This window comes from Mus musculus, chromosome 2, assembly GCF_000001635.26.
Source record: "Mus musculus strain C57BL/6J chromosome 2, GRCm38.p6 C57BL/6J".
Taxonomy (NCBI): domain Eukaryota; kingdom Metazoa; phylum Chordata; class Mammalia; order Rodentia; family Muridae; genus Mus; species Mus musculus.
Window position 1 is genome coordinate 77,000,356 of NC_000068.7, and position 288,358 is coordinate 77,288,713.

General features: G+C 41.6%; 2 protein-coding genes, 3 long non-coding RNA genes and 2 pseudogenes across 20 annotated transcripts; 1 reads left to right on the plus strand and 6 right to left on the minus strand.

The window, feature by feature from the left end:
* Positions 1–9,546: 9,546 nt before the first annotated feature.
* Ccdc141 (coiled-coil domain containing 141) lies at positions 9,547–173,414 on the minus strand. Of its 10 annotated transcripts, none has more exons than XM_006499911.4 (25): positions 173,134–173,414; positions 170,030–170,252; positions 168,156–168,278; positions 131,827–132,018; positions 127,874–127,982; positions 123,767–124,020; positions 108,008–108,124; positions 88,715–88,909; positions 74,481–74,653; positions 59,185–59,326; positions 57,538–57,657; positions 54,222–54,413; positions 49,224–49,403; positions 45,251–45,430; positions 44,305–44,430; positions 42,088–42,276; positions 41,010–41,189; positions 39,081–39,230; positions 30,212–30,352; positions 28,881–29,075; positions 27,237–27,420; positions 23,091–23,203; positions 19,558–19,674; positions 14,039–14,892; positions 9,547–11,402 (listed from the first exon to the last, which is right to left on the minus strand). In XM_006499911.4, the coding sequence occupies exons 2-25, from the start codon at positions 170,129–170,131 to the stop codon at positions 11,135–11,137; spliced, it is 4,596 nt and encodes a 1,531-aa protein (XP_006499974.1). In that variant the 5' UTR covers positions 170,132–170,252; positions 173,134–173,414; the 3' UTR covers positions 9,547–11,134. The 10 variants fall into 10 exon arrangements, 8 of the variants coding, with proteins under 8 accessions (XP_006499974.1, XP_006499977.1, XP_006499976.1 ...); XM_006499914.4 differs by lacking the exon at positions 173,134–173,414 and adding an exon at positions 170,780–170,863; XM_006499913.4 differs by lacking the exon at positions 173,134–173,414 and adding an exon at positions 170,625–170,647.
* Gm39862 lies at positions 61,438–70,376 on the minus strand. Its single transcript, XR_866496.1, has 2 exons — positions 67,927–70,376; positions 61,438–65,503 (listed from the first exon to the last, which is right to left on the minus strand). It is a non-coding gene; the product is annotated as a predicted gene, 39862 (long non-coding RNA).
* Positions 161,624–163,427, minus strand: Gm39861. The gene is made up of 2 exons (XR_866495.1): positions 163,137–163,427; positions 161,624–161,941 (listed from the first exon to the last, which is right to left on the minus strand). It is a non-coding gene; the product is annotated as a predicted gene, 39861 (long non-coding RNA).
* A 6,570-nt stretch (positions 173,415–179,984) lies between the features above and the next one.
* On the minus strand, positions 179,985–280,272 carry Sestd1 (SEC14 and spectrin domains 1). Of its 7 annotated transcripts, none has more exons than XM_030250180.1 (19): positions 280,200–280,272; positions 265,321–265,410; positions 244,662–244,731; positions 241,258–241,366; positions 234,294–234,384; positions 230,309–230,422; positions 217,734–217,847; positions 216,568–216,665; positions 214,707–214,762; positions 212,005–212,216; positions 205,851–205,973; positions 198,511–198,705; positions 197,934–198,048; positions 196,468–196,627; positions 192,144–192,225; positions 191,344–191,466; positions 190,606–190,797; positions 188,145–188,266; positions 179,985–186,905 (listed from the first exon to the last, which is right to left on the minus strand). In XM_030250180.1, the coding sequence occupies exons 3-19, from the start codon at positions 244,714–244,716 to the stop codon at positions 186,776–186,778; spliced, it is 2,091 nt and encodes a 696-aa protein (XP_030106040.1). In that variant the 5' UTR covers positions 244,717–244,731; positions 265,321–265,410; positions 280,200–280,272; the 3' UTR covers positions 179,985–186,775. The 7 variants fall into 7 exon arrangements, with proteins under 7 accessions (XP_030106040.1, XP_030106041.1, XP_017173086.1 ...); XM_030250181.1 differs by lacking the exon at positions 265,321–265,410 and adding an exon at positions 272,950–273,060 and having other exon boundaries at positions 280,200–280,245; XM_017317597.2 differs by lacking the exon at positions 265,321–265,410 and having other exon boundaries at positions 212,005–212,190; positions 280,200–280,250.
* Gm17898 (predicted gene, 17898) lies at positions 193,544–194,145 on the plus strand (annotated as a pseudogene).
* On the minus strand, positions 199,242–205,844 carry Gm35266. Its single transcript, XR_374739.1, has 2 exons — positions 205,264–205,844; positions 199,242–204,035 (listed from the first exon to the last, which is right to left on the minus strand). It is a non-coding gene; the product is annotated as a predicted gene, 35266 (long non-coding RNA).
* On the minus strand, positions 253,639–265,314 carry Gm13650 (annotated as a pseudogene).
* Positions 280,273–288,358: the final 8,086 nt, after the last annotated feature.

Below are 288,358 nucleotides of genomic sequence, written 5' to 3' on the forward strand. Positions count from 1 at the left end.
GACCTGAGTTCAATCCCTGGAATCCACATAAAGACTCCAGGCACGAGAGGCTGCACTTAGAATTCCAGCACGGTGGTGCATATGGGTGGATTCCTGGGGCCCCGTGGCCAGCCAGTGTAGTGTGTACTTGGCAAGTCAGTTCCTTTTTTTTGGTTTTTCGAGACAGGGTTTCTCTGAATAGCCCTGGCTGTCCTGGAACTCACTTTGTAGACCAGGCTGGCCTCAAACTCAGAAATCCGCCTGCCTCTGCCTCCTGAGTGCTGGGATTAAAGGCATGCGCCACCACGCCCGGCGGCAAGTCAGTTCTAATGAGAGATATTGTCTCAGGTGGATGGTGCCAGAGGGGAAAACACCACCTGAAGTTGACCTCTGACCTCCTCCTGCATGTGCATGCACACACACACACACACACACACACACACACACACACACACGAACATACATGGATACACACTACTTTTACCTTTTTAAAAGCTTAAATATACTCTAGGAAATCAACATTCTATCTTTTAATGAGCACTAATAATTTGACAACCTCAAAAATTGCCCATTTTTATCCAGTTCACAAAATGTAAGGAGTATGTGCTTTAAGGCATCAGGAACAGAGGATGTTGTATCTCAACCACTTTGTGTCTAAATGGCAATTCTGTATTAGATAAGGATATCCTTAATAAAAGAAGTAGAATAAAAATGAAACCTGGTCATAATTCATCTCCAATAGGGTATATAGTCAATGGTATAAAACTCAAATATCGACTATACTCTTGACTTCAAATTTGTACATTACTAAAGTAGCCATAATGATTTTTCACTGCATAGGGAGCAACCTGCCTGGTTTCTGACTAGCAGAAGGCCCATTTTCTATTGTGTCTATGCCTGGAGACTTGAGATACCACACCAAGAAGCTGTTAGAAGCTGTCCTCACTCGCTTTGCCTACTGCCACGAATCAGATTATGCTTCCTCAACGCAGGGTTAATAGGAGCCAAGATCACCCGCCATGATGATGTTTCCTGCTGAGCTGGAGCAAGTGTGGTCTCTCGTTTTGTCTTATTTTTGTTTATTGAGATGACATCCTCTAGGTAGCTCAAGCCAGCCTCAAACCTGTTGCCATCCTCCTGTCACATCCTCCCTACTGCTGGATTTCCAGCTATGCTCTCTTATTTCCAGATTAGCAATTGCATTATTAAGGGCATTTGTGAGTCAATATTCATACAAGAACAAACATCTGGACTGGCAAGGCCACTCATGGCTGAAGGCCCTTGCCTCCAAGGCTGAGAACATCAGTTCAGTCCCCAGGATCTACATGACACAAAGGTAGAACTGGCTTTCAAAAGCGGCTCTCTTGCCTCCACACAATAAATTTTATGAAAAAGCTTGCAAAAACACAAATAAAGATCTCTTAGCTGCCAAATGTTGAATAAGTTCAGCAAATGAGCCATTATTCGTATAGGAAATGAATGCTAAATTACATTTTAAAGAACTCCCACTAAAGCTAAAGCCAGGTGAGTGAATCCTTTGTTTCTAGACATTTAATAGATACACACTACATCATCCATATGGCCCACAAGTGATAAACAGGAGATAAATGCTAAAGGGATCACATATGCAGTATGAACAGTGCACTGTAAGAAGTGACCTGGAAAATGTTTTTAAAAGATCTATATTCAGTACTTAAGAAAAATTCAAACACGATAATCAAATGAATTAAAAAACCCAACAGCTGGGTCTCAACCAAGATTTATGACGTCGTTCTTGTGTTGAAATAAAAGTAGCATCTATGTTCTAGTTGGAAGTAATCCCTTTTGAATATCTGTTTATGAGGAATTTAAATGGACTTATATTTAGAGTCGATACATGTGTGCACATATTTTAGGGTTCCCCCATCCCAACAGCTGACTGGAGATCTTGTTTGAAACACACTAGTTTTCAAACATCCATTTTAAACACTAGAGTGTTTTGAATATTTTATCTATAGCATAGAAAAATGTAAATAACCCCCCAAGACTATTTTTCCTTAACTGTTGGCTCCCAGTTGATCAGGATGGAGGGGCTGTCAACCTGAGCTGCTTTCTGATTTGATTACATCATACGTCACCTGGCCTTTTGGTGAGTTACTAAATTCACACAGACAAGAACCCCTACTACAACACACACACACACACACACACACACACACACACACACACACACACACACACACACACACAGGGGTTGGGGGCAGGGAGGGCTGGGGGAGGAGAGAGAGGGAGAGGGAGAGAGGAGAGAGGGAGAGAGGGAGAGAGGGAGAGAGGGAGAGAGGGAGAGAGGGAGAGAGGGAGAGAGGGAGAGAGGGAGGGAGAGAGGGAGAGAGGGAGAGAGAGAGAGAGAGAGAGAGAGAGAGAGAGAGAGAGAGAGAGAGAGAGAGATTGATTCACCAATATCCAAAATGGATTTTACAGAGATAGCTCAACAATAAAGCACCTGCCTCACATTGCAAAGCCCTGAATTCCATCCTCAGCTCTGCAAATGAAAGGAAACCAAGCAGAATAGTTCTTACTCATTCCCTGGTGCAAGCCAGATATACCTGCTGCCTAACAGTGATAAAGCTGACAAGAATAATTCCTTGTATTTAAAGAGACCACACAGACTTTCTCATTTTGAGATTCTCTATGAGATGGCTTTTCTCTGACTCCTCCACCTCCTCTCTCTTTCCTTCTCCCCCAACCCCCTTTCTGTTTCTTCTTCTTTCCCCTTTCCCCTGGGAATGAACCCTAAGAAAGGATTCTACCACTAAACTTCCCCAGTCTTTCCTTCCTTCCTTATTTATTTATTTATTTAAGAGGCAGGGTCTTAATATACAGCTCAGCTTAGCCTCAAACTCACTGTGTAGTCCAGGCTGGCCTCAAACTTATAAGCCTCCTGCCTCTGTCTGCTCCTGTGTGCTGGGATTAGTGGTATGTGTCACAGAACCTGTTCCTCGTGATCCATTTTGAATTGTACTGACAAACCAGTATTTGTGTGATTATGCAATGTGTTGCTATGGATTTGAGCAATGTCTAGAATAAGTATTTGATTGCACATTATTAGAACTTGTTTCCAAGTCCTTGGTGGGACTTCACAGAGCTCTGCTGTGTGTTTGGTTATGTGAACAAAGCCTTTGAAAACTCCAGTTGATTTCTTGGCTTCTGTACTTCATCCACGAATTGTCCTTTAAATGACAAAGAACAGTGCTGTCCTAGTTTAGACAAATGACTTATAATGCAGACCAAAATTACCTTCAAGGACCTGTGTAATAGAAAAGAAGAAAGCACTTACATTTAACTTTCAGATAATGCAAAATAATTAGCTCCATTGAAAAGTTTTTACTTAACTATAATTGCCAAAGTAGTCATTTGTAGTCTTAATTAACGGGCCGAGTTATGACTCTATGAAACATGGCCGTTTAAAGCATAATAAAATGGGTGGTGTATTTTAACATAGGTTTCTAATAAAAAAGGCTTAGGAATATACTATCAGCGTGTTCCCATTGTCTCTGCTAGGAAAGTACTTGCCTGCAGAGCTACAGCCATTCACTCCCTGCTGCAGCTTAGACTCTGACAAGTCATCCATCCCTCTGTGAAGTGACTTCTGAGTCCAAAAGGCTTTTCTTCTGCTGTGATTATTAATTGTTGGGGAAAGCTGGTGTCTACAGTACCCTGACTATAATTTCACACCAGATGGGAAGTCCTAACCAGGCTTTCTAGTTTTTCTAAAAATTTCTCCTTGGTTCTTTTGATAGTGACAATGACTGGCAAAAATGAGAAACTTTGATTCTTGTTTCCCATCAAGCATCCTCTTGCTCTGATGAACATTGCCTTCTGTAGCTGATTTATCTCCCTCAAGGCCAGCACATACATCACAGGCAATCGGGAGGAAAAACAAGCGAGGAAAGCTACAACTTGATTTCGATTTTCTGTGGCATCTGTAGCAAAAGAAGGAAAGATCCACGTTGCCCACCTTGGCCATAGTCTCTGAAAATGCTTTTATACATAGCCCCTGGCTCCCAGGTGTCTCCCAGATGCCCCTGCTGTGGGCTGTCTGCTCTTCATGACCTGGCTATCCTCACTAACCCAAGAGCGTTTTGGTAGATCCTTCAGAACTTTCTACAGAGAGAATTATGATAGCCACAAATACAGTTGTTTCACTTCTTCTTTCCCAGTCTCTCTAACTTCTATTTGTGTTAGACTCACTGGCTGCAACTTCCAGTGATAGGATGGAACATCTTGCTTTGTTCTCAAACTTCAGGGAAGGTATCCAGGCCTTTGCCCCCAAACAGAAAGCTGTTGGATGCCTGCTGTAGGTGTTCTCTGTGAAGCTGTTTTCTCTATTGCTCTTTTATTTTTTGAGAGTTTTATAACATGATCTTGATCCTGGAGAATGTTTCTCCATTAATTAGCATTATATGATATTTCTATTGTTGTCCTCCTGTGGATGAAGTAAAGTCATTGAGCTTTTATTTGAATGTGATGTCTATCTAAAAAAAGTATTTCCTTAGTGTATAATTTCTTATTGGCTTTGGGATGCAGTTTTCCTTTCTTGTATATAAATATTTATCCGGCTTTACTATCAGAGTAATTCTGAATTCATAGGATGAGTTGACAAGAATTCTGTTTCTCTTTCTTAGAAAAGGTTATGGATAATTCATATTATTTTTCCCTAAGCATTTGGTTGCCTTATCAGTAAAATTATATGGTCCTTGTGCTGTATTATTATGACAGATTTAGTTTCTGCAGTAGCTATGAGACTCTCAGCCTTTCTGTTTCTGCCTGGGATAAGTTTACTAGTTTATTTCACTCAAGAATTTACCTGATTCATCTTAGTCACGAAGGCCATGACCATCTAGTTGCTAACAACTTCTCTTATCCTCTTGTCCCATAGATCTACAGTGGTCACCCATCTTTGTTCTTTCTCCTTTCTTGGTTAAGCTGGTATGATAGTTAATGCTAACAACTTGTACTGATTTAGAAATACCAAGGGCACATATTTGGATGTATCGTAGGGACATTTTCAGAGAAGTTTAGCTGAGAGTTGAACATAGATGGCATTGGTCCACGGTAGTGACACAAAGGAGAAACTGAGTAGGATACCAGTATACATCTCAATGCTTCAGACTGCAGACCATGTGACCAGCTCCCTCACGTGCCTGAGCCATGGTGGGCTCTGTCTCCAAACTGAGCCCAAACTCACTCTTCCTTACATCACTGTTGGTTGGTATTTTGTTAAAGCAACAAGAAAAGTCAAAACTACACTTGGCTAGAGATGTATGTTTTTATTGGTCTCCAAGAACAATCTTTGAATTCATTGGTTTTCTGTATTTTATTCCTTTCAGTGCCATTGATTATATATCCTAATATATATTTCTTACATATAACTTTCTATAGCTCCTTTGGTCATTTTTTTTTCTTTTGTGGATATTTTCTTTTCTAGTATATATTTGTAGTATTATGAACTTCCCTCTAAAGGCTGTTTTTCCCCTCTACCAATGTTTCATTTTTTTATTATTATTATTATTATTATTATTATTATTATTATTATTATTATTATATTTACTTAAATGTAACATACAGCCAGGCTGTAGTCTATCTTTGCAAATGATCCATGAGAGTACAACAAGAGTGTATTCTGCAGCAGCTGGATTGATTACTCTATGTGTCAATAAAGCAAGCAGGCAATGTTGTTTGACCTTGACTGCATATATGTTTGTTAACAGGGTTATTTTCTAGGCTTTCCTCTGCTCCTCATCTCCCTCCTAGACTCCCTGCACAGTCCTGTTTCGGTTACATTTATAACCACACTTTCCTTTTGCTTCCCCTACTAGAAAGCCCACTTCCCACCCGCACTTTGACTGTGTATTCTCTGCCTTTGTTTCCCTTTTATTCTTGTACACACACAAATGACAAGTGGTAAATCCATGTCTGGAAGTTCTTTCTTTTTCCTAGAGCTTTTATAGGACCATGGTTGCCTTAGGGTAAAGATCACCAAAACAGTAAACGGTTGTTGACTAACTGAAATGGACCAACATGAGCTTAACCCCCATCCAAATCCTGAGGTTACTATAACAAAATACCATAAGCCACAAAGCTTAAAACAACTTTATGCTATAGTTTTGAAGGCTAAAGACTTAAAAGAACAAAGTACAAATTATCAAGATCATGCTCTGTCTGGGTCTCTGGGGGAGAACACACCCACCTTTGTTAGCTTCTACTGCATACAATCGCTCTGGACTCATGGCTTGCAGCACACACAGACCTCTAGTTCAGCCTCTGCTGACACGGGGGCTTTCCCTCCGTGCGTATTCTCTATCTCTGTCTGCCGTGGTCTCTCTCTCTCTCTCTCTCTCTCTCTCTCTCTCTCTCTCTCTCTCTCTCTCTCTCTCTCTTTTCTTTTGTGTGTGCATGCATATGGTGGGAGGGTACAAAGGCCAATGTTGGAGGTATTCCTCAGTTTGTTTGTTTGTTTGTTTTCCTACCTTACTGTTTTGAGATAGGGTCAAGAAACCTAGATTTCAACTCAGCAGCTAGGCTGGCCCTTTAACCTGCTGGTCAGACAATCTAGTCACCAGGTTGAAATCCAGATGTCAATCCTGCCTCAAAGACTTCACTGAGAGGAGTGTCACACCTCCAGCACCCATCACTGGTGCTCAGGTGGTCTGTGATGTCATTGAAACTCTGGCTTGTACAAAAGCAGCATGGAGACGTGTGGGAAAAGCCAAATGACAGCTCTGTGCCTTTTGGGTCTAGGGTGAATCCGTGCACAGCAGTCAGCATTCAAATCTCATCACCTGCCAGGCGAGCAGAGAAAATGATTTGTTATTGCTTTAAGCGGGACACTGTTCCATTTAGTGAATGCAAATCCCCTGCACTTCTGATGCAGCTCAATGTTCTGCTCATTATAAATGGAAAACAGCTCGTCATGCTTTGGCATTTCAGTAACAGGCACCACATCATGGCATCCTGTGAGAAGAGGTTTAATTCGCTTCAAATAAGTTACTTCATGGCCACACCTGGGAACCGGATGGCCAACAGAAATGTCAAAGTCCCCAGAAGGTCGTTTTTAGTAAAGCATTTTCATCAGTAAAGATCAACGCAAAATGGGGTAAGACCTAGTAGTCTTGCCTTCCTTTATCTAGAATTCAAATAATCTATGGATTTTAGCTCTTACTGCTTTTATGAGTACGTATGAACTACTAACTTCAAATAAGAATTGCTGACTGTGAGATTATGGAACCCTTACCGCAGTTACCACATTGACCATTTATGTGGTATTCAAAAGGAGGATGCACACCCTACTTTGGGCTGGATTCAGTTATTGAGAGGGAAGCACGTAGACGTGACAGTGATTAATCCCTTCCTCTATCTTGCTTTAAAAGGCTGGGAGTGCGACACAGTGGCTGAGTGTTTATCTATCCTGAAAATGGCCTGGATTTGATCCCCAACGCCACATTCACCAAACACACGGAAATGACTGAAGGACTTTACTGAAGTAAATGGTTTTGAAATATGTCAGGTGGTACAGACTCGCATGGTGTCTTAAGAACCCTTTTTAAAAATAGGTTTTTTAACAATTTAAGCTTGCACCTTACTCCACCTTCATTATTGTTTTGACCCCACAATTATCTATTTTTGTGTTTAAATGTTCAGTCAGGGTCTAGCTTCCAGGGTGAAGATTTCCTGTAGAAGTCTTGTGGACTAAGGAGATTATTTCTGCAAGATCATAGCTAGAGCCGGAATCTCCCTGGATCTGTCCATACAATAGAAGAATCATCCTACTCTTACACCCCCCACAAAACCTCCAAAAAGATTTAAGAAAAATCCAGCTGGGTTTATTTTCATTTACTTCTGACAACCTTTCATCTGGAAGGTCCTTATTAAGCGTAAGTATGTCATGGGTATTGGGGACATAATGAACAGGGCTGTTTTGGATCCTGTGGCTAGGGATCCTCGGTCTGTTGAGAGGCTCAGATGAGTGGTTATTACGCTGTATATCAAGATGCGTGACACAGGCCAGATGCCAGGTGACTGCACATGGCAGGCATGTCTGCACTGGATTGGGTAGATCAGAAGGCTTTTGGGTGCCTCATAAAGGATAGGGGATAGGCAGAAATGAAGCCACAGGAAGACAGGGGAGAATATAATAAAGGAAGTCCAATAAAGAGGAGTCTAGAAAAAGGAGAGAGCAACAGAGTAACTGTAGGTTGGAACTGTCACTTTGGGAAGGAAGAGAGTTGTAGACACAGTGGAGGTTAAGACGTTACCTACGTGGTGATGGAACTACACGCTGCCTGAGGGAAATCAGGCAGCAATCTACTGGAAGTCATGATTTTCAAATGCTTTGCATGTTACAAAGAATCCAGCAACACAAAATAAGAATTCTGATAGTATATTTATTTTGGAACTAAGTGTGTAAAGCTACACCCAATGTCAATATAGGTTTTTATTGGAATATCAGAACAACAGTGACTTTTCCCCCTTCCCAGCAACCTACTTCATATGTCTCTGCCTTCCTTTGGTGTATTGAGCACATGTATAATTTTTTACTTTCATTCTATTTTGATCTTCTTTTTGAAAATATGTTTATATTACTGCCTAGAATAGGTCCTAGAAGTGGATAGATATAAATTATGTATTTACTTTTAATTCATCTTAAGCCTTACTGAAATTTTCTCACATTTTTTCCCCATTTTTGTTCATTGAGAGTTCGTACATGATGAATTTTAGTCATTTTCATGTCCCCACTGTCACCGCCCTCCTCTGCTGCTGGAACCATTCTTTCCGACAAACCCCTTTGTCCTTTTTCATGTTTTCTGTGTATGTGTGACCCACAGAGTTTCCTTGAGGTGCTTCTAGACATGGGTGGGAAGCTAGTTACTGCAAGATGGACAGTTCATTGGTGGCCTGGAAGTTCAATATACAAAACTCTTCAGTGAAGATAGGAACTCCATCAGTAAGGAGACTCATACTTGAGGTGTTTTGTTTTGGTTTTGGTTTTATTAATTAATAGAAGAATAGTCTTATGGCTAGCTTAGAATTCCTCGCTGCTGCATGAATATTCCACTCATACCCAAGATGGATGAGGTATTTACAAAGCTATTTGAACTGTATCTTGAATACCCACATAGTATTTTTCTCCAACACATGGGCTCAATTTATACACACATACAAATGTGCATCTTGGGGGATTTTACAGGTCTTAGTGGGTCATACATCATGATAAAGGTCTATATCATTTGGCTCCCTGAAGGAAGAATATTAACTGAAGCGAAACAGGTAAAGTGAACTTGCAATTCACATGCTCTGGCAATCTTCAAACCTAACTACAACCAGGGTGACAGCACTGGAACAGAGACCTCATCAAATTAATAAATGCTAGAAAGTGTGGCAGGATGGAATTTGTTACCTGTTTGCCTCCTTTGGGCATGAATAGATTTTATGGTTTACCTTCCACATGGGCCATAGCAGCTAGGTATGATATGGAAAATCTTAAAACTGGACAAAATAATGAGAGTGAAAAGATTGAGGTCCTCAGGATGACGTGTATATATAAGATTTTAATAGCTTTCTGTCAAAACTTGAAAGAAAACAGTTACAATTTTTCAATTAAATTGTATACACAGGACAAGAAAAAATAGGCCAATTTTTTACTAGACTAGACATTTCTTATCTTCCACAACATTCAGTAGCTTTTTAATATCACATCAAATATATTCTATTTAAATATTTTGATTATTTGTAGACAGTCTTTCAGCAACATAATTAATTTCTTCCCTTCATCAAAAATCTGTAATAAATTATTCTTTCAACTTGATTTTACCCTAGCATGACAAAGTTTAAAATATGAAAACAAACACCTCTCTTATTTTTTTTAATAATTCGTATTAGGAAGCCATACAACATTCTTCAATATTACAGAGATAATTGCACAAAAGAAAGCTAGAATTGTCTTCTTCTATCTTACCCAGACTCCCTCTAAAACACGCTAACTATATCCTCCAGAGGTTACCGTCCAGAGCCTTTGAAAAGGATGTAGTTGTAAGAAGTTAGAAAGGAATTTAAACTCTAATTCATAGAACATCAGTCTTACCCTCCCCCAAGGGAGTAGTTAGAAATTACATATTAACAGCACTCTTTTCATTTAATATTCTAAAAGATCAGAATCTGAAAGGGAATTAATGGGTAATGAGTAGCATGATGGCAAATCACACCAAGCATTGTAATGAGTCTTCTCTGAGTATTTTTCCATTGGCCAGATCACCACAGGACATAAAATAAAAACTCAGTTGTCAAGAGGTAGATGAGCCCCTCTTCCAGATGGGAAAGGGGGGGCACTGAGATGCCTTGTAAAGGGCTACACAGTGTTCAGCAGCAACAGCAGCAGCAGCAGATGCAGTAGGACCTGCCTATAGTTATGCACAGATGGTCAATGCACAGCAGTGGAAGGACAGGGGGAAAACTGGTCCCCTCCTGCAGCCTGTATGTCATTTTGACATATGACATTCAGAGCTAATAGAAAGGTTGACTCCATTTTGAAGCTGATGGCACGTCTGTTCTCCAACATCAAGCCCAAGAGACCATCATGAGGAATGGTTATTGATAGTGACATCCTCCGACGTAGGAATGTAGAGTAGGTTGAGACAGCATAGGTCAAGTTTGTTTGGTAAACAAGATCAAAATGTGAAAAGCACAGTTAATGGAAGCTAATACAACATTGAGAATCACAACCTCAGTTTGATGCAATGCCCTACAAAGAGATAGTTATGAGCACAGTGAAGGAGAAATGAAAAACATTTGGATTTGAAAATTAGGACAAAACCCTATGATCCTTGTGAACTATGTGCGCATTGATATGCCTTTAAACAAGAGATCAGCTTATTAGACAGAATCTTTCTCTTCCTAGAGTATGAAATGTATCATTACCCGCTGTACATAATTTCCCGTGTTTCCCAAGTATGTTAAATCGTAGAGAAAATACAACTATTTCACCTAGCAGTGGGATTAGTCAAAGTGGAGATAAATTGGTGTGTGTATGTTGGGGGAGTGCTTTGTGTGATGTATGAGAAAATCAACAATCATATTGTCTTTTAGGCTCATAACAATGTCCATTGATGGCAACATGTCACTATCGTGTAAGTAGCCAGTATATTACTGATACACTGACATAGATGATACACAGCATAATCCAGTTTAGTCTTGTAATTGGTGGCCCATGGTTACCTGTCACATGGAGGATGGCTTTGGAAGACAGGGTGCCACTAGAGTTTTGGGCTTGAGCCACATAGAGGCCAGCATCTGCCTCACATACCTTCGGAATGAACACCGAATGCTTTGTGTCCTTGTGCAAGACCTGTAAGTGTCCATCTGCACACAGTTTCTGGCCCTTCTTGAACCTAAAGCAGAGAGTCGGTTTTAAGTCAGGCTCACTTCTTGATTCCCTCATTCCCAAGTTCTCACTGCTCTGACCATCAGGCCCATTCCCACTGTGATATACTCTAGAATTAACAGCGATTATCCTAGCTATGGGAGACACCAAGGATACTGTGTATCAACCTGTAGCCAGAAAATTATCTCGACTGAATTAGATCATGTTTATGAAAGTTTTGTGATAATATTTAACAGTTAAAATATTATAGATGAAAATACATATATCCAGTTACTCTTTAAAACACGCATACAAAACAACACACACACAACAACAAAACTCAGGCCATCTGGTCATCCAGGGTCACCGTTTCCTTGTGGCAACAGTTAGGTACAGTGTGAAGTGGCACTTGCATATCCAGCCTACTTCATCCTCTCTGCAGCTTTTAGCAGCACCCGTGACTCCCATTTGACCTTGGTATGGCAGTGAGGCTTGTTGGCCCTTTGTGTTAATTTACCAGAGCCTCCCAGCAGGACAAACGCACAGGTTGAAAGGAGGGACTTTACACCACTCCTGCTGAAAGGAGCTCATTTTAATGGTGAATTAAATTCATTAGAAGACAATGAGTCCTCGTTATAAAATGCATTTGTGACATGACATTACACTTTGACTATAAATGATCTATTTCTCAAATTTCTCCATGAGCATGAATACTTACCTGGATCATCTTAGACAGCAAAGAATTGATATCTCATATTCTACATCTATTTATAAATACATCCATACAAGGACTGATGAGAAACCCAAGTCAGTTTTCTTTGTATGTGTCTGGAATATACGTATATGTGTGGGCATGTATGTATGCACATGTATGCATGTGTATGTATGCATGTGTGTATGTATGCATGTGTATATGTTATGTGTATGTATGTATGTGTATATGTGCATGTATGCATGTGTGTATGCACATGTATGTATGCATGTGTGTCAAGGCCAGATGCTGATGCCTCCTTCACTGCTCTGTATTTGATCGTCTGAGTCAGGGTCTTCCCGACAGAACGTGAAGCTCACTGATTCAGCTTCTATCTCCGCCACGCTAGGACTGAGATTACAGGTGCCTGTCACTGTATCCAACTGAAACCAGGCCCTCATGCTTGGTCCAGCTCCCAGGGTCAATTTTTTGTCCCCATTACTTAATTGATATTTTTGCATCTTCAGAGTGTCCCGGGAATGCAGAACACCCCGATAGCCTACCAACTGTTCACTGGGCAAAACTCTAGATCTGATGCAAAGTGGTTTTATGTTTTATAATCTGCAATAGTTCTCTAACAATACATATGCCACCATTCTTCAGTGATATGTTCTAATGGAGCTGTTTGTTTGTATGGAGAAAAATAAGAAACACCTCAGACAACATCTTTCCTTGGGGTGAACTAGTATTTAATTATGAAATAAATAACTGTTGAATTCATAAATACAAAAGTTTTTATTTGTAAAAAAAAAACCATGCAATTGCAAAAATAACAAAACAAAAAAGTGCTAATTTCTGCACTTACACAAGTACAGATTCTTGTACTATTTGAGTGCCAAAATTTTCTCCTAAATTCTTTAGATACCTGCTTCACAAGTCAAGTACCATCAATGAGACATGCAAAAACAAAACAAATCTTACAGAAAATTTCTGATAAATATTAGCCTGTCAGTATAAACTCACCAACCCTCCTTAGTGTGCTTTCATGTGAGTTTGCCTCAGGATGAGAATTTTGTGAAGGTTTAGAAGTAAGTCCCATGGAAAAGTCTAGAACAACTTTGCTATTCACAGCAAGTGGTTCAGAGCCTTTGGCTTTATGGTTTACTTTTACAAAGGCAACCATGTCTCTAGAGTGAGGTCACACTGTTCACGGCTCAGGTATTACATCACTTTCCAAAAATAAGCTTATTATCAGGCACCTGGAGCAGCTATAAAAGTATTTCCATATTTTATACCGAAGGTTTTCGAGACAGGGTTTCTCTGTGTAGCCCTGGCTGTCCTGGAACTCACTCTGTAGACCAGGCTGGCCTCGAACTCAGAAATCCACCTGCCTCTGCCTCTCAAGTGCTAGGATTAAAGGCGTGCGTCGCTCCCAAAGGTATTTTTTAAAAGGACCCTTAGCAAAACAAATATCACAAAGGTGCCCGCGGTTCTGTCGAGAAGATGAAATGAGTGAAAAGGGGAAGAAAAAAAAATCTATGGTATCTTAGGCTTTTTAAGTCCCTGAAGGGTGTCAAGCTAAGACAATGCCATTCCAATATAGAAGCAGACAATAGGGTTGGCATTTCAAGACCTGATTATTTAAAATGAGGAATGTTAAATGGAAAGAAAACCAAGCAGAATCAACTTCCAGGGCTTCTGGAGCGGTGTGTGTGTGTGTGTGTGTGTGTGTGTGTGTGTGTGTGTGTGTGTGTGTGGTGTTAATCATTATGTTAGATGGTTACTCCCCACCCCCACGGCATTACAAAGCTTTTAGTTAAATGAAAGTGGAGGTGTACGGTGAGACCAAAGCATGCAGGGTTGAGTGTCCTGAGGGTTAGTCAGCCAGCCCTGAACCTCTAGGTTAGTCCACACAAAATGAGATACTCTCAGCAGTTATTTCTGTCTATGGCTTGTCATTATAGGCTACCCACCATGTCAGTGTAGGCTCTGGGAATCCTGTTACTTCGACTTCCAAAGTCACTGGGGAACCTTCCATGACAGTTACATTGGACAGCAGCCTGGAGAAATGAGGTGCCTGGCCAGCTAGGCTGACCACGCTGTTTTCTGCGGATGAGTTTTTCTTGTTTCCTTGGGGACCCACTCGCCTCTGATGGCTCTCGCTGGTGTCTGGTTGAGAGCCGAGGCCAGGGGACACATCAAGGGCAGCATGCAGCCTGTCTTGGGTTTTAGTGACGTTAGAATCAGCATGCACTTTTTCCTGCATTTCTAGTGTGCTCTCCCGAGCCTGGGAGCATTGCTGTAAAGCTTTGTCGTGCACTTCATGGGGCATGCTCGCTGGACATTTCACATTGATGTGCAACTTGGTACTCATCTCTGCTGATCCTCTGGAGGCTAATGAGGATTCAGCTTTCAACTGTGGATAGGGCCTCTCAAAATGACTTGTAAATGTGTCTTTCTTACTATGGCCCCCATCCGCAAAGGCAATGGGTGAGGGAAGAGCAGACTCCTGGGCCTTTCCTAGACCACCTGTCCCTGGATGCATCCTGTAGCCGCTGATGTGCAGGGCGAGGGCAGAGGAGCTGGTAAGTTCTTCTACCTCCATGTCTGATGGTGCCAGAGGGGACTCGGGGCTCACTGGCAGTGGAGGCAAAGAGATGTCATCGGATGAGATACACTCAGATTCTTCTCCAGATAGTGTGTCTTCTGGAAGGATCAGACCCTGGGCGCTGTCCTCTTTGTCAGAGGAGGTCCGCCTCAAGTCCATGGGAAGCCCATCTTCTCTTGTTCCATTGACGGCCAATACATCTGCTCCCTGCACCTGCCCCTTCAAAGGAGGAAAGCCACGGTTACATTAGGTGGATACACTGCTTTCCCCAGCCTCCCTCCCATTAAAACGATGCCCAGCGTGAGATGAAAACCTAAGGTAAGCCTCAGGGAGATGGTGGCAGAGTCCCTGAACTCCAGATGTGTATTGGGCACTCTCCATGACCATGACCAAAAATATTCAAAGCGCCCTCAAGTGAACTGAAATACTACTTAAGAGCCATAGGTAAAATTCTCTCCCGACCAAATTCTTATTCAGCTCCTACTTCTGCTCAGTTATCTAAGGAGGGGGCACTACAAGTGTGTTTATCAAATAAGTGATTTTCTGAAAGCATAGTTAATCATGCCTTTGACACTAACCAAGAGTTACCCACAGAGCAGTCATTTCAGCAAGCAACTAAGGTACATTTTATGTAAATATTTTTTCTGACCACATTCATTTGGCTCTTGGTCCTTTCTGCTTTGTTCTCTACATGGAAATGGGCAGACAGTCCTCCAAGTCATTTTAAAATGTTACAATCACTACTTTTGAAGCTCAATGAGGTATAGTTTGCCAAATGTCTACACTTTTCACTTATGAATAAAGTATGTAAGCCTTCACAGGTAGCGACTATCGTTTCTAATTTTCCCAGCATGGAATCATCGTTTCTATAAGACACTTGCATCTTTCCCGACGAGTTCTGGGAAATCAGTTGGGAAATTCCGCTCTGATTTGCTGACCATGACCCTGTTCTAAATTTGTTTCTCGTACATCTTTCTCTGCTCTCTGTTTTCATCCTGATTCTCTTCCCACACCATCTCAACAGGTATAGTTAGCTTTTGTTTTTTTTTTTTTTTGTTGTTTTTGTTTTTCTGCTAGGTATGTGATATGTATACGTTTACATATGTGTGTGTACTCACTGATGTGCATATGTGTGTGGGTGCCAGGCATCCACACTGGCTATCTTCCTCCATTGTTACTGTTGTAGTTTTATTTGATACTTGCAGGCTACCAATTCACTTGGACTTGTGTCACCATTGGGCTTTAGTGAGCCTCCTGTCTCCATCTCCTTAGAACTGCTTTTACAGGCACACAGTGGGACCGAGCTTTTTACAGGGTATTGGGAGCCTGAACCGGGTCCCCCTGTGGGTGGCAAGTACTTTCCTGACTGAAGCTCTTCCCCAGCTCCCACTCTTGGCCTTTTAATCTTCTATGTATACCCTTCCTCTAACATCCCTGGCCATTTATATACCTAATGATACAGTGCCTTTTAACTCATTATACACCTCTGCCCTGGTTCTTATGTCTCGCATGACTGGTGCACTTTGATTTCCACAGGTTTATAATCACTGCCTTTGCGTAGGGTCAGTTCTGGAAAGGAATCATATTGTAGACCCATTGACCTAACTGAGCAGAATCAATCCTCAAAATCCATTGCATAGGGAGACGTGCACACCACACATCTAAAGGAATACCAGACCCTTTGCATCCCCAAATATCTCTACATTAGGTGTTCTTTCTTTAGGATAAAGAAGATTCCTCAGATTAGTGGGAAGTAAATAGAAATACTAGGCAGGGGACTTTCTGTACAAAGGCCCACGGAGGGCTCACGGACAGACAAATGGGGACCAGAGACCTTAGGACCCTTGTATAACATGGTAAAGAAAGGGAACAGAAAGGGGAAGAGAGCCTTTACTCTTCTTAGTCTCCCAAGGCATCAGTCTCTGTAAAGTCTAACACCCATTCCATGACCTGATGGGAAGAACCAGGGGCTATCCTCCCACCCTGATAAGCACTCTCCACTGAACTCTCTCAAAGAGAGGCACTTTCGTTCTGTTGCCTATTAATCCTCCTGCACACAGCAGGCAAGACAGAAGGGAAGGGTCAGCCTGGCACCCACGGTATCGCTACAAACAGCTCATGCTTATGGCGCAGTCCTGGGAGAACCTCTTGGTCCTCCTGGAAGAGGTATTTTACTGAAATCCAAAAGGACCAGGCTACCTGCTGACCTCTGGTATTAGTTTCTGTCATTCTGGAGGGGAAACTATTTAATGCCCCTTTGTCTGAGTTTCTTCAATTCTAACATGAGATTAGATCAGACGAGTCCAATCCCTCCTAGCACCTCTCAGTGCTAGCATCCAAATCTCTCATCAGCTACCAAATGGTCCCATGGCTTTAGGCAAGTCCTTTAATACTCTGTGCTGCCATTTAACCTTGGGAGTTTTCAGATATTGCTGTGGCTTCAGCTTCAGCACCCAGCCTAGGGATAAAACGCCAGCAGTAACCTGTTGACAATGCTATGTGCATTACATTGGTGCGATTGTTTAACGCCTTCTACCCTTCCAGGAGTCAGGAGACATGAAAAGGACTTCACTGTCTCAGAAGAAACTTCCTGTCGTAAATATCTTTTTATAATCATTCCGTAGAACTGGTTTTTTTGTTGTTGTTGTTTTGTTTTTGTTTTTTGTTTTTTTTTTCCTGAGGAAGACTCACAGCATTTAAGGGTATCAGGACTGAGTTCAGTGTGATCCCAGGTTTCTACCTGGGACTTTCCTCTAATTTGCCCTTTGGGGGCTTTGGAGAATCATTACATCTGACCTCTATGTAAATAGGAGAGACAATAAGCGCATAAGTGTGATTGAGCTGCTTGAAAATGAAGCGCACTGCTGCCCATTCATTATGCTGTCTGTACCAACGACAGTAGACAGGGTAGGAAATGATGCCAGTCAGAACTCTTGACAGCTGTAATTGGGGCCTTCACTTGATTGTAAACGACTGATGATCTAGTGTGTCTTTTAATTTATTTTAAAATAAAAGTCACCTGTCAATGAGAATAAGTTGCATCTGTTTTATTTAAAGGCATCTGTTTCTTTTAATAAAAATAGATAAAAGGAAGATTAAAAACCCCCTTTACAAGGTATAAAAGGTGAGTGTGGTTGCTTTAGCAGCAATGCCTTTTGTTTCTGAGTCTTTATTAAATGCATCTAACACATGATATAGGAAAATTTATAGAACTAAAATAATAATATTGTAACAAATCAAAAGTATTTAAAATCATAGATTTTAAAATGTGGTGTATTTATTCTTTATCATGTTAAGTGGTTGTCTTTGCACATGTATAAGGGATGATATTGCTCTCCAGTAGGATATTGGCTATTCCCATTGACATTTGTTTTCCTAGTCCAGGTTAGGCAGACAGCAGTGCTATGAACATCAGTCAGGAAATAGCAAGGGGATGTTGCATGTTGCTCAGCTGTTAAGAACAATGACATCATTGCTCAGCTGTTAAAGACAATGACATCATAAAACTTGCAGGCAAATGGATGGAACTAGAAAAATATTATCCTGAGTAAGGTAACCCAGACCCAGAAAGACAAACATGGTATATACTCATACATGGATATTAGCTGTAAAGTAAAGGATAATCATGCCACAATCCACATACCCAGACAGGCTAAGTAACAGGAGGGCTCACAGAAGGGGCACAAGGCTGTTACAGATTTTACAGTACATAAGATCTTCACTCCCTCCAGAGAAGTTCTTTCTCTGGGTAAAATGCCAGGAGTGTTGCAGGTAAGAAACCCTGACTTGGATAAGAATAACTAACAACCATTTGATAGGAGATTGAAGTCAGACAGATGACTAAGGCTAGCCAGCATTTTTTGTACTTAGAGGAGACCCAGGTGTAAAAGGCTCCAAATTGTACCACTCAAAAAGTAGCCTGCTTCATGGTATTAATGCTGGCTAGGAGCTGTACGATTGCACTGGACTTTGACACAGATTCAATCTGGGAAAAAAAAAGACGTATAAAGAATCTAGAAGAATTGTACTCACTACAAGAAAAGAAATCTTGGTTCATGAAATAACTTACAAATTGTGTGTGTGTGTGTGTGTGTGTGTGTGTGTGTGTGTGTGTTTAACTCTTTTATCATAGAAGTATATTTTGTTAATTTGGGGGCTGCTGGGAAACATGTTTGGTCTGCTTTTCATCCAGGAGAATAAAACTAGAAACAGGCACATTGACAAAGAAAAGAAATCAAGCCTAACTGTAATACAGCAGCTACAAATAGAGCCTCTTATCCATAGGAAAGCCTGGAAGGGTGTGGCCACTTAAACGAGACCTTTGAAAGCCTTTGTATTCATGAGTATTTGCCATCCCCTTGTTAGCTGCTTTAATTTACATGTATATGATACAAGGTTTAAACATTTGTTTAAGTAGTATTTATACTTTAGCTGGATTCGGTACCTTAGTACAGATGCTTAGAAATATCATGTGGTGTTAAGAGTCTAGAGGAAAAACATGGAGCCTGGTTTTATGTACTAATATTTCCTCATGGTTCATGTAAAACAATTTTAAAAGCTTCCCCTTTGGTAATGCTCTAACAGGTTTTCAAATAAAATGAAATAAGATTGATGCAAAGGTCATTAGGCAAGAGATGGGAGAGTAGAGCTAGCCTAAGCTAATGTGTCTGTGAGATGCTTATCGCTCTAGGATTCAGTAGAGGGGACCCAGAGAGAAACCTGAGAGAGAATGACCAAGTAAGGGTAGCTAGCATGGCCGGGATGAGGAAACTCACAGTGAGTTTATATTCAAAAACTTGATTTGATGGGTGAGACAGAGTTGATATAGATATACAAATCTCAAAGACAAAATAACAGAAGGTTGAAGCTAAATACTTTCATTACCTCATTCCTTTCTTCACTGAATGTTTTCTGGTCATCCTTCCCTGGCCCCTTTAGCAGATCAATGCAATTGTCATGGAAATCTTCCAAATCTGAATTCATCTTTGGAACCTCTCCCTGCTGTACAAAGCAAGTTTAGTGAGAGTGAGAGCTAGAAAAATTAGAGAAATAATGCCATATGCTAACCACCCAGAAAAAAAAGTAAGCCAACAGCAACTTTTCAGTAAATGCATTCCACAAGAGACCAATGTTCCACTTCAAGCTCCCAGCTCTCTTCTTGCTCAGCCCTTTAGTAGAGCTCATTGCCAGTAAAACCAATGGTTCCAAGGCCCTGTAAAGAATGAAGTGACTGTTACCGTAGGATGTTCCTGCAAGCACATTCTCTGGAGATGGAATCACTGTGTAGGACACTTTAAGCCACTAGGAGGCTGAAGGGCATCAATGAGGAAGACATGCTGAGGTCTCTGGAGGAGAATGAAGAGGAAAGCCTGGGAATCCACACACGCAGACTGGGAGAATATCGGAAAGAGGAAGGAAATAGAACAGTGGGGAACACAGGCTGTCTCCTGCGAGTATTACTCGTTCCTGCATTTTATGGGGCTCAGCTTTAGTCAGAGGTAGTGGAGCTTTACACACTGGCAGGGGGGCAGGTTGAGGGCCAAGTATTTGTGGAGAGAAATGGAGGCACAGGTGCATCAAGTGTTGGTAGACATGGCTGCAAACAATGTTTGTATTATAGTAGAAGATTGTTGTGTGTTCATCATGGTGTTAGATGGTTATGGAAACAGGCACATTCCCCAAAGTGCATATTACACTTGCTCAGAGAATTTGGGAGAACCTACTGGGGAAATTGAGCTTTGAATCTCTACTCTAAAATGAAACTGGTTTGTATTACTGCATGAGTCACTCGGCACTAATACACACTTGGAATCTAAACCACAATGGCAGCTGTTGTGGAAAGAATTCTGGGTGTTAAATTAGATGTAACTTCAAATTCCAGATCTACTATCAGTGGCTGTGAAGACTCAGGGACAGCACTTCTAATCTCCTTGGACCCATATCTTTCTCCTGGAAGACAGAAAGCAACCCTCGTAGAACACACTTTTAATCCTCAGCCTAGGGAGGCAGAAGCACTTGGATCTCTGAGTTTGAAGTTAGCTTAGCCTACATAATGAGTTCCAAGACAGCCAAGGGTTATATAGTGACAACTCTGTCTTATAAACAAACAAACAAAACTGGAAACCAAAAAGTATCAAACAACAAAGGTATTCTCTCCATCTCAAGGTTCCTTGAAAATCACCAGAGATGATAAGTATGCAAGCCTTTTTAACATGTCAAACTGGTACACAAACAGCAATGAATTTTCATAACTATTTTATCCTTTTCAGTTTGTGAATCCTCTCTTTAACAGCTCCCATGTAAGAAGAGTTGGGGCCCTCAGGAATGCATTAGTGAATTTGAAAAAGAGATTTAAGAGACCCTTTGCACTCAGACCTCATAAATGTGAATGAAGTAACTACAGAGAAGCAGAAACTCCAATGGTTAAACCACCTTCATCTTGACTTCAGACTTACTAACCTCTGGAACGGTGAGAAACACATTTCTCTTGCTTATCCACCACCAGGACTATAGTACTTAATCTAGCAGCCAGAACAGACTAAGGCGAATGAGAAAGATCACTAGTGATCGGTGAGTAACAAGGGAGGAGTAAGGGAGATTTGTGTAGAAAAAGGGATATTTCTATTTAACTTTGGGTATGGATAACATTTTGATAACTAGAGGGTCATGCACTTGAAGTAAAAGTCAAGTAGTAGAAACACTAAGGAAGGTTAGACAGGAACTGCAATGAATCTAGAAGCAATGGAGAATGTGTCAAGTCTCAAAACCATGGAAGGGTCGTGTAGTGAAGGCTTTTAACATAAAAGGACATGAGCCCAGCAATATTCAGAAAGGGGAATCACACCAGATATAGAATCAAGGGACTTGCAAGTAGAATAAAAGAGTATCTGAATGCTGGATTGGAAATGCAAAATAGCAAAATAATCCTAATTGAAGGGAGTGTCCAAGGCATAGAAAATGAGAGAGTAGAGGCAGGTTACAGGAGCAGCTCTTCCAAGAACGGAGCTATGGAAATGAAGGATGGAAAAGAATCACATTTGAAGAGACTAGATTTCATTAAGCTGAAGATGTCCAATATAAAGGAGGGTACTATAGATGATGGCCAGCAGAGTCTGAGAAAGGAGGATTTTCATTTTATACATGTATGAAATGGAAAAAAAAAAAAAACAGGAACCCAGGGAGTTGAAATAGAGGTAAGATGTTCACAAAGATAATCTAGGATATATGGCTTAATCACACTAGTGGTTTTGCAATTGTAAAATATTTATACAAGGTCATTTTGCATAGCATTTCAATTAAATTCTTTACATCTGCATTGGAGAATTTGTGTGTCGATAGCACAAAATACAGCAAAAGAATGAAAAACTCAAGCACAAAGATGTTCACTGCAATGTGATGAAAAAATGGTAGAAATATAAGTTGAAAAATCTTGATGCTTAACAGAAGGGAAATGGCAACTTGGTTATGTAACTACTGAGTTAAAATTTCCCAGTTTATCTAAATTGAGTCAATGCTCAAGTTTATGACATGGAAAAAATCATAAAACTCTTTGCCATGAAATATGTAACTCCACATGAACGGCAAGTTCACTAATAGGCATGAACCATACGATGACATACCCAGTAGCACTGAACAGCTTCACAGCCAAGCCTGCGGACCACAGTGGCATCCATTCCGATCCATGCGGTTAGAGAATCTAGTCCCATAGAGATTAAAACAATTTACCCAAGTTGTAACCCAAAGGTATTCCAAGGCAACTGAGTTCTGATGTAGAACCTATGCTCTTGGTGACATAGCTATTTACCCTCAACCAGCTCACCTCATTAAGTTGTAAAAGCAGCATCAATCAAAACATTTCAGAGCATAACAACATATTTTTCCTTTAGTTGGCATTTGTCCATCATAGCCATCATAAGTGTTTACCTTGTTTTTCACATATTATTTTATTTAAATTCTATGAAGGTTGTGATGGTTAGCTTAAGACTTCCATAGTACTACATGCTCAATAAAAACAATACCTGAAGATTAGTGTTATTTCCTTTGGTGCCATAATTTGGAGGAAGGAAGCGATCACATCTATTATTTATGAACATAAACCCAAGAGTCCTTAATAAACTTTGCTTTGGTTTTAACAGTACACATTTATCCTCTGGGATATGGTCCACAGAAATATAAACAAGACACCTTAATTGTATTTAGCCCTCATTCCCAGCAACATTTTTCTCTGCAGTGATGGGAAAGAAACAGGATTAATTATCACAACCCCCCAGATAATCATGTTAGAATGCTGTGAAACAAATGTGCATATTGTGCCTCTTGAGAATTTGTTGTAGAACATCCCTGTACCAGAAGACATTTGATTAACACATTTTTATTTATATCACTTGATAATACATATTCTAGAAAGAAGAAATTACCATCAGTTTTTCTTTAAGTTCCACGAGAGACCCACATAATTCAGTAATAGATTCAAGAATCTCCTTGTGTCTTGTGACAATCTTCTCTGCATATTTCTGCCCCTCTTCCAAACCTGGGAAGGAGCAAAGATAAATCTATATGTAAAGAGAATTCTTAACAAGAAAATAGGAAAAAACTGGATGCTAATTCACCTCCTAAGTGTCTTTTGTAAATGCTGGTGGATAGTAATTTCCTGGCAAACACACAATGAACAGAAATCAGTGAATGCAGGCATTTTTAAAGGCCAAGTGTTTAGATATATTTGGATATTGGGTCGTGGGGTAGGGAGAGATGAAGGTGAGATATGGCCTTAAATTTACTATATAATCGCCATTTCCTAAATTCTGGGATTATAGGTATGCGCCATTCCCATGTCGGGATTGTGGTTTGATTAGGAAATATCAATGCTAGCCTTGGTTCTCAATGCTATGTTCAGAGGTTGGACTTTTGGAAAGGATCCTATGACCTCTGACTGGATCAGTGGATTTGCTTGTTGCTCAGTTAGTAACTGAATTGACTATTGGGAGGTAGTAGATCCCGTGGAAAGTGGGGAGGATCAGAGGAAATGGGTTGCTTGGGGAATATGCTTTGAAGAAATATCTTGTACCTAGGCTTTTCTTTATCACTCCCTGTTTTTTTTTTGGATGCTGTAATGTGAGAAGCCTTCTCTGCTACACAGTCTTGTTGCCAAAACATTCTATCGAACCTAAGCCCAAAGAAGTGGAACAAGCCAGGCATGGGATGATGGCTCTGAAACTCCGAGCCAGCTATTTTGCCACAGTGATGGAAAACTCACTAGCCCAGGAGTCCTAAAATAGAGTGCATTTGCTGCACCATTGCCACTTGTATGTAGCCTAAATAATGCCACTATATTAGTGCTCTAAAGACACAGTACGAATCAGGGTTTCCTATCCAGGACATTCAGAAATTCTTCACCACTTGGAAAATATACATTTCCCAGGATGGCATTCAAGGCTCTCTATCATCTCGTTGGAACCTGTCTGCCACAGATGTGTGTAATTTTAATTCTCTGAAATAATTTAATCCAAGGACAAGCTGAGACAGTAAATCTATGTTCAAATATTCCTACATATCTTTATCTCCCTTATCTCTATCTATCTCTATCCATACTCTCTGTGTCTTTCTATCATCACTATTTATATCATATCATATCATCTATCTATCTATCATCTATTATCTATCTCTATATAGTAAAAGAATGGGCCTTGACCACAATCTCTTCCCAGTTTATGAGTTAGAAAAATCAATTTGAACTGGATTAAAGAATCAATTTCAAGACCCAGAATGTTAAAACTACTAGAAGAAAGCACAAAGAATATGAGTGGAAGATTTCAGATGAGACTCTGAAAACCTAGGGAACAAAAGCAAACCTAAACAAATGGGAGTGTGTCAGAGAAAAAGGCTCCACAGAGTGAGATGTGGAGCAACTCGCCAAGGCAATGTGGATAATGGCAGACAGTGTTTGCCTCAGATTTACATCTGATGAGAGGGGGTTCATATCCAAAAGAACTCAGGCAATTCCACAACCATGTCCCACCAAGACCAATCTGAAAGCCATCTGGAAACACACTCCTTATGAGAGGATACTCATTCTGGGCTATGGGCGTAAGAGTAACTGAGTGCTTGCTTCATATCTCCGCGTCCCTGTCTGGTTCCCTTATCTGTTGCTTTGGGAAGATACCAACCAAAAGCAACCTGAGGAGGGAAGGATTTATTTTGGCTTATTGTTTATAATCCATCATCAAGAGAAGCCAAGGGAAGAACTCAAGGCAGGAACTGACTCAGAGGCCATAAAGGAATGCTGCTGACAGGCTTCCTTGCTTAGCTTGCTCAGTTACTTGTCTTATATAACTCAGGCTCACATGCTCAGGAATGGCACTACCCATGGTGAGCTTGGCATCCTCAAACCAATCAGCAATCAGTAAAATGTCCCACAGACATGCCTACAGGCCAGTCTGACGGAGGCAATTATTACTGAGATTTCTTCTTAACAGATATGTCTAGATTTGCATTAAATTGACAAAACCCCACTATGACAGGCCCCAAACTCAATCTCTAACACCAGTAACAGAAGAGAAAAGTCACACATATAACAAAAGACAAGCATTTGCAACGTGGTGACTTTTAGGTCTAGATCACGTTTCTTGACTGTAGGTACTGTATCTTCTTTGTTTTCACACAATCAATACAGATACGCATAATAGGCAAAGTAGGCATTCACTATCAATTTCTGAGATACATTTATCTGCATTAAAAGTTAGGATTCTGACTGGTCAGAGGTTGAGTATGGAAAGGCCCTTGCTTTCAAACCTGGTGACCTGAGCTAGGACCCTGAGATCCACATGGCGGTGTGAGAGAACTCCCTGCCACAGGCTGTCCTCTGACCTCTATATAATCACTGTGGCATCCATCGCTCTACCGGACCCAAAATAAATGCAAAATCTAAGTGTTCAGGGTTCAGCAATGCTTTAGTTATCTGCACGACTTTATTTCATATTCCCAGCATAATTGCATAATGCAATTTAAAAGATGTATAGCTTCTTGGTCTGGTGAGATAGCTCAGTGAATTAAGGTGCTTGTTGCCGAACCTAGTGACCCGAGTTCAATTCCCAGGACTCACATGGTAGAAATAAAAAGCTGATTCTGCAATTTGTCCTCTGACCTATAAATGGTCTGTTTACACACACACACACACACACACACACACACACACACACACAGAGGCATAAAATAAAATATTTTAAAAGGTATGTAGACTCGATAATAAATGTGTGAAAACTCATAGAATCCTTATTTTCAATCATAGTATTCTATTATTCCTTTATTCTTGCAACAGTTACTGAGCCCTTAGTATGTACTATGATGCTCAAGTTAACAGGCAAGGCTTTATGTCTCATGGAAATTACATTCTAATGGGGTAATCCAAACAACAACTAACTAATGCATATATCAGTTAGTAATACGACTCAGAACACACAAAAGGCAGGACACAGAACTCTGCAAAGTGTAGAAGGTTATGACTTTTATAGTACTTTGTAAGTACTTACCATGTCTTGACATTGAACAGGTACTATATATTAATACAGCATATTATATTCTCCCCCTCGCCAGCACAGAAAACAGACAAAGGAGAGTCTATATTATCACGTGTAAAATAGAGACAGATATCCACAGTGCTAGTGATGCCCTTCAGACTTTCTCTTACAGCGTTTACTAATGGCAAGAGAGAGACATCTGTTTCTTCTCATTAGCTTTCCAGATAATATTTTAGTGTTGTGTATTGCTACTATTTTCCTTTGAAAAAAATAGACAATTTATTCTTATATTAGGCAGTACAGTGCATCTTGCATCTGTCTGGGAGTAAGGCTGCATACTGTGGACTGAATGTCTGTTGGGAGCTGGAGTGGCTCTGGGCAACCAGAGGATGATTTCTGAACCAACTTCTGATGTCTTGCTCTGGGCTGCCTTTGCCTGGTCCCTGGGGATCTCCCTTCGTCTCCCAGGAGTCCCATCAGAGAATCGGTGGAAATGCTCTCTTAACATTATTGGCACCATGGGACTTCCTTTATGGAGAGGTTTCTTCTACTCTCTCATCACGGAGGAGAATAAAGCATTCATGGGGTGACAGAGTTCTCCCGTGTGTTTACAAGTGAGTGGAAGACGCGGGAGAGTTCTCTAGTCATTTCTCCAATCCACAAATCAAATTTCATGGGAACGAGACGATGGAAATCCTTAGGGGAAGTTTTGAAACCAGCATCACGGAATCTTCTTATGCTCACAGAATCACTTAGGGGACATTACACTCTGTGTCTTTATAGAGTGTGGTTCTGGTTCTAAGAATAGAAAGGATCCACTACAGAGTTACTAGGGAAGAAGGGCTGATACCAGAGAGTTTAAAACCAAGCTTCATCTCCTACTGTGGGAAGAACAGTAGGGCAGTTATTCCCTACTGCTTACTTCTGCTGGCTGTAGAACAGACTTTTCTCAGCCTAGGTGGGGATAGTGAGGGCTTTGATCTGTTTCCTGCTGGATCAGATTCAGAACAGATTTGTTCATTGGCAAATCACTATCACACATGAGCTCACCATATAAGCGCTGAGCAAGGTCAATGACCTCCTGAATCCTTTCTTCTTGCTGGGGCACCGAGGGAGTAATAAACTTATTGAACTGCCTGTGGAGGATGTCCACAGCTTCCCTTGTTTGGCACTCCATGGAATACTTCCCAACTCTCACAACGGTGGCACTTGCATCTTCATACCAAAAGTTACACTATATTCAAATGGAAGAAAGCAGAGTCAAGAGACGTATGTGTCCTTTTGAAGTTCATCACACTGACCAAGGATGCTTCAGGTTTTGATTTTCTCAGAGTTTATGTTCATATAGTCTTTAAACTTTCCAAGTCATATTAAAGAAAATATCAGCACACAGTCATATATATTTTCATGTGTACCAGGGCACATATTTTAAAAGTATAATTAAAGAATACACACAAGAAAAGTTAGAAGGCAAAAGTATAGACATAGCTTTGATTCTCTTGCCTTCCTAGATTTGCCTAAAATACAGTTCTTAAGACACTGTTGTATACTTTTAAGAGCAAGCAGCAAAATTATTTGCTCACTAAAAAGAATAGAAACATTGGGTAGATAATACTCAAAATTTAGTATAATCAACAAACACTGCTATTAGTCTACAAGAACAAGTTTTCTAATGATATATATATACATATGAATGAAATTTAGATATGGGCCAAAGAACTATCATCCAAAGAACAGAATTCTACCTTCATGAAATAAACCTAGTCATTATTTTGAAGCATAGTGGAGGTATGAAGCAATTTTTCTCTAAAAATAAGTAATTGTGACAGGAGGAATGTTTGCCCCAGGCCAGAGGCATTTGTGCTAGGTAAAAAATAGCAAAACAGGACTCTGTGAAAAGCTAGCATTAAGTAAGTGCCAAGAAGCTTCAATAAACCTGTACATCATGTTTCACAGAATAATAAGATCATCCATAATGTGGTGTTAAGTCCAAATACTCAACTGTATTAACTGTAAAGACAGTTTGTATGTCAGAATAATAGGCAACAAAGGACACGCAAGACTCTTAGGTGTTGTTTCTCTGATATAAAATATGAGGCAGTGACCGGACCTTGTCAAATATCATATGTTTTAGGTGGACTATCACTGTCCCCTTCACAGTAACAAAGGTTACAACACCAGTAACGAAGCACCTGAGATATTCCAGTCTCGGGTTATTCTGAAATGCTTTCAAATGTTGTGAAATAAGTAGGCTGCTTGGGTGTTGAGGCAGCTTTCTAGTAGTGGTTGTGTGGTAGCACTGGTTAGACAGTTTGAATAGAGGTGATGGAGAAATGGAAACTCTTGTGGTCCTGGGAGAAGGAGTAAATTAACCTAAGCTTTCTTCAGAGCCACTGGACAGTGCAGAAAAACAAAACCCTGTGCAGTTCATCACCTTTGACCAGACAGTTCAACTTCTGGGAATTACCTTAAATCAATAACAAAGGGGAGCATGGCCAGGGCTGTCATGACAGCAGTAACTAATACTGCATTTATTTTCTTTTTAAAAAGCAAGATTTTTTTTTTTCTGAAATAGAGTCTTACTATAGAGGCTAAACTGTACCTGAGCTTGGAGCCTCTTACACCATGCTCAGAACAATTCCTTTTCTGAAGTAGCATTATGGCAAGAATAGAATTACAACAAGAAGAAAATACCTCTTCTATTACTTCCTGAAGATGCTCAGTCAGGTCCAAATTCATTTTGTAATCTGTCACAACTTTGTCAAAGTCATCCACGTTCTTTTTCAAATCCTCCATGGCTTCCGAAAGCATGTTAGCTTTATTACTTGGATAACTTAAGAATGAATCAGATGTCTTATTATTAACTTTTTCCATTTTCTTCCTTAGAGCCTGTGGGGGGGGGTTTAACAGGAAATTGTATATTAGTTATGATGTTAGTGGTAAACTAGAATAACTTGGGAAAACGTGTTGCCTCCACAATTCTGGTATCTTAAAATTATAATCACTGTAAGTGCACTTTGGAAAGAATAGGTTCTCTCCTAGATATTTTATTCAGTCAGTATTCATAAATAACTAACCTACAAATAATCTAGATCATGTATATGTAATGTGTATGTGTATATGTAGTCATCAGGAGCTCTGGAATCTATGGTAGACACTCTGGGCATGTGAGGGGACAAGGAAGGAAAGAGGGTGAAGGACACAAGAAGGAAATGTGTGTGTGTATGCATGAACAGGTGATAAGAAGCATGGAAGCACACAGACCTGTGTGTCTGGCAGAAAGCATTCCAGTGGTAACTCAACATACACATCTCAACATGCATCACTGGTGCTAGAGTACAGTGATGGGGCCAGAAGGTCTGATGTATTGCTGCAGCCAACAGGGCAACCATACATGCTGGTGGTCATGGTGACTGTCAAATGCAAGAGTCTAGAATGTTTTTAGAATAAACTGTGAGTGTTTGTAGAGACAGTTCTCACCTGGCTTAACTAATATGCAACATTTACACAAACTGAACACGTACAACATTTACACACACATGGTACCCCCAGAGCACACCCATTTCCTTTGTTTTCAGGTGTCAGCAGGAAATTTGAACAGTGAATAAGCTAGAAAACTCTCAGAATAGTGGCGCGCTTGATTGCAGGTGATAGAAGTTGTTCTCTGGTTAGAATGCTGTCATGTATTATTCTATGAACTCTTTCCTGTCCATCTGTTTAAAATCACCATCACATGACTGGATACCAAGCACATAACTAAACCCTTCCCAGGAAAGCCAACTCTGAATTATAGAGAATAAAATTGATGTTTGGAAAGGGGAAATGAGATAAATCATCATTTTCTATAAGAAGTCAAAGTATTATAAAAATAGAAAGCTACCCTTCTCACATCAATTCTGTAAAATAGAGTTATGCCTGGACTGCAGTTACTTTGCACAAATTGTAGTAATTACACAAACACATGCACATGCATATGCACACACGCACACGTGCACATGCTTGCATACACACAACTTTCTCATTACCTGAATTTTTTCAGCATATGTATCCACTTGTTGGATTTGATACTGAAGAGTCTTTAAATTTCGAGATTTCTCATTTTTCTTGGAGTAATTAAACTTCAGATTGTTGAATTTCTTTTTTATGTCTTTGAATGACTCTTTGAGCTACAGTTTAATAAAAAAAAATAAAATTATAATCCCCTTAAAATTGGAAAGTCAATATTCATTTGTGTGAATCAAAATATCTAAACATTTTCAAATTCATAATCTTAAAAATGTGTTCAAAATAATTTCAGTCAAAACTAACTCTTTATATGGACATTCATCTTTCAATGACAGTAATTTCTGATGTATGATTTTTAATTGAGTACAGTTACAAACTATCCCATTGGTTGCTAAACAAGAAAGTATCTAACATCTTGAACATAAACTCTTGCTAGCTCAAATGTTCTTATTTGTATTCCTTTGGTATAATTTTCACACTCGTTCTATTTTCTGCATGCTAGTATTGTTACAAATCTTTCCATATCATAGTACTCTCTCATAGTCATTATGTATAAAAAATTATTAAGACTCCAAAGAGCTGTTCATGATGAAGAGGTCAACGAGGGGCTGACTCTTAGAATATTTAGTACAGTACATGAAATTTAGTGAGAAAGGGATTTTATTTGCCCAGCTGAAGTTATTTCCATGAGCAAAATTTAGATAGTTTTACTCTTTAGATGTAGACCATTAACTCTGAAAATACAAACAAACAAATTAAAACCCCAAAGCAAGAGTCATCGCCACTGAGGGCAATGCTGGCTTCATGTAGGCAGGGCATAGTATGACAGTCTTGCAAACAGTTCATCTTTACCCACGCACTAGAACTCTAAGCAACCTGGTACTTTTAAACATTTTGCTTTCTGTTGCTTCTACATATTCATGAAGGGTAAGCACCCTCCTAGACAGCTCTCACTTTATATTATCAGCAAAAAGAAGCACAAAGAAAACATAAACCTAAGATTATATGGGAGTTTTTACAACAAGAAGAAATCACGTCACGGCTGATAAATCTGAATGATGGAAAGAAAAGTTAGAAATGCATTAAAATTCTTTTCAATGACAGCAAACAAATTACCCGAGAGTGTATAAAAGCTGTGCACACGTTACACCTTAGGTCCATAATATAGAAAAATACATCTGCCCCAGAAAATGTACGCTTTCTCAGAATGCTCACTCCAAACTTTCCATAGTGTGAAAATAAAACATTGATTTTTATCTTTAACTGTTCTTGGAACAAACTACATGCAAGGCTCTGGCAGACCTGTCTATGTAGAAATTATTATACTTATACAGTTTTTGCATAGGATATCCATATACGCAATCAATATTGTTTTTTTTACATAGAAAATGACATTGCTGAATATTAATTTTGCACTATGCACAGAACCAAGAATGAAGACGTTATAAACCATTTTAACAGATAAGTCAACAATGTCCAGAAAGATTGGAAAAGGCTGTAACTTCAGATTTTGAAAACGACTTCCATATCAGAAGACCAGGAAATATTTAAAATGTCCTATTAAGTTGGTATACTTATGAAATGGCTATTAAATACATATCTACATTCTGTGACACTTGATATTTTAATGTACATGTATTAATTCTAGCACGAAGGGACAAATGTGGTACCATTTATAATACTGAAGTACAAAGAAACTACCCTGAGTTATTAATAGAAAACTGAGGTACAATCTTTTTATATCCCTTGTTTTTAATCTACAACTATAAATTAGTAAATACCATATCTGAGGCAGCCCGAGATTGTTATTTAAAAACTCCTTCAGTGGCAAGTTCCTATTTAACTGTATAGGTATTTTGTTTGAGATGATTACAAACTTGGGCTGTTGGAGAATACCGCATTGCACTCTGAGTTGTACGTACTAAATATCTCTGAGCAGCACACAAAAAGTGGCTAAGATCCTCAGAGTAATGTCACAATGCTTTACCGTAATTAACAACAAAATTATCTAGGCTGTGAGCATGATTGCCTAGGATCCCAGAACTTCGAATGTCACAGAAGGATAACAAATTCAAGGACAATCTAGATTACATAGTGAAAGCTTGTCCAAAAAAACAGGAAGAGGAGGAGGAGTGTGAGGAGGAGGAGGAGGAGAAAGAGGAGGAAGAGCAAGAGGAGGAGGAAGAGGAGGAGGAGGAGGAGGCAGCAAGGTTTGGGAATGGCTCAGTGGGATACGCTTGATGCACAAATGTGAGAGCCAGAGTTCAGATCTGCCGGGACCACGTAAAGCCAAGCATGGCGCCATGTGTCTGTGATCCTAGTCTGTAATCCTGCGATTACAGTCTCTGGGAAGCAGAGACAGAATTCCCAGAAGCTCAAAAGAGACTGTTCCAAACAAGGTAGAAGAGTGGGCTGGCATCCAAGGTTGTCCTCTGTCTCCCAAACACACACTGTAGTATGCCAGCACCTGTGCCCACACACACAAACTCGCACTCACGTATATATCTCTCTCTCTCTCATACACACACACACACAAAATAAAACTGAATACAATAAAGTAATAGATAAAATAACCATTACAAAAGGAATTAAGGTGTTCAGACACTGACAATTATACACTGGATAACACAGCTTTCTACCTTACTGTATTTACTGAATCATGTCATCATTATTGATCAGTCTAGAGGAAGAAAGAGAAGTTCTACCATCAACTGGATAGCCAAAGGGTTTTATTCACTTTTTCAACCAGGAAGGCTTAACATCTACTTGAATGCTGTACGAGCATGGTGGGGAGATGGATCCCTAACACTTTCATTCTAAGCCATGTGCTTCTAATTTACTAAGAAGATTAAGAAACGTCAGACTTAGGAACTGGTAAGAACGACTTCATTTCTGCATGCCCAGCATGCATGCATGTCCACAGAGGTGATTTAGAAGGCCAAAGAATGCCTGCGGTGCTACGGGTATGTCAAACTGGAGAGCTTCATTCTGACACATAAGCTTGTGCCACAGAGTTGCTGGCACTATTCTTGTTTAGTCACATTGGAAAGCCAGTCAAAATCTAATCTCTTGTACCTTTCTTAATGCAAATTCAAGAGCACTATACATACAAGTAGAAGGGAGCGTGGATGAAGGGCCTCTAGCATCCACGAATCCAGCCACACCACATTTCTCTTATCCGCACATTCCAATAGGAAAACTTAATCTAATCCCCACGTAAGTTGGTATCCCAGTTTTAAAGGAACTAAGTGCTCTGGTTACTGCTCTGGGGTATCATTGTCCACACAGCTGCTTCTAACTTTAGCAAGCTTGTCAACAATAGGGCATGGTGGAGACGGGTCAGACAACTGCCCTGCTTGTACATATGAGCAGCCACACACGCCAACTGCATGGGAAAGGGAATAGTTTATTCACTAGAAACCTATAAACGCTATAATTCGAATTAGTAAAATTTATGTATTATGGATGTTAGAATATTTTTTTAGTGAGTGAGTTGATTCTTTCCTCTGTGTAATGCTCAGTTCCTCTGTGTTTGTACAGAGGAAGTAGCCCAAACTTACATGCCATAATTAGAAAAAATTCTAAAATTGTAAAACTGCTCGCTCTCTCTTTTTGAAACGTATCCTCTCATAATTTCCCCAGTGAGTGATAAGTCTCTCTTCAGGGCTAGAAATGAGAAAACTTCTCTAGAAACAGAAGGTTAAGAGCTCCTGACAGGCTAGGCTGGCTCGCTATTCTTAGCCTTGACTAAGCTGGCTGAGGCAGCTTTCACAAGAATGCCTGATGTGTAAGTCTGGTACTGGCAAGGCCAACTGGTGTGAGGGACATGGGCTATTTAAAACCAAGGCAATGGGTTTGCAAAGAAAACCTTGCTTTAGGACTGTGGCATACTGGCTGAACTTCCAAATTCAAAACGAGCAGTCAGGTTTTGTTTCTCTAGCATCCACTTCACAAGTTCAGAGACTCATAATGAAAGGCTGAAATGCACCACCACCCAGAGATGCTTGGATTCTAAACGAAGACATCCAAAGATGCAAAATCTAATCCGGATGAGCTTCTGCAAATATTATTGGAGAGCACTGGGTCTCCATGTTGGACAGATTTCTGGAGAAGTCTCTTTGGTCTTCTTCTACTTGGTAACCAGAGAACATCTTCCTTAGCTCCAAGGCACATAGCAAAAGGAAGTGAGACAAGTCATAAAGCAAAGACCTGTTCTGAATTATAAGCTGCAGCCAGTCTCAGCATTAAACATTGTCTTGAATGTCCACCATCTTCATAATGAATTTAGTACATTTTGTTTGTTCTACTTTGGGAAAGGGTAACTATCATTTTAAACGTGAGCTGTCCATACCTTCCAGAAGATCCTACATGGTATTTTACAGACATCAAACACTACGATTTAAATTTTTAAGCCTTTGGGATGAACATTTTCTGAACAAATTGTAATTTTTCCTGTCCACTTATATATGCTACCCAAATCCAGCTGGGTCAGGGCCTGCTGAGCAGATGGCTGGGCGCTGAAGTACCATGTGGGTTTTAAGTTTCTCAAGACTCTTCTGTGTTTTACAGACATTTGTAGAGTTACAGCATGGCTCTCGGTAGCCACATGAAATACATTTGTTGGATAAAGACAATTTACTATTTTTTTTCGAAGACAAGTTTGGGTTACAAATCGGAAAAATGAACATTGTCTGTGTTTTTCTCAGTGATGCCCATCTGGTGTTCTGTTCCCTATGTAAATTGTTCCTGTGCCCTTTCCTGCAGTGGATGGTACCCATGCTCATTTTGTCCGCGGCAAAGTGCCAGACAGTAGAGTGTGGTTTTCATTCTATCACCTATGCGTGTTATATAAAAGCATCACTCCTCAGTTATAATCTATTGCTTCTGATCCAGTTTCTGTGGCTGGCTCTCAGATGACCAATCCATTCAAATTTGCAACAGAATTTGGGGGATTCATGCCTGGTATATGGAATATATATGCTAAATCCTTTCCTTCTTACTTTCTGATAGGAAAGCTGTTGCTGTCCTCGAGGAGATTTTCCCGGGTAAGGTAGTGTAACGGTCTGGAAGCTTCTGTGTGGAAAACTTATTTTGAGAAAATGGATAGCGGCCTGATTCTGTCATCCCATTCTTCCCAGCAAAGTAATTGTTTGTGACACAAAATAGGAGCCTTTAAGTTATAAATCCCCATTAACATCATGTAAATATAAGGGTAATTCTTTTGTTGGTCAGCTTGTAAGAAGGAAACGTAGCAGCATACTAACTTCTCAAAGGTAGATTATAAACAAATGAGGTTCCTTTGTAATATAATATGGTCATGGAAATTTCTAGGATATTTTGTGTGTTAATGATATATTCACATGGCCAAGCAAGAAAATCCAAAGTGCTATTGAGCTGTTATGCATACGAATGTATCCTTGCATGAAATGGGTAGGGAAAAAAATGCCATAAAATCTGGCAGTTTGACAGTTGTGTTTCTCACGGGTAAACATGAAGAAAACGAGTTTTTCAAAAACTTCCTATGCATAAAATTATGCAAAGATAATGTAACACAAAAGGCACTGTTACGTGTCTTTAAAGGAAATCACATCTTATTTTTCAAATGGCATTTCAAGCGGCTTCCTTTCGTTCACCTTGAGGTACAAAGTCCTTCTGTAAGGGCCCCAGTGAAGAGTTCACTCAAAGTTAGCTTCAGCAAAGTCAAAAGAAAAGATTTTCTGGAAACAATCAAATCAATTGTGACAGATCACTCATACATATTATAAGAGATGTATTGGAAAGCAGGACTGCCAAGGGTTGGCTGGGATTGTACTGAGACAATAGTTCATTCCGATAAGCAAACGCCAAGTATGTTCATGTCTGGCAGGTAAATCTTGGCTCAAAGTTGACTCCCCAAGCCCCCAAAGCCCCAAAAACTACAGACAGAAGCTCTGCAGCCTTCTAGTGCATTAAGATGAATCCCTCACACACACATCTTCATGGTCTCCAATGAAAATGAAGACATAAAGCCAGATATTCTCCAAAGTCTATCGCAACTCAGTATCTGGGAACTTTTGTGAGCTACTTTGATCACACTGAGAATAAAACAGTGGTTTGTGACCAACTTGAAAAATAAAATGTTAAGTATGGTCTGGTTCCTTGGCAAAATATTATTCATTTGTTTGTATCAGAAAACTACTTAACACACAGCATTTCAATTTTTGTTATTTGTTTGGGGATGAGGTCTTATGTAGCCCATACTGACCTCGAAGAACTTGTTCTGTAACCAAGACTGGCCTTGAACTCCTGCCTTCCTTGCCGTTGCCTCCCAAGAGCCAGGAAAATAGGAATGTGCTTCATTTCATTTTATAATGCTCTAGATACCCATGTCTAAACAACACATATAGATGCCAAATGTTGTCACCATGGATATAGCAACTGAGTCTCCTCACAGCTATGGTACAACATAGAATAAGACATAACTTCATTTTATTTTACTAAAGGTCAACGATATTCTTTCTGATTATCATGCCACTAGCTGGGTGTTTGTGAAATCCAGCATATGGATGCCACACTTCGACATGCCTGCTGTGTCTCCACAAGAACAAATAGTAAAAAAAGACTCAAGGTTTCCAAAATTCCTTCAGTGTGAAAGGGTAGCCTAAAGATTAATTGGATTAGAAGTAGAAGCGATAGAGAACGATACTTCTCTTAGTAATTATGAGTGTGTTAACTGATACCTGATTCCTAAACCAAAACCCACGTGTATGGCTTGCTCATTCCTGAAGGGGTACAGACAATCCTGGGGCGTCCCTACTATGACTGGAAGGGTCATATGTCATCTCTGCTGGCTCTGAGCGCAAGTTCATCATGAGGCTGTCCCTGTAAATAGAAGTTCTGGAAGGCCTTAGGCAGGGGGACCAAGCTTCTTAAATGCCACAGCTCTTCAGGGACATGGAAACCCAGAGAGGCGGGGCTGGGAACACATGCAGCCTGCTTCACCGATGCTCTCTCTGTAGTTGCAGAGCTGCGCCATCTCCGAAGGGAGAGATGTTTGGGCAAAGCAACGGAAAAAGAGAAGGAAGAAGATGAAAGGGAAGGAAAGAACTAAGAAAATTTAGAAAAAGATCTTTTTTGAAAATGGCCATGAATCTTTCATAGCCCCGGGAGAACCAAGACACGCTGGATGATTCTCGAATCAAAACTAAACAGAGCTCACAGAAGTGTAAACTGTAGCATAGGGAAGCAGAAGAGGCTGCACCCCTGTGTAGAGGGCAGAATACACTGTGGTTTCACCAGAATGCGGACCAGAAGAAGAGTGGAGAGCATGCAGCGTTGTAGCACACTGCTATAGTAAAAGCCATGCCAGCACCTTCTCCATGGTCCCTCCTCTTGAACCGGATCCTAGCAGCTTCTCCTGACCTCTCACTCTCTTTCCAGCATGCTCCCTCTTGCACCTGCCTGTGACCTGCAGGAAGGGTGGGATCTCCAGTGAAGACCATCATTAAAGCTCCATTACCCATTCTTTAACCCGTGAGCTAATGATTCTCCATACCTGGTGGGCGTAGATTACACAGATGGGGCATAAACTAAGAATTCAAGAAAGTTGTTAGTTAGCTACCTTTCCCCTTACCCCTTTCCCAGTGGACTCAGAAAGATAGAGACAGACGTGGAATTGTCATTTTCCTTGTGTCTTCCTTAGAACAAGTGAGTGATGGGTGGAAGACCACTATGCTCAGCATTAGACAGCCAGCACAACCCATGAATGCAAATCTTAATCGTGGGGCAGGAAGTGAAGGACAAGGGTAGAATATGTGTCATGGCTAGGAACCATTGATGGAGGCATGGGGAAATTGGGTCTGTGTGGATGAAAGAGCAAGGGGGACCCCTTACCCTTTCCTTTCCCCTGAAACTTCTTTTGCCAGAAAAGGCATCTGTTCACATCAACAGGAACCGAGTTACTTGACTTTGGAAAATGTTCTGCAGTCCTCCCAAGCGAAGAGCCTTCCCCCTGAGTCAGTGCAACTTAAATAGAAAGTCAGCAGGCTACAACAACCTGCCACAGTGAGCCATGTCACCCTGAAAAAGCTGTGTCCAATGAAACAGGCTGCAGAAAACACACACACACACACACACACACACACACACACACACACACACACACTGATGAAAGAAAAGCAATAACCAAGATCCCAGACCTTCAATCTTGTGTTCAAGGTTTTTCTATGCATTAACACTGTCCTAACGTCAACAGTTTTGGGAGCTGGAAGTTTACTCAAACTTTGGGTACCCTGTGAATGAAAGGGTATGGGTCAGAAAACCATGTTACCATGTCCCGATGTTCTCTCTCTCTCTCTCTCTCTCTCTCTCTCTCTCTCTCTCTCTCTCTCTCTGTGTGTGTGTGTGTGTGTCTGTGTGTCTGTGTGTCTGTGTCTGTGTCTGTGTGTGTGTGTGTCTGTGTCTCTGTGTCTGTGTGTGTGTCTGTGTGTGTGTGTGTGTGTGTCTGTGTGTGTGTCTGTGTCTGTGTCTGTGTCTGTGACTGTGACTGTGTCTGTGTCTGTGTCTGTGTCTGTGTCTGCGTGTGTGTGTGTCTGCGTGTGTGTGTGTGTCTGTGTCTGTGACTGTGTCTGTGTCTGTGTCTGTGTCTGTGTGTGTGTCTGTGCTGTGTCTGTGTCTGTGTCTGTGTCTGTGTCTGTGTCTGTGTCTGTGTCTGTGACTGTGACTGTGTCTGTGTCTGTGTCTGTGTCTGTGTGTCTGTGTCTGTGTCTGTGCTGTGTCTGTGTCTGTGTCTGTGTCTGTGTCTGTGTCTGTGTCTGTGTCTGTGTCTGTGTCTGTGTCTGTGTCTGTGTCTGTGTGAGTGACACTGGGACACATGCTTTGGGCTCAGTGTGCCCTTTCTCAAAGCCCTACCTCACTGATCTCATCACGTGCAGTGCAGTACTCCAAGCTGCAGGACAGGACGCGCTCATGTTCTTTGGCTTGGGCACTCCAACTCCTGCTCTCCAGTTCAAGGGCCTCCAGCTGCTGCTGCAGGTTCTTTGCAGAAATATTAGAGCAATTCTGGGAATGAAGGATGTGGAAATAACAAACAGGAACCCGTGAGATGGCCACCCAATATACCATTTGCCTGTATTGTAATGCTCACAAATGGCTTCAAAGGAGATATAGGGTCCTAATTTATCTTACCCTAAACATATTTGAACCTAATGATGTTAGAAAGAAGCCAGACACTCAACATTATGGAATAGACATTTCTATTCTTGACTCTCATCATCATGCCTAACTCCTCAGAGACGCCACTCATGATAAGGTCTAATTTTTATTTCAAAAAGCATAAAATATGCATTAGAAACACTCTGCCTCAGCGCTGTAATTTTCTCGTCAACTTGAGTTTAACCTTAGGTTCATTATGCAAGTGCTCCAATCTCTATGTAGCACAGGAGGGATGCTGGAGCCAAGGCCAGAAGAGGACTGGAGCACAATTTGTGTTATTTGTGCAAAGTGACACATTCCACTTTCTTCTTAGTTTTAAAAATAAATATACAGATACAATAAAAACCTTTAGGAAATGTCTTCACTGGCAAAATGAATTATTTTAACAGTAACAAATTCATATACTCTGCCTTTTAACTAAAGAATAGATGCTGTGCTCTCTCTATCACATAGCACCTGATAGGAGTCTTATAGAAACTTTCAAGTGAAACTGGACCTGTGGTTTTTATTCATAGTGAGATAAACATAACCTTTCCACCCTTAAAGTATGAATTTGGGGAATTTGTAAAACATCAAAGTTCAATGCACTAGTTATGAATTAGTTATGGATGTTTGACTAGGAAATGTTTTCTGTTCTCTTAGGCTCCTCCATTAACATCAGTGGAATAAAGCAAGTACAAAAACTGGGGCCAGAACCCAGGCCAGAAGCAGAGGACCTAGGCCCATCTACTCTGGGCTTCTATAGGTGAGTGGCCAGTGTCTCTGAGCTTCAGCCTCTTCATTTGTAAAATGGGGCTGCTCATGTAGTCAGACTCTAGTACTCTAGTAGCCTTCCAGACCTGTAGTCCCTGTGTGAAGCACCACTGTCCAATAGAAATGTATTATGAACCATGAAGTAATTGAAAAACTTCTAACAGTCTCATTGAAAGCCAAAGAAGAAATAAACAAAATTAACCTTCATAGCATAATTTAGTTAACCACATATGTCCAAATATTACCATTTTATAACACATATCCAGTATGAAAGTATTAACATCTTTTTTTTAATCTCACACCTTTGAAATCTAATATGTGTATCATTTGAATTTTTCTCACTTGTGGCTAAATTTCTATCAGAAATACTTGATCTAGATTTAAATTTCTCAAAACTTACAGCTTCTAAGGTGGAATCACGTGCCCAAGTAGTTTCTGAGAGATTTGCAATTGTGATATTTACAGTTAACTTAGTTCAAATTAAATAAAATAAAAGTTTAGGTTCTTAGTTGCTTTAGACACATTTCAAATACAGAAACCTAACGTCCATCTGAGATCATGGCTCTATTTTAAATTAACATGAGAATAATATGCATTAAATAGGATTTTTATGCTCAGATTTTTCTCCTTAGACTTACTTGTTTGTTAATGGTGGTGGAAATTAGAACTAACACCTTTTAAAATTTAACACATTAGGGCTCAGGGTGACTTAATAATGAGACACTTGGTTAATACGTATGAGGTTCCTTATTCAATCCCCAACACCACACACAAAAGCAACCATTCATATTTAACATATACTCGGCAATCTGCCTGTGTCTTTCCTAGTACCAGTGAGAGAGAGTAGCAATGGTGAGATTCCAAAATACGTACAGGTTGTTGCACGGATGAAATGATGTCCACTCCTAAGGTCAGGGCCAGCTGATGGAGATGGTCTACATGTGCCCGCCTTTCTTGCGAACGGCCCAGTTGCATCTGGACCTCCTCAGAACTTGCCAGTTCCATGGGCTGTGCTAGAAGTTCCAGTTCTCTTGGTTTGATGAGATGGACCAGCTGCAATTCAGAACATTAGCACTTAACCTGCTTTTCCCAAAGCCCATTTTCCGCAATGCTTTTACTAGATTGTGGAAATGCTCCCTCGCCCATCCACAATCATTCATCCTACGGATGATGATACAGGTATACACTGCACTACTGTGACTCCACCAGGTCACATGGATCAGGTCATGTTTTCAGTTCTATGAAAGAACAAAATGCATTCTGAGCCCACAATTCCAAAATTAGCAAGCACTTGGTCTGTGATTTAAGTAAACTCCAAAAATATTTTTAAAATGATTTTCCTTTTGGATGTGTACGAGTCTTCTTGTCTGCATACATGTCTGTATACCAAATGCACAGTTACTCATAGGCCGGAGGAGGGTGTTGGGAGTCTCTGAGCTGGCAGTATAGATGGTTGTGAGCTGCCATGAAATAACCAATAAATTATTTTTAACGAGCACATCACGCTCAAAGCTTCTTGGGACGACAAAAGAAAAAAGAAAGAACTTGGCTTTTGACCACCTCTCCTCTTGAAAGCTAACACTTGAGTTGGAAAAAAGTAGCGCCAGCCATGATGCTAGAGGTGCTAGATGTGGCTAGTGAGTGCGAGGGAATTTCGAAGAGAGACTCCCAGCCTGACCTGGGAAGGGGGCTGCTGGAAGGAAGAGATCTGCTAGCAAGCGCTAAGACAAGAGTGGAGGCTTAGAGGAAGGAATGCATGCACCATATTCAAAGGGCAGGGAGGCTGCAGCCAGGCTAGACAGATATGAGGCAGGATAGAGGAACAGTGAGAGGTAAATTAGCCGTCAGGGTGAATAAACCTCTTGGACTAAGACAAGTGATCTGCTTTTCATTTATTGCATAATCATAACCTTTCAACCCTGTGACTTTAAACAACCGCAGTAAGACGTACCTCTTCCTTGACCTGGTGGAACTGGACTGTCTTGTATAGGATTTCCTCATATTCCTGGATTCGCTCTCGCTGCCTCCGGTGGAGATGGACAAGGTCCTTCAGCTGTTCAGCCTTCTCCTTCAGAGGAGCTCCCTGACTGCTTAACACTTCCCACTCTTTCGTGATTTGCTGAACATCCTCATGCAGTTGCTGGAAAGAATGAAAGTTGTGCGGAAGTGAGTTCCTATTTTACAGTGAAGATTCTGATTGTCTAAATAACGCATCACTTTCTGGTTTGTAACTAACAGATACCTATGAGCCTTCTCGAAACCCAGATGTTGTGTTAAGCAATGATGGAGACATAGAGGCACATTGCTCAGTATCTTATCTTCTTAGGACCTTAGAAGCAACATGGGGGATAAAGGTAGAGATTTCAAAGATAGATGTAAAAATGGAAGGACATATGTGTCTATGATATATCAAATGTACTGGCCTTCCATTAAGTCAATATACGTCTTCAGACATTTAATATAGAACAGAATCATGTGGTATGATAAGGATACCAAGAGAAGTATAAAAATACATCAGGGGAATACTTGTGCTCCACAGTGAAAGAATGATCAGTATGAGCTGCCAGCTGATCAGCACACAGACATGCTGCTTCAAAGCAGTCGTGCTGTAATCCACAAATAGCCACCACGCAGAGAAGGGATCAACTGTCTTCCCTTTCAGTCAGCACTGCTCAGACAGCCCATGTAGGAATCCAGACCCTGGAGGACAGCTTGCAAAAGACTGCTAGACTGCTTCTAGAGAATGCTACTCTCATCCCAAGAGTGGATCTTGAATCAGAGGTAAAAGGAAAGGAAATGCTGCAGGCTGAGGACATAATTTTCAGTAGACAGACTTACATAGGATTGTCAGGTTCTAATCAAGTCTTTGGACCTCAAACAGATGGCACATACCATGGCTACAGAACTAAATACTTATAGCAATGGCCTTTAAACATGTATGCCAAAAGAAGTGTATTTATACCACACAGGATTTGGCAAATTGGGCTAGCCACACTTAATGAGAGTTTGGGTAGGAGAGTTTGCTGTGAATTCCAATGCTACATATATGCATATGTGTACAGACTATAGTGGTTATACTTCACATGTTTTAGCTTAACAGAACAATTAGATATTTCCCAAAGGAATCTCCAAACATCTAACTCAGGAATTCCTCAAAGCCTATACATATTAAGTAGTAACAGACAGATGCATCTTAAGTTTTTCAACAAAACCCAAAAATCCAGTAGTGTATGTTTGTAAGTCAGGACTGGGAAGATGGAGGCAAAAAGACCAGAAGTTCAAGATTACCCAAGGAGCTAAAGGGGTCTGCAACCCTATTGGAGGAACAACAATATGAACTAACCAGTACCCCCCAGAGCTCGTGTCTCTAGCTGCATATGTAGCAGAAGATGGCCTAGTCGGCCATCATTGGGAAGAGAGGCCCCTTGGTCTTGCAAACTTTATATGCCTCAGTACAGGGGAACACCAGGGCCAAGAAGTGGGAGTGGGTGGGTAGGGGAGTGGGGTAGGGAGGGTATGGGGGACTTTTGGGATAGCATTTGAAATGTAAAATAAGAAAATACCTAATAAAAAAAGTAAAAAATGTAAAAAAAAAAAAAAAAAAGATTACCCTTGGCTATACTGCAAGTTTGAGGTTAGCCTGGGCTTAAGACTCTGTCTCAAAAATCAATCAATAAATCAATCCATCAATCAATCAATCAATCTGAGAGCTTCCTTGGAAGATGATTGAAGCCCACAGAAAATAAATTGTCAGGAAAGGGGTGTGGAAAGAGTCAGTATGCTTTGTGGGTAGGAACAGTGACATCCCAGTGATTTGTTGACCAACGACAATACAGACTCTAGGTTAGATGTTGTCAATTTTGTTCTGAGGTGCCTTAATTTTAAAAAAGTCCCTAAGAAAATAGTGGCTATATGGTAAATATGTCAATAAGTTAATTAGAAATATAAAGTAAATTAATGTAAGATGAAAATATAAACAGGACATGGTATGGCTTAAATGTTTGGGTATCATCAAATACAACAGTATGTATGGGAACAGTAAGAAAATGTGTTGTTAGAGAAAAGTGGTACTTTTGTTAAAGAGAAAGGACGTTTAGAAGACAAACTGTAACTGGGGATTTTGGAGAGATCTTTCCATTCACCCAAATCCATTCATTGACATGTCCACCTGGAGCTGAGGCTTCATTGCGATCCACCTCCTCCGCAGATCTGACGTGCTCTGGAGGCTCCCCCCAAGGTCAAGCGCAGAGACAGGCATGAGAACTTCGTGGAGAAGTTTTACACTGTGAGTAGTCTGAAACAGACATTGACAACTAGAAATGTGTTTCTGGCAACTCAGCACATGTGGTCACTTCGGTGGTGACGCAGTGTGCCGGCTGACAGAGCTTTTCAATCTCTGTAAACACTGATCCTTTCCAGGGAGGTCACACATGTCCCTTGATCTCCTGTGATTTTTATGTTGTTGTTGTTTTTTTTTTTAAAGATCTATTTATTTATTTTATGTATGAGTATACTGTTGCTGTACTCAGACACACCAGAAGAGGGTGTTGGATCCCATTACAGATGGTTGTGAGCTACCATGTGGTTGCTGGGTACTGAACTCAGGACCCCTGGAAGAGAAAGCAGCCACTGCTTTAACCTCTGAGCCATTTCTATAGCCCTTATGTTTTTTGTTTTTGTTTTTGTTTCTTTTTAAATCATGATAACATACAACAAAATGCCCAATTTTTACCCTTTCTATGTGTACAATTAAGTCACCACCACCCACCTACAGATTGTTTTCATCAACCTGAACAGGACCTCCGAACCTGTTAACAGCACCCCGTTCCCTCCTCCCTTCCTGCATCCTCTGGAAGCATCCATTCTGATCGTTGTTTCTGAATTTGGCTACAGGGCTGCAAATAAACAGAACCATGAGATTCCTGCACTTTTGTGCTTGGCTGATTTCTCTTACCCCGTGGTTTAAAGGCTCTATCACACTGCACAGACCAGAATATATTCTTTGAGAAGTACCATTCGGCATGCCTTTTTGTTTGTTTCCTTGCTAGGGTCCAAACCCAGTGCTTTACTATGCTATGTTTTGCACCGAGCCATTGCCCGGCCCGTTTCCTTACCTTTGTAAGTTTCTCTTTGAACATTTCCCACTGCTCTCTCGCAGGCTTGCCTTCGATAGCTTTGAGGTACCACGCCACTCGGAGATGGCTGAGCTCTTCCCTTCCATTTGTTTGCTTTTCCATAATGTTCTCCATAATGTGCATTTCATTTTTAACATTTAATATCTCATTCTCTTTTGCCTGTTGAATTAATAATCCATGTAATAGCTTTCTTTCCTAAGAGAGACATTTTTCTTTTGCATTCAGCTCTTTTAGGTGGCAAGTACTTCATCATACCCAAGCAGGATACAGACAAGCCTGAGCTGTGTACAGAGACACAATCAAGTGCTTAGACCTACAGTCTCTGTGGAGACATCAGGTGCAGAGTCTTTAAGGGCCTCAGTAGTATTTTAGTGGTTTTAGGGGAAAATTGAATAATAAACTTATATATTCTGTAATTGTGATTATTAAATTTAACAAATTATTAAAGACATTAGACCACAGTGGGAGTAACTCTACCGGATAATTTTATGTATGTTATAAATAAAGTTGTGGTACCTTTTATATTATTAAGAAGCTGTTAAAATATGAAATATTCTTTAATGCAGCATAAGCTGGGAATTGTTTTTTTACCAATGTCAACTGCAGTCATAAGGGTACAGTGGTCTGAGGAATGCCTAGAAAAGGTAAGCTATCATAAGGTGTGTTGATAGTTACCAGCAGGGTAGAAGTGATTTTTGAATTTGGCTGAGTTAGTATCAATAATTTGCCTTCTGTCTAGTTATTGAACATAGTCCTTATTTTACTCCAGTGTAGTACCTGGAAATTCTTGTTGTAACATAGTCTAAGTAAGGTGTTAAATTATCCATTCATTTTACATTTACATCCACACACCACGGACTGTTCTCTGATCTTTCTTTTCAGAAGCCTTGGTAGTGAGAAGGCTAAAGCATGGCAGAATTCTCAATATTCACCACTGAAAATTAATAAGTTGGCACATTCATCTGCCAGAACTCTGGCCAAAGTCAATTAATCTGATTCCAACAAACTTAAGATGGAAAAAAAAAATCAATTTCAAGCTTGAAAATGCTAGTCTCAGAGACACACCCAACTCAAGACCAAGCGCCAGCCTCCATCTCCCTGCCCCCAGCTAAGCCCGTCACCACACTTCAGAAATATGCTCTTACAAGACTAGTGCTCTGTGGATAGGATGAGGAAAACCATCCTTATCAGCAATTTCACCTATCAGCATGTCAACCAACCAGTAGAATTAATTATTATGCAGACTTAATTTTTATCAATTAAGAACTCATCACTAGACTATGGAAAAGAACTTAAAGTAACAATTATGAAGTGAAGATATAAGACCATGAGGAAGTAGTGGGAAGATACAGGCTATTTTCAGGAACCCTATGAATTGGGATTTTCTAATAACCTGCTAATTTAGACACAGATACAAGATTTGAGTTTGGGTCCATTTCTTTCTGCAAAGCATTCCACATGAAGATAACACTATCTGATGATTTATATGTGATTCCTGACACTTGATAAGGATTTGCCAACCTGGAGAAAAGACAGGACTGCAGATCAAAAGGCAAGAGGAAAACCCACACAGCAGAAGCGTCCCTAGATGCTGCTACCAAAGGTGACTAGGACACACTCCACACACCCTGAATTAAGATGGTCCAGGGAAATGTAGGAAAGACGAAGAATGGATGTGTAAGAAAACCTCAGCAATTACATTGACCTCTAAGACCCCCTGGCATCTCCACAGTTGAAAAGATTTCTAAAACTCAGCAATAAGAAGACTATAGAGGAACATGGACAATTTGCAAATAATTTAATTTTCTTGTAGTATAAACTATAAATGCCTAAGCTAGAGATGAAAGGAGGTACACTAAGCCAAGCAAGTGTGGAAAAAAATAAAGGATAGAGTGAGTCAATGTTTCAAATGAAAAATAACTTGGTATCTGAACATAGATAAATGGCTTAACAAGAATTTTTTTTTCTGATGCTTAAAGAGGCTGTGATCTGACTTGCAACTATTCAATGAGTGCTTTGCTTCTACACAGGTTCATCACTAATGTTCTTCAAACAACACAAATCAAAACAAAGAAAAAAAATCGATGATTGAAGGTCAAAGAGATAAGAGTGCTACAACCCGATTCTGCCAAGTAATTTCTGTCTCCAGATGCATTCCCCAGTTCTCCAGGAAATGGCAAATGTCAGTCATCTTTAAACATCTATAGAAAGGAGGTCTAGACTATTAGAGAAAGGAAGATGGCCTGGTTCTCAGATGGGACCTATTCAGTGTTTGGATAAGTTTCACATGGTCGGATCCGTGCTTACAGATCACTTGGGTATCTGTGAAGAAGGGCTCAAAAACGGAGTCAGAAGTTGTGCTACACACACTCGCAGGCACAGTGGTAATTAGATTAAAACATAGTGAAAGCATTAATTGTTCCTTTAAAAAAAAAAGCTGCTAATCAATATATTACTTCAGGAACTAGGATGTCAATCTTCCTTTTAGACATTTTTCCTAAAGAAGTAATTGCAATTATAGAAGGCTGGCTTGACAAATCTACAGAATGAAACCCAAGAGAAATAGTTAATGGAGTAGATAGATCTAAATTAGTTTAACAAGATGAATCCTAGTCTAAGGCCAAATGAAGTAAGGCAAGAACTATCCAGGCCCACATCTTCTGAAGATGCTAAATTGCTGCTGCAGAGAGCCCTGACAAGACAGAATCTAGGACTTAAAAGGTCATAGGAGTGGTGCTGGATCACCACATAATCACAGAACAATTAAGAAAGATTACTGCTTAAAGTGTTAGTGCCCTCGTCTCTCAAATACAAGGAAAAAAAATGTCTGGTTGACTGCCATGCGGCTCCCGATTCCATTTCATGAACGGGTTTAGCAAGTAGAAATTTTGGCAAAGCAGATCAGCCTGAAGGAAGAAATTAAACGACATCACAAATGATAGATTTGCAAATGTGTAGCTGTAGGAAAGACTCATATTAAACATAGCAACTGCTTTCAATGTTGGAAAGAATTTCATATGTACGAGAAATTACCTACGGATGGTTTTAATGCCTGCCTCGCTACAGAGGTACAGTAGGAGATATGAAGACAGACTTATTTAACATTTTAAAAACATTCTTTTTTTTTTTTTTTAAACCGCTAGCATTTTTTTCCTCAACAATAAAATGAGCTCTTTCATTGGGGAAATTCATGAGGTGTTTGAGGGAGAAGTGAACTAACCACATTTTTAGAATTCTATGGGCAGCTTCAGATAGATGAATGGCTGACATAAAGGTCCTAGGGTGTTTTGCTTATAGAACTCAGGGAAACCAAGGCTTAGGATGGAGCTCTAAATGCAATGGGGCTTTTCTCTACAAGGACTTAGAGACTGACGAGTCAAGGGAGAGATAATAGAGCACACACAATAAGGAACACAAAGGGAGGAAAGGCTGGGAGGGAGAGACTGAAGCAGGGATGGGGATGGGAGAGTAAGGAAAGAACACGGGCTGGAGGTGGCGTTAAAGCAAAGTCAAGGATGGATAAAATCAATCTTCGGAAACTTACTACTTTGCAAGCTAATTAAAAGTTGTAATTAAAAATATGGATCTGTTAAGCCGAGAAGAAATTCTTTAGAACAAAGATTTATCATAATCTTTGTCTTTGGGTCCCTGGAAATTTTGTAGGGCCTTGCTGTCAACATAACTGGAAACTTGAGCATACATAGACTTCCGGGAATTCTGTAATAATAATCACGTAGCACTTGAATCAGAGTAGCTAGTGCAGCTTTCTTGTGACACATGGGCTCTGCGACAGTAAAACTTAGAGTTGCTGGCTTCAGAACTAGTCCATAGTGACTGAAGTTGAGGAGGCCTCCCTCGGGCAGCATGGCTAACTAACAGACAAGCTGAATGTAATTCTGACTTTGAGGAATAATATCTACAAAAGGTGCTGGCTTCTTAATGTTATTCTCACCATGTTTATTAAGTTCAGAAACTCGAGGCTCAAGTCCTGGGTCAAAAAACTCTTCTTTAAAAACAGCTGCCATTTCCTCTCAGCGGAGTTAGACTGGCACTTGACCACAGCATCGTCTTCATCTTTCCAAGGAATTTCAGTCAGATAAAATTCCTTTAGGCTCTGAAGCTGCTCCTCTGCCTAAAACAGGAGGAGGCAAATGAGAGTTAAGAAATATTTTAGATAAAAAGGACACAGAGTCCATTTGGAGCCAGTATAAAATTAAACTGAAACTCTAGTTTTCAGCATTCTTTAAATAATTATTGACTATTTTCAGGGTTCTGAATACCACAAGAATCTGCTTAGATAGCTGACGGACAAAAGGAAGTGGTAAGGTTGTTGCCAATCAGAAATATTTATTGCACCCTAGATTATTTTTATGTATATTCTACAATGAGAATAATTTATTTCAGAGATCAGGTGGCTGCTCTGTTTAAAACTGAGTTTTATAATTAAAAAAGGAACAAATAAAAATCAAAGCATACAAATCAGAAAAAGAGCAATTCAGCAAAAGACAATAGTACTTAATATATTACAGTATTATGATTTGTTATTTTAATGTAATAGTTTATTAATTCTTTGAAAATTTAATACAATGTGTTTTGATCATAGTCACCACCTACTTCTCTAATTTTCCCAGATCCACCCCCACCTCCCGACTCCCTCCCAACTTCTTGTTCTCTTCTTTGTTTTATAACTATAACCTACTGAGTCCAACTTGTGTTGCCGATCTATACTCACAGGCGTGGGACCATCCACTGGAGCACAGTCAACCTACCAGAGGTTAGCCCCTTAAGGAAAACTATCTCAGGGCTGTAGATATGGCTCAGTGGCTAAGAACAATGGCTGCTCTTCCAGAGGACTCAGGTTCAATTCCTAATATTCATGTGATGGCTCACAACCATCTGTCACTCCAGTTCCAGGGGAACTGATTCCCTCTTCTGACCTTCACAGACACTAGGCATACATGAGGTACACAGGCACACATGCAAGTAAAACACCCATACACAGATATGATGCAATAATAAATAAAAATAAAACTGACTCTCCCCCACCCCAATAGCCACCACCTCTCAATACCTCTTCAGATAGAGCCCTCCTCCACTTTCCATGCTAGAACATTCATGGACTTGATTTTGTGCAATACCTCCAGCTCCTGTGAATTCACTAGCAGAGTGTTCCTGTCCTGTCTAGAGGACACTACTCTGCACCCCTCCCCGACCTCTAGCTCTTACAGTCTCTGCTCACCCTCTGTGCCTTGGTGGGGGTTGGGTGAAGTTCATACCCATTTGTGGCTGAGCATTCTACTGTACAATTTATTTTTAATCATGGTGAACCATAAGAAAAGGGTACAAATAATGATGAGTTTTCTGGGTAAGCATTAATATTAAAAACCTTCACAAGCTAATCTTATTAAGACATACTACTTCGCCTCCCTAGAACTACATTTAAGCATTCGTTAACTAATATTAGCAGTACTCAATTATTTTAAATTACTCTCCTGAGCAGAGTTAATATACAATCAAATGTGTAACTATAGATTAACGAGTAATGGGGTGATAGAGAATTAGTAGGAAGCATTTGGAACTAATTTGTATGCATTTTGAATAATATTTAATGACTGATCAGACAAGACCCGTGGAATTCATAAGTTACAAAAGCCATGGAAACACAGTATGAGATTTCAGGCAATCGTCACCATACTTTAATAGTCACCATACTTTGAAGGTTTCAAGATCATTCTTAGTTGGAATGAACTAAAGCCAGCCTGCACTAGCTCCCAGGGCCAGAGTCTCTTTCCTGATCCCAATATTCTACTTATTCAGTTGATGCCTGTTTCCTAAGCTCATACCATCTTTTCCTTAATTTTCTTCTTCTATTTATCTTTAGTGAACCACACAGAAGGATGCCCTTTCCATGGAAGATTCTAAGATCCCCTACTAAGATTTGTTTACTTCCTTAGAGACCAAAGTGAGTTCTGCGAGAAAAAGGCCAGTGAGACATGTCTGTGTACACATAAGCAAACAATGTCATAGGGACAAAGGAGGGATAACAACAGCTCTACACGGAGTAAGTACAGAAGAACTTTCCAGCAGGTGACATTTGGTCTGTCCCTTGCTGGGGTGAGAGTGAGAGAAGGTCTTGGATGGGAGGCACTGCTGCAAAAGCAAAGTGTGGCGCCACTGTCATCAGGGAAAATGCATGCTGTCGCGTGAATGAAATTCAGATTCTTCAGCTGACTGGCAAGAAGTCCGGAAAGATCGTTGTACTGGGATAAGGCTGGGTGGGATGTTTCACCTTGCTTTCTACTGTAGCCAACAGAATCATGACATTCTCATCAGCTGGATATAGTTAATAGTGAACAGGTGATGAGACCTTGGACTGGTAAACCCCTGAGCAAATTGCGAAGAAGGTATGCAGAACTCTCTGTAGTTGTCTCAGTAGATGCAAGGACGCGTGGCCTTTGACAAAGGAAAGGCAAGGGGGATGGGATCTGCCTGACAATGCATGTCAACCTTCTCCAAGCCTCAGTTTCCCTCACCTGTAAACAGATAATACTAGGTAACTAAGACCCAGAATCATAGGAACACAATGAAATCAGGATTTAAAGGCCTGGGGCACAAAGTAAGTGCTCATTGTGGGACATAGAGAAGATACTGAACTCAGTGATGACTAAAATGTCCAATAAGGGTCTTAGTAGAAAGTTGGGTGACAAGAGAGAGGACTCAGTAGTTAAGATTACTGGCTACTTTCCCAGAGGACCCAAGTTCAATTCCCAGCACCCATGTGGCAGACAGCTCACAACTGTCTGTAATTCAGCTGTCTGTGATCCAAGTGATTTGACATCCTCACATGGGTATACATGCAGGCAAAACACAAATGTGCATAAAAATAAAAATTAATAAATCATTTTTTTAAAGTTGGGACAGTACTCAAACTGCCATGCTTTAAAAGTTGTATAGTTCAATAAATATCACCATACCATTCCAAAGGTTTATATAATGAAGGGCAGGAAAATGATAAGAGGAGCAGAAAGCAATATTTCAAAGGAAACAGACTGCACAGGAAGAGACGATCACTGATCACGGCTTGGTAGGACTATATCACTTCCCAAGAGCCATGGGGAACATATGTGAATATACTTCAGTAAGCTGGGAAGTAGAAGGAAGTCCAGACAGTGAGCCTCAATGGTCTTATTGTCTCCTGAAGTATCTCAAGTCCAAAGACATCAGCTGAGATTTGAGAATGGAAGCCAGAATAACTTGTTGTGAAGACCAAGCAATATGTCAATGGGGGACCAGCAGAGATACAGACCCACAAATTAGTAACCATGCCAATCATCCCAACTGTCTGCTTTTGTGTCTGGAAGCTTTAACAAAGAAGCTGAGTAGATAGTGTTGGACTGACCGAGTGTTGGAAGTTGACAGGGTTCATATGGGGTAGAGGCCAGGGAGTTGTTTCAGGGAGTATAACAGGAATGTGTGACCAAGAGTCATTGAGTTAGAAAAGGGAAGGCCAGGGGTACAGGGGGTGACAGATTGGAATGGAAAGTTCTATCAAGTAGGGAAGGAGATTGAGTGGAAGTGGGAAAACTGAAGGACATGTGGTATTTTAGGGAGTGTTGTTTATAAAGCTCCATTTCTCCAGGTGATTTTGGATCCGTATGCCAGCATGGGACATGCAAAGAGATGCTTAACGTGGTACTAGGTAGGTACCATTTGGGGCATAATAGTGTGGAGGCCAAGCATTGTTTTGTATCTGCTCTAACATCAAGGCTCAAAATTAGGTTAGGATGATGCTCTGTTAAGATTGCTGGTAGGAAGAGAGGATGAAGGTATTAGGAAGGCAGAAGTGAGAAGTCAAAGCCAAGCATGCTACCTGACTTTAGCTAGCTACACTCCTGAGAGGACCTTGCTCCCACCAACATGGTGCCTGGAACCCTTCATAGAAGAGTTATCTGAGTTCACACAGGGTTTTCGGGAGCCAGAATCCAGACTCTCGTATGACTGATACCACCCTTAAGCAGCGTTCCCCTGTGAGGAGTAATCTTCACACACTTGAGGGAATAGTAGAGCTCGCTCTAAGCATGTCAAGATGAAGCTTCAGAAGAAGCCTGGAGCAACATTCAAGGCATCCGGACATCAAGCAAGATGGATTCAAGAATGAGTCAATCCCTCTGTCTTCCTGTTCTCTTCGTTTTGAATGCTCCATATTTTGGTGCTAGAGAGATGGCTCAGCAGCCAAGAGCACACACTGCTCTTACAGAGGATCTGAGTCTGGTGTTCATTACCCACACCAAGCAGCTCACAATCTCCCGTAACCCCAGATCCACAGAGTACTGACAGCCTCCTCTTGCTTCTCTGGGTACCACACTCACATCCACCCCACACTCTTTTTATTTTTTTATTTTTTTATTTTTTTGGTTTTTCGAGACAGGGCATAGCCCTGTATAGCCCTGGCTGTCCTGGAACTCACTTTGTAAACCAGGCTGGCTTCGAACTCAGAAATCCACCTGGCTCTGCCTCCCTAGTGCTGGGATTAAAGGCGTGTGCCACCATGCCCAGCCACCCCACACTCTTACACATAGTTAATTATAATAATAATAATAATAATAATAAATATTTTAAACAAAAGAATCCCATTACTCTACTACTTTTAGTATTTAAAGGGATCTATGGTCTAAACGGTGAATAGTTTCATAATTTCTCTTTTTTTAGGATAGGCATAAGGATGTATAACATGTTATAATAAATTATTTATACATACCTATTTATATTTTTCTAGGTAAGATTACTTACTCTGAAGTTTTGGGTGGTGCCTTGAATTGGGAAGGGTGTATTAAGTAAGTACAAGCACTGGCAGAGACAAACTCTCGCTCGGGTGGAGTTTCTATCCCCATAGAAAGCAGAAAGATGGACAGAGGCCATCCTGCTGAAGCAGGCCAACATCACACCATACCTCCTCGGATGACTTTCGAAATGCCACGTACGTCTGCAGGATCCGTGACCTGCAGCTGATGCTTCGACCAAGCGTGCTTAATTCTTCCTCTAGCCATTTCACTTTAAGAGGAAGCAATGCCACTTCATTGAGTTCAAGTTCATTTTTCTCTGTCATGATTTTTGCAGCTGCTTCTAATGCATGTGCTGTCTCCTATGAAAGCAAAGCACCAGGGGTCAGGAACTGACAGGGGAAATCGTGAACATTCACATTCCATTACCCTTCGGCTTATCCATCTATTACGGATATTAATTGAACTTGTACTGAGAATTTCCTCAATCAAAGAAAGGTGTAACTTTCAGAATTCCAAAAAGGAAGGGAAAAAAGGCACTTGAATCTGAAAGCCATCTCCAGCCCTTCCTTGGCTCTGTCCAAAGCTGAAGACCTTTTGTTCTGGTGCTTAAGGTAGACGCATAATGCCCCGGGGACATAGAGAATCAAGACCCAGTAAGCAGTTTACGGCTCCTGAGATGTGTTGTGCTGGGACTCTGGGCTCCTCGGTCCATGGTAGAACTCTTGAAAGCTCCTAGCAAGCCTAGCTTACAATGCTTGAACTCTCAGCTCCAGCTTTTAGAGCTTCCCTGTCTCTTGGCTTCTCAGACTTTTCTTAGCTACCCTAGGATTCTGCCATTGGTGTTGCTATGCAGGCCTTAGCTCCAGACATCAGGCTCTCAGCTCCCGGGCACCCTCTGACACTCACTCTTCAGTTCTGCTACTTCTTTGCCACTGCTGTTGCCTCTGCCACCAGTGTCGGAAGCCCCAGGGGTCTTACCTGACCATTATACAATTCAGTTCAGCCTGCTCTACCCACGATACAGACCACAAGTAAACTAAGATATCATTCAGGAGAGGAACTTCTTGGGTCCTACTGTTAAAACACAGAGGGATATCATGAAGGAGAGGGACTCCTCAGACAAACAACCTGCTTGCACAGGTAGAGAGGGGACATGGCATGCTGGTGCTTACGTTTTGAATCTCTCTCTCAGTGACAGCCTGGATATGTGAACTTCCCTACTGTCTCAATCACAAGCTCTTTAAAAGCACCACTGACAAGCCTCCTGTAGGTCCAGCCTCTCAAGGTTTGGGTTGAGGCTGAGCCCTACTCTTCCTCCCAATGGGGCTATGACCCACGGGTTGAGATCCCTGGTCTAGAGCAAGGCCCCCAGAAGCTGAAGCCTATGGCCTCAGCCACAGTCCTGATCGCTGTACTCCTTGTACCCAAGTCTAGCTTCTTTAAGGCATCCATGAAGTGCTCAAAGCCAAGATCCCACTATGACAGTTTAGCCAGTAGCCAGTAAGAGGGATTATTAAGCTAACAGCCCCCATTCAAGGTAATGGGATACAAAGAAGAATCTGACAGCTGTCAATCAAAAGCTCAAACTGGCCAGGTTCCCAGCAGCTTAGCTTATTTGTGGGGAAAGTAAACACTAAAAGGTGCTTACAATAAAGACCTGTCATAGCATTAGCATTCTTAATAATATTTAACAGTGCTTAACTCCTAGTTAATTGCCCTTAGGGAGAGCTGGTCTTTCTGATCCCTTTTAATACATTACCTGCATGTCTATTCCAACGGTGTATAAACAAAATTATTATTGCCGGCCATATAAAAGTACAGCATATATAATTATGTGCAGCACATAATGCTTCCTAATTAACTGTGTTACTGGTTCATATATTTGCTATCACTATTTTTATTGTTGGAGGATTCTTCTACACATAGGAGAAATGTACTTTAAGGGAGGAGACCTGCTTGAGCTGGCAGCAGCTTCATACACGGTGTTTACATTTCTCTACGGCATCAAGGAACAATGTCTGGCGACTGCCTACGTCTGTGTTAAGTGCACACTGTGATGCTCACACAACACCAGCCAAATCGTGCAACGGCCCGGTTCTCAGAGTGCATCGTCATCACTGAGTGATACATGACTAAGAGCCACAGAAAGAAATCCCTGCAAAACTTCCCGAGAACAAGGGAGGAATGAAGCAGAATTAAAATGTTTGTGCTCTCACTTGCAGCACAAGGGACATCTTCCCCATTGTGTTAACATGCTTGCCAGGAACCCCACTGACTGCACTGAGCTGCAATTTGCCAGTCCTGCTTCGTGACAACACACTGCAGAAAAACGAGGAGCAAGGGATTTCTCCCCCTGAGTTCTCTCTCATGCTTCTAAATTCTAAACAGAGAATGCCTTCAGACAAGGCTTAGGCATTTTAAATGAAGATGTTTCTAAATCCTATTCTAATAAGGAGGAAAGAAAAAAAAAAAAACCAGTGTGCCTATCCACAGGGAGGGGGCTGTTTTGAGTGAGGGTCTTCTGTGGAAACCAGGAGAAATGGGGTTTTTCTTGCTGATGCAGGTGAGTGGGGTGCGGGGGAGGCACTCACTTTAAAATTCTACAGGGCAGGCAGACAGTGTAGATTTGGAACCTCTAGGGCAGAGGTTCTCAACCTGTGGGGTGCAACCCCCTTGGGGGGTCACCAAACAGATAACTTGCATATAATTTACATTATGATTCATAACAGCAAAATTACAGTTTTATGGTTGGGGGTCACCACCACATGAAGAACTGTGTTAAGGGGCCACAGCCTTAGGAAGTGTGAGAAGCTCCGGCCTGGCAGGAGTCTCTAAATCCAAGGCAGAGCCACACTTGGGGCGGGCACTCAGTGTCTGAATATGGAGGTGAAGCAAGTTTAGATTTGCCTTATTAAAGATTGCAGATGACGCATGTTGTTTCTGGAAATTCTGTGTGATTTTATTGTGAAATTCTTGTAAGAAGTCACAATCTTAGAGGAGTGCTTTCCTGCCTAGTCTGGCACCTCGAAAGTGTTGCTAACACGAGTCTGTTCTCAGGCAGAGAACCAATGCCAGCTAAGAATCTGAAAACTACAGTTGCCTACAGTTGCAATAAATATGCTAATAAATGGACACAAAAAAATACACACAACTTAGACACACATAACAGTGTATGTGATTTTCATGTCATTATCTGTATTAACTTATAATTACAGCTCTTTTTTTTTTTTTTTGGTTTTTCGAGACAGGGTTAGCCCTATATAGCCCTGGCTGTCCTGGAACTCACTTTGTAAACCAGGTTGGCCTCAAACTCAGAAATCCACTTGCCTCTGCCTCCCAAGTGCTGGTATTAAAGGCATCCTCCACTACCGCCCGGCTATAATTGCAGCTCTTAAGGGAGCTGGAACTAAATGCCATATCTTTGGAAATTGTTTTTAAATAATTATTTTCAACATTATGGTCCTAGAAATAACTTTCATTTACCTTGACTTGGATATCCAATTCCAGATATTTATTTAAAATCTTCTCTGATTCAGAAGGGCTGGAAGCAACATCCAATGTGGTAGCAAGAATGGGCCTGATTTCCTGAATTGACATTTCCACCTTAGGGAATAGAGAATATATTGTAGTCTTAAAAATATATACTTATATAAAGGAGTGTACATATAAGGAAATATTGTTCCATACATCACCATTGTATTTTAAATGTATATCATTTTTGTATAAAATAGCTTTAAATTTTGAAGAATTTCATATTTTGATAATGCTGATCTTCATATGATGCCATACTGATAAGCTATAAATATAGTCTTTCACTGACAGCAATGACTACAAGCTATCATCCCTGCATACCCATGAAGAGCTTTTCTATATTGCCCACAGAGGATGATAATATACTTGCTAACATGTTAGCAGAGATGAATTCATCTGTATGTTGAATGAGACCAATTTGCTGGCACAAGTAAGCAAGCATTCCAAACGGAGGTGTTAGACTACCCTACAGACAGTTGTATTTAAAGCTGGGGAGCTCTGGGAAATGCCCTGTCCAGACGATAGTGAAAGCAGGGACCTACTTGAATCATTTCACTGATGAATTGAGGGAATTGTGATTTGATCTTTGGTTCACAAGAACCAGTGACCTAGGTGACCCTGGAAGGGCTTCATTCCACTCGAGTTATTTCCTTCATCCCTTGCTTTCTATAGAATGCACACCCTCCACAGCTAAGTCAGCAATCAGATAAGAAGCAGCCATTGTTTAAATTCCTGGTGTGTCTTCCACAATCACCGAATTAGCTTGACTCTCAAGTGGTCAAGCTGCTCCTGTGATCAAACTCTCTCTGGACCCAGGCAACCAGATACAGCTCACAGTCATGAGCTACCGGGTCAGTAACAGAGGGAACAACCTAACAAGGATGCTGTTTAGTGCCAGATCCTATGAAGTCTGTTAACTCTGCTCCTATATACTCAAGTATATCAGTAGGTTGCATCGAATACAAAGATGACTGAACATTTGAGACCCAGCGTCTACAGCAAGGCTCACTACCACCGTGTCTTCAGCGGATAGATAGCAAAATGTTTCCATAGAAAGCTGCTGATCTTCCTCCCGTGAGTGCTTTTATGTGGATGACTGTGTCTCTTGCACTGGTTCTGTCCAGTCAAAATGATGATGACAACAGATCTTTCCCAGAAACACAACCCCCAAAACTGTTAATATCTAGCTGGCTATCTGAAGTCCTTCTGGTCAATTGTGCCATTATGATGAAAGCTAGCATGTGACTTTGCTCAGAGTCATACAAACCAGCACTCCCCCCTTTTGGGGCATGTCTGATGTGGCTAACACAGAACTATGGAGAGTATGTTTGTATATATGTGTGTGTGTGTATATATATAAATATATGTGTGTGTGTGTGTGTGTGTGTGTATGCACTGGAATGGCAGACAACATTAGACATTTATGATTGGCAACCTGGGGCAGAGGTGAATTACAACTGTTCACCCCATTATAAGTCCTACTATGTAATATAGAGGAAGTCTAAGGAGATGTGCCACACCCTCCCACAGTGCTCACAGTTGGCACACCATCCGTGAACACCAAATAAAAGGTGTATATATATTCTTTTATGAAACTACCTTCCTTAGGTAGTCGTCCACTGATGTTGCTAATTGCTGTCTCTTGCGGGCAAATTCCTCATGCGCTGTACACTGTTCAGTGAGACAATCCACTCGGTTCTGAATGTATCCCATCATCTCGTGGATTCCTGTCACCCGAGAGCTGAATGGAACAAGCCAGTGGTTAGTTCACCTTGACCTTGACTTAGAAGCCCTGACAAGAGGCACCACCTGAAAACAGATCTCTCCTTTCATGGGCAGTCTGAGTTGGTGCAAGCTACTGTTTTCAGATAATAGAAGCTATCACACTGGCACAGCAGGCGGCAAAGCCACAGAGTGTTCCTTTGTTTAAGGTCCGTCAGTCTCGAGGGAACGATGAATGATGGCTTCTGCAGCAGCTCTAATCTTTTCTAAAGGTTTACTTTTTAATATTTCTCAGAGATACTTCCAGAATCTTATGGTAAAAGGCACAGTATGTTTACCAAGTTTCCCTGGGGGCATCATTTAAAAGCTTCATTTATTTCAAGATGCTCTTTGAATAGGAATGTGAATCGGCCAATTAACAAAGCATTTGCTAACCCAATAGGGTAAAATATTTATATATTTTGTTCTCAGTGGTTATGAATGCTCAAGGCTATATCCACTAGATAAATACCTAGTTATCACTAGCAATTAGATATCAAATATGCTTGCCAGTATTTCATCTTCACATCATCATTTTTATAACCTGTGTTGACCTTATGAGATGAAGGTGACATGGAGGCTCATAAAAGGACAAGACTTTCAAACCAGCTTTGAGTTGGACTCCAACTGCTCCCATTGCAGAAATGGTCACAGGTTTCCTAACCATTCCTAAGATTTCACAAAGCAAGAAGTGTAAGGAGAGTGTGGGCGGACTGAACACAGCACCTTGCCTGCTATTTTAGAAATCTAAGTCTTTAATTTCCCCCCTCCATTTTCCTTCAACCACTAGCAAAAGTTAGCATGATAACTCTTTAATTATCCTGGGAGTTATTTTTCTTTCTTTTTTTTTTTTTTATAAAGATCTTGGAGCTAGGTACAGATTTCAAGAATTTAACCTCAAACAATTAATTTATGAGTCAGTAAAAATAAATTAGTAATGAAATGAGGACAAGATCAAAAAAAGACCTAGGGGTATAGCAATGTCCCTAGAATGGTTGTAAAGATGCTTCCAAACAGTCACACTTGGATGTGCCTGGGGTACATCAAGGGTCCCAGACAAGAATAATTGTAAAACATGACATAAAACCACTATGAGAGATATTGTTCCTGGTATACAACATTCCAGGCACATTTAGAACAATTAGTTTTATAGCTCAGTACTTATATTCAGTGAAGAAAATAATAATTAAAAAAAAAAAACCACCAGGAGACTTTTAGAACCAATTCTTACTGACAGAAGCTGTACTAAAAAGGTCTTTAAAGTCCTGTTGTCCTATGAGTACTATGTTCCAAGTTTTCTATAGAATACTGAAATTTAGAATGAGAAAGAGAATGTATCTGTGTAGCACGCTGGGAAAGGCACAGAGGAAAAGGTAACGGCAGGGACTGGTAGACATGGCAAGAGAAGGGACGGTGGTAAGAGTCAGGAAACACCATGGCAATTTGCAAGTTATTGGTAAAACTTGTAATATAAAATTGTAAAAACATCTGTGCCAGCCAAGATGAAGGATGATCACCTTCTACTTCTGAGTCACCCCCACCACCAGCATGCACCCTGCATCCACTACAGTTAGGCATTTGTTTGCTCATCACACTTAGAATCGACACCTCCAAGAAGGAAACTGGAAAACAACTATGAATTTTGAATGGGCTACTCCCTGGGGGACAGCAGTTCACTACTCTTTGGTTCCCAGCCAGCTTTGTGTGCGTTCACATGTGTGTATGTGCGTGTGTGTATGTACATCTGTGTCCATGTGTGTGTGCATGGTTGTGTGTGTGTGCTGTTTGTCTGTGTGCATGTGTATGTACATGTGTGCATGTATGTGCATCTGTGTGCATGTGTGTGTGCATGTTTATATGTATGCATGTATATGTGTGTGCATGTGTATGTGCATGCTTGTGTGTATGTACATTTTTGTGCATGGTTGTGTGTGTTCATGTGTGCACATGTGCGTTTGTATGCATATAGGTGTGCATGTTTGTGTGTATGCATGTGTGTGTATGTGTGTGTTAAAAGGTGTGTACAGGTGTACACACGTGGAGGCTGGAGGTCAACACTGTCTTTCTCAATTGCTCTTCACCCCATTTTAATTTTTTTCCTTTCACTAACTTGCTCAGTCACGGAATAGCAGAAGCAAGATTTTAGCCTGGGTATCTGATCTCACAGTCAATTCTCCACCCTACCCCCAATCTTCTTGCACTTTTTCTGAGTGTGGAACACATGACATAAAGCATAGTGAAGTATTTTTCTCCTGGCGTTCTTTTATTGACTGTTGCTGACTTGCATTCAAATAGATCGGCCTGGTTGGCAAGCTCTTTTGAAATTGGTTGTTTTCTCTAGATAAAAGCTATGCCTGCATGTAGTCTGGAAAATGGCCACTAGAGGGATGTAATACCTTGTTCAAATTGCATGTCTTGAAAGTCCTTCCAGCACAGAGAACACAAAATAAGAAAACAAAACCCAAAACCAAGCATTTCTTCAGTAAAAATATCACCTTCGCAAAACCATAATTTTAATTTTGACAAATCAATGCCAATAAAATAGGATCTGTTTGTTTCTGATTTTGTTTTTCAATCACCTAGGAGATTTATTTGTTTCTTATCAGGCACTTTATCTATTGTGCTATAAATTCTTTAAGGGTAAGGACTGGTGCCCGACTTACTCCTATAATCCTTGTAGCCTTGAGCACATGGTCTTATAATAACGGAAGGTTAATACATTTCTTAAAAAGTTCGAGACAGAGTCTCAGCTCTCAGAGCCTGACCTCAATCTTTCCATGTAGCCTGGGGACCTTGAACTCTTAATCCTTCTCTGTCTATCTCCTGAGTTCTGGGATTACCGGCACACACTGCCACTGATGGTTTATAGGGTGCTGGAGAGTATACTTTCTAGGCAAGCACTCTACCACCTGAACTACATCTCTAGACCAATTAATGTCATTTTAAAGATCAATAAAATAGAATCTGATCAACATTTACGGAAAAAAAAGAACACATAAACTTAAGGAGTGAGAAAAATACGTGTTGAGTAGTCATAATAAAAATGTCAAGATCTGCACACTGGTACAATAGTGACATAATGATTATGTTAGCAACCAACCACTTTCTGATTGGGGAGGTCATAGAGTCTAGAGGGAGAACCTAACTGTTTAAAGAACATGGTGTCAAACTACATTCCAAATACTTACATACTATGTTTAAACCCATAGACTAGTGCTGCTCAGAGACTCTTCCTTTTGTAGTGGGCAGTAATTCATGTAAAAATTCATAAGTGCTCAAAGTACAAAGAATAAGCAACTGTGGAGAGAGTTGGTGGGACACCAGCCCGTCCGGCTCAAAGGACATAGATGGGGTATAGAGAAGGTAAGAGGCAGAGGGTGGAGAGGGGTGCTGTAAAGCAGGTCTTTAGGGCCCGACATAGCTGTTGCACTCATAAACTCTATGTAGCTGTCTTTACCTGCATACAACCTACATAAGAATCCCTGATACTATTAATGATATTCTTATGCTTGCAGACAGGAATCTAGCATGGCTGTCTTTTGAGAGGTTCCACCCAGCAGCCGACTCAGACAGATGCAGAGACCCACAGGCAAACATTGAATGGAGCTTGGTGACCCTTATGGAGGAGTTGGGGGAAGGGGATAGGAACGCCATAGGAAGATCAACAGAGTCAACTAACCTGGACCCTTGGAGGATCTTGGCGACTGAACCACGAACCAAGAGCCTACACAGGCTGGACCTAGGCCTCCCCACACATATGTAGCAGATGTACTGCTCGGCCTCCATGTGGGTCCCAAACTGGAGCGGGGGCTATCCCAAAAGCTGTTGCCTGTTTGTGGGATATGTTCTTCTATCTGGGCTGCCTCGTCTGGCCTCAGGGAGAATGGGCCTAGCCTCACAGAGACTTGAGGTGCTGGGGTGTGGGGATACCCATGGGGTCTCTACCGTCTCAGAGAAGAATGGGGAGGGATTATGGAAGTGGGGACCAGTAAGGGTGGGCAGCAATTGGGATGTAAAGCGAATAAATAAATAGGGGGGAAAAGATTTGGTCATCACCATTTCTTCATGCAAGGAATAGATAGAGGCCTTATGAGGTCTCACCTCCCACTGAGGGATTATGGGTAGTTATGGGGTTCTGGGGAAGGTATATCATTTCTTCAGTGGTACAACCTTTGATAAGTGGCCCATGGTTTCAGTAACAATTCCCTACTAATGCTCAAGCAAGCAACCATAATTATATTCATCAGGTCACAAAAAAATATCAAATAGGAGAGAGCCTCATGGGGGAAAAGGAGTTTCAGTTAGGGAGTAAGGAAGGGGAGAGACAGTAAAGAGAGCAAAAATGACCAAAATTCAATATACAACACATGAAATTCTCAAAAAAAACCAAACTTTTTTTTAATAAAGGAAAAAAATAAGATATTCTGAAATCAGAATTTCTTAATTTTTCACAGTAACAGTATCCCGTCACCTGTGGATAAATGGCTGCCCTTTAGATCACTTGCAGACATTTTAGGCCATCAGGGATGCCTGGTTTCTTCTTCTGTGTGCTGGCACTTGCAGCTGGGTTTAAGAAATCTTAACACAAATCGTTTGGTTCAATGTGCACATCTCTCCTCTAATGAAGCTTTATGAGGACACTCTGAGTCACCTTGCTCCCATGAGAATTACTATCCCCTCTGCCCCACTCCTGTCTGCACCACAGATTCATTCCTTGGGTGGAGAAATTGCCAACCACCCTGCTTACCCAAGCCTTTCTCTCTGTCCTCAAAAGATTGCCTCCCTCTTATTGGATGCTAATCTCTTCCATTTCTCATTCCCAGCAGGATTGTAATGATAGTACCTGGCCTGTTCCTAATCCCAGGGCTCTCCGTGACCCTGTACCCCTGCATTTTCCTTTCCGAGACCTTGATCTGTAGATTACAAGCAGCCCAGATGCCAGCATTTTTCATTTAGAACCTTCCATGCTGGTTCCAGACTCTTACAAACCCTTAAAGCACAGATAGCATACATACTGGCAATGTTCTCCAGCGCCTTAATAGTAAATGACTTGAACAAAGGATAAACTATGATTCCCCAATTTTCTAGCCATTCTCACACGAGTTGAAGACAAATGAAAAGAATTTTATCGTTCACAAGGAACAAGTGCGATTACAGTACAGCCGCACTCAACTAATGGTGGAACGCGGATGGATGGTGACTTAAAAGAAACCTGATTGAAGCCAACCACGGTGCCCCGTAACTGAGTTCCCACTCGAAAGCACACTGCCTGTGTGTGTCTGCTGGAGAAGAGAAAAGGATGGCCAGTGGGTCTGTGACCCTGGACTGCACTGGAAACATTGATTGACCTTTGGGCTTTCTCCCTGAGAAAGGATTTCTTGGTGCCTGTCAGCAGGGTGAGCATGAGGCCTGTCAGATTATTCCTGATGCTGACTTTGGCAGTCCAGTATCCCAGATGTTCAGATGCGTCAGATTGAGAAGTCTTCTTCAGACATGTGTTAGAAGCTCCACCATGGGGGGCATTTAATCCTGTATTCATTAAGTCAACTGAAGGGAAGGAGGCGATAAATGTTTTTTTTTTTCCTTCAAAAAGGAAAGACATATTGACTTTTTGCTTCCCAAATAGACTGTTCTGTTTACTGTAGGGAAGCAGTCACCCTATCTTTGCATCTGTCGCAAGCAGGGGCTGGGGGAGGGGAGCAAATCCCAAAGTTAATGCCTTCTAATGATTCACGCTAGAGCATGGCACGTTGCTTTCAACCCTTTCATAAATTACTATTGGCAGCCCATCTGGATTAGGAGCTCAACCAGATGGTGAACACTTGACAGCTTACTCTGTCTCCGCAGAAGGGATCAGCTGACCAGAATTTTCTTCTGTTTATGGCAAATGACACTTGGAAGGTGGGGGAGGGGAGAGATGCTCCTATCTTTAGCTTGCTGCTCCTTTTAACAGAGACCGGAACCGTGTCCTTGCTTGTTTGTGACTGTCTTCATTTTGGAGGAGACAAACACTGTATCTCCTTTTCAGCTTTGCTTTGAAAAAGTGCTGTTAAAAGTATGCTTGCTTTTGCTGATTTGTTATATATTTCCGATACTTTCCACAAACCACAGAATACATGTATGTGCACACATTTTGTAGATATATAATCATAAATGCCTAGAAAATAAGAAAGAAGTAAGTGAAGCTAAAGTCACAGATTTCTGAGGTTTGACGCTAATGGATGAAGGATTGATTCATCATTATAAAACTGTGAGGATCAACATATGTGTCCCGTGAGACTAATGTAATAATTGGGATTTTACATGAACTCAGACATGGAGTTCTGTTGGCTTTTAAAAAGCCAACAGAAAAACACTGTAGCCAACAGCCAATCGACCCTGATCTGATTCCAGAAGCCGAGTCTGGACTGGAGGTGCTGAGAATCCCAGAAGCAAATAAGGAGAGAGCAAAATAGCCAAATGCCAAAGAACCAATCCCATTCCAGCAGGTGAAAGTGTAACCATTTTCCAGATGAGCAAGGCAAGGTAAGGCAAGGCAAGGCAAGGCAAGGCAAGGCAAGGCAAGGCAAGGCAAGGCAAGGCAAAGTGAAGACCCTCAGCCAGCAGCACAGAAATCCATCTTAGCTCAAATGAAGGAAGCAACCTGAAGGAAAACACACCCAAAGCCAAGAGAGGCAAAGGGAAAACCATCCCTCAAAATGGCAGAGCAAGAGACCCAGTAACACACAAGCCCCCATACATACATGAAGAGCTGTTGGCGGCAGTCAGTGGCTTCTGAGAGGGAGGATATGGTTTCCTCAGGGGTAAGCCCCTGGGTGGGTTATCCCCGTCCCAAGTGGTCAGCCACTTGTACTGTGTACATATGTGAAGATGTGGCATGTGAACATGCATGTGAACAAAACTGAATGGAGTCACTAGGTTGGTTGTTTATATGTATGAATGTCTGTCTATTTGTATGTGTACATATATGTGTACATGTATGTATATATACATGTAACAATATTAATTATAGAAGAAGAGGTCATGAACTTAAAAAGCAGTGGTGGAGAGCAAGGAACATGGGGTTGACTTGATGTAGATAAAGCACTCACACAAGAAATTCTTAAAAAAAAAATTAAAGGAAAAAACAACAAAAAATACTCAGAAACAAAACAGATTATGATCCAAAAAATAATTAAATAGAAATACCATTTATGGGAATATCAGTTACTAACATTCAGAAAGATCAATGGGTAGAAACAAAGGTGAATGTAAGAAGAGAGAAAGGCAGCCAGAGGGAACCATGAAGGGCAGTCTGCCAGACAGACTGACAGACTCCCACAACCTTTTGACAGAAAGTACAAAAGAGAGAAACAGGAATCATATGATGGCAATATTCAAAAGGATGAAGCCTGAAATTCCTTATGCGATAGGTTTTGACAAAACGGCACAGCAAGAGATAGAAGGGTAAGTTTACATATTTGAGATCGTTTGGAACATATATAGCTATACTGTTATGTATCTCCTTCTAATATGTTTCCCTTTTATATTTCTCTTACCCCCAGCACATAGTGTTAGGCCACACATTCAATTCAGGGTCTGTGTTTACCTACTTACAACTCTATAATTACACAGCCTTCACAAAATTCACTTCCATGTTGTCCCATGACATGCCTGCCCTTAAACTGGCCAAACATTTTTCTATTTAAGGGAAATGCAGGGGTTATCTTCAGGTTGGCATTACTCTGACCAGTAGCAGTATGTTGAAGACCCCACTCATAAGCGCTTCTATATGCATCCTCTCCTTGAAAGGTCAGAAACCTTGCCCTGCATTGTTGAGGGGTTCTCTTAGCTCAGGAGGTTTAGGAAGAAAGGATAGACAAGAGGATCCCCTGAGCTAGGAGAACCCCTCAATCATGCAGGGCAAGGTTTCTGACCTTTCAAGGTAGCCTCCCTCGGCTGGCTCTGCTCTTCCCCAGCTATTTACCCACAACAGGATTCAGGCAACTTCACCACATCATCATTGTCATCAACATTATCCATCATCCATCATCATCATCACAAAGTAAATTTGCATTAGAATGACTAACTTGTAGATATTTTGTGAAAAATAAACTGATAGATACTCTTTTAATGTAGTCTAAGCTTTGATACATTCTATACTAGGAGCTTTAGGACAAACAGAAAAAAAGCAGCCATCAGCCTTAACGGTGTTTGTTAAGTGGTAGCAGGTTGAGATGGCAATGCTGCCGTTTACTCAACTGCTTATTATAGACACAAAGATATCTGAACAGCAGCTAAGTTCAAACTCTCCTAAGAACTCAACTTTGTAATTTCCCAAATTTCAGTATCTGACACTCACCACCTAAATATATCATCAGACTCCATTAAAGTTAGCTTTTGTGTGTGGAGGGGGTGGGAGGGGGGGAAGGAAATGCATGCAATCACAAACAAATCTGCTAGGCAAGAGAAAATGTTGCTCCCCCCCCCCTGTGGAGGGCTTGCATTGCCTTTGTTTTCCATTTAAGGTTAAAACAATACATTTCACTATGGTGTGGCTTTTCTCTGATGTCATGCCTGCTCCTGAATAGTTCAAGTTACCTCTGATAAAAGTATCCAGAAAGGAAGATGAGCATTTTTCCTTTAACTCTCTAGACAATATCTTCTTGTGATGAAGGTGATACAGGACAACAGAAAGGACTAAGGGATGATCCAGAGTAGCAGAGTCAGAAGGGAACAAAAGGGATGGCTGTGAGAAGCGGGGAGGGATACAAAGTATTATGTAGTAGCTGGTCTTCTGTCTTCTCTGCTGAAGGTGCATTCTCTTCCCTGCAGTTCCCTCCATTCTACTAACGTCACTCTGCCTACTATGTTCTCAATTCAGAGTTATGGCTCCCTTCTGAAGCCATAACTAGGCACCACAGCCTCTGACCACATGGGTCCTGTTTTCTAGAGCACACGTATGCAGTGTGTACCTTCTTGACTGGATGCCAGTAGGTCCTTATAATTCTGAGACACGTTTATGTATCTTTGTCTAGCCTTGAGGTCACAGCCATTTTCTGCATTTAAAACAAACCAAAGAAAAGTACAGAAAAAATGGAGCCCCAGTTAAAGCTAGACAGAGATGAAATTCTCCATGAGCATGCTAGAATGAAAGAGAATCCATGGCGATGAAGCAACCAGGCTCCTTGTGACCAATGGAAGCTGAATGACAAGAGGAGAGAGACCAATAGTTAGCAATCTAGTGGAATGATTCAGACAAGCAACCCAGTCCTTTGCTGCTATGGGACACATGGCGCAGCAAGTTGTCAGACCTCTCTGTACCCCAAATTCTATTCTGCAAAACAGGGACAATGATGGATCAGGTACATGCTGGAATGTGATCGTTAAATCCATCAAGTGCTACATAAAGGATAGGGTTTTCTGTGGTGGCTAATGGGCTTGTCAACATAGTTCCCTCAACTCTTGCCATGTTCTATACTCTCCCCTCCTCCTGTCTACTTCTCCTTCAGTGGCACTGTCCTTTCTGATGCAACGCTGCTGCTCTTTATCAGGTCCACCTACCTCTCAGGGATTTGCACGGGTGCTGGTCTCGGCCAGTCCTTCCTTGACCCCAGAGCCTGAAACAGTCCCTGCCATACAGTTGCTTATCTCACTTACAGATTGACTTGCTGGTTGGCTCTTCCCACCAGAATGCAAACAATATGAGGACAAGTGGTATTAGATGCTTGGGAACACCTGCTTTACAAAACATTGAACGTGGCATTGGAATGAAGAAATGAATGAATGAGCTAAATTCTGCCCAAGGTTTGTTATCACCTGTAGTAACAACGAAGGTGTCGGTAGCCAATATAAATAAAAACTGAGGGGGTGGGGTGGGGAGAAGCATAATCTTAATTAACTCAGTTTTCTTCCAACTCTAGAAAGTAGAAATTTTTAAAAAAACTTATATGAAAAAAGTCACATGCATTGGATCAAGGCAGATGACACTTAAAGTTATTATACAGAAGCAAAATATCCAGCTAAGGTGTTACTAACACATTTAACTTCACCATGATAAGAGAGAGTGAAACGTGATACCATCTTTCATGCAGGGATAGAAACTGAGCTAATAGATGCTCGCATATAACTCCTAAGTGGATGTTAACAGACAAGAAAGGCAAATGAATAGTTCATGAGGTAGCCTGGCCCTGCTGTGTGTTTTATATTTTAAGCTCTGAAGCGGGAGCTGCACTTAGAGAAAGAGACAGAGATCCCTTGCTCCGAGCCATCGCTGTCACCTAAGCTTCAGACCGAGCACTTCCAACTACCCCAGCTTCCTGTGGTGTAATTTCAAACACTGTGTGCTAGCAGGCCACCTTTCCTTAAGAATGATGCCAATCATAGCTTAGGAGTAGGTAAGGGGGACCAGAAGCCGAGGGCTCTCAGCCTTGCTGTGAATCTAAGCTCGGCTGTTATCATATTCTATTATAAATAACTTGTGTCATAGCTGCATGCAAAGCAACACACACAAAAAATCATAATGCAGTGTCGCTTAGCCATATGACAGATGTTTCCATCTAAAAAGATTAAAAAAAAACACTCAATGATCCAGAATTATCATTAGAATGCAGGTTAGATTTAGCAGAATCAGACAAATATGGGCATTACCACTGTGCATCCTGTGAGGCTGCTTGGTTCAAACACATTCGATTCCAGGATACGAAATCAGTGAGTCTGTCCCTAGGATGGGATTCTTTACAGAGCAGCAATGAAATACAGCTCAGATGTATCCAAGATATCTCAGATAAATATTGACAGGTTCAAGTGAAGCTCAGAAGAAATGGCTAACTGGGTGCCTATTGGGATACCAGTGTGCCTGCTGGCCTCAGGGCACACTCAGTACATTTGGCTCCTCCCACTTCTTCTCACCCTGCTCTCTACCCTAAACATCTGTGCCTCATGGCCCTCCCTTCCCCAGCGTCTGGTCCTATAGAAGCCTATCATTTCACCCATGTGCTCTCTTGCTCCTCTCTCCTCTCCATCTTCTTGGTTCCCTCTTCTCTTCTCTTCTCTTCTCTTCTCTTCTCTTCTCTTCTCTTCTCTTCTCTTCTCTTCTCTTCTCTTCTCTTCTCTTCTCTTCTCTTCTCTTCTCTCCTCCTCCTCCTCCTCCTCCTCCTCCTCCTTCTTCCTCTCTCTCTCTCTCTCTCTCTCTCTCTCTCTCTCTCTCTCTCTCTCTCTCTCTCTCTCTCTCCTCTCATGCCTGGTTCAATTTACTGATCCTGTTTAGTCTACTGCTTTTTCTCCCTGCTGTGCACTCTTCTGGATGCCTGTGGCTGTAGTCTCCCTCTCCCTCAAATCTACAACAGAAACCTCCCCAGCCTTACCTTGGAGCAGTCATTTCCTCATTTCATCCAAATGTAAAACTTCTGAGGGTTTTGTTGGTTGGTTTGTTTGTTTGTTTTCTATCATAAACAGTAAAAAGTTAAATAACAGGGACTCTGAAATTTCTACCTGCTGATATTCCAATTCTAAATTCTGCCTTTGATACCTGACAAGAAATACTTACCATCTGAAACTCAACACCAACCTTCCTGTCTAATTTAAGTGCATGTCACTATTGTAGTCACCCTGCTGCAGTTATTTGGAATGGCCATGTGGCTCTTAGTATTTTGCTCTGAAATCCCTTTGTACAGATTTTTTAAACTAAAGTAATTACATATTGGGTGTTTTCTATGTGCAAGGAATGGTGTTGTGTTATTCAATGAAAAATACTAGATGGGAACTTCCATTTTACAGAGGAGGAAAGGGACTCAAAGAGTTAACTTTAAAAGCCACACCATTATCCGGGCACTCCCAATGCACACAGCCCAACTCCTTGAAGTGGGCTTTGAGAAGGCTTAGGATCCTGATCCATGCCATTTTGGAAGCATCTGCTAACAGCACTTTGTGACCTGGTATGGCTGTATGGCTGGTTCATGTAGACATTTTGCATGTTCAAATGTCTGTCTGTTGTCCTTGCTATGACTCTAAACTCTACCTTCACTCCAGAGTGGCTGTGGCTGGTAAATTCCTTCTTGGAAAACTTCTTTCCTTTTCTGGGAACCCAGGTGTGTGGAGATGAATCAGATGGAGAAGGGGATGGAAGTCCCAGGTGGAATGTATGGAACTGACGTCAATAGCCATGCTGTCCTCTGGTTTGCAACCGAGATTTGGTTTCTAATGGGCTCCTATTTTGCATCCACTTTCTGAGTCCAAACAGTGCTTTGCCGAAAGACAATTTCTTTTTACCTTCAGTCCCTCCTTCGAAATGAAGGTGACACTGATCCAAAAGTTGCCACTTCTCAGGGTAAGACAGGATCTTGGTACTGTTATGAAGCAAGCTTATACGTCTGAGATGCTGACAGAAACATACTCTAGTTCTCTTTAAAATCAAGCCAGATTGCTGTTAATTTAATTTTCTTTCAATGGTTCTAATTACCAGGTTTTTCTATTAGACCCAAATTATTTTCTGAAAAGAGAAAAACAATAGATTCCTCTTTGGAAAATGGGGGAAATATAAAAATCAAGACTAGGAAGAACGAGGGAGACAGAAAAATTGAAGTGGATGAGTAAAAAAAAATTGCAAGCCATACTAAAAACAAAAGGGGAGGAGGGAGAAGAAGAGGGGGAGGAGGGAGATGAAGTAAAAGCACATCAATAAAGAAATTAGGTATCAAAATTAAAGTGTTTCAGACCAGAGCAAACCAGATATAAAGTTTACCAGTGAAAACCTTTCTGACTCTAGGAATGAAGCATCAACCTGAACCAGAAAACTCAGTGTCTGAGTAAGAAGCGGGAGTTAAACTTGCCACCGGCTCTCAAGTGCCTGGGAAAAGACAAATGTGTGACCCAGAGAAGGGAAGCAAAACCCCAAGCACAGGGCTGGTGCCAGCTTCCCGACTGTGGGAAGTTTCTAGATCCGAGCTCAGAGAAGTGAGATCCAAGAGCCCAGAGCTCTTGCTGAATTAACCATCAACCAAAGAGCAGGCATGGATCAGACCTAGCCCATCCCCACAAGCCCGACACAAGCACACATATGTAGCCGCTGTACAGCTCAGTCTTCATGTGGGTCCTGCAACAACTGGAGCAGGGGCTGTCCCTGAATTTGTTGCCTGCCTGTAAAGGCTCAATGTGCTGTGGGGTTGGACAGATATACTGGGGTGCGGGGGGGGGGAGGGGGTATCCTCCTTCTCAGAGGAGAAAGGGAGGGGAAAATGTGGGGAGCTTTGAGAGGGGGGAGACTGGGAGGAGCAGGGGCTGCTATTTCGATGTAAAGTGAATGAATGAATGAATGAATGAATGAATGAATTAATTAATTAATTAAAAAGAAGTCAAGATCAGTCTTTGGAGAAGCTCAACACCTAGGACTGGTGGAATGGAATACCAGGCAGGAAGGGATAACCCAAAGCAGAACTCCAGAGGTCAGGAGAGGGGGATCTTTGGCTGCATTTTCAGTTGTTCACACCTGAGGAATCTTCCCAAAGCCAGAAAGAATAGCACAACCAAAATAGTAGCCTGACCAAGAAAGTAATACTGGCCCAGACTGTGAGACCCAATGATAATGGCAGGTTTCAGCCCTTACTCTAGTCATCATATGACCACACAAACATACCAGTGCCTCTTGTATCTTACAGTCTTCTGCATGACTCAAGACATTTACAAGGACTAGACATGGATCACAAGGGGAAATAAAGCAAGCAGTGGCTGCAGGCACACTTGGGCCCAGATGCTGCGTGTCTGGGCTCTAGTCTAATGGAAAGTAGCCTTACCTGGATCTGGCCCAACCCCTGACCCAAGACAAGCACCTACAGTTGTCTTTGGTAGTTATGCCCCTGTGGAAAAATGGTTTGCCCTTGTCATGGCTTCCAGTTTTTGGCTCTTGCTGGGAGACCTCGGATTAACTCTAATCTCAGTTTTGCACGTTCCCATAGCAACCACTTAATCCCCAAATCCAATGCCTCTGTCCAGGTCAGACTGTTTTCTGGAAAGAAAATTCCCATGCCTAGGCTTCCACGTTTGCTATCTGGAAGAACAGACCAGGAAGCTAAAGGGAAACGAAACCATGTTTTACCACACCCTACCTGCTTCATTCCTCAAATTGTGTTCTGGAGTTTCAAGGATATGGCAGCTAGGGAAAAGGAGAGCTGGGGTCTCACCTCTCTGGACAAATCTATTTCATCTCTTCATGTTCAAAGGGAAGTGCTGCCTTCATTCCTTCCTGCCTGATACCTGCTCCAAGAACTATGCCACCTTCCTGTCTTCAAATCCCCACACTTTCCAAGTGCGTTCTTTCTCTTTTCCGATGCCCCTTTCTGCCCTCAGGAGCAGTCAGTTCTCAGCTCACCCTCAGGCACGCACTGAGCATGCTCACTGAAGTGCTCCTCCTGGCAGAGTGCCCAGGAGCATGGAAACTGGAGCCTGTGCCTTGGATTCTGATGCTGCCTCTGCCACAAACTGGCTGTGTGGTCCTGTGTGTGAGTTACTTAAAACCCTGTACCACAGTGACCTTGTCTGTGGAAGGAAAACACTCTTAGTGTTTCGTAGGGTCACTCTGTGGATTAAATGAGATGATGTCCCTAAAGCCCCTTGGCATGATGCCTGGCACATAGCAGGCTCTCACTCAACGGGAGCTTTTGTTATTAATAGTTACCTTTTATGTGGGGTTTTGCTCGGTGAAATAGCAAGGTCAAAAGGAAATGACAATTCTGGAAGGTTGTTTGTTTGTTTGTTTGTTTGTTTTGTTCCTAGAAAGGAGAAATGGAGCAACAGAGAAGGCTCATGAACTGGGCGGGGTTGTGGGGATGGGGATGGGAGGAGGTGCCAGCATGTGGGAAGCTTAGAAACAGAGCCCCGCCCTGTTTAGTGTTTCTCTCCCCCTCTTCAGACACACGCAGAGACAAAGCTTTAGCGTCTTTAAGTCCTCAGGCTTGGGTGAGCAATGCTGTGTCCAGAATCACTGTTGAACATAATTCAATAGAACCTTTTAAGTCACATCATAATGCTGCCAAACATCAGAAGCAGAAAAATAAATAAATAAAAGCCTTCGCGCAACTTTTTTTTTTTTTTTTTTGGTATCAGTTTGTGGAAACTGTGAAAAAGCTTGCTACACTGGGGATAAAACAGACTTTACTCACCGGCAGGAGTCTACTTGGCTGATTAAGGTTCGTCCCTTTTGCAGAGCAGTGGCTGTAGAGTCTTTAATTTCTCTGTGTAATTCCTCATGCTTCGCTGCCAAGACAGGCAGGCTTAAACCCTCTGATTTAAGGAGCTTAAGGTAAGCTTCAACTTTCCCAAGTACATCAAATGACTGCCAAAAAAAAAAAAACTTTCATTTTCTGCTTTTTTAGTTTAAAACTACATCAATGTGTACATGAAACACTAGCGATTAAACCAGGCCATTCAACTTAGTAGTTTGATCATAGCAACAACAACAACAAAAGTCTTAGATCTGGAAAACAGCAGTGCAGTTCCCACTTAGGGAAACTTATAACTTAGTCCATCATAAATGTCAACGTCATAAAGTTACCAGAATCACTTATATTGAGGCGATATCTGTATAACACAGATAGCTAAAATGGTATGACATTTGGAGAGTCGAATTGGTACTTTGCATATTTTATACTGTACACATACAGTGGATGAGTTATTAAAAACTTAGTAGCCTTTCATGACCTGAATATCTCTGTAGTAAGTCTTAAAGGGGAACTTCCTGATGAGCTATGCTTTGAACCTGAATCCCTAGAGAGAGACACTGAGAAAGTATTACTATCCTTTCCCCCTTTGCCTTTAAAATATGAACTTGATCTATTCGATCCAAGGCATCTGTATGCCCACAGGAGGGGATTACAATACAGTTATAGCATAGCACAAAGAGCAGGAGCAAAGTAATAGTTTCTGATGTACTCAATATCAGATATATAGAAAAAAATGTAGCCCTTTCAAACCAAGACCTCCATTGTCTTACACTCTTTTCTTTATGTGTACACATATTTTGCCTCCATGCATATCTGTGTATCAGGTACATGCCTGGCACCTATGGAGACTACAAGAGGTCGTGGGGTCACCTTGAACCAGATGTTTGTGAAGTAGCATGTTGGTGTTGGGAACTGAATTCCAGTCCTCTGAGAGAATAGTTCTAAGGTAGTACTAAGAGACGCCCTAAGGGGTCTCCTACACTCCAGACATAATCTTGCTTACCACCATTGTGAAGAGGTAATCCAATTTCTCCATGGTAATCTGGATCTATCACCCCTCCTAACACTGTTATTCCTTTTTTAGCCTGTTGGTTTAAGGGCATAAGAAGCCCAAAATGACCAGGGGGAAGTCTGAGCTTCCAGTTCAATGGAATGTTTGTTGTAGCTCCTGGTAGGAGCACTCCCCTCTCTGGAGCCAAAACTTCTAAGCCAGCAGAACCTAGAGTTATGGGGACAGGAAGCAAAAATTTTCCTAGAGGATCACTAGGAGTGATAGTAAGTGGAACTATTCCATTTTCCACCCCTTGATTCCTGGACCCATGAATCCTGGCTATGGGTGAAACTGTACCATATATCGAGCGCTGATTCAAAGCATATACTGCCTTCTGAAGAACTCTGCCCCAGCCTTCCAAGCTGTTACCACCTAATTGGCGCTGTAACTGCGTCTTCAAAAGGCCATTCCATCTTTCTATCAGACCAGCTGCTTCAGGATGATGGGGAACGTGGTAAGACCAGTGAATTCCATGATCGTGGGCCCACTGTCGTACTTCTCTGGCTGTGAAATGATGTTCTCTACATCAAGTCATCTCCCCAACCACCTCCATCAAGATATTGTCTTAAAATAAGAGTTTTAAACTCCATTGTTTTCTGCATTGGCAGACAGACTGACCAACTGCCCAACATAGACGATGGAGTTTACAAAATTAACATGACATACAAAGGAGCTGTTTATTGGCTAGCGAGGCTTAGATAGCAAGAAGATACAGAAGCACTGGGCTAGAGGGATGTCTCGGCAGTTAAGCAGGCATGCTGTTCTCACAGAACACCTGACCTTTGTTCCTAGATCCCACATTGGGAGGCAGACAACCTTCTGCAACTTCAGCTCTAGGGAAATTCGTGTCTTCTTCTGGAAACTACAGACATCTGTATTTGTGTTTATGTACCCCCCCCCCACACACACACACTGCAAACAACCTAGAAGTAATAAAAATAAAAAGTTATAAAACACATAAGAATAATAAGGACTAATTTTAAAAGACATTTTAAAAAGATAAAGCAGAGTTCAGTCTTTGTAGGTCTCCTGATAGCCATTTCTGACCTCTGGCCTGGAGAGGGGAAGAGTAAAGTGAGTGAAGGAAAGGTTGAACATCAAGAGAAGCCTTCTTCTGGTCAGCGCTAGTGGAGCCTCCCTGCCGAATGTTCTATGCCCCTCTGAAGACCACTTCTATCATAAAAGTTGGATAGTACCGTGTAACACCAGGTAGTCCAGCAAGCGCCTTGAAGTCCAGCCTTTCCAGATTGCTAAGTGGGAATTTGGCAGGGGCCCATTAGAATGGAGTAGGGATACCCCACAGAAGACTGTCAGGGAGGATTCCAGACCATCCGAGACAAGAACGGGTGGGCTAGTGGAGGCCCCAGGGAGGCAGCAAAGTGGGGCTGAGTTCATTCTCATACGAGGCACTTTGAAGATGTCAGCCTTGGAATTGAGGATAGAACATGTGCCCCAAGTGCACCGCCAAAATTCAAACAGAAAAGAATTGGAATCTACAGAAATCTCTCAGATATTCTTTTATGTTGAGATTCTCTTCTTCCTCCAATGTCCTCACATCTTTCAGGTTTGCTCTCGTAGTCACTTAAGCCTTTTAAAGAGACTTTGATACCCAAGAATCCTTTCTTACTTGATCATGTTTCTCTTGCAACTGGAAGCAGAGCAAAGTACAGCGGTATGCTGATGTTAGCGAATGTGGTTTTTATGATTTTCTGGATCCTCCCATAGCTTGCTGAAGCATCACTGAGGAGCAAGCTCTGTTTCTAGGGTATCAATTTTATTTTAAATTTGGGGTTGTTTATTTAGGATAAAATGGTGCTTCTTGTTAATCAAGGGTAAGGTTTAAAGTCAATGACTAAAGCAAACTTCTGGTGGCTAAAATTACCTTGGATTCCCTTAAATACCACTTAAAGTTTAAGATTGGTGAATTGTTACATGTTATATTTGCACTTTGGATTGACAAATCTCAAGCTCCACCAAGGGAGGAGATAGATGGAAAGTCTACATGTAAATGTCAGGATGTAGTCTCCTTTCTTCCTTAAAAAAAAAAAAAAAGTCCAAGTATCTACAAATGGAGGAGGGATGAAGAACTCATGGTATCTCTTCTTGGTCACAAAGCTAACCCCATTCTGTTTTAATAATAAGCCATGCTACACTCACTGTTGTTTTGAAACTTAAAGAAAAACAATGAAAGTAACTAAGAATGAGGGCAAATGAGCAGTACTCAGACACTGTTAGTTGCTGTTCTACATTTGGATCAATCAAACAAGTCTTTAAAAGAATCTCCTAGCTGGGTGCAGCCACCTGTTACTTGAATTTCATCCTATGGGGCTCTCTCTGTGACCCTGTCCCAGCCGCTGCCTCTCAGACCTTGACCATGGTATCGTCTTCATAGGAGTTAGAAGCTAAAACTGCAAGGCTGCTGGATGCATGTGCAATGCCACTGTCTCTTAGTCATGATGCTATCTATAATAAAGGTATGACTTCTGAAATGAATGAGGATAAACTAAAGGGTCAGATATGCACTAGGAAAAAAGAGCCATAAATCAAAAGCAAAGGTAACTCATTAGCTTGGAATCAAATGAGCCAGATTTTTTTGCACAGTCTCTTCTCAAATAGATCAATTGTTAGGAACACACTTCACGATTTTCTCTACATAATAAAGCAAATAATAAAACTATGGCAAGTTAAAGGAGATGACAGGTTTCTTTTCACTAGCTTAACACAAACATGCACAGAACACCTTTGAGTGAGGCGAGAGGGATTCTAACAGGAGTTCCTTATTTAATGTTCTAGTTGGATTTTTGTTGTTGCAATAAAACAAGACCAAAAGCAACCTCTGGAGGAAAGAGTTTATAACATCTTAGAGATTAAAGTCCATCATTGAGCGAAGCCAAAGCAGGAGCTCCAGGCAGGAACTGAAGCAGAGACCAAGGAGGAACACTGCTACTGGCTTTCCTTGTTGAGCAACCTAGGATCGCCTGCCCAGGGATGGTACTGCCCGAGGTCACCTTGATCCTCCGACAACAACCATTAATCAAAGGAAATGTTTCAAAGACATGCCTGTAGGCCAGTTTGGTGGAGATAATTCTTCCACCAAGGTTCCCTCTTCCCAGATGACTCTAGTCTGTGTCAAGCTGACAACTAACCAGCATACTTAAGTTTTAAGCATAATAGGGATAGTTTTGTAGACATAAAAATAACAGCTAACCCTTTGGGCTTTAAAAAGAATTCTTCTTTCAAAATTAAAAAAACTCTCTGACTGACTGAATGATATGCAAAATTGCTTTCCCTCCTTCCCGTGTAGAATTTGGTGAGGAATCCATGTGCCAATTCCAGAAATGATCCAAGCATCGTCCTTCCCATTTCACTCCTCCCAAAATAGAACGGACTGCTCTCCTATGTACCCGACCTGTAGGGATCTTGATATACTGGACTCTTTGTTGCAAATACAGTACAGAAGGTCTTCCTGGCAATAAGAACACTGTGAGCCTCATACAACCTCTCTTGGAATTAAAGTCTCCTCCTCCTTGGCCTTTCTTTTCATAGCCCCCTGTTTCTTCAAAGCCTTATATGTCCAGGGTGAATAAGCATTTATGAGTAGACTGGGGGTGGGGTGGAGAGAAAAGCACCAGGACAGCATTCTCTCCTCCTGGGTCCTAGTCATCTGAACCATTTCACATGCTAGCCCTCAATCCCTCCACACGAGAAGGCAGGTCAGATCCTTTGGGCCCTAATTTGGAAAAGATTAAGGAACTGCTTGGCTTTTGTTCTTAAAGAGGCCAATAAAAAAAAAAACCTTTCCTGTTCACTGTGAAATGTAGACCCGAGGTCAACTGCAGCGAATCAAACATAGATGGTATCGCAGAATGGCATGGTTTATTCTTTTTAAATATCTAGAAGATTCATGATTTAAGAACCATAAGCCATCCAACGTAATTCTGCTGCCACACTGGTTCACAAAAGATGCTGATAAATAACAGCCTTAGATTTTTGACTAATAAATGTAGAAAGAGTCAAATATTAGGCAACAACAAAATGGCGCATCCCGGAAAACATCCAAGGACACAAAACAGCTTCAGACCAGAGCCTCTGATTCCACTGCCTTTGGGGAGTCACAGCTCCTCTGGGTGGCTTATATAAGGACCCATGGCTTCACTTTTCTTCCCTAAGCAGCACCTCAGATACCTGCTGGTGGCTCAGGCTGCTGAACTAACTCATGATCAGGACATGGCCACAATTGTTCCGGCTTGCAAACCCATGAAGAGCGGGAGCTGGAGGAAGGTGGATTTCAGGTCCTCCTTCCCAACTCTCCACTGCCCCCACGGGCTCCTTACTTCTCAGTGTTGCTCTGTTGCCCCACTCCTACCCCTGCAGTCTCGGGGTGGATGAGTCGTTCTATTAAGCCGTATTTAAAGGTAGTTGTTGCTCGGCAGGTTTTCCCCACAAGCTGAAAAATACTGGAAAAGAAGCTTTAAATTGAATGCATGTATCAACAGCATTTTATCCATAGGAAAATGAAGGAAATTTACATATTAGCATCTTAGTCTTCCTGAGGCAAATTCATCTTACAAATGAAATGAGACTCATTAAGTAGAACTTTAGGTATCTCGGATCTATTCACTATGTTTTTCTTTAATCTTAATCGACTTAAGTGATTTTAGGATGATCTTTGTTCTATTAATATGGGAAATCATGTATGAATCATTTCTGTTTTTATCCCTTCAAGGAATATCCAGCAATATCTATGGACCATAGATTCAACTATGTGCTGCATATAAGATTCATCACATTAGAGTGGCTGAAGCAATGTGAAGTGCATATGGAATGGTAGAGCTGTGGCTAGCACTCAGCAAGCACTCAGCTGTGCAAGCACTCAGCTGTGTACTCACTCAGCAAGCACTCAGCTCTGCACTCACTCAGCAAGCACTTAGCTCTGCACTCACTCAGCTGTTCTATGCACTAACCCTGTATCACTTTACTGAAATGGGCTGGCAATCCTGTAAGAACACAGAATTCGGATTTCTGTTTTATAAATGAAGAAGATGCCCAGTTCAGGGAGGAGGTAAGTACGTATCGAAGCCATGTAGTTAGTAAATGTGTCCTGCCAAATCCATGCCCAGCCTGGCTCCAGGATCCACCATGTTATCTTAGCAGTCATGCTAATAAATATTTCTAAATTTTTCCTTAATATTCTATCATTTCTATTTTATACTCCAACTATACCCTTAAAAGCTTATAAAATTCATCACCAACTCTAAAAAATATAGAATGATATTCTCTAAAGTAGACAGAGATTGTTTGACTTATATTTGAAGAGGAGACTCAAGTTCAAAACCTAAATCAATATGCCATATAACCAGCTGTTTATTCAGTCATACAACTTAAAAATTTTGAACACTAGGTGGCATACAAAGATGATTAAGACAACCTCTCTCCTGAACAGTGATCAGTATGCCAGGAATAATAAGAAATAAAGTCAATAGTGCCTGGAGTGTTTGGAAGGGTGATGCATGTGATAATTTCTTTCATATAACTCGACTTAGCCACTCAGGAATGACACAGAAGTTGCACTGAGAATCTGTGTTCTTTGGACATCGTAGTAAATAAGATTTTTTCCCTTTTAAATTGATCTTATCCCAAGTATAATATAGTCAATATATATATATAATCTGTTATGAACAATAGAGTTTAGTGTTCTTTGTTGTATGAACTTTTCTTAGGGAGATGGGAACGAATGTCTACTTATACTGTATATGACAGACTGAAGTAGATTCACTCAAGGTCCAACCTGGGAAACCAATGAGTTTGTTGGGCTTATTTACAGAACATGGACTAGGAGTTACATATAGGAGCATGGGTGACCACAAATCTGCCACCTCAATGGAGAGTCTTACCACAGCATAGATGGCAACCTTCCCATAGCTTAAGAGATGGACTCTTCCCTTCAATTAACTTGCTGCACACACTATATTCTCTAGCTCCTCCTGAGATGATGAGACTATGTGCATGTAGGGGCAAATTATATTATCTAAGTACCAGAAGCAATGACTGGAACTCCAGGTGAGGGGCCAATGACATTTGTTTCCTCTATTATGAGAAAATATCAACAGCCAGCAGGTCTTGTCTTGACGGTGTCTTACAAGTAGCCACAGCAGCTCTGAAGAAGTTAAGAGCTCTCATGCTCAGAAACCTAGTCTCCAGCAGATCAGCCACTCTACAGTTTGTATTTCGTGCTTTCAGTGGCTCGAATAATTAATTAGAAGGCACCAGACTGTTTGGGTAAATACACAGTGAGATAGACATGCTTCTTAGCCTCAAGGAATTTTAATTGGGCAAAGAAAAATAAATCTACTGAGAAATGACTGCCACAAGGCTGAATATGTTCACCGCCAAAAGATATCTATAGTCATGTGGAAGAACACATGGAAGGACATCCAGTGGACATATTCATGACTTAAAGGTCCACTGACAGATTTACTTACTATTAATTACTGGAAAATTACTGGAAAAAATGCTTACTGGTAAGTAGGAGGAAAAGGAATATCTCTATTTGTATTTGCAGCACTGGAGGTAGAATCCAGGACCTCACAGACACCAGGCAAACACACTACTATTGAGTCGTAGGACCCCAAATTGAATATCTTGACAATCAGATGATTACACCTGAACCGGGTTTAGCGATCTTGTGATGAATGATGTTAAAGACTTTCCATACTTTTCAATCAGGTATTTATTTAATACTTCTGTACGAACAGTTTGCCCACCTTCATTGACCATATGCTAAGGTTGGAACAACCTGGCCTCTGAGCTTTAAAGTCAAAGGTTCTAACCCATATTCATTATTCTCTCGGAGGGACAGAAGGCAGGTAGAGTAAATGAAGATATCATCATCAATTATTTGGGTGAGATTCGACTTAAGATAACCTTTTCAAGTTCTTAAATATTTTCTTATATATTCTATAGTAGATGATATATAATAACAGTATTATGCATTGTATGTACACTACTATACATTGTGAGCACACACACACCTCAATGAACTCTGGCTCTCTCTATTGTTTCTGACACTCTTCACATCTGATCTGAGTTGTATCCCTCCACACCTTAGGCAATGACTTAGCCTACACCTCCCAAGTATGGCTGGTTTTGCATCTTCCAGCATTTTTCCCCCTTCCTTGTGTGTCATCCTTCCTAGCTCCACTCAGTGGTTATCTTCCTTGATACATTTTTCCTGACAAGGTTCTGGTCGGTGCTCCCCACTGCATTGGGCTTAACCCATCATGGCTTTCCTACTGTTCACCATTCTGTCTTATAAATTCCCCATGAGGGACCAGAAGGCTGAGACCATGCCTGTCACTGGCTTCACTCAAGTACCGATCTGACACTGAGAATCAGCAGGAATACCATATACTATTCAGGATGTAAGAAGCTAGATGGGAAAGCAACTGTTCTAGTTATTTATAAGAGAAAAGAAGTGGCTTTTTAAAATAGGAATCCGCGGGGCTGGAAAGATGGATTGGTGGTTAAGGGCCTGTGTTGCCTTTCCAGAGGACTGGACTTTGGTTCCCAAGGATGCATGTCCGGCAGCTTACAACTGCTTACAACTCCAGCTCCAGGGGATATCATCCCCCTTTCTGGCACCTACACTCATGTGCACACACACACATACATACACACACACACACACACACACACACACACACGTACATACACTTACTTAAATCTTTTAAAAAGAGGACTCTGAGACACAGTGCTCAAGAATTAAACAGCTAAATCTAACTTTTAAAAAAAATCTCTAACAATTAGTATAATTTCCAGATTTTTATTTACATCATTTTAAGAAATTCTTTCTCAATAATATTTTTTAGGTTCTCTATCTGGGCATGTTTCCTCTTTGAATCTGTTCAATAATTAGAGCATTGTAATTGTTTTCTACCAATGTGCTTAAAATGCATGTATTTTAAGTGGTAAATGAGGAATATGTAAATGGAAAAAGTACAGCAAATGTCATGCTTAATTATTTTGCTTTTATGTCAAACAGAAATGTGGCTTCAGGCACTACTGTCTTGTAATTGTTTTGAAAAGCAACCACACTGTCTGAGACACCACATTTGCAGTCGGGATGGGGAAGCGATGGAAGCCATGTCACTTCATTTCCTATGAATACTTAGGGGTTTCTTTGAATGCCCCAAAATTCACTTCACCTTTGCATTCATACTGACCATCTGAAGATCAGACCATGTTCATGATATAGACTTGGCCTCATCTTTTCTACTTGCTTCCCTCAGAGAAATCACGTGCCTGGGAACAGAAGGTATGGGCAAGAAACTTGATAACCCAAGGGCCACGCTTGACAGATCTGGGTTCAGTCATGACTGTTGCATAAATAAAAAGTGCATGCTGTTCTGATCTTGAAAGACGCTAGATATTCATCCTTGCTCCAGTCAGTCACAAACCCCAAACAGTTGTAACTGTGTCTTGGATGGTCTACAGATATTAATACAAGTCCACGAAAATGCTGGAAATATAGCACACATGATAAGCCACAACTGAGAAGGATGAAAACTTGGAGGGATCAAGGAATGTTCTGTAACAGATATGATGCTCACATTTCAAGCTATGAAGATACAATTCAGAGAGACGGACTCTTCTCCAGTCAGCTCATACTCACGGTGATGGTGGTGGTACCATCAACAATACTAGTTAATTTGTTGCTGAATGATTCAACAAATGGGTTCACCAAATACAGTAGGAAACTCTGAAAAGGAGGTATATCAATTCCTTAAGTAGCCCAGTTCAATCTCTGTGTGGGTTTTAGAGTCTGGTCTAGGACAAACATAGCAACATTCTCAAGGCCCATGTCTCAATATTGCCACCTGCTGCTAAGTCCAGATTCAAACAGCCAGCTCTCCAGAGCAATACAATGCTCACATTTTCTCTGCTTGAGAAACAGACTCACTAATTCTGAGTAACTGTCCCAAACTCCTAAGCAAATTACAAGGTATCAGCTGGGTTACTGAAGTCATGAGACAAAGGCATTGGGGAATTTGTTCTCAGTGTGGACAGTTAAGGGATCATTACAGCTTACTGGATCTCAAAATTTGGAAATATACTGACCAATAGACTTTCTGCATATTATCCTCAGGATTAGGAACAGAGCCTGTCACAGAGAAGTTGTTCAATAAATATTCACTAAATACAGAAATGTTTAAAGATGGAGGAATTGTTGCTGTGGATTTACTACACTGCTTATTCAGTGACTTTGGTGGTGGTGTGGTGGTGGTGGAGTGTGTGTATGTATGTGTGACAGTGGTGGTGGTAGTGGTACGTGTGTGTGTTTGTATGTATGTGCATGTGATGGTGGTGGTGGTAGTGGTGGTGGTGTGTGTGTGTGTGTGTGTGTGTGTGTATGTGTGTGTACATGTATGTGTGTGATGTTGGTGGTGGTGTGGTGTTTGTGTATGTGATGGTAGTGGTGGTGTGGTGTGTGTGTGTGTGTGTGTGTGTGTGTGTGTGTGTGATGGTGGTAAGGTGGTGGTCATAGTTGTCATGGTGATGTGTGAAGGGTGTGGGGTGCAGTGATGTGTGGGTGTGGTGATGGTGGTGTGTTGGGAGTGAGGGGTAGGGGTAGTAATGCTGGTGGTGTACAGGCACACATGTGAAGATGGATGTGTAGAGGTCAGAGAATGTTGTCAGACTTCCCACTCTGTCCCTCTCTGCCCCATTCCCCAAGAAAAGGTCTCTCAAGGTACTCAGAGCCAAACAGTCAGCCACCAAGCTCCCATTATCCTGCTATCTCTGCCTTCCATAATGCTGAAGCTCCAGGCATGCACAGGACTATGCACGGCTTCTTAGGAAAACCCTGGGATCTGGACTCCTTGCATTGGTGCAGCAGGTGCTCTTACCCTTCAGTCCTCACAGAGGACATTTTAAAGCCGCTATCTCACTCTTTAGTAAGCTGGCATTCACACATCCCAGTGGCTCATTTGCTCACCGCCCCAGCATGTTCTGTTTAGTGGCATTTGACATAACATGAATAATTTCAGCCAATGAGTTTGTTTACTGAGATTCTAATTCACATCTCTGTGGGGAAAGAGCTCTCAGGCAGAGGCTTCTTTGTCCCTCACAGCACTAACAGGCACGCTTGCCTGTGTGCTCTCTTGCCCCTCTGTCTTGTATGCCAAGAATAAAGGACCTGACCTCTCTAGCATGTCACCTTTCTCAGTGTAGGCTCTGCAGCTAGCAGCCTTCCCAATCAGAGGTTATATCACCCACTGAGACAAAAAGCAGGCTTGCTTACTGCTTGCTATAGACCAGCAGATTCCCTGAGTGGAGAGTTCCTCTCCTCACCCCTTCCTCTGTGGACATCAGCCATATTGGAACTGGACACACAGAGCTCATTTGCATGGTGTCACCCAGCTAGTTTGTTGCTGCTGGGTCATCAGTCAATGCTGACCCGTAACCTATGCATCTGCTGCCAGCCTCCCTGGAAGGACAGCCTCAGAGCCTGAAAGTCGGAGAAACCAAGTCCTCAGTGCTTGGGAGCATGGCCTCACCTACAAACAGAAGTCCACACAGCAAGGAAGCCCAGCATCCTCCAGACATGTCACAGGCAATTTTCAAAGGGAAAAACATAGCACTTCTGAGATAAACAACTGATGATGTAAATTAAGCACTACCCTTCTTGCTAGTACATACAGAAAGTCTAGCCTAGAAAATTATTTTAAAGACTTTTGATAATATAATTTTTTAAAACCAGCCCTCAAGAGATTTATTGATGAGTTTCCTGCATATATATATATATATATATATATATATAGGCAAGGAGAATCTAAAATATGAATCAGGAGGAAAAATATCACTTAAAAGTCATAAGAGGAGTTTAGTTCTTAGCTTACAGAGACTTACACTTTACAGTTTCATTACTTCTTTTCCCTTAATAGCATAGAACATTCATGTGGATGCATAATTAACCATGCATTCTACAAACACTGCCATTAGCCACACCCCAGTTCCCAGATCCATCACCCTTCACACTGAGTTACTAGTTTTTAGTTTGGATATTATTTCCTTACATAAGAAAGACCTTTAAGCCTTTCTGAGTTCCTTCTGACCACAAACTAGAGGACTGGTCAATGTCAGTCGACTTTATCAGTTGAACAAATGATGAGATGACACAGGGAACATAGAAATATACTCTTTCAGGTTGTGAGCATTTTGTTTTCCAGACCAGACTGGCATTTTGTATGAGATTCGGAAAGTATCTGCTCTTGACTTGTCCTCCCCTTTCTCCTTCTTGGCTTCCTCCTCCTCTCCTCCATCAACCCAGCTGCTCAAACTTTTACAAGTTCCCACGGGGCCTGAGAATAAAGTCAGATGATAAACAGCCATGATAAGGTACCAAATAATGACTGTAGAGAAGCCAAGACAATGAGAGAACAAGAGAGTGAGAAAAGGAGGGGAAACATCTGTGTTTGCAAGGCTGGGAGCTATGAAGCTTCTATTAGAAGCATTGTTTTATTCAAACATACTCTGTTCTGCTTTCCCTTAGCGGCCAGTAAGAGTTGACCTGAAACAGCTAACTCATTCTGTAGATTAAAGGTGTGGTGGAGATTTTAAAACCTCTTACCTAAAAATTGGGCTGCTAAAGAGAAAAATAACGAGTAATTAACATGTACTTAGTTCAATATCTCCAGCTCTGCGCTGTATCTGTTTCTTGCGTGAAAACAGTAAAATCCCCCAAAAGTTCAATTAGCCAAGGAGTCCTTCTTTAAGAGGTCTACTGTAACTCCATCCTCTCTGTCTTAGAATTTTACTACCCAGATTCTCCAAGGATTCCAGAGCAATAATGTAAGCCTCCAGGAGCTTCCCCCCCCCCATCCTCTGCTTTTTATCCTGTCTACCTTTAAATTGCTAATATGTCACTGGTCAAGCAATTTCAATGCAGCATCTGGAGGTCTATGTGACAGTGTCAAAGGTCCAAAGCCCTTCAAATAACATCACCAGCCACACACACTGAACACCACCTGTGCACATAAACAACAGCGACGTATTGCTCATGACTCTGAAGGCTGGAAAGCTGAAATCAGGAAGAAAGGGGGTTCTACTGTGATGAAGGCCATGTCCTTGGCTGCAGACTAACCTCTGGTGCTCTCATGTAGTGGGCAGAAGGCGAGGTAGAAATCCTATCACAAAGACTCCACTCTCTGACCTAAGAACTTCTGACTGACAAATCACAAACATCACCACCCCAGGAGCACCCGCTCCAACAGTGAAGGCAGGTAGCCAGTCAAGGAGACCCACTGATGGTCCGTGTCAGGACTCCCTCTTGCCTTACTTAAAAATGTAAGACCAAGGCAAAATGTCTGATGTGAAGCAAGTTCTGACCTTAGGGCTGGCTTCATATGAAAATTATGTTCAAAGACATAATATGCATGTATTTCTACCTAATAAATGAAAGAAAAGTGTTTTAACGTGGATCAGGGATGTACCTCAGTTGGTAGAGTGCTGGGTGAACATGCACAAATTTCCAGTGTTATAGAAACAAGGTGTGGTAATGCATGCCTGCAGTTCCAGCACTCGGAAGGTGGACCCAGAAAGGTCAGATCATTGGGAGTTGGAGGCTAGCCTGAACTACTCTTTAAAACAAACAACAAAAGGGCATATTGGCAACATTGCTAAGGTTTCTTTTTAACTGGATATATTTTATGATATTCCCTCATGTCTGTGAGAAACATTTTAAAGTAGAGAAGAGTGTTGATCACAAACAGACAATCGTAGCTCTAAAATGAAACCTTTTAAAAGTCATTTTGTTGTTATTGCTTATGTCTTATATATATATGACAGGTCTCACTGTAAAACTGCCATGGAATAAGCAGACCAGCTGGACCTCAAACCCACAGCTTCCTGAGTCCTAGGGTTCAAGACACCTGGCTTTGGAGTTATTTTAAAATTTTACTTGTTATATATCAAAACACAATCTCTTAGTTTTGAAGTGCTTCCCTCAGTTTGTTAGCTTTTCCAGAAAGTTAGCCGTTGATGACATGCCATGGCCAGCTAACATAATAGGTCTCTTATTGGTTAGACTGAGTCCCTACAATTGTCAACTTGGCCTTACACTGACCTTGTTAGCACTGGTAAAAAAGTCATTTGCCATCGATAACCAGGCTTTCCTTTCCACCATGAGTCTTCCAAATTCTTCTTGAAGCCGATTCAGTTTCTGGTTAGAGAGCTGTAGATGTTCCTTTCCTGCCAAGTCCTTGGACAATAGAATCCCCAAAGCCTGGCTTTTCAGCTTCTCTACGGCCGAATCCCATTCCTACAAGAGAACATTCTCTTTAGTGACTGCACACAGACTCTGACATGAGTTGAATGTTTGTGCCTCTGTCCCCCAAATCCAAATGTTGACATAGCATCCCCAAATATGATGGTTTCAGGAGGTGGAGCTTTGGGAAGTCATTAGGTCAAAGGGTAGAAACTGTGTTCTAAAGATAGTATTTCTATAGCACTTTCTGCTATCTGAGAACACAAGGGGAAGTTAGTCTGCAACCCAGGAGAGAGCCCTCATCACAATGGAACCCTTGTCCCTTCCCAATCTCAGTCTTCAAACCTCCAGAATCTTCCAGAATCATGAGGGATGCATTAGTACTGTTTGTAAGTTTTCTTGTCTATGTTACTTCAAGTTATAGCAACTAAAACTAAGACACCTGCTTTTAAATCCCCTGATAAGATTTGGGGGGACATTCTTAGAATTGGGAACAAAACACCCATGGAAAGAGTTACAGAGACAAAGTTTGGAGCTGTGATGAAAGGATGGACCATCTAGAGACTGCCATATCCGGGGATCCATCGCATAATCAGCTTCCAAACGCTGACACCATTGCACACACTAGCAAGATTTTGTTTGCTGAAAGGACCCAGATATAGCTCTCTCTTGTGAGACTATGCCGGGGCCTAGCAAACACATAAGTGGATGCTCACAGTCGTCTATAGGATGGAACACAGGGCCCCCAATGGAGGAGCTAGAGAAAGTACCCTAGGAGCTAAAGGGATCTGCAACCCTATAGGTGGAACAACATTATGAACTAACCAGTACCCCAGAGCTCTTGACTCTAGCTGCATATGTATCAAAAGATGGCCTAGTCGGCCATCACTGGAAAGAGAGGCCCATTGGACATGCAAACTTTATATGCCCCAGTACAGGGGAATGCCAGGGCCAAAAAGTGGGAGTGGGGGGGCAGAGAGTGGAGGGGGGAGGGTATGGGGGGACTTTGGGATAGCATTGGAAATGTAAATGAGGAAAATACCTAATAAAAATATTATTAAAAAGATTTGGGGGACATATATCCAAAATCTGCCATTATATTTTCAATCATAAAGTCATGTAGAATTCAATAAGCCATGTAGAAGTAAATGTGGGTTTGAGTACCAATCTACAATCACAGCAGAAAGGGATACAGAAAACAGGCACCAGAAGAGAATGAGGGGTGGGGGAAGGGCAGAGTGACTGATGGATCACCCTATATGCAGGTCACATCCATTCCTGTTACCATTGCCTCTCGCTCCCATTACCTGTACCTCTAAAGAAACACATCTCTAACTCATTGTGTTCTATTCGTATTCATTCAAGTGTAAAAAGAGTATCTGTCCCACCATTCAGGTTCCTTGTCAGTGGAGCAAATATGTACAACAAAAGAAAGAGAAATCGAATGTCTATGGCTATTGTTTTTGTGTTGAGATTCATTACTCATTGTAAAATAAATACCCGTCATCATGCAGTATTTTCTTCTTGGTCCCAGTTTTACACATTAATGCTTCACACTTGATGATGTATAAGCATATCAGAAAAAGAAGTAGCTTTCTACTTTATGTGGCAGGAGAAATAAAAATGCAACCAATAAAGAGAGAAAAAAAATACAAGTTGGAATAAACCAGTATTTCTGCTAATTTCTTGAGGAAGTTCAAGTTTGCTGAAACTGGAGTGTTGCCAGATTCAGCCTCCTAAAGCCATCCTTACCTCTAAGACGGCTGCCCTGTTGGTGTGCTTTCTGACACCCATCTCAAATGACATCGAGTAAAGCACAAAGCAGTTTGTGAAGCACAAGAAATGTAACATCGGACTTCAAACATCTCAGCCTGGCTCTACCTGGCATGTCTGCTATGCAAGGTGCCCTGTTATTAAATTACATTGGTTATATTGTGTGGTATAAAATAAGTCTAATTTTAGGGTCATGTGTTATTACAGTTTCCATTACTCTCACACGACACAATGAATAGTACATACATGCCATAATCTAGGATTGTAATAAGGATAAAATGTAGCTTCATTCTTAGCAATATGCAAATTGATATTTCATACAACTTCCTATATTCTCTCATTATGAAATATATTAAGTATACATACACAATATGGCAGTATTTTCAGCGAGAATGAATGGGCCTTAAGCGTAGAAGCGTACACATTCTTTTGTGATGACCATGGAACCAGTTTCGGTATTTATTCAACAGAAAACTATTTTGATTGAGGGATATGAAAATAAGGAAGGTTAGTTAAGGAATTAGCATTGGTGTGGGGGGGGGGGAGTGGGAAGAGCCTGTCTTAAGTGTAGCTTATGACTATAATCTTCAAAAATCCTCAGTTTGGCTGTGTATTTTTGGTTATTGTTGTTGTTTGTTTGTTTAGCTTTGTTTTTATTCTAGTATTCGTACAGGCTCAGAAAAGTATGTTCCACATGTTGACATAGCAAAAGGAGACCCACAGAGGCTAGCTCATGGGTCTCTGTACCATGCTAACCTTTCAGAGAATTGACGTTTCAGATTCTAAATACTCCAAAATTCACACTGACTAGAAAAGCTGTGTTCATAGAGGCAGGCTTTGTGCTACAAGCATTCTCAAGATTTTAACAAAGATCTTTGTGTCCCTACTTGAATAAAACTGTATTTCATGGTATTAGTGTCTAAAGCATGGTAAATAGCCCTCCTGCTTCCAAACCAGCAAAGACATGTTGAGAAGGAACAAGTGTTCTTGGAGTGGCAGTCTCTGGCACACCCTCACCAAGTATGGCCGCACTTTCTTCCAGACACCTCTATCGAGGCCTCTAACACTTAATATTTGATCTCCATCAATGAGATCAAAAGCGAATGAGATTTCACTTTTTCCCAGTTCTAAGCTAAGGGTAATGGGATGTTTCCCAAATATTATTGGGTAGCACGATAAACAGTATTAAGGGGAACAGGATTCTGTGTCTAGGCAGTTCTCAAAAGGCTGCTATGCTGGTGTGTGCCAAGTCCTTCCTGGAAGGTAATGTCATTGGAAATATTTGGGTAAACATTCTTAACAAAAGAACCCTTTGTTTGCTAGTCATCTCAGGAGTCCAATTGTCCAGGTAGATGTGGTTAAACATACCCGAACTGCCTACTGGTTTGCCTGCTAACCCAACTTTTTCCCCTTTTCTTTTCTTTTCTCTTCTCTCTTCTCTTCTCTTCTCTTCTCTTCTCTTCTCTTCTCTTCTCTTCTCTTCTCTCCTCTCCTCTCCTCTCCTCTCCTCTCCTCTCCTCTCCTCTCCTCTCCTCCTCTCCTCTCCTTAAACCAACTTTTTCCCCTTTTCTTTTCTCTTCTCTCTTCTCTCTTCTCTCCTCTCCTCTCCTCTCCTCTCCTCTCCTCTCCTCTCCTCTCCTCTCCTCTCCTCTCCTCTCCTCTCCTCCCCTCCCCTCCCCTCCCCCTCCCCTCCCCTCCCCTCCCCTTCACTTCTTTTTTCTTTTCTTTTCCTTTTTTTCTTTTTACTTATTTCTTTCCATTTTTTATGTATGCATGTGTGGTGTGTTATGCATGTGAACGTATTGGTATCTTTTAGCATGCATGGATACACATGTGTGGACACACGACTGTGGGTGTATGTAGAGACCTGTGCCTAAGGAGGATTATTTTCAACCAGTCTTCTACTTTACTCATTGAGATAGGATGTATTAATCAAATCCAGAGCTCACTGATACAATGGCTGTTGCTAACGAGTCTCTTCTCTGGGTCTACTCTCTGCACCTCTTAGGCTGCAATTATAGGCCACTTATGTGCAGTTCTGGGGCTCTAAATTTCTTTGCTTGAAATGCACTTTAGCCACAGAACCATCTCTTCAGCCCTCTTCTTTCTTCGAACACTTAACGACCCACTTGATCCATCTCAAGTCTTTGTGCCATTATTCCTGCAACCTGTTAGGATCTTGAACTAATTAATCTTGAACTAAGGTGAAGAGATACTTAAATGAATGAAGATACAGAATAAGACAGGTTAATTTTTTTGTAATTGGATTTGACTAGAACACTCTCCATTTATTAGCAAGGAGAAACCCTTCATAAATGCAGAAGATGGAGATTGCTTAGCATGCTGGGTGTAAGGAAAATGCAGACAAAATCAGAATACGGAGAAAAGGTTCATAGCCATTGTTCATAGCTTTAGGACAGTGTACAAACACCAACAAAGGGTTAACCACTGCCTTGCCTTTATTCGGTAGCACTGAGCTAATCCCTTTTCATGTATCATCTCATTTAATCTTCATCTACCCACCTACCCGTAAGCTGTTATCCACATTCTAACCACAGTGTAATTAGAACTCGTGGGGTTATACACTAGCCAAGTTTCTCAGCACCAGTAAGAAAAGGAGTTAGAACGTACTCCTGGGATAGTACCCATGGTCAGGCTGAGGCTGCTCACCTGAGCATGGGTATCTGAGTCAGGGTACCATCCTCGTCCCAGCTCTCCACAGAGGATGATACAGCATTTTTCTTATCATCTCAAAAGAATTTACCATATTAGTCGAGAGAGCTGCTATGGTTAAACTTCCACAGGGCCCTGAAGAGGTCTCCGTGATAATAAAAGGATTTCACAGGACAAATGCTGTATCTATATCTATTATAGATATAATCTATATATCTACATAAATATAATAAAAAATTTACTGCCCAAACAGTAATTTTGCTTTACTGCCCCCCCCCCCACACACACACACATACCCTGTCACTTGCTATTTTGAATCTTGCTAGAAAGAGTGGGCCCTGACCTTCCGGAGAAACTCAAAAGAACCAGGTTCAGCTGCTTATCGGTTTTCATTCTTAATTACATTCTTACACAAACTCTGTGGGCATTAAACGAAGCTGGGCACATTCACGATTCTATTCAATCTTCTCTGAAAATTGGCTCTGTTTTCTCTGGGCAATCTGCAGGCACTTTCTACTTAGCTTCTATACCACTGCAATGATGTATTTCCCCAGGCATTTTTCTGAGGGGACACTTTAACTGTTTTATTTATTTATTTATTTATTTATTTATTTATTTAAAAGATAGAACTTTCTAGAGTCATCTGATTCCATCACAGTTTTAAAAAAACATATAGTTGCCAACCTTGTCAAGGCTGTAGGAATGCAATGGAGAAACCCTGAGTTCTCTTTCGCTGAGCCATTCCCGCTGTCTTCTACGTGTTAAACTTCTTACAGGGTTTTAGTCACTTTGCAATAAAACATTTCCCGTGTGCGCCCCCACCAGCAGAAGCCAAGGTCTGCCATTTCCCTGGCTTTCCAATTAGACAGACGCACGTGCATATCCCTGACCCAATAAAGCTGAGTGACAGTATATCAGGGTGTCTCTCTGGGTCATTCCGTACTTTCATTTATCACTCACAGTTAGTAACCCTTTTAAATTGGACCACTCAGTATCCCATTTGCCGTAGAAACTGTGCTTTCTCTGGGTTCCCTTGATGGAAAGGGTACTTTAAAAGGGGATTAGTGTGGCTAGACAAGAAGGGGGAAAGATTGCTTTTGTTTTCTTTCTTTTACTTTGTTACAGTCCTAGACTAGATCTTCAAATGAAGTTATAGATTGCCATTAAGTAGACTGAAAAAGTAAAATACGTCCATGAGTCCAATTTGAAAAGCAAAAGAAGTAACAAGTGCAACATGATTAATAAGCTTTTCTTCACACAAAACTTCCCCGCAGAGGGGAAGGTCATATAATGCAACACCTTCCGCCGCACTTTCATCCCGTGCTTGATCTGGGAATGTGATTGTGAGGTGAGGGGAGACAGACACATCGCAAAAGGGGACGCATGTGTAAGAGCCTGAGAACAACTGACTCTGGCTATCACTGTCAAAACCAGATGGGGCAGAAGCACAAGTTGAGTTCACGGATCACTCCCAAAGCTCGTTGGAGTCCAAGGCCATCTTACTGCACGCAGCGCCATTTCCTGTTCAATCCCAACTCTATGACCGATTTGGTTCTGCGTCAGGAGGATTAACTCATTGACAGAAAATCAGAATTTTACATGATTGCATTAGAGATGGTACAAACAAACCTGGCAATTTCAATCAGAGAACATTTTAAAGTCGACTTTGAGCAGGCGTGTTTTTTGGAAAGAAATGTTTATGCTTTGGAAGAATGGCAGCCAGCAGGCAGAAAGCGCGAGTTCTGATGATGTCCAGTTGGATAGTAACTACTCCACAGGTTCCCCCTCATCGTGCTCCCTTCCAGGCATTTCCAGGCTGACCCATACAGTTGTAGGGTCATCCTAGCGAAAAAGGAGTCCCTCACACTCCAATCGTACAGAGTGCAGTGCCTAGAGGCCATGTGAACTATGCCCGTCTGTGCACTTTGCTACAAAAGCATGGTCCACTTACAGAAAGAACGATGTCTCACCTATGCCTGAAAGAAATGTTCAGTTTACCCTTTCAGTAGAGAACTCTGGAAATGGTGGGCCTTTCCTCCCCTCGCCCCCCCAAAAAAACCTTTTTATTCCAAACTTGCTAAATAGCTCCAGACAAAACTTTTGCTTTTGAGTTCTCTTTCCTAGCAAATCAATGGCGGCGGCAACACTTGGTGGGTGCTCCCGCTTCTGGGGCGATTTGTGTTAATTCAACGACTCATCAGTTGTGCTTCACATTCTCGAATTTGAAGTGCTCCCAAAAATTGGTTTATCAGAATAATTATTCATAAATAACCCGCTGGGACTGGGACTGATATGCTATAATAGACAGATACCCCCATATCAATTTCTGAATATGAATTAGACTGTTCTCTCATTTCAAGAACAAAACAAGCAAACCTTCTGTTTCCCCCTCCCCACAAAAATTCCCGGCTTGCAAGTTTTTTGGTTTTTGGTTTTTTTCACTCTCCAATGTTTGATCCCTGAGTGGACCCCATAGTCCAGCGGTGCAGGACAGGTGCTTATGGCCTGCACTGAAGTAAATGGCTATGTGACACTGTAAGGTTTGAAAGCAAATTGTAAAAACAGTAAGGCACGTGATAAATAAATCTCCAGAAGAGAGTTCCAGTGAATCCGCTTGTTTGCCCTTAGTTTTAGGGTTTTAATCATGGGAGGAATCGGGGTGGGGCAGGACAAGATTGATGTTTTCTGAGAACCACCGCCCTTTCTCCAGTGGCTCCTCTTTTGCCGTATTCTTTAGATTTTTTTTTTTTTTTTTGCCCCCTTCAAATATTTTTTTTCCTAACTGATTACGACTTTATTCAGACTGGTGTTTCTATTTTCAATCAAAATTAATTAAAGCCTGCCTGGCCAAAATACTTTTTGTTGAACATAATTTATCTACAATCATATCAGCCCATGGGCTAGTGAAGTAGATTTGTTAATGGCCTGCAGGGCTTGTTGGAGGATCTGCTGGGCACTTCTTGAGTGTCCAAGAGCAAACCAACCATAGAGGAAATAATGAGCTTGTGATTTCAACCTCATATAGGAATCCCCCTTCTTGAAATAAATTAATAGAAGGTAGGCTTCTTGTGTTTCGCCCATAATGATCAACAGATTAAAAACTATAACAATGGTTGTAAATCCATTAATATCTGCTGGGAAAGTTTTAAGAACATATTTTAGGTTCATCTCATATCCACTCAATCATAATTTTTTTGTTGTTGTTTTTGTTTTTTGAGACAGGGTTTCTCTGTGTAGCCCTGGCTGTCCTGGAACTCACTCTGTAGACCAGGCTGGCCTTGAACTCAGAAATCTGCCTGCCTCTGCCTCCCAAGTGCTGGGATTAAAGGCGTGCACCACCACCGCCCGGCATCAATCATAATTTTAATTGGTAGGGTGGAAATTTTTTATTTTTAAAACTGCTTAAGTTTTATTTGAAGTCGAAGAGAAACAATAATGCTTCTAACCAGTCAAATGTCAAGACTCTCGATGTGGGATATTCAACCAGAACAACTGGCTGAGAAGTCTTTACAATCTTACTGATAAACGGATGTTGGATTGTATAATCATGGTAGTTTTAGTGTTAAAATTCAGCAAACTTGACTCTTAAAATTATGCTATTGCCTCATGAATTATAAACCTAAAATACAGATTGTATTTGATAAATCCAGTAAGATTTGAAATGGGTTATGGAAGACACAAGGGCAAGTAAACTCCTTGTCTTTATTCTTGATGAGTGGCTCACATCGAAATCCATCATAAATTTAAAATATCTCTGATGACTTGATGCGCCAGGGTGGGGGGATGTGTGTGTGTGTGTGTGTATGTGTGTGTGTGTGTGATAATTCTGATATAATGTTAGCCATCATCCATGTGCCAATTCTAGAAATGATCCAAGCATCGTCCTTCCCATTTCACTCCTCCCAAAACAGAACGGACTGCTCTCCTCTGTACCCGACTTGTAGGAAATTCACACATCATATTTGAGTTCATTCTTTCTTCACATCATTGTCTTAGGCAAAGGAGCCATGGATTTAATAGGAAAATTGAAAAAATATACAATGTTTTTTTTAGTTTTTTCTTTCCTAAACTTTTCTGAATACCTATTTAGTTATTTTAAACTTTTCCTGTAAAACTTTTGTATGTAGAATATTTATATTTTCTCTCTTCATTATAGGAACAAGTCCTTGCCTCTAATGGTATGAAAGACATTATCCACCTTCAAACAAAATGTAGTCAAGACTAGAATTTCCTCCATGAATCTCTCCTTCTGGAGGATCTGATGCAGCTTTTGACTCAGTAGAACCATAGCACTCTGACTCTATGTTCAATCATCTGTGGAGAGGTGGCAAATGACACTGGGATGGAAGGGACATTGTAAAACTCTCACACTGAGTAGGGAACAAATCGGAACACATCCTTCAGCATCTCCTAGAGACAGCTGACTAATAAATAAATAAAATAAGTAATAAATAATAAAAAAGGGATAAATAAAATAAATAATAAATAATAAAAAAGGGATTGCTGTGAGCTCATGTGGGAACCAAGCAAATGTTTAAAGGAAAGGACTGTCCTTCTGATTAGAGTATCTGAGATGGCCTCTCACGGGTCTTTGAACATGGCAGGAGTTCTAGCTTGGAGGTGGGACTGGATTGAAGGCAAGGGATGGTGCTTGTGGAAGAAACAGCCCTGGCCAGAGCACAATGTTAAGGCATGGTGGGATGAGGGGGTCTGGATCATAAGAGAAAAGCAGCTGACCCAGAGCAAGACTCTCACAAGCATCTTCTATGGGCAGAGATGTCTAAGATGAGGCTTCAAATCAACAGGTGACAGTGCTCAAGGCAAATGAGGACTGTAAGAGGCAGGAAGTAAACATGACTGAGAAATGAGGGAGGGTAAGTTAAGAATGAAGAATCAGGGCTGGAGAAATGGCTCAACAGTTAAGAGCACTGGCTGTTCTAGGGACCTGGGTTTGATTCCCAGTACCCACGTGGTACCTCATAGCTATCTATGACTCTAGTCCCAGAGGATAAAATACCTTCTCCTAGCCTTCCTGAGGAGCCAGGCTCACATGTGGTACACAGACACACATAGAGGCAAAACACCTGCACAAGATAAAATGAATGACGTAAATAAAACGTTAGTGGATCCAACCAAAAGAACTATGGCAGTTGTTTTGGAATCTTCCAGAATAGCATGGAGTCTGTGAGACAGCAGCTCTGGATAAGGCTGAGAAATAAGGGATAGGCTTCAAGAGCAAAGTACATCAAGGGGACTTGAGGCTGGGAAACAGGGACTCACCAATTGCACATTACCGTAACACAGAAGGTCATAGAAGGTTGGGACATAACCATGTTAAGCACTGAGAAAATGCCTTTGCAGGCAGCCACTTGAAGGGTACTTTATTCCACTGTTACTGTATGGTTATGCATCATTTAAAAAGGAACTACAAGAAGCCATGCTTTGTGGGAGTTTCCACTTAATGACTGACCAATGATAAGGAATCGGGAAGAAGAGGAGGCAAAAAAGAAAACCAAACTCAAAAGCAATCAAATCTTGTATAGGCATTTAAAACAGAATGAACTGGGAGCTCCAGGGCTGATGGCTCCAGCCTAGCAATTTCAGACCACAGTATTCTGAGTTTCAGCATACTTCTGAGTGAGTTTTAAAATGGAAGTTTGCCTTGGAAATTAAAAGGATGTGGCTCACTGAGCTTGAAACTAACCCCAAGTAAAAGCAAGAACTGGGTTACAGAGAAGAAATAAAAAAAAACCCAACTCATTGTTTTATGGATTTTCCCAAGGCTCACTGGCAAACTCAATACTATTTATACAGATTTGTGACTGTTAGTGATGGAATTGTTTCTAATTTATGTTCTGTGAAAAATGACATCTGCTTATAATTGGGAGGTTCATTTAAAAATCAGGCAAGTAAAACTAATCACTCACTGAGATGAAGACAGAGGGTTCAGAGGGACTGAGATGTGCAGATGCAGGTGTCTTAAGGTTTGGGGAGTGCAGCTAATTTTGCCTTGAGACAGTTCAGATTTGATTTTCAATGTAGACAACGCTGTGCAAAAGAAGCAGATTCTACTCCCTTTGATAGGGTTTTCTTCCCAGTCATCAGATATGACGGTGTGGATTGATTTAAGGAAGGAATCTGTTTTTATCATAACTTCACAAATGTTGTGATCTTCAGTGAAGGACATCAGGGAATAACTAGGGATTCAACATTGCAATGCTGAGTTTCTTCGTATAAGTTAATATATGCAGGCATGAGAAGAAAGCATTCCTCATGCTTGTGAAATATTGGGAAAATATTTGGATAACCTGGAAACTGGTTATTTGAATTCCGGATATTTCCCCACACCTCCTGAAGCACTGAAGAAATATACAAGTAGTTCCTTTGTACTGAATGTTCCATTTCTGTGGCACTTACAGGAGACAATAACACAGTTTCACTCATGAAACACATTATGGTCATGCTTTTCCTCTCTCCCAACTCCTTCCAGCTCATCCCCACTCCTTACCCCTACATTTTTAAAGGAATAATCAGAAATGTTGAATGTTTATCTTTTGATCTTCAATCACCCATGTAAAGGGTCCACGGGGACCGGAAATAAGAAGCAAAAAGAAACCAAGTCTCAAGCACGGACAATCTTGTCCATAACCTCAGGGACTAGGGATCTATTTAGATTCATAGTATCGTGGCTTGGTGGGTAAGAGCAGTGTTGCTCTTGCAGAGAACCTGGGTTTAGTTTCCGGCACCCACATGGTGGCTCACAACCATTTATAACTCCAGTTCCAGGAGATCTGATGCCCTCTTCCGATCTCTGCAGCCATCAGCCATGCCATGCACAAGGTGCATGCAGGCAAATACTCATAAACATATGTATCAATCTAAGACAGATGTAAATTTACACCTGGTATGTTCTAACAATGGCTACAATTCATGCTGTCTTTGAGAACTCTACAACTTACATTGTCTTTGACTCCACTGGTTTTGTTTTGTTGTGGTAGTGATTTTGTTGTTTGTTTTTCTTTAGATCTTTGACTCCAAAGTGTGGTTCAAAGATCAACATCTGCAGCACTCATAGGAGTTTGCTCCAAATGCAGACAGTGCTGCAACTACATCCTAAACCTGATAGATCAAATTCCCTTGTAGTTTGAGAACCTTTGGTCTACAGATCTCCAAAAGCGATCTTCTTTGTTCCAAGTAGACAGGTGAGCATACCAAAGACTGTAAAGGAGGTTTGTGCATGATATGATCTTACACACAGAAAATCCAGGAGGATTTTCAAACCCTCCCAAAGCTCATACACTGCCACTCCCAAATCCACTGCGTTTCTAAAGAGCAGCAATGACAAATCTGGGAACTAGAAGGGCGATTCTATTATTATAACAGAAGAAAGAGTAAAATAGCCAGGGATAAATTTAATGGAAAAGTATAAGTCTAGTGTACACTGAAATGTACTTATCATTGTTGAAAGAGGGGAGAGATGCAGTAAAAGCATAAATAAATGAAAATGTAATATTGGGAAGATGGCAATACTAGGGACTGGAGAGATGGCTCAGTAGTCAAGAGCGCTGGATGCTTTTCCAACAGATGTGGGTTTGATTCCCAGCCCCTGCACAGTGATAAATGATCCATCTGTAACTCCAGTTCCAGGGGATCCCATGCCCTCTTCTTTTTTTTTTTAAAGATTTATTTATTTATTATATGTAAGTACACTGTAGCTGTCTTCAGACACTCCAGAAGAGTGTGTCAGATCTTGTTACAGATGGTTGTGAGCCACCATGTGGTTGCTGGGATTTGAACTTCGGACCTTCGGAAGAGCAGTCGGGTACTCTTACCCACTGAGCCATCTCACCAGGCCCCCATGCCCTCTTCTTAAACAGACATACATGCAGACAAACACCCAGGCACATAACATAAAAAAATTTTAAAAAAGAAATTAAGACAGTAATACTCCTCCAAATATCTAGATACTAAGTAATTCATGCCAGACTCCTCAGGGAGTTACAGGAAGAAATGGAAGGCTGTTCAAATGTTCACATGAAGCTGCAGGGTACCTGGAAGAGCCAAAATGGCCTTTAAAAACATTGAAATAGAAACAAACTAAGAGACCTTACACTTCAAATTTTTACTTTTTCTTTCAAATTAAAGTGATGTGGCACATAAGTGTAACAAACATATAAAACAGTGGAATAGGGGAAAGAATCCAGAGAGAAGCCCTAACATCTGCAGTCACTGATAGAGGCGCCAAGATCAGTTCATTAGGAAAACTGTGTTATTCGATTCATGCACTGCAGGGACTCTAGACAACTACATGAGAAAGAATGGAGTCAATCCCTGCCTCACACCATATACCAGAATCTATGCCATACAGAGTAATGACCTAAATCCAAAAGCTAAAGCTACAACATTCTTCAGAGAAACACAAGAGTAATCTTTGTGACCTTGGATTTAGCAGACATAGCTCGCGCGCACACACACACACACAAACAAATCAAATCAAATCAAAACAAAACAACAAACCCATAAGCCACAGCATTTTAAAAAAAAATTGGACTTTATAAAAATTAAAAACTTTTGCTCAAGGAAGGGTGCTATGGTCAGAGGGGTTATATGGAAATTTCCTCAAAGACAATAGACAACAACCACGTGAAAAGGCCACAAAGTCATTAGCTACAAGAGAACTGCGAGAAGTCTCCATCAATTAGCTCTCCACACACAGGATGATGAAACAAAACAAAAAGTGGCAAGTGTTGGGGGACACTGTGTAACTGGACCCCTTGAGTATAAAATGATCTATATGGAAAACACTGAGGTGACCCCCAAGTGAGTTAAACAGAAACAGCATATAACAGCAATTCTACATACGTACATACGTACATACATACATACATAATACATACCTGTGTGCGTGTACACACATGGTCTTTACATGCTTTCTCAGAAGCAACCTGTACAAACACACACCCTCCCACATTTTGCTACAGTAGTGTTCACATTCACCAGCTTCACGGTTAAGGCCAGCTTGCGTGAGTCATCTGCTGGTCTGGTTTTCCAAGTCATTGAAAAAGTATTTTCCAGTTGTGGTTGACTTCACAAACTAGCTCTGTGATCTTGGCCCCAAGTTCCTATAAATAATGTCATTTGAATATCTTGTGAAAAGGGCCAGTGCTGTGGTCCCACAGAAACTTTATTCAAAGTGCAATTGGTGAGTACCTTGTTCCCAGCTTCAAAGTTTTCTATTATGAGACAAGAAAGTAAAGTAGAATTTCCTGCAAGTTTATTTGAATAATTTGCATGCATAATTGCCACCTATACAGCCAGTATAAGTGCCTCTTTATAATCTCTTTCTCATTCTGTCTTTGTAATTGAACAATACAGTTTTATTTTGTGAAAAAAAATATACAAAACTGATCATAGGAAATTAACACCATAAAAAATAAAAAAATTAAAAAATGAACACCATATATAGTATGTGGATTTGTATATATTTCTTCCTATTGGAAACAAGTATAAGACTTAAAGGTAAAATTCAACACCTTTGTGTATTTCTGGTGCCATCTCAGGCTCAACAAACAAACAAACAACAACAACAACAACAAAATACCTGGACCCAATTGTATTCTCTTTTTGTAAAAGTGGGACAGTAATTGCTGCCTACATGTCTGCTTGGTTTAAGGATTAAATGTGTTCATATGCAACCATGTTTATCAAAGTGCTTGGTATATGGATTCTTAATGGCAGTAAAAATAAATAAAAGGATTATAAAATTTACCCTTAGTGACATTTAGTAAGTTTACAATGTTGTGTGTCACAGATAATTTCCATAGCCCCCAAAAGACAAATCGGGCTCATTAAACAGTCAATATGCCCCTCCTTCACCACCCCTACCCACACTGATTTGTTTCTGTCTCTACGGGTTTCCTTCTTCTGTACGTATTACATAAATGAACCTTACATAAACTGACCTTTTATGTTTGGCTTCTTCCAGGTCTGTTCTCTCTGTGGTGTAATACTTCATTCTCTTTAGGGCTGAGAAATATTTTATTATATGGATATACTACTCTATTTTATCTATATATCTAAGTTACTTCTACCCTTTGTCTGCTACAGTGAGCATTCATGTGCATAATTTTATATGAGCATCCATTTTCAGTTCTCTTCCATATGTATGTATATATGTATATACATGTACAACCATATATATGTATATACATATAAATATGTATAAGAATATATATATATATATATACACACACACACACACACACAACTATACATAATATAATCAATATACACTCATCCGTAAGAACCATGAGAGTGTGGGCATGCATGAATAAAACCTTTAAATCTCTTGTAAATTTTAGCATAAGTCTTTTTTTTTCTATTTCTTTTTTTTAGATTTATTTATTTCATTTATATGAGTACACTGTAGCTGTCTTCAGACACACCAGAAGAGGGCATCAGATCCCATTACAGATGGTTGTGAGCCACCATGTGGTTACTGGGAATTGAACTCTGGATCTCTGGAAGAGCAGTCAGTGATCTTAACCACTGAGCCATCTCTCCAGCCTGAGTATAAGTCTTTATGGGGGAATGGTTACACACAGGCTCTATCTCTAGGTTTGATGGGAAATATGGGAGAAACACACTGCATGGCTATAAGTCTCCCTAGAAGATGCAGATTAATAACCTGCACCGCCAAAGAGCCTAGGGCCTGTCTCTAAAGTCACTTCTGTTCTCATTTCAGCCTCCCTTCTCATCTGTTGATGCTGACTGCCTGCAGTGCAATCTCCAGCAGAGTCGGTTCCCTTGTTTGGAGGGTATCTCATTGCCCACTGGCTCTCAAAGTCTGATGCTTACTCCCAGGTGTAAGATGTGAACAGGTAGGAAGATGAGGCTTATTAACCATTAAAGGGGAAATGGTGTGTTTTGGGGGAAGTTCTTGGGTGTGCATGGCTTTTCTAAAGAAACAAAACAACAAACAAAAAAACCAAAAAAACTGGACCGTAGCCAAAACCTTGTTTGTCTTATGTGGAATGACAAGCTTGCTGATGCCAGATCTTTGATTTTTTTTTTTAAGGTCTTATTTATTTTTATTTTATTTAGATGGGTGTATGAGTATTTTGCCTGAATGCATGCAAGTATATCACATAAATGCAATGTAAGAAGATGCCATTGGGTCCCCTGTAATTAGAGTTATCAACAGTTCTAAGTTGCCAAGTGGCTGCTGGGAACAGGACCCTAGTCCTCTGCAAGAGTAGCAAGTGTTCTTAACCCCTGAGCCACCTCTGCAGCCCCTGAGACCTTTAAGGCTTTAGAAGAGCCTGAACTCTGTTGTTGTTGTTGCTGCTGCTGCTGCTGTTCTAGTTGTTGCTGTTGTGTATTTTTTAAATTTAAAAACTCTAATATTTTAACCTTGACAGTGAGTCGTTGCTATTTATATTTTTAAGCCTTATGTACCCAAACAAGTACACAGATTCTCTGGCACTGAGATCCAGATGTCAACAATCTTCCAGCATTTCTCACGACTCTGTGAGTAGCCAGCACTGAGAAGCCTGGGCCTCAACACTCAGCACATCATCAACTGCAAAGGGCCAAACTGAATGGAGGGTTGAAACCATGGGAGCCCAGATTGGAATATGTAACTGATTCTGGCCTCAAAAGCTGCAGTTAAGCCTTGGGACATCAAGTTGACTTATGGTGACACCCAAGGAGGATTTAAAAATCATCTGCATTTGCTATTCCCTTTTCAGTTATACACATGAATAGAAAATTTTACACTAAGTAAAGATGGCATAGCTAGCTGAAACAACGAGTCATCTTTCAAGGTTTAGCTCAACTATTTCAACACACCCTGAACCCTAACGAGAGCTGTGGATGTTACTCCAGTTCTTGATTTGAATGTATTCCAGCAAGAAACAATGGAGACATTTTTGCAATTTATTTAGAAAAGACTCGCTGGGTTGTCTCGCCGTGGGAAGCACAGCCACCTACCCTCCCGGTAAACCTGATTACTTATGTGAGTTTCAGTAATGGCCCCCCACTTGATGCCTTATTTCTGATCAATTCTTTCTGAAAGTTCCTCTCCACATGTCCACACGCAAATGTGAGTCCAGAATGCAGTGTGCTACATCCTATTTGGGACATATAAAAATCGAATCCTTTCTCAAAGGAATGAGATTATTGAAAACCATCTGATAGTCTGGCAGAAGGATGGAAAAGCAAACAACATTTTGGAAGTACTACTTACCACTTCAGGTAAGTGCTTGTGCGAGTATTTTCTCCAGAATTTTTAAGTTTCCTCTTTCCAGGTGCTTATGAAAATGAGACGTGGAGAAGCAGTGTGTTCCCAGTGTTCTGAATGATACAGCAGGAACTTAAACCCCGTTTTGTTGTAGTATTTTGGTTTTGGTATTTGATGTACATAGATACAACCCATCACACCACATAGTACATAGCCCCTGAACGTAGGCTAGTCAGGGGTTAGGGGGAGGAAGAACTAGATCAGAACTAGGGACATTCTGCTTCATGGGTCTTCTTTTATATACTGCCTTTAAAAACGTACGATCATCCAAGTGGCTGAGGAAAATCTCCAAGTGGCCAAGGTCCCCAAGCTCACCCAGTGCTGTGTACAGAGCTGCTCTGCAGTCAGCTGACTGGAGTGACCTCTCTGGCCCTGTGCTTTGAAGGGCGCATGCCTGGCTACATGCACTGACATCACCAAGCTGGCATTCTCAATAACTTGTTCAGACAAGCCTTTATAGTTTCATTTTGCTCTGGGCTTCACAGATTGGGGAGCTGGCCCCCTCTGTAGGACCAGCAATTTGGGTAAGGCATTAGGGGGCATGAAGTAGCTAGTAAGCATTGTGGTCCCTTCAACTGGAAGCCCTAGAAAGGTTGAGTCTACTGAGATTCAATCTTCCAACCATGTCATAACCATTGCCATGTAAAACCGGAGTTGCTGTGGTTACAGGAAGTCTCTGGTGAGATCAGGACTCATAGGCTAGAGAAGATCATGAGACCCTCACCTGAGACCCCAGCCCTGCAATCCTGATAGCTTTCCCAGGCTGTATGTCATTCTTCCCCGGCTGGGGATTGAGCTAGGCTATAACTTCTCTTTCAATCCTGTGGTCTTTCAGTGGCTTGACTCATAGCCAACACAGCTTCTCCAGCTCTGTTAAACATGATCTTATCCATACAGAGATTCTTACAGAGAATATATGTGTGTGTGTGTGTAAACATAAATATATGTATTTGTTATAGATATATATAACAATTATATGCAGATAATTGTATGTGTGTGTGTGTATACATGCCTTTGACATTGTTGCAGCTTATCTTATTCTTATCCAAATAATTTTGACATTGTGAACAGAAACAAATGTGTTCATCAGTGTTTCTTACATAGCTAATTCATGGCCCTTTTTCTTTTATACACTCCATAGTTTCAAATGTGAGCTGTGAACATCAGACACAGTACACTCCTAGAACCAAAGTAATGTGTGAACAAATATTCAAGTCTAAACAACTCTCATGACTTCATATGCACAGTCACTGAAACCCAAGTGCGTCTAACTTACAGGAACATGTTGGTTTTGTTCCTGTGTTTTTAAAAGTCGGTATCCTATGCAAATTGAATCATCCCTGGTTCTTAATACATAAGGATACGGATAGAATCATTCTCACTGATAAAGGGTGAGCTTGATACATATAGAATAAATTACTACATTACTACAGTGGAAAACCTTAACTGGCAAATGAAGCTGACCATGTTTTAAATGAGCAGTTTCATAACTGCATGTTTTAACAATCACTTAAACATTGAGATTAGACTTCTACATTCAATCACAGCAAGAAAGTAACATGAAACTAAGAATGTCATGTCCTTAGAATATTTAACCCTAATTAAATACAGTCTATCCCTGCAAGCCTTCTATCAGTCTCAAATGAGTATATGGTTGGTCTTCCTTGCCACCAACTAACAAGTGTTTCACAACTTTCATGACTTCATTTAACCTGTAACTACCAACCACCTACAATGTTCTAGGTGTAATTTCCTGTACTGGGTCACCAAAATAAGCTTTAGTTCTCTACAGACCATCTGTAAGTGATGCCTGGCTAGGAGTCAATTTCTTGCAAAATGGAGGAATGTGAAGCAAGTGAGAGAGAGAGAGAATGAAGATGAGAGCAGTGAGCAAGCCTGGCAACCAGCGAGGTGACGGTGCTATGTGCAGAAAACAACCAAACAAAACATCACACCAGCAAAGAAACACTCTGCAGAAAGACAGCGAAGCTTAATACTGAAGAGCTGGGACCTTGGGTTGGACAGAATCAAATTCCACCTCTGCCTGGGATAAGACTTAACTTTGATGAAGCCACTCTCTTTGTTTGTCAAAGCCTCTGCTTTGTTTCAGTCCAATTTAAAAAAAAAAATGGTAAACTTCTCAGGGGTCTGTGACCATTTAAATAAAGCGTCTCTCATACTCAGACTAGACAATAATTATGACCTGTTAGTGTGTCGATGTGTGTGTGTGTGTGTATGTGTGTGTGTGTGTGTTTACAAGCTTCAGTCTTACTGTTACTCTAGCAGTTAATGGGCAGTGGCGTTCCCTAACGCTCTAGTGATCATTTCTATGCAATCTGTAAATGACTCAGCCTATTCCAAGAGTCATCTCCCTTGCATTCCCCACTCATTTTAGTGGACCTTACCTTTGCTTTGACTATCAGGTCCTCGTGCTTGCAGATTAGCTCTCTGTTGTCTGAAAGTGATGCGCCCAGACTCTGTTCCTGCAGATCTCTTATTGCTTTCTGAAACCAAGAAGAAACCTGGGGAAGGGGTGAGAAGAAAGGACCAATATGTAAATGATCAGGATAGACGATTTAAATGCAGACACAGTAGTGCAACCTTTCAAAACAAAGCAATTCGATCTCTTTCTACATACGCTAATTTATATAGGATGTTAACATCATCTAGGCATTTAATGTTCTCTTTATTTCAGCCTCTCAATGCTTAAGGGCAAAAAAGGACTAAATAACCAGAGAAGAGCCCAGGGAAGGGCTGCTTAACAGCTCAGTGGATTATGAGGCATGAGAAATGAGTCAGCATATTCTCCAAAAGCCACAGTGCGTCCCCATGCAGTCCATACATCTTGCTTCCTTTCCAAATATAACGTTTTTTCTCTATATAAACATGAGCCTGGATATAGTTACACAGATCCAGTTAAAGATATTGAACAGCCTATGTGGAATCATATTTTCTAGTATACAAAAAGAAAATACAAACGTATTTCATTTGCAGTCCCTGGAGGAAATCGGAGGAATGAAAAGGCACAGTTATGAAACCCCATGGAGACTGTAAGAACAGGACGTGGGTACCAGATACATGTACGGTTGACTCAGGACACATGACACACAGTGTCAAGACAACAGATATTGTGGAGGTTGATTGCAGTAATAAATATGTTGTTATTTTAATTTTTTAATTAGTTAACTTTGGAGGAATGCTGACATTGAACCCAGGATCTCACACAAGTCGAACAAGCACTCTACCATTAAGTTTGTGGTGTTGCACTTTTAGTGAGGCCAGATTTTAAGAGATACTATAACTTGATGTGAGACTTCTGACTTAAGACTCCTGAACACAAGAACCTTGATATCCATCAAATGAAGTGCAGCTAGATTTGCACTATCTGCTTCTGTACAGCATTATCCCTGAATCCTATCAGAATGACTAATTTGTAAGACACCACACTATAAACTAGATGTGTGGCTCGTTGCTTTGAGAGCATTGTCTTCGTCTTTCTCAGTAAGTCCACAACAAGAGCAATCTAATCATACAAACGTACAGAAGAAGTAAATGAATTGGGAGAGCTGAAGCCGTTTATCTAGAGACAGATGGTAGCAGCAGAAGAAGGATCTGCCCCAAGTGTACATAATTCCAAAATCCATGCTCTTCTGCTGTGCCCCGCCACTATGCTCATGTCACCTACAGTCTTTCAGCCCTGTTGTCTGGGGATACTGTTGCCAACCTCAAAGATGAAAATTGGCAGTCCGCTCAAAATGGTGGGCAGAGCCAAGAGTCATACTGTGTCTTTCTGAGGCCCCAGTTATCTTGTCTGCACAGCCATGGGCTTTCTTCCAGCTCCTGTAACAGGAAGGGATATATGAAGCCGGAGGCTGAGGAAAGGGTGTCGGGTCTAAAGTTCCAAACTGAAAATGTGCCTCATGCTCCGCAGATGGCAGTGGTAGAGGCTCACCCCAGTGAGATGCCTGTGGGCCACGGGGAGCTGGGGTGGCAGCTGATCTTGAGAGCAGAAGGTCTGAACTAGCTCAGCATTTCCCCAGCACAGAATGGGGAATAAGTTACGGAGCAACAGGGTTTCTTCAGCTTACCAAAATGTTAGCCCATTATCAGTACAAACAACAAAAAAAAAATCCACATTTATCCTGTAGCCATTTTTATATGAAATTCACCTTCTTCCTAATATTGGTAAAGTATGTGATATATATATTTCACATTATATAGACATGTATGTATATAGTATTTTTATATATTTATAGTTCCTTGAAACCATTTTTCTGGTATCCAATTAGAACTAGATAAGTACAATATACATAGAAGAACCCACAGAGGGCACTTAGAGAACAGCACTAAAAGTTATTTTGCTTTTATATAAAATAATTTCTTACAACGCCAGCGAGTGCTTACAGAAATGTGAACGGAGGAGTGGTTTGGGGGGTTTTCCTCAAAGAGAGCATGAGAATAACTAACTGAGACTATTTAGTTGTTGAGGACCAGAAGTGAGTGTTTTCTATTCCTAGCTAGAGTTGGGGTGGGGGTAGACATCTCAAGAATGTTTTATTGTGGGCCAGCTAATATGGACGCTAAGTGGATGAAACAAAGGAGGAAGCAGGTGTTCCTTAATCTCCCTGAACAGGTGAGAAGCCTATAGCCGCAGATAATCCTATTTAATTTGTGAGTCAAATATTTGTCATCTAACAAATGTCAGAGATGATGAAACCTAGAAGGAAGCGAGGGAGGGAAATTCTGTGATTTCTTTTTCTTCCTCTTCTTCTCCTCCTCCTCTTCTTCCTTCTCTTCTTCCTCCTCTTCTTCCCCCTCTTCTTCTTCCTCTTCTTCCTCCTCCTCCTCCTTCTCCTCCTCCTCTTCTTTCTTCTTCTATTGATATTGATCTTACCTCATAGCTCTAGCTGGCCTGGACCTTGGCACACAGACCAGGTGGGCTTCCACTGCCTTCCTCTGTTCCCCAAGTACTGGGATTGAAGGTCTGCACTGCTGCAACAGCTTGTTTTGACTTTTAAATAGTGCTGACTGACTTAATCCTTTGGTTCTTGCTGACACTATTTCACCCTTCAAAAGCTACCTACTAAGCAACACGTTGGAGGTAGAAAACTCTTGTGATACTCAGTAGCTTTCATCCTGGCTTCCAAAACTTATGATTCTAGTTCTACACATTTTTTTTCTGACCAGATACACTTTAGGGAGAAACACAAGTTGGTATGAATGCTTGAAGTAAGTAGATCATCATTAGCACATTACATCTTATCATGAGGCATTCTGACACATGAGTGGCCACGTAGATCAGGTTTACCACCTGTGCTGTGAGATGCACACAAACAGGTTCAGAGTTCTCAGGCTAAAATAAGACACCCCAAATAGCCACAAGAATATCCACCACCATGCTCTGATACCCGGTCAATCATTCATTACATCCCACAAGTAGTTACTACAGACAGCTGCACAGCTATTCCAAGGGTTTTTTTTTTTTTTATAAGCCTTTGAATTGCATCAGTTGCTGTCCAAAAAGCTTGAGTGATGAATCCATCCAATGAACACTTCTGCAGAATAGTACCACAAAAGGAGACAGAGTTATGGGGAGGAAGAGAGAACAACAAAAGGAAACCATTCAGAGAACTCACTGGAAATTGGTTCTGTGTATCAGTTAGCAAGGTAGGGGAGAAAGGAAAACTTTCCCTTGCCTGTCTCTGGCCCTACCATCCGGCTTGCCTCAAGTTGTGTACTTACAATCACTCTTTTGGTTGACATGGCTTCTAGGTCTTTGGAAGAGGCAGGGCCGAGTCAGAGAAGATATAGGACAGATCTTTTGGGTGGCTAAGACATCCATTGGAAGACAGACAGAAGTGGGACAATAAACATGCAGAGAAGAAAGAGAGAAAGAGAGAAAGAGAGAAAGAGAGGAAGAGAGAGAGAAAGAAAGAAAGAAAGAAAGAAAGAAAGAAAGAAAGAAAGAAAGGAAGGAAGGAGAAAGAAGGGAGGAAAGGAAGGAAGGAAGGAAGAATGATCAGAATATTAATAAAAATCAAGAATTATCTCTAAAGTTTAAAAAGAGTGGTAGAAAAATTCTGCCAAGTAGGTAGACTTGCACTGCCCAGGAGAGTAACCACCAGCAGTACACAGGCTGAGCTATGATCAGTCTAACCTGAAAAGGGCTGTAAGTATAAAGTGAATATCAGAGAATACAGGTTTTGGATATTTTAAAAAGAGCAAATACCTCACTAGCAATATTACCACTCATTATCTATCAAAATTCTGTTTGGATATGTTGAGGTAAATAATACATATTATTTTTCACTTGTTACGTGGTTTTTTACTTTTTAAATACTTGGTTTTTTTTTTTTAACTCTTCCAATGACCACTGGGATATTTAAAGACATTTTATTTGTTTGGCTACATTAGTCAAGGAAACTCAGAGTATCTTTAGTTGTTAAGTGTAAATTTGAAGACTGACACAGATTTAACTAAGGAGAATTTAAAGAGCAGAGCCAGGAGAAGGGTGGAGTGAGGTATCAGTCAGTAAACATTCAGGGACTTATACATCGGGGCAAAAATATAAGGAGCCTTTGGCAGAAGTTGACTGACCTCATCAGCTAAGTATTAGAAGATGGTTTTAGATGCCTCTGTAGATGCAGCAAAAATATTCACTTCAGCTTTTTTAAAACTACGCTTTTCTTTGACTGGAGGTTTAGTTTGTTTCAGTGTGGGGAACTGAGGGTATACAAGAATTGAAGGGAGGGGTGAATCAGCCTAAGAACTAAGCAGGAAGTTGAAGACTGGTGTGTCTGCTAGCCTTGGACAAGGAAGGGCTCATCCGCTGAACAGTCTACCTCAACTACACCCACTGAAAGAAATGAATGAAGAAAGTAAGGGGAAAAGATGGTAATTTCATGCAGCCAGTGAGTGAGGGGCAATAAAGCCCTGGTCAGATTCCATGCTTTCTGATCTAGTTTTTTATCTTTCTTCCCATCACACCCTTCTATTGAAGCAAAGGATTATGGAGAAGTCCATGTCTATGAACATTCTTAAAACTTAAACAGTAAGGCAAGACTGCAGCCCGTAAGGTCTGATTCAAACATGACAGCACCATCAGGGGATTCAACAGAAACTGCAGTTAGAGAAGGCGGTGGAAGAGTCCGAGTCAAGCCCTCAGACAACAGCCATGGGCAGAGGTGACCGTCAGCTCACAAACTGAGAATTCTATTTTTGCAAATGATACACAGTCAAAAACACAGAGGACATAAGCAGCAGACAATGTCCTGTGAAGGTCAAAGATGAAAAGTCCAGAGGTAAAAAGGGTGAAGGGCCGTGGAAGCCAGAAACCCTGCACCAGGTTGCCACAAGCAACCTGTTTCTCTCTCCTGCAATTTGTTCCAGAAACTGAGATGAGGTTTAGTTTTTACCTTTATTTGAAACTATTCTAGGGGAGGCAAGCTAGGAAAAAAAAAAAAAGCCTTCCAACCATCTTAACAGAAACACATTTTAAAAATAATGATCTCTTCAAATTACTTTGGTTTTCTGTTCCTTGTACAGAACACTTCTTGGCACAGAACCAGCTACTCTTCAGACAAAAAAAAAAAAAAGAAAGAAAGAAAGAAAAAAAGAAAGAAAGAAAGAAAGAAAGAAAGAAAAAAGAAAGAAAAGAGAAAAAGAAATTGGCAAAGAATGAAAAGGGAATCAGGTTTTCTGTGTTTTTTGTTTTGTTTTGTTTTGTTTTTTATCTTCCTCGGCCCAAGCATTTTCGACAGTCTTCCATCCAATTACCAGAAACACCAACATGTTTGCAATTATAGCCCGTGTCACAGTTCCAGTGTCTACTTTGATTCTTCTTTCTTTTGCTTAGAGCAGAAGAAACCGGTGTCTTTATCTTGCATTAGGCAATCTGGTCAAATGTGCTGTGTGCTTAACGAGGCGATAAGCAGACTTGAGAAACCCACCTGCCACGTCAGGTGGGAACGTCCACCAGAAGAGGGGACACACACAGGCAGAGTGCTGACTCTGTACCACAGGACTTGGGAGCTGGATTATTGCTGCGCAGTCACGTCACCTGGTCTGAATTGGCTTCTCGATAGCTGAATGTGCAAACAGGCTGACCTACACTTGTCACAAGGGGTAGCGTTTCAGCCAACCACAAGAAGCCAACCATTCAACCACCTTCACACAAGACAGTTATGAGTAATCAATCCAGACTTCCCTGTAGAAGACACTTGCTCTTTGCCCAGGGTCACCTTTTCCCTTGGCTATAAATAACACCTGTCCATGCAGCAGAATGGGACAGTCTAAACCACTTTGTTCCTGTTGTGCCTGATTATGGAATCTCAGTCAAGCCAATTATGAAGTTAACACCTAGATTTGTTGCCCAAATTTTGTACTGAGTTTCTATTTTTAGAAACATTTTTAAATTGATTCAATTTTTAGCCTGTTATCTGGGGGCCTGGTTTCAAGATTGAGGAGGACAACAGTCACATTCCTTTGCAGAATTTGAAAGCCTTTCTCAAATTACTGAAGTCAGCAGGAAAGTATCATTATCTCCCCAGATTCTCAAATCCTAGGCATCTGGTGACAGGTGGCAGGCGGCTGGAACTGTTTGTCACGAGAAAAACTGGTTACTTTATAAATACCCTCACAGATACTCTCCCTATCTAGAATTTACATTAAAAAGCCATCTACTTAATTATTCTGTTTATATTAGCATATAATGTCCTTTCACATCTGTATTCCACAATAATGATACCAAGGGCCCTCTCCTTTTCCACACTGCCCTCAAATTGCGGGGTCGTTTGTTTATTTTTGTTTCTAGGTAGGCTCTTTAACTACACCTACTTGATAGAAAGCTGCATAGTCCAATGAATAAAAAGTCTCTAGATCTGAATATTACTTTCAATAATAACTCTAGCTCATTGTGGGGAAATTCAGAGCAATGGAAAAATCTCTTTATTGAGGAAAGGGGATAGAGTCCTATACAATGTGAATCACAGGGCTAAAGGTACCTAATACATAGTACTCCAGACACAACTCAGTTCCACTTTGTGCTGGATAGTTTATGTCAACTTGACACAAGCTAACACCATCTGAGAGGAGGGAACCTCATTTAAGAAAATGTGTTCTTGCTGGGCGTGGTGGCGCACACCTTTAATCCCAGCACTTGGGAGGCAGAGGCAGGCAGATTTCTGAGTTCAAGGCCAGCCTGGTCTACAAAGCGAGTTCCAGGACAGCAAGGGCTATACAGAAAAACCTGTCTCGAAAATCAAACAAACAAACAAATGCCTTCTTTCTTACAGGCAAGCCTATGTTATTAATTTGTGATTGATGGGAGAGGGCCCAACCTATTTTAGGTAGTACCATTCCTGGGCTGGTGGTCCTGAATTCTATAAGAAAACAGGCTGAGCAAGTCATGGGGAGCAAGCCAGCAAATAGTACCCCTCCATGGCCTCTGCATCAGCACCTGTATCCAGATTCCTGCCCTGCTTTGAGTTCCTGCCCTGATTTATTTCGATGATGAACAGTGATATGGAAGTATAAGCCAAATAAGCCCCTTCCTCCCCAAGTTGTTTTAGTCATGTTTGTCACAGCAATGTAACTGTAACTAAGACACACTCTTAGGAACCTGGAAGTCCAACTGCACCCCTGTGTGGAGATAGAGAGACAATAGAACTAAGACCACAGCTTGACTCTCACATCACCGTCCCTATTCCTAAGCTAGACAATTTGATGGATTTCATATACAGCTTTACTTCTAACCGTAGTTGTTAGAAGAACTTCCCCATCGCAAATATACACACCCCAAATGGAACTACTATAATAATATACTGTAAACAGTGTTAAAGTTTTGGGTTATTTACTTCTGGAATTTTTCATTTAATATTTTGCAGCACGACTGAATATGAGTAATCCATGAAAGTGACCAAATGAATTTAATGAACTTATGGTCAAACATAACAAGTATAATAAGTGAGCTAAAGAACTAGCCCAAAGGCAGACAAAGTTCAGAAGGTTGGATGAGAAGACCACGCCCCACCATTGGTTTACAGATTTGAATGAGAAGACCACGCCCCACCATTGGTTTACAGATTTGAATGAGAAGACCACACCCCACCATTGGTTTACAGATTTGAATGAGAAGACCACACCCCACCATTGGTTTACAGATTTGAATGAGAAGACCACACCCCACCATTGGTTTGAGTATTGAAGGCTTCCTTCCCAGGAGGTGAAGGATCAGGAGATGTGATCTTGTTGGAGGAGGTATGTCACCTGGGATGGGCTTTGAGGTTTCAAAAGCCAGGGCCAGGGCCACCTCTATTCCCCCTCTAGTTTCTATGAATCAGAAGTAAGCTCTCAGCTACTACTCTAGCACTATCCCTGCCTGTGGTCACGATCCCCTCCCATAACGGCCATGAACTCGCCATCTGAAGCTGTAAGCAAGCCCCAATTAAAGGCTTTCTTTTATAAGCTTCTCTGGTTGTGGTGCCTCTTCACAGCACTAGAAGTTGATTTTTAACTACTTTGCAGAGAAGGATGAGTTTTGAACTAGGCCGGATGCCCAGCTGCTCCTGTTCTCTTGCACATAGGGTGAGGCTAACACATCCAGCAGTTTAGACACGAGCTGGGATCTGGCTAAAATACAGCTTCGTGCCAGCTCTTACTGTAGCTCGAAAATGACAGAGTGAACACGTGAAGATTTGCTCTAAACACTATGTACTTCATATATTTTCACACATAATTATGGCTTTATTTTTGTAAGAAATGGATAGATAGCTACCATTATTAGCCTCATTTTACACAAAGAAAAGTAGTACACAGAGACTAATAACCTTGGTAGTAAGTATAAAAGCCTAGAAAGGTATCCGTGCCCTCTGCCCCAGAATCCCTGTGCTGTAGCCCTTGACCACACTGAAAGCAATGATGATCAGCATGCATTCTAATCAGCAAACACCTATCGCTTTCAGAACTACAAGCTTCTCCTATAAACATTACGATACTTTACATTTCCTGCTAACAAGGAATTAAAAAAGAATTCCAGACGTAGCCAATGTGCCAAAATAAAAGTCTATGATAAGTTTTAAACTACATATGGATTGTTATTTATGTCTGCTATTGGACCAAACTCTCAGATTCCAATATCACCAAGCTAATTATAACTCTCCCCCACACCCCCTATTTTTGCCTTATATACAGCCTTTATGTATTTAAAGAATAATTTTTTTATGCTTCTTAACCCTGCCTATGCTGTGTCATATTAACTTAAGCTGGTCATTCATTCAGACTCTAAAGTAAATGAGAAAGCAGCGGCATGTGCCAGAAAACACACAAATAAACACAAGTGTGTGTTCATACACAAACAAGACTTGCGGATGCCTCATAGGCACAAGACTCCACGCATCGAAGCTACGCATCCACAGGGCATCTCAGACGCCATCTTGGCTGCAGCTAATAGGGAAGATAGTGTCTGATAATGGCTGCACTCTCCTCAATTTATGAACCATAAAACCTTCCCAGTGAATTCTGTTACCCTCCCCGCCCTGCAAAAACTTACACAAATATACATAGGTGCACCCTGGGTATTAAAAGCAGAGTGCCTGCCCCATCTTAATTCTCCTAGATGCCCTTGACATCGCCTTGCATAAAGAGGCCATGAATAACTTAGTGTTAGTATATTTGTTTGCTTCACTTATGTCTGATTGGGACAATTGAGAAAAATTACATTCATAAATCTTCTTGCCAAGATAATTAATTATGCACAAAATATTCCATGCTGCTTCTGATTTTCATTAATGAGGCAGATTATCTGCAAACTAAGATGCTGCTATGACTGGAAAGAAAGGGCAGGATGTTCGCCTGTCGGCATGAAACGCGTGCACATTGTCTTACATAGGAAAAACGGTGATAAAGGGACGCCCAGGGAGGGTGCTTTTCAAATGATCACATCCCAACTAAGACAGAAAAGGAGTTCATTTTCACTTACTTTCCCCTGTAAGCAATGAACATCTGAGTTGCTATCATGCTGGTCATTTCACTTCCTTCCCCCAAAGAGAATGAACTGAGGCCACAGCACCCAGAGTCGCAAAAGTATCAATTGTCTCAAATAATCCTTAGGGGAGATGCCTCAGATGGTCAGAAATGCATAGTCTCTGCTCTGATTAGTCACCTCCTTCCTCTTTTCCTTAAGTGCTTAGAATGACTGGCAGGGCTGCCGGTTTATTAACGTGTCTGTTCACTGTCTTATGCTCCATAAAACAAGCACAGAATGCACACGTCTCCCCTCTTAGGAAGTAAGTTTCTACTGTGCTCTAGGACTACTGGGCACATGGTACAGGAATATCACGTCCTGCTCTTAACTCCCTAGCAATCTCTCAATCTGGTGTTCACACTGCCAAGTACAAGCACGGCAGCATCTACAGAACTGTGAACAGAACATCTTAAGCCTTTTGGACATTACACTAATGTTTACTTAGACTGATAACAATCAAGACGGCACACTTAATTTTTTATAGCTCTGAGAAACTGGAGAGGTTCCACCTCCTCACCAAGAAGACACTGTTTAAGTCATATTACAGTCAATATTATAGACGCATCAAATTTCATATTCTACTTTTGACCAAAGGATATATCTATTATTTGGCTAGATTCATAAAAGCCATATTACAATATAGTATATTTAGTTGAGCTCCTTTGGTTTTGCTTATGTTTTTCTGTCTTTACACATACATATATACATATACATACACATATATATATTAAATATATATATATCATATGTCAAATGCTTCCACCATAATCTGAGTAGATAGTGCTCCCCACACTTCCAACACATGGAAATTAGTATGTAATAAGCTTGGAAAATACTGCCTTTTTAAAAAAAACAAAACAAAAACTGTAATTGAGTGCCAATCAATGAATGTGGCTATTAAGATTATAAAAGCTGCTTATTTGACTTTACATTTATGAATCCAAAATAAGTAACAAGATTGGCCTTCAATCCAAGACCAACCAATCTTTACCTGATCTGGGTAGTATGAGTATTATATTGGAACTACACTATCCCTCTAAGGTCCATGGACAAAAATCTCTGTTCTGATACAGCAGGTACTATGTGCCTGGGACTGCCCCAAGGACTGGACATATAAAAACTGATTTGGCCATCCTAATAAGACTCCTGGCAATTACTGTTATTATATACATTTTTAGAGATAATAGAATTTCGGAGAATTTAAATAATGGCTCGGTTACTCAGTTGATAAATGGTGAAGCCATAATTTAAACCCATCCAGCAGTCTGGCCCGAGGATGTGTGTTCTTATAAGCATGAAGAATAGTTATTATTAATTGCTCTTGCTGCTGCACTGCACTTAGCAAGAGAAAAATGCACCATGGACTATTTTAAGAGCACAAGTCTAAACTTCATATTTAAGGCAATAACCATCTTACTCATCAGTGAGTTATATTTAAGCACTGTTTGTTCTTATACAATAATTATATTAGCTTTGGTTCAGGACAGTTAGGAATGGAATACAAATGAAAGATCCATCATCTTCTCCATGAATGTATATTCTTACTAGGCCTATAGGGCATTTAACAATGTATACCATCAGGGGGCCCCAGTGTGTGTAGATTTACTAACACAACCTGGGGAAGGAATTCATGTAAGTTTAACTGAATAGGGAAAGCAAGGAATCTAGTGTGTGTTACATGTTTGTGCATGCTATTGCATTTTGTTTTTAGAATAACTCTCTGACTTTATGTTATTCTCAGTTTAAAGATACGGTTTCACAATGAAATACTACTATACACATTTACTGGAGAGGCCAGAATCCAAAACACTGATAGAATCCACTGTAGGCAGAGAAACGGAATCCAGCAATCTTATTCATTGCTGGCAGAATACATAGCTAACTTTGGATGGCAGTAAACATATTCTAAGCACACTGTCCAACACCTGCTCCTTGTTATTTACTCAAATGAACTGAAAACTAACTTGACACTAAAACCTATACATGGCTGTTGATTCACATGTGCCAAAACCTGGAAGCAAGTAAAATGTTCTTTAGCAAGTGAATGGATGGCTAAACAGTTGTATATGCAGACAATGGGATATTAGTCAGCCCTAGACAGACATCAGCTATCAAGCCATGCAAAGACAGAGAAGAAACTTAATTGCTTATTACTGGGTGAAAGGTAAGTTAGCGTGAAAAGCTACATAATGTATGATTTCAACCAGACCATCTAGGTAAAAGAGATCAGTGCTCACAGCTGGGGAGGGAGGGATAAACTGGCAGAGCACAGAGGACGTGAGGGGCAGTCGGGTTATTCTGCATCATATTATAACGACAGACATCAGCCATTATACATCTGTCCACATTCACGCAATATGCAACACTGAGACTGAACCTCAGTGAATATAGGACCCTAGATGATAATGATGTCTTAATGTTTGAACATCAGTGGTACTAAAGTCCTCTTCAGGTAGACGCTGCTGATAATACGGTTGCTGCGGTGGGATGTATAGAAAATCTCTACCTTCTGCTCAATTACACTGTCAACTGAAAACTTCTCTAAAAGATGAAGGGTGTCTTTTAAAATCCATTCTCCAAAAGAAGCAAGGGAGGGCGAGAGGGAGGGAGGGAGGGAGGGAGGGAGGGAGGGAGGGAGGGAGGGAGGGAGGGAGGGAGGGGAAGGAAACCTACAATACCTGACTCTAGCTATCACCAAACATCTCAGTTTCTCAAGGTTGTCAACTTACCTCCATTTTCCTTCAGTATGCAGTTGAGCTAGTATATTTTCATTTAGAATTTTCTGAACTGTGATTTTTTTTCTTATATTGCAGGAATTGAAGTGGCTGATTAGTTTAGCAGCAATGAAGTGGGAAGGCAAAATTACCATCTCAAAAATAAGAAATAAGTAAAGCCTACTAGAGCTAAGTTTCCATTAGTGGAGCAATTGTTCTTGCTTAGCAAAATCTACTTAGATGAGCCTTTTCTTTGGAGAGGAAGGGTCCCCGTGTTAATCCAAATGAGTGACAACCTCCTGTCCAGGAGAATGAAAGAAGTTTTGAGTCTGTCTCAGAAACATCAGAGTCAGGGGTTTGAACTGTGAAACTAAGACGAAAAAGATCACTGAGAGATTCTTTTAAGAAGACAGTCACCTGAATTTTTGATCTTAGCCATTCTGACTGGTGTGAGGTGGAATCTCAGGGTTGTTTTGATTTGCATTTCCCTGATGATTAAGGATGTTGAACATTTTTTTCAGGTGCTTCTCTGCCATTCGGTATTCCTCAGGTGAGAATTCTTTGTTCAGTTCTGAGCCCCATTTTTTAAGGGGGTTATTTGATTTTCTGAGGTCCACCTTCTTGAGTTCTTTATATATGTTGGATATTAGTCCCCTATCTGATTTAGGATAGGTAAAGATCCTTTCCCAGTCTGTTGGTGGTCTTTTTGTCTTATAGACAGTGTCTTTTGCCTTGCAGAAACTTTGGAGTTTCATTAGGTCCCATTGTGAGACTATGCCGGGGCCTAGCAAACACAGAAGTGGATGCTCACAGTCAGCTAATGGATGGATCACAGGGCTCCCAATGGAGGAGCTAGAGAAAGTACCCAAGGAGCTAAAGGGATCTTCAACCCTATAGGTGGAACAACATTATGAACTAACCAGTACCCCTGAGCTCTTGACTCTAGCTGCATATGTATCAAAAGATGGCCTAGTCGGCCATCACTGGAAAGAGAGGCCCATTGGACACGCAGACTTTGTGTGCCCCGGTACAGGGGAACGCCAGGGCCAAAGGGGGGGAGTGGGTGGGTAGGGGAGTGGGGGTGGGTGGGTAAGGGGGACTTTTGGTATAGCATTGGAAATGTAAATGAGCTAAATACCTAATAAAAAATGGAAAAAAAAAAAAAAAAGCAGGATGAAACCCAGGATACTTAAATTGGATCTTAATTAATCATCTCAAAATATACCTATTAATTATAAAGAAAAAATAGTTTTACAGTGGAGAAACCAGGGAAATAACCTATTATCCCAGCGATTAAAGCTAATAGCAACCGGAAAAGAACAAATTCTCTTCAAATTTCTTTTGTTAGACCATCCTAAGAGAGACAACACCAGTGTTTCTGTGATGCTCTGCTTTATTCCAATTCCTAGTCTAACTGTGGGAACTGTTATGCAAAGGTAACCCAAAAGACATTACATAAAATAATGAATTCTTAGTCTTTCAGACTTCAAGAAAGAAGAGGCAAGACTGAAAAAGTTCTTCAGACTTGTGGAAATGAAGGACAGATAACAAATGAATTCCCAATCATGGACCAAGTTACAAATAGAAAAATTATGTCGGCGCATATACTGCATAATGAAACTGGTGAATTTTGATTCATGCATTTGATAATGAAATGGTATAAGTAATAAATTCCAAGCTTTTTCTGTTCTGAAAAAAAAAAAAAAAAAAAAAAAAAAAAAGAAGACAGTCACTCTGGGAACATGGTGGCAAGTCATAGTTAAGAGAGAACTAGATGCCAGAGAGGATAAACTGGGAAAGGGGGAGCAGGAAGGGGGGAAGGAAGGGTATGAGCTGTAATGAACCTGCTTGTGACAGGGAAGACAAAGAACTTAGGAACATTTGTTTAATGAACAGCTTTGAGTGGATGCTTGTGTTTGTACACCACCGTCATCAGTGAAAGCCAACTGCACCACACGGCCGTACCCTGACTAACACATATGTGAAGGTGGGGTGGGGGATAAAGATGGGGTCAGGAAAAGAGGAGCAGGCAAAAGAGCATCAGTAGCAGGCAGGAACCAGCAGGAGATGCTGGAAGAGGTAGCTTACAGAAAGGGTGAGCCTGTAAGAGAAGGTCACAGAACACAAGTAGAATATGTGACTGGATGGTCTGTCCTGGCTCTCCAGCCTATGGAAGCTTCTGCAAGAGGCTTATCTGATTAATGGGGCAAGGCCAACACTCACATCCCACTAAATTTTCCAAGAGAATCTGTCATTGTTCACTTATTTTATGACCTCATCATACGATCTAGTAGTTCTCAAGTGACACTGATTTTTGCATGCTGGGATACACCTTACAAATTCTGGTGACATTTTAGATGTTCTGAGAGTATTCTACTCACAGTAGGGTGGTATACCTCAGAGATTCTACTTCCCAGTGTTCACCAGACACTCTCCTCCAGAGCGAGAGCTACCTACCACCAAATAGTGCAAAGACTGAGAAATACAACAAAAGAAAACTCATAAAGGAAAATGACCCTGACTTTTGTTGTGTGTAACTGCAACACTTGTAATAGGGAACAGCATGTAGTAGGTACTCCATAAGTAAAATCTAAATGCTAGCCATTAAATCTTCATTTTGTTTGTTTGTTTGTTTGTTTTTAGCCTGAAAAAAGAACCAACTTCTCCTGGTCACACATATCCTTCCAGCTTTATGTCTGACTTCTAGTTTGCATCATAGCAATAGAAAACATATGCACCCTGACCAGGAGTGCGGCCTCCTGATGATTTCCTGCCACTGAATCTACACACCTGTGACCAAGGGATTGGTGCAAACAGAAATGCTGCAGTAAATATATCAACCGTTAGATCAGGGACTTTGGCCACTATAACTTTGAAGTGGTATACCTACAGTCTGAACTCTACTGAATCTGCAAACCCACAGAGTCCTAAACTCCTATAACCACAAACCCCCAATGTTCTACTGTTTTCCACTGGAATGTGACCAGTCTTGCAGGAAAGCTATCTCTATTTTCCAGTTACAGATTGTTTTAAATGGCATCAGTAGCAATCTAGCACAATTTGGCACATCTTTCTGATTCCCAGGAAACCGTAATTCACATTTCAGAACTAAAAAAAAAAAAAAAAAAAAGCCCCAAAGTAATTGTCTGGAGGGGAGACTGCAAATACAATGATGGGATACATATTTTCAAATGTTCACCTAGGCATTCCTCCATTTGCAGTGTTAACACGATAAGGAAAGGGAGATGGGAATCTTCATTTTCATATGCATACTTACTTGGGAAAGCTACATAGTAGTTAAGAGAAAATGCTTTGGGGCTAGCCATTGTCATATTCGACCATGGCAATTATGATACCATTTCATCACCAGGCCATATAATAACCAACTGGCCAAGACTGAGACTTCACCTGATGTCCACTTACGTTACCTGGTTTTCTTGTTGGTCCCACAGACACAACTGCAGAACCTGAGACAATTCCTGCCGCTGTTGCTGCAAGTACTTGTCGAGCTGCCTTCTCCTGTCTTGCAGAAGTTCAAGGAGGCTGTCGATCTTCAGACAGCTGCTCTGAGCTCCCTGGATCAGCTCAGAATTCATAGTAGATCCTTCACACTTGAATTTTTCTATGAAGTCAGTCAGTTGTTGACTTTTGTTTAAAAGGTCTAGGGATCTTTCTAAGAGTTCTAGAAGGAAATTAGAAAGGAAGAAATGTAATAAGGAGCCTCTGTGCAATTGTTTGTGCATTCTTCACTATATATATATAACATACTAATGATATGCGGCATTGCAAATAATTTAAATGTATAAATATGTTAAATGCTTTGCAATTTCTGGGGATTTTTTAAATCCCATGCGATCAAACACATGTGTCTGTCAAATGGATCACCAGTTAACAACATCTATAGTGATTGTATTGTATACTATAGAATGGGGGGTTAAATCCTAAGAACTGAAGAATCACCTGGGGGAGAGAGCATTGAGGGGTAGGCAGGATTGAGACCAGTGCTTTGAAGATCTACACATCAGCATCAATTGGAGAAACAGCCTAGAATATATCCATTATTTACAAGCCAGGGGTAGGAATTCTCTGACCCATGCCGTCCCTTATCTTACCATCAATGATTTTTCTATTTTATACTCTCATCCCACTTTGAATATGTGTGCTTCTCTCCACCTCATGATGCAAAGTGTTGCCTGCTACCTAGATTTGTGCAACCCTCTCCTGACTGCATCCTCTCTCTAACCCACTCCCCCATTCTTCACACTTAACCCACAGAGATCTTTTTAAACATGCTTTGTGTTTGGTAAGTGGTATTCTATCAACCCCTCCTGAAGGGAGGAGGAAGGCTCCTGAGACTCAGGAAACTGAAATACTTATGAGGTTCAGGAACTTCACTAAACTTACAAGACCCAAGAGCTCTAAAGTTATAAGATCCACAACATTCCCAGGGGTGGGGGAGGCTTACATGAGCTGTAAATATTTATTAGGAAAGAGTCTTTTCAGTAAATTGGTCTGCAAATTCAGCAGAAAGCTGCAGTAACACAGCTTTTACAAGTCATCACCCTGGTGAGGTGGCTTCCCTTGAGACGCTGCTGGTTCTGAGTCAGCCATGCTCCCATAAGTTAGCCCAACAGACTTATCATTTCACCAAGGTCAACGTATGAATGTTTTCTTTAGCCTATCTTTCGTGCCCTGTCTAAGATAAACAGGCATTTGTCCCGGGAGACGTATATAGACTTTCTCTCTCTCTCTTTCTCCTTCTCCATCTTCTTCTACCTATTTCTATCTCCGTCCTCCATTCCTCTCTTCCCTTTTCTATGCCAACCTCCAACTTTTCCTCTCTTCCTCTTTCAACTACAGCTTTATTGCCTTAAAATGGAAGGCCATATCCCTTAAAGTAGATTATCACATCTGGCACAACCTAACTTCTAGCTTCCTTTTCCAAAAGGCTCCATCTCGCCTCTGTAAATTCTTCACACATTTCTACCTCCCCCTACCTCTATATTCTCCCCTATTTCCTCTGTCAAGAATGCCATTCACCTCAACTCCCTTCCTCTCCACCTCTATTCTATGCATATTCAGGCCTGACAGTTGTCAGTTCCTCAAAGGATAAACTGAACCAAATACTCCTATTAACCATTTCCATAGCACAACATTACTTTTATTCATAGCTCTTGTCTTGACGGCACGATTATATATGGCTATTTAGCTTATAACTGCCCTTGCCACTGCGCTAGTGCACTATGATGACAGGACCATGGGTTCGTCACCAAGAACTGTTTCAGAAACATTCTTCTATGTCATTCGATTCAAAACAGAAGATGGGAAACTAATCAGGAAACCATTTTCTGGAAAAAGACTAAAAAGGCAATGTTAGCTCAAAAGGAGAAAAGATGGGTGAGACCATGTTAGTCTTCTGTAATCTAAAGCATTGTACCCTGGTGGGACATTTTGGAACAATCCAGAAGGCAGAAACATCAATGCAGTCATCCTGTTCTGACCTATGCAATGGAGTACAGCGGTCACACAAGTGAAGCTAAATGAAGTAAAGGGACAGTTGGAGGTAGGTGTCACCATAGCTCCCAGTTATATTCTGTCATCAGGATAATACACTTTTATACAACTCAACTGCTCAATAACTCAGAAATTTATTAGAACTGCTAACTCACACTTTATTCCCGTAAATTTAATGATGATGATAGATACAAAGCCCTTGCCTAGCAATCAGAAATTTTATGCATTAATGTGCACTTCAAATTATATCATCTTAATCACATCCCACTGAACCGGCTGATTAGTCTAAATCCCATCTTATAAAAACAAAGCTCTTGAAGCCACCATTGGGCATTATTCATTAGGACTGAATTCTTTTGATCACTGCCCCCTACAATCTTTCAAATATCACACAGAGAGGCTTAAAAATATCCCAAGATTCATGCCACCAAAGACAAAGTATGCTTTCTGTGTTCAGCTAGCATTTCATCTATCTTGTCAACCCACGATGAGGCTCAGTAGACTCTCAAAGATTACACTGAAAAGGAAGGCATGGTTCCATTGCCAGCTGGATACCAGGACATCATAGCCTCAGGCTTCCAAATAAAAACAGGGTGCATCTGATTCAGCTGGCTCCCTTGTGTACAGACCCTGTTAAACCTGAAGATGCTAGCAAATGTAGAAAAAGGAATATTTAATGGTCTCCTCTTCCAGCAGCAAATGTTTGCCGGAAAGTCCCTACTTCCATGGGGTAAAGTTACTTCGCTTCCATGAGTAAAATTGTTGAGTGATAATCACATTGGCTGGGTGAGATTGACTTGAGGCCATAGAACCCATCTTGGTCACTGGATCTGAGTCTCTTCCAGCCTCCTACCAGGAATGTTAAGTGATTCAGCTTAGCCTCAGGGGAACCAGTGAGATAACTGCTGCTGTGTCAAAACAGCCAGCTGAGGCTTTAGTGCTGAGTCTACTGTTACTGTTTATATCTCACAGTGACAGGTGTGACAGAGAAATCACCAGAAAAACACATCTATGCATTTGGCAGGCTGCCAAAAAATTTACACTGGAAAGACAGAGTTATTAATCACTTTATTTTGAAAAATTTGTAGCAAGCAATTAATAATGAAGAACTATTTTATAGAGTGTTGGAGAGTTATAGAATGTATGTGCATGTGTGTGTGCACATGTGTGCATGTGTGAGTGCATTGTGTCTTTAAAAATTCACTTTATTGCTTTGTTCCTTTTCCATCATTGCCAAACTTTTTGGGGATCAAATCCAGTTAAAAGTGACAAATATCAACTACATGGAGTCTTTGTAAAAGTCAAAATAAAATGAAACAAACACTAACAATATAAAAATTTGTGATAAATCTATGAAGATATTTCCCTCAGGCCCAGTAACAGATTATAAAATACCTTTCAAAACAGGAAAAAGAACTTTCCCCCAACCATTTATCTACATTATTTTCATAGGTGCCACCTCCTCTATCAGTCCTGGCCAGCCCCAGATTCTTGTGGCGAAGACTGACATATAAACTATGCTTTAACAATAAAATCATTACTACTAGATACTCTGAGAGAGAGTTCAAAATACTCTGCCTAATATTTTCTTGAACTTTCGTCTCCATTCTTTTTTATTGAAATGATGAAAGGGGAATTATTCTTATGGTTGATGTATAAAATCTACCCTTCGATGGAACATTTAAGAGATGCAGCACCTTGACAGATGCTGGGGATGGAGGGCCACATCAGCCTCTGTCCTCATGGATGAAGCTCTAGAACACCCAGGGAAGAACTTTCCACAGGCCCTCTCTACCTTCCCTGGGGTCACCTATCACTAACGCTTTCTTTCAGAAGGTAGCCAAAAGCAAAGTTCTGTTTATCCTTTCTTGAAGCAACCTAAAGTATCACAGTAGGAGAACTCCAAGCGCTGCCTCTCTGAGAATCACATGTTAACATTGTTTTTTTGTTTGTTTGTTTTTGTTTTTGTTTTTTTTAATCTGCAAAAGCTAATATGAAAGGAGGAAACCCCTATTCCTTGCCTTTGGCATGTCGGTCATGAAGCAGAAGAAGTGACTGTAAGGCTTCAGTGCTCTCAAACTCATGAGGATTCTGCAGAAAAGCTTCAGCTTGGTCTATTTTTATAGCAAACTATGAGAAAACACAAGGAAAGACATGAACATGATTTTTAAAACCAACAGGATACTTTATTATACTTACAGATTTTTCTCATACACTAATGACCTTGCTGACTCAATAAGAGAGAGAAGCGGGGTAGAGGGAGGGAGGGAGGGAGGGAGGGAGGGAGGGAGGGAGGGAGGGGGAAGGGCTGTGTGAAGATGCATGTTAGTGTGCTCTAATCTAGGATATTGTGCACGTGTTTACATGGACTGAATTTACAGGATGTCATTGTTTCTCCTCCATTTTTTCTTTTGTAACCAGAAATACATTATATATGCTAAAATAAACCACCTCCAAATATCTTGTAAGTTTTTCAGCTAAAATTATCTTACATAGATATTATATAGGGAAGAGCTTATACAGGGAAGGTTATATAGAAAAGGTTGTCTCTTCCCTACAGCCATAAATTCAGTAACCATCAATATTCTAAAATAGTTCTCAAAGAATAGCCAGAAAACTTGCTGACAAAAATCAAAAAAAAAGTTGACTCACAAGTAATCTATAAAATCAAAGTAAATTAACTTGGGATCTCAGAGAAAATCTACTTAGATATTGTGACTTTTTCCTCTGTGTGTTTAAGCTTATATATAAACTGTAAATGTTTCTAAATGACAGTCTAGTGTTCATGAAGAAAACACACATGCACATGCACACACACACAGACACACATGTAAAGGGGGAAGAGAAGGAGGTCTGAAACAAGTTAATTAATTTGAAACTAAATTAAATATAAAAATATGTAATAAACTTTAAACTAAAATAAATTAGTTAATTTGGTAAGAAGGAGTGAAACTGGGGATGGGAGAGAAGCAGCAAGCTTTAACTTTTGAAGCTGTAACTGGCAAACTCATTTGAAGTTGTGTCAACAGTACACAACTTATGCCTTATTTGGATAAATAGAATGAGATTGGCTAAATCTCAAGTAAAAACTGGAACATTTCTCCACTTCAAGGAGAGTGTATAACACACAAATGGTGACCAATATGATCAATTTCATTTGTTAAAATTTTTCTTAAGTAAATGTGGATGGAAAGTTACTTGGAGAGATAATCTTAAACATAAATTTTAGGTGAGGCAAAGTATAGTTAAATATTCTATTACTATGTCCCCATGGTGGGACATGTATTTACATACAGGTAGTATGTTTTTACACCAAGGCTCAGTAGAGGTTATCATAATTCATAAAGAGCCTGGTAAAATGTCCTCCTTTAGATTTGGTTTAGAACAAAACAATAAAGACAAAGTATTCATGAGAAACACAAAGAAGCCTCCCACGGCACTAGACTTCCTGTTTTGCTTTCCTTAAAGTATTGCCTTTGAACTTGGTGATACTTAATATTTTATGAAACAAGTTGACTAAGAGGATGTATCATATTTTGATTATCACAACAGCTTGCAGGAAATGCAGTTCTAAGTGGTATGGAATGGCGAGAGGGCCTGGTGGGCCTGCCCCTTTGCAAAGTACCATTGTAAGAAAAGCTAATGGACACTGGCCACTGTCACTCAGGTGTATTGTTCCCAGACACAGCAGTGTTTGAGATGACCCCCATCTGACAGTTAAGCTTGTAAGTCAGACATTATCCTATAATAGCCACCACATCCCATCATAACCTCTCTTACAATTCTGAAGAACTCTGCTGTGGTTATACTTACAGGGGACCACAGGCACACGAACTTCACATCTCTCATTCACCCAGTTTCTATAACTGATTTTTAAAGACATTATTCCAAGAGAATCTTCCAAAGAGGAACCCCTGAAGGTTATTTGTTGTTTTCCAGTAGAACATTACGGAGAGCTTATGGCCATGGTATAGTTTACATATCTCTATGTCAGACTCTTTACTCAAGATTGTTAAATCTGAAACAATGGTCTAAGAAGTCCTTGATCTCCTATTAACTCTCATCTTGTGGATTTTTCCATCTCTTTCTGAAGCTTGTCTGGAATAGGAATGGCAACAGGAACTCAAACAAGAGTTAAAATTAATTTCAATCATCTCTTTTAATCATTGGTGAAAACTGCTTTGCCACAGAGAAGCTGCACGCAGATTATGTAGGACTCTGCCCTCCACTTAGTGTGAGCAGTTTATAGAATGGGAAGCCAGATAATACAGACATATTTAGTTAGTGCCCTAGACCCAGTAAAAGTTCACTTGAGTGGATGGATAACAGTGCCCAGTTGATCTGGCTCAATTTAGTGTTTCCTTCTACTCCTTACAATATCTGGAAGTTATTTCCACATCACAGAGAAAATTAGCTATCATTAACGCTAAACCACAGCGAGAAACAAATATTGAGCCTGATGTTAGGAAAAGATAATTTGCTGTTCTCAAGAGTGCTGAGTTTCAAAGACGGTGACATTTATTCCCCTCCCACGAAGATGGAATGAATCGGCTAGGGCTGTAATTTGGCTTCTGTGGGTATACTTCAGCTGGCTTATTTCTTCTTTCAAGAAAGGAGATCATCTATTGAATTTTCCCTGAAGATGGTCTATAAAATGAGCAGAGCTTTGGCCTGGAGCTGTGGTGTGTGAATCCTAAAAGCTACAGTAAGGGGTTTGTTCCTCTTCGAAATCAGTTCATGGAGCATGAGATCGTCCACCTCAAGTTTTATGTTCTGTGGCTAATTTCCTTACCTTCGTAATTCTGGACTTAACTCCTGAATTTCCCTTCTAAGAACATCTTGATTTTCAGTTAGTGTTTAACCACACCGAGGTAGCAGCTGCATATCAGCAGGAGCCTGCTGCCACTGACAGGGAAGTTAAAAATGTGAAATTTCCAATAATTGTCTTGCACAAAATATATATCTTGGGGGGGGAGTCTCACATTTTTAATTGATAACCTCCACAAAGAAAAATGTAAAACACACACACACACACACACACACACGAAAGATTACAGAGGGGTTCAGTGACCATTCATCTATGTTGAAACACAGTCCAGGAATAAAGTTGTGTGAGGAGAATTCTGACTGCTTCTGAGAAAACAAGACAAGAGTCTTGTGGCCTCAGTTTCTTCAAAACCCAGAACTGGTCTTGGAATGTGTTTTCACGCTCCTACCAGGTGTAGCAGGATTTACTTCGGCTGTTGTTATTCATGTGCCTCTGAAAACCGTGTCTTCACAGTGTGCAGCTTGTCCTCATCATTAGTACCTTGCGCAAAGTGATGCCTCTTAACCTAACCTCCCACATATAACTTGTCAGATGCTCTGAGTCAAGTTGGCTATTGCATGAGATTTAGTCCACCTCCTTTTTACGGCCTGCTCCCCCAGGTTCACGCAGCCAACTAGAGTCATAAGCAATTGGAAGTTTGGGGCCTTTTTCTTCCTTTCCTTGTATTTTAATGGGCTTAAACTATAGAACAGCACTCAGATTCCTCAGGAAAATACTCTAAGATGCTGTATTTACAAGTCAAACGTTCTATGGAATATTCTGTAATTCTTTTTATCCTCTGACTTTTAGCCAATAAAATTCCCCACATGAGCATTCCCCAATAATTGTATAGTGAGAGCAATTAGATTCTAGTCTATATTACTATCTTCTAAAGAAGGAACTAGATCAAAGTGACATGTGTAAAAGTTCTGCATTTACTTAACTATATGACTGATGGTCTATATTTAAAGTATTATTTTATGTATACATTATATATTATACTATATATATACAATACATATATGTACATATTATACAATATATATACGATACAAGGTGTATCGTATATATCTCTTTTATCCTGCCATTTTGAACATGTATGCAACATTTGTTTTAGGATGTCAAACATTTGTTTTAGGATGTCAAAATGCGTTCAGAAACACGCACCTCCAAAGCACTTTGAAAGAACTCGGACGTCAGCCCAAGGAGCTCCCTTCTTCTTTCAAGCATGGAGACCAGGGTTGCCCATGCCTCACCCAGCGTCTGGGCCATGGCGTCATACACCTGACTTTGAGCCTTGTTTGCTTCAGCTGTCCGGTCTGCTTCCCGTAAGAGTTCCCACACACGATCTTCCAAGGCCTAAGTCCATGAAAACAGAAAATGTAAATCAGTTGCCATCCAGTGTAAAATTAAAGGACCACGTTTTAAGCACAAATACCTGACACCGTATGTGATCCAGGAAGGTCTAGTAGATAATTGATAATTTATAAATACAAATCATATTTGATGAGAAGGTTCATTATTCCCTCCTGCTTCCGAGTTTCTGTTCTTCTACCTGCAAACTCTATAAATCTTATCTTTTCCTGATCTTTAAATTCTTCTGAAAATCTTCACCAAAACTTGATTCAACAACTTCCTCACACTCAGAATATCCGGATCTCCTCCTTCCGTCTTTTCCAGCAGCCGCTCACAGGAGTCCAGCAGCCGCTCACAGGAGACAAGCTTCTGTTCCTGCCTTCTCTCTTCCAGCTCCCTTCCGTCCCATTCCTAGTCAGTCGCATAGCCTGCTTCCTCCGAAGCATGCCCTTCCCTGCTTCCACCTCAGACCTCGGTTTTCCCCCCTTGTTTGTCCTCGTGCTCCTGTTGCAGATTAAATGCAGTCACAGCACAGCAAATCACACCTTGGGACGTGATTTTACTTCTAATCCGCCCAGACTTCCCTCCCCTGTAGTCACACATCTCTCCTTATTCCACCCATGGCTTGCTTGCCCAGTTTCCTCCCATTGGTCAAGACATTGGGGGTTGTGATCTTCCCAGACCCTCAACTGTCTCTCTTGAATGAATTCCTGGCCTTAACCTTTAAAACTACTTTCAGGTAGATACCAACTACAACTGTTTCTTCTGATATACAAGTAGCATACAGATATTCTTCATCTTACAACAGTGTTATACTAGTAACCAGAATCTGAGAGAACACCACTGCATATCATCAGTACTAAGCAGACTTAGTGAGCTATAATAAAAAATGAACACATAAACGTGGAAGAAGAGGAGTGGGAGGAGATATGGCCAAATACACTGAAATTGTATATGACATTCCCAAGAATAATGTTAAAGGGAAATTTTTAAGATTTATTTCTATGTCTTTAAACATGGTAAAATCGAAAGTTCAGTGTCCACAAATAAAGTTCTATTGGAATGCAGCCATGATGATTTCTGAATTTATGGCTGTTTTCATGTCACAAAAGTAGAGTTTAGATAATTACAATTCAAAGGGTAAGATCATCAACAAAGCCTAAAATAGTCTCCATTTAACTCTTAAACAGAACAAAACATACTCTGTGACCTTTAGCTGAAAATAAATAGTAGGAAATAGTAGGAAAATATTCTTTTAGTGCCAAATACAACATCGCATGCAAGACTATGATTTACTACTACTCTTATATTGTTAAACTCCAAATCTGGTTTCCATCTTTACTGTAAAGTGTTGGGTTGAGTTAATTCTAATAATCCCCTCTCCATCTAACTCCTTGCTCCTTGTCTATAAATCTGAGGAATGCTCTTATTTTCACAAACTAAATTCTTATCAGTGGGTAGGTTTGGTGGGCCATCAGCCTTCCAAGGCCCGTGATATCGGTGCTAACCTGTTCTCCAGAAGACTTGCACCAACCAATGACAATATATTTCAATTTGCTTCTTACTCACCCGCAGGGTCTACCAATTAACAGAATGGGGACTTTTGGTTTTGTGCAACTCCTAGCACATGCCACAGTGTGAAAGTCACAGCACGCATACAAAGGCCAGGCTGAGCCGTGGGACCATCCATGCAGCCTATCTCCATACTGTAGAGCAATCCAGTTTTTCAATCTGGAGAACTCGAGAACTCAGACAGAGGTTGTGGACCCTCAGTACAAGAAACCACTTGTCAGAAAGTCAGGCTTTGCTGCCCCACTGTAAAACTGAAGCACAGATGCAAGTGGAAGCATTGAATCATAACAGCCTAGAGCATCTTATGATAAGCATCACAAAGGTGAAATTATCGTAGGACCCCGTGGATCTTCTGAGATTACATCTGTGGATTCTCAGGGATCCAGGAAGCACAGCTTGAGAACAATGCAGTAGAAGAATTATCACAAGAAGAGTGGGGTGGGGTGCTGACAACGTTAACAGGCATCATATTGGATGTTAAGGATCTTTGCCAAGAAACCATTCAGCCCTCGAGGCTTGCGGTCACTGGTGGAAAGTAAGAGGAGGTAGCTTCATAGAGTTGAATTGATTGGGTAAAGACGTCAGAAAGCCTCTTAGGAAATGGGAGAGACTGCAGGGAAAATACAAGAGCTAAGAAGATACAGGACAGGTTAGAATTGGATGCAAGAAGGCTGAGAAAGATGGAGTAAAGGATGCAGCGAAGCTTCTGGGAAACACCACAGACACATTGCAAAGGAACATCTCACATCCACACAGCGTGATGATCTACTTCCTGAGGAATCACAACAGACAGGAAGTCTACTGCTACGTTAGTAACTGGTGAGATAATTTGATTGGTGTGTTCGTTCAATTTAGAAAATAGCATAAAGATCTTTTTTCCTCAGCACATAATACTACATGAAATTGCCCTGATATCTCCACCTTTCTATTTTAAAATTCATTATGAATTCATTTTCCTTATGATATGCAGAAAAATATTTCATATTTCTCATGTATGAAGATAGTTTTTTTTGAACAACAACAACAACAAAAATCACACACACTTAGTTATCTGTCCAGAGACAGAGAACGTTTTTCCTTTGGTCACAGTGAGAAGCAATAATATGTCAAACCTCCTTCTGATTAATGGCAGGCATTCAACATAACACAATGACTCAGAGTTAGACTTTGGGCTAGGAATGTAGCTAAGTGGTAGAGCATACACAAGATTTTAAGTTTGATTCCCAGTGCTACAAAGCAGCACCAAGGCCCACAGGCTGACTCTGCCACTTAGTAACCCTGAACATTTTATAAACCAGCTTTTCTCAGCATGTCTCAACCTCAGACAAAACTATTGATCTTATAAAGTTATGAAGACTAAATGAGTGATCTATGTGAGTCCCTATGGTAGCACCTGACAGATATTAACAGTCAACAGATGTCAGATGGTGTTTTAATTTCCTCTATATTCATGTATACTTTCTCATTAATATTAATTACTATTATTCACTTATAAAACCACTGAATGGAAGACATACTGTGATCTAGTAAGGATGAATTAAATACTACTATACTCAAATAGGAAACAAAAGGCTACTTATGATCTGAAGGGCTGATAATGAATATCCATAAGTGATTTCAGAAATGATATATATAAGACAATTTACTTTGAGTCTAAACATCAATGATGGACTTTTTAAAAATGTGCACCAAAATACATTTTTGAAATTTTTTTCAAAAATATGATTTAATCATCTATTTTGTTCTTTAATTTTTCACTAATTTTCTACAATAAGATGATTATTTTATGTATAAATACAAATGTATTCTCTATGGTGGTCTGGTTATTTCACATATGAAAATAATTCTATAACATTTTCATATGGACAGTAAAATACTTATTATGTAAAAGTAAAATGTGCAAATGTAGCCAATGACAAGGAGTTGTGCAAAGCTTAAATCACCAGCTTTGGATTTCATGGCAATTCTAACAGTAGCATCAAATTTGGACGGCAAGATTTGGAGATCTGTGTGTGGGAATACAGAATGCATTTGGGACATGCGGGTTACCTGGACTAGGGTGAGATGCACAAACTCCTTTTTGTCAATGTCTAGGGCCTCCCTTACCAATGAAGATGGACAGGGGAAAGCAGTTGCATGCTGTAATTATTTCTGACACAAAATTCTCAATTTTTGCAACCCTCTTTTGCCGGTTCTTCTCAATGCCAGCGATCTCCCTAATAAGCCTGTTTAGCATCCCACCATACCCTGCGTGTAAATGAGCACATTGAGACAATGCTAGCCCTTTGCTTATAGGTGAATCTCTGTGTTTGAGTTAATGGGTGTTCCAGCTTACTGTCTCTCTGACTCCGGCTCTCCCGCCAAGTCTATTTGTTATCAATCAAGACATGACAGGGGCAGGATGAGGATGCCATCTGAATTTGCTATTTTTGGAATAGCAAAAAAATAATAATAATAATAATCTCTGGATAGTGATTTTCTGGAGTTTCTTGCAACCACATCTTATATTTTCTGTCAAGTGATTCAAAACACCTCCTAAGTAGAGAAAATGATATAAGAACACAGACACAAATAAAACCCCTCCAGCCCTTAAAACCCCTTTGGACTTGAGAGTTTTCAAATTCTCAGACTAATTTGGGATCTTAGAAATGTTCTATTCAAACATAGTTGGAAATGTCTGTGGTCTTCTCACCCACATACGATTAACCAATGGTGATTACATTATTCTTTTTTAAAAGTAAATGGATTTAATCTATTTCCATAAGGGCTTATCCACAGGTGTTCTTGTGAACAATCATTTCAGTGAATATAAGAAGGACAGAAAAATCTCAATGCAGCAAATTAATATTATTAAATGACCCAAAAAAATACAATTCAGGAATAAAAGACAGAGCAGGCTAAACCCAAAATAGGATATGTCAGGGGTCTGCATTTGTAATCTACTCATGTAAAAATAACAAAAAAGTAATGGGGCAATGAAAATACTTATTGCACGGTAAAGAGCCTCTGTCACTGTAAGTAACAAATAACAATCCAAGCAGTGAGGGGGTTTGTGTTTCACCACCCCAGCCTCCTTCAAGTCTGTGTATATTCCCTAACACGGCAGAAGCCAGCTCTCTGGACTTTTTCCACCATCAGGAGGGAGAAGCCACACTGGATGTCTCTCCAGGCATAGGCTAGCCCATACAGCCATTCCTGAAACCTCCCTCTTAGGTTGTGAGCTGGAGAGAGGGACCTGGACCTGAAATAATGCTCATATCTCCTCCATTCTCCCTCCTCTAAAAATATCTTACCTAGAATTTTCCACAAAGCTCCTTGAACATAGGCCAATTGTTCAAAGGAGATAATATTGCTTAATATATTACAAATAGGAATTTGTTGTTCACATCTTCTAGAGAGAGGGGGAAGGAGGGCGGTGAAGTAAATAAGCTAAATTAACATTCCGTGGGGGTTTTGTTCAACGGTCTCTCATTACTGAATAAAACATTGATAGATGGGAAACAAAATTTCATTTGAAAGTATCCAAAGAGTGTTTCAACACATCACTGCAGAAGACACTGTCAGGGAGGGGTGTCAGCAGCCACCCACAATGTTGACTTGGTGGCTTCTATAGTCTTGTCTAATTCTGTGACTCATAGCCACAGATCCATTAATTTAAAGTACTTGCTTGCTGGGTACATTTGCAAGGTACAAAGACCAAAGGAATCTACCTTTGTATGTGGAATATTTCCCACAAGGAAAGTTAAAGTTAGATCTTATGTTAGTTAGATCTATAATATCCATTATTTTACTAAAAGGCCAGACAACAGCCATTGTTCATACTATTGAAGAAATGCATTTTTCTTCATTCTTGAGGCCTATTCAGGCAATAATTTACTTTGCCTTTGATTTTTTTTTCTTCCTTCCTTAGACATACAAACATGACTGGGGAATCAAACCATTACAGAAAGTGTGCTCTATTTATCTTCTCTTCTCCCTCTGTCTTAGTCAGGGTTTCTATTCCTGTACAAACATCATGACCAAGAAGCAGTTGGGCAAGAAAGGGTTTATTCAGCTTACACTTCCATACTGCTGTTCATCACCAAGGAAGTCAGGACTGGAACTCAAGCAGGTCAGAAAGCAGGAGCTGATGCAGAGGCCATGGAGGGATGTTCTTTACTAGCTTGCTTCCTCTGGCTTGCTCAGCCTGCTCTCTTATAGAACCCAAGACTACTAGCCCAGAGATGGTCCCACCTACAAGGGGCCTTTCCCCCTTGATCACTAATTGAGAAAATGCCTTACAGTTGGATCTCATTGAGTCATTTCCCCAACTGAAGCTCCTTTCTTTGTGATAACTCCAGCCTGTGTCAAGTTGACACAAAACTAGCCAGTACACCCTCCTTCCTTGTTCCCCTCCTCTTCCTCCTCTTTCCCTGCCTCCCCATCACTTGTTTTGACAAAAAAAAAAATCCTTTTCTTCCCTGTCAACAGAACGGAACCCTCTTGTATGTGAAGAGCACAGGAGAGATGATGAAGGCCACCCCTCACCTTTGCCCATTGGCAGGAGGAGGCAATGGCATTGGCCTAGTGTCTACAACTTGCTGACTGAGCTACATGTAAGTCAACTGGCTCATGGATTAAAACATAATTGAGTCAGAAAGTCTAATTCCACAGAGCCTTTTCTGCCAAGGTTATTTGCAATAGTCAGTTCACATGTCATTGAATTGACATGGTGACCATCCTACTAGCCATGAGCAGAGCTTATCCGGAAGTCAGAGACCCAGAGCCCTGACAACAGCACACATCCACAGTGTCTATATAAGACTTGTACTTTAAGATATTTGAGGATCAAAACAAAGCAAAAGCAAGCAAGTTTAAGGGGGAAAAAACCCCTGATTTTAAAAAGTCTAACAAGACTCTTGCTTTGACACTTCTAATGAGATATGAACTAAGAATATGCAATTGTACCATCTCTTCCTCTGCCAACTCAAAAAAAGAAAATATTTTAAGTCATTTATTTCCAAACATATTTGAGGCAAATATCATGAAATAAATGTCAGGTTGAGCCTGCAGTGATTGTACTTATCTTCGTTGTTTAATTCAGGGCTGGTTAACTGCAATCGCTATCTGTGCCTGCTGTCACTTAGATTATCTGGCCTAACCACACAGCAGTGATAAATGACATAGAGGCGTACCAGGGAATATGTTTCCTGAGTTTAAGCTATAAGCTCTGAGCATGTCAGTGCTACAGGATGACTAATGCCATCCTCTGTATTCTTTTATCGTCTTTAGGCAGATATTCCCACACAGTGGCCAGGTCCCGAATCAAACTCTCAAGTTAACGAACCTGCTTAAGTCTGAGCAAACAGTTGAGGTGTTGTAGGCTGTCTGTATAACAGTTGAGGTGTTGTAGGCTGTCTGTATAACAGTTGAGGTGGAGGCTGTCTGTATAACACTTTAACATGTCAGCATATCTAGACTGCTTGGATAACCCAAAGCACACAACTACACTGTTGGTCATCTCGTTTGCTAACATCAGAGTGAAACAACACCCATTCCATTCAGCTGTCAAACATCTTTACTGCCATACTTCCAGCATGTCCCTCACATTTTGTAGCTTCCCAAGGGCACAAGTGACCTATGACACTACATCTTGAACGTCATAGGCTGACATGATAAACGTGTTCATAACATTTGGGTTTGTTGACTATTTCTGAGTCCTCTGTCTGGGTCTCTACTGCTGAGCCCTTCCTATTCTAATTCGACAGCTCCGTGTTCTCCAAATCAGGCAGTAACTAGGTGTACCCACACCCCCATGAGAGAGATTCTAGGAAAGGAAGATTCCCAGGCCCCAAATTTTTGAAGATCACAACTGGGAATCCCAGCTGGGTCAACATCCTCCTTTGACTCTGACTGATGGCTATGTGCTGGAGGCATCATCTATTTACTGACTCTTCTGGAGACAGAACATAGGGCTGAAGAGGAGGGATAACCATGAGTATTCTCAAATGCAGTTGATTAACTTCAACAATAATGAAACCCTCTTATGTCACTAGCAGACAAGATATTGAATGAACCCAACACAAAGAAATGATAGCAGCCTGAGTGGTTGAAGCATCAGTTGCACTAATCTGATTATTGTGCACTATAATATGGATGCAAGTGCTACCTATGCCCTGTGAATACACATAACGACCAGGTGTTAATTAAAAGTATGTACTTTAAAACTTCCTCATGCAACCTTAGCAACTTTGATCTAGACTGCTAAAGGAGAAGACTTCTGTCTTAACGATCTTCTTTTCTTTAGTTCTTGACATGACAAGTGGCACAGTGTAATGGGTGCCACTGAAATTGCAAACAAACAAAGAAATAAACAAAATAAAACAAAAATACCCCTATTACAAAAAGAGAAAGAAAATAGGACGACAATTCATAAGTAAGCCATTAGGACATTTAAAAGTCCATGAGTTCTCAAAACTACATCTAGCTACAGACCTATCAAGGTGCCTGTAATTTTTTTATCTTGCTAGGTTTGGTTGTTACTCTTTGTTGTCTTCTTCTTCTTCTTCTTCTTCTTCTTCTTCTTCTTCTTCTTCTTCTTCTTCTTCTTCTTCTTCTTCTCTAACATGCTACATGAGGTCATCAATAAAGTTCTGGTGACAGAACACAATGAGGTCACTCCCTTGCCTCATACAAGTCAGTGATTCTTCATCATCCACAGGATAAGCTGAGGAGGAACGTCCTTTCCTTGGCGCACCTAGGCTTCCTGCTCGGATCACAGCTTCCTCTCTCACAGCCCTAGCTACCTTCTCTACCTTAAGCTTTCTGCAGAGCACTCAGTGAAAGCGAGGCCCGTCCTGTTCCCTCTGTGCACCATGTCAGACAGTAGAATCTTTCACCTTCAATAAAAGGCTGCTGTGAATGATAAGCAACCAAACAAAGAAAGATCAGGGTTTTGAAATTTATATTTTGAGAAGATAGGTCATTTCAATTTCTTTCAGTTAATAATTCCTCAAAAGTGAATCTTTAAAATCAAAAATATGGGTTGTGGAGATGACACAGTGGGTAAGATACCAAAGCCCTTGCAAACTTCTTAGACTTGTTTAAAGACCTCTCCTTCTGTAGCTTGAAACTTACTTTTAAATTGTACATTCCTCTTCTAAAACTAATATATGCAAATTCTCCTATTTTAGAGACATGATAAGGAGAAGGAGTATATGGGGTAATATTAATAACTACTAAATCTAGACGAAGACTTTCTACAGACTTGAAGTCACCATTGTATACTGACAATTGCACTGATCAGATCTAACCCTGACCCTCTTGCAGGGTTACCCCTTTAACCACTAGAGAATCAGCAAGTGACAGAAATGACACTTTAATTTCTTGGCATCTTTTGATCACTGGACAAGAATTGCCTTACTTCCTACTCCAATGTTTGTGAACTTTTATTCAGTGAAAACAGGTAGAATTCCTGACTCAAGTCAGAAGGAACGGTCTAGCCTCATGGTAGAGAGTTAAATGTAGAATAGACAGGGCTTCCAAATCTGCTGATACCCCATCTTTCTAAAATGTGCAAGGTGCTAGACGTGGTGAAGTTTGAGTAACTTCCCTACTTCTGGCAAGCATAAGATACAAATTTATTCCCTACATTCTTCCCCACAATTCAAGAAACAATTAATTAAGATTTTAAAGATATTTTTATAATCATAAACACGATCTATTCTTTGGAATTTTATGTGTTACGCCCGGCGTGTTATAAAGTATAAATACTTACAAATTATAAATATCAATCATTCTATTTTTCTGGTTTATTTTGAACTTTGTTTTTGGCTTTTTTTTATTAACGACTTTATTTGTTTACATTTCAAATATCCCCCTTCCTGGTCTCCCCTCCAAAAGCCCCCAACTCCATCCCCCATGTCCCATCCCCTTTTCCTCTAAGAGGGTGCTTCCCTACCCACCCACCCACTCCCACCTCAGTGCCCTAGCATTCCCCTACACTGGGGCTTGGAGCTTCCACAGGACAAGGGCCTCCCCTCACACTGATGCCAGATAAGGCCATCCTCTGCTACATAGAGCTATAGTCATGAACCCACCCATGTATACTCTTTGGTTAGTGGTTTAATCCCTGGGAGCTCTGAAGGGTCTGATTAGTTGATACTGTTGCTCTTCCTATGGGGCTGCAATTCCCTTCAGCTCCTTCAGTTCTTCCCCTAACTCTTCCATAGGGGTCCCTAGGCTCAGTCCATGGTTGGCTGTGAGTGTCTGCATCTATCTTAGTCAGGTACTGGCAGAGTCTCTCGGAGGACAGTGTTCATGTCTGCAAGCATTTCTCGGCATCAGCAATACTGTTGGGGTTTGGTGTCTGCGGATGGGATGGATCCCAAGGTGGGGCAGTCTCTAGATGGTCTTTCCTTTAGTCTCTGCTCCATTTTTTGTCCCTGTGTTGCCTTTAGACAGGAACAATTCTGGGTTAAAGATTTTGAGATGGGGGGGGGGGGATGGCTACATCCCTCAACTGAAAAGCTTCTGTAAGGCAACGGACACTGTCAATAGAACAAAACGGCAACCTACAGATTGGGAAAGGATCTTTACCAATCCTACATCCTATAGAGGGCTAATATCCAAAATATACAAAGAACTCAAGAAGTTAGACTCCAGAGAACAAAATAATCAATTAAAAATGGGGTACAGAGCTAAACAAAGAGTTGTCAACTGAAGAATCTAGAATGGCAGAGAAGCACCTAAAGAAATGTTTAACATCCTTAGTCATCAAGGAAATGCAAATCAAACCAACCCTGAGATTCCACCTTATTTTGAACTTTAAAATTGTATTGCATTCATTTATTTGTTGTGGGGTGGGAGTAGACATATGTATGACATGGTGTCTTTACAGAGGTCGGAGTCCAACTTTTGGGAGTCGGTTCTCTTCTTCCATAAAGTGAGTTCCAGGAATTGAACTCAGGTCATTAGTCTCACTTGCAAAAGCCTTTCCCCACTGAGCCATCTCACGGGTCCCGAGCTTTTAAATAATTATATATGACTGAAGTAGGCACCTATCAGTAGCCGGCTAGTGGAATTTCTCCCAGCTCTTTCTGGATTTGTATATGAATATTTGATTCTCCTAAACAAGTAAATCATTTCACTCTAGGTGCATCTTTTGGCTATGATACATACATAATGCTGCGAGAGTGCCAGAACGCCCCGCTGTAAACTAGAGACATCCAAGTACTTCCACTTCCTGATCATGGAGTCCCTTGCAAGCATATCATCTCTGTGTGATCAGCTGCCCCTCTGTCCCTTGGGAGTTATGTACCCTGGATGCCCCCTCTGCAGTCCCCTCGGTGACCCTTTCAGGCGCTCATTCCTTACACCTGCTTTACTAAACAAACCCTCTTTTTCATTTTGCTGTCACCTTTAAGTCAACGAAAGCGGCACTCAGGTTACACAAAATATCATACAGAAAAATTGGGCACTGCCTCTGGTGACAACGCCGACTCCCTTCTGCTTTCAAAGTCTAAAGAAAAAATAACAAATTCTGCCCTTACTTTGAAAAAGAAGCCACAACATATTCTCAGTTATGAAAAATCCATTCTCAGGTTGAAGAAGCCTCAGGGCAGCCACCAAATGAAATACTCAGATTAATTGACAGCAGCGGTAATATGTTTTTTTTTTAAGCTAGTTGTTTCACAAAACAAATGGGGTGTCCGGTTTACAGCGTAAGCAGACTTTGTGTTGACAATGAGCTATGGTGCTTTTAAGACGAGCAATCCATGAAAAATGAGTTGCCTCAGGACTCGGTCAAGGCCAGCTTAACTTAAGTTTTCCTTTCCCACTTGGCTGGCCATTAAACTCAGGCAAAGTATCTTGGAATTGGATCAGAGAAAAAGACATTCTGGCCAACATCATAAAGCTTGTTATTTAAAGAGATGCTAAAAGGAACTAGTTTCTCTTTAGGTTGCAGAAGCATGGAAAACCAAGGCTATTCCGCACTCCTCAAAAAAAATGTCCTCTGTCTTTTTAAGTGTGGCTTCGCAATAGTCAGCTTTAAGTAGAGCATATTTTATGGTCATTGTACCACCTGAGCTGCCATACAGAGCACAAAAAAAGATTACAGACTTTCTTTTCAGTGGAGCATTAAATGGTGCCCTGAATAGCAATTTACTAAAAGACCAAATAGATGTGGCACATCTTGCATATGTTAGCCTGACAGGATCGTCTGCCTGGAACAGAAACAGACAGTCCTTTTGTTTATAGAAATTCACCTGAGTTTTACCATGGGAGCTGAAAGTAATTAGTTTAGGACCTTTGGAGGTAAAGAATAATGAACATTTTTGGAACAGTAAGTAGTTACGTGTAATTATTTTTGTCAATCTTTTGCATGTAGCGTTGAGGATCCACTGGCTCTGCTGTTCTTTTTAACTAGAACATTCCTCGGGTTTGTTGTTGCTTATCTTAAACACCTGTTTGCCTGCAGTCTTAACGTCAATCCTGCCCCTCTGTGAGGCCCTCTACTCGCATCAGCCAAGAGCAATTCCTCTTTCCTGTGGACACCTCTGTCTCTTCCCACCCTCCTGTCTATAAACGGTATAAACACTCGTGAGTGTCCACCTTACGCTTTCTGTAGCGTGCTTAGTGAAAACAGGGTCTTTCTCGCTCACTTTGTGCTCCCCATCAGACAGTACAATCTTTCAACTTCAAGGAAATAGCAGCTGCAAGTGGTAAGCAGCAGAACTGAGAAAATCTGGATAGGTTCTTTCAAATTTTTTCATTTAATAATTCCTTAAGACTGAATCTTTACAATAAAGATGTGGGCTGAGGAGATGGCACAGTGGGTATCTTCAGCAAGCATGAAGACCTGAGTTCTAATCCCCAGCACCTATACACGGACAGCCTGTGCCTGTAAATCCAACAGGAGGGTATGGAGGCAAGTGGATCTGGAGAGCTTATTGTCCAGCCAGCCTATAAAATATTCCAGCTTCTGCTTCATTGAAAGACCCTGCCGTGTGGCAATAAGGCAGAGAGCTGGAGAGAACACCCAGCGTCCTGCTCTGGCCTTTCTATGTGCACATGTGTGCATCCCACACACCTCCTCCCATTCACACACACACATAAAGAAAGAGAAAACTGTAGCCTCAGCTTCTATTCAATTATAAACACCCAAAACCCATGTCCTCCTTTGGCTTACCATAGCTCCAGGTTCAGAGCACTGCTTTGCCTATCATCACTACCATTTAGTGACTTAAAGATAAAATTGTGCCCATCAAGCCAATCTGACATTATATAACAAACGTCTCACTTAAGCCAAATGCTTAATATAAACCCCAATAAAATATTTAACAAATGTCTCAAATATTTCTATCTAAATATCCTGAATATTTGATGGATCACCTAGTGATTCCAGAAGTCAATAAAAATATGCTCATGGCCTACACTGCCAATAAGCAAAGCATCTTTTATCTTAACCAAAGAAAATGACCCAGCAGTCTTTTCTTCATATATGCAGAACACTAGTGATGAGAGAAAAGCATCTATTCTAAAGGCCCATCAGCTCAGAGACATCACTGTTACACACAGAGACTGCTGCTCAGCACTGAATATTTCTATTTTTTGTGAAAGTAATTCCACTTTAACTATAGACTCTTCGCGTCATATAGAAAAGTATTTAGCAGCACACAGGAAAGCAAAGTTACTGATAAGCTATTATGTACCATTTTTTTTCCTTTCTATCCTCTTTACACCTTGCCTCATATCAAAAGTAGAATGAATCTTCTCCAGTAGAAGATCATACTTTCATAATCAATATTGATTATAATGGACATTCAAATAGATCAGGACAGCTCTCGATTGGGAGGATGATTTGAATAGGTCTGATATGAGAAATGGCTTCATATTGACTAGCAATGAAGACATTCTTCCTCTCCCAGTTAGAATCCAGAGTTCCTTAGATGGCAACTCCAAGCTGCAAATGCCAGTAGACATTCTCCTTCTCTTCAACCATCCAAGAAGCTTAAAAGCTCAAAGCTGAAGGCATCACTTTTATATAGTTGAGTTGCTGAGTTCTGTATCATTCTGTGATGGTCTCACACATGTACTCTCAATTATACCCCAGCCCCTAAGAACCTGCACACTAGCATATGCCATGCTAGGCCAGGCTTAGGGCAGACTTTCAGGTTGGAAAATAAGAAGTCCTTATCTCTCTTTCCATAGCATCAAATGCTCTGTCTCCATATGATGAGACCTCTTTGTCCAGCTTGTTCAGGAAGCTCTGGGACAGAACATGATAGAAAGACCACGACAAACTAGGTTGAATTCTCAGATGACAGAAGCTAAGAAGCCCCTTAATATCTCTGAGGTTTGGTTCCCTCTCCTGGAAAAGACCCCTGATCATATTGCTCTTTATTGTGTAACCAAAATGATAGAATGTTCAAGAAAGCAGTCTCAGCATTGACTCTGGCTGCTGCTTCTGTACTCTTTCCTCCTGCTTCGCTGGTAAGACTTCAGGGGGTACTGCCTGGGCATGTACAGTGTTTGCTTATAGATCAAGGTTTTGGCGCTTTCTGGCGGCAGCTGCAGAAGCTTTAACTGTTGTAGAATAAATAAGCAAATGCATGGTGGTTCAGGGCAGTGAGGAAGAGCCTGAGAGTCTTGACAAATTCTTCCCACATGCTGGCAGATGTTAGCAATGCTACTACAGAGAAAGCTTAAATTTGAGGACTTTATTTCTTTAAACATATACATTACTATCTCCACTCTTTTAAATGGAAGCCAGCTTTGGTTTAAAAAAAAAATGACTTGAAGGTCACAGTGTTCCCACCCTGCCACAGAAGAGATAAAGGGATGCATGCATCCTTCCCTCCCACTATCAGAGTTCTGAAACAAAAGAACCCAAGGAATTAAAAGTTCCCCACACATCTCATGCTCTGGGAAGAAGAATCAAAAGAAGGGATTCCACCGAGTTCAGGAGACTATAGTGGTTGGCTGGACAGCCATAAGTCAATGATGGGCAGGACCAATGGTCATCCAGGCTCTCAGGTATGCGCACCTTTTACCCTTTGTTCAAACCTACATCTTATGCCAGTGTCCCCTGAAGATAGACATGGGGGTCATTCATTCGACCCCTTGAATCACTTCTTTTCCCAGTCTTTGGCCTGTTGTGGATAGCCCTGGGGCTAATTATATTTGATGTTAATTCTGTTATCCTGTGAGTGGCTGCAAGCAAGGAATGAGTCAGCACTCAGGTAATTTCCTGTAAACCTGCTTCCCTCCTTAATTTGTAAAATAAAGGAGATCTGATGATTGGGCAGACAAAAGGGAGGGTGGAGCTGAAAGGAGGGGGAGAAGAAGGAGAAAATGCAGAAGAGGAGGAAGAAGAAAAGTGGAGCAGAAGCACATGGCCCGGAGAAACCACAAGTTCTAAGGGGTCTCATAAGCTGTGGAAAATGGTAGTGTAGTGGTAGATCTGCCCAGTCTAGGCACACAGCATGAATTCATATTAACTGAGTTGTATTTTCATTGCTAGGGCATATTTGGGTTGGAGATTTACCACAACAATGGCCACATTGGCTATATCACCTTTCTCTGGCTTTTGCCATTACATATGTTTTTAGTTTGGGTATGGTGGATTGTGGCTGAGCCTAGCTTGTTGGTGCTGCCAGGGTGAACAAGCTTTTTCCCTAAAATTTCTGGTAACATGGAGGCAGAATAAGAGGAGAGTGGGGAAAAGGCAACAGAAGTGTGTGTTTCTCTACTCAGAGTCAGAGTCCTTTCTTGATAATCGGAAAGAATGACTCTGATAGTGGAATGTGTGGCTCAGAATGAGCCTGGATAGAAACCCAGGAGGACGTAAACACAGGGGAGGTACCTCTCTAATTCACCCCAAATCACACTGAGGCTACTGCTTACTAACTCTTACATATTATATAATCACTGAGCCTCAGGTTTTCACAGTTGGAAAATACGCATTAAGATTGCTTTCCTCTTAGTACTGTTAAAATGAGATGTCACATGGTCAGGTGTGTGCCGCATCACTTAGCACAGTTCAGCTATCCATAAGTCAGCGACATAGCATTATCACAGTTATTAACAGTGATGAAAATATAAGTCTATTAAGAGTTATATTTGGAGTTATACATGGAAATCACAGGATTCCTCTTACAGGAGACCTATGCTTTCCATTGTTCCTTCTGTCCCTTAGACCTTCATTTGTAAGACACACTGAATTTGAGTGCAAATCCTATATGCAGACAACTTGCTGACTTCAAAATATTGAAGAATGAGAAATAACACACCATCTCTTGATTCTGGCTATAAAAACCTATTATGTATGGCTGGTTGGTGGTAGTCACCCCACTCCCTATTTGTAAGGCTGCCCCTAAACTGTACTGGCACACGACACAAATGTCTGACACGTTTGGTTTCTGGCTCATTTCCGGTTTGAAAGGGTTGCTGCTCTGAATGGGCTGCTGAGAGCCCTGAGTGCCAAGCACAGGGTGAAAGCCTCTACCTGAAAGCCAAACCACAGCCCTGGGGTAATTAAGAATGCGTGCCCATGCTTTCATCTGCCAGGCTTCCTGTGCTAAAGCCAAGGTGTTGGTAAAATATCAAATGGTTCTGTTGTCAGTGGGAAATGCCAGCCACAGAGCAATGACAGAGAGACAAAAACCTGGGAAATTCTAACACCATGCAACTGCACCAGTCCATTTGGATTAAAAAACAAATAAGGGCTCTCTTCTTTTCTTCTTCTTCTTCTTCTTCTTTTTTTTTTTTTTTTTTTTTTTTTTGGTCTATTTTTCAAACCTGTTTAAAGGACCACAAACAACTCCATCATAAAGAAATTGCCACAACTTTTATCTTTCAAGACTTAGGCCCTGTATAAACATAAATAAAATCAGGTATTTTCCTCTCGATTTACTGCATCATAATTGTTATTCAGAAACATTTCTTTTGTGCAGTGAAAGGCGGTATTTTAGAAACATTTCAAATGAACCCCGAACCTCTCCACCATTACTTTTCATAAATGCATTTTCTTAATTTTTTTCTAGCCTGGTATTTGCATATAAATGACTCTCCCAGGTCTGCTCGGAGAATTGAAGTAAATAATGTAATTAGAAGTCATCCACAGGTGTATAGCTAGGACTCTTAATGGTGTTTTCCGTTGTTTGAGGAGCTTTCAGTACCCTTGGATTTGTTTAGGTTTCACTGCCTTCCCTACTGTTCCCTGCTCTTGTGTGTGACTGAAAACAGCAGACCCCTGGAGACTTATCAAGGATGCTATTGTGTGTTATGCCGGGTAACTGGAACTCTTCAGGCTTGATCAAAAACAACAACAACAATAAGGAGAATGACATATTCTCTGAGACGTGATGAAAGCTAGAACATTAGGAAGTTTTTGTACCAAACAGAAGAATAAATAAACATAAGTAATAAGCTCACATCTGTTCTCAGGGGGAAACACAGCAAAGCGGAAGCAGCCACTTTGGACCTGAGAGTAGCCTCCTTCCCTTCCAGAAACTTTTTCTCCCTCACACACTGACCCCACAACACCATTATTTCAAAGCTGTCCTTAAATGCCACCTTCTCCATGAAACCGCTCCAGCTAAATTAACTTCTTTTCTCCCCCAAACTTGCCTATGGTGCTTTTGCTATCAGCATCCTTCATCTGGGGACTTAATTAATCATCTTGAGCCTTGATGTTGTGATCGCAGTTACTTAATTGCTTCGTGGACCTAACAGGGTCATTTTGTCCTCTATGCATTATACATTATAAACTTCTAGCAGCCAAGAGTGCCTCTTACATTTCTTTCATGTCCTTGGCAATGCCAAGCACAGAGCAGGCAGACAGGATGGACCCTGGCCTGTTAGAACACAGCCATCCTGTTGCTATGGCAACTTGGTTCCTCTAAATCAGATGAGACCCACAACTGTGACATTGATATTACTAAGTGGTCCTACTGAGTCAGGTAAGAAGGAACCTGTGTCACTGTTAGACATTTCCTCAGTGAGTGGGTCCTTAAAATCCAGCCAATGATTGAAGGGCTTGCATCTGGGCACGATTTGACACAAAGGCAACTATTGGGCTGGGGTTCCAGGACAAGTGTTTCCTTAACCTTTAAGAACTGGACTAAGAACTTGCTTAGGGCATGTATTAGTTTCTTCGTTTGTAAAATGAGGATTAAAATACTGATAGTGTAGACACTAGAGAGAAGCTCAGACATTAAAGGCATTGGCTACACTTCCAGAGGATCTGGGTTTCATTTCCAGCACCCAATGAGAACCCACAATCATTTGTAACTCATAACTCCAATCCCAGAGTATCTGATGCCTTCTTCTGTAATCTGTGGGCACCAGGTACACAGCTGGTACACATACAGACATGCAGGCAAAACATTCACACATATAAAAATTAATTAATTTTTTTTTCCAATACTGATAGGGGCTGCAGGATAACCCGATAGTTATTGTGCTGAAGCTAGAATGAGGACTACAGTTCGGATTCCCAGAACCTCCCCCACCCCTAATGCCAAATATACATAGGTGCCTGTCTGTAATCTCAATGTCTGAAAGTAGAGATGGAAGGTCCCGACAGCAAGCTGGCTAGCTAGCAAGAGGAGCTGTACCAGTGAGCTCTGGACTTGCCTGAGATACTTTGCCTCACGGAACAAGGTGGAACATCAATGGATGATTCTGGATGTCAACTTCAGGCCTCCATGTGCACGTGTACACATGTGTGCCCCACATATGCAAACATGCATATACACACATGCATGCCATGTATGTACAATCTACCACATTCACATGGAAATGGAAGAAGAAAAATAATAACTAAAATAGTGATGGTTACAATCATTTCTACACTCATTCAATGTAACCCTTGTTTTAAAGGCGTTAACTCTCTCAACTCCTAGACACTCACGCCCACTTTCTGAGTGGATGTGAAAACTTACAGGTGTGGAAGCTGAAACAGTGAGTGATCAGTAGCTCCCCAAAGGTTACACCACAATATAGCAACACTGGATCCAGGTCTGGATAGGAAGAACTAACAGGCTCCACTGGTAAGATGCTGTCTCTTATAGACTTAACCTCAGACGGTTATTTTAAATATGAACAAATAATACATTTAAAACATTTAAATATATTTCATATTTGAACTTTATGTTTAAAGGCCAGTTGATACAGAATAATCAATACTTGCCCACTGAGTTATCTTCAAGTATGGGTCATGGTACAATTTAAAGTTCCTACAACTAATTTAGACAAAAGTTAACCAGATAATAGCTTAGTATTGCTATACAGTCTCTACTCAGAGGAAACCCTGCAGTATTATGAGAAGCATATACATGTATAAAAATTCAAGCAAACCAATATTAAAAGCAATGCTAAATGTTAAGAGTCAAGAGCGCCAACTTCAGAATGCCTTTCTTTAACCAGTCTTATCCCATGTGGGATAAGGATGTGGCCCGCGTCAGGTGCACACGATGGTGTAGGGCTAAATACTAAACTGCACTTAGAGCACTTTACACAGACCAAGCTTACATGAAGCCAGCACTCGGGTGAGACACGCTGCATCAAACAAGTGTGTACTGAGAACCCCCAGTGAACTCTGAGGAGAAAGACAGGCAAAGAGCAGGGCAGAGCTCGGCAAAGACTTCACAAGGGAGGCCGCTTTGGCATTCTAAAATGAGGGTATCAATAATTCACATGGAAATCCATCCTCCAGCTCAGTTAGAAGAATAATGATACAAATCAGAAACACTAATAGTATCAATAATTAATCAGTCCCACCATGTGTTTTAGGAACTAGAATGTCCTATACATTAATTATTGATTCTTCAAACCCTCCAACTGGCGAGATCAAGAGGAGCAGGTCTGTGAGTATGGCTCCAGTCACCTCTAGTGTATTTCTTTACCTGGATTCATTTTCGTGTGTTTCTTTTGCCCAGTTATGGAGTGGATATGCATTCATTCAGTCCTTCCTTTCATTCTATAAACATTTATTTAACATATAGCCCAAACACAGGGCCAGGACTCAGAGATGGACCTGTGTTCACAGACCAACAACCAAGGCAGCATGGAACATTTGCATCTCTGAAGAAAAGGACACTGGAGTAGATTATAGAGAGATGACAATTCCAAGTACCCAGACGACAGCATGGTCACTGGCCGAAGAAAGGAATGCCCTAGAGACGTCCATGAGAGCAATCATTTTCTGGTTGTCAGATCTAACACTAGATTTTTCCAATGTGTTGCTATTTCAAATGTTATTTCATATTTTTGTCCTGGAATTTCCTTTCCCTCATACTTGTATGCTCTGAATGTTCTTTGCCTCGAATTTTCCATTGCCTTGTCTCGTCTTTTCTTCCTTTTTGAATTTTTAAAAAAGAAGATGAGTTTCCTTCTGTGTTTTGGTTGATCCTCTTCAACCAAACCCTTGCCCTTCCTGTCTCACCTCTCTGCCCTCTCCCATGTGATTACTTGGCACATCATTCCCTGGGTTTCCCTTTTCACTTTCAAATCCTATGGGTTCTACTGGCCTTCCCATCCTCTTTTCCCTCTCGTGGTTCCCTATCTCATTTCTAGACCTCTGCTCACGCTCATTCACACATAACTAAGCACATATAAAAACCTGTTACAAATGGGGTCAAAGGAGATAGCTCCACTGGTGAACTGCGTGCTGCATAAGCACCATGACCTGAGTTTGATCCCCAGAACCCATAGAAACCCATACGTCTACTTACACAGGTTCATGCACATTTGTGCACAAGTACATGCATATACACACACATGCACATATGCACGCATGTACAAACACTAGAAGCTAGGATCACTGTTGCATGATATTTGATTATGCCACGAACCCCAAGATTGTACTACTTACTGGGGGGAAAAAACCTGTTTCTAGTTGTGTGGCTCAGTCCTTAGCACACACCTTTAATCCCAAACAATGAAGATAGTTTGTAGAAGGAAAGCACCCATGTTTTTAAGTGATGCTCAACTGAGCGGCAGACAAAGTAATGAATCAGACAAAGATTTGACATTATATGATATGCCCAATTCTCACAAGAAGGGAGAGAAAAGGAAAGCTACTTGAGGGGCAGTACAGAGACAAAGAGAAGGAGGCAATTTTACTGGAAGAGTTTCACAGAGATGGGTTGAAGAGAGAACGAGCTAGACACAGGTGAAGGCAGAATGAGCCAGAGAGTGAGAAGGAGCCAGAGGATTAAAACAGCTTGCCAGAGTTATTTTGAGGCCAAGTAGAGCAATTCTGTCAGAGGCCAAAAAAGAAGTCAGGTTGAATTAGTCAGCTTGGAGAGAAGGTGGAGCCAGAACTGTCCTGAGTTCAACCAGCCAGCCAGAACTCAGAAAGAACTAGAAAGGGTGAGTTTATTCAGTAGCAAGTCTGAGGCTAAAAACATTCTAGGCCTAGATTTGATTATACAGAGGCTAGAAACTTCTAGCACTAGGCCTAGGTTAGGAGATGGAAGCAGCAAGCTCCTGAGATGACAGTTACTAAGGAGAATAAAAGTTTTTTTTTACAGATCTACATATGAGAAGGAATGTTCAGCATTTGTATTTCTGAGCCTGGGTTACCTCAATTTGATATTCTACTGCTCCATCCATTTTTTTTTCTACAAATTTCATTGTTCCATTTTTCTTTACAGTGGAATAGAATTCCATTATATGAATCACATTTTGCTATCCATTCATCTATTGATGGATATCTAGGCTAATTCCAGGTCTTTGCTATTGTGAATAGAGCAGTCAGATATCTGAAAATGGCTTTTTTTTTCTCTTGGGCTCACTGCCCATTCTTCTTTTCGCTAAACTAGTGAACTTTTGTGTTTGATAACTGACCATCTAGCAAATGTTAGCTGTGACTGCATATATAGGGTATCCTGATTTCATGTGGGCAGTGATGTAATGATGTCATTGGGGTATCCTTTATTCTTATCCTACATGATTAAGGGTGTGAGATAACTTTGACTATTCTCTTACTCTTTATGTGAAATAAACTGATACTGAAACATCTTGTTTATAATTCACTAGCAAAAAGTCATTTCTACTAAACAAACATACTGTGCTAAGAACTCTATCAAAGACGTTTAGATTTGACCCATGTTGCACTTTCCATCAGAATTGTAATGTAAATCTCAACGTTAATAGCTTCCAATGACATCTTTAAGTTTAGAATTTTTCTCATTCAGCTGCACCCTGTAAATAATTACAAAGGAAACTACCATGAAACGATTTTGTCAAATCTACCCCCTGCTTGACTACCACCACGATACCCAATCTGGAGCCCAGCACACGATCTTCTGACTCTAGCCTGTGGCTTCCACACCAATGGAGTCTTATCTTTTGATGCCTGACAGGGCTCTTTGTGAGGCTTTGTGTGTCTTGCCCTTATCTATCTCAACAGTGTTACAGATCCGTTCCTCTTAATTCTTTAAACTTAATCCTTAAGCCAATCTTACAGGATAGGAGGCACTCACATTCAACAGATGCCTAAACACATTCAGAAATGGCTAATGATCAATCCCACAGTGGCTTCTGCCATGCCAAGTCATACTTACACTTGTAGTATTCATAAAAATTAGCATACAAAGAATTTGGTTTCATTGTTGCCCTTTGCTCCTCTGCTCCTCCTCCTCCTCCTCTGCCCTTCCCTCCCCTAGTAGCACTTTTCAACTTTTTAATATCCTGTGTGACCTTTTGACCTCTCCTATCTTTTATCAATCCCTCCTGCTTCTCCACTCCATGATCTCCTACCTAGTTTAGTGTTCTATGTCCACTCTCACACTACCTTTTTATACATATATAAACATTAAAAATTAAGACCTGCATAGGAGAGACAACATGTGATTTTTGCTTTTCTGGGTCTGGGTGGCCTAATCTAATATTCCTGCAAATGCCCTAGTTTCATTTTTCTTTGTAGCTGACGACTCTCAACCCTAACATGTCACTTCCTTCAAGATCCAAATACACTCTCCACTTTTGAGCTATCCTTTCTATCAAGCTATCCTTCAGCACATCAGAAAATACAGTTTTTCATATATTATCTTGCAATATCTACATTCTGATTACTAATAATACATCCTTAAATGAACTTGGATACCGATGACTTGGTCTGGCAGAAGCCACTGTGAGATTGGTCACTAGCAATTTCTGAACCTGTTTCGGCATCTGTTACATGTGTTTCCTGTCCTGTAAGGTCAATGTAAGGATTACATGCTCTGTTCAGGATGTGTAGGATGATCAGGGCACAGTGGATGGATACAGGGAACAGCCATTATCACCTATAAAGCTTTTCAAGGAGAAGGAAGAACTTATTAAATGTTTCACATTCATAACCCCCTGTGCACAAACCCTGAGCCATGTACAGGCAGGACACCTCACAGGAATACAAGGGACCAACAAGCTGGTGATATTCTATTAACTATAGAAATAAATTATTTTCAAGTGTAGCTAGTTGATTATTATTACTATTATCATCATCATGATTATTATTTGTTTGTTTGCTTGTTTGCCTTGCGATGGTTGAACCAAACCTCCTCTATTAGAAGCAATGACTCATGCTGACTCCTTGACTGGCACAGGGCAGGACTATCAGGGGTGAGAATGTTCCATTTCTCTATACTTCGCTAAACTCTTCGGTGTAGACCACTTGTAAATCTCAAGTGATACAGACATTGTTCTCTCTTAGAAGAAAAAGAAAATCCAGCATAAATTCTTTGACTTCCTAATCTTAACTCTCCATCACTTTTTCCAGGTACATAGCTCAGGGCTTGGATCTGAGGACCGGCTCACTTCTGAGGCATTCAGATGATGCTGTTGCCAGCCTGGTTGAGAGATTTCACAAACTATTTCAACCTTTGCCCTATTTTTACATGTAATTAAAAGAAAAGAAAAATAGATGGAACACGCCAGCTATTAGACACCGTATTTGCACTACTCCCCTTGTTTATATTCAACATTTGGATCATTATCTATGACATGACTGAAAACTAGTTAGATGTGAAATATATATAAATGAATTAAGAAATACAGAAATCTCCAAGGTATTTAACCACAGAAAGCACATCCTCACTAGTCATTACAATACCCATCACTCAAGTAACAAAACCTTTAATGATCTGTTAGCCAACATTGAGCCCAATTAAGCAAAAACATATTTAAGAAACGATTACAGTTATTTTTAGAATCTGAATGGCATTTAGTCTCTGATGTTATCATCATTACATAATGTAACCATGAGAAATCCACTGAGCAATATGTGAGCCATGAATGAACAACAGACAACAAATTAATTACACATACAAGTATTAATGAAATGTGCAGTGATGCTGCCAGAAGTGGGAACCAGGCCACTCGCCATTTAATTATGGTCGTCTACTGGTAGCTTTTCAAACAGTAGTAACACACAGTTTTACCTTCATGAATTCAAACTATTTCCTTTAAAAATTTTAAATTATAATTCTAGGTGTGTGTGTGTGTGTGTGTGTGTGTGTGTGTGTGTGTGTGATTATCTCTGCGTGGGTATGTGTAGATGAGTGCAGGTGTCAACAGAGACCAGAGGCATCAGATCCCTTGAATCTAGAGTTAACTGCATGGATGTGTGTGCTGGGAACCTAACACAAGTCCTCTAAAAGAGTTGTCCCTTTAACCACTGAGCCATCACTCCAGTAGTTTGAAAGACATTACTGTTTAAAGCAAAATCAGTTTCAAACAGTTAGGAAACATACACGCAAATACATTCACACATGTCTTAGTTAGGGTTTTAGTGCTGTGAAGAGACACCGTGACCAAGGCAAGTCTTGTAAAGAACAAGAATTCCTTTATAATCAAGACAGGAACATGGCAGCATCCAGGTAGGCATGGTACAGGAGGAGCTGAGAGTTCTACATCTTCATCTGAAGGCTGTTGCAGAATACTGACTTCCAGGCAGCTAGGATGAGGGTTTTAAAGTCCACATCCACAGTGACACACCTACTCCAAAAAGGCCACACCTCCTCCAACAGGACCACACTCTCTAGAAGTGCCACTCCCTGGGTGGAGCATATACAAGCCATCACAACACACATTCATATGCTTCTCAGCCACAGCTACAAACACATTCACACATATTCACATAACAGTTCTCAGAAGTATTGCATCAGAAAAATATTTTTATTCCTCTTACAACCATGTTCAATAACATTGCTTAACTAGTTATAAAAATCTACCACTAGAAAACATTTTTTTCTTTTAAAATTTAGTTCCCCTGACAGAAATATCAGGCCACTGTTTCTCTTTTCAGGACTTACATGGCACTGACTCTTCCTAAGTTCCCCCTTGAGCTAGAAAACAAGGCAAAGAAATCCCAAGATGTAGACTCCTTTATTCTCCAAATCTACCATACTGGACACATGGTGACCACTAATCATTTGCAAGGGATGGGTTAAAGTCACAGTATCTCACTGGTCTGATGCAATATTTCATCTGTAATTTTAAAATGATTACTTGCTAAATGGTAATATTTGGTGTATATTGGAGTAAATTAAGCATATTATTAAATTACTTTCACTTGTTTCTTTTTATTTTGCTGTTTGATTGGGTTTGGTAATTTATACTTTCAAGGACTCAGTTCATTTCATCTAAGCTGTTGAATTCATGTACAGACAGATGTTCTTGGCACTTTCTCATTATACATTTAATGACTACGGGATTCATACTAAGACCTATTCTTCATGTCTAATATTGGTAATTTTTGCCTTCTCTCTTTTTCCTTCTTGGTCTGGCAAGAGGTTCATCAATTTAATTGACCTTTTCAAAGAGCTGGCTTTGGCCGTATTGATTTTCCTATTGTGTTTCTGTTTTCAATTGTATCGATCGCTGCTCTTTGTAGTTTCCCCACTCTGCTTGCTTTGGCTTTAATTTGCTCTTATTTTTTCTAGTCTCTTAAGTTTAGATTAATTTAGGGTATTTATTCTTTCCTAGGTAAGCACTTAACTCCCCCAAATTTACACATGCCTCCTCCACACTTTGAGTTACAAATGTGGCTGGCCCTTGCAGTTTATATTATATATTCCTATTTATCTCTGCTCTAAGAAGTGTGGCGCTCTAGCAAAGCATTTTCTTTTCAACACATTAATAAAAGTTTAATAGCTTATGGGACCACTGGACCAAAAACACTCAGGCACTCAGAAAGCAGTAAGCAATAGCCTTGGGTACTTTAGATTTCTCTAGTTCCAATTATGGAAAACTCAGGATGTGCTTTGAGTTGACTCTTCACAGGAAAAAAATCATTTTATAAAATTGAATCTGAGGTATCAAGTTCTTCAGTTTCCAGTCTAATGACAGGCAAGGTATTCAGCTTTCTTTCAAGACAATCAGATCATCATCTGGATGATACGAACTATGGAGTGGCCTTCTTTGAAGTCTCCCTTTCCTAGTTCAAGTTAGTGGATGAAACATACAGTGGGGCCTGAAAAGCCAGAGTTTAACTTTATCCACTGAGCCATGCTCTCCCCACTACTGTGTTTCTCCAGTACGTGGGAATGCCACAGGTTTGGGGGCGGGGGGAATGGTGTCAATTCACCCCAAGCACTTGAGTGAGCCTAGAACATCTTTATTACTGGTTCCAAGTCCAAACAAGTCAGAAAGAACACTCTCTATATTATTTCCACTAACGTGTTTGTAATCCTCTGATAGAATGAACATTTGCCAAGAATTCTGAGGAGTAATTGGGTAGCTTTGGGAAGGAGAGCAGAAGTCCACATGCCACGATGCTACAGTACAGAAGTTGGGAGGTGCAGGTAATTTAGAAGTCAGGGCTAACTGTGTAGCTCATCTTAGTCTCCTGATGACTAACGGCTAGATAGATTTGTCAAATGAATGAGAGCCAAGTCATTTTAAGATCCTTTGAGCTTGGCACATTTATATGCTATTACATATTAAAGTCAAAGATGCATTTGAGCTAATGCTAATTAGGCAGGGATTGTAACGAACAAAACAGAACAAAGAATCCCTTCATTTTCAGTTACACAGAATGCATACTGGGATTTTTTTTCCTAAACAGAAAGACTTGTCACCATCTAGCTAGAGTCTGAAAGCCACATTGCTACCCTACAAGTAATGAAACCCAGCGTATCGAAGATGGAAAGCGGAGATGACATGTCATGTTCTACCACCCGCTCTCTGCATCACAAGTGCATCTCTACTTCTGGATCTGTCAGATTCCATCCTGACTTTCCAAATCAAAGACCAACAGGCTGTCTGTCATTGCCAATAAGAGCTATGGATTCTACTTTCATTGGTTGAAGATTACATTTTTTCCAGAAGGCTGTCTTTTAAATAAGTACTTTATGGGTCACAGGCTGTAAGGTTATGGCCTCAAAAAATCTAGTTGTGATGAAGGAGATGGAGAAGTACATGAAGCATTTATGGAACAAGCCTGACAACCTGAGCTGGGATCCCAGAACCTATGTGAAATCCAGCCAGGCACAGTAGAGCACATATATATATCAAGTCTAAGGTCCTACACAAAGACTGGAGGCAGAGACAGCAGAATGCCCAGTATATAAGCCAGGTAACCTGACTTACATAGCAGTGAAAGACAAGGGATCTGTCTCAAATAAGGTAGAAGGTGAGAAATGACACCCAAGATTATCCTCTGACCTCTACGTGCATGCTGTGGCTTCTGTGTGACCACATCCATACACATGAACAATTATACATGTATACCATATACACATAAAATGCATGTCTCTCTGTCTCTCTCTGTCTCTCTGTCTCTGTTTCTGTCTCTGTCTGTCTGTCTCTCTCTCTCTCTCTCTCTCTCTCTCTCTCTCTCACACACACACACACACACACACACACACCTTTAATTGTCATATACATCACAAATATTTCTTGCCCACTCCCTGATTTGCCCTTTGAATTTGCCTGCGGTATCTCAATCACTCAAACGCACTTCCTAGGCAGTACCAACTGTCTTCTCCATCAACCGTTATCTGATTTCCCTGACAGAATCAATCCTCCTTCTGCATATAATATTTTGCACATATCTCTGTGTGCAGAGTTATAATTATAAATCTTCCCCTCTTGATCACGAAGCTGTAGCGGGATGTACACCAAACACCCAAGTGTCATTATAGATAAAATCTTTGTTTGGATGCACGCTCATCCATTTATCCTTCAAGAAATGAATCATACAAATCTCAGAAGTACACTTTACCCTCAATAGTACGTCCATACCAGCTTCTGTTTGAGAGAAGTCTGGTCATATTTCTCAACTGCTTCTTTATAAAAATTCTCATTTTCTTCTGCTTGTGATTATTCATGCATGTGTGCTACTTTTGATTGTCTTTAGAAGATGTTGATGGCTGCTGGTATGCTTTGGCCTCATTCTTTGTTGCTATGCCATAAGCCACCCCCAATTCAGGTTGCCTAAAGCACTCATTGATTTGCCCAGTTAGGAAAGGAGACAAGGAAGGCTTTCTGGACTCCACAGAGACATGGTGAGGACCCATCTAGGGCTGGAGAGTCCCTCACATGGCTGGCAAATCACTTGCTTGTTCACTGGGATATCAACAGATCTCATGCGCAGGAGCCAGTGACATTGCTGTTTGGGCCTCTACAGGGCTGATGAGATCTCTTCCCTGTGGAGTACATACTAAGTGTCACAGTTCTATGACATGGAGCACAATGTCCATGTAAATCATGGACACAAATATAGTCAGTCTCTTGAAGTTGGGACCCTCACAACAATATGCTATATTGTGTTTCCCAAGGCAGGGGAACAGTCTACATACCCAGGAAAGAAGGGCCACAGGCCATCAGAAGAGGGCTGGGTACTTTAAAGGATTTCTAGTCTTCCACAATCTTGCTATGGTCTAGATCTTCCCAGAGTCCTCAGAAGGGATGTCAGTATCTGCTATAACCCAGACATGGTCTGTTTTCTACAGAAATGAGACCTCTCCTTCTTACTGAATCAGGGTCGTTTAATTTCTCAGGACATAAAGATATGCAGACATGGATGCTTGGGCCTCATGTTCTCCATAAGCCCTCCAGCTATTGCCTGGGATCCCAATGTTTACTCTTGAACCAAGAACTCTTTCATCTCTGTGTCTACAAAATTGTCTCTCTATATAATTTCTAAACTTCAAAAAATGCGCTCACGTCAATATTTTATCAATAATGGATATTCTTTCAATTCCTGCTTCACAGGAACAAGTCATGGACTCTCTAGGACCTACTAAATTAGCATTTCTGCTATGGCTTGAATGTGTTCCCTCAAATTTAAATTCACATGTTGGAAACATTAACCTTCATGCAATAGTAGTAGGAACTGGACCCTTTTAGAAGAGGGTAGGCCATGAAGTTTCCGCTGTAGATGGGTTAATGTCAATACCGGGAAAGGTGTCTGAAGAAGAGACCATGCCATCGTGTTTTGCCTTCCCCCTTCTCTCCTATGAAGACACAATTCTCTTGTCCTTTGGATGGTGCCACAGTAAGGCACCATCTTGGCAGCAGAACTCAGGTTCTCTTTAACTGTTAAAAATATATTTCTGTTCTTTATAAATTAATCTGGCTGCGGTATTTTGTTCACTAGCACAAATGGACTAAGATAATCTCTCCCTTCTACATATAAGAACAGCATTTTACCAGATTACCCATGGCATTTTCTAGCTCTAAAGAATACTACTCAAAACTAGCTGCCTGAGTCACTCTGTAGCACATCTTGTTCACTGGAATCGAATATCTCAGGAAGGAAACAACCTGAAGACTAGCCTATTGTCAGTGAGATGATGAATGTCACCAGGAAATTTCAGTGTTTCATGGTTGTGAGAAGTTTTGTTGATGCTTTTTAGTAGAGAAGTGTCTTAACAGCAAAACTTAAGAAAAGTTCTCCAGAACTTCTGCCTTGTCTCTGCCTTATCTCATTGATCTCATTCAAAATGATCACTGAAACATAAACCAGATGCTTTCCATGACCAGAACACCGAGGCACAAGCCCACTGGCCAGCTCCCTTTAATGTTCTGTATTGACTGGGAGATTAACATCAAAATCAAGTATGGATCAAGATATTTATTCTCACTAATGGGAAAGGGAAACTGGAAGGCAAGACTGTTCTGGCTTTCTTCTCCCACCTCCAAAATCTGGGCCCCACCTCGGAACCAGCCTGAAAGAATTAGAATAGGGACACAGCCCTCATGGACTGAACTATAGTCTGCATCTGTCAGGTGGAGATGCCTGGCCTGGTCAGCAGCAGCAGAGAAAGGAGAGAGCTTGTAGCTCGCCATGGGCCTCAGAAGAGCTCTTCATTCCCCAACAGTGGCCACTCCTTTCTCCCACATCTCTCCAGCCAGGTAGCACATTCTTCTCACTTTGCTAGAACGGAAAGCAGAAAAGTCAATAGAAGCCTCCCTAAGTTAGAACCAGCTTTTCAGGATTCCAAGGTGGATAGAGGACCTGAAGCTCTCCAGCAATCCTTCAGGCCTTTGGCACTAGATTGGGACTGCTGGGTTCCCGGAAAAGCTGGTTCTAACATCAGCTAAGGAATTAGAAACAGCAGCAACAGGGTAAATAAATAGATGAGAGGCAAGATCAACTGAGCAAAAAGCAAATACTCTTCCTTCTTCCATATCTTTGTTTCTACTCTGCTGCTACTAGGAGATGCCACCCACATTTGGGGTGAGTCTTCTCACATCTATTGATAAAGGGAATCAAGGCAATTCCCTATAAACACCCAAAGACCAACCTGGAGATAATCCTTGAATTAAGGCTCTCTACTCAAGTGATCCTCCACTGTGGCAAGCTGACATTTAAAAATCAACCATTGCATCATCCAAACTACTTATTTTCTACTAGGGGAAACATTTTAGTGTTCCTTCCTCAGAACCTAAGCATGGAAAGGCCATACAATCCAGCAATGGTGCTGCTACTCATCAGCCAGAAAGAACTAGAGTTACAAGTTCCAAGCAAGCACTAGTATCAGTGTTGATTGCAGCACAATTTACAAAACACAGAAAGGAAACAGTCCAATTAAGTCTTACAAGTTGAACATCCCTCATCCTAAACTCTGAAATCAAAAGTACTTCAAAATTTGGGATTGGAGAAAGAGTTCAGTTGGTAAAGTGCCTGCTGAGCAAGGATTAAGACATGAGTTCAAAGTTCCAGTACTCACGTAAAAGCAAGCACAGTGACTTATGTCTATAACTCTGGTGCTGGGAAGTAGACACAGATGGGTCCCTGAACTCATTGGCCAGCTAGCCTAGCCAAATCAATGAGCTATAGGGTCAGTGAGAGACCCTGCCTCAAAAACTAACACGGAGAGTAATGGAGGAAGGCACCTAATGACAAACTCTGTTGCCACAAGCATAGATCACATATGTTTGTATACTTGCACACATATCCACATACACACACACACACACACACACACACACACTCCTAGATTCCTTTCTGTCACTATGATAAACACCATGACCAGCTTTGGGGAGGAAGGGTATACCTAGCTTACTATCCATCATGGAGGGAAGTCATAGCAAGTAGTTAAGGCAGGAGTCTGGAGGTAGGAACTTACTGAGAGGCCACAGAGGGACACTGCTTATCAACTGCTCTTCATGGCTTGCTCACCCTGCTTTCTTATTCAACCAAGGACCGTGTCCCAGGAATGGTACCACCCACAAGCTAGTCTACCCCAAATCAATCATTAATCGAGTAAATCACCCATAGACTTGCTGACAGGCCAATCTGAAAGGTAGTTTTCTCAGTTAAAGTTCCCTTTTTCCAGATGAGTTTAGTTTGTGTCAAGTTAACAATAAAACGAACCAGTCCAAATACTACTCCATAATTGAAAACTTTTTAAAAAAGATTTATTATTTATTTAATGTATATGAGTATACTGTCACTGTCTTCAGACATACCAGAAGAGGGCATCAGACCCTATTACCGATGGTTGTGAGCCACCATGTGGTTTCTGGTAATTGAACTCAGGATCTCTGGAAGAGCAGTCAGTGCTCTTAACCATTGAGCCATCTCTCCAGCCCTCAATTAAAAACTTTTGAGCACAGCCATGAGATAACAGTTGGAAAATTCCATCCCTGGACTCATACCATAGGCCATAGTCTAAATGCAGGCATACTGAAAGATACACCCAAATCACCTTTATTCTACATGTATAAGGTATATCTGAAATATGTTGAATTTTTGTATACATACTTGGGTTCAATACTCAAGATATCTCATTGCACATATACAAATATTCCAAAATCCTAAGAATTGAAAAGCTGGAACATATCTGGTCCAAGCATTTCAGATAAGGGATATGCAACTATTACAATGTATTGGTGTCATTCATTGTTATTCATTATTCAAGAAGAAGTGAAATTCTTGTTCAAAATACATGCAAATATCATATGAGTAGAAAAAAGCCAAGCAAAAAAGTTAAAGACAGTATTCCATTTATATTTGGTGACTAGAACAGGCAAATTCATAGAAAGGAAAAATAGACTACACTGGAAGCAAAGACAATAATTATTTCTTAGGAGATACAGAGTTTCTGTTTGATATAACTTTTGAAAAAATACACAGCTGATATTTGTATACTCTGAATGTATTCAGTGCTACTGAATTGTACTCATATAAGTGGTTAAGATGGTAAACTTTATATTGTTTATAGTTTGGTGCAATAAAACACTTTTAAATGCATTCTGAGCAAATTCTATAGCTTAATTGCAGTAATTCACACTATCCCTTGTTCAAGGCAAATTTTAATATGAGGATTTTGGCTTTACTATTCAGATGCTATATTCACAGCATGTCTAGTTTCTAGATCAGCAATCAGAAATAGGATAAATATTAGCCAACTGGGCCAGAGATCTCATCTGAAGCAGGAAAACACTAGACTGCTGAGAGTCAAATAAGAGGTAAAGTGGGTGGTGGTTTGTAATCTCTCCGAAGTGTCCAACACCCTTAACAAGGAGCTGATGCCCAAGAGTCACTTGAAACCATAGCATTCCTTTGGACACTTAGATGCTGAGGATAGCAGCATCCTAAGCAACATCCCAAAGGACCCTCCACCCCTTCATTTCTGCCGTCGACCACTCTGAGTCTACATGGGGGAACAAAGTCAATAGTAGCCCAGGCAGGTCTTTACCTCTTTTCCTTCCTGGATGTCTTCTTTCTCATTGGAAATAATTCAGTGCAGTGTAGGAATCTCGAAGCCCTGGGACTTAAACCTTTTCCACTTGATTGTTTCCTTCACTGGAAACTGGGGAGTGTTTTCCTCTGGATACTCCAGAGAGATGCTTAAGTACATAGCTGAAGGCAAAATAAAATCCCTCAGGGCAAAGACATCCGAAGCATTAAAAACCCTATGGAAAATCATGTGTTCCCAACATTATCCTCTTATTCTTCCCTGTGAGGGTTTGAGATAATTTTTAATGGAAGGCACAAAATAGCTTTTCTAGTAAATGTTCACATTAGTCTGATATATTCATCATTAGCATAATTATTATGCCATTTTCCTTCTTAAAGGCAGCACACACTTCCATACAGCATTACATTTGTCTTCCCAGTTCTTCTTTTTGGAAGTGTAAAGGTAACTGTTATTACCCTAATTTTTCAAATATATACCCTCACTGGAGAGAGTGAGTGTTACGATCGACCAGAAAGGGCTTCCCTCTTGACTCCTACAGCCTCCCAGAACCCCTCCCAGAATCCTTTTCTCTGTAATTGGAACATACTGCCAGGTCCTATACACTGGGAAAGGACTAGAATGACGCCAAATATTAAATATGATTGGCTTCTTGAACTACTAACTTCCTTTTCCTTTGAAAACCTCATATTACAATTAGCTTGATACCAACAATTTTCTGCCACAGGTTAAGTGCTGATGGCCCTGCTGGCATAATAAGTAGTCAATTAGTTGGGATCCATTTGAGAGACTCAATTCCCATTATTTTTAAGTTGGCAAATCTGAAATAGAATCCAAACTCCTTGACAATTTCCCTTCTCTCTTTTTAAAAAACATTAAACAAAAATTTAAATAGCAGTGTAGTTTGAAAGATGGGCCTGATAATTAAACAACTCAGGGGGCTGAGATGGCTAGGTTCCTAGCAAACAGATGGGAAAGGGACAGTATGAGAGATGGCTATTCAGAGCCTATGACTAGAACCATAGGTAAAGCCAAAATGGGTTTTCATCTGAGAGCTTACATTTTAGACCCATTTGCAGTGAGATCGAAATGACTCCAGATTTCATGGCACATAGTGATAAAAATCCAACAGATACACGTCTCTGATCTCCTCTCTCCTTATGCAGATAAAAAGCCTAACGCTCAGAAGACTTAGGTAGCTCATCCACAGCCTGGAGTCTGGCCCAAAAGAACCAGATATTTAGAATCTAGAGCCCCCAAATGCCCCGAAAGGCAGACAGAACCTGTTAAATGAAACCCCTATTTCCAGCTGAGATCCAGGGTGCTTTCAGCTATCAAGTAAGAGCATTGGTACATCTAAGGAAGTATGTCTTATAGTGTTTTCTCAAGATATGAGACATGAAAAGCCATAGACCCCAGAGGCCCAATCTGCTACGAGCCACCATTGATGATTCATCAGTGAACTGGAAAGTACCAGGCAGCATGGCTTAGTGGGAACTGAGAAAGGAATGTAGCTTTAGGTCCAGACTACCTCCCACGAATGTTGGCAGGTGCATAGAAAGGAGATGGGGACCCATGGACTGTGGGAAGCAAACCTTAGGAATGAACGGGGAACGGTACTGGGTTTCTGTGATTCATAGAACAGTAGGTTCAAGAATGTATTGAAGCTTTTTTGTAACAGGAAGACTTTGAATTATTTGTCAAGTTACGTTAGTTTATGACACGACTAAAGCCACACAAAGGTCTTTTGATTCCTGGCCCAGTGTTCTTTCACATTATAATGGTGTTTTGTTTTGGTGTTATTTCTTGTCAATACACGCAAGACTTCGTGATGACCAGGGCCTGCTCCCTGGAATGACAGCTCAGATCAGACACAAGAGTAAGGAGTTGTCACACAAGGGAGTAAGTATCAGGTTCTAGAAGCTGTCTTCGATATTGGTTCATCTATCATCCTCCCAGTCAGTTTTACCCAATTAATTACTTTCCCCACAGTCTATAAACTGGATGCAGTTTAGACCTGACTTTGAGTTAGAAATCAACCATGTGTTTCAGCCTAGAAACACAGAGAAGCCAGTACTATTTAAGTCTAACATCTCAGAGCATCCTGACCATTTTAGGACTCTGCATCTTCATCAAGCCTCTTTGATCTTAACAAAGATGTGTACTTGCTTGCATGTGCAGCTCACGACACAGAGAACTAGCTGCATCCTTCTGCCCTGCTCAGGGGAAGGCAACATGGGATTTCACACTCCACCTGTCATTGTCTTTGAAAGGTTAAGGACATTTCTTTCAGCTGTGTTCTCTAAGTGAATCCCACAGACCATGAACCAAATGCTGGCATCTGAAATCTCATGGTACAGAAAGCCATTCTCTCTCTCTCTCTCTCTCTCTCTCTCTCTCTCCACTCCCCCCCCCATGGCTCCCTGTAGAGGTCACTGTGTGAATTAAGTGATACCCCACATTCATGGCCTGCACTCACCCATGTGTCCTGTACGCTAGTACCCAAAGCAGACAGATATTAAAGACAGAATGAAATGCACTATGACAGCTTTTAGAACAAGGGTCTGCACATTTTTACCTTGCTCGGAATCTCACAAATGATGTAGCTGGCTTTGTTTCTTACGCGGCATCCCAAATCAGTGTTAACTTTACATTCTTAAGTAACTACAATTTGTTGGGTCTAATTTTACTAATAATGTCATCTGGTTTCAATAACTCTTAATACTAAGCATAAAATCAGATATTTTAAAAAATGATTTGTCTACATTATGCTTATCAGAAGGTTGCTTTAGCAACAGAAAAGGTAGAGCTGATGTTGTGTGTTAATGCATGGAATGACAAGGTAGTGGAGTTTGTTTCCACCGGGATGGCCAGTGGAGAGGTTCTCCTACTGAAAAGACGGTGAAATATTGTGCCTCAGTATTTTCTATTGCATGTAGGACAACTTTAAAAATGCAACTTGTTTTGTATTTTATTGGGCATGCATGCGTGTCCGTGTGTCTGCCTGCCTTTGTGTGTGTTCTTGTGGAGGCCAGAAAACAACTTGGGTAACATCCTGAAGGGTACAGCCACATCGTTTGAGATGGCATCTCTCACTGGTAGGTAGCTCACCAATTAGGCTGGGCCAGCCTGTCAGCAGACTTCAGGGAACCTCCCATTTCCTGTGCTACTGTGCCTGGCCTGCCTGCCTGTTTCCCATGGACTCTAGGGATCCAACCCAGGTGGTCATGTTCGAAAGGCAAGGACCAACTGAGCTGTTTGTCCCGTCCTTGATATTTCTTTCCTAGGCTGATGCTTGCGCGTGACAGCAGTGGTTTTTCCATTCGCTAACAGCACTGAATTAAAATGGCCAAAGCAAGTCAGAGCAGCGGGACCAGAGGAAGGAGAGAACCGGTCTCACCTTACTTTGGAGTGTTGACTTTGCTTCGACTCAGAGGCTCTTACCTTAAGCTTGGCCAGAAGCAGCTCATGATCGTGAAGGAGTTTTTTGGTTTCATCTTGACTGCTCCCAATTTCGAGGAGATTGGGCTGCGATTCAGCCAGTTGGAGTCGTACCCATTTGCCACACTAAAAACAAAATGTGAAGTGAACTTTTATTCTCTCTCCCCCTTCTCCTTTTCCCACCTTGTAATTTTAATTTCCAGTTACACTATGAACACTTTCTCCTTCCACGGGGATGGTCTGCCGTGTTGAAATGCAACAGGTCTGATGCAAACCTGTGCCGGGTCCTTCTTTTATCCCTAGAACACGTTTTCTCATGGAGAGCAGGTTTGAATTCTTTAAACTCCCAAATGACAAATGTGTGCTGTGTGTGCGTTAGATGGTGATCAGTTCTTCACCATCACCGGAAGAATTCACACAAAACATCTCTAGACAGAGAGGGACACTTCACAGAGGTAGAGCGGGGTGGAACTTCACTATGGACCAGACCTGGGCTTTCCCTGCCCATCAATACAAACTTTGCTCTCTGAAGAGGCTGAAGTGCCTTTTCTTTGGAGATGGCAGTGGGGAAGGGAGCTGGAGAGGGGACCGTGAGTGGTTTTTCTGAGAAACAGAATCCAGCTTAAAAGACTTTTCTATATTGTTGTTAAAGTTTGTATGTTCGTTGTACCTCTGACTATCTCATAGGTTGTTGTTTAAGTATTGTGACTCCGTCTACTCTATGAATGTTTTAAGTTTGAGAAAAAGTAATGTTTACTAAAAAACAAAAAAGTCCTAGATTTGCTTCTCTTCCATCCCTGCTGGAATCTACATGTTGCCCAAAGCGTCTTTAAATCGTGTGCAAGTGACCTGATTGCACTGGGGAAGCCATGGTCCTTGTCATTCCCACTCACACCTCTGCTGAGGACAGGATGGGGAGTGGAGCTGAAGTCCTATTTGTTGTGCAGAAGTCTCCCAGTACTGAGAACCCCCCACCCCCACCCCCACCCAGCTAAGGCCTTGAGCAGGACCCTGCATTCCATGCCTCTTCAGAGAATTGCTTTGCTCAATGTCAAGCTCGGCTTTTCTCCTACACAGCTTCATGCTACTATACAATTTTGCAGCATGTAAATCCAATAGGCCTTGTAGCCAGGTATTTGTTTGTTTGTCGTTTTGTTTTACCAGGTTTGCTTTCATTAAACCTGAATTATTTGGGTGGCATAGTGTCTAAAGAGCAAGCTTATAGTCCAGAGGATCTTTCATGATGATTTCAGTCAGAGGAAAAAAAAAAAATCATGGGAGCCTCGTACAACCCAAAATAATGTGTGGCCATCTTTGCACAATTAGACATAAAACAATTAGACATAAAACACACAGTTAAGGCCCGAGTCACTGCACTTTCCTTTTCTCAAGAGGGAGAGGCAGTTTAATAAGTAGTCTGTGGCAGTCTCCATCCCCCTACAGTGGGAGAAGTATTTAGCGTTGCCTTTACCAGTGAAAACCGGTTCTGGGAGGCTTCTGGTGCATCCAGTTCTCTCAAGCTCAGGACAGTGCCCCACTCTGACCTGCCTCCCCATTCTCCATCACAGCCACTCAGAAATCTCAGGCACTGTCCTGGCCACCCAACTCTCCTGGAATTCCTCAACCTTCATCACATGCGCCTCGCCTGTAAGGACCAAACTGAAAGTACACAGTAAAGTTTGTTGGAAGGCGCTCTAGAGGCGTTTTACCCTGAAAAGCAGCTGCCAACTTGTTGGAACTTAGCAGTCCTCTGTCACGGATTTAAGTGGCGAAGATCACTTGTTATTTGTCATCTGCTCTGCATTATCCTCCCGTGCTCTCAGCCATTCCGCCAAGAGCCCCCCAGCCACACAGAGGAAAGCAAGCTGTGAGTTTACCTTGACAACGGCGATCACGATCTTGGAGTCCCCAGCGTGCACGGCTACAGAGCTGACAGTGGTGGTGGAAGCACCCACATGGGGACTTTCTTTGCAGGACATGGCACTTTAGAAGCAGGGCTTAAACCCCGAGCAGCCTTGGTAGTGATGCTGTCTGCTGGTCATGTCAGAAGGCTTCCACGAGGCTACCGGGACTCTTTCAGGGAACGCGCCTCTGTTCACACTGATTGCCCGGCCAAAAGGAAAGAACAGGAAGTTAAAAATAGACAGCCCCATTGAGCTTATCGAGAGGGAGGGGGAAAGGGGAGAGAGAGTTACACTCGCGGGGGGGGGGGGGGGGGGAGGGAGGGAGATGGAGAGAGAGACACAGAGACAGAGCACCACCCCCCTAGTATGGTAACAGAAAGTGCCAGTTATTTGAACCATTATCTGAAACTCGAGGGACAGCTTTGAGCTCTTTGCCTATCAGCTGATGTCTGATAGCTAATGGAAAAAAAAAAAACAAAAAAAAACTACATCCTGACAACCCAAATTAGTTTTGCCATCGAAACTAAACAGTTGTAGCTATGGACTTTGCAACCAGAAAGTCACTGACCTGGATATCAGTCTTTTCAAGTCTTCTTCGTGCAAAGAAAACTACTAAAAATGACTCTCTCTCTCTCTCTCTCTCTCTCTCTCTCTCTCTCTGTCTCTCTCTGTCTCTCTTTCTGGTATTTATTTGAGGAGTTAAGTATTTTTAAAACAACTCACCCAGGATTTATCAAGAACTACACATCTTCCTGGGATTTCTCTGTGACTGTTTTCTGAACAGTATTTTCCAATTCAGCCAGCAAACAGCTGTGAGAAAGCTCAGCACTTCCATGCTTCTTGTTAACTCTAAGAAATGTGTTTTCTTTGTAGTGAACATTTTGTTTCTTTTTTGTTTGTTTTTGGCTCTGCTTTGTTTAGCCTCCTAGACTGTTCTGGCTCCCCCCGCCCCCCACCTCTCTTTCTTTGTAAATCCCCATTTCTACCTGGAGAAAAAAAAATTTTCAACTAGCTTCAAATCAGAGTGAGGCTCACAGATTAATCCTATTGCTAGAAGCTCTGCCTCTGTCAGAAGTTGTCTGTGGTATTAAGCAGCAGCTGTTGGAGCCCTGTCAAAGAACAGCTGAAAATAACACCACTGAAGTTTAGGTCAGAGGTCAGAGGCAAACACATCAGAGACACTAACTCCAAATCTGATGAAACCACTGGAGAGCCCTGGGATGAAAGATAAACCCGAGGACGGAGCCATAAACGGAGCCAAAGGAACCCACTCCCTGTGTAGCCCCCCTTAGCTCTGAGTAAAAGCACGTTAGACCCTGGGCCGACAAGGCGGGGGCTGCGTAAGCAGTGCCACTGATTTCTTATGCTAAGGCTTATGAAAACATTGTTGAGTTGAAATGTGGGCGAATGCGTGCACACGCACACGTACGTGGGTGTCAGCAATTGCTCTTCTTTCCCTGGCTGCTCTGCATACTGTACACCCTTGGACCGGCGCTTCTGCTTTTCAGCATCTGCCTGCCTCTCTGATGAGATGGGAAACACACCAAGATCCCTGCTCCTAGATTGAACAGACTTCACCTAACACCGCGACGGCAGCAGCCGGAGTGAGCTAGCTCTGGTCAGCAGGCGCCAAGATCCTGGACAGTGTAGAACCTGTTCTGAGTGGTTTCAGTTTGGGGCGGGGCGGAGGAGTTCTCGGAGAAATAACCACTTCTGGACATTAAAGATAGTTTCTTCCACTGAGCCAGTATGTAACCGGGCTGGGTAAACCAAAGCAATTCAACTACAACCAGCTTTCAGCCCTAATGAGAGAGATTCAGAATGCCCATGGCTTAAACTAAATGCACAGCAGGTATTGCTTAAGTCCTTATCCATCTTGCCAACCAGAACGGCAAACATCAACCTGCATACAAACAGCACATTTTCACCCTAAGCTAACCCCGGGCTGCACGGCTCACAAGTTGCATAAAGGCCCTCACGAGTAGAAAGGAATTTGGGGCAGCAAGCTGCAAAGAGCGCAGGCTAAATCAGCTGCTCCATTCACAAAGCTTCACTTAGGATGGAAGACTGTGTGCAAAGGTTTGGAGGACAGCGAGGGACTTCTGGAAATGGCGGTCAGTTAGACAGAAAGGAGGGAGAGATGGCGAAAAGGAGAGCACGGGGCTGGAAGGCTAGTTAAACCCAAGGCTTAAGGGCAAGGTGAATCAGAAGTAGGACTTTGTTAAAAGATTAATCCAGCCGGTCAGCAACATATTTTGTGTGTGGATGACCTTTCTCTTAATTAGATGGAGCAGATCCAGGGTGCTGAATGAAAAAAAGGAAAAAAAAAAAAAAGGGTTCTCTACTTTGGTGGACACGAACATTAAGGCAAACAGCATGCATCCGTTAAAGTGGATTCTTTCTAATTATTACTCAGATTCCTGCCTGATCTTAAGACTTGAAAAAGACTTAAATAATTATATTTTGCCTTTTTTTCTTTTTTGGACTCTACCTCCCAGTAATTTAGTAATCTACAGAAACCATGTGACTCAGATCACAGCATCAATATCTATTTTCTAGACTCGTCCTCTAAAGCAGTTCTTCTCAACCTTCCTAATGCTGTGACCCCCTAATACCGTTGTTTATGTTGTGGTGACCCACAACCATAAAATTATTTTCATTGCAACTTCATAACTGGAGTTTTGCTACTGTTATGAATCATAAGGTAAATATCTGTGTTCTCCTATCGTTTTAGGTGACCCCTGTGAAAGGGTCATTTGACCCCCAAAGGGGCCATAACCCACAGGTTGAGAACCACCGATCTAGAATAATGCTTAGTTACATAGCTTGTCATGAATTCCACCATATATTTAGGGAATACTTAGTAAGAAATACATTGGAGCTAAAGAAATTGCTACACGCTGCTCAGGTTGATTTTATTCATATTAAAGTGTTTGTAAAAAGCCTCCGAGTTACAGTTTATTTATACTCCCTATCAACACCAGAAAGAGAGAAAAAGAAGCCAAGACGAAGAGAGAACCTTGCAGGCATTCTCCTGCCTTTGAAGTTTATAGGCGATCTGACAGAAGTTCCTCTACCTTCTCTGTTCATCCCGCTGGGAAATGGCTGGTTTTATGTAAGCTGGATCTCAGTGAAATATCCTCTATGGGGAGTCGTAAGCTGTGGCTGAACTTGGCAGAGTGTCAAATAGCAGGTTCTTAGAGAGAGAGAGAGAGAGAGAGAGAGAGCATTGGTGTTTGAAGACCTGTGCAGATCTTTTCATCTCTATCTATGGACAGGCAGTCCGAACGCTGTTTCTTTCTTACACTGTCTACACCAAGAATAAGCTCCTTTTCCCTTCATAAACAGTTCCAGGTGTTTGTATAATTAATATTGTTTTCTTTCTAATTTACAAAGACAAGTTACATAGATCCAAATATAAATAACCCAGAATAAGTTTATTATGATAGTTTTATATTTGCCGTCTCCTCATCTCATCAGGAGTTTATTCCGCCTTACATGTGCTCATGTGTGTCTTTGTTCATCCTGGAGGACTAAATATGAGTCTGCTAGACATTAAGCACAAAGCAAAAACAGGACAAGGTCAATTTACGATGGTTTGCCCTCTGGGGCGGGGTGGGGAGGAGACATAACCAATTGGATAGCCAAACATACAAACAGAATAGGTGATAGGTGGATGGACAGATAGATGGTAGACAGACAGACAGCACCATCGTGCATTGAGAACTAAAAAGGAGCACACAGACAGGGCTAGGGAGGAGTGAACAGGGGAAGAAGGCACTGTTTTAGGCGCATCAGAAGAAGTCTAATAGGTAAGATTTGAGTAGAGGCTTGGATTAAGTAGAAAGAACAAGGCATTTTGAATTTTAGCAAAAGAAGAGCCCAGGCAGCCGGGGCATGTCTTTATTCTTGAAAAGCATCCAATAGCTTGGGAGCTAAGTGAGGCCAGAGAAGGAGACAGAGATAGAACTGAGAGGCTTCTGGCTGGTTCCCACAGGGCCTCTTGAGTAAGTGCCACTAGGTCCTGGCTTGCTCAGATGACCCTGGTTTACACCTGTTCTGCCATAATTACTCTTAAGGCTCCTACCATGATCAAAAGACTCCATTTGGATGATAAATTATGTGCTAAACCTACTGGTAAGGCAATAGTGATGTTTCTGGATTCATTCTGAGATGGAAAAGTACTGGGCTCGCATCCAAAGAACAGCACCCTTTGACTTAATGTTGCTATAGAAACTCTTTGAGGGAAAGAGACTGTCAAAGTCAGGCACAAAAGAGAGAAGTCGGATGACCACCACACCACCTGGTACACAAAAGGCCACATAGAGCCAGGCTGTGACGCCTCTTTTTGAACGCCTAAGTCATGCTGAAGAAGAATGACGCGTCTGAAAGATAAAGGCTCCTACCTGCAGTTTTATTCCCTCTGTGAATTGAACTCATAGTTTTCCTTACAACTAAGCATGTTGAATGACATATTTTAGTCCTTAGTTTCCCTATGAGACCTGGGAGAATACTTACAGACAAGCAACTTTTCTATCCAATGCCTTTCTCACCTATAACTGGTAAGAAAAGCAAAAGAAAACTCGGCAAGGTAAATGAATACATAAGTTGGCCAAGAGATCCAGGCAGGAGAGGATTCCTTTTAATCCGAGGGTGAAATGCAGCCTGTGTGTCCCCACTGTCACACATATATGCATGCACAGTTCTTCTTGCAAAGTCTCCGAAGCACGGACATAATGGAGAATGAGTTCAAACATTAGCAAAGTTAAAGTGAATAAGGGAGAAAGGAATCTTGGCGATTTGGACAAATTCCTCTCTGGGTGAGAATCTCATGGAGATTTCAAGCCTGGGGTGGAGAGTATTGAAGATCATCAAAAAGCTTTTCCTGAACAAACTTTCATTTGAAATCTTAAGCTACATCACTTTCTACCTGTCCCAATCTACATACTCAGCATCCAACATAGCTGAAGTCCCTCTTATCTCTCTTCCTATGAGGAAACGTGTGGAACATCCACCTCCAGAACACAGCAATTAAACACATACAGACAGACTGACAGACAGACAGACAGGCAGACATATATGAGATCTGGTGAGCTTGATTTCGGAAAATTGCATTTCATTTGTTTTCCTTTACTGCTGCTAAACTCCAATTGAGGCTGAGCCTTTCCGTCTCAGAGTCATCCCCAGGGAGGTCCCAAGGGCTGCAGTCATTCTGGGGGAAGCCAGGGGGGGGGGCACGTTTAGCCAGCTGACACTTTCTGTACCTTTTGCCGGGAAGACTGATGACCTAACACAAAGCTCCGTGGCATAAAACTCGGATGCCCCAAATGGTGCTGCCATTGCCCATGGAGTCCAAGCAGGAAATAAGAGGTTAAAAGAAAAGAGCTTTAAAATATGGATTTTACTAAGAAATATTAAGACACAATTAAGGAGACTGATGTATCTATAGACTATTAAACATGGTGAGTGGTTTTAGGAAAGTTATTCTGGATTTGTTCAGTTATACATGGTGACATTTGAGGAATGGGGAAGGTGTGTGTATGTGGGTGAAGAGGTGTGAGTATGTGTGGGTGGGGTGTGCAGGGTAAGTATCGGGGGTGGGGTGGGGGTAGAGGTGCATTTAGTGACTTACAGAGCTCAGAAGGTCAAATTCCCGGGAGCTGGTGTTCTAGACAGTTGTGATCTAACATGGGTGCTGGGGACTGAAGAACAGCCAGTGCTTTTAAGCTCTCTACAGCCCCAACAACTGTAGATTTCAAAACAAAAAGCTGTAGCTAGTTTTAAAAACAAACTGTTATTTTTAAAGACCCATGTCCCTGTTCTAAGTAAATATGTCTCGTTCCAGTTCACACAGAAGTCCCAGCTAAGGGAATCTTTTGTTACTACATCACTGGAGAAGGGAGGGTGTCCCAGGTCCCACATGAAAGGCAGAGACTGCCCAGAGGAATAAAGAAGTTACTGACACCTGCAGGGAAAAAGATATTTATATGCACAAGCTTTTGAGAAAAACAGGAAGCGAGATGAGAGAACCCCACAGAAAGCTGGAAATCCAAACTGGAAACAAAAGTAGCAGGTCATCGGCACCCCACCCCACCTGACTCACGCCACCGACGCCCCGACACCCAGAGCAAAGGGTTTCCTATCGCAAACTCCACCCTCTTGAAAGGAAAGACTTCAAACGCTAACTCAGTCTGTTCAGTTTAGATTCTGGTTTTGGCATTAGCTGTGTTTGAGCTCCCAGGGAGAGCAGATAGCAGGGAGAGCAGAGAGCCTCACCCACTGTGTGTAAAGGGCTTCCTCCCGCTTTGTCAGCAGCTGGGTTGCCACAGCCCTTTTAGATGTGTACAGCATACAGTTGTAATGGCGCAGGGCCTCTCAACAGCCTGAACTCTAGGCTTGACACTCTGTTACTGTGTCATGAGTTGGAAAGCTGAAGGAAGAAAAGTTGGGGGGGGGGGGGGGAGATCCAGGTTCAGGAAGCAAATGAGTCGGGACCCCGGCTGCTTCTCTTGGACTTTCTTTCTTTCTTTCTTTCTTTCTTTCTTTCTTTCTTTCTTTCTTTCTTTCTTTCTTTCTTTCTTTCTTTCTTTCTTTCTTTTTTTTTCCAAGACAGGGCTTCTCTGTGTAGCTCTGGCTGTCCTGGAACTCACTCTGTAGACCAGGCTGGCCTCGAACTCAGAAATTCGTCTGCCTCTGCCTCCCGAGTGCTGGGATTAAAGGCATGTGACACCATGCCCGGCCCTCTTGGAATTTCTTAACTGCAGTCTCAGAGAGAGTAAATTCTCTCCTGAATGCAAGATAAAAATCTCTGATGTCCATGGCTGGATCACTCTCCACAGCAGAGCAGTCAGTGATGGGGCCTTCTGTGTCAGACAGAGTGCAGTAAGAAACCTTATAAGGAGACAAAAGCACGCAGGCGTTGGAGCATAGACCTGTAGCCCAGCACAGAGGATGGCTTCTAGTTCAAGGCCACCCTGTGCTACAATAGTGCAATGGACTGCCCAGGTGACCACATTCTACGCAGAGGCTAAATAAGAGTTGAACACCTAGGAATACAAAGTAAGGACTCAGAAAAGGTGAAAACAGGAATTTATTGGGGCAGAAAACACCCTATGGGGAGAGGTGGAGTGCCCAGAGTCATAGACCGGCTGGTGGAATCTGCACTGGTCTCTCATAGGACCCTGAACTCTCCAATCTTTTAATCTTCCTTTTCCCTTCCTTACCTCCCTCCTCCCCTCTCCCATTACCTCATCCCCCTCAGCCCAGATGGTCCTTAGCCCAGGGCGATAATAAAGGCAATGAGGTGGCACCCCAGCTGCAAGGTAGGGTGTGGTCTCTCTTTAATAGTCCAGCTGCTCTGTAGAAATGCTATCTCTTTCCACCCCACCTCTTTCCTGGTTCACCATTCCCTGCTAACTGCTCACAAGTCAGTGCCAAACCAGACTGGGTTACAAAGTAGGATCCTATCTAAACCAAAACAAAACAGGCTAAAGGATTTTCTAAGTTATCAAATCCATGCCCAAAAACCCAAAGGTAGTTAGTTGACAGAGGTCCCACAGACACGTGAATACTAAAGTCACTAAACTTCATTCACAAATACAGACTAAGCAACCAACTAGGGGGAATGCATGCTACCAATAGATGGATTAACACTTTTATAAAAACTTTCTTCAATCAAATAAGAAAAATGCTAGGGCTCTAAAAGAGAAATATAGAAAAAATATAATGGGGAGGTGCAGTGGATGCTGCTAATCTGTACCCCGTTTTCAGTTAATCATGTGAACACAACTGTTCTTGTCTAAAATTTGAAAAGACTTTAAAAAATTAAAACCCTTTGTGCTGGGAAAAAAATCATGTTGGGTGCTAGAACTGTTGAAGGGATCTTGAATTTGCCCATCCTGCTGGAGAACAATGCCACGTGCCAAGGAATCTAGATAACGACAATGTTTCTACCTTCTGAACCCTCAAGATTAAATGCCTTCAAAATGGCAAATGATGGCCGTTGTTCACTACAGCACAGCTCAGAACACTACTAAGAAGAAACAGGAGTCAAACTCCCAAGTTTCCTAGTGGTCTCTGTGTGTCATCAAATGTTAGCATTGGCTTGCCCAGGGAACAGATGTTCATCAAGGGAAGTGTGAGCTGTAAGGGCCCCTATAGGGATTAAGCTGGGTATACATGCGTTATGCAAAACACAAAGGAAATGTGCAAAATGTTAGCTGCATAACCCTGGCATTGATGGGTTGCAGTAAATTTTTACTTTCTTTACATTTCTCTTTTCTCTATATGCTTAGAAACAGTAATTAAAAGTCTGCTTTTAAACTTTCTCTAGTTGTATACAACCGTCACTGATTCAAGAATCAAAAAATGCATTATCTTCCAGATACTGGTAATCTAATAAATATACACGGTATCTGAAATCCCTAGAAATGTGTAACAGGCTTCCCAAAAATGCCACCTACAAGCACTAACTGGCCTGGAATTTGCTGTATAGAGTAGGCTGGACTCAAACTCGGAGATCTGCCTGCCTCTGTCTCCGGGGTGCTAGGATTAAACGTTGTGTGCCACCACGCTGGACAATCTCCGTATTTTCTTAGTCAAAAAACGTAACTGGTAAGACAATTGAGCTGCTGGGTATCTCTGTGGTTAAATACTCGGCTCTTATGCAGGAAGCCCTGGGTTTGGCGATTAGTAACACATGGAAGGGATGGTATGAAAATCAACTTATTTAAGTATTTATAAAGGTAGAAACACAGAGCCCCAGATCTTATTCCAGATTCACTGAATTTGACTCTGCATTTTCAAAAGCTCTCCAGTTGATCTGGGGGACACTGAGGCGTGTCACTTCCTTGGACTCTAGTTCTGCTGCTATCTCAGCCACACCCATGGGATCTCTATGGTTTATGGGCTTTTTAAACTTGTTTTTTAAGACACAGCAGCAATGAGTGGTATATGATTTATTATCTATGGCCAGAACCACTATTCAGAACTTACCATTACTAATTGTAATGAGATTTCTAGGTCATCCTATAAAAACTTGCATAGTCCATAGGGTAGAAGAGAAGCAACCACATTTCAATAATTGTTTTAATGATTGTTTTTGATGCTCCCCACTCCAACTGAAGGGTCTAACTTATCCTGGTTCTGCCATCAATATAGGACTTCCCAGTATGGTAGTTTGAATAACACCCTATAGCTCACTTGTTTGAGTTCCTTAGACCCCAGTTGGTGGAACTGTTTGGGAAGGAATAGGAGGCGTGGCCTTGGAGGACACTAGGGGTGGGCTTTTTAAAAAAAAAAAGCTGGTGCCATTCCCAGTATGTTCTCTGTCTCCTTTTATAGTTAAAAGATGTGAGCTTCGAGCTGAGCCTTGGTCACCTGCCATCATGGACCCTAACGGCCTGTAAGCCCAAAATAAAGTCTTTTTTTTTTTTTATAAGTTGACTTGGTTATGATATCTTACCTCAGCAATAAAAAAACATAATATATTCATGGATGTAACTCTGTGTGTGTGTTGTGTGTGTGTAACTGGTAGGGCTGGATAAGTCTGAGAATACTCTAAAGATAAGGCAGACAGAAATATAAAAGGTTGATACTGAGCTGCACAGTCTCTCTCTTTATTGTGAACACAGAGCACAGGCAAGAGCTCCTACCTTCAGGGATTTGAATCAACGTTATGGATACAGCATCAAGTCTTTACTAGGATAGCTAGAGCATTGAATCTCCATGCCACTCAGCAAAGATGGTTGGGTTGTTAGAGTTGAGAGAGAAACCTCTGTCTTCTAAAGAAGCTACATTTTCTGTTCTTTTAATAAAAGTTGTTTAGAAAATACTGGTCAAAAAATACTTTAAAAATAATTAAAATATGGTTAAAGATGTAAAATCCATCAGATCACACTGTAGAGACCAGTAATGAGTAAATTCCCCCTAGATTTTATGAATAATCTTTATTTACAGAAATCAAACTTGTCAAAAAACAACATGGCAAAGAAATACATATGAAAATCTGCTGCCCTTGTATTTTTTATGGTTTTATTGCATATTTACAATGTGGGCACATTATAAGGATATACAGTAGAAGCCAAATTTCCCAGCCCTTAGAAATCCCATAGGAAAGGTAAATCACACACTGGTATCTGAACATGGGTATTGGAAACATATGACCGTAATTTCACAGGTGGATATTGTTTAATAGAACAGAAGATGAGGATAATACACAGTAGAAAAAATTCACCCAAGTATGAAACTAACAAAGGTGGGCTGAAAAGATGAAGACTGTGACATTTAAAGGCTAAAATGTCTACAAAACATAACTATCTGCTATGTAAACTGTGAGGTAGAGTTCTTCCCATCCTGTTGTCTGCTTTCCTGACCACAGTGGGCCCTTCCCTGCACAGGTGTCTTTCTCACTCTACGGTACCAGGAACTGACTCCTGCGTATGCTTTGGGTTTTCTTTCTGCCCTCTCCACTTCCATCATAAAGTGTTCTTTGCTACTCAGTGATGTGTCTTACTTTACTTACTGAAAGTGGGTGGTAAATGCAACATAATCAGGCTTGTGCTGTTCCTTCTAGCTATAAATTAGCATGCTTAGAGCCTAACCTCTCACAGGGTAGGGCGAATTCTAAAATTTTATGTCTGGGGAACCGCTTGGGGGAGCTGTTTTGTGACAGACAGCATCCCTCCCCTCAAATACCAACTACCACATTCAAATGTGAGCGATATAATTTCTACCCCCAACTTCTCTTACTATTTCAACATGAGAATCAGAAAAAATTGTTTACAACTTTTTACACACCCAAAATATAAAAATCAGGGCACAGAACAACCACACTGGGAAAAAGAGTGATAGTTTCCTTTTAAAAACCACCTTGCGAGCCAGCAATTCTAAGTATTTACTCACGAGCACGTGAATAACTATATTCATATGTATGCTCCTAATAATGACCACTGCAGCTTTGTTCATAGTTGACAGTCCTGCAAACAGCCCAGTTAGCCAATAGGAAACTGAGAAAACAAGTGGCAATATCCAATCATGGGGACACCACTTAGTAATAACATAAGGATGAATTAATAATACACCAAGTCCACAAATAAACCTCCCAAATACCATGGCAGTAAAGAAGCCTTGATGTGTGATATGAATTAAAATAAGTTCTGAAATAGAACAATCTAACTCACAATAGAAAGGAAGAACAGGGCTTGTCATTTGGGGACAGTGATGAGTGAGAGGGGAGAACTTTCTAGAGTGGTAGATGTCCTTTTCTATAGCACGCCACATAACTATGAAACAGAGCATGGAAAGGTTCTGTGCATCTTCACTCCATGAATGTAATCTTATGCCAAGAGAAAGCAAATATGGAACCCTTACTGGTGAGAAATATGCTAAAGTGTTTAGATGGAAGCATGCAGAGATCTGCAGCTTCAGATCCACTGAAAAATAATCTGGATGGATGGACATACAGACGGTCGGGCAAGTGACAAAGCAAGGGTAACTAATGGTGGTAAGGACGTGATGAAATAATCTTAAATTTTATAGACTGAAAATTTTTATATTAAGACTTCAGGAAACAGAAATTTCGACATTTACTCCCCACCCCCACCCCAAATTCTCTTTCAACATGATAATGACCAAATACTTCTATGTGCCAATTTAGAAAATTAAGTTTTTCTTCCGAGTCTGAAGAGAGCAATGCAGCTCCCAAATCTACTCAAACCTGCCCAAGTGATCTTTGGATCCTCTCACAACTCTCAGAACTACACCTACCCTGATGCAGTTCCCTGAGCAACTTCACTGGCTGTGAAGACTAACACCTGAGCTCAGATGCAGGCACTTTCTGCAGAGAAAGCAACCCTAAGAATGGTTTAGTGCTCTGTCTCACAAGCTAAAACAGCCAGGAAAATAAGACATGAAAGATGTGATCTTGTAGCCTTCAGTGGACAGGCATTGTCTTCAACCTCTACAGGGAGATCTATGCAGTCACTGTGAGGGTTCTGCATTGGACTTGTAAACACTTGTTAAGATGTCCCCTCAAGATTCAGTAGGAACCAGAGTGCAAAGCCCTGTCAGACACGCTGTTCCACACGTCTCCCTTCAAACCCTCACAACTCTGCTCTTAATACTTGACAGTAACTATTTTTAGCCATGTTTGGAATTCCTGTATCATGACATAGAAGAATTATATATTGCAGCTTGTCTCATTAGGAGTTCTCAGAAAAATAATTTTGTGTCTATGAAACATTTATTCACCAGCATTCAAAAATATTTAGTCTCAGTGCTGGCTCTCTTGTTCTCTTGAAGATCTCCATGTCCTAGCACAGGCTCTGCCTCTTCCTGAAGTGTACAGACTGGTGTTTATTCTCATTAGCCTTTAACTACCCCTGCAGCATTAAGTCATACTGAACATCACCAACACAGACCAGTGCTGCCACGTCTAAGCTCTATTACAGGACCTTTCCCCAGCACCATCACTGCCTGAGTTTGTCAGACTGCCTCTTTTCTAACCAAAGCCAGCACTAATGGTTGTCTCAAGTCATGTCTACCTCGGTATTGGGAGATCCTACAAATATCCTCAGATGTATGCTCTTGTTCTATAGCTTGTTCCTTTCTTGCTACACTCCAACCATGCCTTTCTTTGGCTTGCTAACTAGTGGAGTAAATGGAGTCGACTCATGCCCTGTCAAACCCAACACAGATGCTATTTGTGTCTTGTCTCCTATCTTACTGTTCCATCATCTTCCCACAGCAGGGAGTGTGCCAGCGTTAAAGCTTCATTCACTGATGAGGGCACCAGCTCCACCCTCGGGATGTGATCTGAATTCGCATTCCCTTATCCACTGGTGAGATGCGGGCAGAGGTGAAGAGTGCAGGGATGAAGGGGTAGGGGTAAAAGGAGTAGGGGTAAGGATAAGGGGTAGGGGTGAAGAAGGTGTATGGAGCAGAGGGGATAAACAAACAGCGTGTCCTCTCTTCCACTCCATGAATGTCACTTGAGACAGAGCAAGATTAAAGAACACTACTTTCTACTCTGAAAAAGATTATAGCAATGATACTATGCCCCTTTAGTTTTCAATACTTCTGTAAATTATTACATTTTGTTATTGAAATTGATGACTTGTGCATTTCATATTTTAGAGTCTCAGGATATTCACTGACATAAAGTGACTCTGAGAAATCAAGGAGTGTCAAATGGTATTCACTTTTGTTCCACCAAGACATTTACTGGCTACATATAAGAAAAGGCTTTCTGCTCTCAAGCAACAATGTTTATGTCTAGCATTGAAAGTTAACACTGGTGCTGTTTGGCTTTCTTCATACCATCTTTTTTAACTCTGGAGAGCTTTTCTTTTGGATGTATAATCAGAGCACCATCGCACAAGTCTTGCTGTGGATAGCAGACTATTTATGGATGTTTATTTTAGCCTATACTTTCTCTACAACTCAAGAGCTACAGCATTGCATCAGCTACTGTATCTTTAGTTCTTAGCAGCCATCCTGCTTTTATTATGACTCAGTGTGCTTTGGGTAGGATGGGAGACATGTGTAAGAACACACAATCTCTTCTGACAAGTACTTCTAGCATATAAAAGAAGGCTGATGGTCTCTACCAAAGTATCCTGTGCGGTGGGATGCATTCACCCAACCTTGCAATCATACCACAGCATGCAAAGGGGTTTAGAAGAGAAAATAAGATTTGCTTAGCAACCTGTCATGTTCTCACTGAGAATGGGTCACAATACTGACATCATACCACCTATCAACTGAGAATACTGCAGTGACGGACACATTCCGAGTAGATAACATCCACAAGCCACTTTCAATCCCAATGAAGTACGAGATCCAGCCCACTCTCCTGTACTGAATGGAAGCTAACAGGATGAGCTCTCACCAAGATCACTAATGACTCCCCTGTAAAATAAGGTCAGAACGATGAGAACTGGGAATGCAGCCAAACTGGTCTCAAAGGAAGTTATCGTCTTTGCATCACAGCTCTGCCGAGTCAGATACGTACTAAGAGAAGACATCAAATTGCCATTGTCTGCTGAGTTTACACAGGAACAAAGATAGGCACGGGCAAAAAAGAAAAAAAAAAAAAAAGCCAGACACAAAAGTTAGCTAGCTAATGTGTCAGTCAACCTCCAGAAGGGTTAAAATAATGCAGGGGGCTGCGGCATTGAACCAGTAAGAAGGAAGTATTTCTTTTTAATGACATTTTTAGGTCAATGTCAGTATTAATATAACAAAGGCCTGAGATTTCACACAAACCGAAGTCACCTCCTTCATATGTCCTCTAAGTGAACTGTGACCACATGAGGAAAGTCAGTTTGGGCATTGCTCGGTTTTTATTCATAACTCTTGTGTATCTATAAAGATAAACCCATGGAAAAGGGGTCCACATTTGCCAAAGAAGAGCGACTATGTCCATTCTGTGTATCTCGTTCCATTTAACTTTCAAGTCCGACATGGCATTTCCATGGTTTGTCTTATTCCACTTTTTGCAGGGAAGAGGGCTTAAGATATATGAAAATTAAATTGAAATTATGCATCCATGAGCTGATGGCATAATTACCAAGTCAAATAAAGATACTGATGATGCTGAAACTCAGTAAAAAGAGACTGATACTGAATATAAACAATATCTAAAAGTTCCACATCTAAGGATCTAAAACATCAGACACATTCCATGGACACAGATTTACAAGTCAGTTCTAACGCTAGGAAAAGCCAAACACTGTTTAAATAGACCTCAGACTGCAGTAGTGGAGAGATTATTACTAACGCTGACAAAGGAACACAGCTGTAGGACTGAGCATGTCACACATGAGCAAAGGTCTAGGCACAAGACATGTGGGACAAGAGTCACCCCCAAGAGGACTTTATGATGTAACAGGAAAAGTTAGCACCATCATGAAGACTGAAGAAAGAATCACAGGAGCTCCTATGCACAGGAGGCGAGCCCTGAAGAAGGGTTATCAAGTATAGAAAAGACTTCTGGATGGTCTCAGAGGCAGAGTAAGACATGGGGAACAGCTGAGGTTTGCCCTGGACATTGTTGGCACCATTAATCAAAACTACTCAGGAAGAAAAGGCAAGTAGGATATGCTTTCATTTAGGGGAGAGGACCGAGTCAGCTGAAAGCTATGCAATTGGGATCGGACGTGAAATGCAGGACTAGGGATGGGATGCCCAATGAGCAAGAGCTGAGGACAGCAGCACAGTGTGCATGTGCAACAGACCTAAACCATGCCCTCACATGGCAGGAGAGAGCACCACTGAGGGATGGAGCACTGTTAGGGAGAGACTAGAAACGGAGCGAAAGGAAGGTGACGTGTCAGAGAGCAAAAACATTCAATGCGGGACCCAGAAGACTATGGCCGTTTCCTGTAAAGTGAGGCGCAAAGCTGACTGAAAGGTGACACAGGGTGAGGGTGAGGATGATGAAATTCATCAAGGCTGGCAAAAAAGAAGGCTGGAGAAACTGGCTTGAACATAGGAAGGTACGTGATCGTCTTTACAGACCAGAAAAATAAACCTGCATACGATTCTTTGCATAATTTTGTACTGATAAGCCCAGTTATTTTCACCTTAAAATATATTCTAAAATTAAAATTAACACAATGTTAAAGTATATACATTTTATAACTTAATACAAACATAAAAGCATTACCATTTTATGACAAATTTTATTTCTAAAGATCTATACAGTTTTTGTGACTATACTTCAGGATGATTTTTTTGCCTCTAATACCATGAGATATTAAATATTATTAACAATTTCTGCTTTAGTTCCAGAGTGATTGCTGTGATATAAAAGATTACATTGAGTATGTATACCTTCATCTTTAGCCCTCCTTCCCCACAGACAAAGTGTCTTCAGGGGAGCTAATATTCTGGACACCATTTTTCAAGAGAAAAGTTTAAAATAGTATTCTATTATTATGTTCTTAATGGTCTAAATTATTCTTCACAATAAACATGCTTGTTTTTTATTATATACACATGCATACATATGAAATTCTTGCCTAAAATACATGCATCCACCATCACAAACAATGATTAACCCTCCTTACAATTCTAAGAATGCCCCGTTAGTAAGGCACTCGTGTTTAGAAGCAGGACGTAACTACCAAATTAAATAAGATGTTTAAAGAAGATTTTTATTAAGCACAAACAACTTTTAATACATTATGAATACAATAGGAAAATGTCTTTCAATGAATATGATATATCAAAGATCTGAAGGGTTTTCTTCATATAGACATTAAAAATAATCAATTTTGAAGAATTACAAAGTAAAATTTTGAGGACACCACTATTCACTAACAGTCTAACTATGGTCTAAATATCCTACATCACCTGGGGAGGAAGGGCAGCCATGTTTTATAGAGAATTCCTAAACTCTGATTAGCACCATTCAAAGCTTAGTATTGGTTGTTTGGCTACAAACTGACAAGTCAGGTACGGCGTGAAAGCGAGGACTCAGTGCGGTGGTTACAATTCCTTCTCTTAGGATACCAGGAGTCTACAGTCTCAAAGCATGTTGTGACTATGCCTTGGTGGTGGAGAAATGTTAGCATTTAGAGAGAGACACGTGTCGTGGGAAGAAAGGAGGCTTATCCCGCTGTGAAATGCATCTTAACGAGCTGTGGCTAACCCCAGAGAATGCCAGCAGCAAAGAATGTGGGCGTATGACCTGCAGATCTGCGGGAGCTGGGGACATTAGCTCTCCGTGGTCACCAATTCGGGATGTCTCAGCTGCTGCCTTTTGAGACTGACCAGTTTCATTCTGTCCCTGATGTGCTCTGCAGTAGAAGCCATGTCACTTGGACTTCCAAAATATTGTTCAGTTCTAAAATTAGAACACACAGAAATCACACAGGTTAATCCAAATTCATTTAACTGTACCAGGTGCATAAAAGCAGATGTTATAAAATATGACATGACCTTTGAGTTCAAACTAGTTCATCTGGGGCACAGTGACTTGTACCTATAAACCCGTTCTGCTGGGGTTGCTCTTTTGCTGCCGGTAAATCATATGACACTAAGCTACTTTGACAGTTCAAATCCAGGTATCCCTAGAGATTTTCTCAGTGTAGACTATGAATGATATTCTTCCAAGGGAATAAAGTGGTAATTTTTTTTTCAATATGAATTCTAAATACTCACTGGAAGTTCATGACATAGCAGTATGTCCCTTGTGTCTCATTTAAGTTCTGTCTATCTGTTTGGCTCTAGGAAGCCCCCACTGCTGTAACCTGAAAAACCACAATTATCCCACCTGCAGTTGCAGCTGCAGCTGCAGTCACTGCTGGGCGGTAAGAAAAGGAGCCAAGACTTGGGCCCTGGCTTCTATCTTTTCTTCCATCACACTTCCACAAAGCGAGAATACCTTACTTGTACCTGATGGCGTGGTTTCTCTATTGCTTCAATTACATTTCCTTTGCCCTACCTCTCAGTGACTCACTGACAAGGTCTGCATCTCCAGGCATGAAACTCTTGATTTTTTGCCTGGCTTACTTCACATTTGAAAATAAAATGCAGGGTGCAGACCAGGGCCTGGTAACTCTCCATATGAAAAGCCCAGGATGCCTTAGAGCCTGGGATAAGATGACAGGTTTGGAGATGGACGGACCTGAGACTGTATCCTAAGGCCAACACCTAGACACTGGGAACCCCCGGTCTCTAGATTAATCTGAGCCTCAGGTCCTTCAGCTCTACATCACGAACCATCCGACTCTATCTGGATTAGCAACAACGATGAGAAGAGCTGAAGCCACTTGACTGGAGCATCTCACTAGGTCCCAGTCCTTCCCAATCCTCACGCTGAGTGAGGCCCATGGTCTCAGAACTCCCGATAATCATCACAGTTCAGGTTCCAGGCCCACGTCTCCAACTAATCTGTCGATCATCCATCTACAAGCTGTGAAGATGGAAATCTAATGTCAGCAACACCTAAATGTCACTGCTGCTAACAATGATCAGGACTTCTTCTCAGTTTACGATGATTTACTGTAGGAATTGAAAATGTGGACCAAAATGCAGATACTTTGCTTTCTAAAGAATAGATCGATAAGAACATGCACCATACCCGTCGGGGTAAACCACGGGGATAGTGAGTCTATCCAGAAGTGATTTTCCAATTGCTTCAATTTCCTCAAACTGTTCCTCATCATTCATTGCTTCAGGCTCTTCTGGGCAGTCTTGCAAAATCTGTAGCAAACAGAAGGGCAGCACTAATCAAGAACTGTGAAAGGGACTTAGTCCTGTGCAAAGTCTGCAAGCTGAAGAAGGTGTTTGGTTCCATGCTTGGTGTCTTTATAAGCACCACTGTACAAGACTGGTAAAGAAATTATAATCACAAATGAAGCATATTTCTAGTAAAAATATATAATCAAAAGTACAAAAACATCTATGTTCATTTCTAGATAAAAAAATGAATGAAGAACTATTTGGAAAGTGAAGGGAACCTGTGCTTAAGAAGGAAATAATTCATCTCTATCTTATTAGGCAACCATTTACTAAACACGTAATGGGATGTTTATTTAGCAAAGTCAAGTGTGAATGTCAGACTCTGTTCTTAAGGAGCTTACAGACTTGACAAGTCAAAGATACTAAGCTAAACCAATACAGAGCCTGTAAACACACCCTGTGAGGACCTGCCGAGCTCCTTTCAGCTGTAATTCCACTGTTAGAACTCAAATATAGGAAGCTGCCCCATCTTTGAAGACCTTTTATTCTTCTGTTTTGTTTTGTTTTCTTTTAATTTAAAAATTCAAAATTTAGGGCTGGAGAGATGGCTCAGTGGTTAAGAGCACTGGCTGGTCTTTCAGAGGACCCACATTCGACTCTCAGCATCCACACGGCAACTCACAACTGTCTGTGGCTCCAGATCCAGAGGATCCATCACACCACATATGTATCTGGTACACGTGTCTGTGCATGTAAACAAAATACCCATATATAAAAAAATAACATAAATCTTTAAAAGAAGAGAAACACCAACTTTTTATTTAAAATGTATTTATTTTTATAGACTTTCTATAGAGTTCTTGATTTAAAAATATCGTCACACTTAAAAATAATCTCCTAAAATATTATCAGTAGTGTTAGAAACTGTAATGATTTCTCCTTCTGATACAAGTGGGGCACTGTGCCCCAAAAGCCAAGGTGGGCTTCAGGCCCTACACTGGCTGCACAGGCATGCCCACCCTATGCAAGCCCATTAAGCACAACATGCAAGGTGAGCCACACATTGTGTAGTAATGAGAATGTCCACTGAAATAATGAGTTGATAAACAAGTCAAGCCATCTCCTATCTTCTTTTCATCCTTCTTAGGCCTTCGTTTGTCTGCAGTTTGTTGTTCCAGGCAGGGTATCTATCTCTCCCTCTATGGCTCAGCCTGCCCTTGAAGTTGTGATCTTCCTACTTCATTTCCCAAAGGACCGAGACTACAGGACTGAACCGACACACTCAGTGTCTGCAAAGGCCAGTGAGTGGGTGAGAGAATCAGCTATGGCCACTTCTAACCATGTGTGTCAAACATGATGCCTCGGTCCCCGAGGTTCCTTGTGTCACCAGTTCTGTCCTGCGATGAGGCGGCAGCCTAGGCTTTCCACATATTACTGCATATTGAAAATCCCTACATATAAATCCCCACTGTAAGAGATCAATACAAAAGTAACTACCCAATTCAGCTTCCTTTTTGAATGGAATGTTCTCAGCTACTGTGAGGAGAAATGGGCTCTATCCAAAACTTGCCCAAATAACACTACTATTTCTATTGCCAGCTTCTATAACTAATGACATGAAACTATAAAAAAGAAGTTCCAGAATCTTTGAAAATAATCATGGAACAAAAGGATTTTTTGTTTGTTTTTTTTAGTTTCATTAGTTTATCTGGCCAGCCTTTACCTTAAATTATGCAATCACAAGGTAACTTTTTAAAACTTTCTGACAATTTTAAAAATGTAGTTGCTAAAACAATTTCCTTTTCTGACCCAATGACAGAGCCTGACAAGGTGACAGCAGAGGGCAGACAGAATCCTGGACCTGGATTGGGCTGTGTGGGCAAAGAGAGGGGAGGGGAAGGCAGGACTCCTGTAGCTCTGGAGTCCTCTGGCCAAGCACTCCAGCACGGGGTCAGCTCAGGAGACTGAGTATAGACACTCCTAAGACAACACACACATTCAAATGAAGCTCAGCAACAGAACAACTAGGAAGAGTAACACACAGCTTAACCATATAATCACAATATTCCAGTTAACGTTTTAAACGCTGGCAACTTTTTGTTAAGGGAATACACTGGGGCTGGAGAGGGCTCAATGGTTACAACACTATCTACTTTTCCAAAGGCCTTGTGCTCAATTCCTAGCACCCGCATGACAGTATTGTTACTGTCTATAACTCCAGTCCCAGAGGAATGTGACACCCTCTTCTGGCTTCCAAAGGTACCACATACATGCAGTGTACAAACTTAAATTCATGCATATACTTATACACATAAAATTAAAAAAAAACAATCAAACAAGTTTTTCAAGACCTTGCCTACCTTTTCGGCATTGGAGTGAAAGGCAATAGCCATCTCCAACCTGTGCACTCTCTCTTCAGATGCGACTGTAAACTGCTTCCACACTCTGTTCAGTCGAGGAAGTGTGTCCCCTGAGGACCGGGAAGTGCAGCGCAGAGACTGGCACAGTACAACTGTGGCCTGCAGCAGCTGTCTGCCATAGTCGTAAGTACTCTAGGAAGGAAAATAACCACCGAGATAGAAAACAATAATTCAGATGGGGTGTGTGTGTGTGTGTGTGTGTGTGTGGCAGCACTATGCATCAATACTACACAGTCCAGTGACCTCAGAGATCTGATGGTGACCAAAAGGAGGAGGCAAAGTTAGCTATATACTTTATATTACATCTAACAAAGTAAAATATAACCATGTGAATCCCATATTACAGAAAATACACAAACATACTCTCAATCCCCAAACAATTCTGTATTACTATGCTAATTCTAGTGAGATACTAGGAGTGTCGCTTTTAATTTGCTGGTATCACACATTGATTCTGTGAATTATTAGATAGTCCACACAATAGCACAACACATAATACTATATACAGGGCACAAAGAAACCTTACACTCAAGAGTGAGTGTATGTGCACCAAATGGCCTTTTCTTAGCTCTGTGTAGCCAAACTGACCTTCTTAGAACTAGCAGGTAGAGTCACACCATAGCCTTGCAGAAAGCTACTCACACAGCGCACTTGTAGAAAACAAGACAAGTTCTGTACCTGGGCAACATCGACAAATTTTCTGTGTTTTTCCAGTAAAACCTTTGTTTCCTGAGCATCGTCACCCAGCCTGATATGGGTCTTCAGCAGGGCATCCAGAAGTTCACTCAGCCATTCTACTGCCTACGTGAAAATTCAGAATAAAACCAGACTCGTAATTCTCTTCTTGTTTTGAAATATGACATCTGTACAGACCTTGCTTCTGTTTGGTTAGTTAGTTCTTTAATTCTAACTTTGGTTTTAGCATTTATTCGATGCCATGCTCTATGAACTAATGATCTCCTCTGCTCCTCAAACTTCTGCCTCAAATGTCAAGGCTGGACCTACCAAAGAGAAGTGCTCAGTGTAACCCAGCATCATGTGAGCCAAGGCCATGGGTCCCTGTAATGGAGTTCTGCTGGAATCTGATCTGATTAAGTAAATTTCTGATAGTAAACACATGATTACATCAAGTTTTTTATGTAGTACTGAGTATTCTTTTATGGGGTGAAAGCAGGGTGCTTCACTAGCCTCCATTCCAGGAGAGAGCTAACAACTGAATTGACAAAAATAATTAATAAAGATTACCAGTCTCTAAATCAGCAGAGGGTTTTGCTGAGGGGGTGAGTCAAATGAGATCAGTTAACTAGCTGAATACCAGGCTTATTCTCTACAGGAGAAACAAGAACCCGGTGTAATAAGCTGACTTTCTTAGCACCACAGGAGTCCACTTTTGTTCATGGTTACATGAACTTAACTTTCTAACTTAATCTATAATGAAGTAAATCTAACCAACCTCCTGCGTGGTAACCGGGCCTTACCTGTGAAGCATCCTCTTCACACTTAAACAACTGCACCATCTGAAGCATCTTCAGCCTCCGCACATCTACCATGTCCTCACATCTAATGGACCAAGCACACACTCAGCTTATTATTCGGGCTTCAGCGGTTGTCTGACATGCGTGTTTAACAGAACACTAAAGTACTTAGTCCTATGCTAAGAACTGCAACTATTTTGTACTGACTTGTCAGAAGTTTATGAATATCTAATCTATTATCTATGTTACATCAAGACCTCAAAATACCTGGAATGATACTGAATGACAAACCCTCTTGAGGATAGCATGGATTCTGCAAAATATTGAAGCAAAGCATAAATGCAGTAGTCTACCAAAACCCAGAGAAACTTCCATCGCCAACTTTATTAACCTAGCTTCAAAGATAAAAGTGTAAGAGTTTAGAAGATAATGTTTCTTGAAAATTTAATTAATTTATCAAATTATATGAGCTGAAATAATATTAAATTCTGAATTTAAAATGTTTATGTATACTTTTTAAGAAAGCCCACAGATCTTCTGAGTCTGGTCTCACTGTGGTCAGCACAAATAATGTACAGAGCAGACTGTAACAGTGTCTTGGTGTAACTAAGATCTGATCCATTTCTTCACTCCCACACAGTCCCGTGAGAAAGAAGGAAGGGATCTCTTATAAAGCCCCACATATCAGAAACAAGTAATTCACCAGGCCCCAGGCTCTACCGTCAGTGTCCTGAGAAGTCTAATGATAACCCAGGACCAGCTTACACCAGACTACTTTTTAGGTAAAGATTCTCAGTCTCAGCCTATGCTACAATACAGCTTCTTAAGGTAAGTCTACAAGCAACAGAAGAGAAATAATGATAATTGTTTCCAAAATATAAAACAAAATATCTAAGACACATTAATAATAAAGACAATTGACACATAAAAGCGCAAACATATTTTGTGTCATTGGGAAAGTAAGACAGCTTACATTTAAATTGTATGTTATCAAAGCACACAGTGTCAGTTTGGAAAATGTTCCTGGGGAATGAATTTTAGATAGGTAAGATGATAAAGACTGTTACAGACCCAGCAGCTTTGTGGGGAGTGGAGAGAACACGTGACTCACTTGCCTAGCATAAGCATCCACTGGACAGAAAACAAGAAGATAAGGAAGTCCTGGATGCATGAAAAACACAACCTATTCGTGAAACGAAGCAAGTGGAATTCTGTGGAAGTTATAGACACTAAGACTACAGAGCTGAAGGCGGCCTCCCATGTGATCCTAGGGACACAGCTTCATCTCAGAAGACAGCCCCAGTGTAATTCCATCCAGCACATAGTCTGACGAGAGTAGTCCACAGTTAGCCATCATCTGTCACAAGAAGTCCATGCCTCCACCCCACAGAAGGCTGAACACTGGCATCAGACCCTTGAGGCCCCGAAGCTGTGCTGTGGTTGGGAATGGAAGGCTGCTAAGGAATCTCACTTTAAGATGGATAATGGTGAAAATGAGCACCAGCATCAACAACAGCTTAGACCATTAGGCTAAAGATGAATCAGAAACAGCTCAGGCAGCACTGGTAAACTATAAGGCATTCCAATTAAAGTAGCTAAAGTAGTGGAGGCAACTGTGAAAACAACTGTACAAACCACAGCTGGGGCCTTTAAATGACATCACCTGTGGCCTTCAGGCTCGTGCACAGTTCAGGGCCTGTGCATGTCAGTGGACAGCATCCAGGAAACAAAACAAACAACAACAAAAATCAAAGAAGAATGGAAAAGACTTAAAACCATCAACACCAAGATCAAAAGATCAAGAGTCTGAAGCAAACAAAAGGAAAAAAAATAACAAAAACAAAGAACCCAGTTCCATAGAAGATATTAAGACAACACTGCAAGCAAGTATAGAGAGGAAGGGTCCTCATCACAAAGTGGGTGCCAAGTTCATCAATTATGTCAAGAATGGCCTCCAGACGATGGACCGGGGGCTCCTTGAGATCTCTGGCAGTGGAGGAAGTCTTCTAAGAAAACAGTTTAAACGCTTTAAAATAATCTACCTTCACTGCACTGCAGCAGCAGCTGATACCTGGCTGTGTTTTTTTAATAATGTGAAGCAAGAACTTTCCTCAGTGTAAATTTTCCTTTGGTAAATGTTGCCCAGACCCCACTGCCAAGGGGGTGTTGTCTAGATGCCTTTTCCATTTTCAACGACAGAAATACACCTTTACTTGGCCGTAGACATGCATGGAAGGTAAGGACAGGACACAGCAGTAGTGGGGATCAGACCTGGAAATGGTGCAGAGACAAAGTAAAGGTATAAAAGAGAGTCAACGGTTTCATCTGATTCTTTTTTCTTTCTTGTGTATATGAATACACTGTAGCTGTCTTCAGACACCAGAAGAGGGCATCAGATCCCATTACAGATGACTGTGAGCCATGTGGATGCTGGGAATTGGACTCAGGACCTCTGGGAGAGCAAGCAGTGCTCCAGCCCTTCATCTGATTCTTGTAAGTGAGCAGACTACTCTTGTCTGCAGCAGCCTGATGGGCAGCAAGGCCCAAGGCAGGAAAGAACAAACCTTGGCATCTGATTGGGTGTAAGAGAACAGGGACATTAAAGACTCAGAGATAAATCTTAAATTTGGTAGCCGACAGCAACTTGAACAGGAAACTAGGAAAGAGAGCAAAGCTTGCGGGGAAAGGAATCGGATCTAGTCAGAGTTGCTTTGAGGGGAATGTGCCACATCCAACTCGAGGTCCTCTGGTGGTATCCTGAGTCAGAGAGCCCTTGGTAGCTAGCCAGCCCTGAGTACACAGGGCACACTCAGAAACAACATCCAGAGAGGAGAGTGAGACCCGTGAGCCCTGGAAGTCACAACTTTAGCAAGAGAAAGAGAAACCAAAAGGGATGGAGCCAAGAGGGTGATTTGAAATAAGACACAGATGTCACTGACTTTCAAAGAGACAGCACCAACTGTGTCCACTGCGATTCAGAATCAAGCAGGTCAGGTGCAAATATTCTGATTTTTCTGAGACTGAGCATTTATTAGATACAGTGATTAAAAGTTACTGACACTGGAACGAGAAGGCAGACAGGGATTATGAGGGCAGAAAAAAATAGAGGGATAGAAAATGACACAGAGAAGTAAGGAGCTCAGGTACTGCACAGGGCTGAGCTCTGAGAACGAGTGGGGCCATCAGAAGACACGGGCTGAGAGTGAGCAGCCCTCCCATGCCAGTTCTGGGTAGACACTTATTATATTTCCTATTGGAGATCTAAGCACTCACAGGAGGAGCTAGAACCAGGCTGGACCAGAAACAATGCTGGAGTAAGAAGACAGGAGGGTGTCAGAGAAGCCAGAGCACAAACACGGTCCCACCCTAAAAGCTACCGGTAAGGACCCCACAGGAGGGCAGGGTGTAAAGGAGCCCCTGTCCTGCAACTCTTCATGATGTAGAATGGAAATTTCTGTAAAATTTCCTATGACTTAAGTTTGCATGTGTGCAATATTCCACACAACCATGTCAGATTACCTTATCTGTGCCTATTCTTGCCTCTGTAATTTTAATCTTTTACTTTCTAACACTTCCAGGTCACTATTATAGACTGAGTCTCTAGACCAGTGGTTCTCACTGTCCTAACGCTGTGACCCTTTCAGTTCCTCATATTGTTATGACCCCTAAGCATGAAATTATTTAGTTGCTACTTCATAACTGTAATTTTGCTAGTTATGAATCATAACATAAATACCTGCTATGTGACCCTCAAAGGGATCATGACCCACAAGTTGACCTTAAAGCCTTAAATTCCTGTTAGTCTATCATGGAAAACAAAATTGGTGTCATCCCACTGTCTAATCCTACAGCCAACACAATATTGGATATACTGCATAAGAAAATGAGATACAAACAGATTTATTCAAATAAAAAAATTTAAAGTCCTTAGTATATTATATGTGTACCAAGTTGTGAAAGGATGAATAAATAAATTGCATTAAAAAAAAAAGAAAATGAGATACAGAAACAACTAGGTAAGACTTAACAGAACTCTAAACTAAGAAGACAGAAAAAGCACACGCCTCTGAAAAAGGTCGTCTTAAAGCAAATATGAGTATCTAAGAATAACTAAAATCTTTACAACCAAGTAAAAGGGAGAGATGCCTCTTCATCTAATGAATTAGCATTAGTTGTCAGAACAATTACACAGAAATTGTCACACTCACCTCAAACCTACTCTATACATAGCATATAATAGGTAAGAGATTTGAGTTTGCAAAATATAGAGTAGTTAACTGTTGTCATATTATCTTCATAAAATTTAACATTAACATTGAGACTTTGCCTTTGTTTCCTAAGTTGCATGTCTTCCATCACTCCTTGTATGTGGTCCACGTTTTCTTTATTTTCAATAGTTACATCCTTGCCATAGGCCCAGGAAGCCTGGTTGGAGATCTGATCCAGGAGACCTTGACCTTTTTCTCGCAAGCCTTGCAATCCTACATCTAAAACAAACAACACGGGATTGAGTCTCTTAACAAGGGTGCTTCACCCCACAGCTAGCCATGGGTTCTAAATGTAGACTCTACACAGGGACATGCCAGGAGGCAGATCTTTGACTATCTCAAGCAACAGAACCTTTAAATGGGGCTTAACTGGAACTCTTTCCCACTTTGCTAAATTCTCCCTAAATGGAATCTTCAAGGCACACATCTGCATAGATGACTATTGCTGAAAACGAGAAGTATGAGAGTCTCTAGTCAGCAAATACTATTTTCTGGTTTTTTTTCCTTTTGCTTTTGTGTTCCATTTTTTAGGGAACTAGTGCACATATTTTGTTTAAAACTGTATAATATTTGTGAGATTGCCAAATCTCTCACAATATTTGAACAGAATAAAAGGATGAACGCTAGCTATGAGTTGCAGCTCACATGCCGTGGGAAACACCATTCAGGATGTTCTGACGCCAAATTAGACATGTGCATAGGAGTTCTCTTTTGAGAAAAAGTGTGGCTCAAGAAAACTTCTGATACTTTAAAAGCACATTTGGCATATGAAATATTAAATAGTATTATGCACACCATCCATTAACAAAGGCTGTAAGCAAGTAAAACGTCAATACAAAATGCTTTTTAAACTAATTCCCTGAAGTTGTTTTCATAATGAATTAATTTGGCTCAATCATATGTCATCACTTTCTACTACCTCCCTCCCTGCTCAGTGTCTTCTCCATTCACTCCTGCTGTAAATGCCCCTTCTCAGTCTTACTTCAGGCTAGGAAGATCACTGTTTCCTACTGCACACACATGGGACGGGTCCTGATGTCAAGTGTCAGAGGTGGATTGATAGAACTGGACCACACTTTCCCTTTGAGATTACTCCCAGTGTGGAGACACAAGGTGCAGAGTCAAACCAACTAATTTTTTCTCATGGTTAGAATATAGCAACAAACATAACAAAATCACAGAATAAAACACAGTTTGGGGCATGCAGGGTTTGCCATGGAACACTCAAAAATATGGTTTCGGCATGCATTACACATAGCTGTCCCTGGAATATGCAAGACATAGCACCTGTAGATTGACTGAGTAACAGAAGGTAAAGGCCCAAGGAAGGCAGAACTGAACAATTACAATGGAAAATAAGTGCTTTAGCATAAATTATAACCCTTCAAGGGAATAAAACCTCTTAATACTTTGTTTCTGTGTCTACTGCAAATGATAATTAGTCCAGTTTATAAATTAACTCTCTAACCATGGTAATATTTTTACAAAGAACTCTTTGGTTTCAGCATTTTTAAAATCTGCTTACCAACACTTTTCAGCTTCTCTTCAAGCAGTTTTAAAGTTTGCTGAATCGATGCTCCATCAGCTGGTGCTACATCTACGCACAACATCCCTAATAAGCCGTCCAACTGCTGAGACAACTAAAGCAGAGGGACAAAGAAACAACCCTGATGTAACCAGCAGCTCAAGTCGTCAATGATTAATGAGGTCATCACAGATACACTTGGAAAGACTATGCAGTTAAAAGATAAGGATGAGTAATCAGAAAGCAGGTTATCTAGAAGATGGGACACACGGATGCATGCACCAGGAAGGTCAGCAGAATGCAAGAAGTTATTGATGGTTCCATTTCTGTCTATGTTACAAAACACATGTATTGAGAAACCATCAAAGTGAACTACTAGCTTGGAATTCTCTAGTTAAATAGGTCAAATCACATGCGGAATGACAAAATAACTTAATTAAAGAAATTCATTTCATTACCTCCACCAGAAAATTACTGTTCCAGAAAAGTCATCATGGGGCATGCAAACCTACAAAAGTTTTGTGCAGATTGTTTGGCCCACTTGCAGACAGGGAAGGGAATCAGAGCAGGTACTCACATCTTGGGCCACACCATGAAATTCCAAAGCTGCCTGCAGGAGGTTTTGCCTAAATTCTAGCTGACTGGCCTGTCGATAGCAAACGTCGCTAAGCTGTTGCTGTAGAGACTTCAACTCCACAAGATCTTCCTCGTCTCCAGCGTTTAAGAGTGCTGCAATCTGCTGGTTAAGCTCCACGTATACTGCGAACCACTCCTGTAACAGGGGTATCACAAAGCAATCTAAAGGTCAGATTTGCTCCTGGAGCACTAGTTCTAATTTCTCAAGAAGAAAAACAGAAATTTTCGCAAATCAGAATTATTTAAATAGAGAATGTTCACATCCTTCCACTGTGACCCCAAATCAGCCACAAACCAGTCTCTCCTGGGCCTTCTAAGTGGCCCTTCCTTCTTCCCTGCTCTAAGGGAAGCCTGTTTGCACTCAGAAAATACGGGGACCCTTGGAGTTTTCCCAAACCAACTGTAGTTCTTATCAAGAACATCCCACAAGACCTGGGTGAGCTCATGCCTCATCATTCCCTCCAGACTGTTGTTGTCCCCAAACCTCAGCACTGCCTCAGTGCATCTGCAGAATTTGAATGTCGCCTTCTCAGGTCCCCTATCCACAGAGGGATGCCACAAAGGCTTGGCTTTCTCTTCACATCATTTCCACCATGTAGACATCTACCAACACCAACTCCTGAATTCATGTGACTCCCTGACTCCCTTCTGAACTGTATTATTCTCTTTATCTTACTGACCTATTGTAGACATCACAAAAGCTGAGTGCCTGCTACTGTACAGCTCCCTAAACCTCAATTTCATGAATCCTGTTCTCTGACCTCCAAGAACTGATCCCAACTGTCTGCCTTTAGCATGTTAACATTACAATTCTATGGGGTCCACCAACCCATGTCAGCAGGTTTACTGCCCAGAGCTTGGCAGCCTCCTGCCCTTCCCTCTATCCTGGGTCACAGACTCACACTACTTCCATTTAGACCCATACAGGCTTCTTTCTATACATGTACCTATCACAACCTAGAACCAGGCTTCTCTGCCTACTGCAACTATACCAGCTCATGTGACTATGGTACTACAGCAATGTGCTATACAACTGTGGTCAGTAGCATAACACATAACACAATGATGTTCCACAGATTCTATAGCTTACCAACGTCACATTGCTCAGTCAATGTTTATGCAACATAAAGGAAAATACATTTTCAATGCTTGCCCCCACTCCACACTGTTGGGTAGTGAATGGCAGGATACATGCGTTTACATATCTTACTCTGTGCCTTGATCATATCAAAGACTTCAAAGTTTTATTATTTAGAAAAAAACCTATTAAGCCTTATTCTGAAATGTCATTTTCAAAGAAAAATTAGTTTTACTCTTCTTTCCTCTTTTTTCCATACATCTCTGGCACTGTGCCTGTGCTCCCCCAAAACACGCGCTTGCTCGCACTCTCCTTTCCACCGCTGCATTACATGCATCTTATCTTGTTTCCCCTCATGATCTCACACTCTGTTTCACACGCTGCACACACACTTGCCTCCCACTTACTGACCATAAGCAGGCTGAGAGAGAACATACAGTTCCTAAGATATTACTCCTTGCTTCACTGGAAGAACCAGAAGCATCTCATGAGAACCTGTGAGCAATTCTGGAGCCCTGCACCCTGTGGGCCGCCACACCCAGCGCCCTGCAGCCAGTCCACTGCTGCAGACACACAGCCCTGCACCCTATGAGCAGATGGGCCCAGCACTCTGCAGCCAGTCCACTGCTGCAGACACAAAGCCCTGCACCCTATGAGCAGCTGGGTCCAGCACTCTGCAGCCAGTCCACTGTTGCAGACACAGAGCTTTGCCTCTGCAGTTATGTTGTCTGTATCACCCACCAAAGCTTTTTCAATTGGATTACTTTCATCCGCATGTACATCAGCTGAAATATATTTAAAAGCACATTTTAGGTTTTCTATACCTTAATGTTTTAAGTTAAATCACACATACATGTATATGTGCACACACAAACTTGAACATATATACACACCTGTACACAAATGCATGTCTATAACTAACACACACACACACACACACACACACACACACACACACACACACCTTTCTTCTAGGGGTTTTCAATACTCATTTTATCTCACTTACTATTCTCTTTTGAACTTTTGAACTTTTCCTAATCAAATTTCTCCTAAGAAGTTTGCCCTAATTTTGCACTACCATTCTTCTGAAACCAACCATGCCACACCCACCAGAGACTCCAAGGCTTAGCTCCTCCACCAGCCAGGCCCCAGGCTCCACCCCATGACTCAACAGCTCATCAGTCTGCTGCCTCCCTCCTTTCGTAGTCTCTACTCTTTCATTTTTATTACCTCAAACTCCACACTAGTCTATGCTCAAAAAGTGCTTCTTACAGATTGAAAGGCATTACAGTCCTGTGCAGACTCGCCCTCAGCACTGGGCCTCTGCCTGCACCTTGTTCCCCCGTTCCCTGGCAACACCGACATCCCACCTCCATCATGTTTCTGCAGCAGCAGCTTCCAGCACAGAGTGTGAGCTTGAATTCCTCCTTCACCACATTTCAAGGCTCAGGGACTGAGTGCCATCTCCTCAGAGAGGCCTTGCCTCAATACCACACCTCTTCATTGCTCTCTACTCCCCATCGCTCCTGACTTAACTGTAAATTCTATATGGCAAGACTTTGCTACAACTCAAGAATTCAGAACAATGCACACAATTAACTCACACTGAATAAATATAAAAAATATAATAGACATTTCAGACTTGGTATTAAATTAAGTATACCTACCTGAGATGATTTTTTGCAAATGTCTGGAAATGTTTGGGTTAGCATGACTAACACACAGCAGTAATACATATGAGAAGCCACACAACAAAGATCTCTATGCCTAGACTGTCAAAACTGTTGAGGTCAAGTTACTGTTGCATTAATGGTGGTGATAAGAATTGTCTTCCTATTTTATTGGTTATGTTAGAAACATAATTAGTTTTTAAGGAATTTTACAAATAAAAAGTTATTGCGATGGCTAATGGAGAGTAGATGTCAACATCTTATTTTACACTGTGTGTCTTATGTGCTAATGTGCAGCATGGGGGCAGGTCAGAGGACAACCTTCAGGAGAAGTTTCTCTCCTTCCACCACATGAGTACCTCTGACACAGCTCAGCTCATTAGGCTTGGCAGCAGGCACCTTCTCACCAGCCCAAGAATGGCTGTTTTAATGTGAAAGGAATCTCAGAGAAAATTGATGTCATGTTCCCAAATAGACTGTGATTTCACTGCCTTATTTATAGCACTTAGAAATTTAGTTAGTATTCTGAAGAAATGTGTCTACTTCCTGAAAAAGAAGTTGCAATGATTTTAAGCAAAACAATACATTAAGGGGTTAGCCTTCTAGAAAATAATTTTTCACTGAGAACTTCAAGCTTCACTTCGCTTGGTGCTCATCAGAAGGTTTAAACTCTTTTGTGGGGCCCCAGGGTATACAAGGTATATCTCACCAAGGATGTAAATATAACACAAGAACTGCTGTGTCTCAAAAATTAATACCTTGATTAGAGATACAGATTTTATTGATTTCTATAACTGAGGTTGTCCTAAAGATACATTGGCCTGTCTAGGATGAGTCATGGAGACCGGGATAGTCTATAATATGCACTGAAGGTCAATTAAAGTGTTTATTCCTACAACAGAGGGGAGTATGGTGTATGTTCCCTTAGGTGAGCAGACTGCCTTTCATTCACCTGATCTATCCAGCTTATACATCTGTTATATGGAATAAGATTAAGTATGGTGAATTGAAAAAGCACAAGATTTGGGGCTTGAACAAAGATACAGTAGCCAATGAGTGTGAGTGTCTTTTTTGCAGTACTAAGACAGTCAGCCAATGAGTGTGCAGCCCTAAGACAGTCAGCCAATGAGCATGAGTGTCTTCTTTGCAGCACTAAGACAGTCAGTCAATGAGTGTGCAGCGCTAAGACAGTCAGCCAATGAGCATGAGTGTCTTCTTTGCAGCGCTAAGACAGTCAGTCAATGAGTGTGCAGCCCTAAGACAGTCAGCCAATGAGCATGAGTGTTTTCTTTGCAGCACAAGACAGTCAGACAATGAGCATGGGTGTCTTCTCTGCAGCACCAAGACTTAAGGTCTTAGCTGCCAGTGTTTGGACAGTGGGGTGTTGCTGGAATGTTGAACATCTACAACAGCTGTACCAAGAAAAGCATCCCAATGTAAATGAAAGAAACAGGGCCAGGTCAGGCTACCAAGGTGACTCTCACATAGGATGGATCAAGAGGAAATGTACTACTGGTTCCTATCAGATGGTACACACCAGGCCATACATGTGGCCTCTATGGCCAGGATCCTGACAGAATGCTAAACAGGCTTCACAGACCACACTCCATACGCTTACCACAGGTTTCCTGCTTCAGTTGCCTCTACCAACCTACAAAAGACTTTTATTGAACTAATTTTTAAAAAAAATTTTTTTAATGTTTTGAGTCTTCCGATTTGTAATTCTCCTGCCTTAAAGTTCTGAGATTTTAGGTATGCAACACCACACCAAGATTTAACTAAAAGATTTTAAAATTTGTTATCAGATTCTATAACCACCATCACATTCCTTACTATTTTCTCTGTTGTACTAAAAAGCTAAATGAATTTCTACACCATATCCCTTGCAAAGAGCTGCGTGTTAGTAGAAGTTTCATTCTTCTTTATACTAATCCTAAACAGCCAAACGTATTGAGTTTGTAGTTTTAATTCTCCATTATGCTTTTATGTGAAGTTTGAATTTAATGCTTGACATTGTAATTTAAGGCAAATAGTATACTAAACATTTCTAAATTCTATCTTTGTTAGCTATCAATACTAAATTTTGCCATTACTTCACAAGACCTGAGAAACACCAATAAATGCTTCCAGCTGTTGGATCTTATTTACAAAGAACAAACAAGAGTTTCAATTTTGTTATTGGGTTTTTGGTTGGTTGGTTGGTTGGTTGGTTGGTTGGTTGATTTTAAGACAGTTTCACTATGTAGTCCTGGATGGTCTAGAACTGGCTATATTGACCAGATTAGCTTCAAAGTTAGGGCAATTCTCTATAGGTGCATGCTGTACCACACTCAGTTAAGAAAGTCTTGAATAAAATACTAAATATTAGAACCTTAAATATCATAAGTTAGCACATTTATTATCAACCAACCTTTTCACAAGTCAACGGTGCAGTGCCACCTACTGGTTAAAATAGTTCAATCCTCTTTTTAAACCTTACAAGGGAGAATTTCAAATCTAATCAAAGTGCAACCCAACACAATAATAAAAGTCCACATCCACCAAGCTTTAGCTGTTTCCAACCTGTGGCTGACTCCATTTAATCCCGACTCCCACCCAGTCTTTCCACACTTCCCAATTATGCAATGAATCCCAACCAGCACACACGACTTCAGCGCAATCCGTGGGGAGCCATCAGTGTTTTCCTCCAGGACTAGGAGTGAAGACGTCAATTTGTCTCTGCAAGTCCGCAAACACCAACAGCATGAGAATTAGGGCATGACGAAGAACACGCTCTCTCTTAGGTTTATTCGTTAAATTGAGTGACTTCTCTAAGAGAAGACACAGATAGGACCACATGGAGCCCAGAGATCCACTACGATATGAGGAAAGCATGTCTGTCTGTCTGTCTGTCTGTCTGTCTGTCTGTCAGCAGTGTTTGCACCGAGGAATCTTCCTCTAGATATCCCCACCCCAGCTGGGGGTCCTTTCCAGTTTAGAAGTTCTGCAAACATTTCAGCACACAAAAGTATGCTGAAGCACACAGACTCCATAGTACACTGCTTCTTTAAAGTAATGTAAAGACAGCGTTACACAGGTATACCTTTGTGTGTAACCTGCACCTTTATCCACACTTCATGAAACATGCAATGTGTTTTTCAATCCAATGTGAACTTATACATGGTCTGTGTATAACCCATTTTCTACCTATAAGTGTTTTTCTTGTTTTTTTTTTAAATAACAAAACACAAATGTCTTCAGATTCTCACATCACAAACCCTCACTTGCATAATTAAGTTCTCTTCAGATAAAGTCAGGAATGCTCTATGCCACATACTGATTTTAAGAACTAAATAAGCAAACAAATTATATAATCCAGTTATACTGTAATAATGCATTCCAGAATAATCCATACAGCTCCTACAAACCAAATCACTACCAAAAATTAAATCAAAATTAGAGACAAACTAGTTAGTACTATAACATGTAAAAAAAAAAAAACAAAAACCAAAAAACAAAAACCAAGAGAATTAAACAGATTATAACCTCAGGAACAGGGCTTATAAGTTAAATATAAATTATCCACAACAACTTCATTTAACCATAAAAGAGAGATCCATGCTGGAAACTGTGAAATGCATTAAAACATATATGCTTTCAACTATAGGACTTCATTTTTAAGTTTCTTGTGAGTCCAACATTATTATTACTGACAAGTTTTTGAAGATATTCTAAGAATATGCAAATTAAGTCTACTTAAAATCAACGTAAATGTCATGGCTTGAGAAAACTGAGTGTCTTCCTCCCAAACTGAACGTGACTTCCACGCTGAAGCCAGGCTGACTGCCCCACAGCAGAACCCAGACAATACTGAACTCCTCCACTTGCCAAGTTTTACGTTTTAAATTCTTTTTAGTCCTTATTCTCTACAACCAGCTTAGGGATTCATTTATTGCCTGACGTATACCTGATCTCCTGTGTTTAACGATGGCGGTGGTGTGGCTCTTAGTGTATAATCCCACTGCATATTCCCAGGAGAGCAGCAAGAGCAGCAAAGGCCCTCTCTCTGAGGACCACAGAAATGCCACTTGAAAAAGGAAAGGGACCAGGGGAAATGGGATGGGGTGGGGGTGGTAACAACTGTGGGTTTGAAAGGGGAAGTGAATATGATCATTTGATATACAACTATAAAAATTTCACAATTGAAACCCATTATTCTATATGATTAATACTTGCTGAAACAACAACAATTAAACCCAGAAGTTTCCATCTCAGGAACTATTGGCAAAGGTTCTGTATTTTTAAGTCGCCGTTTCCCTGACACTGTAAATGTCATCCAAATTGTGCTTCTTTAACCAAGTAATGGAACTGTATGGGAATCAGGCCCAAACTGGCACTGATAATAGTTCAGCCATCAAGGTCACTTTCAGACCTCTAAGCACTCAACATAAGCACTCCATACCCTACACCAACACTGGAAGCAACCCAGCACACAGCACTCAGTCCCACCCAGCTACTAGTGCTGCCACGGCCAAGGGAAAGCTCCTCACTCACGCTGTGTTGGCTCTCGATCTCCTCATGCTTCTGTTGCAGGGCCTGGGAGGCCCTGATCGAGTCACCAATGCCCCACTGTGCTCTCAGTTGCTCAGATCCAGGCCCTTCAAGCCAGTTCACAACCTACAAATGAAAAGGTAAGATGAGAATAACCAAAAGCTTTAAGATTTTCATTCTCATTAGCTTCCCGTCCCCAAATTCCTGAATTCTCCGAATGTTTATAACTTAAATCATTTAAGTTCTATTTAAATATCTATTAAATATTTAAAAAATCACATGTAGTAAACGTCTCATCTGGAATCACATATTTACACTGGGGTATCACTACCAGAAACCTGAACTTGGAAAAATGGACACTGTAGCTAGCACTTAGCTTTCAGCTATCTGACTATCTGCCAGGCTGAGGGAAAAATAACAAGTAAAAAACCAACAAGAGAGAACACTGAGCTGCTTCTACTAAAGAGGGTTAAATTCTGCTTAGGTTAAGAGACCCAGAACTACAGGATTTAGGGTTGGGAAGGACGTCAGGAATGATATTGGTCAAAGGTTTTAACTAACACCTCAGAAAACTGAGTCTCAGCAACTAGGTAACTTGTTCAAGGTAACAACATACTATTGAAAACCAGGACCAAAGGGAGGATTCAGCGGGATGTTCTTTCCAAAGCCCTAAAAACAGTTAAGTAACAAAGTGAAAATACTACTGAACAAACTACAGAATAAGACTACTTTAATATGTTCTAGGTGTCTTCCTAGGATAAACTAGACATCTAGACTTCTGAGGAGAAGCCCCACAAACTCTGCTCAAGTGACTATTAGGGGAATCTATAGTTTACCAGGATGGTGGGACCCAGTCCTCATCTGCAGTGTCACAGAGGCAGGTGTGAACCATCTGGGGTAGATGAGTCACTCTAGCATCACAGGTTCATGCTCCCTCATGACTCACGGAACTGAAAGATGCCCCACTTTGTATTCCACCAGATAGTAACAGTTCAGACCTGGCTCTGGGTGAATTTTAGTAGAAGCAACATTACCAAGTAATGCTGGTGCTGCTCAGGGGGAACAGAGTAATGATCAGACTCATGCAGGAGGTTCTGCGAACTCTTCCTGAACACTCTCTGTTAAGGAATTCTAATAAAGCCGAGCAGGAACAATATCACCAAGCGTCACCTGTTACTAAGTTACAACAGAGAATCTGAGAGTAGATGTACATTGGCTTAAACCTATATTTGGGACAGTTCTCACAAAGTGGGCACAGATATTCCCATCTCTTGCTGGGATGGCCGCATAGTGAAGAGCAATCTGTCTCTTACAGTGCACTTCTGCTAACACAGGGCTGACACACACTCAGTTTTAAATGATTATGCATTCTTTTTATAATTATATAAACATACAATATAAGGAAACCCTGTGCCTTTCCTTCTGTTAATTTTCAAAGCAGCTTTTCTGTATCATCCTAGATGTATTTGCTTCAGCCAGCTCCTAAGATCCAAGTGATTTCTATCCTGTGATTTTTCACTAAGCACTAAACTACAATACTGTAGTGATTTTCCATGTGCAAACTATGATGTTTAATAAGTTTACAAACCTCGTTTTAAGCAGGCCACCCTTTGCCTGTTTCTCTCTAACTGTCCAATCAATCAACCCATTCATCATAAGATGCACAGCTATTGCATCGACGTTCAAGACTCTACCTCCTTGGAAGTACATCCATTGGACCTTTCTTGCCCAATGATGAAAATGCTAATGATTAATGCATACATTATACTTCAGTCCTGTAAAATACTTGCTTCTATCCAAAATCACCCATAATAAGTTTTAACTGTATTTTCCAATAACCTTTGCAAGGTACATAAACTATTGTTATGGAAATACTCCTGCCAGCTAGAAAAGAAATCTCTCCATACAGTTATTAGCAGTACTGAATGCATTGCAAATGTCTGTTTATTACACATATGGGGTCTTCTGTGATTTCTCCTTCTCTTTTTATCTCATATTGTACTGCCTTAATATACAAACTTCTGCTTTAAGAATTAATACTATCACACATAGCTCAAAAATAAAAGAGTATTACTGCTGAGCAACTAGAGTAACTGTGTGGAGCGTCCTTACTTTTGGCTGAACTCTGGTCAAGTTCATCACGACTGGCAAGAACTCTTCAGAATAAACAGGGTCTGTCTGCTCCTCAACACCTTTGATCTCTCATCTGAGCGTCTCTATGGGAGCAGGGCTCTGGGGACTGTTTTACTTCACTGGACAGGGTCACTTTTACAGAGGAGTCATGAGCAGGTGCCGGTTGGAATTCCGGCTCTGTCCCACAAATACTTTGAAGAGAGTGTACAGAGCTGCTTTCAGGACATGCCAGTCGGTGTACATAAGACACTCATTACTGTTCCATATTTTAGTGTTAGATACAATAGTTAAGACAGACACTTTCTTAAGAAATGTACAAGCCTCTTGGAAAAATACAGATGAGAGACAAACCTTAATAAAGCCTGAGAGGGCAGAAGGAGCTTGATGCAGAGAGGGTGGGGAAGCACAGAGGCCAAGACTTACAAACTCTACCATGACGAGTCTTACAGTGACTAGCACAGCCCGACAGTAGCGCCATGCGCCATATTTAAGGTGAAGGCAGAACTCAGACTCACACTGGGCACTGCTTGCTGACTGATTAATTAAATATGAATGAATGTATGAATGTCAACTTGTCCTCATGGGCTCCTATGCTGTCCACTTCTCTTCAAACTCTTGCCCTTTTACCTTCTAACACAGAAGAAAGCCCAATCACCAGGCCCCCCCCCCCCCCGCCCTGACCTGAGATTCCTGGCCTGTAAACTGTACAAAGCAAACCTCTGTCCACATCAGTAGTCTGTCTGCGGCAGTAGTTCAGTGACATAAAAGTGAGTTAAAGTACAGACACCTAAACATGAACTTCATCCAAAGGACAGACATCTCACCGACACAGAGAAGGCAATCATACGAGATGTATGTATGAGTACACACAGCTTTAATACGCACAGAAACCTTCTTTCTTAAGTATGGAACACCATAGTGTAAATGCGGTAACTGTATGACTATTTCTAATAAAATTATTCAAATTGAGGTCAATGCCTAGTAAACAAGTCTATTTAAATGCATCAATGATGGGAGCTTGCCAAGTGGTGTTATAAGAATTTCATTCACATTTACTCAGTCAAATGTGAATCTTAACTTACTTTAAAAACAGTTTTATATATAATCTATAACCTTATGACTCCTCAAACAGTTATCGATACACTTAAATGCAAAGTATTACCTTGGAGATGTATCCTTAAAACCTGTGAGAACAAATACTTGCACAGGCCAGGAACTGCCTCCACAACTGTTTCACATCTGGACGGCATGGGTGTATCAGGACGCTTAGTGGTCAACCCCAGCAGGAGGGCAGCCAAGCATCTGACTGCAGGAAGGGCCTGGGTACTGGGCACTGGGCACAGAGCCTCCAGCTGTGCACTTAGCTACTGCCAGTGCATCTTACTCTGCACCTATGGCCTCTCTTTAGAATGGAGAAAAGGTGTAGGCTCTAAAAATAATACCTGCAGGGTTGGCAGAAAAGCTGCGCATTACATAGCAGGGGCGAGCACAGCCTCTTCAGTGAGATGGTGATGTTGCTTACCTAACTCCTAACTTCACAGAAACAGCATGGGGAATATCTGCATTCCTCATTACCTCTGACACTGTCCATCCAAACTGTGTTTGAAAATTACCATGCGACTACTTAGCACTCAGCTTATCAGAGCCGTCCACATCCACTGCTCGTGTGTCACGTTCTCAGACATGCTAGCTTAGGTGAGTGGCAAGTCAGGGTTCAATGATTTAACATAAGCAGACATGCAGCTTTCTAATTAGCTTCATGTAAATTGATTTGCCCAAATATGCAAGATGCTCTGGTGCACGCCACGTCACTCTCATGCTACTGTAGGTACATTTAAAATAACCCACTGGCAAGGGAACGCCATCTTTCCTTAGTTTCTGTGGGACTGCTGCATGCTGACCACTGGTACACCAGCATGTTTGCAGCTCCATAAAGAAAACAGCCAGGTGTGGCCATACACGCCTGCAAGGTCTGTATTCAAGAAGCTGAGGCACGAGTCAGGAGAATGAGAAGCTCAAGGCCTGCCTGCACTACAGAGTGAGACCTCGCCTTTAAAAGAAATTAAAAATCAACAAAAAATCCCTGAGCTGTAGTGAAATTTATGTTTTTAACAATGATGCTAACTATCATAATCATTATAAATATGACCACCACCACCACCACCACTACCCTTCTCTAATCTCTTAACTGGGCATTCAAAAATACGTTTGTCGCCGGGCGTGGTGGTGCACACCTTTAATCCCAGCACTCGGGAGGCAGACTCAGGACGATTTCTGAGTTCGAGGCCAGCCTGGTCTACAAAGTGAGTTCCAGGACAGCCAGGGCTGTACAGAGAAGCCCTGTCTCGAAAAACGAAAACAAACAAACAAACAAACAAACAAAAATGCTTTTGTCAACATATTAACTTCTTTGATCTTTTCTATTCAGCAAAACACACACGGTGATCAATCTATGTCTATAACCACAACTTGTTACCTATCAGGCATAAGGATCTTATAAAACTATCCTTTTAAAGCTTCATTTAAAAGTCTTAGTAAACAGGTGTGTTATTGCTGTTGTTGCTGTAATTGTTCTGTTTGTGGAGGACGAAACAAGGGCATAGAACAGTCTTCCAAGGCCACGCTGCTCAGAAGAAAGGCCAGATCCAGACAGCCTGGGTTCAGAATCTGAGCCTTGTCCCAACCACTGTGCCATGACAGCTCTGTGCCGTCAAAGATAAAGTCTGTATACTCAATACAAACTGCCTTTAACATACTAACAAGTACCTACAAATAGTCACAACTAAACATATGCTCAGACATCTTTGATTTATGTGTGATTAATGTAAGAAGGTGCTCTATAGAATTCAGTGCAATCCAAGACTCCAAATCTACTCCCTTATTATGCTATTCTCTTACCACCCCAAAAATGCCAGCCTCCTGCAAACCTTCTGTGTGGTAAAATCTGCCATGTTTCTAGAAAATGGAGTCAACTGCTACTTCCTCCCACCAGGCCTTGCCGACTCTGGCAATCACAGAAACAATCGGACGAGAAACGCCCAAAGCACTGTGGTTCTATCCTTGTGATAGTTAACGCTTTTTCTCCTTACCTCTATCAGCAAACAAAACTGAATCTACTTTTATAACCTGTATACAATTTAGCACCATGCCTAAATATCTACCAAGAGAACCAATGACTCAAGATTTTTAAAGAACACTTCAGTATTTCAAGCTGCTTATACTTGTTTTTAGAGGTTTCATTTTTAGTTATGTGTACATGTGTGTCTGGGGATGAGTGTATACATATAAGCACAGGTACTATGGATGACAGAAAAGCATATAGCACCAGATCCCCTGGAGCTGGAGTGACAGGTAACTGGGAGCCCTTGAAGTGGGTACTGGGAACTGAACTCAAGTCTTCTGCAAGAACAGTATACTCTCTTACTGCTAAGCCATTTCTCTAGCTGAGCCAGCTTGTATCTTCAAATAAAAATTATTTAAAGGTTTATTTTAATTGTTCAGTAGATAAAAATCTACCATAATCTAATGAACAGAAATGTCTCATATTTGTTTTTGGATATTTCAGTCATATTCTGTATGAAAGTCAACTCTAAAAGCAACTAAAAATTCGTAAGTATATTTGTTTTTACTAATAGTATAAATGGGTACATTTAATATTGGAATTGCCTACATCACATGTATCATCTTTATATGCTAGAATAAAATACTTTACAATGATAGTAAACAGTTTACGAAGTTTTAGAAATTAAGAATAACTCAAACAACCATGTTCAAATGTTATGAATTAAATGAATATAGAAAGCATTTATGTTTTAAAGTAGCTGCTTTTGAAGTCTTTGTTAGTGAGTTAAATAATCAATTCCACCATAGCAGAAATAATTTCACTTTAGTGTAGACACTCCCTATGAAGATAGGAATCCAGTTTGAAATCTCCTAAGTTCTCTACGTGACACACAGAGGACTTAATACAGTCAGTCACACGTCACTGACAGGGAAGTCGGACTCTGTCAGCCCCGACACCCACCTGCATCACCTTCTGCTGGATCTCCTCCAGCTGTGTGCGCTTACTGCGCTGCCTGCAGACTTCCTGGTAGCGCGTGTACTGCTCCCGGAGTGAGTCCAGCAACTTCATAACCTGCGGCTGTGCCAGCAGCTCGTCATCCATAGGAGACCACGAGACCCCTCCGTCGGAGCCATTAAATCGACGCTGCTGTAATTCAGATAACAACTCATGCCCTTTACAAACGAAAGATACTTGTAATTAATGCCCACAAAAAGTACAGTCCCTACAGGTTCATCTGCTAGATCCTAGTCCTGATTTTAAAAACTACCCTTCTGACTTCTCATACGGAATGAAATGCAAGTAGAAACTTCATATATCACCTTGAGTAGGAAAACTGCTTTTGTGCAAACACATGACAGCAGAAGTCATTCAATATAAACTAGAAGGCACATAGAAACAGATGCCAATCATGTAAATATAAACACCCTATATGCCACAGTAAACGTAGAACATATACACTGATAAATACTTATCAGATTCTTGGTGGACTATTACTTAAGATATGGTGTCAATATATTGTCTTTGTGAAGCAAAATTACACTCTAGAGGTTTCATCACTAACTCAACAGGCATGTTGGAGGCTTTCAGCTCCTCACTCTCAAGCCCGACACTTACAAGCTGACAGTGAGGCAAGTGAACCATCAGGGTAGCTGGAGGGAAGCTTTCTGAGCAGTACAGAATCACACTGAAGTCATCTCCACGGGGTGCCTGTAACCTACCGACTGACTAGTGAACGGGCCACGCTGATGGGAGAATGACACATAGCAAGCTCACTCAGGAATCTACTCACACATGAGAAGCTGATACAGAAGAGGACATACCAAAGCTATAGGCACATTGACAACTTTAAAAATGAACAGACTGTTTGCCCAGAATAAAACTATTCCTATTGTTACACAGGCATCAAAAATACACAGATATAAATTTTCTTCTTCTCTTTATTTTGGAAGTATCCTAAACTTAAATACCTTTTAAAGATTAGAAAGAGAAAGGTGGTTTTTTTTTTGTAGCTTTTAAATATAATCAATTTCTAAAACACAATCTAGTTGTTCTAAATCTCCATTATATACTTTTAGTACCTACTTTAAGTGTTGATAGCATATAAAATAAAACTTAGTGCATATATTTAAATATTTAAAATGTTCTTAATCGATGGCTTAAAATAAGATGCTTTTGAAATGCTAAATAATGCATGAAATTAAGTTTTCATATAAAATAGTACTTTTACTGAGCAACTCCTGTAATGTCTAAGCATGGAACTGATGGGTAATAAGTATTCCTTTGCTCTCTGAGGAACTAAGATCTAAATCACACTCAAAACTGACAAACAGCTGAAGAAATACATCAAACTACTCGGATTTAAAAACGTAATTCCTGGCATTTTTTAATTGGAAATACATTTGTTTTAAAATCTGTGCAAATACTTAAAACACGTCACAATCTTTGCATGAACTCCATATATGTGTGTGTTTATCATTAATATAAGAACACACCCATTTTTTCATTATTCTGACAATTGATAGATATCTTAGCATTTTCCTTGTGGGTACTGTTTAGACCAGAGAACATTCAGGGCAATCCTTTCAGAGAACAACCTGATGCCTCCCTGCCTGGGTTCGGGTTCTGACTGTAGACCTTACTGGCCACTGTCTATGCATCCATAACTGCCCACGAAGGAAGGAACTAGAGCCTCGTGCTTGCTAGCAATGTGGGCAGCTCCTGAGCCACAGCCCAAGCCCTTCTTTACATGCTTGATTTTGAGAGATCTCTGCAAGTTTCTCAAACTTTTATTTAATTCATTCTGTGGATCAGGCAGGCCTTGAACCTATTACCTTCCTGACTCTCCATTCTAGGCACTGGAATTCATCAGCTTGTGCCACTAGGCCCAGCTTAACCGTTTAAGCCTCAACTTCATTCCTTTAAAAACAATGTAACAAGACCAACCTCAGGGACTGTGCTGAGGAATAGAGTTCTTAGTTTGTGCCTGGAACCCAGAAAGATTGTTAAGTGTGAGCTATTAATCTTTTCAGATCAGAAATAAAGCTACAGTATTTCATTAAAAGAATTCCAATTCATTCTCCTAGAATTGTTGGCTGTCTACTACAGTCCCGGGGTAGGGCACACACAGCTTGAAGCTTGGGGCATCAGAGTGCAGGGCCAGCACCGAGGACTCGGCGATCTGCACAGAGGATTACCACTGCTGCCACTGGCGCCTCTGTGCTCCGACCTGCTTTGAGCTGTGGTGATAAATTTTCTTAATTGATTCTGAGCAACTTATTTACTTAGGTTATATTTTTATCTCTAAGCCTTGACTTCTTCAAGTATAAAAGAAAGACAATAATACTAATTATCTCAAATGCTGTTGAGGGAATACAGCACATAGCAAGTATTCAATAATCACCATAACAACCCAATGAGATAGAATAATGCACTTTGTGAAATTCATTTTATAAAACAGGAAATAGATCCAAAATTTTAGGAGGAAATAATTTATCATTATTAATTTTAAATATTATATTAACACCATTAGGTTAATCCCATATAGTTTGAAGAACTGCCCTTTAAACTCCTACTACATTAACAAATTACATGTTGAGTAAATCTGTTAAAGAGACTAAGACTTTGCTTACTAGATTATTATCGTCACTAGTAAATAATGTTACCTGTCTGAAGAACCGTCTCAGGATCAACGGATGGAAGAAAGTTTAAATCCACAGACCTGGAAGACATCAAACGAATCATTTTTAAATGCTATAATATTCCTATACCCCTATTTCTAAATTGTTTTATACTTAATACATTTATTCCAGAAAGATCTGATGCTAAATTCCACCAGACCATTAAAGAGCCAAATGCCAATATCCCTCAAACTGTTCCCTAACATAGGAAATCATTACGACCAACTCAGCTGATGAAGCTAAAACCAGAAAGAAACAGAGCAAAAAGAACAATTTCCCTGAATGAAAATAAATGTGCAAAATTTTTTATATAATATTTGCAAACCAAATTCAACAACACATTAAGAGGATTACATACTATTGCCAAGTTGGGTTGGCTTCATAGCAAATGTAAGAATGGTTCACCATATATAATTAAGTAAATGTACTACAGCACACAGAGACTTCAGCACAGAAACCTCAACAGACACAAGGAGACAAGGGTTTTCATTCTCTTCATTCTTATTCAACACTATCTGAATTCTTAGCTAGTGCAGTGACAGAAGAGATACAAACAGAAGAGGAAAAGTCAAATTGCCCCTTAGTGAAAATGACACGACCATGATTATTAAACTAAAACACCCTACAGAGCCAACCAGAAAACTCTTAGGCCTGCATTGCATGTTGACTTTTGTCTCCTGACCCTTTGGAGTAGCATGCAGACGTTACTAACATGCACCCTATGCACATGCATGTGTGATGTCCTAACAATGCGCTCCACTTCTTTCACACTGTGGTCCTGTTTCTCGGGTAGTTGAATTTCTGCCTTTATGTTCTTAAATACATAAGAAAGAGAAAATTCAAGAAAAATTGAGGAGCTACCAAATCATAGCCAAAGATCATGCTGCTATCCAAACTAAATCCTGTAACTTGTTAATTTATCCTTGTCTTTAACTCTAGGGTAACCTAGATGCTCCCCGAAGGCTAATACAATGAAGATTGATAAAAATTTGCAAGGGATGGGATTCTATGCCTCAATATGAAAGAAACTAAACAATAACGTTTGTGTGGAAAGAGACTGGTCAACACAAGAATTTATTAATACTTCTTGTAGACACACAAGTCAACATTTCCCAAAGTCTTTCTGAAAACATTAAAAACACATTTTACTAGAGAAGGAGAACCAAGTCCTGACCTATTGTCTTATAAGAATGTGGGGATACAATTAAACTGGCTTCTTTGATGCTGTGCTTCCTCAGAGACCTCAACCCAGGTTGACAGCCATCAGCAGGGATAGAAATACTGCATTAAACTCTGACCATGGATTCATTTCCTATGGGAACTCTCTTCAAATGCCTGTCTTTCCTGAGAAATAAAAGTGTAAAATATAAATATATATATATATATATATGTGTGTGTATATATATATATATATATATATATATATATATATATATGAATGAGTTGAGTGATGAAACACCAAACTCGTTACCTTAAACTCACAAATGTCACACTGCAAAAGAAGCGGACTGTATGCTATATATTTTGGTACTAATGGATTTAAAGCCATTTTAAGAATTTTAATTCAAGCTGCAGATGTTCTCAGGAAAGACAAAACTAAGAATAGAAAATGGCTTCATTTTCAAAGCATGTTCTTACAACAGAATGCTTTCCAGTTCGAGGAAAAAAAAATACAGCCACACTCATCAAAAAGTAGCTTTGTAAAGCCAGCTCAAGTGGAAGGAACATTGCATGTGTAAGGCAAATGCTTATCAGTGTGTGTGGCAGGCAGTTCTGAGCAGAGACTTGCTCACTTCGGTCCCTTTAACCTGAGCCAGCAGCAGGCATTCTTCACAGGACTGCCTACCTTTCTTTCTCCTGCTCATTCCCCTTATCACTTCCATTGTTAATCAGAGCAAGTTCATCTAGCAATGATGTAGACTCCTTTGTAAACTTCTCAAAGACCTGCAACAGGAGATTGTAGGGACAGACAGTGAAACATCTCAAAAAGCAATACATAACAAAGACATCAGTTAACAGCAACTGCATTAGTCAGCATGATTTCTTTTTCCTTCCTGAAACATCTGTACCAATAACAAATTTTATAACTATACAAACATTACTGAGACCAGCAGTAGCCACCAATTCTAGTTAGAGACATTTCGTCAACTTACGAGGTCTCCAGTCCGTTTACAGACAGTGTATTGTATAAAGATGCATTGCTTATAATTTTAACATGATTCCCTAAGTATGTCTGAGAAGGGATTTGGGCTCACTTGAACACAGACAATAAAGTAGACATACAGTTGTCCAAGAGACATGTCACTGTTTAAATACAGGGCAGGAATGGCTACTCATTCAGGAATAACCAAAGTTCTCTAAAGTTTGTTAGTACACAATCTCTAAAAGCCCCATTAGAGACCATTCTCTCCACAGTTCATTAAAAAATAATGCTATGTGACACAGAGAAGTGCACCTCAGAAGTCTGGACAAGCAGAAGGTTTTGGAAAGGACAGACTTAGTCTGTCATGCTGTGCCCCAGCTGAAAATTCACATGATGGTGAGCTATCTTCTGAAATAGTCATGTCACTGAGGTCACCTCTCAAGACATTATGCTCCTGTCACCTGACTCTAAGCCCCATCCACATAACAGTCAACACAGAATACTGCTGTGCCTGCTGGGCTGCTAGAAGTGTTTCAGGTCCATATTCATTTTGTCTTGCTCACAATTGCAGAAGATAATACTATTATTATTACCATTTTATAGATATGAAAACTAAGACATGAAGAAATTGAGTTCAACAGTGAAGGCCACACACGGATTTCTAGCATCAGGACTCTAGTCAAGTGACTCCAACTAGTGAGTGTGGGTTCCAAACCCTACACGACTAAGCAAACACAATGTTTTTATAAAACATTGGTTTTTATATAAAAACAATCTACATCTTAGTTGATTATAATGAGGATGTCGTTCAAACATTTTATCTACACGTAAAAACACTTGATTATCTTGTTTTATACTAATATACCAACCAGCCTCTTATTCAGCCAGTCCATGTGGTCATAGGTGAGACTCCCACCAAAGTCTTCTGTCAACTGGCATGGCTCTATGTAACGCGTCAACTTATTGGCGGACACTAAAATAACCTACAGAGCAAAAGGTAAGAAATACTGAGTAAATTATTAAAGTCTCTGAAGGGAAATGAGGAGATAAGATCATGTAAACCTGATTCAAAATGATAGCAAATGAGCATTTGTTTAGTTAATGCAACAGCATCTAAAATCAATTCAATACGTCATGGTTATCTGCTTTAAAAAAATCTATCAAAATATTCTGACAATACCAACATTTTAAAAAGTACTAGCGGCTCAGAAAAACCATTTTTAATACTTTATCAATATTAAAAAATCCTTTAGTAATGAAAACTATTTTCTTAATAAAATCATAAGAAATTGTTGTATCAATTTAAAATTAGCTGGTTGTACTAAGATAATAATTACATATTTTCTAGGCAAATAGGCAAACTCTGTAGAATATATACTCCCAGGATCTAGATTGTTGCATCTAAACACTGCTTCTTAATGAAAGAAACCAGGCTGGTCAGGGTGCAGATGAAGTAAGTATGCATAAGAATACCACCATCTCACCTAGATTACCATAAACTGTCAGAGATCGCTATGGTAGCACCAAAGGGACCTGAAAAGATCTTTGCTGACTAAAGATGTCAGTAAGAATAAGTATGGACCCATACATTGAATGGTTTAAGTCTGTGAATTTAAAAGATAATAGTCTTTAGGCTATGCCAAGGGACAAAGTCTGTATGCTGAAGACCAGCAACCGAGGAAGTTAAACACAGACAGCACATTTCATAAGAGGGACCAATGGCATAAGACAGCGCAAGTCACTTGCTATGCAAACACTCCAGCAAGGACACTGAGAAAGAACAGTAGAACCAAATCTCCATTCCCCAAATTTTGATGAACTAAGATCAAGACATTGAATGGCACAGCTATTAATGAAAGGATGATGGATGGATAGTCAGTGACTGAGTCTAATTATCAAGGAACACATCTCCAGGTGAGCAGCCTTGGGAAAAGAATCAAATCTGAACACCTATGGAAATCCAAGTGTGGACTTGTGGAAATAAAGACTGAAGACTGTGAAAGTGGGTTAAATATAGTACAGGATGCTCACCACAATGTGTTCACAATGCTACACAGTGAAAGCTGGATCTGTCCAAGAATGACAACAATGGGGGGAAGGGAGGAAAGGGAAGAAGGAGAAGAAGAAACCGAAGGTTAAAAGGCTCCACTTAATGGGAAAGACCACACTCCCACAAGCATTGCATATTCATTTCTAAGAAGCACACACAATTTAACAACCTTTCTGTGCATGCACCAGTCTTCAAAGAAAACCCTGGCAGATGAAAACAAAAACCTAACTAAATAGATAAAACAAGTTTACAAGAAACACAGAACACAGCTCACAACACTTCCAAAAGAGTAAAAGTTAATTTGTTCTGAGATGTGCTTGAGCTATGCATGAGCACAGCCCTGAAGCACAAATGCAGGCTGTCCCATGTGCTCCTAGGTAACTAACTCCGAAGCAGTTACTCAAACTTCACAGTCACAGAACAAGAAAGCGATCAACTTAAAGTCTTTTTCAATCAAACCTAGCTGATGATGTTCTTAGCTTTCAGGTTGATGGAAGGTAGTGGCCTGCTGTTAATACAGTCTGAAGATTTTTATCTGTAGTTGAAATGATAGATCAGATACCGAGGTGAGCTATTCAGGGGACTAAAGATAACCCAAAGTAATTTGGCTCTAAATCTATAACATTCCAACTGTCCCCAAAGTTCTAATAAACTTCGGTAAAACCTGAAAAGACTGTATGTCAGCAGGGGTGCTCTTGACAATGGAACATAAAGAAAGTTTCCTTTGGGATATCACCACTGATTAAAAAGGTAAGAATCAGATGGAATTAGACAAGAACACAAATGTGGATAAATATACTTTTATTATTACAAGCATTTATAAATCAAAAGAGATTGAACATTCTGATTATTGACACCTCAGTTTGAGGATGAGATTAATGCCAGTTCTAGTCTTGTCAATATCCAGATGCTGTCCCCTGACATCAGCATCTGTCGGTTGACAGTGAGGTGCTGCTGAGGGACAGAAGGAACTTGCAAACACTGAGCTCAAGGATGCATGCAGATTTCAGACAGGATGGATGCTCTGAGAAACACCGAGGCTAGCAGCAAAAGTAATATTCGGTGGACAAGAAAAAGCACTTGGAAGTGAACAGGAGATAGGTGACCAGAAGAAGAAATCCACATAGACAGGAAAGAAAATGTGAAATGTGGAACAGTTGTCAGGATCAGTAGGTGTTCAGCTAACTGACACCGTGGAAAGCTGATAATGAAACTGTTATATCACACATAATTCTACAAAGTAAAGCACTTAGCCATGCTTGTAAGAACATTGGTATTAAAGCAAAATTACATTTTAAAGTAAGTAGAATATCTACAAAACGTTTACAGAATATTTACAAAAGCCCAAATTATCTGAAATGATACTAAGGAAAATAACTTTAAATTAAATCAGAATCAATGTTGAAATTTGATTCTACCTCTCAGCTGGAAGCACCCCTTAGTAGCTGGGCTCAACCTCGCCTCTAAAGTTGAGTGTGTTTAGTGGCCAAATATCCAGCATCTGAAATAAATCCCCACTCTTTAAGACATCAGGCTTTTAATAAGCACTTATTTACTAGGTAAATATCAAAACTGATCTTCTCCAGTGTCTAGGAGAAATATACTGATACAAGGAGCTTCATTCATTAAACACTTCCATTTTAAGGCAAACATCTATGGCATCAGACCAAAGCTGTCTTTTCCTTTATCCTCAAAGATGTTTAGTAACGGTTCATTTGTGTAGCGAGCACACACCTATGCCTAAGCAGATGTGACAGGCTTTCATAAAGGCACTGCTCTGTCCCTGTTCTGTCCTCACTGAGTCTGAACAGCTGGCACTGGCTCACTTTGTACTCTCTCAGAGCAATGTTTGCTGCTGGTTCCTGGCTATGCTCTCTCTGTGGTGCCAACTGCAGAACTCAGGCTTTCTTGGCTCAGCTTCTTGGGATGTGGTTTTCCACCCAAACTGTCAGGAGAATACTCTTTGTACTAGCTAGAGCCATTTTCCTTTAATTGGCTAGCTCACAGCTCTCCACTAAGTCCATGGATAGTCAGGCCTACCAGTGACAAAGCTGCAAAAACAAGTGGGGAAAAACAATCTGGTTTCTACTTAGTATATAGAAAGCTAGAAAGAACCCTGCTCCAGTCAAAGTAACTACAGAGGTATCTGAAGCCTGTGTTCACTGCAAAAATAATGAAACAGAGCAAAGAGCCAATTCAGCTCTTGGCTAGTTAACAACATTTTCCCTACCTACTAAAACCAAAGAAAATATAAGATGGGTTATTATGCAGGCACAAATGCTATTTATCTTGATTTTTTTATTGTCTTACACGAAATATCAAGTATTCAATTAGAAATATAACACAAAAGCAAACAAGAAACTCCACAGTCAGGACTCAAGCAAGCAATGTAAAGAGAGTAAGAGAAGCAGCGCCTGAGTTGTCAGGTAGCTGGGAACTCTGTAGGCAGCTGTGATGCAGAGGCAGAGAGGTCGTGGGCAGGGACAGATGAGAGTTCACCAGAGACAAAAACCAAACTCATCATTTAGGGCCTCAGGAGGCTGGATACCTCCTTGGATACCACTGCAAGTAAGGAAACCTGAAGATACTTGAGATCTCCACGTACAGTGTCACTGCATTTGCAAATACAGCACACAGAAAGCTCCTGCATACTTTAGACCAACTAGATTACTTATGATACCTAATAAAATACAAACAGTGGATAAATAGTTGTTCAACTGTATTGTTTAGGAAATCGTGGCACAAAGGCTGTATTCAGTACAGAAATGTGTATGTGTCTGTGTGTGTATCCATCCATCTGTCTGTCCCTGTGTACATGCCAGTATACGTGGAGGCCAGAGGACAAACTTGGTTATCATTCCTCAGGATTTGGTGCCGTCCACCTCTTTTGTTTTGTTTTGTTTTGTTTTCTCGTATTGGTACTTGCATCCAGCTCGCAAAGCAGCCTAAGAGGCTGACTAGCCAGCCCCGGGGAGCTGCATGTTTCCATCTCTCAGGACTAGGATTGCTACATCCACTCCAGTAGTGACAAGCGCAACAGGCCCCGAAAACCTGGGTGCTGTCCCGAGGCAAAAAGTTCATGGAAACTTAGTCTCCTGGAATCGTGGCATCCTGTATAAAGAATGCTCCAATGTCCTTGCTTTAGTTGGTAAACGGATCTGTGTGCTTTCCTATAATATTGCTTTATTACAAGTGCTCCTAAGGATAGATATTTTGACATATAGCTAAGTTAGATTCTAGGCAGTCCTTGATCTGACCTTGGGCATGGATAAGTCACTGCCCTACACAGAAATTTACCATTATCTAGGAAGAAGGAAGTTTGTGACCTAAAGAGGAACCAGAGTAGATACTTTGAACTATAGATAGCTGAGTTACACCCACATACAAGAATTTACAATTGTCTCTGGGGAAGGTAAACTATACAATAGACTAGAGTAGGAACTGTGGCAAGGGCACGAAGCCCTTGCCCCTGGCTTCTAAGATTAAGTGGACCTTAGGTGGAGCGTTTTTGATCCCAGTTGCTAACATTGAATTTTATCCCAGTTGGTTCCTGCCAGTTCTTTCGTGTTTGCATTCCTCTGTTTTGTGTAAGAACCTAGTAACCTCTTTGTACCTTGCCAGTGTGTCACCCAACTTCCCTATTTTCTTCTGTATAAAAAGTTTGATGCTCGATTTGACAAATTGCATTCAGATCCACACTCCCTTGTGTCAGGTCTGTCTGTCAATTCCCACCGACTCCTTGCCCACCTGCACCAGAGACTCGTTCCACGCAGACAAGGGACCCAGAGGGTCTGCAGCATAGGATGACAATTACGATCCACCATGCCTAGCTTGTCTACTTGGGTTCTGTGACTGAACTCAGGACCGTATGCTTGCACAGAAGGCTCTTTAGCGTGTCCTGGTCCCGAAAGTAACTCTTTCCAATATTTTCACGTTATTTGACTCCATGGATGTGAATACTTGGCTGGAGGGCTGGGTATACAAAGTTCGAATAGAGACGCTACACAGCAAAACCATGGTAACAGACGAGGAAACTTTCCGGTGCCTTTATCAATAAACTCATTAAGACCAGAAAGCAGAGAGCCTGATATGGATTAAAACTGAAGATTCCAAAGGAGAAAACACCCAAACTGGGCTCAGAACACAGCTCAGTAACACAGCACTTGTCTACCATTCACAAGACCCTAAATGCAAAACCCAGAATTAAAAATAATGAACAAAAAAGGGAATATTGATGTTAAAAATAAAACGGAAGGCCAAACAAGCAAAGTAAGAAGTTTTCAATTCATCTAACATGGACACTGTTAATATCCCAGAAATATATAAAGCAGAGGATACAGAGATATTTTAAACCAAAGTCAGAGAATTTTCAAAATTAATGGCAGACACAGTCCAGAGTTACAAGAACTATATATATATATATATATATATATATATATAGAGAGAGAGAGAGAGAGAGAGAGTGTGTGTATAACCAAGTAGAATAAATATCAAATGGAAGACCTACACATATGAACAACAGTGCTGAAAAGTCAAAATGGAATCTTGAATGTGGCCAAAGGGATAGAGCGACCTAAACATCAAAGACAATGATGCATACAGCTGACTCCATGTAAGAAAAAGCCTAAGATGAACATGGCATCTCATAGACAATGCACTCTCAGGCTCACCTGAGAGTTATGGTCTAGAATGGCCGGCCTAGTACTTGCTATGTTTCCTCTACATGATTGTAGTGGCTATTCCTGGTTGTCAACTTGACAATATTTGGAATGAACTACAATCCGGAATTGGAAGGCTCACCAGTGACCCTTATCTGGAGGCTTGGAGATCCTTATCTGGATCTTGGTTTGAAGATCTTGAGCCATAGTGGCTATGGATTCCAGAAGATTGAATCTCCGAGTTTAAGGAACACACCCTTAATCTGGGCTACGCCTTTCATCTGGGATTAAAGGTGTGGTGGAACACACCTTTAATCTGGGCTCCACCTTCTGCTGGAGACAATATAAGGACATTGGAAGAAGGGAGTCTAGCTCTAGCTCTTGCTCTTGCTCCTTCGCCTGCTTGCCGTGTGAGACTGAGTAACTGCTAGATCCTTGGATTTCCATTCACAGCTGCGACTGAACAATTGTAAGGAATTGGGCTGCCGACTGTAAGTTATCAATAAATTCCTTTACTAACTAGAGACTATCCGTAAGTTCTGTGACTCTAGAGAACCCTGACTAATACAGAAGTTGGTACCAGGAGTGGTTCTAGAGTAACAGAAGTACAAGGATGAATCTTTTAAAATACTGGAATTGGCTTGTTGATCCACCAGCACTTTCAAATATTGAAACCTCTCCAGATTCTCTCCCTCCTGGGAGCTCAGAGAATTTTGAAGACCCATGGTTGAAACTATATTCCGAACTTAAAGAAGCTAATGCCCTTGATTTTCTTAATGAATTAGGTGATTCAGTGCACAAAGCTTTCTACAAGATGGGGAAAAAATCGAAAAATGATTTTACTGGCTGGCTGCTCTTAGTATCTGTGGAAAAAATGATGAATGAAAGGAAGGAGTTGTGTGATAAAATCGAAAGGCTCCAGACACAAGTAAACGATCTAAAAGTTGCTAAGTGTGTCCTTGAGGAGAATCTTCTCTCTTGTAGCAATAGAGCTCAAGTTGCAGAAAATCAAACAGAAACTCTCATTGTAAGGTTGGCTGAACTACAGAGAAAATTCAAGTCTCAGCCTCAGAGTGTGTCGACAGTTAAAGTAAGGGCTCTAATTGGCAAAGAATGGGATCCTACAACATGGGACGGGGATGTGTGGGAAGACCATGTTGAAGCTGAGAATTTTGAATCCTCAGATTCTCAAGGGTTTGCCCCACCTGAGGAAGTAGTACCCTCAGCCCCACCTCTTGAAATAATGCCTCCCCCACATGAGGAAATTAATTTTGCAGAGTCTGCTCACGGCCCACCAATAGTTTCTTCTAGACCTGTAACCAGACTCAAAGCAAAACAGGCTCCTAGAGGGGAGGTAGAAAGTATAGTCCATGAGGAAATTCGCTACACTACTAAGGAGCTTAATGAGTTTGCTAATTCATTCAAGCAGAAACCTGGTGAATATGTGTGGGAATGGATTTTAAGGGTGTGGGATAAGGGTGGAAGGAACATAAAACTAGAGCAGGCTGAGTTTATTGACATGGGTCCTCTGAGTAGAGATTCTAGGTTTAATACGGAAGCTCGCATAGTTAAAAAAGGTGTCAAAAGTTTGTTTGAATGGTTGGCTGAGGTGTTTATCAAAAGATGGCCTACTGGAAATGACTTGGAGATGCCTGATATTCCGTGGCTTAGTGTTGATGAAGGGATTTTAAGACTTAGGGAAATTGCAATGCTAGAGTGGATATATTGTGTAAAGCATAATTGTCCACAATGGGAAGGTCCAGAAGATATGCCTTTCACCAGCTCTATAAGACGCAAATTGGTGAGAGGGGCACCAGCACATTTGAAGGGTTTTGTTCTTTCCCTTTTCCTTGTGCCAGATCTTAGCATTGGAGATGCTTCTGCTCAATTAGATGAATTAAATTCACTGGGTTTAGTTGGATCCCGAGGTAACAAGGGCCAGGTGGCAGCATTGAATCGCCGGAGACAAGGTGATCCTAGTTATTATAATGGACAGCGTAGACAAAAGAATGTTTATAATAACATACCCAGTAATGGTCAGCACAGGAGAGGTGAAATTTATAATGGCATGACTCGCTTGGACCTTTGGTACTGGCTAATCAATCATGGTGTTTCCAGGAATGAAATACATAGGAAGCCTACTGCATATTTGTTTGATCTGTATAAGCAGAAAAATTCTCAAACAAATGAAAGAAAGGCTACATTAGATCGTGGTAAACAGCAATCTCGGCCAGTGAATCAATTTCCAGACTTGAGACAGTTTGCAGATCCGGAACCCCTTGAATGAAGGGGTGGCCAGGTTCCTCTGAGGAAGGATCTTGATAAGACACTCAAAGGTTTTGCTGTTACCCTTTCTCCAGTTCTTCCCCAGAGGGACCTACGGCCTTTTACAAGGGTAACTGTACACTGGGGAAAAGGAAATAATCAGACTTTTCGGGGTCTGCTGGATACTGGTTCTGAGTTGACACTGATCCCAGGGGATCCCAAGAAACATTGTGGCCCTCCAGTTAAAGTAGGGGCTTATGGAGGGCAGGTGATTAATGGAGTTTTGACTGATGTCCGACTCACAGTAGGTCCAGTAGGTCCCCGGACACATCCTGTGGTGATTTCCCCAGTTCCAGAATGTATAATTGGGATAGATATACTCAGAAATTGGCAGAATTCTCATATTGGTTCCCTGAACTGTAGAGTGAGGGCTATTATGGTTGGAAAGGCCAAATGGAAGCCTTTAGAGTTGCCTCTGCCAAAGAAAATAGTGAATCAAAAACAGTATCGTATTCCTGGAGGAATTGCAGAAATTACTGCCACTATCAAGGACTTGAAAGATGCAGGGGTGGTGGTTCCCACCACATCTCCATTTAACTCTCCTATCTGGCCAGTGCAGAAAACAGATGGATCATGGAGAATGACAGTTGATTACCGAAAACTAAATCAGGTAGTAACTCCAATTGCAGCTGCTGTACCAGATGTAGTTTCCTTACTTGAGCAAATTAACACATCTCCTGGCACCTGGTATGCGGCTATTGATCTGGCAAATGCCTTCTTCTCAGTACCTGTCCATAAGGACCACCAGAAGCAATTTGCTTTCAGTTGGCAAGGCCAACAGTATACCTTCACAGTTTTGCCTCAAGGATATATTAACTCTCCTGCCCTGTGTCATAATTTAGTTAGAAGGGATCTTGATCGTTTGGATCTTCCACAAAATATCACATTGGTGCACTATATTGATGACATTATGCTGATTGGACCAAGTGAGCAGGAAGTAGCAACCACTTTGGACTCATTGGTAACACATATGCGTATCAGAGGATGGGAAATAAATCCAACCAAAATTCAAGGACCATCTACCTCAGTGAAATTCTTAGGAGTCCAGTGGTGTGGGGCATGCAGAGATATTCCTTCTAAGGTGAAAGATAAGTTATTGCACCTGGCCCCTCCTACAACCAAGAAAGAAGCACAACGTTTAGTGGGTCTATTTGGATTCTGGAGACAACACATCCCTCACTTGGGTGTGTTACTTAGGCCTATTTACCAAGTGACTCGGAAAGCTGCTAGCTTTGTGTGGGGCCTGGAACAGGAGAAGGCCCTTCAACAGGTCCAGGCTGCTGTGCAGGCTGCTCTACCACTTGGACCATATGACCCAGCAGATCCGATGGTACTTGAGGTGTCTGTGGCTGATAGAGATGCTGTTTGGAGCCTCTGGCAGGCCCCTGTAGGTGAATCACAGAAAAGGCCTTTGGGATTTTGGAGCAAAGCTCTACCATCATCTGCAGACAACTATTCTCCCTTTGAAAAACAGCTCTTGGCCTGCTATTGGGCCTTAGTGGAAACTGAACGTCTGACAATAGGACACCAAGTCACTATGCGACCTGAACTACCCATCATGAGCTGGGTACTATCAGACCCTGCAAGTCATAAAGTGGGACGTGCACAGCAGCAGTCTATTATCAAATGGAAGTGGTATATACGTGATCGGGCCAGAGCAGGTCCTGAAGGCACAAGCAAGTTACATGAAGAAGTTGCTCAAATGCCTATGGTTTCTACTCCTGTTACAATGCCATCTGCTGCCAAACATGTGCCTATAGCCTCATGGGGTGTTCCCTATGATCGACTGACCGAAGAGGAGAAGACTAGAGCCTGGTTTACTGATGGCTCTGCACGTTATGCAGGCACCACCCAGAAGTGGACAGCTGCAGCATTACAACCCCTTTCTGGGACAACCCTGAAAGACACAGGTGAAGGGAAATCTTCACAGTGGGCAGAACTTCGGGCAGTACACATGGTATTACAGTTTGTTTGCAAGAAGAAATGGCCAGATGTACGATTATTCACTGACTCATGGGCTGTAGCCAATGGATTGGCTGGATGGTCAGGCACTTGGAAAGATCACAATTGGAAAATTGGTGAGAAAGACATCTGGGGAAGAAGTATGTGGATAGATCTCTCCAAATGGGCAAAGGATGTGAAGATATTTGTGTCCCATGTAAATGCTCACCAAAAGGTGACTTCAGCCGAGGAGGAGTTCAATAATCAAGTGGATAAGATGACCCGTTCTGTGGACAGTCAGCCTCTCTCCCCAGCCATCCCTGTCATTGCTCAATGGGCACATGAACAAAGTGGCCATGGTGGTCGAGATGGAGGTTATGCTTGGGCTCAGCAACACGGGCTTCCACTCACCAAAGCTGACCTGGCTACGGCTGCTGCTGATTGCCAGATCTGCCAACAGCAGAAACCAACACTGAGCCCCAGATATGGCACCATTCCTCGAGGTGACCAGCCAGCAACCTGGTGGCAGGTTGACTACATTGGACCACTTCCTTCGTGGAAAGGACAGCGTTTTGTTCTTACTGGAGTAGATACTTATTCTGGTTATGGATTTGCCTTTCCTGCACGTAATGCCTCTGCTAAAACCACCATTCACGGACTGACAGAATGCCTCATCTATCGTCATGGTATTCCACACAGTATTGCTTCTGACCAAGGAACTCATTTCACAGCCAGAGAAGTACGACAGTGGGCTCACGATCATGGAATTCACTGGTCTTACCACATTCCCCATCATCCTGAAGCAGCTGGGCTGATAGAAAGATGGAATGGCCTTTTGAAGACGCAGTTACAGCGCCAATTAGGTGGTAACAGCTTGGAAGGCTGGGGCAGAGTTCTTCAGAAGGCAGTATATGCTTTGAATCAGCGCTCGATATATGGTACAGTTTCACCCATAGCCAGGATTCATGGGTCCAGGAATCAAGGGGTGGAAAACGGAATAGTTCCACTTACTATCACTCCTAGTGACCCTCTAGGAAAATTTTTGCTTCCTGTCCCCATAACTCTAGGTTCTGCTGGCCTAGAAGTTTTGGCTCCAGAGAAGGGAGTGCTCCTACCAGGAGCTACAACAAACATTCCATTGAACTGGAAGCTCAGACTTCCCCCTGGTCATTTTGGGCTTCTAATGCCCTTAAACCAACAGGCTAAAAAAGGAATAACAGTGTTAGGAGGGGTGATAGATCCAGATTACCATGGGGAAATTGGATTACCTCTTCACAATGGTGGTAAGCAAGATTATGTCTGGAGTGTAGGAGATCCCTTAGGGCGTCTCTTAGTACTACCATGTCCTGTGATTAAAGTCAATGGGAAACTACAACAGCCTAATCCAAGCAGGATGACAAAGGACGCAGACCCATCAGGAATGAAGGTATGGGTCAATCCTCCAGGAAAAGAGCCAAGACCTGCTGAGGTGCTGGCTGAAGGAGAAGGAAATACAGAATGGGTAGTAGAGGAAGGTAGTTATAAATACCAATTAAGGCCACGTAACCAGTTGCAGAAACGAGGATTATAAAGTAATATGAATGCCCATTGTAAATTTACTAATGCGTTAGCGATTGTACGAGGGATAGTTATATCATGTTAGGCATATTTACAACCTTGTTATTGTTTCATGTGAACATGAGATATTATTTGTGTCAAGTTGACAAGGGGTGGATTGTAGTGGCTATTCCTGGTTGTCAACTTGACAATATTTGGAATGAACTACAATCCGGAATTGGAAGGCTCACCAGTGACCCTTATCTGGAGGCTTGGAGATCCTTATCTGGATCTTGGTTTGAAGATCTTGAGCCATAGTGGCTATGGATTCCAGAAGATTGAATCTCCGAGTTTAAGGAACACACCCTTAATCTGGGCTACGCCTTTCATCTGGGATTAAAGGTGTGGTGGAACACACCTTTAATCTGGGCTCCACCTTCTGCTGGAGACAATATAAGGACATTGGAAGAAGGGAGTCTAGCTCTAGCTCTTGCTCTTGCTCCTTCGCCTGCTTGCCGTGTGAGACTGAGTAACTGCTAGATCCTTGGATTTCCATTCACAGCTGCGACTGAACAATTGTAAGGAATTGGGCTGCCGACTGTAAGTTATCAATAAATTCCTTTACTAACTAGAGACTATCCGTAAGTTCTGTGACTCTAGAGAACCCTGACTAATACAATGATCATTGAGACTTTGATACAAAAGTCCTAGTTTTCTTGAAATTAAAGAGTATATAGATGGGAATAAAGCCTTTACAGCTTATGAAAAAGACACAGTTATTCAACACATGTCTGAGAGCTGAGCAAATACTACAGATGCTATAGCAGGCATAAGGCAAGTACGTCTAAATAACTACACTGAGCATGCCCAGTAATATCAGTGAAACCCACTTTCAAAGACACAACACATCTCATTTTATACAGATTATATTTACCTCAAAGCCAAGTCTGTCCTTTTCTTTCCAAAAACAAAAGTGTGTTACTTTCTTATCCCAGAATTCATCTGGCTTCACTACACAAACAAGGGATACCTCGGCTGGAACAACATTCTGTAAAACATAGAAGAACAAGTACAAATTATACATGCAAATGATCTATTAAATGTGCAAATTACTAGACATACTTGTGATTATGCTCAGATACTTAGAAAAGAATTCAAATAATAAAGCAGAAGAAACTCTTTAAACTCCAAAATCTAAGTGGCAATAAATAAGCTACTCAGAAAATTTTAAAACAGTTTTAAACAGACCATACATGTCAAATGCTCTTATTACACACAGTATCTCTGCTGGAAGTATGTTTAGATTAAACCACAAGACATGTTTTAATGAAGAAACTATTACAACTATTTTTTATGGTATGGGACAAATGTTTTCTAACACCACCATCATGAAGAATTTCTTTAGAAAACGAGAAACCCATTTTCTCACTAAGTTAGTTTCTTAACAGCCATTATACAAGCAGTAGGGATTCTTTGTGATTATAAATTAGAAGACAAAACTATCTTTTCACACAACACAACTTCCCATGTTCTAATATGACCATTTGCATCATGGAAAGAATGGTGGTTAAGACTTTCTGTGTAAGTACTTGTTACTCACTAAGAGGCCACACAGAGTGGACTGGAGAACACATCTATAGTGTAACCGTTTCTACCACCCGCTCTCCTGATGCTCCCACGCTCCCTCCGGAAATGCCCTGCAAAAGGCCACACTGCCCAGCACCGTGTTGTGCTCAGAATGCCTTGCCAGGCTGTGTCCACACTGGGTGCCTGCAGCTCAGCCTCACTGGACACCTCTTCATTACAGCACTCCTCTACCCTCATGCTGAGCTCCAAACTCCTAGAATACAAGTCAGACCCCGTCTCACAAGTTTGCCCTTCAACCTTTTCTGCACAGGGTGTTCTTCATTCTTTGTCCTGGACTGAGAGCTCCCTCCTTAAAGATGCCGTCCCTGTCATCTCGAGTGTGAGTGTGCCTGTGCATGTGCATGCACACCTGTGTGTGCCCTTGGGCTCCAGTGTGTGTGATCTTCATCATGCCCCACACAGTGTGTGTGATCTTCATCATGCCCCACACAGCTTTCACCACCAGTTACTGATGTTTAATAATTTTCTTAACCGCCTACTGCCTGACTCCTCGATGGCACAAGGGCTTCCCAATGGCAGGTATCTTACCTATGAATACTCTCTATATTCTCAGTGTCTGACATACAGAAGCCATCCCATAAATAGTTGTTGAGTAACTAAATCTTCATTGCTAGTGGATCTCACTCATGTAACTTTAGCTTAGAATTAGAGGTAATGAAACCAGAGCAGAATCCAGGTATGTCTGACTATTCACATGCTCTGGACCAGGTCAACACGAAAAATGTTTTAGACTTTGAGGGTCAGAGAATCTCTGTTCCAGCTATTCAGATCTGTGGTAGAGTATGAATCATAGATGGTTTGCAAATGATGTGCACGGTCAGCTTCCAGCACTTATTTAAACCCAAGACTCCAATCACTACTCTCAACCATTGGGCTGCATCAAGTTACAATAATTTTTAGGAAAGAGATGGAAATGATCTCTCAACAGGAGCGTGTGCATGGGCACAGTGTAAATCCAGTGATGATGAGGATGTAGCTAAGGTTAGCAAGGTAGACACAACTGTTTCAGAACTCTTAACATTGAGGCTGGGAAGTCTGGAGTGCAGCTTATTAATTTATTGACCTATGGAAAATCAGTATTTCCAAGTCACTAGATAGGAAAGTATGCAAAGCAAGAGAAACAGGGCCCCTCTTTTGGAACAGGAGTGACAGGAAGAGCTACTCCTAGGGAGCTGGGGGTCTCCCAAACAGCTGGCCCCTGCCCCTGGGACCAAACCAGCAAATCAGTTCCTGAGTAAAGACAGTTAACTAGGGGACAATGGCCAAGGGGACTCTGAAAAAGTTAGATAGTAATCAGTGCAAATGTCCACAAAATTACCTACCAGGAAAGAAGAAAATCACAGCAGGGATTAAGTCCACTGATTGTTCTGCAGAACTGCAGATCAAAGTGCAAATGACAGCAGGTCTCCAAGGCTCTTGCCTGTGGCAGGTGAGTGTCAGGATGAAAGGAAGAGCATCCTGAATGGATGACTTACCTAAGTGGGACTTAACTTTTTCAGAGAAATTAGAATGGTCTCTAGGGCTGGGAGGCAAGGTGCTGCCACACATCTGGCAGACAGGTTACTATGGGGCATCAATCTGTACGCCCATAAAAACTGGTAGTCGGAGGACCAGGACAGAGCTTAATGAGGAAGCATTTATGCCGTATCCTTGAGAAGAAAGAAACAGGGGCTGGTGAGATGTCTCAACAGCAAAGAGCACTGGCTGTTTCCAAAGGACTCAGGTTCAATTCCCAGCACCCAAATGGCGGCTCACAAATGTTTGTAACTCTTGTCCCAGGGGATTAGAACCTTCTTCAGGCCTCTTTGGGCACTAGCCACACATATGATACACAGACATGCATGCAGGTACAACAACCATGCAGATAAAAAAATTACTTAAAAAGATGGAGCAATGGGTAGAAAATCTGCGATCACTGCAGACATGAAGGAAAAGCTGAGGTTCAGCCGTTGGGCTGTGCCACTTCCAACTTTGTGAGGCTAAATTTAAATAATTAGTACAGTACTTGAGGCACACTAGGCTCTAACACTAAAGCTAATACTCTTTGTTGCCACCCCTCAAGTCATTTCCCCCTAATTATCCTAAGCAAAGGATGGAACGTGCAGCATTCTCCTAGCTAAGGATGTCAACGCGCTCAGTCCCACTTCTCTCCATAGAACCTAAAGAGCAGCCAGCTATCACTCAAGCGCACTGACCCCAGTTATACATCTCTGGGGCTCACTGGACTGAGTGAGCACTTGGTACCCCTATTCCTGCTAGATTAATTATATTTTCCCCAAACTGGTCTATCAACTCATTTTACTGACGTTGGCTCAAGTGGAGGTGTCACTAAAAGACAGTGCCCGTCAGGAATGGCTTTTCATTTGCTTCCATTTATTAAGACACCTTCATTTATTTAACCCAACTATCACCTTCTCTAGAAACTTTTCTCAGGAAAACCAGATCCCTGGGAGCAACCCGCCCCTTTGGATGTTTCTATGTCACTTGACAATATTTTCAGTAGCCTCACAGTAGATAACAATAATTTGCTGTGTCACTACTATATGCCAGAGATGGATGAAATAGTCTATGAGGGACACAAATACAAGACAAGATGGCCTGCACCCCCACTGTAGACTGGGTAATTATTTGTTAAATGTGAATTTGTGAGCTACAAGTCCTAAAATCAGAGCTATGAAACAAATTTCTAGGTTCTAAGTTCTTAGTGTGATCATCACGAATTCCTAATTTTTATTGTTTTGTGGTTTTGTTTTTTAAAAAAGCTACCTAGAAGGGAACGACATGTAAGGCTCAACTGCAAACCTTTTTCTGACCTGCCCTGCCCAGCCCTACTTCCCAGGTCACCAATAAGGAGCCCAGGGGCTGGAGTACGGCTGGAATCATGGCACACCACGCACCCAGGTGATCTCTGGGTTCCCAGCCTACATGTGGCAGCCACAGGCTCTCTCGCTCAGACTACTTCAACATGACATACAATTTTCAGCCTATGAAGCCTGTACATCAAGGTGAGATTTAACTCTACCACATAAATTAACTCTACTACATAAATTAACTCTACCACATAAATTAACTCTACTACATAAATTTAAAGATACGATGACTGAATTTAAGCAGTCCAATGGTGGTTGTGTGGAATTTTAGTTTCAGAACCACATCACAGCTGAGAAGCCTGGGCACAGTTTGATAATAAAATGTGCTTGCTATTTCCATCATGATATCCTGCTATAAAATGAAGCGCACTTCCTGACCGACAGACGTGGAAAACGAATTACCTGCAGCATTAAGACAACTGTCTTCACCACATTCCACTGAGACTTCCTGCCATCCACGATCACAGTGAATCCTCTGGCCTTACATTTCTCACTGAAATAAAACACAATTATGGGTGTGAAACAAGGTCCAGACTTTCCTCATAACCCTGAAGGGAGAAGGCAAGAGTGTTGACAGCAGGTGGGATAGAGTCCACCTCACGTGGTCTCACCTACGATATCAACCAATAAAACTCTCCAGACTGCTACGTCTGTTTCTACCATTGCTTTTCTCATTTGGGAAAATATTAATCACACGCTAATTTGGAAGGAAAATACTGAGAAAACACGGGAAATTTAAGTTCTTAAAATTGATGAAATTAAAGTACCAATTCAACAACAGCAGCAGACTCTCAATTTCCCCATCTATTAAATGGGCCAGAGAAAGCCAGGTAACTACCAGCTGCCACGCGCCTCATCTACTCGTTACCAGAATTTAGGATCTGTGAGGAGACAGCTTAAAACAGGTGGAGAACAATAAACTATTACTAAACCCCTGTAGACTGGCTTCTTTGTGCACAGGAAAGCTAACAGGATGAGGTCATGCTTGCTTTACAAATTGACTGAAAGCTTGTATGCGCCACATCTAATCCATTACTGCTCTGATTTTATCAATCTTAGTCATGTGACCAACAAACTGCTATCTGCAGGATTGTGAGATGTGCTCTACTCTATTTAATTGTTCAAATATTTCCTAAATGTAATGGCCACTACATGGACCAGTTCCATTCTAAAGACGAAACGAAGCTGCTGTTATTGTTACATGATGTACATTATGTTACATGATGTTACATGATGTACATTATGCATAGCGGAGCCACAGCAAGAGCAGTTCATGCCCGTTACGATAACTATTCAGCAGTTCATGCATGTTGTGATGCAGATGACCCTTCGCAGTATTACGCTAGGAAGCCAGACAGGAGCACCCAGATGTTGCCTGTCTTGTAGAAAATATACTGTGCAGGCAAATCCACAGAGCAGATCAGTGGCTGGCTGATGTAGGAGCTAACAGGGAAATGAAGAGGGGCTGCTAATATACAAAGATTCCTTTGAACTGATGAACACTATTTGGAGTGAGTGGGGTCACATGATCCTGTGACTGCAAAACCACTGAATTGCATACTTTATTAGAAGGGTATTTTATGACAAGTTAGTAAAATTTGTTTTAAAAATGTAAGTACTCAAGGTTGGAATATGCATTGCAAAAAGACAAAAAGTGCATGTGTGCGTGGGGGGTGGGGGGGATGGAACATTCCTGTGGAAGGGGAGAGGGATACAGTAAATGCCTGTATCTGGGCTTACAATAGCACATAAACCCTTGACCAGACACTCAGTTGAAAGTAGGTGCAAGTGAAAAGGAAATTGCTAGAGATCTGCACCAACAATGCATACACAAAGGCTACTATGTCTTACTATGGCTACAAGCCCAGAAAGGCCAGCCAAGTCACGGGGCTAGGCGCTAGTGGCCTCTGGAGAGAGACAAAAACTTAGGGTCTCCTAATGCTTAGAAGTTTGGAAGAAATGGAGCCAAGACAAAAGTTTCCAGTGTGGGCCTGCTACCCAAGGACACACACCACTCCCAATGCTCGATGCTTTCTTATTAGCACCTATAATCCTGAAATGTAGGACTCACAACCATTTGTTAAATACATTTTTAAAAAAATAACACATTTACTATTTCAATGCATATTATAAATTAATCTGCAGGTTTATACTGTGAAAGTAATGAAGCTTGAAAATGCCATCTGTAACGATCTTAAAGGATAAAACACTGAATCTTTTAGAGTACTTTAAAAGGCCTTTAATTTTAATTTACTTACATTTTTCACTAAGATAGAAAATGAAAATGTATACAACCCTATGATACTATCTCAAAACTGCCAACCAAATGGTATTTCAGATGCTTTGCAAAAGGCATCTTCACAGGCTTGGGGTGCTATACATTAAGATTCCTATACCTGTTTAGAGCAGTAAAGAGGAAAAAAAAAGGTGGGACCCAGACTCCTCCTCAGAGCCTTTCAGGGGCAACAAGGCTGGGCTAAAACAGCTCTGTAAAAGAAATGAGCACACTGAATAGCATCATTTCCAACCCAGGAGAGCTTTCTGAGGGACCTCTAGGGCCAATGCCCCATGCTCATAACTATCTCTTGATTTTATCTAAGGGCTCTTCTTTTGCTTTGCTCAGAGTTCTGCTGATACGTGTCGGCACTAGCTGAGCATGCTTTTATTATAATGCTGTGTACAGAATGCCTCTCCATCAGAGAACATGCTTGCTTGCAGAGTATCAGAATTTTCGTCTACTAAGACTGCTAACTTGTAGCATAATGCTTTGAGATCAGAAGGGCATGAGTGATGACGTCTGATGAAGCCTGAGTCAGAAGAGAATGGCTGTATTCCCAGTCCATGGCCTACATGGTTGCTGTTGAGCCCAGCCTCTCCTCTAGCCAGCCTCTGAGCACTGTGCTCCTGTTTTGTTTTTTTTTTATTTAATTTTTATTTTATTTTAATTAGGTATTTTCTTCATTTACATTTCCAATGCTATCCCAGAAGTCCCCCATACCCTCAACCCCCCACTCCCCTACCCACCCACTCCCACTTCTTAGCCCTGGCATTCCCCTGTACTGGGGCATATAAAGTTTGCAAGACCAATGGGCCTCTCTTTCCACTGATGGCCGGCTAGGCCATCTTCTACTACATATGCAGCTAGAGACAAGAGCTCCGAGGGGTACTGGTTAGTTTATATTGTTGTTCTACGTATAGGGTTGCAGATCCCTTTAGCTCCTTGGGTACTTTCTCAATTGCCCTATGCTTCAGGGCCTCTGCACTGGACAGTGTTCCTTCATTTCATCATCTTGGTACAATGTCACCTCACTATTTAGTAAGCTGCCACTGCCACTCCTGAGTCTTCCTGTCTCCTTTCTCGGAATGTGGACGGCTGACACATGAGTATGTGTTTGTGGCACTTGTGTGTCTGGTCCTTACAGAATGCTGAACACTCCTCTGTTTCATTCCCCTCAGCACCTAGAACACTGAGGAGCCCCCGCAGGCTCTCACATAGTCACCAAGAATTCTGGCCTCAATGTCTGTGTGCCTTGTGCTATCTCCTTCAGACTCTTCCCTCTGGATTCTTCTGTAACAGTGTTAAATCAAAAAATGGATATTTAAAATGACTAAAACTTGAGACATGTAGCAAGGTAGTTTTAACAGATGTTGAATTTCGGTTAGGAACAACAAGAGCAGTTCCTTGGGGGCGTCCTGTAAAAGCTCTAGGATGCAAAGCCAGAAGATGGTTTCTGTGGTTTCTGACCACAACACTCTCTGTCTCACAGTAAGCTCTTTTTGAACTAGAAAATAGCATGATTTTATGTACTGCCAAGTGCTATTGAAAGAAAAATTCTAAATAATTTTTAAAAGATACCTAGGGCTTCTTTAGTTATCTCCTCAATTATCAGCTGTGGCAGCTCTGGGTCCTATAAGCATTTCCTAGAAGAAGCTATGATGGGACAGGCTATGATCCTAACACAGTGGGAGGAGCCAGACCTGGGGCACGGTGCTTAGTGGCAGACTGAGTTTGCTGCTGGGTTTTGGCCAAGCTGCCTCTGCTCACAGTTCTATGCTTCATTTCCCTCGTGGGGCAAGAGAACAGTGCTCCTCTCTGAGGGACAGGGAAACTGAATGACTGAGTATTACCTACTGCGTCCTTAGATGTGGGGTATTCTTTCCACATGGACCTCCCAATCCCCATCCACAGTCAAGCCTGGGGGCTAGTATGATTAAAGTTCCAAATTCAAAGCAACCCACAAGCTTGCTCACCAAACAACTACTGCATTCCCAACAGTCAGTTAGCAGGTCCTAGAAACCTGCACAGATGTACGCAGAGCACTGCAGAAAATGAAGCCATCAGGGAGATAAAGGTAGAAACTGAAGCTGAACATTGGCTAAGGATGACTTATCATACAGCACAGAGCAGTGAAAAATGTACAGTATAAAACCGTCTCCCTTCCAAGGGCTTACATCTTCTTAGCATGCGTAAAAATGAAAACAAAGCGCTTTAGTATCTACTTCCCATTCATCACTAGTGAAACAGCATGAACCTTTGAAAACTTAAGAAGAACTAAATAATACTTGTAGAAAGAAATCAAGAATTACCACTCAGTTTCAATTCCTCAACTACCAAACAGGGAAGTTGGCCCTGATGGTCATCAGTGACTATTTTCATGATTTATTAACTGTGAGTCTACCTAATCTTAGTTACCTAAAATGAGGGGTTATCACTTAGTGGAAATTTATAATGGTCTGGTAATTTTCCTTTTCAGAAAGAAAGGAAGGCGAAGGGAAGGAAGGAGAAGGAAGAATGGGAGGAATAAACTTTTACTTGAAGACTTTTTCTTCTCCAATACTGGAAAGCAAGCAGCAACAAATCATTAAATGATCCTTCTATATTGGAAGTAGGTCTGTGCCCTAGTGAGTTCTGTTGACTACCTGACACATTGAGAGGAGGGAAACTCAACTGAAGAACTGCCTATGTCAGACTGGCCTGTGGGCAATGCCTTAACTCGTAACTCGAGTCTGGGCTGTATAAAAAAGGCAGTTAAACACTCACCTGGGGCAGGCTAACAAGCAGCGCTCCTGTTGGTTTCAGCTTCAAGCTCCTACCTTGATTCCTGCCCTGGCTTCCCAAGGTGATGGAACCATAGGTCAAATAGACCCTCTCTTCCCCCAGTTGTTGTGGTCATAGTGTTTACCACAGCAACAGAAATTGCACGAGGATAGAAATTGGCACCAAGCATGTAAGGGCGTTAACCATGAACCTGGGAGCAGGCCAGTAGGCACTGCTCTTCTCATGGTACCAAGTGTGTGGTCCTCAAGTTGGAATGGCTTTGGAAAGTCTGTGGAAATTTTGTGGAGGCCACTGAGCATTCAAAGATTAATAAACTGTTATGGGAATTTGCAAATAATACTAAATACAATGGAGACCTGGCTTGTGAAGTTCTAGAGGGAAGTCTGAGGGTCCCTCAAAGACTATCAGCCATTTGTGTGATGTTTATTTAAATGTATTTATTTTATGTATATGAGTATTCTACCTGTATGTATATCTGCATGACAGAAGGACATATCAGATCCCATAGCAGATGGTTGTAAGCCACCATGTGGTTGTTGGGAATTGAACTCAGGACCTCGGGAAGAGCAACCAGTGCCCATAAGCGCTGAGCTATCTCTCCAACCTCTTGTGTAATGTTTTGGATTAAGAATCTGGGGCTGAAGAATCAGCTATGGTTAAAAATGACTAGCGCCACTAACGTGAAACCTTGGCTTTACTGAGACATTAGGTACTAGTTAGCTGAGGCTAAAATAAAATCATCCTTGATGAAAATTTAGGGTATTTCCTTGAGGTCAGCACAGTACTCAGAAGCTGTAGTCCAGAAAGGGCCATGGCTTCATCTTCAGCTGGAGGCCAAAATGAGTCCCCATATGGAACTGGCCATGATGGCTGCAGGACTGAAGGGGTCCTGGAGAGAAGCTAAGGCTCTGTAGCTCCTGCTTTTGATACTGACGTGACTGGCTGACTTAAGCACACAGGAATTTTTGAATATTTTTCTTCAGTCAAGAATGATGAGAATTAAAAACTCAAGGACCTATAAGCTAAATTATGTATATGGGATTTTTTGTATTTTTAAGATAAAAATATTTGAAGACTAAAAGACTTTGCTCATATTAGAGACTATAACTTTTTTCTTTCATTTTTTAATTAGATATTTTCTTCATTTATATTTCAAATGCTATCCTGAAAGTCCCCTATACCCTCCCCACACCCTGCTCCCCAAACCAACCACTCCCACTTCCTGGCCCTGGCATTCCCCTGTACTGGGGCATAAAATCGTTGCAAGACCAAGGGCCTCTCCTCCCACTGATGACCGACTAGGCCATCTTCTACTACATATGCAGTTAGAGACACGAGCTCTGGGGGATACTGGTTAGTTCATATTGCTGTTCCTCCTATAGGGTTGCAGACACCTTCAGCTCCTTGGGTGCTTTCTCTAGCTCCTCCATTGGGGGCCCTGTGTTCCATCTTATAGACGACTGTGAGCATCCACTTCTGTATTTGCCAGGCACTGGCATAGCCTCACAAGAGACAGCTATATCAGGGTCCTGTCAGCAAAATCTTGCTGGCATATGCAATAGTGTTTGGGTTTGGTGGTTGTTTATGGGATGAATCCCCATGTGGGGCAGTATCTGGATGGTCCTTCCTTCTGTCTCAGCTCTGAACTCTGTAGAGACTATAACTTAACATAGTGACGTAGTGAACTAAAAGAAAGATAAGTTCATGTAGATTATGATCTCTCTCTCTTTTTTCCTGTGTGTGTGTGTGTTTGTGTGTGTAGGCTGTGTTACATGTCTGTGTAGATGTGTATACCTATTATACGTGAAGGCCAGAGGGGGATATCAGGTGTCCTGGTTCTATCAACTCTCCTGAAACAGAGTCACTAACTAAGCCTAGACCTTGGCTGGTAGCTGCAAGCCCTAGTTCTCTTTCCGTCTCTGCCACCAATCACAGTAATGGCGTTATAGGTGGACTTGCAAGAGGCTATGCCCAACTTCTTACATGTGTGCTGGGCACTGAAATTTGGATCTTGCCTTGCCCTTAGATACTGAGCCTCTCCCTTGCCTCTAACTTCTCTCCTTTCTGAAGCTCCATGGTATACAGATGCTTAACCTAATGGTTCTTGAAAGGCTGAAAGTACACATTTAGAAATCTGTGTGCTGTGCACTGCACCAACAGTACAGTATTTCACGTGTGTACTGCTATCAGCCACTGCTGCTACCCTTTAACTGTGATTTCACTGCTGACAAAGTATGTGATACTTCAATAGCAAGAATCAATAGGAAGCAATATTGAAATTGAAGAAAAAGACACCTTTAGAGTCACCTTGGAATGCTGAGTAGATAATCCAAAGTGACACTCAGCTCATCCATACTTGTCTGCTCAAGGCACAGCGGAATTGTCAAGATGAGTCCACTGCGTCTGTCCTTTCCTCCTACAGAAAAGAGACATTTAAGATTTACCAGACATTAAGATGAAATATGAATAATGTTTTAGCCCAATGCTACTAAAACAATTATAGGTTTAGAATATAGTTTGGAAACTATCTAATGACTCTGTGTAGTTTGTAAATGCTTATAAAGTAAAGGCAAATAAGTAAATAAATAAGTATGCACAAGAAAATGCATCTCTGAAATCTTCATCAAAACCAAAATCATTTTCATTTTCTTCCATTTAGTTTTCTGCCTAATTGAATCAACTCAGCAAACACTTCCTGTGTGCCCAGTACAATCAGTGTTTGCAAGTAAAACAAATTTGCATCTAGAAAGAAAAGCTTTAAGTCATAATAAGAGTATGAATTACTGTCACTAATTTGCTACACTGTGTCTTCATACAAAATCCATTAAATGCTATAAAAAGGGATTGAGGCAATAGAGAAAGATGACTTAAGAAAAATAAGCTGTGCTAAGTATAAGAAAAGTAAAGACTTGAGGAAAAGCTGTAGAATTTTTCAAACAAGTTACAGGAACATCCCATGGTGGGAGACGGTCTGAGTTTACTCACAGAAGAAACATAAATCTGCGTGTAATATGTAAAGCAATGGAAGGCTGCCTTCCTACATGATAGATTTAATTGATTCATTCAGCAAATAGCACACTGGGTTACCGCTGTGTACAGGCAGGACAGGCAGCTGCAGACCGCTCACATGGCTGCAGACACAGCTCTGTCCAGCTGAGGATGTGGAGCAGGACCTGGAGGTTACAGCAGAAAGCCAGGGAGTGGAGCACACTGAAATCTCATGTGTGTTAAGTCCGTGTTCTATTTGCCTTAAATGTTAAATGTAACTTTTAAACCCAGCCTGATGAACACGCCTGAAATCTCAGCACTTGAGAGGTAAAGGCCAGAAAACAGACAGCAAGTTCAAGGCCAACCTGAATATAAAATGAGATTTTCACAACCAAGGACTATGGAGACAGCTTAGTAAAAATGCTTGCCTATCTGCTGACGACCCTGAATTCAGTTCCCAGCACAGCATATGAAACAAGCAAACCGGTAGAACTCTGATACACACCGACCATCTTCCAAATTTCTGCTCATGTTTACTCCCACTGAAGCCCCCTGTCAGAACCAAGTGACATTTACAACAGCTTTAGGAGGTTAAAATCAAAAACCAAAACCCAGCAAATCCTGAAGAAAACAATTCAGTATAATCTCTAGCAATTCATCACTAAAAACTGAAAGGCCCAAGGTGAAAAGACTTCCATTAGTGACAGAAATGCGATTCGAGGCATGACAGCCATTAAGGGCTATTTTCTATGCAACTGTTGATATTGAACCACTTTGTCTAACATCAATAAACCGCAATTTCAGAGGATTCGACCTAATACACAGTGATCCAATAGCATTTTTTGTTGATTAGAATATAAATTTTAAAAAATGGATTATACAGGTGATTTCCAAATGATAAAAACATTTTTCCTTATTATCAAAAAAAAAGTTTGAGAATAACTGGCTTTAACTAATAATAGTCAAGAGATAAAAACTTAAGAGTGTGTAAAGGAACTTTTTGTTTCTTTTGTTTTGTTGAGACAGAATCTCTCAACATAGCCCTGGCTGTCCTGGAATTCTCTATGTAGACCAAGCTGGCCTTGAATTCACAGAGATCCACCTGCCTCTGCCTCCTGAATGCTGGGATTAAAACAATGCACCTTCATGCATGGCTTGGGCAAGGGAACTTTCATTTGCTCTTCAAACGCAACAAGCTTTTCTCAAGTGTTTAAACTAAACGCACAGGGGTTCACACTCCGACTGTGAGTGACATCTAAAACACTTTGGGATTTTTCTTTGGGGGTCAAGACGACACTGCCCTGAACTCCACACCCTCAGCTTTTCCTGTGGGTAAGAAAATAACCACTGGCTCGAATGCTGTAAGACACGGAACGTTACTGGTGGGAAGAAAACAGCAGCATTAGGAGGGACAGTGGCGTGGGAAGACAGGCATTTCAACATGGGAGCAAGACAAATGGAAACCGTCTTCCTGGCACACCCAAAGCACTTCAAGACCGTTGGTATGTCTGGCTGGTTGGCTGCTTAGTTTTTAGTTGTTGTTTGAGACTGGCCTTAAGCTTTTGATCCTCCTGCCTCAGCCTTATGAAAGCTGGGATTCTACAGGCGCTCATCGATCCTTATATTCTGCTCAATACCTCCAGTTATAAGAATGTACATAATGTACATTATCAAACAATTATTATAAAATTCATTAAGGCTGCAAATGTAAATGTTAGTAATATCATTCATATACAATACCATGGAGACTACTGAAATGCCAAATGATAACGCAAGTTTAAAAAAAACACACACACAAACATTAGAAGAGACAACACCAGCAAAATTCAGCTTTTTTTTTTCTTGTCCTTTTCGATTTTCATCAGGAAAAACATACCAACTTACAAAGATAAATCAGTTATTTGGGGTTAAAAAAGAAATGGGAGTTATCAAGACAATGACAGAACCTCAAGGAAATAGGAGAGAAAAGGGAAGACACTATAGTCTAGGCCCTGGAGCCTACAGTTTGGGCTGATACACTCAGTTATTCGGACTCCAAAGTCACGGCATGGAAGAACCACACCAAAGCTCTCTTGGGAGCAGAGGCTCCTGTCTTCCCTTAAACCGTCCTAGTGGATGGACGGACACTTCATATTAATAACGCTAAGCAAATTCAGCACAGGACAGAGAAGAGCAGAAGTGGCATTCTATAACTCTGCCAGTGCAGTGCAAGTTTTCCTGAGACTGAGAGGGGACAGGAATCAGGACGACTCACTCCGGGACAACGGCTGACATGCCAGCCCGTCAGCGAGCACTTATTACTCAATGTTTTCTTCAGAAGTGAGGAGTTGTGGTTTCGCAGTGTGGTGGTCACTTAGTCAGTCACAGAGCAGAATAAAAACCAGATCGTGAGGAACCAGTAGTGATGGCACAGCGACCCACCAAAGAAAGGCCTTGAAAACAAAACCTGTATAGACTGAGCCCTGGCTCAGCTGGAGCACCGGCTGCTCTTCCAGAGGATCGGCGTTCAGTTCCCAGCACCCACAACTGTCACCCACAACTGTCTGCAACTCCAGCTCTGGAGGGTCTGGCACCTCACACACACACTCAGGCAGACAGAACACCAGTGCACATAAAAATAAATAAATCTTTAAAAGCAAGGTTATAAAAGAAATTACATGTATTTCTCTTAAGCTAATCAAAAACAGCTTACACAGAACACAGCTCTGGTACAGCACACATACCTGAAAGGAAGGCCAGCTTCTTCTTCAGAATGGGCAATATCACCGAGGCCTCCATTTCACGTCCTTGCCTCTGAAAAGGGAGTGAAATGTCAGCTACAAGACAACCATTACTCCATGAAATTCATGTTTGTGACTGTTTATCCAGGGTTTCTCAATCTGAGTGAGAATAATCGGTATTTTGAGCCAGTTAAATCTTTTTTTGTAGGGAGCTGTAGATTTTTTAGTGGCATCCCTGCCCTTTTACCCACAAAATAGCAGTGACTCCCCGACCCCCGGCTGAATCAACCGACCTAAGTCTAGACGTTACTAAACATTCTTTTGTAGGTAAAGCTGCAGATGGTTGAAAACCAAAGGCTTAAGTGTTTTTCAGAGCAACACTCCTGGGCCAGAACACTAGCTGTAGACAGCAACAGCTCAAAAATTACTTCAATTATTTTATTCATCTACCAAGTAGGCAGTCAGTCTTCCACTGCTTTCCATATTACACAGCTTATTCCAAATATCTGATTCCCTCTGTTACAGTAGTAACTGCATTCACAAATGTCACCTGTTTTTCCTCCTCCCTAACAGCTCAGACAGACTGGAACCTTTGACTTCAGGAAACTTCTAAAGGCGGGCTTATTACCAGGGTCGTCTTTCCCCGTTTCACAGCTTTAAATCATCAGAAACAATCCATTTATAAGCTTTGTTTCTTTGGCTTTGTAAAAGTTGTTTTTGTTTGAGACAGGGTCTCCCTTTGTAGCCCAAGCTGGCCTGGAACTCATTATGTACCCCAGGCTAGTCTCAACCTTATGGCATTCCTCCTGCCTGACTCCTGGGTGCTGGGCTGAGTTTATCCTTTAGGGCAAACCACAATTTACTGTTTTCCAGAGTCCACGCAGTCACAGCCAGGGTTTATGGCTACCTACAAAAGGGAATACTCAGTAGTCAGGGCTGGGAGCAGGACAGCTTTCCTTAAATGGAGGCTTTGGCAGGGCAGGCCTTCTGAGACTTGGCCAGCCCACTGTACTACTAAACATGATCTGAGGAGAGAAGGACCTTTAAAAAACCAACAGAAGCGAACGCTCAGCTCTGCTGTCCTCTTACACTAAGCTGCATGGCTGAGAGTTCTCTGCCACTCTCCTTCATCCCTCCTCCCTCCTTCCTAGCCACTCACCCACCCAGCACAGGGCAAGCAGGCCCTGGAGAACACTGGGACAACTCAGGGAGGGCTCCAGGGCAGGAAAGAGGACTGTTTGGATTCTGTGTCCAGCAAGGATCTCAGGGAGCAGACTCCATTTCAGCCTTCGCTGTTGGCTGGAACAAAACACTCACGTTGCAGCCCCGTCCTGCAAAAACTACAATCTTTAAAACAACAACCACAACAAAAACCCTGTATTTGAAAAAGAAAAACAAATACAGTCATCAGATAATGGCTAATTAAGCAAGACTAATTAAGCCAGTGAAGTATTTTACAGGCTTTGTGGTTAAGAGAAAAACAGAGACAAAGAATACCACCTGCCTTCAAAGAAAACAACCTGTCAAACTAATTGATGTAGCCTTAAGTTTACTCCTAAAATGCTTGTTTTCAATTTGCTTTTTTCATTCTGATCCTGTATTACCCAGCTAACAGAAAGGAGTTCACACAACCTCACATTTTTACACACTAATGGAAAACCCATAGCATTTCATGTTCTAGATCAATACTGCATTTTGATACGTTGCAATCAGCTAGAAAAGAACCCAGACAACTTCTGTTCATGTCTGAGAGCCTTCCTCTGAGATCATCTTGCTGGGGCCCTGATCTCAAGTTTGATAATGTTGTTAATAATGATTATGGTAATTAACATTTACCTTACACTCAAGTGTTTATTACAAACATTGCCCTTCTGGTATTGACTTATTTAATGTTCCCAATATTCCTGAGGTAAGAGCTAGCTGATTCAGTACCATGCTGCTAGTGAGTGTGGGAGCTCGGCCTCAGAAGCAGGCAATCTGGTTCCTTCCAGACCACTTTCATGGTATGCTATCAGCTTAATAATCAACAGCTCTGAAAATATCCAGTGACATCAATTAAACAGCAAACTTGTCTAGACTGGATGCAAATATCAGATATGCAGCAAAATAAAACCACATATCCTCAGTGTTTGTCCTTCAAATAGAACTCCTCAACCTCTTGGGATTTCCTGAGTGACAACAGGAGTGGCTTTTGTCACTGCCAAAGTGCCCCTTCCCATCAACCCATGCTAATAGAGTAAATGACAGAACCTCTACCTGCTCATTGTCATCACGCTCCCCAAAACTCTAAGGAGGGGAGGGGAACAGAACCTCTAACAATCACCAGTATCCCACAACCAGTCAGACTACACACACAGTAAGACACTGTTGGTCAGGCAGTGGACACACACGGTGCAGGCAGGGGAGTAGGGCTGGATAAGGCTGTGGTTCTGAAACCCCTACATAATTTACAGCATGTGTGTCATGCTGGGTTATACCATTCATTATGGAGTCAGGAAATGGCATTCCTGCGGCCCAAGTCCTTCTAGTGAATTACCAAACCTAAGGAGGACATGGTTCCGAACGACCAAGACCTGGAGCCTACAACAGAAGTAGCCTGAGATGCAGTACCTGCTACAGGGTACAGGCATCCAGAGTGAGGTCAGCTGAGTGAGAGTCAGCCTCTAAACTTAGAAGTTTGGCACTAACTCCGAACTTAGTACCAAATGAGCTGAAGAGCAGCGTATAGAGAGCCGAGTAAGGGGAACCCCTCATATTTAGTGTCAGAAGTGTGTGGTAAAGACAGTGGCGTGTGCGCACAGGAATACAGCACCTGCTACAGAAAGTACATTTGACCTCTCTGAAAGCTAGAAACAGAAGCTGCTGAGACAGATTATCAGTATGAGGTCTCCACGGGGAAAGCTCAACCTCGAAGTCCCCCTCACACAGTAAAACTGGCTTCCTAACCAGGTTGTTCCTGTCTGGTTGTAATGCCTTCAATTCCCTCTGGTTCTGGAGCCTGCTTCTCCAACACTATACAACACTTTTCAGTAAGATTCTCTTCTCTGTCCAGGCCAGCAGAGTAGGGAATTCTCCTTTGGTCAAGGGGACTGCGAGCAGACTAGGGAGCAGCACTACAGTTTAGATCTTAGTGGACAGCGTCTCGCCTCACTTCCTGCTTCGTTTGCGAAGTCTGCTGTCCGGGCTGGCTCAGGGCTGGCTCGGAGGAAAGAGCACCTGGGTTTGGTTCCCAGCCACCACATGGCAGCTCACAATGGTTTGCAGCTCCAGTCCCAGAGGCTCAGATGCTTTCTTGCTTCTATGAGCACCAGGCACATGAGTGGGGCAGAGATAAACATGCATGGAAAACACTCAGACACATAAAATTAAAAAGTAATTTTTAAAAAATTAGTAAATGCATAGAGGTTTTGACCTCTGCTACAAGAAAGCCCTCATTAAACAATAACCAGGAGACAAGAATATCTGCACTCCTAAAACCCCACAAGGCCCAAGAAACAATGGGCACAGGGGACCCTGGGAGTACAGATTGTTACCAGAGCTTTGCAAGCCAGGTTATGGAGTTTATGCCAATTAATACCAAGTTAATTGTTTACCACTGAGTTCTCCTGTGCTCCAAGGGGCGAACATGAACTTACATCTTATCCTGTAGGTGAGGTCACCTTGGCAGGCTAGAGTCCTGAAGCAGCCTTCTGGTTTCTCCCCATTTTCTCAGAGACAGCTGCTAAACCCAGACAAGGGTGGATTCTTTTTACCCTCAGGAGCCTCCAATGTGTGGCACAGCACTTTTTTCCCAACAGCTTATTTATTTATTTTTGGCTTCATGTTGAAAATAACAAAGAGTAATGAGAAATGCACATCTGGAGACACATGGAGCATTAATAAAATAAAACAAATAAATGTGAAACATGGAGAGAGCCTCCACTCTACACTGCCGTCCGTCCCCCCCCCCCCCCAATAAGGCAGGCCCAGCTCCTGCTCTCTCCATACGGACAAATATAGGCATTATTCTTCACAAGAAAGGTTACTCACCCCAAATATATGAATCAGCAATATTCTCAATCAAAGCGAGCAAGAGACTAACAGTGAAAGCTAGCTAGAAAGATGTACTTCTTAAAATTTTGCCAAGTAAAGTAGGACATGTTTAACAAAACAAAATAAACTGGGAAACATGTAACTGTGCTTTTCATAGTTCACATGCGGTCATTAAAACAGGCTTCTTCTGAACATGATTTATTAAATAAAAAGAAAAGTAATGAAGAGCTATTATATAAAAGGGACCGAAAACCATGGCAGTCAACGAGGTGCATTATAGGCTCCTGAGGCTAAGAAGAATCCACCACTGGCTGCATGTTAGCTTCAACCACAGGGATGGTTCTGGAAGAATTCTGGATTTGAACTGCTTTAGTTTTCAATGTCATTAAGCAACTAAGTTGTATCTTAATGTCATTTCTTGATACAAAAATATAAATGTCACTGGTTTCCTTCTAAAGCAAGAAGTGACTATCTGAGAAGCAGAAATGCACTAAGTTCTTCTAATGACCGCGCCTACTCTAGATTGATCAGCTTTTTCCAAGATCTGAGTTGAAAGAGCAGAAGGATAACCAAGCGGTTATGTTGATATTGTGTCTTCCCAAGAGCATAGAAAAGCATTTTACATCTGTACCTTTTCATCCACTACTGAACAGACTTATAGAACAACCTACCAGATGGAGACATGACCAGGTGCTAGATACCCCTGCATTCAGAGAGACCAGAAGCGGTAAGGGACTAATGGACAAAGGTATATAAAATAGTGCAGCCAAACACTCAACCTAGTCCTCACATCACTGTTAGGCTCTCAAAAGCCCCAGCCTGATGGCAGCCACGCCCACACCCTACTGAGCTCTCTTTCCACTGAGGGAGCCTCCAGCCCCAGCAACCCACTGGATGCCTGGAGGCAAATTCTGTAGGTAGCCAGAAGTCAATAAGTGCCATCAACGGGCAGCCATTAGAGGGCAGCAGAGCATGCCCTGAGCAGCAGGACAGGACAATTACAAGCCTTTTAATCAAGGCTCGGCAAATTACACTTCAAAAGAGATTATAATTGATGGTATGTGTGGGGGTACTGGAACTCTTCTTTCAATAAGGATAAATCAACCAGTCTGCTTGGAAAATTCAGTTAGATTCTTTGAAGAGTGTTTTTTTAACAACCAGAGAAAACCCATTAGGATGGCCTGAGGCTAACTAAATCATCTCTAATAAATCTACATCATGTAGACACAGAATGGTGGTGAACAAAAGCAGAACACAGGCTCCGTAGCCTTGTATCTCCAGGAAAACACTGAAACATAGCTCTCCTTAGAAGCAAGTTAGGAATAGCTTCAGCTATTGGTTTTGAAAAAAAATGAAAATCTTTGAAATAAAAACAAACCCCAGCACAGGACCACTGCTCCCTGCTTCCTGCCTGGCTCGCCACACCCACGCACAGAACTGTGCCTCTCAGCATCAGGATGACACTGGGGAACTTCATGTGACTTTTTTGTTAGTGCAGGTGCCAGTATGATTGGTAACCTAGTTTTAAAACAATACTGACAGTTTCAAATGAAAGAACAACAATCCTCTGGAAAGACTTTAAATTACCATGGCAAAACAATGTCTGGCTTTCATCACATCAAAACCCGAATCCCAGTCCTCTTCACCTTCATGCACTGCGGACCTGACCAGTTCGTTATTTCTCTGGGCTATCATCAAACCTCTTCTCCCCTGACCCTGCTTCCAGAGAGAGGTGGCTGGCTTGGTTCTTGCTGATTTGGATTCCTAGTATCCACAATGATGCACACACACACACTCCATTAGGCTGAACTCAGACTAAATCCCATTCCCTAGACAATGAAGTTCCTAACTAACACATTTCAAGGGAGCTTCAGTGAGTTATATTTCAAGGTCCCAGGCTACAAACAAACAATGAGAGTATAAATTAACTTTAATCCTGTTACTCATATGTTAGGTACCAAATAAGAAACAGTATTTTTGTTCAAATGAAATATTATCTATAACGTACATTGATATTTTTGGACTGTTTATTTATATAATGTAAAAAGGTTTACAATTACATAAAACACTCCCCCCATCAAAACCATTTTAATTTTTTATTTTATGTGTATGACTGTATTACCTCCATGTATTTATGGACATCGTGTACATACATGCCTAGGCCAGAAGAGTGCACCTGATGCCCTGGAACAGAAGCTAATGATGGTTGTGAGCCACCATGTAGCTGCTGATAACTAATTCAACTCAGGTCCTCTGTGAGAGTAGCCAGTGTTCTTAACCCCTGAGCCATCTCTCCAGACCCAGAAAATTCCTTACTTTTTGTTGTTGTTGTTTGGGTTTTGGGGGGTTGTTTGTTTGTTTTTCGAGACAGGGTTTCTCTGTATATCCCTGGCTGTCCTGGAACTCAGTCTGTAGACCAGGCTGGCCTTGAACTCTGAAATCCACCTGCCTCTGCCTCCCAAGTGCTGGGATTAAAGGTGTGCACCACCACTGCCTGGCAAATTCCTTACTTTAATGGGCATAATCACTAAAACCACTTCATAGGAGTGAAGGTCAGGTGAGTGTGAATTTATTTATATACATAATTGGTATCTGGCATACTCCAAGACAGTAATTCCTCAATAAACACTGCCTTCTACCTACAGCTAAAATGTCCTTCTTCCATTCACTGCTAGCTGAACCACTGATTCAACCACAGTCAGAGAATTCCCACTAAAGCCTTCTTGGGCCACCAGATGAAGTCCTGCCCTTGTTATAAACAGCACATGCCTAGATAATCATTAGTGGCCTTCGCCGGTGATTCTACAGACAACTACACAGTATCTCATTTTATCAGATGAGAAAAACTAGGGCTGGCGGAATACTTTGCTTGGGTCACACAAATGGACAGATGGCCAATCACAGAAGCATCTTATGCCCATTTTTCCATCACTGTGGGTGGATTTCGTGGTATACAAATGTTACCTTGCTAAAGCTGTAAAGAATTCAAACAAACAGAAGCATCCAGAAGGAAAACTCTGGACATCGATGATGTGCATTTAAGGAGTGAAAACCAAAAACTAAAACTACGCAAGCAGTATGCTCTGACCTATCTGCTCAGGGCACTACCAATGCTAAGCAACTCTTCCCAACTCCACAGTGGTCAGAGTGGGAGGCTACAGCAAGCTTCAGCAGCAGAGACAAGGACCTTCTAAAACTGCATGTACTTTGGATGATATTAAGGTCACATTTTCTATAGAGTCCTTTATCTGTTCTGGAGACTGGGAAGTCAAGAAAGACCATGGTTCCAGCCAGTTCAGGACCTGCTGAAGCTGCTCCTAGGTGACACTGTTTGGATAGCCTCACAGGATAGAAGGGCAAAGGGAGAACCACGACATCTTTATAGAGCAGGACAGAGGAGTGAGAAGGACTGCCTGCTCCCTTTAACCTGGAGTCCCATCATGAGATCCGCGGCCTCTGCATCCATCACTTCCTGAAGCATGCAGCCTGCCAGCCCCACAGTGGGGACCAAGTCAGTCTTGGTGACACTTAGATGCCTGCCACAGCACTAGGATCAGGGAAGGAACAGATACTTGGAATAGGACTGATAATCTGTCAGTAATTGTTCAAAGTGAATAATGGGTAAAACTGTGTTTCTCCTGTTTCTTTATGTTTCAAAATGTCCATGATAAATGTCCAATGCAGTAAAATCTTTAAACATGAAACACTGTAAAAAAGGAAGTTTTAAACAACAGTTATTAGGTAGCTTTTTTTTTTAAATATCAAAATCAACAGAGAAAGGTATGGTAGTCCATGCCTATAATCCCAGCAGTCAGGGGTTGGAGGAAGTAGGGCTGAGTTGTAGGACAGCTTGACCTGTACACTAAGAGAGAAAGGGAGGGAGGGAGGTAAGAGAGAAAGGGAGGGAGGGAGGGAGGGAGGGAGGGAGGGAGGGAGGGAGGGAGGGAGGGAGAGGGGAAGGGGAGGAGAGAGAGAGAGAGAGAGAGAGAGAGAGAGAGAGAGAGAGAATGAGAATGAATATGAATATGAATGAATGAATTTAGGAAACAGACTGTGCCCTCAAAGTGTTCTCACATTCACTAACATAATCTAACAGTGTTTGTGGGTAATGTCTATGTGGACCCATTAGGATCGCTGAGGAGGGAAGAGCGCTATTCTGATAAATTCCATAGGTGTAGAGTAAGACACAGTGGCAGGCAACTGCGAGCCAGGGTGTGCAGAGCTCCGGCTCTGCCATGTTCTTGGCACTCACTTCTAGCTCCCATGTCTTTCTCACTTAAGAGTAGCTGTCTATCACCCTCTATCACCACTCCCACGCGCCATACTTGCTTCAGGTGATTAACTACTAGGAAACATTATGTCTACAGTACATACTCACTGTGACACGTGGACAGTAAGGAGTGACTGGGCAGACCAGAAGGCAGGTCTGCTAAGTAAGCATCAACAGCATCATAAATGTTATAGTTTGAGTCAGACAAATTGAACTCTAAACTGTGTGCATGCTGCATATTAATACTTAAAAACATGTTCTGCATGTCGTAACAGTGTATCCTGCCTATGTAGTCAATAAAGACAATTGTTTCTGAGATCAAAGCACGTGTTGTCTCCGCTGTTTGAATGTTCCTGTCTGCTGGCCTAGGAGAATACCCACACGCCACACTGGGCCAGTGCACACCACTTGTTGACTAAACCCCCTCCTTACAATCACAACAGCTTTCTCACTTAGGTTCCATTTAGAAAAATAACTAGGAAGTAAGAAAATTAAGGTTAGATAATTTTAAACTAATCCAAGCACTACAAATTGAGTATGTATTTTCTTTGAAAAGAATATTAAATTACATAGTTCAGGGACATTTGCTGAGCTGTCTGGGCCTTGGCCCCTAACTGTAGACTGTGGGAACGGCTTACTCGCTTTTCCTGCTTACACACAGAGCTTTCATCATCTATATTTCCACACTTGCACTCGTCATTACTTACTGTGCACTCTTCCCACCTCAGCGTGTATTACAGACATCAGTATAGCCCCCACCTCACGTTTTCACTTTATTGCACTTCGCTTCACTTTGTTGATGCTTTTTGTCTTGCAGCTTCTCCTGGCAACATTTAGATGACTTCTGACTCTGGTCACCCCATTGTCACTTGGCAGAAGAATCTGATTTGTTATTCATAAGAGAATTGCCAAGGAAAGTCTAGGGTCCCTCTGGACAGCTAAAAAGAAAAGCTTTTACTGTCACGTGTCTTCCAATACTTGAAGCAATAAAGCTCACTTTCATTATCAACCACTATAATCACTATACTCTACAGAGAAGATGACCGCAGAAATTAAAGCAAGTGGCTACTATAGGCCATGCAACATGCAAAATCGTCTTTTAAATGAAAAACTGTAGCAATTATTTTACAAAAAGTAATCTGAGGTTCCTGGGTGCATACATGCATGCATGTGTGCATGTGTGTTAAGTAGAAGACAGGGTATAGTTCAGTTAGAACGCACGAGGCCTTGGCTTCACCCACAGTGCTCAAAGGTAAAGTAGGACTTAAAGGACTCCCTCCAAGGGGCCGATGCTTCCTCGCTCACCAAGTGCACCAAGGCGCACTTCCTGCTTCAGTGACTGCACTGCCAGTCCAGCCCTGGTGCTGCACCCTGGTCCTGAACAGGATCAGGGTTACAACTAGATTATATCTGGAGCCAGCTGACAGGAGTCAAATCCTGACTGCGCCTCCCACTCAGCATTAGTTTCATGGTATGACAGAATTCTTCTATTGGATCCCCCTTTTAGCTCAAACTTGCTCACACAGGCTTCAAGGCTTAAATGCTAAAACAATTGCCCTTGCTGACTATGGTCTTCTCTATGACTGGGAATCTACTGTGACGTCTGTGAACCACAAAGCAGCAATCTGTTCATGGTACCCAATCCCTCACAGTGGAAAAGTATATGGTACATCATGTGTTGACAGGCAAGTTCTATTTGCATTAAGTGAGGCGGGAAGGACATATGTGAAAAGCCTTAACACTATTCTGGCCTAAACATCATACTTAACTAAATTATACATCTTCCACACTTCTATGCTGAGGAGTTATACTGCCGTTTTTAACTAAGATACCCCTCTGTGTTTGGGGAGAGAAGCTCTACTTAGGATTTGTGAAAACAACCCCCCCCCAACACCCCCCCCAAAATGTTGTGATGAGTCTACCTTAACACTCAGAGGGGATAGGTGTGGTGGTTTGAATATGCTTGGCCCAGGGAATGGCACAATTAGGAGGTGTGGCCTCTTGGAGCAGGTGTGGCCTTGCTGGAGGAAATGTATCACTGTAGGGGTTGTGATACTTGGAACTAGTAAGTATTGGGTTGCTTTTGATAGGCTTTGGTAGAATCTGGTACTTTGGTCTCACGTTGTCTTTGTTTATGCCACTGTGAAAGGCCTCTCCTCCACCCAAGGCTGTTTGTCAGAGTCCAGCCTATTTAAAAAGCCCTTTCTTGTTTTAGGGATTGTGGATCTTAACATAAGTCTATGATGGAATAATAAAGTATCTGCTACTTTAAACAATTCCAACTGCAGCTCTAAATACGATAGATAAAGCATGCCATTTCCGTTCTTCCTTCTTGAGACCTCACTTTCCAGAAAAACAAATGTTTCCATTGCCATCTGACACTCTTTTGCCATGCTTTTGTCTTGAAAGCCTGAATTCCATTTTGAGTACTTGAGGTTCATGTTTAAATGACAGTGCTTTAAGAAGAGAAAGAAACATTGTGCTGCACTCCTCTTGTTACCTGAAAACATAATAGGTGTACATATATTAAATATATTCTTGCAACTGTCCAGGTCATGTTTACCAGCTGCAGTTCTTTTACTTAATGTGTGGGTATTGTGCATGGTGATATTTAATCAAGACATTAACATGAGTAGAAGGTTGCTGATTTAAGATAAGTTTGAGATCCACTAAAGTTAGTTGTTGTATGTCTGTCCTTGTGGTGCCTTGGAAGCTTCATATTTTCTTGGGACATCATAAGATGTCTTAGCTCTTGAAGTATGACTTTAATGCTATAGGAATTTTGCCATTTTGCTAATACTGGTATGCTCCATGCATCCACCATTCCACTGAAATTATTGATCCCATTCATATTAATTTTTGTTACAAATCTAACTGATGTGGGGTCTTATGGGTATTTAGATCCACATTTTACTTTCAGGCTATACATTCTGTTTTCATAGTTTGTCCTTGGTGGCCCAATCAACATGCCTGCCCACCTTGTATCATGTCTTCATCATCTTCAAGGCCCCAGCTAACAGTACCATCACCTACTCCTTTCTGTCCTTCTTCAAGTTCTTCCAACAAGCTAAAATTATGAGTAACTTTAACTCCTGTGGAGACCGCCATCTTCTCCAGCTGCCACCTGATAGGTCTCTAGAACTTTGTACCTGCAATACAACTTCAGGTCGGCTACTAACTTTAATTAATATAGAAAACACAACTCATGTTTTTGTAGAGATGTTTCTAAGGATTTCCCCTTAACCCTTAGATAATAAAGATTGGATCTAGAAGAATGGAAAGTTTCTAGGAGAAAGAGGATAGTAACAGAAGACCTGAAACTAACTCAAAATCATACAGAAAGGTAAGGCCACCATCAATGAAAAATCCCTGAAGAATTGTGACAGCCAGCATCATTATTAAGACTGGACAGAAGCAGGCTCAACAGGGCAAACTTAGGAGAACAAAGCTTCAAAGGTATGTAGGTACCAACTTGGCCAGAGGATGTCAATAGTTGCTTAAATGTTTAAATAGCTTCTTACATGCCCAAGAGTGCATTTTGAGACATCAGCATCTGAGCTGAGGAGTAGTCGGAGAGTGCTGCCCTCTGTTTCATAAGGAGAGCGCGCAATAGACTGAAGGCCCAAACAGAACCCAAAAGGAACAAAAAGTTGAACTGTTTGCCTCATGGCCTGCGTAAGAAGACCTTAGTCTTCCATCCTTGCCCTGGAACTTAACGCTGCTGTTCTCAGTCCTCAAGCTTTTAGTTTCAGACCAGAAGGCACAGACAGGCTCTCCTGGGTCTCCAGACTGCAGACAGCAGATCCTGAGGCAGTTCAGCTTCCAGGATTGTGTGATTCCATTTCTCATGAGACAGTGAGAGAGAAAGAGTGAGTACATGTGCTCTCCTTCCTGTGGTTCAACTTCTGCCTCCATTATTATGTGCCTCCATTTATTATGAGAGAGAAGGAGGGAGGGAGGGAGGGAGGGAGGGAGGGAGGGAGGGAGGGAGGGAGAGACCTTTCCAAAGAAGATAAGAAAGCTATCACAAAAACCAACCCTATTTACCTACACTGGCAATGTAGCATACCTTAACTCAGTCTACTAAAGGAACAGTCCTGCCACCACAAGAAAGCTTACAGAGTTAACTAACCTTGATCCATAGGGACTCATGAAGACCAAACTGCCAACCAGAGAATGCAGGTGGGATGGACCTAGGCCCTCTACACATATGTAGCAGTTGTAGAGCTGAGTCTTCATATGGGACTCCCAAAGTGGGGGCAGGGGCTGTCTCTGACTACACGGCCTCCTTTGGATTTCTTTCCCCTAACTGGGCTGCCTTGTGGAAGTCTTGCCTGGCTTGACATAATTGGGCTGGCTGATGCCCATGGGAGGCCTCCTCCTTTCAGGGGAGAAGTGGAGGAGGGGTGGATGGGGGAGGGGAGGGAGAGAGACTGGGAGGTGAGGAGGGAGGAGAAGCTGCAACTGGGATGTAAAGTAAATAAAAAACTGACGCTGAGGAAGCATCCCACCAGCTCAGCAGTGGGCTCGGTTACCTAGTGAGTATTCGTCCACAATGCCTGTGAAGCAAAGACTGAGAGTGCGTCCTGATTTAAAATGGAAGAGGGTGGGATCAAGACACACTGAACATAAAACAGTGCTAAGAAAATAAGTTTTTCTCTCCCTCCCAAAAAATAATAATAAACAGCAAAATTTGAACAAAACCTTTCTGTTGTCTATAATTCCCTGATGCTTTATTATATTATAATTATATAAGAAAATTCTCATTTGTATTTTTGGGACAGTGGATACTAAAATATTTAGAAGTAAATGAATACAATATATACAAATCACTTTCAATGGCTCATGAGAAATAATATTTCTTTATTGCTTTATGAAAAGTAAACGTGGGGTTGAGTATGGTGGCACATGCCTATGACCCCACTAAGGAGGCAGTGGCTGTGGCTATACAAGATCCTGTCTCAAGACACCAAGGCCTGGGGTCTGGGAGGTAGCTCATTGCCCTGCCAGTGTGAGGTCCTGAATTCAGATCTCCATGGGGCCAAGTGAAAGAACTGGAGAGACAAGTGGCAGGGTGCTGCCAGGTTCCCACTCCGAGTTCTGTTTAAGTCCCACAGTTTTGTCTCAAGATATATTCTCAAAGTTGGGACACATTAGAGCTCCAGATCTCTGCAGGGGGCGGCTTGGTCCTACAGTATCACCAGGCAATTTTTCACTCATTAAAAAGAAAAAAAAATAAGGAAGAAGGCTCCGTGCACACACCTGTACTCCCAGCACCGAGGGGGATGAGACAGACAGAAGCCTGGGCCTGATGTCCATCCACACTCGCTCAATTAATGAGCTTCAGGTTCCATGAAAGGACCTGTCTCAAAGACACCCAATGTTGCCACCTGGCCTCCACATACACACATATGTACAAGTACATGAAGACATGTGAGTGTGTGTGTGGGAACAGGAACACACACACACAAAACCTAGGCATGGGACAGTGAATTAAACAGACAGCTCTCAAAAGAAGAAATACTAATGGCCAATAAATAATTTTAAAGGGTTCTCCATCCTTAGCAATAAGGAAAATGCAAATTAGATTCTTTCTCGATCTTGTCAGAATCGGCTCCATAAAGAATAAAATGACAGTAAATGGTGCTGAGGACACAGCAGGGAGAACCTTAGCTGGTGGGGGTGCACGCGCTGGGGGCCACAATGGAAATCAGTCTGAAGGCTTCTACAGAACTAAAAATAGAATTACTAAGGGTCCCATGATACCACTCCTGGGCACACTCAAAGGACTCTACACCCTTCCAGAGTTGCTTGCATACCCATGCTCAGGGCTGTTCTATGTGCAGTAGCAAGGAAACTGAGTCAGCTGAGATGGTCATCCACGGATGATTAAGGGGAATGTGACAGAAACATACAATGGCTATAATGAAATCTGAAATCTGCAGAAACATGGGTGAAACTGGTAATATATTATGTGAGGTAAACCATACTTCATTTTCTTTCTCATACACTAACCCCTAGCTTCTAGTGTGTGTGTGTACATGTGTAAGTGTGTGTATAAGTGTGTGTGTGTGTGTGTATAAGTGTGTGTACATGTATAAGTATGCGTGTATAAGTGGGTATGTGTATGTATAAGTGTGTGTGTATGTGTATAAGTGGGTATGTGTGTGTATAAGTGTGTGTATGTATAGATAAGTGGGTGTTAGTGTGAATAGAGGTAAGGAGCCTTAGCTATGGGTCCTTGAGAGGTCAGAAAGGGACTTTAAGGGAGAGTTGTAGGGAAGGGAACAGAATAGAAGTAACAAAAAAGTAGAAAGGGGAATTCTGGGGACTGAAGGGTACAACTGGAGACTGGGGAACAGGGCGATGGGGAGAGGTGGAAGATGATTTACCAAAACTAAAAATGCATGAAAACGCCATAAGTAAATCTGTTGCTTTGTATGCTAACTAAAAACAAAAATGTAAAAAAGAAAGAAAAGGTCAGGAGATACAGTTCAGTAGCAGAGCACTGGCCCAGGATACCACAGCCCTGGGTGGAGTCCCAGTACAGAATACATTAAATGCAGAAATGGAGTTGATATTAGGAGACCATAAGGTAAAGACTATATGGAAATTCTTCAGATTCTTTTTTGGTTGCCATTCTGTAACCTTATATTATTTCAAGATGAAGGCAATTTCAGTAAAACTACAGTATTCAAGAGTTTTCCCTATCACTCAATGGCACACATGCACATCCACACATATCATAAGACCTCATAGAAAAGTCCATGCCCTCCACAAACCACAGCTGCAGAGCCTACGTCTCTACCCATCCCCAGCACCACTGCCTGCTGACTGAACAGCCTCTGGTTTGCTTCCCAGATGCAAACTCTCCTCTCAGCCAATCTTCACACATCTGCAAAATAAAGCTGTCCGCCTACTACTGTACTTAGTATGGAGTGGCCAAACCTCCACTGGACTGTGACAGACATTTCTGCAGGATCGTGACTCTGCCTTTTCAGCTGTATTCCTCTCATCAGCAACACCTCTATGTTTATGCCCTGGGCTCTGCTGCCATCTGGTTGCAACACTTTCTTCTACATGGCTTGGCTGGTCTGAGGAATCCCCACCTAGCTTTAAAGCCTTCCTTAGCTTTGCCATGGTTGTAGAGCATCCCGGGCACAGAGTGGACAGGCGGTTTTGACTAATGTGAGCTTTCTCAGAGAACAGCTCACTGTACAGTCACTGGTTGAATTACTCAGAATATAAAAATGTCTCAAACAGTGTTAATATGAATAATAGTATGGACACATACACACAGTTGAGAGCACACAGTAAATAAAGACATTAAGAAGTCCCATAGTGCTTTGCTAAAAAAAAAAAAAAAATGAAGAAAGCTAAGAAACCCTTTTAAAACTTATAAGTTGAATACACATCTTCCCAAGGGAAACAGCGTGTGTTTGTCCTAAGGAAGGTAAAACAAAACAAGTCCTACACTTAATGTTTTAGCTGATGCAAATGCTACATTTTAATGTCTATAGCTGTACAGTGAAGGACACTGGCTTTGGGTTTCTATTACTGTGAAACTCTCTGGTCACACACTCCATCACTGAGGAAAGTCAGGGCAGGGGCTCAAAGCAGGAACCTGGAGGCAGGAGCTGATGCAGCACCCATGGAAGGGTGCTGCTTGCTGCCTTGCTCCTGTGGCTTGCTCACCTTGCTTTCTTATAGAACCCAGGATTACCTGCCCAGGATGGCATCACCCACAATTTGCTGGGACCTCCCAATACAATCACTAATTAAGAAAATGTGCTATAGGCTTGTCCATGGGACAATCTGGTAGGGGTATTTTCTCAAGAGTTTCACTCTTCCCAAATGATTTTAGAGCAAGTCAAGTTGACATAAAACTAGCCAGTACAAATACCATTGCCCATAGGCTTTAAAATCATGAGCTGAGATGGAAATTAACACTGTAAGTAAAATAACATAAGACCCGAGTGCAGTGCTACTTTATATTTAAGGATAATAACCATCTTTTTGTCCAAGTGGTTTAAAAGACGTGACTCCTGACTTGAAATTCAATTCTATTAGAAACCTAATCAATCCTGAATCTTGCTGTCTTGGTTCTAAAACCAAACCCATTATGAATAATCTTGTATCAGAAAAGAAGTTAAAGGAAACATTATCAATTTTAGCTGTCCTTCTTTCTGCTGCATATAATACAGGAGAAAATGGAATTATTTCAGTCTTAAAGCAGACATTCTTTAGTTATTAGTGACACAGCGATCCAAGTTAAAACTTCTCTGGAAAAAAAAAATCCTATAACACATAAATGTGAAAACCCCCGAGCACAGAGGGAGGACATTTCTCATGCTTGCCGATGACCTCTTTGCACTGCCTCTTCTGTGGCTCACAGGACTCGCCTCTGCCTACCCTGTCCTTCCTATGTGTTCCTATCAGAGTCGGCATAGACATTTAGTATCCACTCAGTCAGTGCCTTTGATCCAGCAGGGCAGGACCAAGCCCGCTCCACTTATCACTGTGTGGGCCAAGTCCTGAGCATTACACACAAGGAGCCCAGTATGTATACAAAAAATAGCTGAGGTAATCTGAAGAGGTTTTTACTTTTTTATCATATTTTTTTGGGTGGGAAGGGGGACAGTGCATGGCCCAGTGCACAGGTAGAGGTCAAAAGACAACCTGTGGGAATCAGCCCTCCTCCCACTGTGTAGTCTCACAAATGGAACCTGGGTTGAAGGGCTTACCTGATGTAAGTTTCCCTCTCCCTAGAGAAGCTGTTTAATGTTTAGTTATCATAAGACTTTGCTTTTTGTAGAAATCATGAAAGTCTTTCTATTCTAGAACAAGTGTGGATAATTAGGCCCCATATGCTAACACAGCGACAGGCCTACTTCCAGTATCATGAAACATCAGACCCTCCCTCAGAGCTGAGGAACAGAGGCTGGCCAGCCTCCACACACCAAGACAAGAGTCCAGGAAGCTGGCAACCTTACTCCGGCCACAAAAATGGAGATACAATCATAGCACAGAAATCTTGAAATGATACTGTAGACAGTATGTATCTCTTAAACATAGAAAAGGTTTAGGTTCCATAAAAACACACATTAAAACACAAGCATCTACTCCATTTAGAAAACCAGAAGCCGACTGAGAACTTGACAGAGATCCGGTTCTGTCTCCTGTCAGTCCACAAGCCTCCTGCAGAGGCTTGTAAGCCCCTCAGCCAAGGCTCCTGGAAAAAAAAAAAAAACAGAGACCTGATGTTTGATGTACAACTAATTAGAGATAAGGTGGTATCATTTTATAATCCTGCACATGTCTTACTTATAGAGGTCATACACAAAGCCCTGAGCTAAACACGCATGCCCAAAATAATGAACTGGAACACCAACTCCTTCCTCTGAGGAAAGGCACCGTCCCAGAAGTTAATTGAATTCTTATCTGTCCTCCTATTTTTATCTCCGTGTTCTCTATTAACTGGCCTCTTTTCTCTTTCCTCTTTCTTCCTGACTTGCCCCTCTTTTCTGAACCGCTTTTACAAGTAGCAGCCAAAGCTACCTGCACACAGTTCTGCCACAAGACCCTGCAGTGTGCCACACTCAGTATCCATTACCAATGCCTGTTAACCTCTTGTCTGTACCTAGTTGAGATGCTTAGACTCTTAGTAGCTATACATGTTATTGTTTAGGCCAAAAGAAATTCCAAGGCAGATTAAGATTACCTTGGAGCTGGTGCCATACATCTATGATCAGAGACAGGATAAGGCCTCTGGGCCACAGAGTGAGGTAGAAGTTAGTTTAAGCTACATGAAAAATGGTCTTAAGAAAATAGAAGACTATGAATTTCAATGACACATGGTGATGTATTGTGTAATTCAAGCAACCAGGAGGGTGAGAGATGAAGAACCCAAGTAGGAATTATCCTGGGCTAACAGCAAACTCCACTACAGCATGGGCTAAAGGGTAAGCCTTGTCTCAAAATAACCAGCAAACAAAATGATAGCAGACTTTGTTTAAATAATATATATGGACACTGTTATTGTCTCTTTACTGTTCCTATAAATACCTTTTTAAAAACTCAAAAGAATTAAAAGTCTTTGAAAAAATTAGTATAGGATTTTATCATTTCTGAGTTGCCTTAAAACATTACAATGGTTATAACCCTGGCAACCTGGTGGGATTTAGAATCACTATGGAAGCAAGTCTCTGGGCATGTCTGTAAGGGAATATTTAGATCAGGTTAGACTGAGAGGGACAGCCCACCCTCCACTCGGGCAGTGCCTTTCCCTGGACTTGGACCTGGGCTGCATGCAAAGGGCAAGCGAGCAGGGCAGCAGCACTCCACACTCTGCTTTCTGACGGAGAGCAGCCTGGCCTCGGCCGCCATGGCAGATGGCCTCTGGAGCTGTAAGCCAAAACTAGAAACCCTGCACTCTGTGTTTGTGACAGCTATTTTGTCAAAGGAGCAAGAGGATTAATGAATATGGATATCTATTTTCATAAACTGTTGTTTTCTCTTTGCAAAACAACTACTGTTTCATATAATGCTTCCTACGACAAGGTTAAGTAAGCCATTTGCAGGAGGAGTGTCCTGGTTTCTTTTCCTGTTTCTGTAATAAAAATACTCTTACTGAAGCAACTTCACAGAGTTTTTTAGCTCACAGTTCAAGGTATGACAGCATGACAGAGAAGTCAAGGGGGCAAGAGTTGGCAGCAGCCGGTCACACTGCATTCTCATCTGCAAACAGCAGGGCTCACGCACCTTGGGGCCACCCACAGGGGCAGCGCTTCCCTCTCAATGTATGCAATCAGGACAGTTAATCCCTGTAGACTTGCTCAGAAGTCTGTCTCCCAGGCAACCCTAGATTTTATCAATTTGACAATACTAACCATTGCAACTCACAACAGAATTTTCAAAACAAACTGTTAAGGCAAAAACTTTAAAAGACAGACTTCTAGGCTGCGGATGGAAGCATTCCAAGACAGAAATGTTGAGCAGCAGAAAGCACGGGTGTTCACTCATACTTTAGCCAGACCCCACCTTAGAGTTATTGGGAGAGTTTTCAACAACTGCCAAAGCCAAGGACCCCTTTACATCAAGTGGACCAGAACCCAGGGCCTTGGGCCAGGGCACAGGATTTAATCCAAGGCCCCAAAGCTAGCCACAATGTGTTCAAAATTATTGGCCAAGTCTAAGAACTAATACATTAAAATAATAAGGAATTAATTGAGACTAGTACTTACTAGTATTACTATTCCTCGTCCTAGGTACAGCTGAAAGCACAGACATTTAGCTAACACAAGCATAAGGAGTTGGTGGACAAAGCAGACAAAAGCCTGGTGGGGGCGATGAGACCCAGGAAGCAGCCTAACATGAGTTCTGTGGAGTTCCTGTTCCATCTCTGCATCTCAGACTCAACAGTGAAAGGCTCTCAGCCTGGCAACACCAACAGTGCGGCTGAGCAACACAACCAAAGCCTTTGACCACACGCAGGAAAGGCTACACAGAGCCAAGAGTTTCACCTCCCCCATATCCCACATCCCCACCCCTACATAGAGGTGGAGTCCACATGAAGACCACAGTAGAATTCCGTCAGTCTGTACAGCAGTCTAGGTGCTAGGCACGGTGGTACACAGTGGAGTTATCAGAGATTGGAAGTCTGGGGAAAGACATTACCTGAATCCAGGAATTAGATGACCTGCCTGGCAACACAGTGAGTAAGAAACAAACAAAACAAAAAGCCTCCAAAAATCAATTTTGAGCATGACTAAAACAAATTTAAAAACAAAGTTTCACCAAAGAAACAAAAGCTGCAAGAAAATGAAAGCTAGGCACAGTGGTCAATGCCTGTAGTGCCTGTAATCCATGAACTTAGATGGCCTGAGGCAGGGGGATCAGACGCTTGAGGCCAACTGGCATACTCAAGTTAAACAGACTAAATAGTAATGTAAATACAGAGTCAAACAGTCATGAAAACAAGAGAAGCTAATGATGCAATAATAATAATAATAATAATAATAATTAATAATAATAATAATAGCACTGAAAATCGAGGCTGGCTCATCACTCAGTGTTGCACTACCAGGACGGGGAGACTTCTCAGTGAGATGCTCGTGCACTACATAGAATTCTAACAGGAGGAAATGAGCCTGGTCCGAGAAGGGAGGAGAAGGGGTGGGGCGGTAAAAATGTACAGGAGAACTCCAGCCGCTTTTGATCTGGCAAGAGCACATGCACTCAGGATCAAGAAGTTAAGGGGGACCTGAAGAGGACAGAGCCCAAGACAGCTGCCACAGAGTAGTTAGTTAGTCTTCTGAAAACCAGGACAAAGAACACAGTCAAAGAAAAATGTGATCTTACCCGGTGTTCTGACAAACAATTCAAAAGACAGCAGGCCTCTCCTCAGACACCACAGTAGGCAGAAGGAGGCAGCACAATATTTTTCAAACGCTGAAGGAAAAAACAAAACAAAACAAAAAAAAGTTGTCAACCCAAAACCCCAAAACCTACACTCAACAAAAGTCCGTGGAGCTCATGGAAACACTTAGGAGATGGGGAGATGAAGGAGGCTGAGAACTGTGTCAGCAATGGACAGTTTTAAAGAATGGGTCAGTGCGACTGGTGTTAGCGGAAAAGGGAACTGTACCTTAAGAGGAAGCAACATGGTACACAAAAGCACCGGTGAATATGCTTTTCTTGTCCTTGTGTTTGACAGCTAAAGCAAAACGGTTTTATGTACAGGAAATATTTTAAAGCATGGAGGGGCTGGGGGGTCAGCAAAATCTTTAGCAGGCGGGACTTGGCTGGTGGAAGTAGAAGACTAGGGGTTTGAAGCTCACAGCCCAGCCTTCAGTTCCTGCACTCAGTGTCCTGGTGCCCAGGATGTGGAGAACTAGTGTGGGATGGCCTGCTTCCTGGAACTCCTCCAGGACCTGCCTGCCACAATGGAATCTTTCCTCCTCTAAGCTATTCTGTCAGAACACAGCAAAGACTGAGAGAGGGGACCAAAGCTTCCTATCTCACCTGATACTGGTAAAACGGTAACAGTGTACTACAGGAAGTTACATGTTCTGATGCTGAACACTGACAGGACCTAGAATCACCTAAGAGACAAGTTTCTGGGAACTTTCTAGATTGATTTTACTGGAGTAGAAAACACACCCCTATATGTGGGCATCACCATCCTGGGGGCTGAGGTCCCGGCAGGAATGAAAGAACATGAACTAAGTGCCAGCCTTCACCCCTCTGCTTCGTGACTGCACAGCACATACATTAGGTATACTAATCCAAATACCCTGGGCTAGACACCAGACTGGCTCAGGAACAGGACCCAGCACAGCTGCCTCTAACAAATGTAATAAACTAGCTACTCTACTGGGCGTGGAGCTCAGAGCCTCAAGCACACTAGGCAATCACTCTCCCACTGACCCATAGCCTCATTCTTCTCATTTCTTCTTTTTAGTTTTAAGACAATAGCTAAGCCAGCCCTGAACTTACTCTGTACCTCAGGCACACACCATCTATGCCAACATAAGCTCACTACAGAGTAACTACAGAGGCAGGTTGAAAATAAAAGAATTTTTTAAAAATGTAAATTAAAAAAATAGTAACCAAAAGAATACAGAATGACCTCTAATAATACATAAAGTTGACTCCAGAGTGAAGAAAATATCAGACAGAGAAGCAAATTACTTAAAGAGCGCTAATTCATGAAGATACAGCATATATTTAACAGCAAAACTGGAAACCATGGAGCAAAAACAGGACTGAAAAGGTCACCAACAGACACCTGGAGACTCAGCAGGCAGCTAGCTTCCCTCCATTTCTTCCTCTCCTCTCCCCTGACTCCACTTCCTCCACCTCTCACCTCCTCTCCCTTTCCCCTTCCACCTCCCCCCATCCCTGTCACCCTGTCCTAGTCGCTTAAAAGTTCATAAAACAGAAAATCAACAATAAAGAACCCAACAGCTCTCCATCAAGCCACAATTCCTAATCAACATTTATGGAACAATGTATTAAATAGTAGAATGTACCTGTCTTTCAAAATATCCATGGACCACACCCCAAGATGACCCCAGGCAAGCTCCAGTAAACTTGAAACAAAAGATCAGGCTAAATGTCTTCTCTGATTACAATGAAACCAAGCTAGAAATCAGAAACAACAGTAACAACAATGAAAGGGAAATAAATGTTCAAGTATTTCAAAACTAAGGAGCAGTTTCTAAATAACCTGCAGGAAGATGGTGACCTAAGGAAAGGGACAAAGGTGAAATTTGTGGGATAACCTTGATGGTGGAAGTTGGTCTTGATCCAACTCTGAGCTTATGTATAAGAATTGGGCTCCCATTAACAAATTCCACTGAGCACATTTCTTACTGGTTAAGTAGATACTGTTTATAGTTGAATGGGATAAAACACATGTTGGTGTTTTGCTTATTTGTTTGTTTTAAGTTTACTCTGGTGTTGGGCTGTAGTTAGGTGGCAGAACACATATTTGTATACCCAAGGCCCTGAGTTCAGTCCTCAGCACTGCCATCTCAGTTCATCTATGACGTGAATCATTGAATCACGTGACCTAGTGATGACCATATATGGGGGGGGGGGGTGTCACCAATGCTTCCCTCCAGCAGTCTATGCTCTGTGATCAAATGTCACCAAAGCAACTGAAGTGCCATGCACGAGTCGATATGCTGTGCATTGAGTGCTGTGTCTCCTCAAAAGTCCTAACCCTCCATGTGACCTCTGAGGCAATGGGCCACTTGTAATGACTAGCTCAGCTCATGAGGACAGGACCAGCACCCTGCTGAGAGAGATGTCTAAATCCTATGACACTGTGATCTACACTCTAGCCACAGCCATCAAGAAAACAACAGAGGACCTCAAGTTCAAGGCCTACTTGGGCTACAAAGTGAGCTCAAGGCTAGTCTAGGCCACTTACTAAGGCTATCTCATGTTTTTAAATGCAAAGAGGACCAGGGGCACAGATGGAGAGTATCTGACCTTGCATCTAAGACCCAGTACCACAAAAGAGATGCCAAAAAGGGCCCTCCTGCCCTCCTTCACGAAAGGCCACAAGAAGATGCCATCTATGAATCACACCAGACATCAAACATGACACTGATTTCAGACTTTCCTGCCTTTACAAGTGTCAGAACTTCATCACTATTGCTTACAACAGCCCCAGAATACATGCTGAACAAACAAACTAGATATAAATAGCAGCCTGAACAAACAAAACAGATGTAAATCATACAAGTTTCTCTCCTACCAACATTCTTTTTTCTAAAATATCTGATCTTAAGGAAGTATTAGGAAAAAAAAAAACAAATATCTGCTTGGATGACTCACACTAAGATATGAGTAACTGCTGGGCTTGAATAGTTCCAAGGTACAAAAACAGCCTCACTCAAAGGACACTGTAATAGAAACTGTGTATGCAGAACAGAATCCAAGTTTTTTGCTCATCTGCGTAAGTCAGCTGCCCCAGGGCCTACCACAGCCTACCGCCCAGTTTCTAGCCTGGTAGTTCTCAAGTATTTAGATGTAAGTGGGATACAAATCCTAAATTACAAAGCACTGGCAGTGCCTTCCTTCTTGTTATAAACCCAGATCCTGAAAGAGCTTTGCCGCCTTTCCCACAGGGGAGGTATATAGCACAGAGCTCTTGTCTGGATAAAGACAAGACGAGCCCCACCCACATTAGTAAAATCTGCACCTGTCTTCTCAGCCACCATAAAGCTCACTCCGGGCTACTAAGTGCTCCAGGGCATCTGTGTAGATGATATCTCCAGTCCCAGGAGTCTGTCCTTTCTGATTAAGTAGGACTGACTGAACTGTATTTTAAGGCAACTAAGAGAAATTCTGGCTTTTGGGTTCAGCTGGGTCTGATGAAGGAAACAGGTCTGCTTCCATCTGGCTGAGCCCCTGAGGCTTCAAACCAGACTCGGATTCCACTGAAGTGTTTACTTCCCGTCCTGATTCAACATCCCTTTCCTCTCCTCAGCATGGTGGTCACATTTGTACCGACTCTTCTATCAGCTCTAAGCGCAGGTAATGTGTTCCTGGGTGCTGGGGTGTCCATCTTGTAAGAGTTAAGTAGGAGGCAGCACACGTGATGTGCTGGTTTTACCTCACAGATGCTCCAACACAAGAGACAGATTTCAGAAAGAGCAAAGGACTTCTCCTGTTAATCCCAGCCAGCTGAGAACTAAGCGCCTTCCCCTCACTCTAACAGCACAGGCGCCCACTTGTCGAGAGACAAGGCTACTCTGGCTAGGGTTGGAGGTTGTCCTCTACTGGACCCCGCTACTTGTGAGCACAGAGGGTGAGCTAGTAGGTATGGCAGGCAAGCAGAGATCCTATCTCAGACACCAGGCCGACACAGAATGTCCCCCAGACTCCTTTGGGAGGGATTTGCCTCCAGTGACCCAAAGGACCCACCACTAGACCGTAGTGCTCAAGGTCCCACTTCCCCTCAACAGCACCATGCTGGGCTCGGCTCCTGACACACGGGCCTTTGATGGACATGTTACAGCCAAGCTTTTGCCCAGCATGCCCAGGGCTGAAGAAGACAAAAGCAAAGACACCCAAACTGCAGCAAGCTGGGAAAACAGACTCTGCTCTTGTTTAAGCAGTGAGAAGAAGGGGAGGAAAGCAATGGAGCACGGCTGGGCAGAAGGCAGTTACTGAGGATGCTACGGAAGGATGCTACTCAACAGTAGAAGGCATCAGACGCAAGTGCCGACTGGCAAGGGTGGTACCAGCTGGAGAACTCAATGGAGAAGGAGAACTTCTACAAGTCGCTATTACTCCTAATCGTGGTTATATATACAAAGAACTTTCATTTCATGCCTAATTATTATGCAAAATAATAAATCTGCATGTTATAAACTATGTCAAACTGATGTGTTTTGAGCTTTACTTTATATAACCACAAACTGTTCTTCCAGCCCTCTTCCTGGCAGCCTCCTTGGTCAATTACAAAGCTGCAAAAGCAGCAGGGCCACACCCTTAAATCTCTAAGCATCCCCAGTCACCATGCTTGCCAGTTCAGGAGTCAGCAATATGGAATTCAAATGCTCAACGGGTATGTCCTACAGCTACAGTATTTTAGTCTTTCCCAAGTTACTCCTCACCTCAGCTGTTTCCTGTCACTTCCCAACTAATGAAGAACAAGGAGTTCTGAACAAGCAACATCCACACCAAAACCTTGCTTGTGTGTCTGTCTGAGATAGGATCTCACTGTATAGCCCAAGCTAGCCTTAACTCAGTGGCAATTCTCCTGTCTCAGTCTCCCAAGTGCTAGGATTATAGGCATAAGCAAATCCTAAACTCTTAATACCTCGGTTTAAAGATACTCAAATTAATTCCTAACAAAAGAAATTGCCAAAGGATAGACAAAGGTCAAATAGTTTGTTTACACAATTAATGCTCTAACACTACTCTTCTCAGATATGCCTGGTCAATATGCAAACTAGTGCCTGCATGGAGGGAGATTCAGCAGTGTTCCAAAGGGAAGAAGTGCAAGTAGCAAGACTCACGCCGGCTAATCTTGGTTGTCTACTTGACTACATCTAGAATCAACTAAAACACAAGCCATCTGTAACGGATCTTTCTTAACCAAGTTATGAGAAGCAAAACCCCACCTCGCTCCAGACAGCACATTCTGGTGGCAGCCCACATAAAAGGACAGGAAAGAGGAGCCTGCTCCTTGCCTACTTGCTCTCACTCCTGATGGCAAGTTCCTCTCTCTTACTGCTGTGCTTCTCCTTCCACATCAGAACCAACGTTTTGGGGATTCTAATATAGACTGAAGACCAGCAGCTCTCCAGAACGCCTTCAGGTTTGTGAGTGTTGGACCGCTCAGACACCCAGTGCCATGAACAGAGACAGCCACGGTTGGGCTGCCCAGACTGCATCCTGTAATCCAATCTGAATTCATTCTATCAGCTCTGCTCCTTTAAAGAACTCTAACTAAGAGAGACCTGAAATCCAGTTTCTGGAAATACTCTGACAAGTACATTCCCTCTCCATTATCTATGAAATAACAAAACAAAGCAAGCAAACAAACAAAAGGAACTGATTACGGTATTATTCTGACATCCAAAAACAGTAAAAATTTTAATCCTAGTGAGCACTTATGCAGCATCAGACTCGGGGCAGATGCTCCCCTAAGCTTCTCACACACTTTCCCATTTAATCCTACCACAGCTCCTGTGCGGTGGGCACCAGGAGCAAGGGCCAGACAAAGGTAAGACAAGATTACACTGCTGGGGCAGAGCTAGGGCTTGGACCTAGACGACCAAGCTCCCACATCTGCCCGCTCAGCCACTATAACCTACGAACTCACCCAAGTGTCTGGTACAAGGCAAGGCTTACATAAAGTAAGCGGAATGCTTACAGAAATATCAGGATTTGTCAGAGATACACCCATAATACAGCTGGGATGAGCAAAGTATCAGACACACATTTAGAGGTGTTCTCACTTCAAAAATATTAGGGTCATCCAAAACTACAAGGTCAAGCCAAAAGTAAAGTCGTGATGCAACGTAGTATTCTGGAGGGACTGTGGGCCAGAAGAGGGGCAGTAAGTGGAAAAGGAGATGATGCCTAAGTAAAGTCTGGAGTTTAGTCACCAGTAAGATGCCAATGTTGGTTTGGTTTTGACTAATGTACCACTGTCAGATAAGGTCAGAGGAGAGTGAAACTTTGTGAGGTACATGAGAGGGACCTTGTACAATGCAGAGGCTGGGGATACAGCCCAGGGTCCAAGCACTTACCACTTGTCTGCCATGAGGTAGAGTTTGACCCCTGCAGCAAACATACAAACATATACACATACATGCATACATACACACACACACACACACAATCTTTCTCTCACGCACACACTCACACTTCTCACACATACACACACACACACATTTTTTAAAAAGGCAATTGTAAGTATGGCATGCACTACTAGTCTCAGCTGTGTGGTAATCTAAGGCAGGAAAATCATGTGAACCCAGTGTAGCTCATAGGCAACATGGCAAGGCTTATCTCAAAAAAATATATAAATAATCCAAGTGCAGTCCTCAGACCAATAATCTTAGTCCCTGGGAAGTGGCGGCAGGAGGATCTGAAGTTTAATCTCATCTTCAGCTCCACAGAGTTCCAGGCAAGCCTGGGCTACATGAGACCTTGTCTCCAAAGAAAGCAGCAAAAGAGTCAGGACAGGAGGAAAGGGGAAGAGAAAAAATGTGGAGAGAGAGAGGAGAGGGGAGAAGAAGAGGGGAGAGGAGAGGTAAAGAGAGAGAATGGGCAGGGGGAGGAGAACAAAGCTCTTCGAGTTCTGGTACGAGGAAAAATAAGCCAAGGTTCAGACAGTGTGAGCGCTGCCCTGGAAGACAGTGTGGCAATAGGGTCTGAGGTATCTTTAATGTGAAAAGGGTAAGAAAGCACACATGCAAAAACCAGATATTGCTGGAAGGGCGGGCACATGAACATTCTAAAGACAGGCAGCTTCACACAGGACAGTGCTCAAGGAACAAGAATGAAGGTAAGTCTTCAGGAATCTTCTTGCCTCAAATAAACTGAAGTCGAGGCATGCATTACCTATGCAAAGCAAAGCTAACTTGTATAATGAAAAGGACTTGGACTGACATAAACTGTGAATGTAATGTAGGGACTGGGAAAGCCAAGAAATCCAAATCCAGAGAGTGAAGGAAGCCCTGTCCCCTCTACTGTGTTGAGACTCTTCCCACCAACATCACTTCTCCTTAAATGTCCTTGGATCCTAACTGCTTGCCAATCCAGCACATTGTCAGCTTCTTCTTCAAACTGGCCTCTCTCCCTTAAAAAATCTAAACTTAAAAGCCACCCACCTATTGTGTTTTTAGCATGCCATGTATCTCATCTACACCAAGGACAGCAAGCACCAACGCTCATGCTGTCTGGATTCCCACCCATGACAATAAGCCCAGCTCAGAGCTCCACCTCCACACTGACCTGTGGAGCAAAGCCTTGTCACCATCTCTGGCCCGACCTATGAGTCTGTCTGCCTTCATGTCCTCATGCCTTCACATCCATGGAGTTCATGTATTTATACCACATGCCACTCTGAAATGGATTAAGGACATAAAATATATAAACTATTAAAACTGTAAAGCAGGGAACCAAGGCTGGGGCTGAGACACAGGCTAGATGTTGTTCAGCAGGAGGCCTACCGAGTCACCCTGAAGTGTTTCAAATCCAGCTTTGGCTTTTGGAGCCATCACAAGAGTTTGGAAACCCAGTCCACAGGGAAGACTTCGTGAAGGAGACCTCTCCTATGAAGTGAAGTGACCTCTACAGAACAACGGAAATAATGATGCACAGTCACATCTTCAAAGGGTGCTACTGTCCCTGTCGGTGTTCCTCAGGAGAGACTGGTGACACTTTACCAAAGCCCAGGTCAGCACACTGATCTTACGAAGGACAGACATATACTCTGACAGCCCTGTTAGTATACTTGGCATTCCCATCCCCTGCCTCCCACTTAAAGGATAAGCCCCAGGAAGACAAGTTCCACCCCTTCTCCCCAGACTCCCAGTGTGTTTGGCATTCTCCAGATATAAAAAATAAAAAAGACTTGCTCGATGTCAGGGGAAATCTACATGGTGCAACTGAGCTCTCTCTGGCAGAAGTTCCCTCTAACCTAAACACTGCAATTTCACCCTCTTTAAGTAGAAGCTGAAGCCTCTAGAGTTTCCCAAATCTTTTGTGGGATTATTAGGCATCAATTTCATTTGTGATCTTCCAATACCATTTCTAGTTTTGCATATCCCTAACTCAAAGCATGCCAAGATATCCAATCAATGAAGCTGAAAGAGAAGCATACACTCTAGCAATCCCTTTTAAAGGAAAAACAATATTACCATCTTTCGAGAATATAATCAATAGCTCTTTACCAACCAGCTGACAAGGCCAGACTCCTTTCTAAATAACTCTGCAAGGCCAGAGAAGCCGGGGAATTCTAATGCAGATTCTCTCAACTTCTTTCCAAGAATCTGCATTTTCTGCAAATCCTGAACTTCAAGAGACTTGTCCTGCCTGGGTCTTACACACCCCCACTGTCAGAGAGCACTGGGCTTCCTTCTGGGGCCTCTACCCCATGAGCTCTACCTGAGCACACTGGAAATGGAATGAGTACTAAGTAATAAATTATGTAGGTAAAACAATCATGGGCAACTGAGAAAAGAAAAGGCCACTCTCAAGCACAGACATTAGAACACATTAACAATTCTCTATCTGTATTTTATTCATGGAACTCATTAATAAATAAGCAGTCTCCTTCAACCCTGGATGCGCTGTTTGTACATCGGTATTCCAGTTTGCAGGACACTTAACTCCCTACCCCCCACCCCAAGAAGGGGCAGGTGTAATGAATGAAGACCTGGCCAGGGTGGGGAAGAGATCAGCTCCTTTGCTGAGGACTGAGCAGGTAGGTCAGTGGTTATCAAGTGTGACATAGCCTACATCTCTGACTTAGGCCTGCAGGTCACTAATTTTTTGCAAAAAGAGAAAAAAAAAGATAGAGAAGAGAAAGTATTCAAATACCAAGCAGAGGCCAGGCACTACAACAGTCGCCTTCCTCCTGACCAGCCTATATAACAGACAGGTGGTGTCATCCCCTTTCGTGGAGAGAAGCTCACTGTCTGAAGTCAAACAGATACCAGGTAACAGATGATAGATAACAACACAGGCTAACTAACCCAGGTCTCTGCACTCTACCACTTTCCTCTGCTTTCCTGCCTCAAAGGACTCAAGTGTTCGGGAAGACCGGCTGCCAAAATTAAATAGATAGCCTTGGAGTTTTTACAAATCCTTCCAACTCAGTGGAAGCCAGCCAAGCGCCACCACTCTGTCCCCTTAGGTTTGTTCTTCCTAAGCTAAAGCACAATCACAACAGCCACAGTAACAAATTATATCGGATAAGCACGTGACAGCGTATTACTAGAAAACTTTTTTTTTCTTCTTTACTTCCTATTTTTTCCAGGAGGCTGGGGTGGGGGACCTGCCAGGGTGTACTGGTGGAGGTCATGGACAGCTTGTGGAGGCTTGGATGGGGGACCTGCCAGGATGTACTGGTGGAGGTCATGGACAGCTTGTGGGAACTGGTTCTCGTGCCACACCAGGTGGGGCTCAGGGATTGACATCAGGACACCAGGCTTGCCACCAGGCACCTCTCCCACTGGAAACTCTTACCAGGCCCAGTTATTTTCTTCATGAGAGAGGGTCTCACGTATGCCAAGCTGGCTTCAAACTCCCTCGACAGCCAAGAACAGGACTTCTGATCTTTAACCCTTCCCAAGGGCTGGTATTACAGGCATGTGCCCCATTCCTGGTTTATATAGTGCAGGGGCTTGAAGAAGGGTGTTGCATGCGTTAGGCAAGCATTCTACCAACTACACTATACCTCCAGTCTTTTTCACTTTTATTAGATGCAACTACTTGGCTTTCTCATATGGTGACCCCATGTTTCATTTAACATTTCCAGACCCTGTGCATAGAAATTATCGAACGGTATGACCAGACCGTGGAATCCGAAGAATAAGAAGCCCACTTAAGATTCACAGCCAGTAAACAGACATGTAGGGCTTACAGTATCAGTCTCTATGAGAAAAGCCACTATGACCCTACATATACTGACTTAGTTAATCATCTACCTTTGTCAACTCATAAAGTGTAACAGAAAACAAGTGTGGGAATCTGATAGGACAGAAAGAAAGGGGAAAATCAGAAAGGTCATCTCAGGGTGATCCATTCCCCACAGGTGTCAGGTGATAGCTAATGCATACCAACAAGACAGGCATCTCTATCTGCCCCAGAGCTCAGAAACAGGGAAAGTGTCCCACTAATCTCTGAAGGCTCTGCTTAATCTTGACGCCCAAATCCTGCAAACACAAACTGAAAAGGGAACACAAACATTGTATTTATCACATGTGACTACAGATGCGGAAGTCGTAATATATTCAAGGGAAAAAGCAGAAGGATCCATGTACTAGGATCCCATCGGGAAGAAAGCCTCCCGTGAATGCACTGTCCTGTCTGTGTGTGGTGGGTCATGGGGATGTGGGTACACGCACACGCAAGTGCAAAGATACAGGTACAGAAATGGGAGCGGCCCTGCTTAGAGGGGTGGCTGCTGGGATGAGGGGAAATAAAGAGACAAGAAGTGAGGGAAGACACTCCCAGGATTCTTTCAGTTTTTATAGCTAGTGTGTTCCGTGTTTGATAAATAAAACTACATATTAAAAGCAGAGCCTATTTTTTCATTCCCTGCAGCTGCTCTAGTTAGGATAGCCAACACTAATTCTTTTTATTCACTCACACACTCATTCACTCAATCAACAGAGACCCAGGGTCCAACTCCGGCAAGTGTCTACTGGGTAACATAGAGTAGAAACAAGCAGGCTGGACACCAGGTTCTTAAACAGACCACTCACTTGCGTAAGACATGGTGACGAGAGAGTTCAGTCAATTTCTAATCTTTATCTATGCCAGATTTTCTAAATCTCATTCTTTTTTTAAAAAATTATCTTTTTTAATTAATAAATGTATTTGTACTGATTTATTTGACAAATGCTAGTCCCTGCCTATGTGTCAGGTCAGGTACCATACTGCACAATGGACTTGTAATGAAAAATAAATACTATATGGGCCACTCCTAGCGTCTACAGAGTTGGAAATTCTCCACATATTACAATTTTAAGGAGTGCATAAAAGCTTCAAAGTGAAACTGCACCCTCCAAACTAAAATTTAATTTCAGTTTAACACAGAGAAATATGATTATTTTTGAAAAAAATCATTCAATTATTTTTAGCCCTAGAGGGAATAAATTATTGGGGAAATAGAAGCCACCGAATTTACAGGCTGACTGTCAGAAAGAATGAACAAGGGCTATAGGATCAAATAGGCATGAAGAACTAGATACTCTGTTTCCTCATCTAACATAAGGTCACCATGACTTTCCTCCATCAGGATGGGAGAAACAATTTATCTTTAGGAACATAACAAAGTCTGGTAACAAAGCAGTAAGCTCATACACTTGCTCCCTTAAATCTGGTTCAAGTTTTCCCCCAATCTTGCCATTCATTAACCAAGCAAAATGAAACATCTGCATGCCTCATCGAGCAGAAGAATGCAGGAAGAAGTCAAGTCAAAAGGCAGACTCTGTCTCTAAGAGTAAAGTTTAAAAACAAGCAAATCATAGACTCTTTCGGCACCTGCCAGTAAACCTCGTAAAGTCTACCTACCTGCTAGAGCAATTTAGAGATTAAATATGAAAATACCCACACGGGCATAAACTATAAACATTCTTCAAAGAAAACATGCAAATACTAATAGAAACATAAGGTGAAATGCAAATAAAAACCACATCACTTGACAGCCATTAGGACTGGCAGGGCTCATCAAATAAAACAAACATTAGCAGTAAAACTATGGAAAAGAGGAACCCTCGGGTCAGGGGTGTGGCTCAGCTGGTAAAATGCCTGCATGTGTAAGATTCTGAGCATCAACACCAATACCACATCAAAAATAAATTAACTGAAGAAAACAGAACCTTCACACATTAGTGGTGAGAATGCCAGTGTACGGCAGCTACGGGAAACAGTTTAATGGTCCCTCAAAACGCAGTCTTCACCATGTGACCGGGAATTCCACACAGAGGTAGAGTCCCAAGAGAAATGAAAATATATACATAAAATATCTGAAGATGAGTATATACCACAGCATTACACAACAGTTGATGTAAAATAACCCAAACGCACATCTGCTGAATTAACAGATTTTGGTATATCCATACAGTGGAATATTATTCTGTTATGAAAATGGCAGACTATAATATAGATGAACACTGATGACAAGTTAAGGAATTAAAGGCCACATAGGGCATGCCCAAAAAAGACAAATAAATCCACAGAGACAAGGAGCAGTTGTGCTTGCCTAGATTTGGCTGTGATGTTTACATAATCTCATGAAAATACAAAACTACAAAATCCTCCACTGTAAGAGTGACTTCTATGGCATGAGATAGATCCCAAACAAGCCTACTATAGGAATCTAAGTTTTTTCTCCTTTTATTCGAAATACCCTGTTTTTCTATTCTATAGGCCTCTACTACTGTAATACAACACTGACCAACTCGGGGAGAAAAGGATTTATGTCACTTCACAAGGTCTAATCCACCAGCAATTCCCTTCCAGCAGGGTAACCAGGGCAGGAACTTGAGGCAGGAACGGAAGCAGAAGCTGCTTGCTTCCATGGCTTGCTCTGTTTGCTGTCTTAAGTAAGCCAAGACCACCAGCCCAGAAACAACATCAGCCCCCAGTGGCCTGGGCCCTCCCATACGTATCATTGGTCAAGAAAATGCCCCCACAGACATACAGTACGACCATTTGATAGAGACAATTCCTTAAATAAGAGTCCCTCTTCCCAGGTAAGTCCGGTTAACAAAACTAACCAGCACACTAGTAAACGGCCTACTCCTACCCCACCCCCCAAGATATTACTGTGTTTGCTTTCCAAAGCTAAAAAAAAAAAAAAAAAAAAGCTTTTGGAAATAAAAGACTACACATGAATGGTGTTTTTAATAAAGTGAACTTATTCCAAAGAAACTGTACAAATCTGCTATTATCTTGTTCCTTAAAAAAAAAAAAAAAAAACAAAATTAACTGTGTTTGTTCTAAGGGAATTCTTATAGAATACATATGTGTATACATATACATACATCAAAATGGGATTTTTTTCTCCACTACATTAGTGAGAGTGCCTGTTTATAATACCTTTAGGCACCTGTCAATCAACTGAAACCCAGGTAGACCCTTCTTTCTGTCCTTGTATGTTCTGCAATCTGCTTCCATCACTGCATCCTAATCTCTTCCATGGACCAAGGCTCATTCACAGTGGTTAAAATGCAGGTAAACTTTAAAAGCATAGAGTAGGGCCAATGTTTAAGGTTAAATTGATCTGGGATGTCTGAATACATATTTAGCAAAATGATTTCCTGGAATTGGGGATATAAAAACAATCAATAGAGATGTGCAAATGCTTAGTAATTCCTTTGGAGTTTTGTTGTCGTCATTGTTACAGGGTAAAGGCAGCCACCAAGTTCTGTCCACAAAAAAGTATTATGTATAAAGGCTTCCTGGTTCTAGAACAAAGAAAGTATTTTATTGCCTAAAGCAAAGGGAAGATATTTTCCTTCTATTTAGTATTGTTATACTAAAATAGCATACCAATGAAACCAGCTAGGTGTGACAAGTCCCAAGGTTTGTAAACAAAGATAACTGTTCTTTATTGTGATTTCTTCCTTGATAGGGGTAAATCCACCCCCCTAAAAAAAATAAAATAAAATTGATTCAACCAAAGAAAACCACAGGGATTTTCCAACATGGGGGGTGGGTACCCTGAATGACAATGTTAATGTGAGAGATTGTCAAACTGCTGGCAGGCATGGTGGGTTATGCTGGATACAGACAAAACCTAAAGACAGCTAGGACCTGTCAAACAGCAGCTGTCTAGTTATTCCCACAGCAGAATTCCCAACTTCTCTGGGTGAGGGCCATGTGTGAGAAGGTGTCAAAGCCTGGAGAGTCAAGGGGTCGTCAGTGTCTGTATGCCCAGCCACAGACAGGGTGAATCCCACCATCCCCTCCAGAGCCGGGCATACTGAGACTGTCCTTCTTTCTAAGGGACACTAGATATCTCAGGTCCCCGCACCCTGGCCAAGTATCTCCGGCCTCCCTTTGTGGCCCTCTGTGACTGGAGGGCTGTGACCCGCCCGCAGGCCCCGGAGAAGCCGAGCCCTACGGCAACCCCGGAGCTCCGGCCCTGCAGCCCGCGTCCCGCACCGGCAGCTACCGGCACACACAAAGGAGCGGGCCGGGATGCGGGGGCGCGGGGGCTTGCCTGGGATGCTCGCACGCGGGGAGGGAGTGGAACCCCATGAATCCAGGCTGACACTCAAACCTGTTGCTGGATTCGGGGCCCAGGGACCCCGCCAGGGCGCGGGCGCAACGGGTGCGGGCCGAGGCCGAGGCGGCGGGAGCGGGGAGGGCCCGCGGGGCTCGCACCTCGGGCGCTTTGTCTGCGGCGGGCGCGGACCAGCCGGCGGCGTAGCAGGGTGGGGGAACCGCCGCCGCCCTCCCGCCCGCGCCACGCGCGTCCCTGTCCCGCGCGGCCTGCGCCCCCCGCCCCGCGCGGCCGCACTCACCTGGCTGGCGCGGGCCGGGCTGGCGGGCGTTGGGGACGACGCGGGGACGCCGGCGCGGCGGGCGGAGAGCTGGGCGAGGCGGGAGGGAGGCGGGCCGGGGGCGGAGCGGCCCGGGCGGCGGGCCCGCGGCAAATCGCTGCCCGGCCCTCCGTGCGTCAGGCTGGGGGGCGGCGGCGCGGGTGGCCCGGCCACCTCCCGGCACCCGCGGCCTGGCCCTGTCCGCGCGACCTCGCGTGCGCCCGTGGCGGCCGCGCGGAGACCCCGCCCGGCGCGGAAGGGGGCGGGGCACTTGGGATTGACGTCCTGTGGTCCCCACCCCGTAGAGCTTGACCGCGTGGGTGGTGGAAGCTACCCGGGCCGGGGGTCAGGAAGTGTGGCTGGAGTGGTCCTAACACTCTTTTATTTGTTTTCTCCTGCTTCACCCATCTCCCACTTCCATAGTCTCTAAGGTCTCCCCTAGTGTAGAAACCCCTGTGTGCTGGGATGCCTGTGGTACCATGCACACAGGGTTGGAAACTGGAGGGGCAAAAGCTGGTTGGGATTCCAGACTTTTGTTTGACTCTGGGGATCTTTCTATTGGATGATCCAAAATTCACAAACGGGGCTTTCTGACGATGACTACCTCAGTATCCTCTTTTATTATTTTATTGCACAAGTCACTTTTAGGTCATTTCCTGAATTCAGTTCAAAAGAGTCATCCGCACAAAACCACAATGGCCACATGGTCGCTATGCCTGGTCTTCCATAGGATGCACAAGGCCACCCCAGTATAACCCAGTTTCGTTAACAATCTCTCTCCATTCCAAATAAGCACCCAACTTTCTCTGTTTAAGCTGCTTGGCTGAAAATAGAAGAGCAATTTCTTCCTGTTAATTCTGGGTGACAAATCTGTGTCTATTGCTACTACTTGGTCAAAGAAATCCTACTGTTAGCCACTCTTGAGAGCCATGGCTTTCTAGATTCACTTCTGCTTGAGTTCCATGTAACTGCCAACCCTCCCCCGGCCCCCAATCGAAGCCCAGCGTGCCTCTTCTGTATCTAAAAACCCTCATAGGTTGTGTATGTAGACTAGAATCCGCAGTAGACTCCACAACCTCTTCACCTGCTGTTCTATCTTCTGCCACATCCACACACCACACAGATTCCACAGGCTCTGAGGCTATGCTTCCATAGCTCCTCCCACTTGAAATCCATCCCTTGCATAGCCAGATGAACTCCTACCATCCCCAAAGACAGCTCATGACTTCTTCCTAGTACTGGCTCACAGGCCAGCCTCATCCCACACACCATAAACTAGACACTCTGTCCTCTCTACTTTCATAGAACCTTTGAGTTCCTGTGATTATCTTTACTACTTTCTTTCTTTGGTGGTCTTTTCTTCCTGGACCGTGTGATCCTTAAAAGAACAGAGATTTGACCTTGCTCATTTTGGGTTCCCCAGGGCATAGTACAGTGCTCAACACAAGGAAAGTTCTCTTTAACTGTTGAGATTAGGTCGTTATCTATCCAACAAAAAGTGTCTGTCTTCAAAGAGGAGGATCTACAACAAACTTGACACCCTACTGTGATTTTTCCTCCCTCTGCCCCGTGGGATTCTCTGCTTATCATGTTAAAACCCGTGTTTTCTCCGCTCACATTCTTCGCTTATCCAAATAACACAAGTGCATGCCTAAGGATCCTCTCCAGTAATTTTCAACACCATCTGACTTTTGTGTGTACTTTCTACTTACCCATGGGTCCCTCGGAGTGTCACTCAGTCACCTGATAAGAATCAAGAGGAACTAACAAAACAAATGAAAAACACTGGAGTATGGATTCACAGAAATGAGGGTGTTGCGCCTCCCAGGAGCTGACAGAGGGAACTCAGCTCCATCTTTTCAGCTGAGTAGGCCCCACAGCCAGAGTTCCATGTAAGCATTTGTAGAATTGTGTGTGTACGTGTGTGTGTGTGTGTGTGTGTGTGTGTGTATGAGACATGTACGAGAGAGAGAGAGAGAGAGAGAGAGAGAGAGAGAGAGAGAGAGAGAGAGAGAGAGAGAGAGTCATATCCTTGCAAAACACGTATCTATCACTTGCTTGAGCCTCAAGGGCCATTCCTCACTCTACAGTAGCATTTTCTCTTTAAGGTCCCGCTGCCGGCTCTGTGGAACTGAACTGTGTGTCTCTATGAACTCAGATGGTAGATAATGATATTGGTAGAAACATCACCTGTTTTAAATTATAAGTAGAGTGGGGAGCTACTAGATCTATAATTTCCTAGCTCTGTGACCTTGGACAAGCACCAATTCTATCAGTATGACTACCCTAAAAGGGAATGATAATAACAATGTTTGTACTATATGCTATCCTGACAAAATATGAAACAAAGTATATTAAGTTGTCCACAAATTTGAACCTAGAGCTACAATTGGTTTCTGAGCACAGAACATCCAGGCTCTTCTGCGTGTAGCTTTGGGAACGTCTGACAACAGCAGTCACAGTATGTTCCCTCTTCTGTGTGCCCTTTGCTCGAAGTCCACCCACCTTCTCCATCTAGTTGGTGCCTCTTAAGTTGTGCCCAGGAACGGAATCTCCAATTCCCGCTGTGAATGATAGCATCTCAAAACCAGTCTTGATACATCACGAACGGTTTCCTTCCTCTTAAGCTACCCATACCTATCAAGGTATCGTCGACTAAAAACAAACAAAATTATCCCCAAATCTTATTTCAGTTTTTACCACAGAGACATGGTGGTTAAAAGCATACCTTCCCCAAACTGCGTTTTGCAGCTCTGAAGAGATCTTTACATTTGTGCCTCTTAAATATCATTTTAGATGCTCTGCACTAAGAGACCCCGCAGCTCCATTGCAATGTGCAAGGAGACAGACATTCAAGGTTAGAGACAAACATTCTGAATGATACTTTAAGTGAAATGTTTCTAAATTCTATGTTTTCCCATACAATTTCCCATGGGCTTTTTAAGGCCACGTTTAGATTTTACTTTAAATGATGTGAATCCATTTAAAAGAAAACACTCATCTTGTTTTTTGGTTGTTTTTTGTTTGTTTGTTTGTTTTTTCTAACAAATTAATATCAGAAACCACTCTTTAGGGGCATGTTCCATACCTGGTATGTTTGGGCCTCTGGCAAATTTGCCGTGGTAAGGTAAATGAGTCTTGTTAATGCCTTTTACAGGCGCTTCGGAGCACTGGGCACTTTGCAGAACACCCCTTTTATCCCCAGCACTAAAACCTGGCTTCCTGGAGAAGTTATGATTTCCATAACCCTTGCTAAAGGGGTGTCCCCAGAAAGGATTCTTGGGCTATGTGTGTGGTCTCTAACTGTTACTGATCTCTACTGGGTGTGATGAGCAGGCAGGTCACACTGTTTTTAAAAAATGACTTGGGGGGGGGGGAATTTCAGGCCAAAAATGTTGCTCAAATCAAGCAACCAAGAACTAAGGTCATCCACATGTGACTAAGGAGAGAACACGCTTTCTGCGCGCATTCAGTCATCTGCCCAGATATTTATTAGGTACTCGCTTTGCCTTAGATGCAAGTCAGTTCAGACAGGGTGCAGGCTCAAGGAAACCTTTGCTTTTTGGATTATGTATTCCAGTGTGCGTGGGGGGAACAGACTTATGATAAGCGCAGTACATAGGAAAAGCACATGACACATCAGAAGACTGTGCATGCTGGAGAAAAAAAATGTAGCAAACAAAAAGTACAGAGAGTGGAGTACATTTTGTTAGCAACTGTCCTGGGGAAGTCTAGGTTCCATCAGGAGGAGGAGGAGGCACAGAGAGCCTGGGTAAAGATAAGCCAAGCATGGAGATGGAATGGAAGCAGGGGGGAGGGGTTCATTCAACTGGGGAGTCCTCATGGGGCAAGAGCTACCCAGGGGAGTGGCTGTTAGGAAACAGGGGACCAAGCATTCAAAGTATGGCTCTGAGCCTTCCTCACACCAATCAAACAAGGACCAAACAAGCTCTGAGAGAGAGCCAAACTGTGGTACTGGACTTGAGGCCAGATTCCTACAACTGGCCTTTAGGGACAAAACAAACACCAGACAAACAAACAACAAACAAACAACCGAAAAAGAAAATTGGGAACTTTTTAATGTTTCACAATCTGAAAATTGTCAAAGTAGTATGGGGCATGTGACTCAGTGTGAGCGTGCTTGGCAGGCTTCCATCCCCTAAAGTCCTGGGTTTGTTCCCCAAGTCATGAAAAAAAAAAAAAAAAGAAAGAAAGAAAAGAAAATTGCCAAACTAGATGGCATTAATTTTAATAATGTACATTTAATATATCATTGAATTTTTAAGAAAAAAAGTGTAATGATTTTACAGAAATGATGAAGTGTCTAATTTTATCATGTTTAGATTTGACATTTTAATTTCGAAATCAAAATCTTTCTCTTTTAATGAGACAAGTATAAAACTTGAGTCATCTTTTCAAATATTCTTCCATGACTCTGAAGATCTTAGGTGTTTACTTTTAGGTTGGATGAGGCAGTTGGCTTGTTTTAGCCTCTTGCTGGTTCAGCCAGAGACTGAATGCTTTCTCTCTCTCTCTCTCTCTCTCTCTCTCTCTCTCTCAACAAGCCAAATAAAACTACAAAGTAATATCAAAACCTTTTGAGACAAGACTGACGTCTTTTTCTGGTCATGAGGTCATGGGACATTTTTTTGAAGCTGGAACCACCTTTTCCTCTATTCCAAAGTCATCTTCTTCCACAGAGAGGCAACACAGAGAGGCAGCAAACCCAACTCCAGAGTTAGTAAACAGAACATCACAGACTGGGATCCAGCACCCTGCTTACTAGCTGACATGAGCAGAGGGTGTATAGATGCTTCTAATCATCTAGATGTTCATAAATAAATAACTTAGGCATAACACAAAGTATTCCCCTTAAACCTCAACAGTGCTATAAAGGTATTGGGAGCTGAAATAAAATTTCGGACAGGAGAAAAATTTGTAATTTCAATGAATAATATCCTTTCCTCTTCCTTAATATAAGCTCTAGCTGTACATAATAAAGGACGCCAAATGATGATCGAATGTTAGAGCAAATTGTTGCAAAAACTTCTGACAATATACAATACATTAATTGAATAGTAGGCTAAAGCAAACTAATGAGACCAAGAGTCTCCATCTCCAATACAATCTCTTCCCATAAGCATTAAGTGTCATGTGTATGTTGAAATGGCTGTCTCTGAGGTCAAACTCCACAAGTGACAAAGGAATTGACACTAGATTCAAGTAGAAGGATGAAGGAATTCTACAATAATCCTGGGGCAACACAGATCCCTAAGGGGAAAACTTCATTTCTGGGGATCTCAGAGACTGAAGTCAAAACATCTGTCTCATCGACTCTTCTGTCGAGTCTGCTCCTCTCAGATGCGTCTGTAGTCTGTCCAGCAGCCAAGCGGCCTGCAGTAGATGACAATGGCTGAGCTCCAAGGACCAAGAGCTGCTTCTGAAGGTGCTGATATTTTGATTTTGTGAATGGCAAAACACCGAGGCTGGTAGACCAAAAATGGCTTGTGGGCATGGAGAAAGCATCCCCCACTATACAAGAGGAACGTTGCCACAGAGAGAGAAAGGATACCACACAGGTCCTCTGCTGTGAAGAAAGCATCTTCCACCGTACAAGGAGAATGTTGCCACAGAGAGAGAAAGGATACCATACAGGTCCTCTGCCATGGCTGGATATGTGCTCCTCTGAGCAGATATTATTGGGAGATGATTCTTGTGAAATATTTTATATAGTCAGTCAACTACTAGACTAATAATGTAAATTGTTTCCCTGTCTCATGATTTCATATTAAGATCATATGCTTAAAGACTCATGTTCTGATTTGCTGGTGCACTCTTAAATCCCTGCCCTAGAAAAGTCCTTCTATCTGCCCATGACAGTTATACAAAGATACCACTCTTCTTACTTCACCAGACTGCCTTTAGTTATTACTTGAAATAAGTCTAAAATTTTAAGTCCGAACATGTTTTCTTCACCACTGAGAACTTGATCGTCAAGCTCAATATACATAGTGAAATATTTGTCTCTTGAAAAGGTTTTCTTTAAGGAACAGGGCTGGGTCCTTCACTTCCAGCACATGCTATTTCAATGTGGGGCCAGGTCTCAGATATCTTTAAGTGAGAAAATAATGTGAAGGACGAGCTTGGTCCAAATTACTCAGCTGGTTCCCCCTTGTTTTCCTAATGTGCTGCAGCCATCTGCATAGAAAGGTCAAGAATATTTCTTGTAGAGATTGAGCCTTGTGTTCTGCTCTGTACTGGGAAAGCCTCAGGCTGGAGCCTGAAGTGGCCCCTCCTTAACTGAATTCTCTAATGGTCAGAAATGACTCTCATGTTTATCTACTTTTTTTTTTTTTTTTTTTCTGAGCAAAACAAGGGCAAACCACATTTGGAAACAATCTCCACCCATCAGCAGGCTTCTTCCCACATGTCAGTCTTTCCAGCTGCCCTGGAGAGGTGCGTAAAACTGTGGCCGGCAGCTGAATGGCAGCCCACAGGAAGTTCCAAGGCTTGGAGTAAAGTCTCAGGAAGTGCTGTCAATACAGAAGCAAAGAATTGATTTGGTTGGTTGGGTAAAGTGGAAAATGGAAAAAATTGCCTTTTGTATTAATCTAAGTTTCCCTCTCCCCCTGAATACAACATTATTATGTAACAAAGGGCCTTTAAGCAATTGCTTTCTCTTTTAAGTTGGCCATTCGACAAATACAGACTGTGTCACCCTGGGTTAGAGCCACTTCTTAGGGTGTGGGGTTACTTGATTCTGCACTGTGCATCAGTGTAATGAAAACACAAATTAGGTTCATGCTTTGTGGACGATGTGTTCAATTTGGGGAGAGAAAGAGTGCTTTTCTTTTGGGAACATATAATAGGAGCTACTGCATACATACGACTTAACCATTTTATTCTAAACCTTAATTTTTTTATATGAAAAACTTTTCAGAAACACCAACAATATATCCTAATCATCATTCCTAACGATGAAGAAAACTATTTTTTAACACAGGGTCTTATTATACAGCACAGCCTTGCCTTGAACTCGTTATATTTTTTCTGCCTCAGCCTCCCTAGAGCTGGAACTAAAGACTATGGTGCCCAGTTTTAAAATTGTATTTTCTTTATCTAGACTTCTCCATGTAAACTACAGCAGCAAATTTAGGACAAGGGCTGTTGCTGCTACTTAGCTTAGCAACCAGATGAATAATGTTTGGGGTCTTGTCTAAAGATATTGTCCTGTACCTCCTTCCAAGAATATCTACAGATATTCCAAGATTTTGTGTTCAGGTCAAACTGATTACATTTAGGAAAATGCATGATTCTGATGTTATGTGAACAACCTTTAAACATTTTACTTGGAATAAATGGAAGCAGGAATGAAGCCTAAGGAAAATAAAATCAAAGATGTCTTTGTTCGTGTGTCCAAAAATAGAGTATTCCGGTGCTCTGGAAACCTGGGAACAAGAAGGAGGATGTCATGGCTTTGCTCTCTGTCTAACTGAGAGACACACAAACACACACACATGGAGTGCAACAGGATACATACTAGAGTTGTAACTAAACTCCACACAAAATCTACCCAGGACCCAGACATGAGTCATTGTCAGGTGTCTGGAGAAAGGTTTGCAGAGGCTTTGAACTTCAACTGAAAATAAAAGAAAGAGTCAGAGCTGCATAGGCTGAGAACAGAGAATGCAGAGGCTGGGAAGCAAGTGACGAATGTGATAGCTCAAGGGGAAGTTTGAGCATCCTTGCTGTAGCTGAATGAGGAACACTTATGGGTATGATCAAAATATGAAGTGCTTTTGGTCCAGGGTTAAAAACAACCCAGGGATGTTATTCAAATGCCTGAAATCAAAGCAGATTCAGGGACTAAGTGTAAACGCCATGATTGACAAGCTGTGATTGACAGGTTGATGATGCTTTATGGGAGGGCATACAATATCTTGAGCTATTGCACAAATTATAAGCCCCAAACGATCAGAGAGAATGTTTCTTTCCTTACTATACTCTTTCTCACAGTCGTCTTTTTTCCCCCTCACTTTTTTCAATATATATTTATTTATGCAGTGCTCATGGTTGGTGACTTGTATTCAGAATTCCACAGAAACTGAAATAAAAGTCCTATATCTTGAAACTTGCACTGT

What these genes read in the sequence shown, in the direction of transcription:
- Ccdc141 (XM_006499911.4), bottom strand. Translation starts at nt 170,131, where the DNA reads ATGTCCTGCAAAGAAAGTCCCCATGTGGGTGCTTCCACCACCACTGTC. An exon ending in TGCTTCTGGCCAAGCTTAAG is followed by an intron (nt 132,019 to 168,155) that starts GTAAGAGCCTCT and finishes TCATGGACTTAG; the next exon opens with GCCTTGGAAGATCGTGTGTG. An exon ending in TTCAGGAAGTAATAGAAGAG is followed by an intron (nt 27,421 to 28,880) that starts GTATTTTCTTCT and finishes ATTTGAATATAG; the next exon opens with TGTAACTTTTGGTATGAAGA.
- Sestd1 (XM_030250180.1), bottom strand. Translation starts at nt 244,716, where the DNA reads ATGGAGGCCTCGGTGATATTGCCCATTCTGAAGAAGAAGCTGGCCTTC. An exon ending in TGAGACGGTTCTTCAGACAG is followed by an intron (nt 212,217 to 214,706) that starts GTAACATTATTT and finishes TCGTTTGTAAAG; the next exon opens with GGCATGAGTTGTTATCTGAA. An exon ending in AATTTGTCGATGTTGCCCAG is followed by an intron (nt 190,798 to 191,343) that starts GTACAGAACTTG and finishes TTTCCTTCCTAG; the next exon opens with AGTACTTACGACTATGGCAG.